Source organism: Diadema setosum, chromosome 5 (assembly GCF_964275005.1).
Source record: "Diadema setosum chromosome 5, eeDiaSeto1, whole genome shotgun sequence".
NCBI classification, from domain to species: Eukaryota; Metazoa; Echinodermata; class Echinoidea; order Diadematoida; family Diadematidae; genus Diadema; species Diadema setosum.
In genome coordinates, this window is record NC_092689.1 from 16,689,423 (window position 1) to 16,933,235 (window position 243,813).

At 38.5% G+C, this 243,813-nt stretch overlaps 1 protein-coding gene across 1 annotated transcript; it reads right to left on the reverse strand.

The window, feature by feature from the left end:
• Window positions 1–43,116: 43,116 nt before the first annotated feature.
• On the reverse strand, window positions 43,117–240,844 carry LOC140228753 (uncharacterized). Its single transcript, XM_072309029.1, has 34 exons — window positions 240,577–240,844; window positions 189,659–189,810; window positions 188,441–188,538; window positions 186,171–186,482; window positions 177,835–178,014; window positions 169,503–169,568; window positions 167,379–167,463; window positions 165,897–165,918; window positions 163,220–163,520; window positions 159,620–159,798; window positions 140,514–140,659; window positions 140,260–140,477; window positions 137,710–137,784; window positions 134,040–134,230; window positions 132,783–132,858; window positions 131,092–131,130; window positions 125,922–125,988; window positions 123,951–123,975; window positions 123,178–123,279; window positions 121,641–121,672; window positions 120,164–120,294; window positions 118,816–118,868; window positions 114,927–118,563; window positions 110,604–110,903; window positions 86,242–86,315; window positions 84,154–84,360; window positions 78,067–78,119; window positions 75,888–76,002; window positions 73,801–73,920; window positions 72,418–72,535; window positions 71,070–71,332; window positions 70,480–70,547; window positions 68,153–68,319; window positions 43,117–43,957 (listed from the first exon to the last, which is right to left on the reverse strand). Coding segments are annotated over exons 1-34 (7,770 nt in total). The 5' UTR covers window positions 240,673–240,844; the 3' UTR covers window positions 43,117–43,955.
• Between the last annotated feature and the right edge of the window lie 2,969 nt (window positions 240,845–243,813).

A 243,813-nucleotide genomic window follows, 5' to 3' on the forward strand; every position in this document is an offset into this window, starting at 1 on the left:
CCCCAAATTCATCGTTTCTCGTTGCTTATGCTACATGGATTTGATTGCACCTTACTGTTTGTGATATCTGACTCAATGTCTCGTGGAATTTGAGGACAAGATTTGGACAAAATGTCAGCCAACCGGAGAGTACACGAGCACGATGTGCCAAAAACACGTTCGCGGAGCACCCGGGGGCTTGACCAGTCGTCAGGGGTGAAGGAAGGTACCACTGGTCAGCCGACCGAGACATCGCCTATTGAACAGTCTGATAGACTTGACGCAGCAATTGTGGCTGGGATAAAGGAGGCGCTTTGTTCCCCAGATGTGATCAAAGAGCTGGTGGCTGCTGTGAAGAAAACTTTGGTGGAACAAATAAGCCAAGATGTCTACGAGGCGGTGAAAATGGATATACAGACGCACCAGGAAACGACAGAGTCGCTGAAAGCACTGATCGAGCAACTCAAGAACGATCTTGACAAAGTGAACGCCACTCTACACGATCACGAACAGTACAGTCGTAGAAACTCACTACGGTTTAGTGGCGTGAAGGAAATGCATGGTGAGAACACCGACAAAGTCATCACCGACATTATCAAAGATCATTTCGGGATCGAACTGAAAGCACAGGACATCGATAGAAGCCATAGGATAACACCCAGGCAGAATGAGCAAGACTCCAATGCGGCATCGTCATCGAGGCGAAAATCTGAGAAGGTCATCCTGGTCAAATTCGCGACGCACAACATCAAGCAGCAAATCTACCAGGCGCGATCGAAATTGAAGGGGTCGACGATCTTCGTCAACGAAGACCTGACAGCACCTCGAGCGCAGCTTCTCTACTTGACCCGAACGCATCCGTCGGTCGTGTGGACATGGACGCAGGATGGTAGGATATACGCGTTGACAGGAGACCAAAACCGGAGACGAAAGGTGGTGATACAGAATCAACGGGACCTCGAAAGACTGAACTAAACATGATAATAGCAAGGTACCACCACTAATTGACACTAATTACACTATGTCTATCCGCTATCCATGTGTTATGTGCAAAAGACCAGTTCGTGTTAATCAAAACGCTTTACTTTGCGTTTCATGTAATACTTGGTGTCACTTTAAGTGTAGTAAAGTAAGCCTAAGTATTTTCAACTCTACAGATGACTGGGTATGTGATTACTGTTTATTACTTGAGTTACCGTTTGCATGTGATACACATGATGACCATACACCTGATTTGGAAACTCAAAGAAATGAATTTCTATGTTCACCTGAAATCAGAAATACATTAAAACAGAAACTGGAATTTGATTTGGATAAAGAAGTAGGTGAACTTTCACTCCTGAAAGGTTTAAAGTTTTCACATTTGAATTGTTTATCTTTGTGGAAAAATATTGAAGAGATACGTATTCTGTGTAAGAAAGCTGAATTTGACATTTTCACTCTCAGTGAAACCCATTTGAATGATTATATTGATGATTCAGAATTGAATATAGATGGGTACAATCTGCTAAGGAAAGACAGAGATAGTAAAGGTGGAGGTGTGGCAGCTTATGTAAAAGAAGGAATAGATTACAGAGTGAGATCTGATATTGAGTTTGATTTGGAGTTGATTGTTATAGAAGTAAATGCACAAATGGTGAAGCCATTTTTTGTTATAGTATGGTATAGGCCACCCAATGCTAGACTAAACGTATTTCAAGAATTTGAGAGATTTCTTGGTGAAGTAGACGATATGGGCATTGATTTTGTTATTCTTGGTGACTTGAACTGTGATATGTCACAACATTGTACATCTTGGCAAACAAAACATCTGCGTGAGTTGTTGACCTCTTTCAATCTCCAACAGATAGTCAGCACTCCCACAAGAGAAACTATCTGTACATCGTCTATAATTGATCTTATAACTAACAGGGTCGGAAAAATTCAGTTCACAAATGTTATACCAATATCTCTGAGCGACCACTACCTTGTATATTGCACTTGGGGTACAAAAAACAAGAACCAAAAACAAAATGTACGTAGATATAAGGTGTCCCGTAATGTTGGTAAATGTAATACGGAAGAATACGCAGAAGCGATTTCTAAGGTACAGTGGAACCATGTAGAAACATACCATAATGTAATTGAGGCATATGATGAATTTGAAAGAGAGTTATTAAGTGTGATGAATGCATTTGTACCGCTAAAAAAGAAAAGAGTAAAGAAAAAAGAATCCCCTTGGATAACAAAAGAAATTTTAGATCTGATGCGTCAAAGAGATAGACAAAAACTCATTTCTAAATCATCTAAAACTCATAGTGAGTGGAAGTTATACACGAAGCTTAGAAATGAAGTTACTATGAAATGTCGTCAGGCAAAGAAAGAATATATAAGTAATGTTATTTTTTCCAGTAAAGGTAACTCAAAAGATGTTTGGAAATCGTTAAAGTTTATTACTCCTGTAAAGAATACCTTCAAGCAAATAGAATATATTGTGAATAATAACACACAGGTCAAGGATAAAACTGATATGTCAAATTGTTTTAATGCATATTTCACAAATGTAGTCGATGCGATTTGTAAGAGCCATGATCAAAGAACAGAGGAAGAGATTGCAAAATATGTACCGAAAAGAAGTTCATTGTTCTCATTTGAAGATGTTACTGAAGAAGACATTGTGAAAGTGGTTGAAAGTATGCCAATGAAAAACTCATATGGAATGGACACTATACCAATGACATTGATAAAGCCTGTTATACGTATAATTGCAAAACCACTTAGGTACATATTTAATCTTTCTTTGAATTGTGGTTGCATTCCAGAACAATGGAAGGTCTCAAAAGTTACGCCAGTATATAAAAGTGGTAGTCGAAGTGAGATGGGTAATTACAGACCCATATCTATTTTGTCTGTTATTTCAAAGATGATTGAAAAACTCATCTTCAACCAGTTGTATGATTATTTAACCAGAAATGATATTATTAACCCAAATCAATCAGGCTTCAGACCTGCCCATTCTACTATGACTGCTTTACTTTGTGTCACAGAAGAAATGCTCCATAGCATAGATAAGGGTGAAATGGTTGGAATGGTCTCCATTGACCTCAAAAAGGCATTTGACACAGTCAATCATGCGACACTTCTTCATAAGTTATCTCTCCTTGGTTTGAATGATATTGTGTGTAAATGGTTCAGTAATTATCTCCACGATCGTGTTCAGTATACTTCTATTGACGGCTCTATATCCGAGCCTAGGCATGTAACATGTGGAATCCCACAGGGCTCTACGTTAGGGCCCTTGTTATTCAATGTATACATCAACGATTTGCCTGATTGCATTAAGGAATGTAAGGTCCATTTATACGCTGACGATACATGTCTTTATTTACCTGGCAAGGATCTCGGTCAAATACAAAGAGGTCTAAATAATGACTTGTCGTGTTTGTCACAATGGTTGGAAGTAAACTCACTTGCTCTGAATGTGAAAAAGTGTGAAGCGATGTTGATAGGTTTCAGAAAGAGGATTAGAAACAAGGTGTTGAGAGTCAGTATTGACGAATCTGAGGTTCCCTCTGTTACTTGCTGTAAATACTTAGGAGTTTATCTTGACCAACATCTTGATTGGAGCCAACAGGTGGATAAGGTGATAAAAAGCACAGTGAAAAGTTTGTATCTATTGAAAAGAATACGATTTTGTATAACTGAAAAAAACTGCTCTTGTATTTTATAAATCCATTATTCAGAGTAAATTCGATTATTGCAGCGTTGTATGGGGTAATCTGCGAAAAACGGATTCTGACAAGTTGCAAATTATTCAAAATAGAGTGTTGAAAACTGTCCTTTTGGTTGAATCGAGATACTCGACCTCAGCAATCTACAATTGTTTGTCATTAGATATTTTGGAAAAACGAAGATATAAACATTTACTACATGTTATGTATAAAATTTCTAATGGAATGTTTCCAGAATATGTTTTGCAAAAGTTTGAAGAACATATAACAAATTATTTTTCGAGAAACAGTGTGAAGAAATTTATGCTGTGTAAGGTAAAAACAGAAGTCGGAAAAAGAACTCTTTCCTTTAGAGGTGTCCAGTGTTGGAATAGGTTAACTTATGATCTGAAATGTAAGCTCTCTCTATCCAGTTTCAAACGAGCTCTTGATATATATCTGCTGTAGCCGAAGCAACTGCCCAGGATTTCTCTCTCTCTCTCTCTCTCTCTCCCCGTCTCTACTTGATATTGTTGAAATAACATGTTTCTTTAGGGTATTTGCTCCGTTGTCCCTTTTTTTTTTTGCTTTACTTTTTTAATGCTTCGTTGTTTTTGTTCCTATACCTGATACTTGTTCATTTCTTTATTATTGTATATTCACTTTGTATGTATTACTGCTATTTTTATATTGTTCACGGATTTGCAGAAGAACAGCTTTGCTGAAGCAAATTGCCGTGATTAAATAAAATAAACTGAAACTGAACTGAAACAATTTTTTATCTTAATTAAGCATGGTATAATTATTTCTTGTTTGATGTGTGACTGTGTATGCAAGAGTGGAACGGCTGCATGAGATGAGTATATGGGTTTAGTTGTACATCATTTTGTATAGACATGTGGATGTGATGTGCATGTGTACGTATGTGTATGTGTGTTAATGCGTGTGTGCGCGCGTGTGTGCGTACGAGTACGTTGATAACTATGGTTATCATTTTAAAGTAACATATTTTGTATGATAATTGGTAGGAATTGTATATTGTTCTGATATAATGCTGTATATTTTTATGTTAATGTAATCGGTATTTGTCATTGTTGAAATGTTCATACATTGTATGTTGTTTGATGTAATTGATATGTTTTTCAATGTGATGCATTATAATTTAGCCTTCGGGCTACTACTTTGCATGTTTATTTCAATAAACCATTATAAAATCAAATCAAATGCATCAACAATTTCATCTTTCACCGAATGAAATATTCTGTCTATTTTGTCCATTGCACGAATGAAAAACATTTATTATTTGTGTTATACAATACCTAAAATAGATCTTGTCATTGATGTTTTATGAATTCAGAAACAGGAGCGAATGTGTGGGATCTGAGATCTAAAGAGTACAAAGTACTCACCGATCACTGAGCGCTCAGATTGTCGCATTGTACACGGCAAACGCTAGCGTTTTAAAGCCCCGGTCACACAGCACTCCACGTCTAAATCACGTACAAAAAGTTATGAAAATCTGGTGGACGTGGTCGTAAGTGGTAATTTTTTGGTCAATTTTGGTTTGGCCGTGCTTTGTACGGGGTATGGCCGTTGGCGGCTGTTCCACTGCAGAAGCACTGCCTAAGCACGGCTAACCACGTCCAGCCACGTGTATGTACGCGGAAAATCCATTTGTCAGTAATAAGCCGCTAAACATACACTATTTCTCATGATACCAACGCGTAACACGCGTCAGATGACCGTCCTCTGTCCGCGACAGACCGCTAAACTTTCGCGTCTTACCGCGTCTCCCCAAGTTTTAATCACTGCCGGAACACGGACTATCACGTGTGTTTCACGTGTGTTGCACGTCTTTACCACGTGTGCCGCCCGTGGTTGTCCGCGGAATAAAATTTTGAGCAGTTCAAAACTTTTTACCGCGTCCGACGCCGTTCCGATTTTTCCCCGCGTCCAAACCAAAATTGACCAAAAGATTACCACTTACGACCACGTCCACTAGATTTTCATAACTTTTTGTACGTGATTTAGACGTGGAGTGCTGTGTGACCGGGGCTTTACATGCGTAGTGTGTGAGGTCTCGCCGTGCGTGCAATGGAGCAAATCGTATGGATCCGAGACTGCGCGGCAAATGGAGCAAAACATTTCACGGATGATGACGTCAGAGTGAAATGGGATGAATGATCAATAGAAAACAACCAACCAAATGGCAAGGATCTATTTAGGTGTTACATAGTACAATATTTTGTATGACCTGGAAAAGTTGTAAAGTAGGCCTACAAGTTTTGTTTGTTGTTGTTGATGATGATTCGTGCTTCAGATGGATTATTTCATCACACTGAGGTTGATTAACACCTTCTCAACCTTGGACAAATAGGTACCCTATTACTCTTTATTAGGCTAATTAGCATAGCCTATTTAGCTGATTTGCGTAACGTATTATGAATGTTGTTGATCTTAATCCAGGAAGCTCGAAAACTCAGATGATAATATGACTTTTCGAGTTTTTATGCATCAGTTTGTTTGCTTTTTCAAATGATGCAAGTGTGATGATTAATATTCAAGGGGTTGTGATAATCAGAATAATGAACTAATTTACATTATGACTCCATGCACCATGTTTATGACCTGGAAAGGTTTTCAATTTCAATTTGTTGTTGTTGACCTGTGTTTGAGATGGGTATTGAAGTATATATTAAGATTGGTTGCCACCTTGGCAACCTTAGTAGCCTAATTAGCATAATCATATAAGCCTAATTAGTTTGTGATAATTTTTATCAGTTGTATGATTAAAAAGAAAATTGTCCAAGATGATCTTGCTCGTTCGAAGCAGAAAGAAAAGGGGACAAGGGAAGCAAAAAAAAAAAGAGCAAAGAAAAGAACAATTTTCTAAATGTATTTTTCATCTTACATTAACCCCAACATCATGTTGTCTTTATTTTTAGAGGAAAAATGGGGATAAATAAATTTATTCCATATATTATTTCAAAAGTCCATCAGCTCATCATGCTATAATAATGCTTGTAAGTAATTATGCCAAATTTGCCAAAAGTTGTAAAGATAGTGATAATACTACATCATGCTAATTAATTTTGACAATCGCACTCTTGTAAATACATTTAACAAATACGAGCTGGTGTCATTAATGGATTTCTTGTCATAGAAAACCCGTGAAAAGGCTGTTGCATCCTTGTTTTCATGCTTCCTGCAATAAGCATAGCAGCGTATTTGCATTGAAAAAGATATGTTGATAAGCTGATCTTGTAATTAGGCTAATAAAGACAATTGTCCTAAGTTGCCATGATCGATGGCAAGCTTAATCTATCCCACATTCATCTAAAACACGAATCAACAACAGCAACAACATAACTCGTGGTATATCTCACGACTTTTCAAGGTCATAATCATGCCATCGGGGGTATCTGGTATCATCTACTGGATTTATGTAAATAATTTGGACATTAGCTCGTTATGCTTATCATGATACAATTTGAAAATATATAAAAACCAATGTTAGAATTTGTGCTAATTATACTATTTGAGACACTTGCAACATTTGAAATTGGAAACAAATATTAGAAACTGATTTGTGGTTGTATAGAAAACTCTCATAAAGTTGCATTTTCCGTGTTTTCAGGCTTCCCGTATAAGAATGATAGCAATAATTGCATATTGTACATTTTTATAAGATTATGCTGATTAGGATGATCACAACGTATAGCAAACGCGTGCACATAACGAGACCGACACAAGCGAGTCATAGAGCCCATGAGCCAAAAAGACCCACGAGATCGACACATTAAACCCCGTGTTGTATCTGTCGAACTCGTGAGCTGTTTTTACCTTATTTCGAACTCATAGGCTTTATTTTCCTAGTGTCGAACTCGTGGGTTGTATGACTCGTGGGCTGTATGACACATGGGTGTCTGTCTCGTGGGATAACCCCGGTGTTTTTTTTTTTTTTTCGTATAGCAAGAAGTTTCGGTTCTCTTGAAGTTACATTTGATTACAATGATACATTCTAAAAAAAAAAAAAACATATACAAAACAAAAACAAAAAAACATGCTAGGAGAGCCATGTATATGACTTATCATTTAAGCTATACTATCTTTTAGATCTTTCGATAGATATTCTAATGATCTTCTGTGACCATTTGGTTGTGCCGGTATTGTCGCATGGGTGTGAAATTTGGGGTTGTCAATATTGCAAAATCTTAGAGATATTTCATGTGCAGTTTTGTGAACTCTAAATTATCTGAACTGAATAAATCGATGCCTATATATTGCCCTCGGCGAATTGGGAAGGTGAGAGAGGTACATTATTATTATTTTTTTATTATAAGCAAGAGAATGACTACTTTTTGGTGTAAGTTAGAACACAGCCGCCATGATAATAATACTAGTTCTAGCAATATTAAAGTGTTATATGAACAAAATGGATACGAATCTTTTTGGAGAAAAAAATATCAGAGCAAGTCTTGATCTTTTATTTAATCTGTACATGATGGTCTATGCATGGTTCCCTGGAACAAAGAACATATATATTGCATTCATTTTGACAACTTTTTAACTGATGTAAAATAGCTCACTGCATGTTTATTTTTGTCTTTTATAACTTATGTTTATTTCAAAGCCTAGTAAGACTTTACCAAGAGAATGGTGTGTCACAGAAATAATTCTGACATGCTTGTGTTGGTTTTTTACCTCTTCCATATTAGCTTACAATATTCTGCATGAAAACAAAAAATGGTCAAGCATAAAACTATTAAAAATACCGGAGGGACTGTGTATGGCGTTTCAATGGCTAATGTGCTATAGGCTTTAGCGATTTGTGGTATGCAATACTTATTGATTAGTGAGACGCGTTCAACCGCTTGGGTAAATGTTATCCGTTAATAGCAGATTAAAAGGCGCATTATTTCAGAATTTGGCCGAAGTGGTGTACAATACTACTCAAAACGTGAGGGCATTTGAAAAAGAAGAATATTTATGAACCCCTAAGTCAGATTTACCGCACAATATTGTATATTTACAATACACAGGTTGCATATCGTAAAGGGAAGATATATAAACACTTGGATAAAATATTTTTATGTACTCTTTGTTACCTAAGTGCCTTTAGAGGTGTTGAGCTTATTATCTTAATTCATTCGCTTGCTTGTCATTCAAACAAGAAAGGGAGTTACACATGAAAAAAGAGTACATTCAAAGACCCAACACATAAGAGATGTGCGAGGTATTTAAGATGACAGATCCACATACACTTACCTACTCGACAAAAATGTTGTGAAATAATCATGTTTTATTTTTCAATGTGTGTTTGGCAGTGGTATAAGGTATTCTATTTTCTTTTCCTTTGCTACATGTTGCAATTAATAAAATAAAGTTAATCACTTTTGTTACTTTTTTTTGTGGGGGGTCTTTTGAAATATTATCTAGTTTGTGATCATTCAGCTTTGCTGATGCTTTTCCATATTGTACTTTTCAATCGACATTATTTTACATTAAGATATTATTTTTTCTAATTGTGTGTAAAATTTAAGACGACATCTCTCTTATTATTATTATCAATATTGATCCTATCGTACATACTGTAGATATCCTTCTCAATAAGTGTGATCATGAATTGTACTGAATACATGAAATTGATTGTTGATTTCCTAATTCCATTAAAGGGTGACTGGAATCTTAAACTGTCAAGGTTAATACTCTCCCCCTGCTTTTTGAAACAGGCAAGTCAAGTGTCTTTTATTATTCAAGAAATATTAAAATCTGCTGAATTTTCTTCATACTATTTTCTTTATATCGTTCTATACACTTGTGACATCGCAAGCTGTAGTACATGTAGTCTTTTCATCCAGCAGTGACTGAGCAAGAAACAGACTGTCCGATTTTCGTCAAACTCTCACTGATGTGTTCTATCAATATTGCCGCATTCTCTCAATTCACAAGTATATGAAGGTCAACTTGTCCTTTGAATGCCGAGTCTTTTAATAGTAATAAAAATCGAAAAACTCTATGCGTAACAGATCTCTCGGAACGTTTTTTGCGAGTGTCTTTTTGTGTTGGGGGTGTCAGAGAAATTGCCAGGGTTTGGTCTAGTGGCAGGGTAATGTATATTCTGTAGCTATTCCCTGAAAGCCTCAAGTAGTCCTAGGTAATCTTATTGTAAGAGTACCAGTAAAAAGGACCTTTAGTGTCCAATGATTTTTAAATTTGAGATATACTAACTTGTATCGCGAAATAATCAAATTCTTTCATATCATCCCAATTCTACCTCCATAGAGACATGTTCTGTACAACATTCGGAAAATAGCTTCTGAGTATACCCTCCCCACCCATTGAAAGAATCTCGGGCGAAATCCTCGGAGTGACATGAAATTTCTTGCGTTGTAAATTTCTATTTTCTTTTCTGAGGAGGGGTTGTTAAAGAGCCGCAAGTGGGTATGTTCATATGTGCGTTGTGTGTGTGTGCGTGTGTGTGTGTGTGTGTGTGTGTGTGTGTGTGTGTGTGTGTGTGTGTGTGAGTGAGGGTGTGTGGATACATGTATGTAAAATGTGTGTGTTTGTGCATGTTTGGTTCGTTCCGCGGGCCGTGCATAGAATTTAAGCTTACATATAAATTGTATGTATAGGGAATTTTAATTGTTGAGACTGCTCAATTTGTCGTCCAATCACAATATCATCCTATCACACTCTACTTTTGACAATTGTGAGCGCAGCTACGTAGTAATCATCATTAACATCTTCACTTATGCTGATTAGACTGGATTAGGGACTGATGTGGTAATATGTCGACCGGAAGTTGTTGTGTGCGCCACTAATTCAGCTTTGAGGCTGGGAATGCTGTCTGTTGTCGGCTTCGGCGCCAAGTTAGCTCAGTGCCGATAAAATGGTCGTTAGATCGAATCAGATAGCTGGAGGGACGAACGAACCCAGGGTGAAACAGACAGCAAAGGATATTATGTGCCGTGGTTTTACATCACCGAGTTCACAATAGCTGTCAATTATTAATTAATTTTACTCACTTCTGTGTTTCTAGGCGGTAAAGAAATGCGTGGAGAAATGGAGTGTCCGCTTTACTACCAAGATATTAAGAAAATAAATGACCATTCCTGAGAAGTCGTTAAAACACAGTTGTATGAAATGTTCGACATTACTTCTTCGTTGATTTACCCCATCGGTAGGGCTACGACTGCGGTGTTTTTCATCCCTACTCATCATCACACATTGCCCATTATCGATGGCACATGAGCGGCTCTCCAGCACGGACGGCGCGCATTGCATCCCATGTGACTAAACTTCGCCGCGCGGCGGCGTGCATGCCGTCGCCATTGTCATTGAATTTACACTTCGTTTGAGTTCAAAAGCTCGTCAGAAGCCTATTACGATGCAGCTTTGAGCTATACAGATTCCGACTTAATTTGTTTTTAACGTTAATATCATGACTGGTGCGTGTAGAGGAACACGCGCTTCACTGCTACCGCCGCTTGCGTTTGTATGCCTTTAATCACCAGGAGTTCTTTAAATTTACACCCGAGGATATATCTTTTTAGCGGAAAATGCCGTCGGGAACTCATCCAACGCGATTGTCTGGATATCTAACTCCCTCGTCACATCGTATAGTTCTATTGTGTTAGAGGCAAATACTAATGAAAGGCATTCTGACTCCATGCAGGTGCATTAAAGTGATCTATCGCGTATCTCACATCATGTGAAACAGCCTTAAGATTGTTTAACCATGTGAGGCAGCCTATTAGATTGTTTAACAAGCAGTTGCTATCACGTTATTTCTTTTCTTCTAAACATCATTCACTTGTTTCTGATTTCACTATGTCCCGTGGAAGGTTCGTCGCCCGTAACGTAGTTCCGTTTGCCCAAATTTGTAGTTTAACACGAGGTATGGAAAAGACAATGAAATGAACTTCAATTTGCGTAATCAATGTATTATGCTCAGGGCAATGCCTGAACAGCTTAAATTGTGCCACTCTGACCCATGCTTTCCGCACGTAAACACACCAATAACTATATTATGGGCTCAACGAACGATGCTCTCAACTATGTGTTTTCCCCTGAATGTTAGCCTTATGTTATGCATAACCATTCCAAGATTCGAATACTACTTTAGGCCACCCCCTTCACCTCCTGAATGCAGTAAAATTTCAGTAAAAAAAAAAGAAAAAAAGAGAGGATACACTTCCTCACCGGTATACTTCACAATCACTTCAAAATCATGAAGATTTACTAAGGACTGTGTGTGTGTGTGTGTGTGTGTGTGTGTGCGCGCGCGCGTGAGTGCATAAATGTGTGTATGTGCCAGCAGTGACAGAGTGTAAAAAAAGAAAGAAAACAAGACAAGTTATGCTTAGGATTGACTATATCAATAAGGTCGTATTTATCCAGGGTAGACTCTTCAATTTCGCTACTGCTGTACCAGAGAGCCCTTCCATCATTACGCTAGCATTGTCAGGTACCCATTTACACCTGGGTCGAGAGGGACATGGTGGGTAAAAACATCTTGCCCAAGGACGAGAGCATTGGGCGGGAATCGAACTCGGGTCCTCCAGTTGGGAGTCAGAAGTCTTATACACTGTGCCACAGCGCCCCCCATTACAGAATGGACAAGGCATTTGGATTGAGAAAGCAATAAAATCAACTGTCTCTAGGTTAACTTTTCATTTATGTCTCATTTGCCTTGAAGCAGGATTCGAACCCACAATCTCCCGTCCATGCTCCCGTCTAAAGGTCCAGAGCCTCGAGCAGTAAAAGGTGGTGGCTTTGATTAAAACATACTAGCGTGCATTTCAGCTGTCTGCCATATACAACAGTAAGACTCGGGGACTTATGCAGACTATTTAGTAAATTGCTCTAAAAGTTCATTCTATTAAAATGTGAGGCTTCTGGAGGTTTGGGGGTTTTCCAGTGTTTCTTTAGGATATAATCCTTGCTTATCATTCTTGCCCATTATAGTCATATACTTTGCAAGACATGATCATAATGATGCAAACAAGTCCGATTTTGCTCTCATTGGTACATCGAGCTCTTGAGGAAATGATCCGTGTTCCTGAACTTTATTTGGGTTTTCTTAAGATAAAGGGGCCTAATGATGTCGCCATTATTCGGCTAACATTATTTCCACTTTTTAGACGTGGAGCGTGCGCTCCTCGCTCTCGCACGCGCGACGGAGACGTCATGCTTACCCCCCTCTTTTTTTTTTCTTTTTTTTTTTTGAGCACTACCGTGAGAATTTACACGAGTTTAACACCAACATCTCCTCTTTTTTCACACAAGAAAGGGGCAGAAAGAATTGTTCCAAGTCCAGCCGACAGGCCGAAACTGACAAACAGATCAATACGGTCATTTTTCTCGCAATAATGATGGATCTATGTATACCAGGATGTGGGAAAGTTAGACTCTTGTGAAAGCCGGTCTTCATACATTATTCAGCATGTTTGCTGGGTCGCCAAGTCGGCACGTTGGTATACAGGGATCCGCGCGTGAGACTTTCCACCAGGGGCGTCGGGACAAAGCTGAGCAGTGTCAATAATTCAATATCAGGGACATGGGTAGCCAAGTGGCGCCCGCTTTACCCCAAGTCTCACAGTGAATAATCAAATGCTAAAATCTTGCTAGAAGATTCAGTCGTACCCCAGCATTTTTCTGTGTTTATATATATATATATATATATATATATATATATATATATATATATATATATATATATATATATATTGTATATATAGTTCTCATTACTCAGATAATGATCCTTGTGTGTAAAATATGTATATAAACTTTGTGAGCTTGCATAGTGTAGGTTTGAAAGTATAACTTTTTTTAAGGACGCTTATATTATGTTTGTGGTTATGAGTGTGCATAGTATGTGCACTTTCTTTAGTTTGCTGGTACCGTGTCATTTCTTTATTGTCTGTTATTTGTTGTTTTGTTTTTTAATTCAAGCTTTTCATATTTATCAGCTCCAGAAAGGTTTTTGCCATCATTAGAACCATAACCGTACACATTATCAGCAACTTCCTTTTAACTGTGCGAACTCTTTGGAAACTCATGTTGTAGAGACATACACAGAAACATTAATGAATATTAAATGAGTTAGTCAAATACCGGTTAGTGATTGGCTAAACACAGTCACGTGATGGAGGCACATTGATTATGTTCGCCCATGGGCAGAACATTTTTGCAATGTTCTCCCATGGGAAAACATTTTCACGTAACAAAATAATGACAAACGATACCAAACGATTGAACGATCATCTCTTTCACGCAATCGATAGGATAAATTTGCCTATTCCATACAATGTGAAAAAGCAGATGACCGATTATTGTAATGTGTACGAAAGTGTGATAATTTGACTAACCCATATAATATAACAAATGACGACTTTAGTTGTCGGGAACATGTACCAAACGTTCCACCCACAGGGTTTGAAATGCTATTTCGGCAGGCTATAAGTCCCTCGACTTCGTCTCGGGACTTATAACCTCTCTCAATAACATTTCAAACCCTTCGGGTGGAACATTCGATATGTTCCCTCCCCCGCCAATCATCATCTATATAATATGCCATACTTTCAACTGCGCTATGCCATTGATACCACGTGAAATTCGTTGGTGATGGAGTCGGCAGTCGCATGGTGATTTGTTGCAAATTATTCGTTAAACGTTTAATAACCTTTAGAGACGAGCGTAAATCTAAACCATTGTCCGGTCCTGGTAGTAGGCAAGCCTTATCATTCCACGTCTATCTGTTTTTTCTTTTGAATATTGCAACAATAAGGTGCATATAAAACCAAATTAGTAATTCTATAAATTGTTTTTGTGTTTGTGTTTGTGTTTGTGTTTGTGTAAATTTGCAAGAGAATCTTAGGACGATGGGATAAGATTCCAATCGCGGTGCAATGTAACAAATTACGTTGCGACCCTCAGATTCTCTCTTGTTTCTAAATTAAAAGAGAGAATCTGAGATCGCGAGAGTGCTCACTGAGCGCTTTATGGTAGCGCGCTGTGCCTGTCGCATACACACATCACTGCAAACGCAAGCGTTTTACATGCGTAGTGTGCCGGGCTCTCAGCAAGCTTGCAATGGAGCAAATCGTATGGATCCAAAATTGCACGGATGATGACGTCATAGTGAAATGGGCCTAATAATCGATGTCAAACAACCAATCAAATGACAAGGATCTCTTCAGGCGTTATATAACAAATAATAATTATAATAGAGTCCGCACAAAAGTTGCAGAAGCACCTATTCTGCTCTGCACCTCGCTTTAAAGACAAAAAGGGGACAAAATCACTTATCATCTCATCTGAATTAGACTTGTAGTAAGTCAAATTCATAGAAAGTTTAATATTATGTCAAGTCGACGGATATTGTTCCCTTTAACAAGAATTTTGGCACATTTTCATTTTCAGATATCTCGTCGTGACGTGGGACCATTTTGTGTGTCCTGTTTATTCAGCATTTGTGCTCCGAACATTGTGGTGTTATTTGAGCCGTTAAAAAAAAACACACTTGTAATATACATTTCGCGTTTTCCGAACATTCACATTCTTTTCTCTCAATTCTTTTCACTTTTTTTTTTAGCCGTAATTAGTTTGTTCCAGAATTTTGTCAGTTCTTTCATGTCGATGCGGCTGCTTACAATAATAAGCCAACAGATTTCGTGCTATGGCAATCCATCTGAAAATTCTAACAACGTCGCCTATTGCACGCTAATCATCCACGGCAGCTTAAATTCCACCATCGCAGCAAGCATTGCAACTCGCTGTACATAATATTATGATACACATAATTAAAATACGAAGTACACTGTACCATTGACTTTTGCACGGGGGTATCACAACCGGTGATTTATTGCACATCAGTATACCTTAGCACAGGAAGACATTTTGAATCCAGCGAAGGTATGGCAAGAGTAATCATATTGTTCGTAAGGACAAGCTCATGTTAACAATCTCAATTACAACAACATCACAACAGAAAATAATTTAAGAACATGAATCGCAACAATAATGCTAGCACACACACGCGTAAAAGGAATTCGGCTCATTCTGTAGGTATAACACGTTAAAGGAGACATTGGAATATAGTTGCCGTCTTTGATGTAAAGCACGTAGGGAGAGTGGAACAAAAGTGGGTTACTGACGCTTAAACTGATATTCCAGTGGTAAGTATATCGTTATCATGCATTACACCAGACGAGATGTGACTGAAATTAGTGACCATAAGGTTGTCCTTGTAGGCATGCAATGTCAGTTGAATAGAAATCTAGCTGTAATAAGATCCTATCCCTGAATTTTTCACCGCCAATCCGGAAAGTGGGTTGATCTCGACATTGCAGTTTGCTATTGGTTACCACTTTGATACGTTCTGCAGGCAAAACTTCAGCTTAAATGGTCTTGAAGAAAAAAGCCACGACTGTTAAGGAATATCGGATATACCTACATCCATTAATAAACATACAAAGTATTCGATACTACGAAATTGTGTCGATTTTTCACTTTCAAACGTCTGTTGGTTTTAAGCTGCACCCAATGGTATTGCACTCTTAGGAGATCTGCGTTTCCATTGCCGAATAAAATGATGGTATATTGAGACATTGTCGGCTCATGAAAAACAAAATCGTTTGCTTCTCAATGGTTAAAAAAAATAATAAATAAATAAAAGGAAACACGAAAATACCTCAGCTGCTCCATTTAAGTGACAAACAGTTCAGTATTACAATAGGCCTGGACCATACTGCGTACAAAGGCATCAATATCGAATATAGAAATGACTTTTGACTGACACCATCGTAATTAGAATCCAGTTTACAGACCGATGTTAAACTTTTGCTTTTCACTTCGGAAGTTACATGGAGTAGCAGTACGAGTAGTAGTAGTGGTGGTGGTGGTAGTAGTAATAATCAATAGTAGTAGTAGTAGTAGTAGTAGTAGTAGTCGTAGTAGTACATAATGTAGTACTACTAGTAGAAAAGTAGTAGCAGTAGTAGCTTGCCATTTATTCTTTAGTATACAAATAATGACTGCTATGAGGGGCACAGTTAAAATTATGGGACCAAGGTGATGTGAAAACCATAACTATGCCCGAAGCGAAGCTGAGGGCATAGTTATGGTTTTCACATCACCGAGGGCCTACATAATTTTAACTGTGCCCCGAATATCAAGCTGTCATTATTTGTTTTATATACCGAAAATATAGATTCCGAAATGATACCGTAGCATTCGTAATCAACGCTGATCGACAGAGCGGCGGTCGTATCATTGGTGCGTTCATGTGATCTTTGTGTACGGGGTTGCGATTGTCTGTCTCCAAACGTATTTACAGGGTACAGTCAATCAACTGTGCCCCGGGCACAGTAAATCATGACGTCATTTTGATCAACAATGGGGCACAGCTATTTTCATGACTCCCCTTTTGACCAATCAGATGAGAGGATTCTATATATGAGGTATATAATAGAGTATATGATTTTGTGAAATCTACTTTTTAAAATACAACATTTGTCATTAGTGGGAGTTGGCAGGTCTCGGTGATTACGCGTGACAAAAGAATTACGAATGTATGATTATATCGCTTTTATCAGCGGGTTAAAACTAACACGCTGCATTCCAATGGAAACTACAGTCCACCGTATACGGAAATACTGACCGCGTGATCAGAGAGATGACTGGTTCCTACGGTAGCGCAAAAATATCGGTGATTGTTTGTGCTGATTAATTCATTCAGAATGTCTAGTACAAAAAGAATGAATCGAACCCCAATTGCAGTTTTCCTTGTGAGATCATTCATCACGTTACTTCTTGAGTTTGTGAAGAGACCTCAGGATGGACACGAAGGTACTATCTTCTCGCGTGTAGTTTATACATTTGTGCGCGTAGAGGTTGAGTCCATGAATTTTAAATAATGTTGAAAGATTTTGCCGAAGGCGTACTAATGGAGTATTCAGATGGTGTATCAAAAGTCGCCGCACTCCACGCCGCATGCCGTCCATATTCGATGGGTGAAAACACGCCCTCTATCGCTTACATAAAGATGGCCCACTCTCTCTTGCACATTGCACAAACAGAGACGTCTCTCGCGGATTAGATTCTTGGTGATCACCTTTCCTCGGACATTTCGGACAGCAGGGACTCCATTGAATGACGACTGGGGATGTTTATTCTAGAAAAATGAAAATACAATAGAAAATATTACACTCTTTACCTTTGTCGTCATCGTACTTGTATTCATCATATAGAAGACCGGAGTACGTACCTTCGTGCAAGAAAAAGGCTTCAATACTGGTCTAAAGTGTCTTTACAGGCTACGGATCAAAATAATAATAATAATAATAATAATAATAATAATAATAATAATAATAATAATAATAATAATAATAATAATAATAATAATAATAATAATAATAATCTTAAAATGGAGGGCATAATGAAGATTTGTCCTGGAAATGATCCCTACTCTCTGTATGAAATCTCTTGATTTCGTAAATGGTGTGTTATAATCTCTATTGCCAACCACGACATTTTCAGGTTCGCTTTCGCCAACTTTTAAGCGTGTCCGGTTTCTCATTAGCGAGCTTTAAATCTGCGACGCGAACGTTAAAGACTCAGAGGATGCAGCCTTCAGGGTTAAACGATAGAAACAGCTGCCTCGTGCATGTGCAGAACATCATTTTTTTGTTTTTCGACTTAATAGCCTCCACTTAAGCGTTCGGGTCGCAGATCTAAAGCTCGCTAGTATTGGAGCCTTGGTAGCTGACTGCGTAGAAGTTAACATCGTCTGTAGAAAGGTCATTCTTATAAGTCAAATGATAAACAGAAGATGGGGTGTATTTCAATTTATACCTCTGTTTTAATACATATCAATGAAAGATATATATATATATATATATATATATATATATATATATATAGGCCTATTTATTTATATACATATATCATTATTATTATCATAATGTATAAACTATATATATATATATATATATATATATATATATATATATATATATATATATATATATATCATATATCATATATCATATATCATATTATATACAGTAAAATTTTGTTTCCCGCGGTAGATTTTAACCTGTCTATAGCGGCCACAGACCCGATGGAGCCGTAGCCGAGCCGATAATTCAGCTCTTTTTTTTTTTCTGCTTTGTAGCCGTGCCAGTCATTCATGGGCAATGTTCAGTCATCGCCACCGCTGCATTCATCACTCATCAGTCATAATAATGCACTGTAGTTGAGCTTTTTTCACGACTGTACACATGCTACTGCGCAACAATTTGATAAACACTGGCATTGTTCAATGCATGAAACACACGTGTGCATATACATGTAATACTCATACATGTATACAACGAGGATACATGTACATACATGTAGGCAATGCACACAAAAGTTGGATAACCTGTCCATAGCGGCCACCTACCTATAACGGCCACTTTTTTCGTCTCCCTTGGGTGGCGGTTATAGACAGGTTTGACTGTATGTATATAATAAATATGTTTGTTTTTTTTTGGGGGGGGGGTGGGGGAGGGGGCTCGGGGCTTGTTTTCAATTCCGACACTTCAATGACACAAGCTCCCTTTCTACGCCATTGTCTGACATTGAAGTGTTTGGTTCTAACAATGAACATTTCATTTTACTTATTGTTTATTTCCAACAAAAAAATATGTAAAATCATAACTACAACATGATTACCTGAATACGCAGTGCGTTTCAAATATTTACATCTGTAAATGTGTTGCTATGAAATAAAGCTACAAAGTTACTACGCTATAGTTAAGAAGAATTAAATAGTATATGATATTAAACAATCATTTTTTTAAACGATTATAAACAAAAACATAAACCAAATTCAAGGACCCTTTTATCAAGTACGATCCATCGACTTTCAGTGATTATTTTGTTTGGTTTTCGTACTCGGTAATTTTAACGTTCATTGGCCACCGCTGTTTTGTTTGTTTCTGAGATGCGATTTTTAAGAGTTGTGGAAACTCTAGTCCTTATTGGTTCTATATTTATGGTCCACATTGATTTCATGTGATCGTAGCAGTATTGGATGCTATTATTGTGTATAATTATATTATTGTAGAGAGAAAGTTACGGAGAGTGCATAAATGAGCTAAGTGAATAATACCTTTGATTTTTTTTTTCTTTTTAGATTGTGGTGTGTGTTCGTGTGCCTTTGGTTTGTTTTGGGTAATATTTAGTGTTTGCACTAAAGGCTATTTTTTTTTTCTTTTTTTTTTCTTTCTTTCCCTAGTTTTCTGTGTATAGGATTCTAATGATGTTGACGTATGTTAGAGAGTATAGTCCAAAAAAGGATCAGACGCCTGGTAATTTTACTGTCATTGAATGCTGTTAAAAATGTTGGTTTTTGTGATGTCAAAAATGTATATGCCATGCGATCAATCACACAAACATGACATGTGTTTGTGAGTGTACCTGTGTTTGCGCTTGCGTGTAAGTGCGTGTGTGTTTGTGAGAGAGAGGGAGGGGGAAGATGTGAATAGAATGTGAGGAAAGGAAATAACTGCATGGGTTCCTTTTATTCAGTTTATTCGTCACATACAGTGTGTTGAATGTAATGAATGTAATAGATTTTATAATGAATAATGTTGTTAAGTGTTATCAACTGTTATCTTTTTTAATAGTGATGAATAATTTGAAAATTGTAAATACAATGTACTTTCTTTTCTAATCAAATTTGTTTTGTAGTATTATTTCTTTGTGAACAAATTGTGATTCATGTATGTGTTTTATGTATTGTTCTGTATATTTATTGATGGGAAATGGAAAATAGTTTAACAAACAAACAAACATACAATAGTTCAACCTCCAGCGGGATTTCCGTATAGAATTTTAGGAAGGTCTGTTCAAAAGGACAAAATACACTTTGTATACGAATCCTGTCATGGAAAAGGGTATTATCATTTCGTTCTTCTGTGTAAATGCTTTCCCCTATTCATTCCTCAATTATTTTGATACCAGTTTGCTTTGTTTTTTATCTCAGCTTTATAAGGTTAATGTCTTACGTCGCTTTCCTTTATTGAAAGTTTTTTTTATTATATAAGATAAGATAGATTAATGTTGCGTATCATGTACTCTTTTTAATAAGTTACGTCACATTTAAAGTTGCATCATTTTCTTTTACCTTTTTTTTTTTCCCTTCACCCCCTGTCCCTCTTCCTTTATTGTGATATACATATAAACATAAGCATAACACTGATTTTTATTCGGGGCTTACAGCCTAACAAGCTTGCTTTCATGGAGGTCTCGTCATAGGGTACTTCTCTCTGTAAAATACAAACTGAGATTTCTAGCAGCTATCATTATAATGACGGTGTATATCATGTATGTATATTGTTTTTGGTTGTTTTGTACATTATTGACAAGGTACAAGAACTTGTGCTAACTTACTTTTGATGTAATACATGAGAAGTATGAAATAAAATAAATTAAATTGAATTGAACTGAATTGAAATTAACGGTCTGTATAAAAAGGGCAACAAAAAAATGAGGGGCATATGGGGAAACAATGATAATCACATTTTCAAGTGCCTTACCTTAAATTAGGCTTCAAACTTGATTCGCACAGCGGTGCCTAAATCTCGCTCAGTCATTTTCAGATCGGTGCGGCCGAGCATCGGGGGCCTCGCTCTCGGCTAACATAGCCCGCAGGGCTGCGATGTAATTCACTGCCATCAGCAGAGTGTCGTGTTTGGAGAGAAGCCCCTCGCCATTCACGCTGGTTACCTTCCGGCGAAGAGCGTTGAAGGCGGCGTTCAGACCGTCCATGCGCTTGCGCTCGCGGGCATTTGCCGCCAGCCGACGTCGCTTTCGTCTGCTCTCGATCACCGGTTGGCAGCGCCTGTCGTTGTGCGTGTGAAATACCGAGGACGAATGTTCATCACTCACTTCTTCCTCGCGATGTCTTGAGTCTTTTTCAGAAAAACAAAATTCATCGCGGTGAAATGTTGATTCAAAGTCTTGCTTCGTCATGATTTGAAGGTTTGATTTTCTTCCAACCAGGTTCTGTGAGTTAAGATAGAAGACTCCAAGGGGTAAAATCAGATGCTATTGTTCCGCCGATTATTGCTATATTAAGAATGATATAAATTATCATCACTTTATAAAGGAGGAGAGCTCAGCACAAATGGGGCCGAAATCAGCCAATCAATGACCAATGTCTACGAATTATGCGAATGACAAATGCAAAGATTATCGACATAAAAAAACAAGTTTCGCTTCCGATTAAAAAAAAATGCAATTAGAAAAAATAGAATAGATGAGTCAGATAATCCGTTTATCAAGCGATGCAATCACGTGACAAACAGTGTCCAATCACATAGCAGCAGCCTGCACTCTTCCCACACACAAACAAACTTCAGAGCTCTGGGATAGACTGCAAATGAATCGGGGAGGTGAAATACATGATTGTGTGAATGTGTGTGAGCCTCCTCCGCCTACCAGCCCAAACGCCATGTATATACATACAAATCCTCCGCAAAGAATGAATAGAGATGAATGGTTGCTATGGCAACGCTAAACTATCGACTTAGCACCGAACGGCGGTAAGCCAGCGGGATTCCTCCTGACACGGAATGGGGAAGCGGCGTCGCGTTCAAGAGGAACACGAGTCGTGATCCTTACAGGATTGAATAATCGGGTAATTAGGGGACAAATTCTTAGTCATGTGCCGTTACTTCTCTCTCTCTCTCTCTCTCTCTCTCTCTCTCTTTCTCTCTCGCCGCTAATGAAGATATTGAAATTCACGCAACGTTTTACATCTTTCCATTCACTCTCCCTCTCTCTCTCTCTCTCTCCCTCCCTCTCTTTCTTATTCTCTTTTGTGTACAATGTAATGTAATATTTTTGACTGTTTTCATATAAATAAGAATTTGCTAAACTTACGGTTCTTATCGTGGTATTGTTCTGTTTAACCGTGGTTTACGGGCAATGCGGAGCTATATAGTTTGAAGAGGTACGAGGATGTTTCCTTATTTTTTGTGATGACTTTGTAATATTGTATATCTACCACGATGAACCTATAATGCCGCTTTTTCGTTACTCTGTTGTTTGAATCAAATGCTATAATAATTCATCGAATTATCTGTCTTTGTGTTTCATATCGTGAGCGTTGAGATCACACACGCACTTCTTTGCGACAAGCAAAACTGTTTACAATGAAAACTGCTTGTGAATTTGATTGCTATTGTGTACGAATTTGATTGCAACTGTTAACGAACGCCGACGAAACCTAAATTCTATAGAATTCTCTGCGCTCGCAAACATTCGCTGCCCAGTGAGAAACCCCTTTAGGTTTCGTCAGGGTTTGTGAACATTTGAAATCAAATTCGGGACAGTTTTCATGTCGCAAACAAATTTTGAACATGTTAAAGTTTCTTTGTGAATCATTGCGAATGTATTTTTCACAAAAAAAGTTGCATCTGGTTGCAATACAATGTATATATATATATATATATATATATATATATATATATATATATATATATATATATAATCATCATCATAAGTCTTTGTAAACGGTTGAAAGACTTTCTGACTGAATTTCCTCTGAATCGCCAATGCTGGCGTCCACGTGACAGACGTACATAGATGTATAACAATTACCACTGGTCGTCTATCCCAATGCAATGACCAGCTTCAGATCAGGCTTCAGAACTCGTCTTAGGTTGGTCTTCTTCTTCTTCGCGGAGTGGGGGGGGGGGGGGGGAGGTTAATATCCCAACGGGGTAGGTCGTGAAATAGGTCATGTCTACCTACTCTCAAAAAGTTCTTCATGTTTATCATGTGATTGCTGGAAGAGGTTTTCATGATTTATCGTTCCATATTGACCATCATCAGTCTGCCAAAATTTTTCTTTTCTTCTTCTTGTCTTCCTCTTCTTCCCTTATCCTCTTCAGCACGATATCTGCAGCAGCAGCAGCAGCCAGGCAAAGCAATTCTTCAAGGAGCATTAGCACGTTGGACCTCATCCTGGCAAAATTTGATATTCTGATATTGCATCCTACAGCAGATTCTTCGACGTTGGTCGTTAAAAAAAAATGAAACCCTCCCTACAGGGTTGGTCCATACAGGCCTATTCGCCGGGGACTTAACGAAGTGTTGGCACAAGGTCTCAAAAAATCACAAAGTGTGGCTTAAATGATTGACAAGTAAATGTTAATCTGTAGCTAACATTTCGTGTTTAGTCGCTATGGTCTCCCACTGCCTTTCGCAAACATTCGCGTGAATTTTGATATTACTGGATTTTTAGCCAAGCGTCGCTAATGTTGCTACATTGATAAAGGCGATCCCGGAGAGTTCGCCAACATTCGTCAGAAAGTTGTTGAATCGAAAAATCGCAACGTTTGTACGCATTCGCAGCTCATTGAGATACTCACATATCAACTCTGCCTCACCCCCTTCCCCCTTCCCTGCGGGATGCGCTTGATACTTTTCGAGCATGCGCTTGCTTGTCGCGTATTCATGTATCGATGTATTCTTTCATACCTCTCTTGGTAGACATTTCAGCAGTCGATCACACAGTTAGTTCACTTGGAAACCAGATCACGTCTCTTTGTTTCTTCACTGTATGGGGAGTGTCTGCAACACAAAACGGCGGAAAAACATGGCGGCAACCTGCTGGGCGCGCATCGCCACGGGATTGGAATTCACTGGAGAGGGGAATTGAGCGGCAGCACACTCCGGAACCCTCCGTGGAGCGCGCGCGCGCCGCTGCTCAACCGTTTGCTCAGCATGCGCATCATGTCCGTAGGAGGACGAAGAAAGCATAGGCGTAGTTGAAGTTCCGTCCTACAAATGAGAAAGATCATGTGAGCTGTTAGCTGGTGTTCTCTTCGCCATGTCGACACATAACTTCGTTAGAAAAATACGCATCGACCTCGTCAACAATTGCTCATTGATCGACTGTTTATTCGAAGTCTAGCTCGAGGTCAATTACACGTTTCGTTACTTCAAGAGGCGTGCAAAGAGGCATCATTGAACAGTGTTAGGGGAAACCAGAATAGTACGGATGATTAAAAAAAAAATGATATCACAAATCTAAGTTCCCTGATTTTACGACACAATGGTTATGTCTCGCCTGTCTGTGAGCGACTTAAAATAGTATTTCAGTACCACTATACCGTAACGAGTAAATAAATATTACACCAAGAAATTGTGGTATCACTCTAGAGCGAGAGTTAATATGACGAGAAATTAAAACAACGAATAAATATATCAATGTATCATGTTGGAGATATATATTTTATATTTATGTGTGTGTGTGTGTGTGTGTGTGTGTGTGTGTGTGTGTTTATGTATGTATATGAATTAAGAGAGAGGGGAGACACTGACCTTACATAAAGTTAACAACGGTGTTATGGGTGATATCACTGCAGTGACGAGACAATTCCATCTCTTCTGGAAACCCAACTTGAGGAAAGGCGTGCGTTTGCTGTTGGGCGAGATTGCCTATAGCCTATTGCGCCTGTCGCCATCACCATCAGACATTAATCTACTTCTTCGCAATAGACCAAAATCACATCTTTGATCCATCTTTCATTCTTACATTCTGGCAAATGCACAAGTGGCAAGAAACGGTTGTTTTGATGTCTGTGACATTTCGGCAGTTTAACGAAGGTTCTGGCACGCGAGTTCAGAAGGTGTCGGAAAGTCGTCTTGATATTAATAGTGGGCAGAAATGGAATTCCTTGCCCAACTGCAAATTTGTTTGACACATTTACTAGTAATCTAGGAGTACAACAGTGTTACTGCTTCCAAGACCACGTTCTTCCAAGCCAGTAGTCGCCATTCTGATTTTGATTGGTAGGCCTACGTTCGTATTGTTTGCTGATCGCTGAATACCGCAAGGAACAATTTCTACAATTTCTATAGAAATAAGGCCTAATGATCATTGTTTGATTTTGTTCAGGGTAGCCTTTGGAGTGTTATTACTGCTTCCCCAGCAACCGGTACCCAGAGGGCTCTACCGGGGTATCACCCTATAGTGTTGTCAGGTACCCATCTACACACCTGGATCTAGCGGGACATTGTTGGGGAACATCTTTTCCGAGGAAGAACGTCTGAAAAAAGATGGGGAAAGAGCCTTTGGTTCTATTGCGCCACGTCCGTGGAACTCTCGACAAATCCCACTTCGGAATTTTAACAACCGGCAGGGGCGGATCCAGGAATTCTGTAAAGGGGGGGGGGCGCAACTAATGTTTTTGGTGCTATTTCCGGGTTTCATTTCATTGTTTCTTTTTATTTCTTTTTTTTTTATTTCTGTTTTTAACCCAAAAAAATAAAGTGGATCCGCCACTGGCCTGGATACCTTCAAATCTGAATTGAAGACCTATTTTTTTTGCCTGCAACTCAGTGAATGATATTTGACACTTTGTGGGAGTCTGGTGCCTCTTTATATTTCTTCACATAAATGACGCGCTATAGAGCTGTTTCGTCGTCATCATCATCATCACGACAGGGAAAGACTAAGACGACTAAACTATCAACCTAATAAAGTTCGGGTGAAATGGCGGATGTATAACCATGTTTACGTCGAGTATATAGCTTCGATGATAAGCTATTCCATGGCGACTTTTACTCAAGATTCGGCGTCGTCCACGAAAAAAAGGCATAGTCTTATCATTATTGGACAACTTTACTTTTTCAGTCTTCATGAAAATTGAACATAAAATATAAAATACACGTACATTTGCAAAGCGCTCATCAAACACAGCGCACAAACACATACACATAATACACACATACGCATGCACACCGTCAGATGCGTTCTGCGGACGTACCATAGCTTTGTTTCGTTTCGTGTTTTATTTCGTTTTTAAACACATGACTACAACATTTGAATACGCATACTAATGATACAACAATGCAATGAAAAATTAAACTATGAACAATGATACAATTTGTAAATTTCAAGACAAATTTCGAGAAAAAAAAATTTGAAAATGAAGCGGACTGCTAAAAAAAAAACAGAACCTGTATAGTCTGCAGTCCCTTCATAAACAAACTGTAGTGACAAAACTGATAAAAAGAAAGTAAATAAAAGTAAAGCAAAAGAAAGAGGTAAAGTAAGACAGATAGTTTATTTGTTTGTTTGATTTTTCTTCCAACATAATTTCATACAGAAGTCAAGATTCTTTTCAGTAATATCACATAAGATATCAGTATACAGATTACAATACATAATTCGAAGAAGGAAAATAAATGAGTAAATCAATTTCATTAACAAACTATAATCGTATAACTAATTTTCCAAATAATTACCTGAGAAAGAAGGACTGCCACTATAAGTAAATGCTTGAACTCGTGGCAGACCAGGAAAGCTACCTATATAATATACATGAACTCATTTTATATAGCAGAATGGGGTAATACAACTGAACATATAAATGCATCATGTTTTATATTCTAGTGCATAGATACTAATCAAAATAAGGTGAGTTATGATTATGATATAGTTCGGCGGTATGCTATCATAATGTTCTTATAACATTATTTTCTATACTCTATTATTCATTGCTGCTGAAGATATAATTCCTCCGAGTGAGATAATGGGGGCATTTCATGAAGCGTTTTGTCGGACGAATTTACTCTCAGCTAATCAGATGCAAAATTTCAGTAGCTTATAACAGTTTGTCAGAAAAATATCTGACAAAACGCTTCATGAAATGCCCCCTGCCCTTCATAAAACCGTGAAAAGCAAGGAGTCGTTCCTCTTGACCAAAGGGTGGTGAGTTGGCTCAGTCGGTAGCGCGTCTGCCTCCGACCCAAGCGACCCGGGTTTAAACCCGAGTCTGGGCTGAACATTGTTGTGTGTAATTATACCGTTCCCTCTATCAAGAGGCAAAGATACTCTGTCCCTCCGATAGGACATAAAATGGAGGTCCCGTGTATGAGAGAGTCACAAGTCATGCACGTAAAAGATCCCGCTTCATTCATTCATCGCAAAGAGCAGGGTGTATAACCCGGTGAAATGGTCCCGCCTCACATCCAACTGGACGCCATGGAAGACCAGCTCATAGCATAGCTGAATATGGGCTATCCAGCTATCTTCTCAGACGGAAAATGAACAAACAAACAAACTTTATGAATGCAAACTGCTGCGTGGCAAGTCTTCCTCTTTCTAGACGTAGGAATGATTTCAGTAAATGCAAAAATATTCACTAGAAGCAATTGAATGGCGCGATCATTTTTTTTTTTTTTGTCTGTGACCCCTGAACCAGTTGATAGCGAAAAAAAAGTGTCTGTAGGATGATATTTCCCAACTCTATCCATTTTTATTATGTCACGTGTTTGTCACGTTTGCAGCCGTTTGTCATGATTTTGGGGTCCACCACTGACGATCAAGTCACAATATCAAAGAGCGATACTGATAATGATAACATTTTAATATAAACAATTCTGTGTTCTTCAGACAAATAACTATATTTGGAATCAACACTTCTTTTTTTTTTTTCAAAGTCAACATGCACGCCACCATTCTCGTTGCTATTGAAAACTCATCAGACCGTCATGAAATGGTGAGAAGCAGGATATCATTTGTTATTCTTCTTCTCTGAATCTAAAAAAAAAAAAATGCTCCGTTCCTGACGTTATTAGCTGATATGCCCAAAAAGTCATAATTATTATGTTCAAAGCGAGTAGGGAGGAGAGTGCGTGTGTTTGTGTGCGGGAGAGAGAGAGAGAGAAAAAAAAATGCTGTGAGATAACGATACTCATCCATATCTGATCTCATCGAAAAGATAATTATTTATGATATGAAGACATGTTTGTATCGTCTCTCGGTGGAGCAAAGTTGACATAGCGCAAGGACAACATTATACCGACTGACTCCGCCGTCTCCTCCCGTGTGAATATCGTGACGCTCTCGTTCGTGCACGTGGAGGTATAGTGTAGCCGGCTAGCTAGGGTGACAGCCAGTGAGCGAGACCCGGTGAACAGCCCGCCGGTCGGCCACGGCCACGTCCGCGACAGCAGCTAACCGATAATTCGAGAATACAAGCACAAACAAAACCTCAAACGTCCCCCGACAGCCAGCAATAAAAACAGTCGAGCGAGAGAGGGAAATACACCGAAGTGTCATCTGCAAATCGCTAGAATTTTCTGGCGATGGGGCAAATCGATAAGCATAAAAATCAGAGCGGAGCGATCATTACGAAAGTTGAAATTCAATCAGACAATAGCAAGGAATGAAAATAGTGTAACGTGCGCGAGATTATTTAATTTCCCATTCACTTCAAGCTCGGATAATTGCTCAGGCTAGTACACACGCATTCATTATGTTGACTCTTTTTTAACCTTACGAAAAGGATATTTTCGTCTGTACTCGATAAAAAATTTGGCACGTATCCACAAAGTAGAGTGTCAGCTTTTGATAAATACTGTCAATTCATTTTCAGTCGGTTTCGTTTGTTCCTATACATAATGTTTGCAGTTTGTTATGCTTTGTAACTCGACCTGACTTAATCATGAAAGAGATTTTGTCGAAATCACGGTAAAAGATAAATTACCTTAAATGAAAAAAAAAAACAACAACAAACAAACAAACTTGCTTGTCATTACTCTATGATAGTCCCCTATTGTGACTATATTAACTACTGTCTTACATTAACTATTTATTTGTTTATTGTTTGCTTGTTTTTGTTGAATGAGTATGTTGTATCTGTGTTTCTTTTAACGAAATTTAAATATTGTTAGAGAAATATGTTTTATTCAAAATTCTCTAAAAGCTACGGAATTGCTGTTATGACATTTTTTTTTAATAATTTCAATGAAAAGCACCCGATTGTCAAGTATATATTTCGTGACGCCATCAGTGCATGACGTGGTCAAATGCTGACTACCACACATTCAAAAATAGCATTCGTTTGGAAATTATAGGACTTCATTTTTTTTTATTCGGTCATTTTCTCTATTTTCAATTAAAAAGATATGCATCCATGAAAATGTGACAATAATTGATTATAATTGACACAAAATTTGACACACGCACACACTCACAACATACACAAAAACATACACAAGCCCATTAACAATACACAAGATGACAGTTTCACAAACGCACCCCTCTATCGTTCAAATCTCACATTGATTCAGAATGATATTGATTAATTTAAGAATCCTTTTCAAGTGAATGACACTTGAAAGCCTTCTTAAAACTGTTTACGTCTCATTACATTTCGCATTATCTCTTTTTTTCATCAGAGTGCATGAATTGCAGATTTAGGGGCCTTGAAGAAAATAAGACAATGACTTTTTGTGGGAGGATGTATACGAATAACAGGGAATTTCAGGAGGGCAGCAGCGCTTTTTTTTTTTTTGGGGGGGGGGGGTAAATGTTAATTTTCTTTGTAAAGTTCTACTCCATGGTTGACCAACAATAATAGCACACAGAGGTGTAGGCCTACACATTGACATTCAGTTACTTGCTGATTAGCTTAATCATTAGCTTAACAAAGAGAAAAAAATCATATCCACTATTATTCAATATAACCATTGATATCTATACATATTAATTTTAGGATGATATCATCATTTTTTCATGATTTTTTCATATCATCACCGTTATCATAATTCTTATGTAGCTTATAAAAAGCAGTTGCGTGAACAACTTGCCCATTCGCTCCATCACAGCAATAGCTAATCGTGATGAAATTGATATCATTTATTCTTCTCTGTATAGATTCAAAGTTACATGCTTCAGAGTTGAAAGGTAGTTTTGTTTTGGGTCTTATTATTACAGGAGATACACGTCAAATCTGAAAGTAAACTATATACGAATCAAAAGAAGGGTATACATGTATGTATAAATATATATTTAATAAATTATTTCCATTATTGACGACACCACTGATTTACGAATTTTGCAGGTGGAAGGTGAACATCTTTGTATTCCACTTTCAGTGGAACAGCCGCTGAAATTTCAACAATAGCGTATTAATTTTGGTCGTGTGGAAATATGATGGGGGAGGGATGCTCTTCGTAGGTCCACGGATATGACACGCGACCCGTCAATCATTCCGATTACCCACTGTCCTGACTGTGTCGATCCACGTACATAATTATTAACATCAACTAATGACTGCAAGTTGGTAATGTCTTTAGGGGAGGAAAAGAAACTAATTTGCCCATGACCATTCAGACTAATTGTGGTAAAACAAATTTGATGGTGATGTCTGATACTTTGGATTTTTTTTTTCTGTTCGTCTTGTTAATTCACGCAGATTTGGGCTGCTGTTTGAACGGTCCTGAGCGAGCGAGGACGAGGGGTTTGCGCTGCAGCGGGAAAGCTGCCGGCCGCGGCGGGAGCTCGAATGTGAATGTCCACACATCCGTTGCCAAATTTGATATCTCTGTCGCTTTATTTGTTTCTCTTTGTAGATCGTTTTCCTGTTAAATTTCCTCGGATGTTTACTCCATTTTCTTGATCAGTCTACATAGGCCGGACGCTGAACAACACACATTTGTTTACTTGTGAGTCGACTGTCACTTATGGTTTTATGCAGTAAAGTAGTTCTTTTGTCAATCTGAGAACTTTCAGATCGAATTTTGTTGAGGCTTCTATGACAGTTTAAAAAAAAAGTTTAAGAAAGAAAAAGACTGTTTAAGAGTGTGCTGTAGAAACGGGATCAAACAAATCCAACGTACACAGACGAACACACACAAACACACACACACACTTTTTTTTTTATAATATTCTTTTATTTGAGTTTCATTCAATGTGAAATCCATATTAACAATAAAATTAATACATCCACCAACAAAAAAAAGAAAGCAGCTGTATTCTTCTTTCTTGTGCTGCTAAATCATTTTTCAAACATACAGTACAATATATTTGATTCTTTTTACCAAATCATACCCTGTTTTTATAAGGGAAATGACATAAAAATCTACATAATTCTCAGAAAAAGCTATTTTGATCAGCCTAATCAAGCCAATCCGAATGTGCCTTATCACTCACACACCGACTAAGAAATGTGTACTATCAGATAAAGTATAACTCTTAAAGGGAAAAAAAAAATCTTGATCAACTTGATCAGATTGCTCAATATCCACTTCATTATATAAATTCTCTTACACTCTTTTGAGAATACAGCACTTCCTAAAACATATAAAAAAAGCATTCTTTACTTAACCGAACAAAACTCATCATTTTTTTTTCCATCTAACCTATCAACCACCCCTCCCCCCCCCCGTAAAAGCACAAAATAACCATATGTGTATATCATCAAAACAAACCATATTCCTGCCTGAACCCTTAACCATTATTCTACCATTGCCTAACTACATCTACCTAACCATCCCCACCTATTTCCCCACACCCACACACTCACGCGTACACACACACACTCGCAAGCATACACACAAGTCATATACACAAGTGCACAGAAATTCGTGCGCACATTCGCACCTACAAAATGGGGGGGACACGAATAATGAAAATAAGAAATGCATTACGTATTCGATTTTCGACTAATTTGCAAGTCATCACTTTCACGCGTCTCATCTTTATTCCCATATGCTTGTTGTTATTGTTCTTGTTCATTTTGAATGAATGCCTTTGAATGAAACCACCCAACTTTCTACGAAAACTTATTTCTCCTATTTCGAGTGCCGATAGCGTCTTGGAAGCTTGTTTTTCTTCTGCATTATTTTGTTCGCATTTTCATTTACTATTTCCATGTATACTTACAAATCCAACGTTATTGAGCTACGTTACAGTATTTTAGGACACATGGCAGCAGCCTGGCTTTGGCGACCAGACCAATATCGGGACCAGGACGGAACCCCGAGGAAGATTTTGATATAGAACTGATCACGAGTTTTGAGAGAAGAAAAACTCCCTATAGGTTATTATTTGGCATAAGTTTATAAGGAGATAAATTCTGCGACACCTGCAAGTGGAAAGCCCTGCAAATGGTGCAGGGTGAAACGACAAATGGGACAAATTACAAAAAGGACAGCAATTGTTTGTTTTTTGGTTGTTTTTATTTTTCTTTTCGGTGTGATCAAGGATCCGATTAACAACGAAGCCATGCAGTGACGCCTAATGAGGCCGAGTTGTCCCCCTGTCATGCCGGTTGATTAATAAAAGACAAGCCTGTAGTTAGACGAAAGTATATATGTACATGTCTTCTGTGTCTCTTTTTACCGGCTGGTGGTTTTTACATCTATGGCCAGAGTGCGGTATAAGAAGCCGATTAGCAAGGGGTATTAAAGAATTAGGTGAAAAAGACAGCTAGAGTTTATCTTTCTATTCCTCGATTTGAAACCTCACTACTGATGATTGTTATCACGTTTCTGTGTTTCTTCTTTTTTGTGTAGTGCCAGAGGGCAAGAACGTATTCACGACAATGAAAAAGAAAGAAAGAAAAAAAACAGGAATCTGCAAGACAAAGACTCGTTTTAAATCAAAGACTTTTTGATCTGACGCTTGCTTAGCTGTGTAGATTCAAATGTCAAATAATTATACTTCATTCTGTATCTTCATGCAAACCCACATTTTGCACATAGTATCAGACCATGTTACATAAATTATTTTACAGATTAACGACTTGATCAGACGCCATCTTGTCTATCGGTAATCTTGGCTGTATCTTGTGTACACATACACGCACAAACTCTCTCTCACACACCCACACACCCACACACACGCACATATATATGATATATGTGTGTGTGTGTGTGTGTGTGTGTGTGTGTGTGTGTGTGCAGGATGCAATACTTATGAGAATAAAAATGTATGTATAACGGGTGCATTAATTATAGACTCAATCAAAATTAGATTTTAAGATTGACTGCTGGATTGAGGGAGTTTTAGTCATGAAGACGGACGATAATTATAATTATGGGAAGTGTATATTTTTCAAAAAGGGGCAAAGTTAAGTAACACATATACTTTCTTGAAAATTTAGATGATAGTATTTCGCAATTGTTTTCTTCTAATGATTTGTTTATCATAAATTAATAGTGATTTTTATGTGTCTATGAATGAAACTTTAGATTACGGGACAACAAAAGCTATGAGAAAAAAAATGTAAATTGTTCAAATGTGTCTCTTAAAAAAAAATCAGATAATTGATATTTGGAGGGGGAGAAATCCAAATGTAACACAATTCACATTTAGACAGAAAAGGATCTTAGTCCAGAGTCGTTTTGGATTATTGGTTTATAGCAAATTTGAGACCTTGTAGATAATTGTGATATTTTCGCATCAATCACACCGACTATTCGGGTATAACATCATATTTCAGATATCTAGAAAGTAGCTACATCCACTGGAGATCTTCTTGGAAATTGAACAAAAGCCTTTGTTTTGATATAGATTATTTGTTGAAGGACTTCTTGGAAATTGAACAAAATCCTTTGTTTTGATATAGATTTGTTGGAGGAATAGTTAAGGAAAGATATATGATTAAAGACGAGCAAGGGTGTGAATTCGTAAGTGTTATTGGGGGATTATTAAAAAAATGAAAATGAGACAATATATTATACAATTTTTAAAGGATATTTATGAAAGGAAAATAAATTTGTGAAATTGGAAAATGAAATCTTTTCAGTATAAAAAGAAATTTCAGGAAATTGTGATTCAGAGGAAATAGAAAGAAATCTTGGTCAAAACAATCAAATTGTGTTTGTTCTTTAGAGGAAATTTAGATAAGGCCGCGAAGCGCTTACTTGGCATGAGGAAGATGAAGAGAAAGAGGAAGATTTGGAACAATATTATCAATATCACTAAACAGAAGAACACATTTGTCAAACGATTATTATACAGAATGAAAACGGTGATAATATGATAGGGGATGAAAAGGAAACGTTGCATGTTATCATATAATTTATGAAGATAATGTATTCAACGAGGAAAATGCCAAAAAAAGACCCAACAGAGAACTGCTTCTTCGCCAATATCCCCAAATCAAGTAAGGAAAGTCGAATTCCGTGTGAGTGCAAAATAACAGGGAAGAATGTTTCAATGTTTTAAAGACTATGACATTGAATAAGGCACGTAGTAACGACAGATTTTCTCTCGAATTTTATACGACCTTTCGTCCACATTTATTGTTGAAGTCATAGTTGAGGTTTTCAATAAGGCGTTTGCTAAGGTGAATCTTTCTATATCTCAGAGGCAAAGAGTAATCACTGTGATATAGGAAAAGATAGTAAAAATCCTTTACATATTATTAAGAATTGCAGGCCTATAACTTTTTTTAAATGTTAGTAACAGTTACTTTTAAAAGTTTAGCTCGAAGAATGAAGAATGTACTGGAGGATACAATCACGCCAGATTAGGAGCGGTATATGAAAAACAGGAATATTGGAGAAGCTATCGGGTTAATAGATCATAGATTTTTCATTGTTTGAACAACAACATATTGATTTTTCAATTCAATTAGGTTTCTCATAATTTTCTTTTCAAAGCATTGGAATTATTTGTTCTTTGGTCCTTCCTTTTGCACTTGGGTTAAAATTTTGCTTTGTATAATGGAATTAGTTGTGTAATGAACGAATGGTTTCCAAATAATGGTTACTTTGATATTGGTCGTGGAGTTAGGCAAGGTGATCCTCTGTCGCTATATTTATTTTTGGTTGTCATGGTTGTAGCTGACATTCTTGCTCAAGCGTCGAGGAATGATGAAGGTATTTAGAGGAATCGCTTTGGGGATTTTGAGGTCAGACAGACGTTATACGCTGATGATATGAGAATTCTGTCAGAGATAAGAGTTCGGTCAAAAGATTATTTGAAATTGTGCATTTTTCAAAAATGAAAAGACTGGCTTAATTGTTGGTATCGAGAAAACAAATAAAATGTGGATAGGAAAAGATAAGGATAGGGGAATGGATCCTTCGTTTCGTAGTCAGGGAGGTGAAAACATTAGGAGTTTATTTTTCGACAGATTTTAAATTGAGAGAAGAGATGATTTTAAGAGAGATACTTAGTAAAATTAATAGATTATTGAGTTGGTGGAAGCAAGGGGATTTACCCTTGATGGATAATATTCATCTACTTAATTAACATGCGCATTATCTACATTGAGTTATGATATCATATTCGATTGTTGTCCCTCTGTGAGTATTTGCAGAGGTTAAACAAAAATGTTTTGAATTGTCACGGAGATGAAAAGGGCCATTTCGTTTTGTATCAAGATTACGGAGAAGGGGAATGAGAATGATGAATTTTGAGTTGTATGTTAAATTTCAATGAGTAATGTGGGTAAAAAGGCTTCCTTGTGAGGAAAGGAATGCGGCCTGGAATTTCGAATTTTACTTTCAGGTCAGTCGGGAGGAATTTAATATTTTATTGTAATCATGAAACCAATTATTTCTGAAAGTATCGACTCTTTATACGGAGTTTTTGCATGGCTGGCAGGATTTGGGGAGTTCGCGAAATTTCGAAGATGGGACTATGAATAAATTGATATCTAATGAAAAATTATGCTTATTATTTTGATGAAAAAAAAGGCATACGACCAATCGCATATTTTCACAAAGCAGAATTAAGCAGTAAGGAAAGTGATATGTTTGGAGGATTTGTGATGCAACATTTAGAAGCAGACGATATAGTTGGTCGTAGGTATCTACCATACCTCATCAGGTCAATGACCACATTTCGATGAAATTATACTGTAATCTTCCAATAAGATTCATGAGTACTCTTTAGTGATTAACAGCAGTCATATGATTTGGAAGTACAGGATGGACAGAGTAGTTTCTCTTTTTCAATAAAAGATATCCCTAAGATTGCTATATCCCAAAGCTCAGGGAACTCCAGGGTCCCCATTTCATAAACGATGTTAGGATAGAAACAGCCAATCAGGAAGCTGTATTCTTGTCGTTACTATGACAATTGCCATTCCAGCAAGAGTTGCTGTCATATCAACTTTTTATGAAATGGGACCCTGAATGCCTGCAATGAGGCATTTTACACATAGTGTTCATTCGTTCAAATTTGGGTTTACTATGATAATCTTTGTTCCTTTTGTAATCAAAGCATTGAGGGGTCTAGGGCAATTACCCCCTGGGCAATTACCCCGCACCCTTCCCCTGGCCCTAATCCTAATCCTGATCCTGAACCTAACCCTAACCCTAACCCAAACTCCTAACCCTAAACCTAACCCTAACCCTAATCTTTACTCTAACCTTACCACTAACCAGTATTTGGCCGGGGGGTAATTGCCCTCTGGGGGTAATTGCCCGGATACGAGCATTGAGATATATTCGCAGTTATTTTGGGATATTGTATAAAAGAGCAGGAATTGTGGCAAATCATTATCCAGAAACTGAATTTAGTGAAATAGGATAATTAGTGTGTGTTGAAAGTTATTTATACAGGTATCAGGGAATTCGATAAAATTAAAGGATAGAACATAAGTATATTCATGATTAGATATGTTTCATATTTAGCGAGATCTGAAGAGGGTACGTGTAATGATTTTTTTTTATCGCATGTGAAGAGATAAGAAGAAAATAAAATGTTTCAAGGAGAACCATGGGAATGCATATGGTGATGATGGAATGTTTTAATAAGGATTGTTTTGTTTTTATTTTCTACTTGTATTTGTTTGTTTGTTTTGTGTGTGTGTTTGTTTGGTTTATTTTTGTTTTGTTTTTGTTTTTTGCTGTTCTTATGCTTTATGTTTCCATTACTTTCCCGTCACTACCAGGATGTGCTGTATACATGTAATAACAATGGCAATTAGGCCAGATTCATTCAAATGTGAATAGGATTTGAACCCGAGGGCTGGAAGCATGGGCGGGTTGTGTGTGTGTGTGTGTGTGTGTGTGTGCGTGTGTGTGTGTGTGTGTGTGTGCGTGTGTGTGTGTGTGTGTGTGTGTGTGTGTGTTTCAATGCTAATGTCATAATATAGGGCACCAGAAGAGTAACTCATTTTTTCCCTCCCATGTATGGCATACCACTACTGCAAATACAGTATGTGGCGTATGTGTCGGTCCTTTTCAACACATAAAGAAAAAAACTTTATAGCTACAACTTATATTTAAAATAATTACCATAACTACATGTTTGCATTTGTGAATATGTGTCCCCTGACCTGTCTTCTCACTAAAGACATTAAAAGTGCTGGGCTCTGTTTTATAAAAAGTTAAAATTGATTATAAAGTTGATTTCTATCATAAGTCTGTGGCAGTCTGTGTGCTAAGGAAATTCAAAATCGATTATATCTTTTGATAAAACAGGGCCCTGTCATGTTAAATACACATCAATAATTATTCAGACATAACAGGGATTAGTATGTGTTCTAAATGGGATTTATTGCAATACGGAGAGAACATAACATTAAGTCAAAACAATATCGTATATTCAAACTCAGATATACTTATAAAAATTAATTTTTATAAGTGAATATGAATTTTCACTTCGAGTATACATGACCGAATCAATCTTGTTTGGATGTGTTATTATGTCAATTGGGTAAAATTACTTTCATACACAAATCTGGGCCTGAAAATGTTACTGCGAATCAATCTTCAAGGATAACATTTTTTTTTCTCATTCCCAAGGCAATTAAGATCAAAATTCATCAGCTCAATAAATTTGACTCTACCAGTACCTACCAGTGTATTCACACTTCATTAATCTTCCACCTTTTCATGGTGCTTCACAATGGTACAGCAGTACCATCAGTACTCGTACATGAAAGTGATCTGACGACTTGATAACCACACCAAAATTATCTCAGCGTCACATTACAGTTATGCTAAACAACCTATATCATTTATGATGGTGTAGGTAAATACTGTGAGGGTTTTGCGTGAGTATATCTTCTTCAAGCATCATCATTCCCTAACGCCGTCTTTTAAATACACCACCATACCGTGATTGCGCTGGGCTCTTTACAGAAAAATGGGGTTTGTACTGCATTACAACATCACAATGATCCCCATACAAATGTATGCACAGGATCTTATCTTCTCGTAGAAAAGGGATCAACAAACCATACATACAAGCATTCACATCTCTTATCTGCCCGTATAATATCCAAAGTCAAACACTCTCTTACAAGGACTGTTAACCTGCTAAGGCAAAAAGAAGAAGGGGAGAAAACAAATACATATTACATTTACCAGAAGAACTCAAGAGGGGACAAATAGTTCCTACAAATGACACACTGTACACTCTAACACCACTCTTCATGTGGTCATGCTTGGACAAAACACTGTTCGGCAAAATAATACTCACAGTATGACTATTGACTGTGTGTGGGGATGGGGGAGGGGTAGGTAGTCTGTGTAAAATAAGTGATATATATTTCTTACACAAATTTGTCCCCCCAAAAGAGTACAACCAACACATAAAAAAACTTTCAGTGAAAAAGATCCTGGTTTTCTTTCCAGCCACTCGTGCACTTTGCAGTCAACTTCCATGTTTTGTTTAACGACAAACGTTACTTGAAATATGACAGTACAAATCTTTGTTCCAGGTGGGCATATACGCCAGAGCTCTGAATGGGAATTTGGGGGAATCCCCTCATCGTGAATGTCACAAAAAGTTGTTGTGAAAGAGGTGGTGCTATCTCGGGCAATGCATGCAGTGTCATATTCGGCAGTGTCATTGTTTCACAAAAGATTCGTCATTTGGTGTAGTCTGTTGTACTGACCTGTGCACACATTTTATTCTCTCTAATATATATATATATATATATATATATATATATATATATATATATATATATATATGTAATTCTTTCTCTACTTGCTGACTCTTCGTGAAATGAGCAATATTTTCTAATGTATTGGCATAAATGTGTATACACAAGCTTGCCCACCACTCACCTGTCTAATGACTGTTGTCAGCATTGCATAAATCCAGACTTTGAAACAGAGATCAAAGAAAGTCAGAAATAGAATACTGCATCTCTTCATGAGCCACTGTCAGGCAAGAAACATCTGAAAATTTGATTACGAAAGTTAATCCGGAGTACTGTTGCTATGTTGCATGAGCCTGTCTGTTGCCACGGAAACACTGATCATAAAAGTAGGCATAAACTTTGAATGCATTATAGAGAAGTCTGCCATCAATGGTGAAACAATGCCATAAATAGGTGCACACGTCAAGTACTATCACGTCACTGATAAGGATGAAGGTACATGCATTTACACACTTCAATATGGGTTTATATGTAGCTACGGGCAGCCACAAAGTCATTATGCTGGTATGTACAGTATGTTTTCAAAAATATTCATTACAGACATGATGTGGTTTAAGGTATGAATTCACTGCCTCCAACAAGCCATTGGCAATCAGTTATGTATGTATATTTCCATTCACATGGTGATGAGCTACATTTTGATGCCAATATGTGAACTTACACTGAGTTAGACTGTACATATTCTCATATGAAGATAGAACATTCAACAGCGTGTCTAAAGTACAGATTCACTTCATCTAAAGTTGCTTGAAAGAGACCCACTTTGTATATCTGCCAAGTAAACTGGATTACATTTTAAAAAAGGCACTTTTCAATCACTTTCAGCTTGATTTTTCATGTAAAATATATCTATTTTTGTTCCATCAAGTTACATATATGTCAAAGATTAGCACGTCCAATACAAGGTACTGACAAAATCGCTCCCGACATCACAGTGTCCAATGAATAAAATAATTACATGCTCAATTCACACAATATCTTCATGCATATTATTGTGTACAAACACACACACACACACAAATGGTAAAATTCAAACAATATTTTGTGATTTTACAAATTTCACTTTGAGAAGCTACCATCCACATAATCATTGATTCCTATACACTATAAACTCTATATTAAAAATATACATGGTTCTCTCCACTCCAGCAGTCCTCACAAAAGCCGATGTCTGATATCGCATCAGAGCAATCGCGTCTGCCATCCCATTCAAACAATCGCTGTGTAAAATTATGACTTTATGATACACTTTGAATAAATTAAAAACTCATCATACCACAACGGGAACATGTCGATAGTAATAAGACTATTACAACACAAACATTTCAACAAAATCAACGACAGCTATGCGTCAAAAATGCTTCTTCTTCTTTCTTGTTTTTCTTTTTTTTCATGAAGTACTGCGGTTTAAACATTATTTCACTCAATAACCCGCGAGAAATCTCGACTGTGAAAGTCTGTCAATTCATCACAGTGTGATTTTAAAGGAAATGGACAACAGCTAGCTTATTCACACCCCTTACGACCAAAAATGTGATTCCAAACATTCTAGAAGATGTTTGATCTGTGGCTACTGTAGAACATACAACTCTCTACCCCTTACAGCAAACAAGAATGCGTAGAAAAGCCCCAATGCGTTCAATAGGTTCTTTTTGTTTTTCCAAGCTATGGCAACGACAGAATAGCAAATCAAAAAAGCAAGATACACCACGTTAGTTTCCAAGAGATTAATTTGTGAAGAGAATATATATTGCGTCAATCACCCCAGAGAAAATGACATGCTTTCATATTTATCTACATCTGTATTGTTCTTTTATTTTTCAAAGATTTTGTGAGCTTAAGTATGTCTTTGCACCATGTTCCTAATTTTGCAGGGTATGTGCCATTCTTTGTCTTAACAACCAGGACTGACAAAATGCAATAAAAATACAGATTAGATTTCACTTTTCCCTGGCTTCAACTACATTGTACACCTTAGCTTTTGGACAAACAAGCTTGTGAACCATTTCTCACATTTCTAACACTGACAGCCATACACACATGAGATATATTAGTGAACTGTGATGTGCATCATTACAAATATTCTGCACAAGAAGTGATTTTTGTATCATCATTATTATATTTTGCTAAAAAAGAACCCCAAATTGAGTAATTCATTGGAGTCCTTCCGTATCATGCTTTCATGCAACTTCTGCATTCCATGAAGCACCCGCACTGGTATGGAACACCTACTTCCGCCAACCTCTGGCAGTCATACTCCGAATCAAGGTTATACCGCAGCAGGACCACACTTTCAACACACCAGACGACCTCAGAGAATTGTTCTTTCTCCATTACAGACTTGCTCCCAAGCAAGTACCCAAGCACTGTGCAGAATGAGAAATTCACATACGGGGCTGACAGGACGACACACTTAATGACATCACAAATATCAAATTTCATGACATATTCCTATGGCCTTTCATTTTTTTTTTTTTACAGCCTGATTGAATATTCACGAAGTATGCATCATCATGCCCAAATATGGATGCTTCAGTTTTCCATGCCAGAAAGGCACAGACACGCAACCTTCTGGCTTTCATCATTTTTCCCCTTTCTCTCAAGTTTAAAATACGCCCACAGGGATAGTAACCACCTTCACACACAAGTCCAATACCTTGCATGACAAGCTTGTGATCAATACAACTTGACTGTGAAATATAAGTAGAGTGTTATATATCAGTTACTTCAAAGTAATCAATACTGCTACCAGTGTCTGCAGTGTATCATGGTCTCATTTCTTTGAAAGGCAATGTGTTCAAGTGTAGATAATGAAGTTGACTGCTAATCACACTTTGCCAATCTGAATTCCAGCCATGATGTGCTTGGTTTGTTTTTCTCAGGAGTTCCACATGTTTTATTCTTAAATACAACACCTTCTTTCATTCAGTACTGCCAGGTGAATCCTATGAATGAGAAAAATCATAACTTTCATGTGATCTACTTGGCACACCCCCCCCCCCCCTTCAATAAAACAAAAAACAACAAATCAATTATCCTATCTGAAAAAGTGCTGGGGATAAATGTGTGATGGTGTACTCAGTCAAACTCAGAATCTTTGTCATAAAGTGGCTGAGGAACAGAAAGACATTGGTAAGATTGCAGTCATTCTAAGAAACAACAGTGTCTATTTCTTTTCTTTTTTTCTTTAAGTGGCATCAAAGTTTGACACAAAAAGATGTTTAGCTATTAAACACTGCACGGAAAATGTTACCACCGGACAAATGACAATCACTCACTCTGCAATAAGTTACAATGTAATGGTGAGCTCTCATATTCTACTGCTTATTTCTTGTCTTGAATGATTAGATTGGCAGTGCATCTATGGGTACTCAAGCATGAAATGAATTGCAACACAAACTGTTGAAGCAAATAAGCACAGTATTGTTGTATGAGGATTTTTTTTTTTTTTAACAACTGGAGAATAATTGCTAATCATAGTCTTCGTACTCACTAGACTAATACAGACTGGAGATATTTTAAACGCATCACTGGATTTCAATAATAAGTAGAACCACATGTTTCCACACTGAACTAGGAGCAATACAAAGTGATGTAATATGACAGACTCAATTCCAGGCAGTTTTCTATGTATACACAAACATTGCTAAAAACCAAACATATGCTTTTAAAAAAAGAATTATTTTAGAAAAAACATGACAAATTCAATAAGATATGTCAAGCTACATGGAGCACTTTACTTTTAAAAAATCAATTCAGATATAGCTTCAGAATAAATAAATCAATTGAAATTCACCTTTGCAAAACACTGCCATAAATTAATTCATAGTTAGCATGCACTTCCTAATATTTCTCATTCCATTTCATTATTTAGAAAAACAAAACAAAATAAAACATGAAAATCTAAAGCAGGCTATTACATCAACCTAACTAGGTCTCTAGCCTTCTTTGATGCACGCTTGCAAACATACAAGACACCACTGATGAACGGACATCCATGGAGAGTAAGATATAATCTCCAGAAAGTGTCAAAGTTCATGAGATGCGTAAGAGAGAGAAAAAAAAACCCTACTCTTTTTATGTCTTGCATCATCTTGACTTCTCAGTTCTCTTCTGCAAGGTGGATGTTTTGAGAACTGACCTGTGACCTATGACCTGTGACCTCCTTCATGGCCAATCCTGATAGACCCCTGTCTTGTTGAATGCTTGGGGCAGTATAACATATAAGACTCACGGTTCCAAACAGTGGGCGAAATTATACCAAAGGGGCGGCCAAACAGTGCTTCCTTCCTGCTCAGTTTTGCTAGTACACATACTTTTTTTGTTACTTTTTTTTTCAAAAAAAATGATGTAAAATTTTGTCGAGCCATCAGAGATGGGTGCTGGAAGTGACAGATGCGAAAGTGTAACACAGCTAGGACACAATAAAACCGCTCCAGAGTTCCACAGAAGAATGTTTCGCATGCTCTTATGCTTTCAACAGAGATTTTGGTTTCGTGCTTGCTTGACTCCCAGTGACATGATCCCACGCTGACCTGAAGAATTTTTCTTTTGCCTCATCCATAGCATGTTCTGCACGGTGGAGATAAAAATGAAAACCACAATCTCTGTGAAAATTATTTTTCATAGAAATTAACATTCAAAATCTCTCTTTAAGATCAGTGACATTGACAGGGCATCCCTACCTTTAGAGTAGGAGTAGTATGTGCGAAATGCATTCCTGATAGTTTTCAGCTCAGGGACGTCCACTTGGCAAAAGATAATCCACATGACATACAAAAAATGTCACCTCCCCCCCCCCCCCCCATCAAAATGGTGTAACTTTTTACTCAAAATGTTTTAAGCAAAATAATGTGGCAGGGGTGTTACTTCACTTTATATTGACTATTAAATAACATTGCTTAAATGGGAATGATCTGTTGAGTCATGCATGAAGGAGCACATAGAACAGTAGATCACTTTTAAAAAGTCCCAAGAATCATTTTTCTAAAGGTCTGTGAAACAAATTTTTCACATATTTACTATTGCTGGTGTATGTTAAGTGTTGTCGTTGTAACATCCATTTTTTGACCCCTTATACCATAACAAAAGTACATTTTGGCATTTATTGCTTCATGAGTTCATTTGACCATGACCAAAGTTCACACACTATGGGCTGTTCCATGTTGGTATGAACACCTGGTGTCACATCTTTCACTAAACTGACTGGATTTTGCAGTTAAAGAGGGTTGATCATAGCCATTTTCCAAAGATTGTGATCATTCAACCATAAATAAGTTGAAAAGTGTCAGGGTTGGCTTTAAAAATCTTCTTCTTTTTTTTTCAAAGACTCCCCCTCCCCCCCCCCCCCAAGAACTCTTGTGACTTTTGCAAAGTGACCATTTTTGTCTTTAATGTGAGTTCAATCATGACGACTCAACAGATCATTCTCATTTTTACACAGAAGTGAGCATATATATGTGTAAAGCTGCCATACTTTTTTGCTCAAAACTTTTTGTTCAAAAGTCTCTGCATTTTGATGGTGGGGGAGGGGGGACGAACCTGAGGCAACTATGGGCATGTACTTTAACTCCTCCCTCGTGAGAATTTCAGCCTATCATGTGTCAATTCCAACCTTGACCTACTACAGAGTTCTAGTGATTCGATAGACCATGGCAGCATGATAAACATGTTTGGCCCATTATGCATTTTTTTTCTAAAGGCAATGTACACAAGTCTGGGCTTAAATCATGAGGGTTTCTTTTGTCTTTTTTTTTTTTTTTTAGTATTGCCAGTTTATCATAGTTTGTAAACTGAGGAGTATTTTTCAAGCATCTATTATGTGTCTTATCATTGAATGTTTTAGAATGCAAACATACAAACATAATATACAGACATACACACACACACACACACACACACACACATATATATATATATATATATATATATATATATCCATTGGGTATATATCCGTCGGGAATATATAGTTTGTTGAGGATTGAAAAGTGCTTGATGCTGGAAAGCAGAGCATATTAGGCGTACCTGTGTTTTGGTGCCTTGTCTGCTACCGGCGGTTTCACGCTGTCGCAATCTTCAGGCAGACTGACAAAGTGGTTCTGTTTGACGCATGGATGGTTTTTCTTTTCCGGTGTCTGCATTTGGTTCGGACCTTTTATTGAGTGCATTTTTGTGGCCACAGGAGTGGCCTGTGCAACCTCTGCCTCGATGAGAAGGCCATCATCATCCGAAACAAAAACGCACTCAATAAAAGGTCCGAACTTAGATCCAAATGCAGACACCGGAAAAGAAAAACCATCCATGCGTCAAACCGATCCACCGCGCCACATGAGCACAGAAACACACCACTTTGTCAGTCTGCCTGAAGATCGCGACAGCGTGAAACCGCCGGTAGCAGACAAGGCACCAAAACACAGGTACGCCTATATATATATATATATATATATATATGTATATATATATATATATATATATATATATATATATATATATATATATATATATATATATATATATATATATGTATATATATATATATATATATATATATATATATATATATATATATATATATGAAGAGTTTGTTTGCAAAAACCGATAAGTCCATTTTTGAAGATTTTGAAGTACGGTCTCTGTCATAAAGTAAAAAATAATACCTTTTAAACGATATATTGGTCACTACATATAAAGGTATATTTTTGAAGTTATGGTCAAAAGAAGCCAAGATTTTCTTATTATTCTCTTTATTTTTCTTGACCTTTAATCACAAATATCTCCATTTGACAAATATGGACTTATCGGTTTTTGCAAACAAACTCTTCATATATATATATATATATATATATATATATATACATCAAAATCAAATTTCACTATCTTTCTCTCTCCATGCCTTTTGTCCTTCCACTACTCCATTTAATTCCTGTCATTTCTTTACAGGTGCTACAAAAATGCTTAAAGGGATGGTACAGTACTGGCTGACATGAGGATTCAGCCTTAACTTTTTGGCCAGATACTTAGAAAACCACATTATAAAACGTTTAAGTGCACACAATTCTAAGAGGATTTCAAAGTTTATTTTATTATTATTAAATCAGTTTTGAAATGGCTGATATATCCAAAAACAAATTAAAACAGAGGAATCCTAATAAAAAGCTGGGTCCCACCTTTTATTAAGATTGCTTTGTTGTGGATACCCCAGCCAGCAATTTTCATCACATGAACACTGAATTCCTCTTTATAATAGAATGATATGCTTTCCTGTATTTCATAAGAGGTTTCTCATTTTCTCATTAAAACAAGTTGAAAACCTGAAGCCTCATCTCAACCAAAACAATACTATCCCTTTAATCTTCCAATTTAATCATGATGATGTACAGATAATGATGACCTCTTTCTAATCATTATCATTACTATCATTTTTTACTATAAAAGCACATTGTAGTCATTATAAATATTATCTCCACTATTACCTTACTGTTCCTTTAAATATTTTCCCAACAAAGAAATGAGAAGCTTTCTGTCACAATCATCACAATTGGATCAAATTCAAGGGTTTGATTCAATGTCTTTATACTGTCTATTGACAGTCTGCGATTGACTGCTTTAACATCTTTTTTTTTTTTTTTCTAAGTCATTTTCTGGAAATCATGGTGATGCAAAAAACAACAACAACAAACCAAACCTGAAAAAGGCTGTCTGGAAATTCCTCAAAATGATGAAGCTGTGTGGTTTGTTTGTTTGCTTGATTTTTGTTTGTTGTTTTTAATAATCTGTGGAGTAATTATCTAACTGGAATATGATCATATTGGTTTCTTGTAGATATGTATGGCCAAACCTCATGTAATATTCACTGACTTTTAATCATTATTCACTTTATCATCAGGTTTTGTTGTCTTTTTCTAAAGTCTCTATATAGTAATACTACTCTCTCTCCATTGACTTGGTTTTTTTTTGTGTGTGTGTGTTTGTTTTTTTTTTTCAGGACGCGCACTGTAATTATACACACACAAACACATACATTCTCATAAATTGCTTCAGGGTCCCCAAGTTCATGCAGCCAACATCTGTTTTGATGCCATTTTTTTTTTTCAACATCATTTGAGATGAAAAGCATGACAATTTTTCCTATTCAAAAAAGGATTGTTCTACTCCTGAACATAAAGTGAATAATGTAAGAGACCCATGACCATCTAGTATGAGGTTACAAATACAAAAGATATAAATGCGCACAACTCCATGCATATAATTCTGTTGATGCGTGAATCGATCATTCCTTCTCTTCTATTGCTCGTTTTATCTCCAGCACTTCAAAAAATTTTGTCCACCTGCTTTCCCACGTTCTGATCCTAGATTTTTTTCTTTCTTTCTTGAGGGCTCTTTTGTCGGAGTTTCCTCTGTAGCCGATCGTATTGTTCATCCAAGTGACAACTAAACCATCTATGTGGGGTACATTCCTCATGAAACAGTTGACTCTTGTTGCGTGGTGGCCTTATGATATAATGTGGGGAAAAAAGAGTGGATTGAGCATTTATTTGGAAGGAAAATAATTCACAATTTTCATGTGCATATCCGCAAGTAAAGAAAGGCACTGGACTTTCCAGCTATCCACAAAGCCCATCTCGAGCAAAATCAATCATTTTGACTTGCATGTAATTTGAGATAGTGATGCAACTACTGGGTTAATACACTCCACAATACACTCAACACTGACTCTAAATCTAATTAAGTATTACCGCCACTTGATCATTACAAAAATGGAAAGATCGTACAAATATGAAGGATGACAGACACATAAATCAATACAATAAACACCTGCATTGTGCTAGCATCTACCGCTAAACCCTATTGTCTGTGATAAAGCCATTGTGTACCATAATCATGATCCAACCATAAAAATTTCTACACGGCATAGAGAGCTGGGATGGGAACACACACACACACACACACAGACACACATACAGGGAAAAAAAAACAGAATGGAGGGTAAATTCAAATGATTGAGCAATCATACAGCTATAATCAATTATCTTATGCTGATCGCACTATAATGAATGCACGCTGGCATTAGCTTTACAAATAGGTAAGACCACATGCATGTCATGGCCTGCATTTTAGTGTTTGGAATCACAAAAGGATTATTTTCCTATTATGTGTATGAAAATACAGAATACATCGGAGTCAAGCCGAAGGATGAGGGGACTACTTGCAGTTTTCACATCACTCGTACTGCATTAACATACAGATAAACAGAGGAGGTGTGACCACACATAACTCTCGCTTAGTCCCAGTCATGCACTGTTGACTGCTTTAATTAATGCATTCCTATTCTAACTGGAATTTCCGGAAAACAGGTGGTGACACACCCGTGGTTAACACCTCGTGGTGTCCTTCGTAATGTTAATTCCATTTCGTGGGACCACATTACGGGTCTGCCCAACGTGTACGTGCTGTTGCCGTGCACGCACTCAGACGTGAAACAAGCTATAGAGGCTCTCCTTCTCTTGCCGTAATGAATGGTGATGCAGAGAATTGAAGTTGTACGTTGTCATTTCATACCTCTTGCTCTTGTCTCATGCTCTCTTTCATTGTTCACACACACACACACACACACACACACATGCAAGCACACAAAAATGTTTTTTGAAAAAATCTTCCACCATTCATCTGTTGCTATTGATTATGCGGTGCTGTAAAAGTGAAAATTCGCGCAGTGTGGAAATTTTCGCGCATTTCGCGCAACTAGAAGCTAGCGCCAAAATGAAAGCATACATATAAACAGTATATTTGCCTGCCATATGTTCCAGTAGTTCATGTCCTGATTCAGCGGAATTAAAGACATGCGAAATTCATCGTAACCCGCCAAGCGCAAAAAAAAAAAATTACTCACAGAAAAATATCCACCTTTACTGTATCTATTCAATGAACTATTCCCCTTTTTTATTGACGATTAGTCTGCATAGTTAAAAACTACTCCAGCCAGGGACCTCAAACAGGTATGTAATGCATTAAGTATGATAACAATGAATAGAAGTACAGGACCTTTGACCTATGAGTTTAAGCAACTTGCCAAAAAATCAAATAAAAATTCCCACATACAATGTATATTCATTCTATGTTGATACCCTATTCTCTTTTGTTCACAATCATTTACAAAGTCCCAAACCATACATGCACACCTAGAATTGTTTGATGTCAATGTTAACCTTTGTCTCTCATGTGGTAACGCCAGAAGGCAAATACCAGATGATCATGAGCATGGAGGTAGCGACTGCATTACACGCAAAAGTTTTGATAACCCTGATCCCATATTTGACAGATGTGAATTCCTTACACAAGACATACATCATATTTTGAGTATGACATGCTGTCAAAGGCATGTTTGCAAATAATGCTAATCATAAAGTATTATCTAAGGTGCATTTCAACTGTCGAATAGTAGGCCCATTTACACTTGCTTGGAAAAATCACGATTTTTCTAAAATCGCGACATTTGGGTGCAAGTTGCTAAGCAACTACACCCAAACGCCCTTGAAACATCGCCACAGAAATCGCCAGTTGGAGTGCGATTTTTTGAAACATCGCGAAGTTTGAGGCAAAGTTAGCGAGTGTAAACCCAAGCTGCAGAAATATCACGATTTTTCATCACGTGACTCTCGGTATCGGATTGCATCGGGAGTTTACACGCGCTCCAGATCCCTCTTTGGAACGTGTAGAGAGTACGTCGGTCACTGGCCAGAGTACTAAGTACACGGTACAGATCTAAACGGCCGATCCTCGATCGGCTCGTGGTCTCTCACCTCACTCTCCCTGATGAAACTAGTACGTGAAAACTTCTACTACTAGTAGCAAACCTGAAGTTCTCCAACCACGTATCATCACCCCATGACGACTTAACAAAATGATGTTCTCCCAGAAATGCGTTGATTGTGGGAGTGCCCATACTGCTCTCGGTATACGTTGTTTGTGGAATACAGGAGTACATAACAAGTGTGAGTTCTTGCTGTCGCCTGATAAAATACCAGTCCTAACTTAAGTCCTACTTCTCATGCACTTTTGTCATATCGGCGAAATTTCATGATCCTCCTGAATGCTGCTGTCATCAACTTTTCCATACTTAGATGAAGTTTTACACACCTACTACGTATGTGATGTCTAATATAGCAAGCTATATAGTTTTACCGTAAGTAAGCAGTCTCGAGAAGCACAAATTTATGTGTGCATTGGTGCATTGTACTGATAAAAAGTCCTGGCTCAACGTTCCAACCAGCTAGCTGTGATCAAAATATACTGCACTGCAGTGAAAACGAACAGAATAGCGCGCACTTCCACACAGCTACCGTGTTGAAAAGAGGTAAATTACGCATGCGCACTACCGACCAAAAAATCGCCATGTTTCATGAAGCTCAAACTCAAAGTGTAAACGGTGGAACCAAAATATCGCGATTTTAAAAATCGCGATGTTAGTAAGTGTAAATGCGGCCATCAAGACAAATTTTGGCAATTTTACTTCAGTTTTTGAAAGTATACGCAACAATGAATTCACAGAGACTTGTGTGTACAATCATAACTGGTTAAACATTTATTGGATAAGGCAAAATAAAACTTACAAAAAAGAGAAATAATAAAAATGTGTTATTCTTGATGGATTGGTAGGGACAAATGTTTACTTTGACAAGTAGAACTAACACAGCTTTGTTTTTCAAAACTGCAACAGGAAATTACATTGTTTTGTTGTCAGTGGTGGCTTATTCGTCTTTCAAATGAGAACATCTCCAGTACTACATTCATTCTACCCGGACAATTCCAAATTTCAGATTACAAAAGACTGAGGGAAATGATTAAAGGCATAATTTACCATTTGCAGATGAAACAAAAACCCAACATTAGTGCTTTAAAATAGTCCTAAAATGTGAGTTAGGGATAGAAACAACCACAGTAAAAATTTGAATCCTTATAATCGATGTTAAATATTGTTAAATACACAAAATGTGGACAATAGTTATAATAAGAATGCTCCCAGACTAAACCGTATACAGTTATGGTTTATTTAGAAAAATGCTGATATCTCCTCATATTTTAGGCTTTATTGCAAAAAAATTTATATGGTAGGATGTTTTGTGACACAACAGACCTACACATATGCATCAAATGTCTTCAGTTGTTGATCCACTTGTTCATATATTCAATTTGTCAATTTCTTGCGGTGTGTTTCCTGACAAGATGAAACTGGCCAAAGTGATTCCATTATTTAAGAAGGGTGATAAATCCGATGTCAGTAATTATCGTCCAATTTCATTATTATCATCGTTGTCCAAAGTTTTAGAGAAACTCATTTATAAGAGAACTATTGGTTTTTTGAAGTTGCATAATATTTTTACTAATTCGCAATTCGGTTTTCGAGAGAAGCATAATACAACTCATGCTCTTTTATATTTTATTGATAAAGTGGCTCACGCAATTGATAATCATTCTCATTTAATTAGTATTTTCTTGGACTTCTCCAAGGCCTTCGACACTGTTGATCACGATATTCTACTCCACAAGTTATCACATTACGGAATACGTGGGAAGGCCTTGGAGTGGTTCAAGAGTTATTTGGAAAATAGAAGACAGTTTGTTATAATCAAAGATAATTGTTCAGTGATAAGAGAAGTAAATTGTGGTGTTCCGCAGGGAAGTTTATTAGGGCCACTGTTATTTATTGCTTATATTAATGATTTTTGTCAGGCATCTGAAGTACTTTCTTTCATCCATTTTGCTGACGATACCAATGTATTTTTTGCCCACAATGATGCTAATTTTCTTGTTCAAAAAGTTAATTCTGAATTACAAAAAGTGAGTAATTGGGTAAGAGCCAACAAATTATCCTTGAATGCCCAAAAAACGAAATACATGATTTTCAGTAATACTGTTGATACTCAGAGTACAGCTATAGTTTTGAATGATATTCAGTTAGAAAGAGTTTCACATCTTAAATTTCTTGGAATTATTGTTGACGACAAACTTTCCTGGAAGTTACATATTGATTATATATCCAACACAATCTCGTGTAACATAGGCGTTATAAATAGAATGAATTCGTATATTCCACAAAAATCATTACTTATGTTATATTCTTCATTGATATTGCCTTATCTTAATTATGGTGTTTTAGTATGGGGTAACACTCATCAGAATCTACTTGATAGAGTATTCCTCCTACAAAAGAAAGCTCTCCGTATCATCTGTTATCCTTCCATACCCTCCCACTCAAATTTCTTATTTTCCTCCAATAAGCTATTAAAAATTAAAGATTTGTTTTTATATAATTTGGGGCAATTTATGTACATGTACAGCAACGACTCACTCCCGTCCATTTTTGCTTCTATGTTTCAAAGAAATCAATCATTCCATGAGTATCCCACTCGACGCTCCAATGAATTTCATTTACCTCTTTTACGAACGATGTTTGCTAAGAACACACTTATTTACACTGGCCCAACTTACTGGAATTCCCTGAATAATGATATAAAAGATTCCCCCTCTATATATTCATTTAAAAGAAGATTAAAGTTTTCTTTATTGCAATTTTGTGATCCCATAGAATTGAATTAGCCTGTTGGCTTATTTCAATTCCTTTTTGAAGAACTTGGCTTACAAGTGATATATCGTATTTTCTCGTCTCTCTACAGAGTAGGTTTGATTTCATTTATATTATTTCTGCATCTATTTCTCTATACTTTTCTATATAATGGTATCCTTTTCACGCATCCCATCATTTTTTTCAATGAATTCTGTCGAGGATCACTGGATCTGCTCTGTCTTTCTGTCCGTTGTATTGTCTTCCTGTTATATTAGTCTTGTTTCGTTCTGTCTTGTCTCGTTCTGTCTTGTCTCGTTCTGTCTTGTCTCGTTCTGTCTTGTCTATGAGTCCCCCTTTATTAGTTTCGCCGTCCCAGTTTCGTTTTCTGTTTACTCGCCTGAGTATGTATGTCTGTTTAATACTCTATCTTCCTAGAGGGCTTCCAGACTTTTTTCTTTTTTACTTTATTCCCAGTCTTTCTTCCCCTTTTTGCATCAGTTCAATTTCTATTGACATTCTGTACTTGAGGGGCCCACATTCTACAAGCATTGTCTTCTTAGTGGGTCCCTCCATTTTTCGATGTCTTACGTATTATGTCGTCTTTATCACTTCAGTCAAGTTTCATTACAACGTATTTCTTATTCCAAGGTTCCTCGATTTTATTTTTCTCAATTTACTTTGTCTTGACTATGCAACCTTATTCTCTGCTACCAAAGAAAGTGAAATGTTTATGTTCTTTTCGAAAAATGAAATAAAGCATGAATTGAAATTGAATTGAAATGTCATATCTTGAACATTTTTGAAATCACTGCTCCCAAAGGTAAACTGGACCTTTAATGTCATGTATAGGTTGCAATTAAACATACTGTATATGCTTCTTGCCTATTGCTGACGCATTCACCTGTTACTTGTTTAAGTAATCCATCATCTATATAGGACGTTTTAGCCGCGCATTAAAAATGCGTATTGTTGTATTGTTATATTGAACGAAACGCATAGGCCAACATATTAATTCCCCATAGGCTACCGTTGTTACTGGCCGTTCAAGATCACACCATATTCTCGTCTGTTGTGCGAGCGCTTGCTGAGTGCGCAAACGCTTGCTACTAGTGCGCGTCATTTTGTTACAATTCACAAGCGCGCAAACAGCTTGCACCACGCAGTTTTAGGGGCTTCCCCTTTTCAGCGCTGGGATGTGACTGCCGGTCCGAGTTACTGAGTAACTTCAAAGACGAGTAGAAGCCCGGTATTTTTCTGTAGTTTATGCTTGCTCTCCTTGATTGTAGATGATAATAATTATATTGGATGGCATTAATTCATGGAATACCAGGGAATATTGCACTCGTTAGGGCCAATATTGCACTCATCTTCGATTCGTGCAATATTGGCCCTAACTCGTGCAAGATTCCCTGGTATCCCTTTCATAACCATCCAATATAATATAAATATCATATGTAACGTATTATATTTAACAAATGCAAACAGAAAAACTGACCAGAAATGGATATTATTCATTAGTGGAAAATTGAGCAAAGAAAATGGGATTCCATCAAGATATTTAAATTGACAACATTATTGTCAATTTAAATCACATTCTATCATCTCCCCAACATTGTGCTTGAGGCTACATTCCCCTATATCTGGCACATGGGCTGATGGGTTTTAATCTTCGAATCGTCTGTGGAACATGGGCCCCAGACGATCCCTCTCTCAGCCATCCGTCAACTTCCAGAACCATCTTATCCACTTCGCCTTTCAGGACTTATCCATATGAATGTATCGCTACTCGTGGATGGCTCTGAGATGGTTACTGTACATTGGATCTATAGCCCTACAAAGTAACCTTAAAGCAAGCCCAGTGTGTTGCTAACCGCTTCAAAACAGTTCTTTATTCCACAACGCTAAAATCACACTATTGTTGCTAAAACTACACTCCATATCATTTCTTTCATCTCTCTCTGTCTCTCAGTACATTCAAGAAATCATAACTGATGTTGAGCAGAATGCAACAGTTCTGTCTTTGTCTGTACTGAGCTCACTGTTGCGTCAAGAGTTGGGCAAAGTCCTTTTTTGGTTTTGTTTTAAAACTTGAGCACAAAGCAAGATTTCTGGAGGGGGACTTGGGAGAGAAAAAAAAAGAGATTGATAAGTTTGCGACAGCTGTGAAGTGAATTGAGCAAGCACGATGGAGGATATGTTTCTCCAACCCCACCCTCACTCAACTCCCCCCTCCCCCTACTTAAAGTAAGATGCTTTGTCTGTTGAAATTAAATGACTGATTGAAAAGTATTGGCAATACTTGTAGAAATTATGATAATAGGGACTTCCATATTCGAAGGAGACAATAAGCGCTGCAAACTTATTCTGCCCATGTGCCCTGCAACATACTACAATCACTACTTGTCAACAACAAAAAAGGATATCATCTTTAGTAGCAAGGTGAGCCCTCCTAAAAAGCCGAGAATTGAACAGCTGACAACTCGGCCCTGCACTGGTTTACTTTTGAACTTCTGTGCGCGGGGGGAGGAACAGTGCGCCGAACTGTGACGGAGCGCCATCGTCGTGCCTTGACATTGTGTCACCGAGACAATCGACTCAAACTTCTCTTCATCGTTCATTGTGCCGCGGCGTAAGACATGCTGTTGACATTTCGCTTGACTTCTCAATCCCACATGACTTTAGGTCGGCTGAAGTCGTGATCAATTCATCCCCTTCCCCAGCTTTCCTGGAAGGGGACAATGCTCGGTCGATGTTCACAAGGTACACATGCATCTTAGAAACAATCGGGCATTTAACTTGGCAAGTCCCCATATGAGTCCTCGCTTGTCCATTTTTTTTTTTTTTTTTTGAGGACAAAGTGAATTATCCAGCACAGATTTCTCAGGTTTTTTTGTTTTGTTTTGTTTTGTTTTTTTTGTTTGTTTGTGAGTGGTTTTGTTTTGTTTTGTTTTGTTTTTGTTTTTTGGGGGATGGGAAGGGGGGAGAGCTTGCCAAATTTTCAATCCAGCATTAATGTCTAACCTGAAATTTGACAAAAAGTTATTCAGTCATATTCCTCAGTGGAAGCGTTATCTTTCTAGCACCTCTCATGTGTGTGTGTGTGTGTGTGTGTGTGTGTGTGTGTGTGTGTGTGTGTGTGTGTGTGTATGTAGAGCCTATTTTTTGTTACCATTGTGTTATGAAACTATAGTGTGGAAAATGCAATGAAATGAAACCACACTCTCGAAAATGCAAATGTAATCATTGGCTTTATGATCGATTTGTCATATCATTTGAAGGAAATCATATAAAGATTTCAGAAACAAAGTGATGTTTCGTTAGTTTGTGCATCTGATCTCCCCTCTCCCCCTTTATTTTTGCATTCATTAATGCCCAATCTCAATCCTAATGGTGATGGCAATAATGCTGAGTACTAACCGCCTTTAGTACTCACTTCCTTATCAATTTCAGAATTCATCTAAAAAACAGACAACGGCAATTGAGTACGAGACATTTGACAACAATCATAGTTTCTGTACCTGATCATCGTTATTCAGAGAGCATTTACAATTGATGAGAAAGCCTTTTTCACAATGTTCTTTCCCATTAAATACATAAGTTTTTTACATAAACACCTTTTGAGATTGATGGTTCTACCTCTCTTCAGTGTAGGAGGAAAAAGGGAGGAGGGATTGTCGACAACTTGATCGTGACCCTTCTATTGTGACAAAGACGGACAAGCAATTTCCCCCATAAAAACCTTGTCATTTTTGTGAAATCAGTTAAAATCTAAAAGATGAACAACATTGACATAATAGCATTGCTACTAAAATAGCTCAACATGCAACACAAGCATGTTTGGTGTTAACAGTCAGCAACACTCTGCAACAACGTAAAAACTGAATCAGTAACAAATGGGTGTCCATCTGGAATACACTTTGGATATGGTAAGTGTTGGCTGGTGATTCAGTGTGTAGATAGGCATGATATCGTCAACAAGACCTCATATCTGAAATTTTAGTGAAAATGACATATTTTGGATCATGGATCAGTGGTCAGATAATTAGTTAAGTGATGTCCTGTCCAAATCCTAGCTGCCTGACCCCAAAAATGAAGCCACCACAGCATGTCAAAGGAAAGGCTCTCCCATTTGATACAGTGCTTTGGCTGTGCTTTTCTGCTCTCCTGAACATTTGGCATTTTGTAGATACGAGGTCTTGTCACTTCAGTGACGATATGCGTAATTCAACAGCTGTACTAAATAATCAGTGGACACATGCATCCTTGGCCTGTAAAGTAAATTTCCCTTTCTTTGTGTAACCCGTGTCTAGATTATTGATGCACTATGCCACATGTTGTATCAACTGAACCATGGTTCCTCCTGAAATCACTGTATGACAACATTTCCCATGCACGAATGGCACGATACACAAGAACGCACAGAAATAAAGGAGAATGCACGCATGTGCACACAACAGGCAAGAGAGTAGCAAACAGTAGAGGCGGCACCTAGTTACCAACTTTTATTGCCGCAGGGCAAACTCCAAAGGAGTCATTTGACCAAACTGCAGCAAGTGATGGTAGCTAATTCTCACTACCTACAGGTGGGGGTGAGGGAGGGGGGGGGGGGTGAGGAGGGAGATGTTGGGTTTGTTTGCAAGATGACACGCACCACCAAACACTGCTACCACCATGCCCCCATTGGCAGCTCCACATTATACACACACACACACACACACACAGCCCCTACATCAGTCCCATGCAACTGCCATGTGCTTTGGAGCGGGAAGAAGTTCCCGTGCAGCATGCTCCAACTACATTCAGGTCTTGCCGCATAGAAGAAAATGATTTGGATCGTTTCACATCACTTGACAAAAGACCAAATGGCTAAATATAGAGCCATAAACTTCTCTATTTGCCCCCCAGACTGGGACTAATGACACTCCGTGGAATATTTCATACCAGTATTCACATGGGCATAAAGAATAGACCAGGGTCTCTGTGTGTCCTTATGCCCCTCCAAAATACTTATTTGATATCACATACAAAGTAGAGTTCCCATACAACTTTTTAAATTTTTGTAGTGATTAAAGGAACAGATTTTGATGCCAATAAATAACAAAAAATCAGAAATATTTCACATTCTGGAGTTCTTATTGCATTTTCAGATGTGACACGCATCACTTGTCTGCGATTCTAGCAAACAATTCCTTATGTTCCCTCATCATGCATATATCCTAAGCTCCAATGCATTCTGTGTATTCTAGCTCACATGACGTGTTAGTTATGAACATTTCATGGTAATTTTTCACGATTTGAACATTATTTTCTCGACATTACATTTCACTGATGACTGTTGTAAAGAAAAAAAAGGACACACGTGTATTAACACTACAACAAATTTGTTTTGTGAAAGCTACTTCAAAAAAACAAACAAAACTCAGGTTGTTCGACTGCTGCATACTATCAAGCAGAATACTGCAGCTCTCTTGCTCTAACTTTGTTTTGCCACAAGTATATGGCCCTTCATTTACATCCTGGCATTCATTGATCTTGACTGAGGACCATGAGGAATGAACTTCATCACTTTCAGTATAAAGCGCCAGTGTTGTTAATGATTATCAATGTTACAAGTCAAGCTTGTTATATAGCGCCACCTCTCGGTGACTGTAGCGTTACTGTCTGCTACACACTGCTGGGTATCTGGTCTGAAGCTGGGTTCCATTAAATGCCTTCAAGGTGACTGTTTACTCGGAAACTCGATTTGTGTCTGCTTCTCATTTACGTGGTGGCAGCTCTGGAAACGTTACCTACTCCTGAGGATTTGTTTTCACCTGCACAAGCAGACGTTAAGCTTGCTGAGCTCCAAATCGGCCAACGATCCAGAGTTGGTGTAAGTTCCTTGTTTTTCTCTTACATTACGGTCCCACCTATAGGCTTTAGTGATGGCCTCAGCTCCAAGAGCACCCAAGCAATGGTGTCTCACCAAACGTGAAACAGTCAATTCATTCGAAAATTGGCGACAAAACTTAGTGTACACTCTCACCCTAGACTCAAATTTTGCGCCGTTCCTAGATGATGATTGCTCATGGGCTCAAAAATCTAAATCTTGCCCACTCCGTGGCTTTGTTGATGACCCAGAAAGCGTCCCGACTGGGTCTCGAAAATCAGCACACCAGAAAGCCAGTATGCTTGAGCTTATGCTCGGACAGATTGCTAATTATTGTCCCATTATCTCACGCAATTCCATAGTCAAGACTTCCACCTCCCTCAACGATATTTGGGGGAAGATCAGGCTTCATTATGGGTTTCAAAGTACCGGCGCTCACTTTCTTGATTTCAGTGACATCAAACTAGAGCCGGATGAGCGTCCTGAGGACCTCTACCAAAGGGTGGTGGCCTTTATCGAAGACAACCTGCTCACATCCGCAGGTGGCATAACTCACCATGGTAAGCGTGTTAGCGAAGATGAGGAGCTTACTCCCACGTTGGAAAACCTTATCGTCCTCACTTGGCTCCAACTCATTCATTCAGATCTTCCTCGCCTGGTCAAGCAGCGCTACGGGACAGAATTGCGCTCTCGTACCCTAGCTTCACTGAAACCCGAAATCTCTCAGGCATTAGATAGTCTTTTGGATGAAATCCACACCACAGAGAGTTCTCGTGCTATGCGCACCCTGACCTCCCCTTCCCCGCGCCCTGTAGGCCTACGCCCCCAGCGTGCTCCAATGCCCCGCAGTCGCCGCAATCTGCAGACTCGCACCCCCCAGCGCAACAGTAAATACTGTCCTCTCTGTCGTGAAGCGCGCCGGCCAGACACTCATTATTTAAGTGAGTGTACGTACTTACCCGAAGCAGACAGGCGATTCATTGCTAAGGCCCGCCAGGTTGCACATATTTTAGAGTCTGATGATGAGATTGATGATTTGTGCCAAGTTGAACAGGTCCACCTGTCTGAGCCTGTCCCTCTGAAGGATGATACGGCTACCAGCGACTCTTCATCGGCCCTCAGAGTCCAGGTCCGTCAGTCTCCATATTTTGATGCGTTTTGCGGGCACCAGGTCGTTCGCATCACTGTCGACAGTGGTGCTACTGGTAACATGATCAGAGCTTCTACTGTCCAGTCCCTCCAGGGTGTCATAAAACCCAGCTCGCAGTCTGCTCATCAAGCCGATGGGTCTTCCCCCCTTGATGTTGTTGGGGAGACCACTCTGTCCTTCACTCGTGACGGCAAGTCATTCGTGTTTGAGGGTTTGGTCATTGATAATCTTGATGTAGAAGTACTCGCAGGTACCCCATTCATGGAGCACAATGATGTGTCGGTTCGTCCTGCTAAACGCCAGGTGTGTGTGGGTGATGACATGATCATTTCATATGGTTCTCGCAGGCCTTCGGACAATGCGACACATGCAGTTCGCCGTGCTCATGTCCTTCGTGCCCCATCTCAGTCTACTGTGCTTTTGCCTGGTGAATTCGTCGAGCTGTCAGTTCCTGATGAGCTACTGTCTCATGACACACTTGCCCTTGAGCCCAGGATTGTCCCTCAGAAAGGTGTTCCCCCAACTGATCCATCTTGGCCTGAACCGTGCATGGTCTCCAGTGTAGCAGGCAAAGTGCGTATCCCTAATCTTACGCCTCAACCCCGCCTGATCCGTAAACACGAACATTTCTGCCAGGTCCGTCCGGTCTACGTTCCTTCAGAGCCTCAGTCTGATGACCTCCCCCGTGTACCCGATAGGCCCGTGCCCAGTGGTGTCTCACGTGATACTGAGCATCGTTTTTCTGACCCAATATTGCTCGATCCTGATTGCATTATCCCCATTGGTACGAAACATGACTTTCAGTCTCTCCATGCGGAGTTCGATGATGTTTTTGACCCTGCCTTCACTGGGTATAATGGTGCTGTTGGCCCGTTTGAGGCCGTTGTCAACATGGGCCCGGTTCAGCCTCCCCAACGCAAGGGTCGCTTGCCACTTTACTCCCGTAACTCTTTGGTTGATCTCCAAGAGAAATTCGATGAACTAGAACAACAGGGTGTCTTTGCTCGCCCAGAAGATGCGGGCATCTCTGTTGAGTACCTGAATCCATCCTTCCTTGTGAAGAAGGCCAACGGCGGCTTCCGCCTTGTTACAGCTTTTGCCGATGTAGGCCGTTATGCCAAGCCTCAGCCCTCCCTTATGCCTGATGTGGATTCCACCCTCAGAAAAATTGGTCAATGGAAACATCTCATTGCCACAGATCTCACCAATGCTTTTTATCAAATTCCCCTGTCCAAGGCCTCGATGAAGTATTGTGGTGTTGCAACCCCCTATCGTGGAGTCCGTGTGTATACACGCTGTGCCATGGGCATGCCAGGCTCAGAAACTGCTCTTGAAGAGCTGATGTGTCGCGTGCTTGGGGATCTACTTGTGGAAGGTATTGTTGTGAAACTTGCAGACGACTTGTTCATTGGTGGTGATACCCCCGAGGAGCTCCTCCAGAATTGGTCACGTGTCCTGCATGCCCTCCGAAAGTCAGGCCTTCATCTTTCAGCCCGTAAGACTGTGATTTGCCCAAAGTCTACCACGGTCCTGGGCTGGATCTGGTCCCAAGGGACCCTACAAGCGAGCCCTCATCGCATTGCGGCGCTTGCCTCATGCCCCCCTCCTACTACTGTGAAAGGAATGCGTTCCTTCATTGGGGCATATAAGATGCTCGCCCGTGTTCTCCCACATTGCGCTATCTTCCTCACACCACTGGACGCCGCAATTGCTGGTGGTCAGTCGAGTGATCGCATTGATTGGTCCGATGACCTGCGTTCATTTTTCAAGACCGCTCAGGAAGCCTTAGCCTCCCCCCGTGCCATTACCCTTCCCCGACCATCCGACCAGCTTTGGATTGTTACTGATGGTGCTGTCAAAAATCATGGTATTGGTGCCACATTGTACATAACACGACAAGGAAAGCCACAGGTAGCTGGTTTCTTTAGCTCCAAACTTCGTGATCGGCAGGTTACTTGGCTCCCATGTGAGATAGAGGCCCTTTCTATTGCAGCATCCTGCAAGTATTTCAGCCCGTACATTGTGCAGTCCAAGCACCGGCCATGCATTCTCACAGATAGCAAGCCCTGTGTACAGGCTTTTGAAAAACTCTGTCGTGGTGAGTTCTCTGCCAGCCCACGTGTGTCAACCTTCCTGTCCACAGTTAGCCGGTTCCAATGTGCCGTGCTCCATCTGGCTGGATCCGCCAATGTTCCGTCAGATTTTGCTAGCAGGAATGCCCCAGAGTGCACTGATTCCTCTTGTCAGGTATGCCTCTTCATTCGTCAGACAGAGGATTCTGTTGTTCACAGAGTGTCCCCTACAGACGTGCTCACAGGGAAGCAGAAGTTACCCTTCACTTCCCGTCCAGCGTGGGTCAGCATACAATCTGAGTGCCCAGACTTGCGACGCACTCATGCTCACCTTCTCCAGGGCACCCGACCTTCTAAGAAACTGACCAATATCAAAGACGTCAAACGCTATCTCCGTGTTGCTACCATAGCTAGAGATGGGCTGTTGGTTGTCCGCCGTGAACAGGCTCTCCTGTCACCTCGCGAGTGCATCATCATCCCCCGTAGCGTTCTTGATGGCCTGCTTACTTCACTCCATCTCCAACTTGATCATCCCACCCACCACCAACTCAAGACCGTTGTCAACCGGCATTTTTTTGCCTTGGACATGGACTCTGCCATCACACGTGTCACCGACACTTGCCATCAGTGTGCATCCCTGCGGAATGCTCCACACACGGTTGTCCCTCAGACCACTGGCGATCCCCCCGCAGCCGTGGGTACATCGTTCGCCGCTGATGTCATCAAGCGCTCGAAACAACTGATTTTACTTCTCCGCGAATGTGTCACTTCCTACACCGCCACTTGTTTCCTTCCAGATGAGCGCAGAGATACTCTTCGCGATACCTTGATCCGTCTCTGTGTGGAACTTCGCCCGCTCGATGGGCCCCCTGCTGTCATCCGCACCGACCCCGCCCCTGGTTTCGCCTCCTTACAAGATGATGCCCTGCTCGCCCAGTTTCACCTTTCCATTGAAGTAGGTCATGCCAAAAATCCCAATAAGAACCCGGTTGCTGAGAAGGCCATTCGTGAACTCGAAGATGAAATCCTGCGGCATGAGCCCTCCGGAGGACCACTGACATCCTTGTCCCTGTCCCTCGCCACTGCCCGACTCAATAGCCGTCTTCGCTCGCGTGGCCTTTCTGCACGTGAAATGTGGACTCAGCGCGACCAATTCACGCACAGCCAAATTCCACTGTCGGATGCAGACCTCATCTCTTCACAACATGAACAGCGCCTTTCGAACCATCCCCACAGCGAGCGTTCCAAGGCTCCCTCCCGCATCCTCCCCAATGATGACCCTCTCGCAGTTGGGGACCTTGTTTATCTCCGGTCAGATCGCAGCAAGTCCTCCGCACGCCCTCGATACCTTGTAACATCAATAGATGGCAAGTGGTGTAACATTCGCAAATTCATTGGCTCTCAGCTCAGAAAATCGTCATATCGTGTAAAGACATCGCAATGCATGAGGGTCCCTGTTCCCCTTGTGGCTCCTCCCCAGCACCAGATGTCCGACGAAGATGAGACAGACTTGCTTTCCCCAGATGACGAGCGAGATTTGCTCCCCCCGGACACCTGCAGAGACATTCCACAGGAACTCTCATTGCCTCCTGGGCCAGATGTCCCGTGTGTCCCCCTGCAGGAGCCCCCTCCTGAAGCCCCCCTTCCCCCTCTGCCCCAGGAACCTGCCCCCACTGTTCCGACTATTAACGGTCCAGGTTGTCCCCCCACCCATGTGACCCCCACTGGGCGCCCTCAGCGCTCCCGACGCCTCCCACCTAGGTTTGATGATTATTTGATGTATTAATCAATGATATACAATGTACATGTATTTTATTTTCTGTGCGAACTGTTGGCTACCTCAGATTAATGCCCCCCCCCCCCTCACTCACTGTGTATCCTTACAATGTACCTCTCTTATAGCCATGTTATCCTGGTGCCACATATGTTATTCCATTTCCCCCATCTGGTTTATTACATTATGTCCCTTAACATAACCTTTTTTCTGAGGTGCCCCAAACGGGCGTTTTTTGTTTTTCTTTTAAGCTGTACTTGTATCATGTTTATTCTTCATTTCTACCAATCCGTCTTTGTATGACATCCTTGTTTATCTTTATTGTCTCTCACCTAGCTGTCTTGGTATGTTCTGCGTATAATTTAGTTGTGGATATGTTCTGTATTTTTTTTCAGTCACCCCGCTTATGTCTCAGTGATTTGCCCCTTTGTGCTGTGTATAACATATGATGCTTATATCCTTAGTGGGTGCATACGCCTTCTTGTTTCTGAGTGTATGTAATACCAGGTTTATTATCACATACCCTTATCTTCTTAATATTTCCCAGTTACCTTTATATATTTACTTCTCTGGTGTCTGTTTGGTGCCTGTCCCTAATTGCACCTTTACTCGTACATATCAATGTTTTCTGCTACGTGCATATGTAATTCTATTTTCATATAGATATGTGTATTTCCTGTGTCCCCACATGAACATTTTGTACATCATTTCATATTTTTGTTTATACTGTGTAAGTCTATGCCTTTATAGGAGCTACTTATTTCATGCCATCCTAGCTTGCCCCATCAGGTCGTACATGATTGTCAAATTTGTTGTTTTTGCTGAACGGTATGTTTCATGTCAATCAGGACTGTATGACTCAGTGTCAGCACGTCTGAGAGAGGTATTGGTATGATGTGATGGTTATATACTTGTAACAATTCATGATTGTTTTTGTTTTCTTTAACGTTGACGAGAAGAATTGATGGTAGAATGCGTATCTGGTGTTATTGTTAAACGTACGGTACCCAATAAGTTTTTATGATTACACTCTTGGTGTCTAAGTCAGGTGTTAGTGTAATTGTTATTTTCAGGTGTTAGCTTAGTGTTTTTATAAGCCAGCTAGCCTATTATAGTTCATGGCAGTTTACTCTTGAAAGTATCATAGGTCATGAACAGTGCAACTACTTGTATGTTATAATAGTTTACACCCTTATTCATTTTAAAGGTAATGGTTTGTTAAGCTCAAGTAGAGCTTTTATATTTTCTTTATCATTCAGGTGAAAAATGAAAGAGTAAAAAAGAAAGGCAATCACGCCAGTGTTGTTAATGATTATCAATGTTACAAGTCAAGCTTGTTATATAGCGCCACCTCTCGGTGACTGTAGCGTTACTGTCTGCTACACACTGCTGGGTATCTGGTCTGAAGCTGGGTTCCATTAAATGCCTTCAAGGTGACTGTTTACTCGGAAACTCGATTTGTGTCTGCTTCTCATTTACGAAGGGCTTGAAATTTATTTCTATTCATCTCATCAAGCAACATTGTCATTGGATTCTTCCGGCAGAAGTCAGGCAAAAACAGAAATAAAAACAATAACAAAAACAAGAGACGGGGGTCTAATGTTCTCCTGAGTATTGCAAGTTCACCTTCCACACATTTTTGCAGACTATAACCTACACTTGAGTGGCTTTAGGGAGGCATAGTTTTCATTTGTATATTCTATCACACTGGCTATAATAATCCTCTCCAAGTTTATAGAAAATAGGACCATGGATTTTCAAAAAGATGATCTAAATGTAAAAACTGACCCCCAATTTAGTCCTAGCCTAAAGGTGGCCACCCCTGGATCTGCCATAAGCAAACTCACTAGTGTATTCATTCAGGGCATTTCTGGTTGTAAAGAAAATTTGGGCTCTGGTTGGGAGGGGGATGGTGCTAAATTCATATAAATATAGATTCTATCACCCTAACTGTAATTAACATCCAGTTTGATGATGAATTTGACCATGTGTTTCGAGAAGAATATAAAAATGTGAACCAATTTGGTGCTGCCAGGCCAAAACAGACACAGCTGGATCTGACATAAACTTGAAAGTGCACTCACAAATGAATGTACTCATCTAATACCACACCATTTTAGCTCTAACATTTCTGATTTTGTACACAAACATCTTTTAAAGATTCTCTAATTTGGGAGTTCTGGGCTCACTGGGGCAGCTGCTTCTGGGCCCTCTGGGGCTCCCAGGTGGGCCATGATACATAGTCACAAATTTACTTACTCCTAGCAATAACCTTCAATATTAGCTCTATCACCTTCAGTTGCAGAGAAGAACTATTGTAAAGATTTCCTAATTTGGGGGATTTGACCCCTCCAGAAATTGTGTCCCTGGTGGGCCCCCATGTGGGGCATGGTGCACATTTGTACATTCTAATCACTGTAATCTCAGAACTTACCCGACTGAGGTCAGGCTAACTCGGACTCAGGGACAACTCGGCCCCGCTTTGATGACAGGGCCGAGTTGTCCCTCTGGATTGTACAGTGTTGCACTATGGGAAGCGCTTTGCATTCTGGCTGGTTGCAGTTGTGGGACGAGTTGATACAACACGCTCATCAAAGAACCTCTTTGGCATGTATACAAAATGAATGTGCACCTATGTATAAAATATAGCGATCAAGAACTGCGTATAAATTGTCCGAAATAGGGCCGAGATGTCCCTGAGACCGAGTTAGTCTGGAACCTTCTGTAATGACAGTCGGTACACCGACTTTTATTTTGATCTCAAAATACTCCAAAACAACTCATCATCTGGGCAAATCACGTCGGGCAGGTAAGTTTCTTGGTCTACTATTTCGATATATTGCAAGCAGATATGAAATGGTGCAAGACGGGTTCTCAAACCCTTACCAGAACTATGTTTTCACTTTAAAACAATTCCTTATTTTGCAGCCATTCTAACAAATCAAGATTTATCGTTTCACTCTAGGTCCAAGTTCGGTGACAAAAAGCATCACAGGGCTTTTTTAAGAAGCTAAAAAAAAATGTAAAAAGTTAATTTACGATGCATTCTGACTGACTGATATCAGACAACACAAGATGCATGACGCACACTGGAACCATGAATAATAGCAATGGCTCATTTGAGCATTTGGCTCAAGTGAGCTGAAACAAAATACAATCCTTGAACACGACCATTCATCCCCTCCCCCCCCCCCCCCCCCCCGGTCATTTCAGACAACTGACAGTACAGTAACTGTCATCTTTCTTAGCAAATAACATCCCCACTGAACATTCCACTTGAAGTTCTTAGATGGGAAATGACATCCTCGACCTTTAGCATTTCATAATTATCATTTCACATCTTCACCTAAAACCTTTCTCTACAGTTGTCATGGAAATAATAAGAAATACATGTAAATATAAATCTGCTTCTATCTGTACCTATATATATCTATCCATGCATCCATCCACTTACTCTTCTACAGCTCCCCTTCCTTCCACCTTCATTCATGCTTATCTCGTTCACATTTCTACTGGTGATGTCACATCGCACTCGCATTTCTGCAATGTGTAATTCACATCCAATATGCATAATCTCTCCCGCAAATCTGCCTGTGCCTTATTCGCAAACTCAACCAAGTTAACACCACACCACATTGAGCGCCAACCATAGAGATCATGTGAGCATTGTACTTTATAAGAACTTTAGATTATTCTCAAACACAAAGCTAGTGAAGCATGTTACCTAGGTGATAACTAACTGTCCGCTCATGGGAAATACTTTGTATCTCATTCTGAATACATAACTTTCATCCTGTTGAGATTTTCAATGAAAGCATACCACCACATGTTAGATGATGTCTACTTATAAATATCTGACACAAACTAGACCGTGTAAACGGTTTTGCAATATATTGGGATGCTTCGACACCGAATGATTATTCAAAAGATAGGGGGGGGGGAAAGACTTACTGCCATAGTGCTCATTTAGTAAAACTATTCAATGGCACACGACATCTTGAAGTTAGAACAAAAATTTGAGTAAATTCCTGGCAGAGAGTGGAAGAACTTGTATGGAAAAGAAAACACTGTTTCAGTTAACCTCGTTCACAACATTCCTTCACCAATTTTTAAAACAGGGCTGCACACTAAGCCATTTTTAATACTGGTCCGCACCTTAAATTTACTAGTTGTGTACTTTTTTTTGACATTGTTATTTTTGTTATTTTACCTGTCATGTCGGACCAGTAAATTGAGCAGTTTCTGAAAAGTTACCGGTCCGACAGAGATTCTTACTGGTCTGGGACCATCAGACCGGTGCTATAGTGTTCAGTGTTGTTTGAAAGCTGTCTCACTTACATAATCTCTCCACATAGTTTCCAGGGAAGGTGCCAAACAGGCCAGTAGACTCCGAGTATCCCACAAACCAACCGTCGTCGCACTTCTCCATGACAACCACGGTGTCGCCATCCTTAAGTTCGAGCTCGTCATCGTTGTTGGGCTGGTAACTGTACGCAGCTCGGTATCTGATGAGTCAAAAAAGAATGATCATTTGGAATGGCTGCAATCAGACTGAACTGAATCAAATCTTTGAAATGAATGGTATGCATTCCCTCAAATTTTCAGTGACACACAATGCAGTTTTTGCTACCTCGGGGTACCAAACAGAAATTTACCATTTTGTTAAATTTTTTTTTTCCGGGGGGGGGGGGGGGCGGGGTACTGTGGGTACTGTGCCCTTAGTTACCACAAAAATGAGTGCAACAAGAAGAAATGTAATGCTATAGCTAAGGTATACAGTATGCACTTATTTTACATTCCCTGTCACTTTGACCATTTTTGTTGTCGTTTTCTTCTCTCTTTTTTTTTGCAATTATACTCGATGAAATTGTAGGAAATTATAAAGTGTACAATGCAGCTACCACTTCTTTCACGGATCAAATGAGCTGGCTTTACTTTTTCCCTATCATTTCCGCATCCACGGGAAAAAAAAATATTGCAGCAGTCATCACATTAAACACGATATAACAGACCTAACTTCTCACTGGGATCATCATGGCCGAGTGCTGATATCCGGCTGCCATAATGGTAATGTGTAACTGTACAGCTTGCCAACATGAGATGGCGCTAGACACAATGTCATAACCCACAGTTTGATAACATCTTGGGGTATAGTGTGATAAATCATGTGTCAAGGGTAATGTTACATGTGTGCACTTTCCCCCTGCCTTCTGAAGGAGCAAAGTCTAATGTTCTTTCAGTTTGCTGGAAGAATGCAGAATTCTCGTTATATTTTTCTCTTGTAGTTGTACAACAGTGACATTCTGAATTGTTGTAGCCTTCATATCTAGCAATACTGGCACATGGATTTCACACAAATCTTTAAAAATTCATGATGTTTACAAAGACTGTCAAATTCTCCTAAAATTTCACTTATATGTTCTACATGTATATGTACAAATATCACCACATTCACTGAAATCCATATAACATACTGGGTGAATTCTCCTTGAACTGTTTTCTTTGTGGAGTATCTATTCTCCTCATTATTTCCCATTCTTAGACAGGAAATGATGAACAATTTCATTACCCTTTATGGTAAGGCAAATATGTTTTCTACAATCATTGGTATTTATTCATCAATTAATAGTTACCTCATTTCAATGGCATCATACCCAATCATACAAATGACATAGACTGCACATAGGCCATGTGCACATCCAACACAGCTGGGGTCCGTTTCATGAAAGTCTTTAAAAGAGAGACTTTTCGCTCATAAGACATACTTACGAGAGACTTCAGGAAATGGATTTGAAAGTCTCATACAGCTACATATGAGCGACTTTGGCCATTCTGAGATTTATGTGAAAATTTCTATGTGATGAATTCATGAAACGGACCCCAGGTCAAACAGTATAGCAGCTACCTTTCTCCCCCTGGTAAATCTGGTAAAAACTTTTAAACTACCTAGTTATTTCAATGTTTATCCAAGATGAGTGTGTGTGGGGGTTCCATTTTGCTTTTGAAATTAACAAAACTATGTTATCTTGCCCCTTGAATAACCAATTATCAATAAACCTATACCTGGAAGACAGCTTCGATCATAATTATTATCATATTCCTCCTCATAATCATCATTACTTTTATCATCATTATTATATAATTATCATCATTATAATAGTACTGTGGTTTCAGGTCACAATGTTTGTTTGTTTCGTTTTTTTCATCACAGAAGATGGCTGAATAGCTCGATATTCAACTGCATGAGCTGGTCTTCCATGGGGTCCACTTTGATGTGAGGCGAGACCAATTTACTGCGTTATGCACCTAGCTCTTTTCGATGAATGAATGCATGAAGCGGGATCCTTTACATGCATGAGATGTGACTCTCTCACACACACGGGACCTTCATTTAAAGTCCTATCCGAGGGACAGAGTGTTTTGCCTCGTACGAGAGGGGATGGTATGATCACACACAACACTGCTCAGATGGACTCAGGAATAAAAGCGTTTGGATCTGGAGGCAGATGCGCTACCAACTGAGCCAAATCACCACCCTAATGGTGATATCCAAATCAGAACGGCCTCAGAGATTGCACTTAGTGACCACAAATGGCCCCTAAAATATAGACTCTCCTTTGGCACGCAAATCCTTGTGCTTGGTCAGACGAGAAACCATCACTCACCGTTCTTGAGTTGGAGAACCAAACTGCCTGGAGGCCTCCGCAGGGCCCTGGCGATGAAAGCCCTGATTCTGGGAACAAAAAGTAAAAGACAAAGTTAACACTTTTGACTGCTAACACTTTTGACTGCATGTCACTTAATTCTTTAAGCACCACAGTGTAAACCCCCAGTGTGCCACATTATTCTGAGACTGCGAGGCAGGCGTGTTTTGTGAAAACATTCTGTTTTTCATCTCAATGCAATTTTTTTTTTTTTTTTAGATTTTTGTTTTGCTGGATATGCAATGATCAAAGGTGTACAGAAAATTCAAAGGGTTGATTTGATGTACAACCTGTAAGTCTTATGACAAATCTATGATTGCTTTTCACTCAAATGATCAGTAACTACATCATTGTCCAGGTATGACTTTTGCACACATTACAGAGACAGAAACTTTTAGAATTTACTCGAAAAGCCAATAGGGAACACTACTGCGTGATATTCAATCACCACACGATGCAAGATGCATGTGAGAGAAAAAGGAGAAGGTAAAAAAGAAGGAGACAGAGGAGGAGCGGGAAAAGTAGAAGAAAGAGACTTCAGGTTGAAGTACCTGGGCAGGTCTGCCAACATTTCCGCCCCTTCCCTGCACTGGCCCGTTGTTCCACGCAGCCGGCTTCTGCTGCTGCTGTGGATGTGCCGATGGCGGCTGACTCTTCACCCCTCCCGTGGGGCCGTATCCCATGTGATTACTGGACTGTGTCTGGTAGGAAGGCGACTTGGCCACCGGGGTGGGGCTGTGAGGTGACCGCCCTGCAGGACTGAGCGGCACCCCCTTGGGTCCTCCCGACGACAGTTGTGGAGACACAGCCCTCCCTGGATCAGAGCAGACGGCACAAACGTTACACATGAGAATCGCCGACATATTTTGTGACTCTTTTGAGACATCTCTTTTTCCCATTAACCTGCTGAAGACAAGCCCCGAGAAAACTCAGGCAGGTGTCTATGGGAAATGCGTGTTATAGCAAAATCAGTCCGTCCTCAACAGGTTAAAGGTGTTTTATGTTGATCATCATCACAATCATAAAAAGTTAATTGATATCTCTGACCTGTAAATGCTGTGATTGCAGATACTACATGCTTGGTTCAATGACATTACAATCATTAGAATCCATTTCTCTATGGTTGCTTCAAAGCGACATTTTGGAAAGCATGGGTCTCTTCATATACATGTATAGTATGGTTTGCTAACATGCCCCACTTCCAAACACATACTTGCTATATCACCACTGTAATATGTTTAAAAGCTGTACAGAATTGACCCATCTTTCCATTCAACAAAATCTTATCCAGTATAAGTTTCACATTGTTCTGGTGTCTAGATTTAACCTATGTATACATGGTAGCACAGGTTTTAAGTGCAACTGGAATGATTGCAATCTTTAGGTGTTGTCAACTGATAATGAAAAAGTAGTTCGCAGGAGCACACAAGGTCCATTGCAATGATTCTCTTCATTTTCACAATTTACAACCTAATTGATTTTCTTTTCATTTTTTAAACGAAAAAAACAAAAACAAAAAATTTTGTGTTCTGCTGACAGAGGTAATGTCCAGCACTGTATATTTTGTGCATTGCTATTCTGACAGAAGTCATCGCATCCTCATACTTATTTTCCTCCTTTTGCTGGCAACTGGATACACCATTGCAGTACTTGATGTGTCCGTCTTGTTGGAATCTTTGTGTAGAGTAATGTTCGATGTACAAACTTATGCACAGTTTAATGTAAGTGACTCGAGATATCTCAACTGCAAGAAGGTACAAACAAACTTTCTGGGTTTAAAGATAATCAGTAAATCTCTGATCTTGCCAGTTTCCGCTTCATCACAGGTCCATCTGCAAATTTTGTTACGCATGACATACTGGTCATGGCATCAAGAGGGCACTGCATCTTTGGACTGACCTGACTGGGGTTCCCTGAGGACCTCAAGGTAGGCGACGGGGATGATGCCTGCCCTGCCTCCAACCCTGGCTTCCCACCAGTTGGCGTCGATCCGCCTCACCAGGTCTACGATTTCTCCCTAGGCATGACAAAACACAGAACATTTGACATGTTACAGTGTTACTACTGTACCTACATTACGTACATGAACCACCAGTACATTCTTCACAATGATGTTAACACGACGTGTATAAACTTTTGTTGTCGGGAACATGTACCAAACCTCCCGCCCTCAGGGTTTGAAATGCTATTTCAGGAGGCTATAAGTCCCTCGACTTCGTCTCGGAACTTGTAACCTCCCTCAATAGCATTTCAAACCCTTCAGGTGGAACATTCGGTATGTTCCCTCCCCCGCCAGTCATCATCTGTTATATTATATAGGTTAGTCAAATGCGCCAAATCAAAGATCTTACGATCTTTGGTCAAATACGTCAATGTCAACCACCAGCAGCACAAAGCACTCGCTCGCTCGCTCGCGCAGAGCCAAATGCATGCACTGTGCGCGCGGTCCTAGGCCTTCTGTCATTTGTTACGTGAAAATGTTTTCCCATGGGAGAACATTACAAGAATGTTCGCCCATGGGCGAACATGACGAATGTACCTCCATCACGTGACTGTGTTTAGCCAATCACTAACCGGTATTTGACTAACCCATTTAATGTAAGAGTCTGTTTACCCTTTCCTTAATGCATGGCAGGTACATTTAGAATACAAACATACCAAGTGCAGAATCATATTCAATATACAGTCCAACCTCTCTTATCCGGACATGTCGGGGATTTGGCCGGATATGGGAGACTCAATGTTTAATAGACACAGCTGCCGACGAACAATCACCTGTATCGTGCCCTGATTTGATGATAAGTTTTCTGGTAATGTCTGAATGCATGTTATTTAGATGAAAATTAGATGTGAATGTATGTTAATTATGTTGGGAATAATATGTAATTCACATGAGTATGTGTAGGAATTTTGTTTGAGTTTGACATCCCCCTTCCTACTGTAATTATCAGCGTGGAAAAAAAAAACTGTCGAAATTGTATCTGGACAATAGAGATATCTGGATAAAGGGAGGCCAGATAGGAGAGGTTGGACTGTACGTGTATGACACACAATTCCCTTGTCACAATAAAATTAGAATACATTACAATACTCTACAATCAATTCACACATTCCTGCTACCATCATTCTGCAGAATTCTGTGATTTCCTAGACTAGATATCCTTTCTTTGTATCCAACTATCTAATGTCAAACTATCTAAACTCTGTCTAACAGTAATGGAGGGCAGGTGTGTTTCCTATGTTTGCCTTTAAATGATCCATTCAACCAGTGGAAACACTCACCTTGTTTACTGAAAGCTCATTGGCCGTTTCACCCTTGAACTTGTACTTGGCTCTTCCCTTGCCGTCAGCGCTCGGCGTGTTCACCTGTAAGTTTCGAGCTTCCTCTATGCTGGTGACAACCTGAGAGAGAGGACAGATTCACGGCTCTACATCATGGATGCCTTGGAAAGGAGAGATTTGGCATCATATCTTGTGGATACCACAAATATTAACGAAGATATAGCCGGATTGACCCCTCTCATATTTTCTCGGTCTATTTCTTTATCTCATTCAAATTGTTTCATTTTAATTACAAGATTTTTGTCTCTTGACTTTTGACTCAGTCACATGTTCCTTCCATTTCAGTTTCAATCAACATATGACGTTCTGTCTAGCACATTCTTGAAAAATATTCTCTTCGCTCAATGCATGTGACTGATCACTACTATTTTTTGAACAATATAAATCTTCTGCTTTTTTCGGGAACATATAGAACATCTAACAAACTGTAAAGTTTTGGGGCCTCTGAGATGTTTTTACATGTACATTATTTCAAAGTTTAACACTTTCATGTGCAATTGCAAATTCGCTACAGCTCTCCAGACTTACAGCACCACAAACTTTCAAAGCAAAAGTGAAAGGAAGTAAAAAGTTGAGTGCCCTGGGGGTCAACTCTTTAAATCATGAGGCACTTTCAATAGTTTTAACTTGGCAAACTTTTTCATTAGCATTCAGTAATCTCTCCAAGCTTTAACCAAGTTGCAAAGTTAGCTTGTCCACTTTATGTGAAGCAATGTGCCTCAGTTCAACAAGAAGGCCAAGGCGACACAATGGGATTAAGGGGATTAGGTAATCTCTATTCATTCACAATTTCTTCCCAGACATATGTGTCAATCAGCAAACAAAGCACTCCAGCAAGCATGCAAATTGGCGAATGAAGTGCAGAAAGGGCTAAAGGGGAAATCCAGTCCAAATATAAGTTAGTCTGGTAAGAAAGAGAAAAATATTACGAGTCCAACGGTATAACTTTGATCGAAATCGGATGAAAAATAAGAAAGTTATGACATTTTGAAGTTTCGCTATTTTTGGGGAAAACAGTTCTAGAACAGTCAATATGAATATGCAAATGGAAAGTGAACATGTCATTCCCTCACAACTTACCATATAGTTTGTAAATAAAATTTTGAAATTTCAAATGCAATTATGCCCGAGGCTCAAATCCTCATATATCTAACTGATTACTATTCTGAAGTTATTCAACCAGGAATAATATCATGTTTCAGACTTCAATGACAGAAACATTGAATTTTCATCTTTTTTTTTTCTTTTTTACACAATCAATTGAATATTGTGAGGGTATGACATGGTTAGCTCACTCATTTGCATATTCATATCCACTGTACAAGAACTGTTTTGCAGAAATGAGCAACACTTCAAAATGTCATAACTTCCTTATTTTTCATCCGATTTCAGTCAAATTTCTACCAATGAACTTGTAAGACTTTATTCTTTTTTATCAGACTAATGGGGTGTTGCACGAAAGTTGCAATCAATTGCAAATAATTGCTAATTTTGAAACAACCATTCTGATTGGCTAAGGGTCTGCCCTTTTAAGAAGACATGTATGCAACAATGATTTTGATTGGCCAGTGACAATCAGTTGCAAGTTGCAATTGATTGCAACTTTCTTGCAACACCCCCTTACTTACATTTGGACTGGATTTCCTCTTTAAACGACAAGTTCACCTTCATAAACATAAGGATTGAGAGAATGCAGCAATATTTAATAGAACACATCAGTGAAAGTTTGAGGAAAATTGGACAATCGATGCAAAAGTTATGAATTGTCAAGGGAATGTGCACTTTTTTAAAAAGATGAAATTTTGTGAAATTCTCTTTATATTTTCCTTACATTGTTGTATGCATGTGACATCATACACTGCAGTAGTCTTCTCATCCAGCGGTTACTGCACAAAAACTTCAAAAATTCATAACTTTTGAACAGATTGTCTGATTTCCCTCAAACTTTCAATGATGTATTCTACTAATATTGCTACATTCTCTCAATCCTTATGTTTATGAAGGTGAACTTGTCCTTTAAGGCTTACCTCCACGTAGCTCCTAGGAAAGATGCCCTTGCTTCCATGGTGCTCGCCCTCAAACCAATTCTTATCCACTTCTCTTGTCAGGAAAATTGTATCCCCCTTCTTGAAACTCAACTCTCTGTAAGGCAATAATCAGCACATAGTGAAATAGTTAGTATGTATGTACAGTTGTACATGTCAAGGTAGATCGACAGTTGGCAAAGTAACTTTGACTTTACATATCTGAGTTCAATCAAGACTACTAGAAATTCTAGAAATACTAGAAATTCTTGAGTGGTCCACAATCTACAAGCACTGCTTTTTAGTGGACCTCTCAGTTCTCTTTTTTTTTCTCCTCAAAATATAACTTTGTATTTTCCCGCATGTATACATGATTCATCTCTATTAGTTTGTTGTTTATCGTTAATCCTTCGCACTTTGTACTGTATACATGCTTATGATGGATTTTCTGATTTACCTCGTGTTATGTTATGTTGGAAAGAAAATGAGAATGAAATAAATGAATTGAATTGAATTGAATTGACTACTTCATTTTTTTTTTTTTCTTGCACAAATGCAGTCAGGATTTTACAAAACCACACATGGCAGACTTCTTTTTGCACTGCTTGGCACATCCATGGAGATTTACTACATTATTGACATTTTCTTAGATGATTTCCTTACAGCGCTTTAGCCTAAGGGAACAAAACAGGCTGGTACACAAAGTCACTGTGGACTATACAGAACAAGATCTCGAGAGCGAGTTGATTAATGACATTGAAACATACTAGACCTACATGTAGATCTAACCATCGCAGGTTTGTATTCCAAGGCTCCAGCCATTGTGCTTGTATGACTGTAACTACCCCCTCTATGGCAAGAAAATGCCAATCTCACAAATATCAAAGTCAAATCTCTCAAATATCAATGCAAGTCCACTGTATGAATATATGAGTCTACATGTATTTGCTACTAAAGTTTGAACACAAGCTGATGAGGGTCATTGGAACAAAAGAACATAAAGTCATGGTAAAAAAGATAAATACATTGTGCTACCCCATAAAGTAAAAAACAAAACAAAACAAAACAAATGCATTTCTGTGGTGGTTTGATGTGACATCTTTTCATGAACTATATCTTATAGTTCATTGCTGGTATTTCATTGGGCTGAATCACAAATTTCACTCTTTTTTATAGCCCTATCTAATATTGGTCGCATACCATTGCTTATTTTGGTTTTGTGACAGTCAAAATCTCATTAACAATCAAGAAATTTTCAACTGATCCTTACATGTCAACACATGTCAAAGTACAGGCAATGTGCCCATCTAAAATTGGCAACTTTTTGCACTTCTGTTTTCCAACGTTGAACAAATTTAGAGCATTGAAGCAGCTCCAGCTAATCTTTTTCCACTACAGGATATGCAGGTAAAATCAGGAGTTGCCCATTCAATAAAGATAAAATGATTATTTCTGCAGCAAACCTACCTCAGGATTTGATGGGTTAGAACAAAAAGGTTCTGTCATACAAATACACTCTTATTATAAAAAATCTGGACTGTAACACAACACTTCTACATAAGTTGTTAAAAAAAAAATCACAAAAGCTGCTTTCACAAACCTCCTTAAAGGCATAATTTACCATTTGCAGATGAAACAAAAACCCAGCATTAGTGCTTTAAAATGAATCCAAAATGTGAGTTTGGCATAGAAACAACCACTGTTAAAATTTGAATCCATATAATCAATGTTAAGTATTATTAAATACACAAAATGTGAACAATAGTTATAATAAAAATGTTGCCAGACTAAACCATCTACAGTTATGGTTTAATGAGAAAAATACTGAATCTCCTTATATTTCAGGTTTTATTGCAAAAATTTTATATTGTAGGACGTTTGTGACACAACAGACCTACAGTACACATAAGCATGAAATGTAGTATCTTGAACATTTTTTAAATCAGGACCTTTAAAGTTCATTATGAGAACATTTGCTAGTTGTATTCTGAAAGGCACTTGCATGGCAAAATTTCATTCTTCTTCATGTTTTCTTCTGTGTTTCATTTTGTTTGTTGTTGTTGAATCCATACTAGCACCTCCTGGAAGCTTGCTTTGTACTTTAGATACACAGCAGGAAATCTAAAACATGCGTAACACAATCATTCATTTACACAGATACCTTAATAATGTATCAACTTACTTCTTGGACTGAGCTGTGAAAGGGTACAGTGCAACAGCACTAGCTTTTGTAATCTGAAACAACAGGAGAAAAAGAGAGAAAAGGAAAAAGCAGATTTAAAGCACAATATTCGTTCATAATGTGAGACAAGCATGCCAACGTCAAGAAACAAAGGACGACTCTGGACAACTGCCACAATCACTACAAAATAATGGAAGGACAAGCACATTGGAATGACCCAGAACAACGAACACAAATTATATATGTAGATATGTGGTGCATCATCATGTTAGTTACCCATATAAAGTTGGAGATCATCAATAGTAAGAAGTCGATTTTGGCAATATGACTTCTAGCATTTCCAGACTTTCAACCACTTTTTTTTTAACAAGTGTGCATTTTCCTTGCAATACAGTAGGGAAAATATATCGATTCATTGCTACAAGAATTTGCATCACAAGAATTTGTATCTGCCTATTAAAACAAAAGCAAAACAAGATTCTTCTTACATTATAATGCTTCCATGATAACGCATCAAATATATATACTACATGTCTCTGAATAACAATCTTACTACAGTATCCTACAATTTTCATGCAAGTTACTGAGAATTCAGCACATAGAAGTAGGCAACCATCAACTGAAAAACTGACAACAGCTGGTAAACACACTGATCATAAAGGTCTAATACTGAAGGCACACTAATGATAGCATGTCAATAAGACTATCCACCTACACTAACACAGACCATACAGTTTCACAATTATGAAGTACAAATATGAATGCATCACTATGATTTGTATAAAGCTACATCATGTTTCATTGTACTCAAGAGAATGGAAGAGTAGTACATTCTACATTGTCATGAGGTCCAGGTACATACTTGTATCTACAGTTTGTGTACCAATCATGTGGTCTCACTGGCTTTACATGCATCCATTAACATGTTGTAAGACAATTCTCCAATATTTCATCAAATGAAAATGATCACTGTACGCAGCTATCTTAAGCTGAAACTTGCACATGTAAGACCACTCAAAAGTAAAATGCATTCATGTATGAGATTAATAATTGAACATCACAACTGCTAAAGTACTTGAAAGATGCATGCACACTGTTTTCACAAGAAAGCAAGAGGGCAGCACAAAGGCAGCCAACTATAAAACAGCACGACATGCCAGTATTGAAGTGGATCACTTTCTCTGGTGGCGGTCAAATGCTTGACCTTTTAATTGCCACTTTGGACTAATGGTCAGTGATCACCCTGACCTTTGATATCAAACTGCTAGCCTTCATTCAAGGGTGCTGAAGAAAGAGAGACAGACAGACAAACAGACAGACCGACAGACAGAGGTCCCACAGAACTACACACAGACTATAAGGGCATGCCCTATCACTATTTGTACAGTAACCTACAATAATGAGAACATTGTGTACATACACTGACATACATGGGATTATACCTAAATTTTTTAATGCAGACAATTTTTTAACCACAGAAATATATAATCAATGAGGTGTTGTCTCACTGCCTGATTGTTCAGAAATAGTTTGTTCAGCAACTTGCATTCAGTTATCATGAATGCTCCTATATGTTTCTATCAATTCAATTGTATTTCATTTTATACTGTTCTGTAAAATCTAATCAACTGCCTTTCATGTTTACTAGAATGCTGCTTTATAACAATTTTTTCTTAGTATTGTCTCTTTCATGAAAATGAAACTCTCCATAAAGTCAGAACTGAAAATGAATCTGATTTCTCTCTAAGTACAGCTGAGACTTGGTATCTATTGAAAGCATACTGAATATAATGTCACTCTCAGTTAAAAAAAAAAAAAAAGAAGAAAAAAAAATGAAGAAAACATTATGAAGTATGAAATCAGAAGATGAAGAGGTGCCAACATGCAGTGATACAATATGGTGGTGCATTGCTGTTAATACTGCCAAAGCCTGCTATTATTCATCCACACGACAGATAAATATTGACAGTGTATGTGCCATACATTATTGGCTCGTATTTGTGTCTGTTTGATCTGCATGCAAACAGTCAATTCTTTATAATTCTTTCTACAGTCAATTTTACTATGTCATACATCCCTATATCAATACAAATCAACACAACTATGCAAATTAGTCTGGACTATGGAAGTGCTGTAATGTACAGACATCTGTCTAATATTACCTTCGTCATTATCAATGGGTTGTATGTTTTCAAATTGTTATTGTCTAAAGGACTTTTCTAATAAAAATTCTATCTACACTGTATGACTTGAAGAAATGCATAATTTTTTCCCTGCTCTTAGTTTTGTTGTTTGTTATTCTATTTTGGGGAGGGGGGATGGTGGGGCCTTGACTATCAATTTTCCATCACACCGCACAGCCTAAAAATATATACATACAATGCAGACCTATATGAAAGAAGGGAATAAAATGAAACTTTTAATCACTGCCCAAATTATCAAAACATGGCACCCCCTCTACACACTTGGGTTTTGTTCACTTAGAGGCATTTTTCATCAAATTCCAATTAAAGTGGGATAATTTTCACAGACGTGTCTGTCTGCACATTAATATTGCCTGTATGCTACAGATCGCACTGCAAATGTCACAACGATCAGAACGCATATTGCTAAACTCATTCGGCACAATTGTGCATTCATTCTGCGGTGAAACCTCAACACTGCTGTCAATTCAATTTTGCTTTCCGTCTGGGCAATGCGCCATTTGCTCGGGGAATTTTATTACCGTTGCAATGCAGAGCATTACAATAGTTGCATTTACACAAAAGTGCAGTTGGTCATACAATGGGAAAATATCTACACACCTTCCAAAGACTATTTGGAACTATTTTGCAATTGTTATTTTTATTTCTTTACTTGCATTTGCATCAATCACAGAAGTAGAATAGAGAAACTGGATGGTAGAGTCATAACCTAAATTTGTGCAGCAAGGCCTTAATGTCAACTAAAATAAAAGCAGAAGTTACTGAGATGAAACAGTGCAACCAAATTTAGCGATTTATCAGCAAGAATTTGGAGAAATATGTCCAATCTAATTTACCCTTATATTTAGTTCTTCTACCCTTTTGCAGCCAACTTTACATGTAACCTTTAAAAACAGCAGCACAGCGCCAATCTGGCCAGAGTACATTCCTGCATTCCTGGCACTGCTGGAATTGGCACCCGATAAGTCATCAACCCATAGCTTTCCCCCCCCCCCCCATCATGCACCTGTTCCTGACCGTGTCCAACACGATTTATACGACAGCACGCGGGACTATGCACACACCCATCTAATCTTCTGCTAAGTACTGTTTTGAGAGACTTCACTCCTCTGTGACAATGAAATGACATTTTCATGGGCAATCTCTGTTGTTGTTGTTGTTGCTGTTGTTGTTTTTGAGTTGTGTTTAAAGACTGTGTGTTCCTTTTCCAACCCTGAAAATTACATTCCTTTCATAAGCTGGTATATTGAAGAAGTAGGCAATCCAGACCTTTCCTCTAAATAATAGAACTAGAAACTTCTTTATGATGGAGGGGAATATAATATTATAGATTTACAGTGAATTTATTCAGAAAAAAAAAAAAAAAAATTACTTTTGGCACATACGGGGAGTGTATTCTTAAATTACATAAAGTTAGTTTCTCATTTTTCTTACAAAAATTCTAAGGTGTGCTCCTGTATTAGGTTTTATACAATATATTGGGAGACACTATTTTGTAAACATAAAAAATTTCATGATGTTTACAAAAGGCTGTGGATGTAAAATGCATTCAATTCTCAGTATACTGCATGCCAAATAAATGGTTTGATTCTCAGATTTCCTTAAAACATAAACTGTAGATGACTAGGGGTAGCTATGGGGGTACAGATTTATGACTTGACATACTGCAAATGATTGAGTACACACAAAAAATGATTTGTATTTTTACAAAATACTCATTACAGCATCTTTCAGTTCCTGCATGCAAAAAAAAAAAAAAATGTGTACAATTATTGTGGTCATAAACATACTGATCATAATATCTGTAACATATTGAATTGATCAATTTTCAGACACATAACTTTTTGAATGAAAGATATTATTCAGAGGGGTGACGGTTCAGGTGTGAGTTTCTACCAATTTGTCTCCCTCTACAAATTAAATTTATTAACATCGCACTGCCGGTAAAGGCCCGGTCCCACTGGCCGACGGACACAAAGCGTATGCAGAAAGGACACAGCGGACGAGCAAAATTTCGGGGATGGTTTCATCCGCTTTCATCCCCTCCAGAAATTGACAAAATTGGCGAAAATTGGCGGTAACAGAACGGAAATAGAACGGACGTGGGTAGTATGTAGCGGGGATGTTAAACGGATGTTCATTGGAAGCCTAGCGGATGAAAGCGGATGGAAGGGGATGACAGCTCCGAAGGGGTTACCGGAGATAATTGCGAAACGGACGCATAGCAGAAAAAGCGGATGCAGAGTGGATGCAGAGCGGATGTAGAGCGGATGCAGAGGGGATGCTTTCGAAATGCTTTATATACGAGATGCATACGCTTACATCCTTTCTATTAACGTGCTGTTAACGATGTAAAGACGTTCCACGTACCATATCTTTCCTCCCTCTTTCCGTTTTTAGCTGCAGCGGATGTGAGTTGCGAGGATGCCCAGAGGATGCAGAGAGGATGCAGCGGACGTTTAAGGGATGCCGCACGGACATACAACGTTTGTTGCTCGTATGTCGCGGATTTACATCGTACACAGCGGAAAGTTCATCCGTTCTAAAAGTTTTAAGCAGCTTAAAACTTTTTGCGCGGATGAAATCACAGTGGACGGATGCTCGATGGATAGAGCGGATGAAACACGTATGCGATGGGTACACAGCGGATTCGTAGCGTTTTCCAACGGATGGCAAGATTTTTTGTACGCTTTACATCCTCTTTGCATCCGTAAGTGCAGTGGGACCGGGCCTTAACCAGGGACAGCCTGGTGGTAGTGTCGCTGCCTGGAAAGCAGTAGCTGACAGGTTCGAGTCCCACTGGCTCCTTTTTTTCCAACATATTTGTTAATTTACAGATCAGCAGTTGCGATCCTAACAAATTTAATTTGTAGAGGGAGACAAATTGAAAGAGACTCACACCTGAACATAACTTTTTGTTTTGAAAGCAATCTGCCCTATTTCTGTGCATGATTCCTACACTGCTTCGCACATGGATGCTGCATCATTCACGACATGAAAATTCTGCCTTGCATTCTGTAAACATACAAATACAAATTCATGTGAACATATTTCAAGAGCTGATGCATGCATGCTGCTTCCACCAGTGAAATCATGCTCTTTTTTTTTCTTTCACTTGCCAAGTGACAGGTACATGCTATATATAACATTAGCTAGCTTCATTCCAAAATCACCAAACAAGATTCACATAAAAACCCCTTCCACAAACTAGAATATATGGGAGAATAATTCACGGTTGTAAAACATGCAGTTGCACGGAGGCTGCACATCACTGACTCAATACAAGATTGCCACAAAAAATAAATAATTTCTTTAAATTCTGATTATCAGACACCCAACATACCTGTCCTTGTTGGATAAGGAAGCTTTTTTTATTCTTTGCAAAATTTTTGGATAATGTATGGGCAAAGGCTTTATTCCATCCACTATACATACTGTGAGAAACCCATAAATATATGATACCTTATTTCCACTCCTAAAGCCGACAACTTTCCTTTAATAGAAACACCTCCTACAACCACCTGATGTAATTGTGTTGAATGTTCTCTGATTGGGAAAAATCTGATCAATTCCTACATATGCTCAAGGCCATCTTAAAATTTTAGAATTCATCTTTTCTTCATAAATGAGGTGGAAAGGAGAATCAACAAACAAAAAAAGAAGAAGAAAGAGGAACTCTGGATATAAATTCACACCATTCAGTTGTGCCAAACCAGGGAAGGAAAAAATGGTTAAATTCAGGACAGTATGCCATGTTTTAAAGGTTCACTGCACAATTTCACTCCAGCACGGTGCGTGCTTGTACGCGTGCTGCGGGGCGGAGTGGAGTCGGAGGTACTCCACAGCCCCCCTTTCTCTCTCTACAAGATCTTGGCTAGCCCACCTGTTTGCCGGGAGAGGGAGAACGTTCAACTGGGGGCAGTACCTCCTGTTTGGCCACAGGCACGATGACCGGTGGTGTGAAGTCGAAGTCGTCGAAGCGGTCATCGCTGATGTTCGGCGATTTGATGGGGTTGTACTCCGGCAGGCTCTTGCTGTACGAGGCGTCTGGCTCCCTCACCTCTCGCGGCTTCTTTTCGGCACTCGACCTCTGCTGTGAATGAACATCGACACAACAAATGCAATCATGCATGTACATCGATATATATTCAAATACTATGTAGGAGAGTGGCACATTTTTCAATTAAGAATGATTGCGTGTAAGACCCAGTTTTATACATACATAAAAATATACTCTCCAGAAAAAAAAAGAAAAAAAAAATATATATATATATATATCTGCCCACATTAAAGGGAACGTAAACCAAAAGAGCAATGTGGGTTGAGTGAAAGCAGTGACATTAGTAAAACACATAAGTGAAAGTTTGAGGAAAATTGCGCAATCGATGCAAAAGTTATGAATTATTAAAGTTTTGGTGTTGGAACCACTGGATGAGGAGACTACTAGAGGTTATGACGTATGAGTGGACTACAATATAAAGAAAATATAAAGGGAATTTTATAAAAATTCATATTTCATGAAAATTACACATTCCATCAACTTGATACTGAGATACGGGGTAGCAATTATTCCCCCTGCTTTCTGAAAGCTGTTTGTCAAGCACTCTTTCATTTTGCTAGAAAAGTAAATTTTTGTGGAATTCCTTTTATATTTTCTTTATATTGTTGTCCACTCATACGTCATAACCTCTAGTAGTCTCCTCATCCAGCGGTTCCAACACCAAAACTTTAAAAATTCATAACTTTTATATCGATCGTCCGATTTTCTTCAAACTTTCACTGATGTGTTCTACTAATGTTAATGCTTTTACTCAATCCACATTGCTCTTTGAGTTTACATTCCCTTTAAGCATCCCCACTGAAATCTAAAAAAAAACAAGGGACTTATCAAGCCATGATGCACATGTTTTGAAAACTAAATTCAACATTACTCACTTTTTGACACATGTATTTTCCAAACATCTCCAGCAGGTCATAACACAAGACAAGTGGCAAAATGTGTCTCGCCCATTCGCTTAGAAGAAATTAATGCTTTTCTAACTCCCGGAAGTTCATTGACCCCGCCTATGACCTTTGACCTTGTGGTGACCTTCAAATTCCCCAAGGGACATCTACCATCCAAGTTTGGTCACAGACGGACATAGGGATCAAAAGTTATGAGCCATAATCAAAACACGCTGTAAAAACTGAACATTGGGCCCTAAAAGTTTGTTAACCCCTGTCTGTGAGCTTTGACCTTGTGGTGACCTTGAAACTCCTCAAGGGACATCTACCATCCAAGTTTGGTCACAAACGGATATATACATCAAAAGTTATGAGCCATAATCGAAACACGCCGTAAAAAATTAACATTGGGCTCTAAAGTTCATTGATCCTGCTTGCGACCTTTGACCTTGAGGTGACCTTCATGTTTTAATAAAATGTGTAACTATGTATAACCACTCTTCCCTCCAAGTTTGATTGAAATTGAAGTCCTCAGTAGAGAGTTATTCAAGTCTTTGAAGCATTAAGGATGGACAACGGATGGACAGACGCAGCAGGCGATCCCCTAGTCTCCCCTCACCTCCGGTGGGCTCGACAAAAAAATGAAGCTTGATACTTGTTTTTCTCTTCACTATTTTGCTGAATTCATATTTGCCTTCTTAATGTTGTTCCTTGATTAGAAATCCCACAAAATCTCTATAATTTGATTTGTTAGATAATCAATGGATATAAAATGTACACATGCCAGGGTGTGGTAGGAGAGAACAAGCATGTACTCTTCTCTTCAATTATTTCATCCATTCCCTTGGGAGATACTGTATGTTCAAGAAAACACTTGACAAATCACAGCAAACACACAAGTAGGCAGGCAGACAGACAGAAGGACAGACAGATAGATAGATAGACTGAGAAATAGACAAACAAATAGATGGATATACAGACAGACAGACAGACAGATCACATCCTCCACAGATATGGTACCACTTACATCGGCTGTCGATAGCTGGTTCATGTAATCATATCTGCTGTCAGGAACCGTCGGCTTGGTGACTGTTGATGAGGCTGCGCGACAGAAGCAATATCAGAGGGAAGACACAGAAATGAAGAGATGAAAAAAAAAATTATGAATAATCAGCCAAAATAGCAGATATAACAACTCCAAACTATGGAATGAAAAATAACATGCAATGATTGAAGACAAGATGAATCAATGTCGAGGGTGTAAATATGACATATCATATCAAATTATGATTTTAACACACACCAGCACATCAGGTGAGTAGTGAGGTGATGCTAAAACTGAAACACATCCACAATGCTTGTATTTTACAACTGCAGCGCAAAAAGTGAACATCATCTAGGGCTGATATTAACACATCATCATTATCATGTACAGTGTACATTAATACGCAATGGACACAGGCATAACCATCATATAAATGACATTACATGGAAGCAAGACAAAGTGATGATATTGAAATGTAAACAGAGTAGACATTATCTTCCACTTGGTCACAGAATTATTCTCCTAGAAGCAAGAATCCATGGTAATTTTTATCCTAAAACAGAAAAAGGAAAGAGTAAATCCACTGGGCCGGAGTAGGAGGCTGTCCATTGTATTGACCCACACAGATGATCATCTCTGGGCTGCATTCTTCCTTGTATGAATCTGCCGACCACCTTCACATCTATTGTATTTATTTTTTACTTCTGTCAGTGGTACATGACCAACACAATAAATTACATAAACATAACCAAATTGGAACACAATTTTTCTGCTTCTTTTGGTGTTGCAATTTTTTCTTAAATAAATACCACTGAATGAATAAAATCCCAAAGGATTAAATTCTTAAAGTCCCACTTTTAACTGGACTCTGAAGAATGTGCAATGGAACAAAACTTTTATGAAGAGCTCATAGAACTTCTACATATTATGAGCAAAGAACAGACGTTTTTTACTGAGTGAATTCATAACAATTTACACATAAAAATGAGAAATAAGAAAAATAAACAAGAATACAGACCATAGGTAAATGATTGTTCATTTTTCTGTGAGACAAGCTTTCTTTAAGTGGTTGAAGCACTATTTGCATGTAATGAAAAACTTGAAAAACCCCAAAAGACCCAAAGCATACATTTAAATGATGATGTCTACCAATAGTTGTAATAAATCAGCTTATATGATTAAATTTCTGTCATTCAGCTATAAATGGCACTTGTTCCACTGAAAGCAACTTTAAGGGCCCTTGAACTACTCAAAGACTCTACTGAGGGAAAGGAATGTGACAGCATCTTTAAATTTCTCAGTTGAACCCTTAACAATGCAATCTGACATTATGCACACACTCTTCCTTTGTATATGAATGCTAGCTTCTAGCACAAGATGGCAGATATCCAAAGAGTTATACATTTGAGGGTTCCTACATATCTTGAGCAATTATCTCTGACACCACATGATTCATATGTGATGTTGCATACTCTGCACTTCTCTTCTTGATATCTTGAGTGCTTCTCTCACAAGATGTGATACAAGCTCATGTGTCTGATGTCGCCAAACTTAACACTGAATGGGGTGTTTTTGTACGCTTTTGTTAGAATTACACCGAAAAATGAGTTTCCAGATGTGACGTATTCTGATTTGAAATGAAATAACTTTGAGAGGATCTACCCAAGTGTGCACTAGGGGATATCTGTGTGTTCCGTGGTTGAGAAGGGCAGGTCTTCTACAGTTACAACCGTCATCCCATGGTGTAGCCTCCTAGATGTTTAACCAAGCAAATCAAATTACAGTAGACATTTCAGCGGCAGCGAAGTCGTTTGACCAGCGTAGTAATACGAGGATCTTTTCCTGACATGTGCTCTTTTTCATCAGCCCGTGACAGCCATGACACGCTTGCTGGTCTCCGATGTCAACCTGCCTTTCTGGCTACCATCACCAACCCTTTTTACCTCCATGGGAAATGGCACCTTACCATGCTTTTACACAATACCAACTTGGTAATATGTACCAACCAACCAAAAATATGAAAATAAATTTCAAACAATTTAAAAATGCTACATTCTCTTCCTAAATTTCATGCCTTGTCAGATGCATGTAACATTCAATTGCTAAGTTCACTTTTACATTTCATTTTGCTCCAATGTCCTACTGCCCTACTCAATGTTGCACTATACAGCTACTCTATAAATGTCTCAGACTTTTCTCTTTTTTTGGGGGGGGGTGGAGGAGAGGGGACGTAACGTTCTTCTGGCTTTGAACATTTAAGCTAGTAACATGTGAGAAGTGCACAAGTTTTCACACAAATTTCAAATCTTTGTCTGTGATAAAAGTGTATATTGTCAAACAAGTTCATCCTAATGAAAAAAAATGAACACATGACTACAGATTTTATCTTTATAAATAATACAATATCATTCATCAATTCAGTGACAGAGAGTAAATGAAATATGACAATTTCTTTGATTCTTGAAATAAGACATCTGTAACTTATATTTGTCCAGTCTTTGAAGATATTATTTGCTATTCCTCATATGTACCTCATATCTTTAAACATCCAGCACCTAAAAACATTAATATTATCATGTTATCAAAAATATTATCACACCTAATGAAACAAGACATATCTGTAACTCATATTTGTCCAGTCTTTGAAGATATCATTTGCTATTCTTTATATGCACCTCATGGTATTTTCAAACATCCAGCACCTAAAAACATTACTATTATCACGCTGAAATATTATCACACCTAATCTATCCACTCAGTGATACCAACAAGTAACTTTAAATCTATTGCTGAATCTCATCTTTAAAATCACAATTACGCCGGCTACATGAAAGAATTAGTATCATCACTGTTCTGCTGTTTTCCTTCTAATCATAAACGTAATCAATTATCATCGTCAGCATAAGGTAGCGTCATTTGCAATGATGATAATGGAACATAATGGAAGGAAGCGAACGTGAGGAGAGGAACACACATCTGCCATCTGTCTTCAGCATCTCATAAGTCGGTTCCCTAATTCTCCATGCCTCATTGACTACAAGCACGCTTCTCTCAAAACCATCCATCAAACCGAGCTTCTCCTTCGTTATTTTCACACCCTTTATGTCCCCCCCCCCCATCCATCCTGCAGACCCTTCTTACAAATTATTTTCTCTTGCCTACATCTCATATTAAAAATATATTACAAAATGTAAGGAGGAACTTATCGTGTGTCATATTCTTGATCACTAAAGGACATCAAGATCCTACTTAATTAAAATGACTGCAATTACCAGAAGCTGCAATAATCGCAATTGCAATGCAACATTAGAGAAACAGCGAACTAGCCATGAATATGAAAAATGTAGCTTCAATAACTGAAATTATTTGAACTTATATTACTTGAAAATATTTCCTTTAATACAACCCAGGTTTAGCACTCAAAGGGAGTCTTGGAAAGTTTCCTTTTAACTAAAAAGAATACTGAAGGCTTATTTCAAATTGAGAAACAGGGTTTCTCAATTGGTCACCAGTACAAACAACCCTTGGAATCATTTTCATAAATGTGTTATCATCTCATGCAAATCAAAGTAGACTAGTTTAGTAAAAAAAATAATGTACACCAAGTTTTGAAAATAACTGCTCACACTTTTGCTGTTGAAACTGCCCAGGCATAATCATACAGAAGTGACAACAAAGAATCTTAAGTTCAATTTGATCTGATTTGGCTATCAAATGATAATTATAATTCTACGAATTACAGGGAAAGACAGCTGAAATGGTAAGGCTGCATAAAAGGAGGAGCATTCAGCAGTTAAAACATGGAGAAGTGATAGGAATGAGCACCAATTGAGATGGGAAGAGGTAAGGGAGGATAATTCTTGAAAGGAGGTATCATGCGGGAACCATAAGAGATGTTTAATAGGATAGCAACTCTTGCTGGAATGGCAACTTCCCATAGCAACAGCCAATCAGGAAGCTGGATTCTTGTCATTACCATGACAATTGCCATTCCAGCAAGAGTTGCTATCATAGCAACTTTTTTATGAAATGGGGCCCAGGTCTCCTATCCAGTCCTTCCATGCTCGCTTTAACTTGAGCACCCTTCCACTGATGAGGTGGACTGAATTCCGCCAAGAGGTATCAATGACCCCCTCCCCATCCCCCACCCCCAAATGGAGAAAACAAGATCGGGTTGATATTACGCCGCCCCGCCTGACATCCACACAGGCTGCAAACACTGGCTTGCTTGGCTGGCGTGCAAAGCTAAATGTTATTTTTAGCAGCCCAAATTGGCCCGGAGGAACGCCACAGAGTGCGAGATGGCCGCAACAAAGCAGACCACGGGTCTGAAATTGGTTCCGAAGTGAAAAATAATTTAAAAAGAATTCTAGACGGAGACCAGCAAGATTAAGTTGGATAGAGTAATATGTACATTTATCAGTCTTAGGTTTCTTCCTGCATCTCCAGATGGAATTCTATCAATCTGCTGAAAGAATTGTGGCTATGTTCTGCTATGCAGCACCTACAAATAAAGATTCCCAATCTAATAAATCAAATACATTAAAAGATCTGGCTTCGTGTATGTTGCTATCAGTGATAGTTGTTGGTCATCAATTTGACAAAGCCCTACGGGCACTTTTCATACCAGTTTGTGCTCCTATATGTTTACCATTTCTGAAAAGTTTTGCCTAAAGGCTAGCAGCAAAAAGATATGAAAATTATTTCAAGAAAAATGCATTGTAAAAAACAAGCACCAACAAAATGTCAGCTTTGCCTTAGATCATCAAATACATACAATGTATTAGTATTCAATAAAACAGCGACATGACAGCATCTGAACTAGATTTATGAAAGAAAAAAAAAAACAGCCACATTTGTGATAATCAGCTCAGACTGCTGCAGTTACTAACTGAAGTTCTGGCTATCATAGCACTAAATGAAAATGCTTTTGAATGGGATTTACAAAAGCAGATGTTTAAGTATCTGAAACTTTAATCCATTCTTTCAACAATTCCCTGAGAGCCTTCAATGCCCCCAAACAAGATTCTTTTTGCCCGTTGGTAAAGAATGCACAGGTTGGTAATCTGCCTGTGCAATAGCAGTCTAGCAGTACATGTTTCCCTTTGCATAGAACAATGCAAAATAATGAATCAAACATGAGATGTGAAAAGAGTGTGTGCTAATAGGCTCGCAAATTCTTTTGTTAGACACTATTGTATAAGGGCACCAGAATGGGGTCAGCAAAAGTGAAAATGTAATGAGCTCAGCCTTGATTGCTACATATCATCTCCCTGAGTTTTACAGCAAAACAGGTGTGCTACTGCATTAGAAAAAGGTAACATAGACAAAAAATACCCTCAGTATTGATACAAAAAGAGAACAGATACTGATAGAAGAAAGTCTAATCTCTCAATCAGTCATTTTTCTAAGCATCATAACACAAATAGACATTAATTTAGGCCACAAATGTTGACACTCTTGTCGACAATTTGGGAACCTGGTATACCAGATTCCTGTCTCAGAGTTAAACTACAGGAACCTGATGTGATTCCTGTAACACATGCTTGTAAAATCAATCAAAATGCCTTGTCCAAATCCAATTGAGAAAAAGGGGGAAGAGTTGTAAAAGCAATATGAGAATGAAGAAAAAAAAAAACTTTTGGAAAGGAGAATTCTAAACATGAACATAGAATTTCAATTGTCTTCCAGAAGAAAGAGAGGAGATTCTTCTTTTAGTCAGAACTCCATCATTCTGTTTATAAGCCATCAATTGACACATAACAGACTTCAGTAATGGTTGTACTCTTTCCACAATTTTGATTTTGTCAATTTGCAATTAATCCACTGGCATACAAGACGATTTGAGTGATGATGAGCTTAATTCCATTGGACAGTGGTAGAAGCACATTATGTGTCGGTAATTTGAATCAATGAAGAAAAGATTAAAACATTTTTAGTAGTTTTTCTTTTATCTTTCCCTTAAAACAAAAACAAGACATCATCTATAACACATAATGACACAATAATGTATTCATAGGTGATAAATGGCAGAAATTATACCATCTACATTACAAGATAAAGATATGAATTATACCGTTTGATCTCACAGAAGATGTTCTAGGTGGAGGATGATACTTTGCAGGTTTCCATACTTTCCTTGCCTTGCCCTCAACATCAACACAAGTAGAGGGAGTTGATATTGTTGCAGCAACTGATGAAGATGTTGTAGAATCAAATGGAGAACTAAAAGATGTGGATGCAGCGAGAGATGGTGAAGGTGATGATGATGATGATGATGGTGGTCGCATGGATGATGAAGATGATGATGGTACTTCACAAGGGAGAGTACCTTGAGTATGCACCTGTTGCCATGACAACTGCGGGGCTGCTGCAGAATGTGCTGGGGCAGCAAAGTTGGATGCCACAACTATCTTGGGCTGATCTCGTGGAAATGAAGGTTCACTTTTCTGGCCAAAAGAGGACTGATATGGAACTTGCTCAGATGGATATGTTGGTCCGACAGCGGCTAACATTCCTCTCTGATTCACTACCGACTCTGAATGATGTGGCAGATGCTTCGGTGTCCCGCATCCAAACAAAGAAGACCGCAGCGTCATCTCGCTGTGATCCGGGAGTGAAGACGACAGATAACTCTGTTTGTGGATTTGCGGCGAAAGAGCCGACACGTTCTGTGACTGAGTCGGGATGGGTATGGGCGGAGTGGGCCTAGCTGAAGGAATGGAGGAAGATGACATCGATGCTGGGGACGCTAGCGATGTTGCATGGGCTGCTATTGCGGTGGGGTTCGGTGCAGCAAGTGAATAGGGCAAGGCCATACTTTGGGCAGACACGGGCATGCTTTGGGTGGTCCCAACTAAATTCTGTGAATGTCCACTCACATGATATGTTGCCGTCGGTATGCTTGGAACTGTTGATGAATTAACACTTCCAGTCTGGCTGGAAACTGAGGTATCGGTGGCAGATGGAATGGGAAATGGTGGAGGAGACACAGCGGAAGATGGAGAAGTGTCTGTCTTTTTGCCCAACTGCCCAAGACGTGGACATTGGGGAAGCTGCTCCAGCAAAATGGTGAGAATGTCCGAGGTGAGAGGTCCGGGATCTGTATTGGTCCGCCTCATCACTTTGCGCTTGGTGCGGCCGGTGGGCGGCTTGGCAGCCGTCACCTTGGTCAGGTCCTCCGTGCTGGAGCGGCGCTGCGGGTACTGCACCATCTCAAATGTCGGGTTGTTGTGAAACAGACCCTTCTTGCTGGGTCCAAATGGCCGGAAGGCCTGGGTGAATATCATGTTTTTGATGCGAATCAGCTGCAAAAGTCCCGGGGCAGGAAAAGATTTTAGCGCAGGGATCCTTCCAGTACCCTCTGGAATGTCAATTGGCAGTGAAAGGAGAGCCACACCACCGGTAGGGCAGCTAACGAACTAGAGCCGACAATCCTATGAGCAGCCTTGCGCACTGATAGGGACATTGATACACAAACGCATTCCACTGGGTCACTGGTTCAGCTTCCAGTTGCCACTGGCAATCCAGAGGGCTGGGGGCCCCCCACACACACATGGCATTCCTTTCCAATAACAGAGAGAGGGGTTAATAAACATGTCTTTCAGCAAACTCTCCACAGAGAATCAGGGCCACTTGTAAACCTTCACCTCTAACCCACAAAACAGTGAACACGATTTGCGGAAATACAATGCAGCTCATCTGATAGGCATTATGAGAGGTTTTACATCATTATTTTTTCATCAAAATATCTGCATACTTGAAATAACTCTTCTTTTTTTCTCTCCTATCCCATCCTAACCCACACCACAGCACTCACTGCTGCTCTCTGTAAGTCTTATTCTCGGAATTGGCTTTCAGGAATGTTTGCAAGAAAAAAAAAAAGAAGCTGTAAATGCTGCAACAATGTCACGATCTTCAGAATAGCTAAATGGAGCTTTGACTGGGGATGTAGAATTGCACCAAAACACCACATATTTCACTCTAAAACTTCAGGCCTTTTGTTATCATAATAAGGAATAAGACTTTCCTGTGATTTGCTCTCTGTGACTATAAATGTATATGTATTCTACTTCATAATGAAAATATGACTAATGAGATATTGAAAAAGCAGTAACAATACCATTTTGATTTTTAACAATATAATAATGATAGTTACCATAGTACCATATTCATAAAATTATCATTATTGCTATTATCATTATCATTAACATCATCATTATTACTAAATAACTACAATTATCATTATGTTATTATTAAAACCAAAGATACCTCATTCAATTTGATGCAATTTCTGTTCTAGCCCATTCCAGTCTGACGAATGAATGTCTTTCATTTCTTAACCGGGAAAGCTGAAATCAACAACACACCATTTATCTGAATTGCAGAAACACAACACTCAGAAAAAAAAACCCTGATCTCCAAAGAACTCGCAGAGCGGTAAACACCCCATCATGGGATGGCCAACATTCTTCCCCGATACATGATGTTCTTCCGACGATGCGAGTTGTCGCTAGCCAGACGACATTCTGATAACGTGGCTCACATCAACCGCACATGTCCTGACAAACCATGACGAATGGTGTGATCTAATTAGGCTCCTATCACCGAAAGGATTCCACCCTCACATAGCCTGGCAACATCAGCCTCACAAAAAAACAAACAAACAAACAAAATTCCATACTTTATGTCATCCAAAGGACTCTTACAAAGCTGACTGAACATACCTCTGCGTGCAGACATTTTAGCCATTCAGAGGACAGTCCATTTCCACCTTAAAGATGAGGTACTTTACAATCACACATTCTGAAGTTCTATAGGAGAAACGTAAGTCTAAGATAAAAATGCTCTTTTTCTAACCATCCCCATTCCAAAGCATGCCAGAAAGAAAGACACAATCACTGGAATGTAGTAACAATGATTCAACAGTAATCACACTCCCTATCAGATTTGCTTTGCCGTGATTGCAAATTTCAACACTATTCAATTAAAATCCTTTGTAACGATACATCTACTTGGAAAGAAGTTGAAACAATTTGATAGGACTTAAGAGCAGGCTCAGAAAAATTCAAACAACCTCACATAAAAAGTCCTCCAGACCTAAATTTAAAAGAAAAGAAGAAAACTTGTGTTGTTTAAAATGTCTATAAGTGCAATATCTACACCTTTTGAACAACACCCCTACTTTTTGAACAACAATTACTATTTCCATGTTTGGTGCAGTTGACTTCAGACACTATTTATTATACTACAGAGACTTCTGGTTGCAACGCAGGTTTGCGTCTTTGAGCTTGTTATTGACTTTCAAAAATCTTATAATCACTGGCAAAAATTGATCTACCCAAAGTGTGTTGTTCAAGATATTGTCTTTCTGCCACAAATTCATTCATAATGGTGTAACTGCTGCTTCTGAAGAATCTAAAAGCACTATCTACTCAGGGTAAAAATAATTGAATTGTGATATCAAAATTCAAATAGCTTGTAGTAGATACTTGCAGTTTTACGGCAGCATCATGATCCAAATTGACACTGTCAACTGCACATAGCCGGATAGAGCTACAGGAATAGCTGAATAGTTGATGGGCCTAAATTGCAAATTCTTATGAGATGCTGATTGAGTAGAAGCTCGCAGGATAGCAAGATGCTTGTTGTCACACAACAATGTACAATCATAAATCCAATCAAGGAACACCTCTCATATCTGCAGAAATTGCAATGAAACAGATCCCAGTGGAAATCCAAAGCAGCAAAATAATTCCTCTATCCCGTGATCGTATCAATCAAAGCCGGGGAGCCACATAGAGCAAAATTCAAATGTCCAGAATCAAATCCCAATCATGGGGCATATTGGAAGATCTCTGGCAATTAAGCAGTGTTTATAGTGAACAACGAAACTGAAGGCGGACATACATACAAAGCAGCCAGATGATATGACAAATTACTGCGAAACATCTCTTGCACAAAATTGTCCCTTGAAAATGAGAAATACACACTGAGGAGCGAAAACGTTTGGAGAACTCGAAATAAATCGAGAGAGGTGGACATCGACAACGGACAGTGATGGAATGATGATGACACTCGGCAATTAGGAGCATCCCTCGGGAGCGACTGTAAGCTACTGTCGTGCCGTTTGAATGTCCAGATGCTCCGCATCCCCTGGGCAATATTGCAGGCATTAGCATCCTCCGCCAAATTGCAACATCAAGATCGGGTACTATTGATTCTCTCCTCCCACCCTCATCTCCGTCTCACTCTCTGATCTTTACCCCCTCCCTCCTCTCCCTCCCCCCCCCCACCCCCACTTCCTCCTCTCTCACTCCCCTCCTTCCTCCCTTCCTCCCTTTCCTGCTGTTGTAGTTTAAAGGAATTGTACAGTTTTGGTTGAGACCTAATTTCAGGTTCCTAACATTTTTTGGTGAGATAATGAGAAACCGCTTATGAAATATGAAACAACACGTAATTCTATGAGGAATTCAACGTTTATTTGATGAAAATTGGTTTTGAAATGGCTGAGATATCCAAAAAAGAGCAATTCTAATAAAGTGTGGGACCCACACTTTATTACGATCGCTTTGTTTTACTTTGTTTTTGGATATTTCAGTCATTCTAAACAGGATTTTTATCAAATAAATTTTGAATTCCTCTAAAAATGGTATGCTCTGTACTATATCATAAGTGTTTTCTTGGTATCTCGCAAAAAGTTAAAAGCCCAATTCTCAATCTCCACCAATACTGTACCATCCCTTTATCTCTTATTGACACATCTCTACCAGCCTCCTTTTCTCTGTTTCACAGTACCCTCATCATCTCCTCTTTTGCTCTTTCTTTTTATCTCCTTCCCCCTTCTCTCTGCCTCTCTCCTTCCAATCCCCCCCTTTCTCCCCTTAAAGGGATAGTATAGTTTTTGTTGAGATGGGGATTCAGATTTAAACTTTAGATTTAAACTTTAAATGGGGATTCAGATTTAAACTTTTTTTTATCATTCCGACATCTCTACCAGCCTCCTTTTCTCTGTTTCACAGCACCCTCATCATCTCCTCTTTGGCTCTTTCTTTCCTTCTTCCCCCCCCCCACCCCACCCCCTTTTCTTTGCCTCTCTCCTTCCAACTCTCTCTCTCTCCCTGTTTCTCCCTTAAAGGGATAGTATAGTTTTCATTGAGATGGGAGGTTCAGATTTGCAAGATTATTAGAAACCACTTATGAAATATCAAAGAGCATACAATTCTAAGAGGAAGTCAAAGTTTATTTGATGAAAATATGTTTTGAAATGACAGAGATATCTAAAAACAAAGTAAAAACAAAGTGGTCCTAATTAAAGGTGGGCCCCACATTTAATTAGGATATCTTTTTTTTGGGGGGGGGATATCTAAGCCATTTCAAAACCTATTTTCATCAAATAAATTTTTATTTCCTCTTAGAATTGTATGCTCTTTAATATTTCATAAGAGGTCCATCATTATCTCAAAAAAAAAAAAAAAAAATGTTAGAAACCTGAAGCCCCATCTCAACCAAACTACACCATCCCTTTAAGGCTTACCTGGCACATTACTATAAATCTGTCCTTCTTTCTTTCTCTCCCTCTTTCTCTTTCTCTTTCTTTCCCTCATCCCCCTCCTCCTCCCCCTGAAATGGTACGATCCCCATTCTCTTCTCACCTGTCATGCATCAGTCTGATGTTTGATCCATTTCACACTCGAGGGCATCCACTATTGACATTGGTCTTCCCCCTCTCCATCTGCTAGCTGTAGCAGCCATGAGCCAAGCAACCAAGAGAAGGGGAATCTCAGCCAGGGGTTCCCTCTCAACAAAAACCCCAAGACAAAAAAAAAGAAAGAAAAGAAAAACCCCAAAAGGTCACCGCAACACTGAAACAATTTGAGGTAATTGTGTGCCGTAGATGTAGGACCACAATAACAACAGGAGAGTTACAATGTGAACACAGAAGAAACATCATTGTGACGCAGCAAACAACTCACTACACTCAAATCATCCAAAGTAATCATGTTAGCGTGGCCTTCTTTCCCCCTTGAGACATGGATCCTGTCCTAACAAGCAGCAAATCATCTCCAACCTACTCTCAATTCCACCACTTTTCCCCAAGAGCAGCAAAGAGCATTGCAAGCAGCCACTGTTTGTCCACCAAATATTTAACAAATCCAGTTCCTAACATCAGAAGTTGGAATACTCCTTCCACAGTATTCTTCAGCTGTGTACTAAAAAGCATCACATAACACAGCAATGCAAATACATTTTAAAAATGTACCAGTGAATGTTCCTGATCCCCTATCTTTAAAGTCTCCATGACACAAAAAAGATCACTCCAGTAATAGATGTCATTATTAGGCCTTCATCTGCTCTCTTTCATTTTGCAGAGAAAAAAAAAAGGTTTGCATATAAGATAATGCTTGTAAAGATTTTCAAGTTGACTTTAACCGATAAAATATAAGCACTTTTACCCATCAAAGTGCTTATTTCATAAAATTGTACATAATGCATGAATATTAAAGGACAAGTTCACCTTCATTAACATAAGGATTGAGAGAATGTAGCAATATCAGTAGAACACATCATTGAAAGTTTGAGGAAAATCAGACAATCCGTTCAAAAGTTATGAATTTTTGAAGTTTTTGTGCAGTCACCGCTGGATGAGAAGACTACTGCAGTGTATGATGTCGCATGCGTACAACAATATAAGGAAGAGAATTTCACAAAATTTCATCTTTTGAAAAAAGTACACATTCCCTTGACTCGTTACTGACATAGGTTACGGGTAATATTATTCCCATTGCCTTTAGAAAGAGGCAAGTCAAGTGCTCTTTTATTATGCGAAAAAAGTGAAAATATGTTGAATTTTCTTTACATTTTCTTTATACTGTTGTACTCATATGACATCACGAGCCTTAGTAGTCTCCTCATCCAGCGGTTCCATCACAAAAATTTTAAAAATTCATAACTTTTGCATCGATTGCCAAATTCTCCTCAAACTTTCATTGATGTGTTCTACTAATATTGCTGCATTCTCTCAATCCTTATGTTTATGAAGGTGAACTTGTCCTTTAAGGTTTGACAGGGAGGACAATGTGTATTCTCAGTTCAAGACTTTACAAAGTTTTATCAGCCATGTATCTAATTAGATGAATTAAGTGGGGAATTATGCTCAAAAATGTCCATGGGTTGCTGTCAACATACTGTATGTATATACAACAGAAATAGAGAACAAAGTTCTTAATTATAAAAGTGATTGAGTTACTAATTGTGGATTGATCTACAACCCAACGATACATTTAAACTACCTATCAAGCCACAACGAAACTCTCCATAGCTTTGAGTTAATGTAGCAATACATGCCTTGAGCTGAACTTCCAAATACCAAAATAGTGGAAGGTGAAATCTGCAATTAATTGGGGGTGACGAGAGGAACAGATGCCAACTAGTTGTACATGGCATCCCCTCCTTCAACATAGCCTAGAAGAAGTGGTAACAGTCTCACTGAGCAGGATATGCTACCAGTCTACACTCAGTGTAACCAACAGTGGCATCTGAGGTGCACTAATGAGGTCATCAGTGCAATGAGATAGGGACTGGTTATCATTTTTCACCATATTTTAAGAGAGGTTTTACAGTAAATATGATGGGAAGATTTGACTTTTCACCCAACTCCACCTGCCTGAGCACTTTCTTATCATCAGGCATTTAATGCACAACAAGCTGCAAGGATAATACCACAGACTTTGTGACAGAGACGATCAAGATTCTCTTTCTTTCCATTCAATTATTTTTCATTCTTCCGTCGACCCTTCCTTGTAACAATATAAAATGGGAAGACAGACCATGTTAGATGTATTGACAAACTAGCTGCACTTATACACTATCTTATAAGCTGCTGTTTGGATGAACGCAAAGCATCAAACTGGTACCTGCAACAAATTTCAATCACAACTTTAAACTTATGCACTTACTTCCATCATCCACTGTCTTACCCTGAATGAGATACAAAAAAAAAAGAGAAGGAGAAATATAGCGAGATTAAGTGCAGGGGAGCACTGAAAAATGCAGTGTGCGAAATATCAGTGTCCAGTAATTGCTGATTTAGGGGGCGAAGTACGCAAGCCTACAGAAGCCCCGCAATAAAAGTGTTCGGCCCAGAAACAAACAGCAGCGGCAGTCGGAATCAATAAACAACGTCTTCATCCTTGGAGCATGAAAAGTGATACATATATGGCACCTCTCTACCCCTCTCTCTCTCTCTCTCGGCCACTCTAGAAAGTGCACGGTACTTTCGGCCATCTCTGGAGATGGCACGCCGAGAAATCGCTGCGATCCATTACGCAGGGTACAGACGGACGAGATAAAAGCTGCGCCTCTCTCGTTGAGAGATGAAGTGGCCATCAGATGCATGGCTCCAATAAAGAAGGAAAACACTTTTCTGGCACAGAAGTTGAAAGGGATATTCTATTCAGAAACTCCGAAAAGAAAGACTTGACATTTTCCCTGATCTCTCTCTATCACAGAAATACTTTTTTATTCATAGAAATCTAGTTTTTGTTGTGAATTCAAAGCTTTCAGCAGGAATAATTCCAACTGATATAAAAATTTGGCTAGTTTGGTTTCGTTTTATCTATCTACTCATGGCAGTTTAAAACTTTCCCTAAGCTTACAGCTGTTTTTCAGAAAGTCTGTACCACACTGTTGTTTAATAACAACAACAACACCAACAATCAGTCATAGTATGTGTGGTGTAGGAGCCTACAGATTTACAGAGTTGGAAGAATAAGTAGAAATTAATATACATTTTGTCTCAAAGCGGAAAAAGGAGATGAGATATAAAGCATATACAAGGAATTGTGCCAAACCGAATGTGGACATAACTCTTTGAAATGTCCAGCCTGTTCCAAGTTTTAAAAGAGACACCTACAGACATTGGTTCCTATATCTCTTGTTGTTCTTTTTACACGGCCGATAAAGCCGATAACCAACCAAAGGCTAACGTATGACATAAAAACATAATGCACATACACACACAGTCCTTCTTTCGGAGCTGATAGTTATCCCTGACAAAGATGAAGGATGAAAGAAAACTGAGGAAATCCTTCCAATCAAGCTGCAAACTTCTCTGACGAGCAAGTCGAAGAGTGTCATGATCCACCAGCCAACTCCCTCTGAACACGCCTCAATTCAGAATCCCCCACGGGACTAGCTATTAAGACTTTCACATGGTTTCATCATGCTTTGATGCAGAATCCTTAACACAAAAGAAAGCGACAGCAAATCCAGCAGCTCATTGAGTTTGAGAAGGTTGCCACGCCAATGAGAAAGTTTGTTGTTGTTTTTCTATCCAAGCTCACATGATGCCAAAAGAAAAACAAGAACTATTGTCAATATTCCAATGGGATTCCAACCAGCAAAGTCAAGGGTAGTACATTATGTTCCCTCATGAGTACAGTCAGATGGATACAACAGTAATGAGAGTAACCACCATCCAGTCGGATACCACTAGGGTTGTTTGGATGTGCCCAGTGGGAGGCGGTGACCTTTTCTCTCATTTGAAGTATAATGTACTGGTATGCCGGGCAAGAGCGGAGAACATTCGTTACCAGTCCACTCAGTCACCAGTTTGAGGATCCCGAGGATCCCACATTGCAGACTACAATGGAGATATGGTGTCCCTTACTCGCACTGGGATAACATACCATAGCATACATGTAACAGCACTAATCATCAGCTGGCATGTTTGAACATATTACAAAACAATAAGGGTCTATTCATCAAAGAAACGTCATCCTAACTCATATCAGACCACAAATATGATTGCATGATACCGAGATTCCATATAGATGTACACATCATGAATATCAATCACTATAATTTACAAAGTACACAAATGACCACATGGTTCTAAATACTATATCATACATGTACTTTTTCAAAATACATTCAGAATAGAAATAATATTGGAAGATTCACATTCAATCACACACAAAAACAAGTATTGTTATTCCATTTGGGTAGCCACAATACTTCAGCTTCAAGAGCATCTCCAGAACAGGAAACCAAACAAACAGTTGTGGTGGCCGTAGTAGTCAGGTTAACATGCCTCTGAAATGACTAAACCACTCTTCAATCAAGCCATTACTGCAACTCTTGAGCACACAACCCACCAACCTGACACACAGAAAAAGGATATGAAAATACCTAAGGGGGGAAAAAAAGTAAACACAACCCTCAATGACAAGAGACTTGGCACTCCTTTGTAACAAAATGTTACGATCTCCTCAAACTTTATAGTGATTACACTTGAGGAAAAGGCAGGCACACATTTTGTGGTGTCCTACACTGTAAGCCACCATAAGCAAGGTAGCAAATCACTCCTTTTTTCAGGTTGTATCTAGCTCTGAAAAGATTTTCAATTCCATCTAAAATCTAAACAAATTAAGTCATTACTTTATTAATTTTTACCACACATTTCTCTGAGCGCAATATGCTTGACAACAGAGTGAGATTTTCTCTACAAGTCCAGAGCACAAAGTTTTAAGTGTAAATGATTCCATGACATTTGTAATCTACATTTAAAAAAAAACAAAAAACTTATAAGCATTTACAGGTCCTATGCACTGCAAATACATGTTGACTTGTGTTGATTTACAATGTATAAATCCCTGATCACCTGATGTGGCAAAAAGAATATCTAAATATGTACCATATATCTTAGAATAATTTTCTACTATTTTCTTCAGATTACCTGGATATGCCCACAAAAGAAACCTAAAAACCAAGACTGTGTCATTGACATCTGTCAATACGCTGCTCAGTACTAAAATGATCAGCAAAAAAACATTGGATTGTAGCTTCCAATTGACTGAAAATAACTTGCATGACATGATTCTTTCCATATCTTTGTTAATCATATTAGCAACATATGCATTGCTTATAGTTCCTTTAAGGTATATGACTCCCAATGACTAGAATCATACATCTAAACAGGCTCTACCATGAGCAAAAGCGCTTAGTCAAAAAAGAAAAGAAAAAGTGATTAACTGTGATAGATGAATTGGGTCAGTAAAGATAATTACAGATGTTGCAACTGGGTGCATGACCCATAAATCACCGCTATGATGCGGTGACCCAATGTTGCTCCCTGTCCCAGATAATGACATACTACACAGTCACGGCTCCTCGCATTGGGGACTGCCCAGACCAGACGTGGTAAGTCCAAATAAGTTCAGTCAGATGGGTAACTGATATCCCAAGTTTAGCACCCCAAACTACCAGCCTTTCCATCTGTTCATTCTTCCTTTCAGTCATCATTCCTTCTGTCATTCAAAAAATGAAAACTGTAGCCACCATGGCTGACTAAAGCAGAGATGCCCCAATGTAATAGCAAAACTCTTCACTTTATATGTTTGATAATGTGTAATGCATGTCTTCTTAGACTCAGTGTTTGTAGCATGGTTGTATCCTTAACAAATGTTCTATAAGCGAATCAAGAAAATTAACAGTTTCTGGTAAATCTCATGACTGATTATGTCAAGAGCTGAAGAAAAAAGAAAATATTCGCCGCATAAACATTCCATCCCAAATGTTGTGACTCACAGTCACATTGCACTATCTACAGCAGATGTGAACTCAATTTAACTCAGTCCCTATGATACTTTCATTGAGGTTTTATTTTTATTTTTTTTTTTTTAATCTTAAGACTTGAGCCCTTGTAATTCACATTCAATGATTTGTTTTGGTTGCAGAATTTTTCAAAAGCCTCTCACCTGCAAAGTGTGTATCTGATTCTTAAATTGGCAACAATTTTTTTCAACTCGACTTTCCTGTTTCTCATAATTGAGTTTCTTGTACATTTATGTTTTTTGTTACTATTTTGCACAGATATAATTAATTCAACCAGTTCCATCGAATCTTTCTCTACTATAGAACATGCGGTAAGATTCAGAGTTGCAAATTTGATAAGGATTGGGTGATAATATTTGCAGCAAAATTTACCCAGGATTTCATGGGTTAATAAAACAAGAGTAAAAGACATGGAATGCCTCCATGCCACAATATGCCCTGCAATTTGACAGCATCTGCAATTTAACAATGGAAAACCATGAACATAAAAAATGGTATAAGAGGGGACTAACACTAACTCTGGTGACTAAAATCGGCAAAATTATACATGTACAATACATGTACATATGTGACCATATGAATGTCTATATCTAGATGAAAACACAGCATAGGATCATGAAAACAAAATGGTTCAAGTCCATGGTCAAAATCACTAACATTAAAACATAATCAATTAACTACCATCTGTGCTACAAATTCACAACAATGACATTGATAATTTAACTTGATCACAGGATGCACTTTACTGACACATAATGAACATCTATCCATTTAAGTATCCTAGGACCATACTGCCACTGTACAGATGAGTGATTCTTTTGGGGTAATCACATGGCTGCCCATAATTCTACATTACAGACACACGTATGTCAATCTCCATGCACTGAAGATATATCATCTGTCACACACATGGATCTGGTATGAGCAAGAATCGGGGAACAGTTCTTTGTCATTTGAAAAGGATGCATTAATACCCTTTCATCCACATATGAGAAAACGAACAATTAAATAAACTTGTTAATAACAAGAAGACAATCTTTACCTTGGCTATTCACATGCGTTTCCCAAATCAAAGAATGCATCTGATAAGTGCTATCGGCTAAAAGCGCTGCATGGAATTTGACACCGTCGCCACCTGGGATGATACCACTGGTACACAGACAATGGGAGAGCCCCCGCACTCGTAGGACACGCCTGTAAATGCTTTGTTGAGCACCTGGATCAGTCTTGTAGCAGGGCGAAATACCATAGATTCTGACAACAAAATCGCGAAGTTAATTGTTCCAGTGCGGTGCCACCTATTCCATTCAAGAAGTGGTGGTGAACAAATGACAGTGTTTCATATTCAGCTGTCTAATGGCTGCCAGTGGTAATGCTTACTTATCGTGCTTCATCAGTCCCACCCTCAATCAAAATTGCTTGATGCAATATCCAGGCAGTTCTTCCCTGCGGGCTGGTCTGGTATAAGCCTCAGACATAAGCCCGCATAAAGCTACATGCTCTGCGTAAACCTTTCGGCCAGTTGTCCAGCTTGTAATAGTGGCCATACAGGCTCTCTCTCATTCTGCTCCAAGCCTCTATACCCCAGTAACCCCTGTACCTCTGCCAACACTGCACCATGTAGCAGATCACATTGTCATTTTTTTAATTAGCTCGCGGAGAGAGTGACAGCGATTCCATAACCAGATGTTACCTAAGGACAGACGTTTATGGCCCAGAGCATTCATCATATATGGCATTGCAGTGGCATCAGGATAGACTATCAGGCATTAGTGAACTACTAATCTACAATGTATCTTTCGGTTTTTCCTTTAATATGTACTATCTCCCCAAATAAAACCTACTGGTAATTAATAAATTCCTGCAGACATAGAACTTCTAAGATCCAATACAACTTTATCACTACACTTAGATAAAGCATGGCTTGCTGAATACACTTGTGGAGTAAAAGAAAAAAAATTGATATTTCTTTGATATGCAGCAACTCATAAGTCAGTGTCCACAACACAACAAATGCATTGAGATTCTGACACACTCATTATATATGTTTTGTGACTTCCAATAGACAGAGTGAAATTAAGTATGGGCCCCTTTAATTCACTGATAAACTAATGGTACTGAACTTCATTTGCTTTCCTCACATGCACAAAATTACACTATTGAAGCAGAAGTATGTGCAGAAAAGTATGCCTAAACACAAGGAAATATATTCAGATAATCTTCACACTAAAATCTTCAGCTAAGTGTTTCCACTTACAAGCCCTTTCAACAGCGCTCAGTAAGCCTATATAACCACCACTGAAACTTCACTAGGGCAAATCTAGTGCTTTGTATTAGAATAACAATTTCAGTATTACTTATACAAAACTTCAAATTGCTATTTATTTTTTCCGTCTCAGCAACTTGAAATCTTGAGGGTAATTGTATAAAACTGAAGTGAAGCAGGTTGTTGCCTCTGCTTATCCACAAGTCCCTTACTTTGGATACATTGCATTAATTCCATAATTCAAAACCCTTCTAAAAATATCTCATCCCCTTCTTAGTGTGGACTAGACCTCTAAACCATACCCATCCTACAACTGATATCACACTTCCAGACAGAAGAGAATATTCCCTCAGGTTTGAGACTGGCATTTAGAATCACTAAATTGAAGAATAACCAAAAGATCAGTCAAGTATGGGACAAAATGTCTAGTAAAACAGTGTCAGTATTAAAAATCAAATAAGCCAGTTTTGTCATGATGTGACAAAATAATATGCAAAAAAATTTTTCATACCAAAGAGGCAAAAAAAAGATTCTTCTGACAACTTATGAAAATAATGAATTCTTCAGTTTTTCATATGATGTGAAAGAACATAACACACTTGACCGATTTTATGGCAATATAAAGGAAGCGACAAGTTACTGATCATTTAAATCTGTAAAACATAGAAATATTGTACAGATGATGAAAGTAACGGAGACAACAGATTCAGATCCTACTGGAAGGAAAGGTGTATAACTTAGTGTCATTCAAAAGGCAATAGAGCTTCTCTCAATGCTTGAGATAATTTGCCTTTCTGCTGATATTGCTCTCCTAGAAATCCATACCAGTATTTGCCATTTACACATTTGAAATTCATCCAAAAGTTACACACCCTGCATGTATGCAGCTTCCAATGCAGAAATTGTACCCCTACAGTGGCCTATCTATGGAGGGCAAGGACACACATTCCCCACATATGCACATTAGAACACACTGCTAGTCTTACAGGGAAATCAATATCCCAGCATTGTGATCATCACATGACTTTCATGGGGGTCTCTGCACTTTGCATTTCAACCCATGAGGGCAGCAGACACCTTTCAAGTAATGAAACATCAAAGCTCACATTCAAGCATGGATGACTCAGCTATGCACTGTACGACACCCATGCTCCAAATAATAAGCATTCATAACTCTATATACACATGGTAGGATACTATGACACACTGTCTGTAATATTGAGTGCACGGGATGTTGCTACAGCCTTTATACCTGTTATAGTTCATTCATTACCTGGATGCAGTGTGTAGATACCCTGCAACCAACAACTATTCCTACTCAGTGGATATACTTATTTCATTCCACATACATATCATTATTAGATTCCTGAACAGCAAGATTTATACCCTCTTCAATAGGATGAGATGAAAATTAATTTTGTGGATGCAAATCACTTCCGTTGTTGATGCACTGGAGTCCACGATCAGTCACACATGCAAGGGGTGCATGCCTGTTGACTGCTTGTCCCTGGACCATACAAGACTATGTTGACCTTGTCCTATCCATGCTCAGCACTTCTTTCTTCTTGCAAAGGGTGTGTCCTGGCAGGTCCACACTTTTATTCCTTCGCCATGATCTGCTGTCCAAGCCAACTACACTATACGATATGCAGTCCTGACCTTCTCTAGCTCCTCCTGATCCTTCATTGCACCAATATTCCTTGTATATGTACTGTACGAGCTGAAATTTTCGCGGTGGTTTTAATTTCGCGAATTTCGCGAATAGCCTTTGAACCGCGAAAATAACAACGCGAAAAAAAACAATGTGCGAACAGATAAGCACAGTTAGACCTCGCAACCGCGAAATTAACAACACGTGAGAATGTTCTCCTTGTTGCAATTCGCGAAAACATCTGTACGCGAAAATTTCAGCTCATACAGTACTTGGTCCAAGTTTCAGTTCTTTCTTTATTAACATACATAGATGTATATTCCTTGATTGGTGTCCACATCAGTGTGTCTTGGCAGTAACCAGCAGTCCTAGCATTGTATGGTACTGTACTTGTTCGGACTCACACAGCAAAGGTATTGTCCTCATCACCATTCCATGACCAAGGCTGATTGGTAAGGTTACTCCATGGACACAAATATTCAATGGTCCTTGTCCACATCAATATTTATCCGAGATAAATCCGAGACAAGATCAAATTAAACTGATATCGAAATCAGCACAAAGTCTGTGAGGGGTAGTCAAGTTTCAAGCAAGAATTCATCAGTCATTTCCATGATAACACTTGTCAATGTTCATCCACATCGGGAATTGTTGATTTTAACAGGTGTTCCTCACTGCTTGGTGGTCCATTCTATCATGTATTCATTTGGTCTGGGTCCATGTGACTAGTCCATACCCACAGCACATATATCAATATTCTGTTGTTTCCTTTACTTGGCACATCACCCCATATCAATTTTTCATATGCCAAGGCCATGAAACACCAAAATTTAGCAATTTAAACGTGTTATCACGAGTCATAGCAAGATACATACACAAACTCTAAAAAAAAAAAATGAAAAGTAGTACATAGGATTATTAATAAGAGGGTGTAAAAAATTAATTGGCAAAACCACAGTTACTCACTCAGAGTTCTTTTTTTCTTAAATTTACAGTCTGTAACATCAAAAATAGGCAACACAGCAAATAACACAAACACATACGTTGATCAAAAAATCAAGATGCCCAGAAGATACATCAATTGTAAAACAGACAGGAGATGGGGTTTAACATAATCATAGATTGCAGCAAAAAGTCACTTAATAAGTGACTTATCTTTGTATACCCATTTTCCACTTATTCCCCCCTTTTCATTTATAGCAATCACACACACAAAAAAAAAGAAAGCAAAATACAAAATCAATGAATTTCAAGTTAAGAAATGTCACACTCTTCCAAGCACAAAATTCATAATTGCACAAATCCAGCATGAGATACATTCCACCTGTGGAGCAAATGAAATCGGGGGAGGGGGAAGGAGGATCAACATGAAAACTTAATATACAAAGGTATGAATTGAAATGGGGGGGAAAAATGAAAGCATGGCAATCATGCTTCATGCTTGAAAAATGCATCAGAAATAATGACTGTGACATAAGGTGATAAATTACACATTCCTGTATAGCACAGAACAGTTACATACAGTAGCATACCAATAATGACAAATTCTAATGGTGCAAACAAAAAGATAACATATACATGCAGAGCAGAATACTATGTAGAATGTTTACAACTCTAAAATATAACGGATATAAAGACCTACATAAAGCACACTGTGGGAAATTGTTTTAGAACTCTTCCATAGTGGCACCAAAAGTAGTCCAGTATTTCTAAATCCATGTTATAACATAGTAAAGAAACGACTGAATCAAAGGTCTTTGTGATTTTTGTATTATATTGCTAAACAATGGATGGGTCTGTATCATCACATAAATTCCACTATTGCCAAGGTGCTCACAACAACTTAAACTGGTGAATTAGACTAAAACCAGTACATACTACACACAAATAAAGACTGCCGAGATCTGTTGAACAAAGATGTATGATGAGAAAAAAACAATTCTCTTTGAATATTTTGTTCCTGGGAGTTGTTTTATGCAGAGAAATAAACAATTTCAGAAGTAAATATGCAAAGCATTGCCTTCTATGCAACTAAACAAAGACATAATAGATATATAGGCTTTTTGGAAGTACAGCATGAGGCATGAAGAACAAATATATAACACAATATAAAATCTTCAGAATAAGCTTGGAAAAAAAAATCATGATATACAACCAGGGAAAGAATTTGTAAGAAACCCATGTGTAAGTAACCTTTATGCAGAAATATGGACAAAGTGAGTTTTCCAGGGGGATGAGTTAAAAAAAATGCATCTTAAGTTTATGAAGCAGAGTTGAAATACTGGGCTTGCTTTCTGCATTTTCAAAAAAAAAAAAAAGGAAACCCCCCCCCCCCCCCCCCCATTATAAAAGCTGTTAGGGTGGTGTAAGGGGTTTTTCTGCCATCATTTTATGAGGCGCCATCTGAACAGTGACCAAATTGTAAATGCGCTTTTAGATATTGAACAAATTATCATACTTGTCTTATATAAAGTTTATTGTTGTTTCCTTTTCATTCTTGGGCTTATTTGGGGGGAGGGGGAGGGGAAGACATTAATGATATACCACGGTTATCAGTAGGAGGGAATATACACATTAATTAGATATATATGCATTCATGCATCAGGACTAATAAGAATGACAGTTTTTCCACTTCCGCTGCTAATCATGTTAAAAATGGAAACCACAGATTTGATTTGAGACTAGAACCAAAGTCCAGTGTGCAAAAGACTGCCAAGTGTGTCCAAGGAAGGGATTACAAAATTGCTTTTTGGGAGGGGGGCCAAACCCCGTTTGGGGCTGAAAGGGATGGAAATGAGATGGAGCATGCACCTGAAAGTCTGGAAGGGGGCGGGGTCTTTATCCCCAGCCGCTCAGCAGCAGATAACCCGCTCCCCTCACTATAGCGCTGTTTCCTTTTCGGCAGGCTACTCCGCGGGAGAGAGGAGCTCTTCACCGCAGTTGCCGTGGGAACCGTGCTCCCGCTTACACTCCACGACCGCACGGGGGACGGGAGACCATGTGACGGAGGCGTTGATGGAGATGATGATGATGGAGGAGGTGGTTGGTGGTAGTGGTGTGGAGGAGAGTGGTTTGATGACTGGGTGGGGCTCGCTGTGTAGGGCTTGTTTTCTGTTAGGGGTTAGATTAGTACCAAAAATGGGGGCGTGGTATATAGACACATACATTACGAGATGCACAGGTACTCTATATCAGTATGTGTTTTCACCATCGATGTGTCTACAATTTTGAAACCAACATTCCAACCATGCTAACATTTTTTTGATAGTGCTTTAAACACTGGGGGTTGAATGCACTTGTCAAAGATTTGGCCAAGAATTTGAGATTTGACAAATCTTGTTATGAGGGTTTGTATATTTTTCAACTGTGTGCTCAATTCAGTTGGGGAATGCATATATGTATGTCATGTTTGATGATATACAAAAAGGATGAATAAAAATGCAAGATGCTGCAGGTAAATGTAGTAGCAATTCAATATAAGACAATGCAATGTCATGCAGAATATGCACACATGACTATTCTATGACTTTCACTACATTGCACATGAGAATGCTTTTTTATTGTTTTCTTTCTCAAATAAAACTTAAAATAATGGATGCATTTAAAACAAGCAAGCAACAAAACTCACTAAAACATGCACTTTTCATGCAATTTGGGTGGAAATATCAAGAAAAGCACAAGGGACATTTTCAAAACACCAAGAGCACTAGCAATGCAGCATGCAGAATAGACAAAGACAAAGACAGTTTGCACATCACACGCAACAACAGACACACAGACACACACCACACACATCATTATCGATGTGACATATGCACCGCTTTACCCCCATTGTGCCTATAGAGCATTGCTCAAGTACATATAACACACAAAGTACCACCACACTGACTGAATGAAAACACAGTAACAATTACTAACATTGAAAAAAAAAGGAGAAAAAAATAACCAAAATAACAAAGCAACAAAATCTGCCATTTGATACAATCACTCAGTGCTATAATGAACATCAAAGGTTAGTGCATTGTTTGGTCTGCCATAAAGAACAATGTGCTAGAATAAAAAGTGCTGATGTGAACCATAGAAATGTGTATGGTCTGTCAATATGGAATAAAACATTTTATGTGAGAGGTTGAACATCTTCTCACATCTCTATTGAATCATTTATTCTCCCTTAAAAACCATATGTAAAGCAAAGAAATACTTCAATGCATAATCAAAATTTGATATGCACAAGAAATAGAGAGAAATGCACTAGATCATACCCATAGAACATTAAACCAAATCAATCTAATCTATTTCAGCACAGTCAATATTGAGAAAATCTTATCTAAATGTATGCACCTTAGCCGTACTTGCCACATAGCGGGAAATGTGTTAGTATATGGGACTGGATATTCCTTTTGAATTCTAAATGAGCAGGTTCTGTTACAGCAAAGTTCAGGTTTCAAATCCTACACTATAGCCAAACTTGGTAATACTTTCCTCTTTCACACTTCATGTTTTATACTTACTGCCATTAGTAACAAAATAGAACTGTTAACACAAACATTAAAGTAAATCCCCACAATTTCAGTGAAGTTGGAAAGGACTAGAATACATGTACATCACTAATATCAATGGAATGTGAGTTATCTTCACAAAAGAAACCTTTTCAGGCATGACAATATTAATAGATATTGTTTTTTTATCTAATGGCAATGGGGAGACCAAGAATATAATTAGTGATTAGAAATATAGAATTAAAGAAAATCAGTTGTTAATAAATACAGGAATAAAGACTCATCTATACACATACACATTGCAGCTTTTGCTTTCTTCGCAATAGATAACAGGACTTGGATTAATAAGACAGCAATATTTGTAAAAATTTTGCATCAAGCTGAAAATACTTTATTTGTGGTAAGAGCGTTTAGATAATTTTCATTTTGGCTTTTACACCAACTTTACACTTGGACCAAAAGGACAGCAGCATCTGTGCTGGTTTATGTGTTACAGGTCTAATCCACATGTGAATAAGCCAGTTTGGGGTTCCAATTTGCATATGAACAGGAAAGGGTCATTTGTACCGATAGGGTGTGATGGTTTTTAAATTCACTGAGATAAGCATCTGTGATGTAATGATTATTCAAGTAATCCTCATCAATGGTGCTTGCCAGCACATCCACCTTATAGTAAAAGTGGTAATTGGCAACATCAACAGAAAAAGATCGTTAATACATTCAATGCAAAATAATGACATGAATGCTATCCCAAGCAGCAATATATGGACCATTCTGGTCAGCTGGTCTATGCAAGGTGATCGATCTTTGGTTGAACGTGCTTGATGAATTCCATAAACTGTTGTCAGGAAAGCCTATGCATCATGTCGCTTTGTAAAGAAGTGAAGTGCCTACAATTAATTGAGAAAAAAAGAAATGTCTTTTGTACCCATGTGGACATGAGCTAACTCCGAACTGGCTTATACATGACATAATCTCTTGAAACAAATACAATTGTAGGTAAGCCACATTGTCGAAAAATGCAACGCACTTGTTACAACAACAACAAAAAATAATAATAATAACTTCAGGAAATTTACGGCCTTAGCATCCTACATCATGAAGAGGCTAAGTAAAATATAATTGGGACTGCAGATATCTGAGGGCAGAAACTGTTTAATGTGGCCCTAAAAAAAGAAAAGTAAGGAAAGCAGCATGGATGCATTTGTGGACTCATCTGTATTATATACTGATATTGTGATAAAACAGTAATGAAAATAATACTTAACAAAAACATAAAGATTTTTATGTTAGACATATCGAGAGTAAGAAAGGTAGGCTGTACAAGCTGTTCAATAAAACTAAAGTCTTATCAGATGATTTAAATACAGAATACAAAGACCTTTGAGATTTCTACGCATTGAGTTCCTTAGAGCTACAGTCAAGGGACCAAGTAAGAGTTTTGACCAGCAATAAATGACCAGCTATTTGGCAAAGAAGGGAGAAGATAGCCATCTATAAAGGACTGCAAAAACATCTTTTTCAAAAGACTTGCATATTATGGGTGGAGCCAGAAGAAATCCAGGAAAGAAAATAGCGCTGACCCCAAAATAGAAGGTCAGACCTTCTGGAACAGGAAGGAAGTTGGGGTTGGATTTGACTTTTTTGAGATGCCCATGTATTTGAATTCATTCTTAATGGAACCACTTTGGCTCAGAACGGGAAAGAGAAGTTTGGGATTCATTCAGCTTATCAAAGGATAATACTTTCTATCTACATTGAATTGTTGCCAGCCTCCCGCAGAAAGCAAGAAACCCACAAATGTATGCGGAGCACAATAGTAAAAAAAGAATAATAATAATAAATAAATAGTATTTGGCTGGCATCACACACCCTGGCATGCCTCCCTACTTACACTGCAGCGCCATTAGCACCAAACATGTGAAATTCATCTCCTGTTCTCTGTGGTTCTTGCTAGGTTGTCAAATGTTGTATATTTGGGCAGTCACATGGGACGGAGCCCACAAAGACTCAACCCACGACCAGGTACATGTAGGTCAACAATGAGACGACAACCATGGTGAGTGAACAATTAGGAAACAAAGAGCACACATCAAGTGAACACCTTGCTGAGAAGAGTCGAAGTTCACATGGCACAAATGATCACAAGAGGTGGTACAAAGCTTCTTGGAATTTACGCAGTGCGGTGCACCTTTAAAACAAAATGAACAAAAATGGAGGGGCTTTTGGAAAGGAAATGCACAAATTTCCTGGATCCCACAGTGATGCTCATGTGAGAACACTCATGCAAGAATTTGATGGTGAATGAGAAACACCGAAACAGAAATTTTAACAGCTTCATAGATATGTTTGGTTTTTATGGTTGAAGAGGCATATGAACTCTTGATGATACCAAAGAACACAGTTGGACACTGATTTTAGTTACCATCTTGGTTCATGTCCACTCTGTAAAGTGTATAATAAAAGTACACAGTGTATATGCCACATCAATGTGAAACCTTTTTAGATGATGGACTAAAGTGTAGAAATTCTCCCAAAGGGAAGCTGGTAAAATTTCTCAGATAGACAGAGCACTGAACCAGCTTGTAGAGGGAAATAGAAAAAAGAATAAGAATTGACAATTGCAGCTTGATACCTTTATGATTGTAATCCATATAAGGGTCAGGAAGCGGAGAAGCCCTGTAGTACGCTTCCCCAGTGTCGTCATCGACTGCAACAAACTTTGCTTGCTGCTGCGATCTTGGCTGTTCAGTCTGATGGTGAAATGTGTCATAGACCCTATCCTCCCGTCTGGCGTAATAAGGTGGTAGCTGCCTACTTCTGACCACCATGAAAGATGGCTGAGATGGGAAGCCAGGGTTATACATATCGCCATTATTATCCGGCACTGGGTACATGTCTTTGCCATGTTGAACATATGTGGGAATGGACTCCCTCATTTCGCCTCCTGATAGCCGCTTTGGCATTTGTGACCTTGCTGGGACCTGCGAGGGTGTATGAGAATTCTGGGCATCCCGTAAACTCTTCTTCGAGCTTCGATCCTCGTCTCCTACCCCATCTGGTCTATCCTGGCCCCTGAATGAAGACGGACGCTTAACTGTAGGCCCAGTCTCATGTTGCTGAGGTGACTGTGAATGTCTACTACCCTTTTTAGGGGGCAATAATTGGGTGCCACTGTTTGTCCCAATATTTTGAAGACTAGTCATCCTTGGATTTGTGTCAGTTAATCTCATGGCAACAGAGTAATCTTTCATTTCATGAGGCTGAGGTTGCACTGGAGAATCATGTCCAGGAAGTGACCTGGAATTGTCTTTCAAGTTGTGATCAGTAACTGTTCTTCTTGTTGAGGATGGAGTTGCTGGTGACTGCTGTTTCTTGGACCAGTTTGGGTTATACGGAGGTGGTGGTCCTTTCTTGCCTGATTTGCGATTGTGTTGCTTGCTTCGAGTATCTAATCGAGACATACTGCTGCTCTTCCCCAGCGGCAATACAGGTAATGCTGACCCTGCTTCAATTCTCTTGAATTGCTCGTTTTCCATAACTTTGACACTGCTTGTCTCAACTGGAGGATCTTTTGTCTTCCAAGAGATCTTCTGCGATTCATCTTGGAGAACTGCCGGAGTATATGCTTTCTGCTGGCCTAGAGACCCCCCATCCACCAAGGCAGCTGATGGATGTTCAGTGAATGGCAGTGTGTTGACCATGTGTTCCTCTTGCACAATTTTCTTTGGTATTCTGATGTCAGTTTCAACTGGTCTTGTCCTGTCAAATGGCAGACAAGTTGTTGGTGTTGTACGATACAGCTCATCCTCTTGCGGCTCTGTGAACACTTCCCACGATCCAGGGGCATCACTGTCTACATTGGCATCTTGTCGAATAAGTTTGGAGTACCCTTTCCCATAGTTCAGCTTAAAATTCCGGGGCAGGGATCGTGTCAAAAGATCATCATCCATGTTCCAGTGGCTCAGATCTGACGTCTGGGCGCATTCTGCTCCCCCAAAACTGAAGACACTGCTGGCGTCATTCTGGCTGCTCCCATTCTCACGATCCCCTTCCTGCTGCCTGGCCTCATAGGCAGAGATGGACTCCTCCCAGGAATCCTTGACCTTATCGTAAGTCTCCAGCCATTCATCTTCCTCTGAGCTTGGGCTGCGAATCACTACAGACGGCGTGACTTTACCCTCTGGTGTGCTCAAAGATCTTACCGGAAGACTGAGATTGCTTCGGGACAGGGAAGAACTCTGAACAATATCACTATTGGTGGCACATGTGTTCACTACTAGACTAGTTCCTTTATCGGGTGAAAATGTTTGGGGAATTTCAGGTGTCTTAGCCTGCGACTGACTGATGGCAGAGTGACCAGATTTTGGAGATTTTTGTTCAGCCATATGGGAACTGCTGAAGGGCCTTGGCCTTGGATTGAAATCTCTTCTTTGTCTAACCCCAGCATCAGGAGAAGTAGGGGAATTAATAGCTTGGGCAGATGGGACTGGACTATCAGAACTGGTTGTAGAGTCAACCTTATCATCAGACCACTGGAATGGCTTCACTGCCGCAGTGTTGACTGGTTTTGACCGTGAAGTGAGAGGGCTGCAGTCCTGGTCAAATGAGCTTGACTGGTATTTCCTGCTATCGCTGCTGCCAGATCTGTCCTTGCGAGTCTCCTCTGAAAATTGCCTGCGACGGTGAGCAGCACTGTCCTTTAAAAACCTTTCACTCGCTTTTCCTTCTTCTCCACTTTGAACAGATACCACTAAAGCTTCCTTGTCATTCCAGACGGTATGAACACTTTCAACATCTGAAGGTGAAACATATTCCACATTCAGATCAACATGATCTGAATGTTTGTTGTCAACGTTTGTGTTTTCAGTGCAGGGTGCTTTGGCATAACTCTGCCCTGGACTTTGATTGACTGCATCCACCTTCTCTTTGACCAATGCAGGCATAAGAAGAAGGTCTTCCTGATGAATAACTTTGTTATACTTTGATGCACTAAAGTTCGGATCATTTGAAAGCAGAGTAGAATGTGGATGTAAGTCTGTGTCTTGAATGTTTATTTGTACACTGGCACTACCCTGATTGTAATGCAGACCTTGAAATGAATGTCCATCTCCCTTGTCATTTTCAGACTGTGGTCGAATGGGGGGAAAGATATCTGATGAAAGGTCTGGTTCCTCTTTGAAGGGCCATGGTTTGAACTGTTTCACTGGGGTTGCTGGCAGAGACACTGCCTTGCGTGAAGTTCTTTCTCGAGAGCTGTCTCCACTGGCTATCCCTTCGTATCTCTTGTGAAGCTCACTGACATTAATCTCCCGCTGGGCCATGTGTTTCTTCTTGTCGGCAAACCTCTTCATCTTAAGTCTGTCCAGCCTCTCCTTGCTCTTCCCATCCACACACAGGCCACAGTCTAGCTTGGTGTAGAAGCTGTGCAGATCATCGATGTTCTGCTCTCTCTTTTGGAGACCTTTCTCCTTTTCTACAGACCAGCGCAATTCATCAAAGCGATCATTGACAATGGTGTGTCCATGATCTGCCGCCATTTCCATTTCCATGTACAGGTGAAGAGTATTGTAAAACCTTTCAAGCTGAGCTGAAGAGGGGAGATATTTCTTAGCCAATGTCTGGGCCTTCTTTTTCTCATTTTCAGCCAAGTGCTTGTTGACATTTGCATAGAAGTTGACCAGGTCTTGGTAGCGCTCAGTACGTTGTGATGCTTGGCGGATGCCTGATGCATACCGCTGGTAAGATTCCGAATCTGCTGCAACGGATCTGACAACCCTCGCCCCAGAATCATTGGCTGACGTTGATCGTTTGTAAGGGGGCTTCTGCTTCTTACCACTCTCTTCTTCCAGAACCTTTGATGCTGAGTGTGCCCTCCTGTGTTTGCTCTTCGCTTTGCTACTGTTGATGCGGTACTGGATTCGGCTTGGCCTTGAAGGACTCTTGAGACGACCGGTCTCTTTCTCCACATCTCTGTCCTCATCTTCGGTTACCTCCCGATGGCTAGCGCCATCAATGTCATCACTCCCTCTGTTGGGCATCACAGGCATTGGCTGTGGTAATGGGTGTCCTCCCAAGTCCAGCCTGGGTTTCCTGAATACAGAAGGAAGTCCTGGCACTGCCTTGCTTCCTGATGCTGTGATGGACTGCCGACAACATGGCCAACTGCTGAGCCAGAATCTATGCTTTCCACTGATTTCTGCCCTATTTGCTTGGTTGTCACTTGCATCCCAGGGACTGTCAGTAGCGAGTCTTCTTTCACTCACCATCTCCTGTGTACATCCACTCATCAAAAGTGTGTATGACGCTGGTGTACTCTGGTCTCCAGCATTCATTGATAGTGATGATTTAGTACAATAGCACTCAGAACAACAATTCCTGTTACCCAGGCTATGAAACTTATCAATAAGACTTTCTCCCTTACAGTCCTTGAGAGGTGTGCCATTTTCTCTCAAAGGAACACTTTCAGAACACCTTGCTGGAGGCAAACTACACAATGAATCTTGCACAATCCGTGCTCCTACCACATTTGTGTCAAATTTTGGAGAGCTGTTAGTGGGAAAGGTAAAATCCATGGCTGCATGTGTGAGAATGAAGAGAGTGGCAAACATATATGTTCGGGTTAGTGTTGTTAAAATGGCCTGCCTCACTGGTACGTTAAATTGAACAGTGAAGTTACTTGCTTCATGCTCACTATAAGCTAATCATTAGTATCATGTTGAAATGAAATTAGTGGCATGTTTCTATATTTTTTGCCCACTTGATTAATTTCCTTTTGTAGGATAATTGACCAAAGCATGTCCTATGATATTATTACTGTTGTTTATCCTTTCTCTTGTTTTGTTTGTTGTATTGATCCAGTATATCCCGAGTTCCTCAAATAATTCCTCACAGAACTTTTTTTTCTAAATTCATCAAATCGCATTGAAATATTTCATGATCGTCATCTAGTCACAGATATCAATAAACGAAATATGTATGCACTCCCATGATGCTTCATTATAGAGTGTGAGTGATTATCTCTCATGACAGAAAATGTTTTCTTGATCGCCATAAGAAAGAGGTTAATCAACCACTTCCTAATCAATATTAATCAGCCATTTCCTTTAATCCCATCAAGTAAATTGCCCAATTCTGATAAATTAACAACACTATTATAAAATTATTGAGACAAAAACCTGGGCACATTCCCCAAAATAAAAAGGTTAAGTAACAAACAATTCTTGCACATGCATTGTTCACAACATGCATCAGCCACAGCAATCAAATCCTTGGATTCATTCAAGCAAATCAAGCTCTTGTCTTCTATCTAACAAGCAGTAATATCTATGGAGGGCATTTCAAGATTCCTTTGGGGACTGTGTGGCAGAGCCTTTGAGGCATCAACTGATACCGTCAATCACAACATGCAAGGCAGGAATGTATTCCCATTCACACTAATGATATCTCCCCTCTGTTGCAACCTCCGCTCCATGGTAAGACAAGGTTCAAACATCCTGGACTCAATCCATCCATTCATCCATCCATCCATCCACAAACACATTCCCAACATGGACCCATTGCTGTACATCTCAAGAGGAATGCTACTGGTACAGCCAATGTTCAAAACCTTTTATGAAAATTTCATGATGAGGGGCATATGGGAAACGCATATGAAAACACCGTCCAATGAGGAAGACACCTATTCAAGTACACATGGTATGGCAATGCTGCTGATAAAAGCTAAATTGTCCTTTTGTGATGAGTCAACAATTAGTGAGGAAAGAAGTGTGGTGTTGCACGATGAAGAAATGAGGCTAACCAGGAGGAGTGCAACCCGAGGGGTACTGATTGGCCCCCCTTGGCATGGTTGCTGTCCCCCATCACTCTTACCTCTCCGTACTTGAGGAGCTCCCAAACCGAGTCCCTGACTGGGCAGCTGTCCAGACTTGACAAAGTTGCGGTAGGCTTTCCTCGCCTCTTCGTCTGATCCATAGCCAGACCCAGGGGCAGACATTCTCCTTCTAGGGGGCAAGCAATTTACAGGGAACAAGGAGAGAAAAAAAAAATAAACACTACAAGTTACCTCTTATTCATGGAAAGTTGCTTTGTACCATGTGTAGTTGTTATTTCTATAACTATCTGATATTTTTCTCAAAGGTAACTTAAAGAAATATCTAAACAGAAAATTTTTAGTGTTCAGTGAGTATTTCAAGAGTTGAAATACTGTCCATCTGCAGGAGTGTTTTTTTTAGGGTGTCATCTTCCCCTTCCCACATAGTTTAAGAACATATCAAGTGGAAAGATTCAAGTCATGGGACGGAGAGTAAGAATTGGTGTAGTATTTGTATATCAGAGCAGAAATTCACAAATATAGCTTACTTTTCTCTCACAAGTTCCTACATCTTTTCAGTCTTATGATTGTTGACACACTCTACACCTATCCTTTATATATTTCATTAAAAAAGATAGAATACATTGTTTTTAATGGACAAGTTCACCTTCATAGACATGTGGGTTTAGTGAATGCAGCAATATTAGTAAAACACATCGGTGAGAGTTTGAGGAAAATCGGACAATCCGTTCAAAAGTTATGAATTTTTGAAGTTTCTGCTCAGTCATGACTAGATGAGAAGACTACTATGGCTTGTGATGTCACATGAGTACAACGATATAAAGAAAGAATAAAGAAAATTCAACGTATTTCCATTTTTCTCGCATAACGAAAGAACACTCAACTTCTCTCTTTCAGAAGGCAGGGGGAATAATATTACCCTTAATATACGTCAGTAACAAGTCGAAGAAATGCGCACTTTATTCAGAAAGTAAAGTTTTGTGAACTTCTCTTTTTATTTTCCTTATATCGTTGTACGCATGTGACATCATACACTGTAGTAGTCTTCTCATCCAGCAGTGACTGCGCAGATACTTCAAAAATTCATAACTTTTGAACGGATTGTCTGATTTTCCTCAAACTTTCACTGATGTGTTCTACTAATATTGCTGCATTCTCTCATTCCTTATGTATATGAAGGTGTTAAGGGAACCAACAGAGATGTGACAAGAGATTAAGTAAGATATTTTATCAGCTGTAATTGATTTGCCATTCCTTGCTATAACAGGAATTACAATCTATCACACACAACTTGATATAAACAGAGAGGATTTACAACTGACTCTCGAACACCTGCATCTTGTGAAGAACAAAAACCAATTTGCTACACGCAGAATTCAGACGCATGTAAACCTTCAAGAATGAGACATACATATTATGCAAAATAACCATTTTCCTGTGACTACCAAAGGCAAACAGGAATTGTGCAAACACTGACAAAAAGATGAGATTTGTGAAGCCACCAAATATCCTTACCCTTGGCCAGCAGGTTCCTTTTGTGCTTGAATCTGAAAATGAACAAGGGATAAGGACATTCACAAAATCATGACCTTCATGTGATGTTTTCAGGAATGAGACATTTGATTGCCAAATGATTTCAGCTGACTGGAAAGCTCTTATAAGCTTTATTCAGTTAGGACAGACAAAAAAAAAGAATGTGCAAAGTGACTCTCTTCAATGAATGTTAGAATACATCCATCAATCTAATCCACAAGTTAACTTGAGCATTTATGAATCGAATCATTTTAACGGGAAATACAATTCCATTTCAGAGCACAATTTAGAAAATACACTCAGCAAAAAAAAGAAAGTAAACACTGTTTCAAATTAATATTTTTCATAGAAGATTTTGATAAAAATCAATGTGTCATATACCATATCAAAGATTATTGAATTCATTTAATTGCCTATCAACCTGGTAGGTTTATACAAAGGGAAATTTTACGCATGAGTGAACACATTCGTTTTTGTCCTCCAAAGCAGAAAAGTAAAAATTGCAGATTTGGACATAATGAAATTCATTTGCAAATGCCCTCCAAGATAGCAAATGATAACAAAAGACCAATTTAATGCAATGAGAGACAAGAATGAAACAGCAGAAATAAGTTTCCGTTCCCTTGTTTCCCTTTTATATTCAAAACAAAAACAAAGTGGGGAAACTGAAGGTGGAACATAAGCATTTTCCATCAATTCAAACTTTAAATGACATAGGGAGTAAGCCGTACAGGTGATAAAATCGACAGAACTTCTTCATTTACCTTTTGATTAAGGAATTTAAGAATGCACTAGACAAATTCAAGAACCAATTATCATTTCAAATTTTCTTCATTTGAAATAATGTTTCAAATTGAACTTTCTTTGTTACCATAATTTTCTTTTTGCAAATTAATTTGCATTTTTATTGTGTTGAATTTGTCTTTTGTTCTCGTTATTATAGGGAAGAGGAAATACGCTTGAATAACAACTTGTCCATTTTGCAATTTTTACCTTTGTGCCTTGGAAGAGAAGAACGAATGTATTCACTCATGCATAAAGTAAACATTTTCATTGACCTACTAGGTTGATAGCTAATTAAATTACCTTTAACATGGTACATAAAACACCATTTTTAGCCAGATAGTCTATGAGAAAGATAAACTTGAAAAAGTGTTTACTTTCTTTTTTTGCTGAGTGCACATATGGAGGGATATGATATCAGTGATTACAATGATAATGTTTTCTTGACTATGAGACAAATAATGCCAAGTTTGTCTGGCAGCAGCTGTGGAGTTGGATATGGTACATTCTACACAATATCTCCTGATAAACAGTCACAAATTATAAAAAATTATAAATTTTTTAAATATTTTTATAAATAAAAAATTATAAAAACAAGGTCGATATGGTAGAAATTGACCGCTAGGAAGAAACATCCAGATAAAAGGCAATCGAGCATTGCACAAGAAAATGATAGAGAAATAAATGGCACTGGTAATGACTGGTAGGTATCCTGAGATTTGGTCTAACAACTTACATTTCTTTCATGAGCGGCCAAGGCACTTTTACCAGGTACGAAGTCTGTTATTTTTCCAGGCTGCACCCGGTAGGCTGGGGTATTTTTCACCACTGGCTCTGGCTCATAGTCCCTGATTTGATTTGATTTGATTTGACACACACACATAGAAAATTTTTAAGTACATTCAATATGGAAGGTGTGTGTGTGTGAATATATTTATACATGAATGAATTTCTTCTCCTTCTTCATCTTCTTTTTCTTTTCCACATTAAGATGGTAATAGGTGTTTGTAAAAACACACTCGAGGTCTGACACAGGAGGAACTTCTGACAAATAGTAATTAGTGAGTACTTGACAACCTCCTTTATTGTATCACCATTTTCATCTGATGTTTATAAAGACCATATATGCATTCAGCAGAGAGAAGGAAAAATTTAGGAACTGCTTTAATTTTTTGTCCTCAGTCAGGTAGGTACACTTGTAACATTTTTATAAATGATACTGATTCTATTAAAAAGTGTCTTGGTTTGTGGCAACTGAAAGCACTTGCAAGCGAATGCTATCAGTACAATGTAAAATCATGATCATTTGTCTTATATGCACAAAATCAGAAGTATTCATTATGGAATGAGAAAGTGGCTTCAGTCAATCACGACCTACAAACTTACTGTCTGGTCACACCTGCATCAATGTCTGGCCACTACCATTTCTGACAGAAATTCTGGAGAATTTTTTAAACACATTTCACTACATCAAAATTATGTGCTAATTTGTGATGGGAGTACACTCACTTCTGTGTCACGGTCTTCCATGAATCTGTATGTGGAAAAAGAAAGCAATGACATAAATGTACCAAAGCCCTTATACAAACCTTTCACTCTATATCAAGATGGCTACACAAAATATGCAATTTTGTATGTATATATCTTTTTTGGGTGGAATCAAAGCAATCAATTTATAATGATCGATGATTCCTAGAAGTGATTCATTGTTTACCATCTGCTGCATTAGATTCATGACTAGTTTGTTTACAAACAGCCTCGTCCATCCTTTGAAGTGGCATTAGATGCATCAAAATGCATGATAAAACAAAGAGAATTAAAGTGAAAAAAAAAAAACTTACACAGAAGGCCATCATTTTATGGAATTACCAGTTACACTGAAAATCACATATTTATTTCGTCTTCAGGACCTACACAAATTTGCAGTATATCAACATAGTTCTTTTATCATAGTCTGTATATTTCATGCCCCTTTATACATGTATATTGTACATCTCAAGTTTAGCTCTAGCAATGGGAATCTAATTCAAGAGGAACTTACATAAACACACAGCCCCACTCCCTTTTGTTCAAATATCATAGAAAAACATATCTTTAATCTATTCCAGGCTTTTGAAATGATAACTAGTAATTTATCATAACAAGAAAATATATCATGGTGGTGTGATTACCAAGAAAAAGAATGCTGTTAACATTTCAGAAAAGTGCATACAGAGGTCATGCTTAGTAAGAATCAATATATTCGTCACTGCTCTGAACATTCCATACATGCTATGTCAACAGAAATACATTAACATTCAAAAATTACCATGCACTTGCTAAGGACATTCAGGTATTCATACTAGCTATTCCACAGCAAACATGCCTTGCAGTCGTACTAAACATGGTTTATCATAGATATGTCAAAGTGCAATCATAAATAGTTTATGCAATATCTCTCAAAGAATATTCATGCATGTTTCATATCATTTCTTTTCTCCAAGTTACAGAATCAATCTAGCAAGTTAGTTAAAGCAATATGCCCTAAATCTGAAAAATTTGTGTAATTTTTAACTCATTGGGGAAAGACTGATTTTGCTAGAACACACATTCCCAACAACACCTGCCCAAGTATTCTCAGTACTTGTCTTTTACGGGTTAACTTCAATCTCCTATACTTTAATACAGTAGTCTGTCCTAGAAATTTCTGACATCTTGCAAATGTTTGGTCAATATGTCAAACTCCTTTATTTCAAATGCACAGAGAAAATGATGAAAACATGGAGATATACATCATGTACCATTTTAAAAATATTCAAATAAGATGCATACTTTTCAGATGTAGAAAATTTTCTGTACTTGAGAATACATTTGGACCAAATAGCTGGTACCATTGTGGAAATTTGCTAGGGTTACGATGAAGAAAAGATTGCATTGACACAAAGCAAAGTTTGTCAGTGATTAGGTGTGAGTGACAAAGTTGGTATCCTTTATTCTTGTGTTTGCTCTACTTTTCTTTAATCTATTCATGAATATGCCACATTTCATCATAATTGTTAGTACACAAACTCCCACCAACTATTATGTGTTTATGGACAATATGTTTAATTTTTGTGTTGATACATGGATGCTTACTAAGTGCATTCTGGCTGATAAACGGCAAGTTGTTGATTTGAATATGGCATTCATTAGAAATGACAGCTAAAAATCGTGATGAGGATAATATGATGATATTTACTTGTATATGGTAATAATTACAATAATGACAATGGTAGTAATGATAGTAGTAGTATAGTAGTAGTAGTAGTAGTAGTAGTAGTAGAAGTAGCTTAGTAATACTACTATTGATAATAAATACTGTCATTAATCTTAATATAATCAATACAATATCAAAAGAAATAATAATAATAATTACATTAATAATAATGATAGTAGTTTTGATAATATAAACAAAAGTTTAATTTGAATGTCTGGAAAGAGACTGCAAAGAGTAAGCGGCACAACTCCTTCTCACCTCCAGCATGCACAGTCTCATTTTCACTCACAAACACGCTATCTGAGCTGTCGTCTAGGTGTGGAAAATAAAACAGCAACAGCGCCACCAAGCAAGGGAAGAGAAAAGAACTAGATTAGTACAACCAACAACCATGGGGGGTAATAGAGGGCAGCATTTCAAGCACAGGCTAGCTGATGTTGAGTCTGTTGATCACTATGATATTCAAAATCTCAACACTGGCACTTCTAGTGGATTCACTCCTGTCAAGCTTAGTAAAGATGCTGGCATATTTTTGAGCAGTGATTTCAATTTCAAATTTAATAGCCCTGAGCAGATGTGTGAGTCACAATTAGAGAAGTTAAAATTTTGCAGATGCTGACATTTCTGCCACATTTGACAAAGATTTCACACAAAAGAAGATCTTAATATTGCAAGAAACATCATTTAAAGAAAGAATGAAACTCATCATGTTCAATCAACATAAAGTGAGATGATAAGCACAGTCAAAGGACACAACACACAAGTGTCAGTGAAGAGATTGGTGTTTACAGGTGGAATGTGTTTCGCTGAGTGTGATGCACACATGTAGACAGCAAACAAACTCACAGCATGCAGCTAAGAAAGAGTCATCCCAAACAAGAGGCATAACATAACACTGATGTCATATAACCAGGCACTGCTTCAGCCATATCACATGTCCAGTAAGTAGGTGCAAGTGTGCAATATATCCACCACAACTCAACTTAGGAAAAGACCTGTAACATAACAGTCGCAAGCAGTAGGTCATTCCTGATCTGAGAACAAATACCTGGACTGTGTCCAAGTCTTTCAGAGAGAACATCGAACACAGAAGTGCAACCATGAAGCACATGGATCATACTCTTGTCCTTCTTATATGCATACACTATACTATCTCAAAAACTGATGGAAAGCATGTGGAAATCCTAAGTCTGCTGGGACTATCTCTGCCTTGCTCTTGTCTACTTGAAACATGCCTTATTCTGCCCAATGTACTTTAGACAATAATCACATCATACCGGAAACTGCCACCATGGCACCAACTGTTGTAAGTTGTACTTTAACAAAACTCATCAAAGTGTTTGAAACAAATTGAATCCTGCTATTAATATCCAGATCATCCATCCCATGATCAGCCCAGGGCATAACACCATCATCTTCTGAGACAATGAGATACCAATGAATCCTGCAAGAACTGCAACCAAAACTTTACCCAATGCGACTGCTAGGATAGTACTGGGACATGACCCAAGAGAAATCAAGAAAAAGGCCCAAGTGGTATATGACACCAATGAACATCAGTTTGGCACCTACAAAGGACACACATGTGAACATGCTTGAAGTTACTTCTACAAAAATGAAGAGAGTCATTTCCAATCATGTGTGTATGTCTCTGTGAACTTAAATTATTTCAGTCTACATTTTTAACTTTAGCATTAAAAGTATGCTTTAAAGGAGCAAAAAAAAAAAAAAAAAAAAAAGGAAACGGTGCTGTATAAGTGGAAAAATTATTCATGAATAGCTTGCATTTCTGTTCTACAGGAGACTCTGGTGTTTTGAATAGAAGCATGAAGTGCAGCTCTTTCCTTTTCTTCAGTCACTTTTGTCATATAAAATTGGAATTTCCAAAGCGTGCTGTAAGAAGGTGATCTTGAAAGTACAATAATATTTGACAAAATGAGCTAGACTCAAGGAAGTATAGCAAAGATGATGATGCTTAGAAAATGATATGACAGATGCTCTTTCCTGATATAAGACAAGGGTATGAGCATTCAGGATTGGTGCATGCATTGCAGCTATTAAATTTCACAATGGGGAGGATGTATCCATTGCTTGAGCATATTTGATTCACAATGAATCATGAAGAGAAATATTCAGTCTAAAAACATGATAAAAGAATTATCTTTTGAAATGGAAATACGAATAAGTAGAGAAAGAAAATGCCTAAAATTCATACAAAGCCACCTCTGAAATTACTATCAAAGAAAAAGTATTGCTCCCTGAATGAGTTGTCCATGTGATATACAGTCCAAATTAGATCTAAACTTTTTAGTCAACAAATAAAATAAGTTGAGCTTCAGACACCTCTAAAATGTTAACAGGAACATTGATGTTGTGACTTTCTCTGGGAGTGTACTCCTTCTAGATGAAGTGATAATGTGCTGGACCATGTTAAGATGAGATACAGGGCACTGAAGATTGAATGGAACAGCCAAAGGCATTGATTTCTATTCTATTTATGTATTCATTTTTTTTTTCTTTTTACTTAAGTTTCTGTAAAGACTAATACACAATATGATGAGAATTCTTACTGGTAGTCCCAGTATTTTCACAGGTCTCCTTGGTTATGCCACAAAAGATGCCTTCTGATGAAAAATGCCTTCTGCATTCCTTATGGGAATTGTCATTTCACAACCGACATTTCAGTGGTTCAATCAAGGGGTTATCTAGAGAGATCAGTCAACTGCAGCCAAAGAGTGCTAGTAAACACAGATGGGACAAAAATAATGGCTTCCCATGATTTTCCATACTGCCAATCATGTTGCCCAATATAAAAGATGCCATCATAGGAATTTCTGCTAGAACGGCAACTCGTCATAGTAACAACTAATCACTATCAGGAAGCTGGATTCTCGTCGCGATTACAATGACACCTGCCACTGCAGCAAAGAGTTGCTTTCTGTGAAACTTTCTATGAATTGGAGCTCAAGGGTACTACTCGCAAGATCAAGTTTGCAGAAAGCGACATACGATGACGTAACCCTTGTAGGAGAAAGACACATACTAAGGCAAGAGTACCATGCAGCACAATTCTGGGGGGTTCCATGTCATCCTTGCATTACTCAGAGGGAAGATGGAAAATAAAGTGATTCAGGATTGCACGAGACTACACCGGAATTCCAATCACAGCACGTCGTAGGGAGGGACATGCTATCATTCAATCGATGAAGAAGGTACAATAAAATAATGTATAGATGTAGGGTAGGGGAATCCTTTGATGATGAGGCTGTCAAACTAACCAGGAGGGTGGGAGTGATATATACACCGTACTGCTTCTTCAACCACAACATGTCTATGAACAAATCTATCTACACATTGCATCTGCTTCTCTAGAAGGTTAAGTCCTTTTGTTGCTAATGGGTGACTTTTTAGAAAACAGGCTCTTGGAGGCTGCATGGATGACTTGGCTTTTCAATTTTGTTCGAAAGATCTCCAAGATTTATGAATCAGCAACTGCCTGAATGGGGGCAGGATTTTGTCCTCCATGGGAACAGATGTAACTAATTCAGATTTGAATGTCCTAATATCAGGTATGTCAGTAATATACTGGCATCTTCCATTCATACATGACTTAAAAATTGGTGATTGCTGCAGAAGTTAAAGGGAAGGTAAACCCAAAGAACAATGTGGATTGAGTGAAAGCAGCAACATTAGTAGAACACATCAGTGCAAGTTTGAGGAAAATCGGACAATCGATGCAAAAGTTATGAATTTTTAAAGTTTTGGTGTTGGAACCGCTGGATGAGGAGACTACTAGAGGATATGACGTATGAGTGGACAACAATACAAAGAAAATATAAAGGAAATTCAACAAAAATTCACTTTTCTAGAATTATGAAAGAGCAATGGACCAACCACTTTCAGAAAGCAGGGGGAATAATTGCTACCCTTAACATATGTCAATATCAAGTTGATGGAATTTGTAATTTTCATGAAAAATGGATTTCTGCAGAATTTTCTTTATATTTTCTTGGTATTGTTGTCCACTCATACGTCATAACTTCTAGTAGTCTCCTCATCCAGCGGTTCCAACATCAAAACTTTAAAAATTCATAACTTTTGCATCGATTGTCCGATTTTCTTCAAACTTTCACTGATGTGTTCTACTAATGCTGCTGCTTTCACTCAATCCACATTGCTCTTGGGGTTTATCTTCCCTTTAATTTCCAGGAATGGCATACATCATCTCTTTATAGGTGCTAAAGCCATGTAACCTATCCAATATGCCATTCTGGGGGATTTCTGATGCACATTTAAGGGGGTTCTACTGTACTGGTGAAGGGAAGAAGAAGAAAATTAACGACTGTACAGATCGACATCCTCTATGTCCAATGTCAGATCATGAGACATAGAGGACGTTTTTAATGTTCAATATGTCACTACGGATACAACTTTCTCACAGCTTCCTTCAATAGCCTATATGGATGGCATGCTAACAGTGAGCTTCAAACTTAACACTCCGGCAAGTTTCTACCTATTTCAATTCCCGTACGTCAAGATGCATATGGAAAGCCAGTCGCAAGCAACTTAAAACTATGTTTTGTTTCGTTTGTTTGATTTTTTTCAATGGTATGGGCACAGAGAGAAACGAGAGGGCAGGCCTTTCTTTTTCCCCCATGAGCATTGCAGTGAAGACGAGACTTACCCTTTCTTTCATCTTCAATTTCGTGGGGGTACCTATGTCTGGATCTGTAACAGGATTCTGTCATGTCTGTGTTTAATTTTCCGTTACGGGTGTGCATGTGCATGGGTGCAAAGACAGGAATAGGAGGGTAGGACAAAAATTCAAGAGTTTAAAATCACTTCTGGACTAGGTTAACTTTCAACAAGAGCGAGATTAGCATGTATCTGGGATTCTTCATCCCCATTATGATTTCAAGAGTGAATATGAGAGGGAAAAAAAGAACAACACAAAGTACAGCTTGGTCAGAAAGCCACTTCTGTATGCCAAAGAAGTTTTCTTTTTAATCTTACTACTAAAAGAGGAGGTATCACTACAAACTGATCAATGAAAACCAGAAGGGCATTAGTCTCCAAAAAAATAAAAACGAAAACAAAATCTATGGAGGTAATATCTTTCTGGTTTTCAAGTGAAGTAGGCCGAGTGTGACGTAAATTAACCAAGAAAAATAAACAAAAAAAAAAGTACCGCATTTTCGATGAAAACAGACATGGGTTAGTTCAGACAAGTGTCGCGTACACCTAGACGGTAAACAGTAACTTTGAATGTGACTACTACGATGAGTTATCACATATGGGGTGAGAATGAGTTTGATGGATGTGACGTATGGAATGCCAACTGTGCCACCGCATTCAGGCAAATATCTAAGCGATGTTGAATGAAAGGGCAAAGAAATAAATTTGGTGTATCATAACCTTCACGGTTTTGTGAGGTTGAATAATCATCATTACCATCTGTAATGAAGAAAATACATATGAAATATGGAGAAGAGTAAGCTGGGCCGCAAGCATGCAGAAATCTGATATTCCAAAATTTCAATGAAAAAAAAAATACTAATCAACAATGAATTGATAGCTCACCCATTATTAAAAGCTGAGGCAGGACAGTAACATTGGAGCCATTTATATTGTTTAATACTGTTTCATGGGATACTTAAATCAGATTTAAAGTGAGCAGAACAATTTGGAAGTTAACTGATTTTACATTCAAACCGTTAACATTTTGCATTCAAACCTAATTGCACATGGTTAGAATCTACCAAAGCAATTTGTTTGTTTTTTCCCCCTTTTAAATCAAGTTCACTAAAACTCTTTTAAATGCTTCTGTTAATAAACATTTAATACATGATTGGTAAGCCACCACATTCAACTTGGCTAATTTTTTTACCTTGCCAAGTCCATATTCTCGTCAGAGAACTTCTTTTCAAAGTATTCCATTATCTAGACATGCTATTAAAGGTCAAGAAAATATGCTTCTACTTATCCTTAGGGTGATAATTTGGGCACAGAAGATTAATCAAGGGATAAAAAAAAAGAGCTTAACATCTTTCCCACTTTCTCAACTAGACATAGCAAAAGTAAAGATAACTGAGAGGTGTTGAGAAGATTGTGAACTCATATAAACAAACAAACAAGACAACAGACACCAGTAATTGGAGAACTTTGAACTTTAGTGTAGAAGTGCGACACCCTCTTCACCAGTGATACAAATGTATTTCTCATGCCATGCTCTTTTAGAAATGAAAACAATTTCATTAGTCAGAACTATCTCAACATCCTGTGAAAACTTGAAATCAAATTATATCAAGTCACACAACATTTTTGTAAAGTGTCAATACTCTTTTAAAACAAAGTCATATTTTGCACATGTTGCCAAGGGACACTATCAAAGTGTCAACGTTTTCTGCACTGCATTCGTGCTTCAAAAAACAAACAAACAAATGCATTTGTAGAGATTTGTTGTCAAATTAAGTCAATAAAAGAAATATGTCCTGCCTTCAAGCTGACACAATGTGCGGAAACAAAATGCTTGTAGAAATAACTGCACTCTTCTGCATTCTGGTGTGTGCACGTGTTTGTACGAGCGTCACTGCACAAGTATTTCTCTCTGTTAGTTTGATATTCAATCAGATATCAAACAATATCAGCAATCTAATGACAATTTCAACATTAATTTCTCACTGATTGGCTATCACTGTATGATTGTTTGGACATAATCCTGTTATGGTGGGAAAGACCAATTGGAGTCTGTATATTCTTGGTGTACAAGAGGTGGAAATATGTGTACTTAATGAACACCCGATACACCAATATATCGGTGCTCCCACTGCTGAGCATAAGTGCATCATACGTGCATCAATCTTGTACATTGTTCGTTCATGGAATTGATACCCAAATGTATATAATCCTAAAACACACAATGTGTGATAATGTGTAGTGAAGTGATAGATGGCTAAGTACACCTAAGTCATTTGAACTTATACCCCTATTAGATCAAAAAGAGAAGAAATGGTATGAACAGTGGGCAGGTTGGGGGAAGAAGGGGATGTTAATGGGGAAAGTGAGTGATTTCAGTAGTTGAAATGGCTGGGGTGAGGTGGGTTTACCTTCGTCATTGTCCTGTTTGTGAATCGACTTGAACATTTCCTTGTACCAGTCATGCCTGTTGTCTTCCTTTACATGCTGCAGATGGAAAAAAAATAAGTGATTAGAATGAAACATATTTGAGAAATATCTTCCTCCACTCCTATCACGCTGGAATCATTGTGATGGAATAAAAATGCATCATGCATCATGGTTTTTGTTTGATCACTCATACATACGTGTACATGGAAAGGCCACACGAAGATGGCCAATTGAATTTGCAGTATTAGATCCACAGATTAATCTTAAGACATATTATATAGTACGTATACCAGTGGCGGATCCAGAGGGGGGCGCACCGGGTGCGCACACCCTCTTTACTTTTTGTTAACACAAAAGACATAAAAAGAAAAATGGGGGAGTGCATGCATACGCCCCCCTTTAATTTTGTAAAGGCGTCTCCCCTTTACGGAATTCCTGGACCCGCCCCTGTATACTGATGAACTGATGAAGAAGACAAGCTTGTGAATGTGAATGTGGTAATGTATTTGGCATTTTTTGCTGAATACCCAAGATGATCAATTTGCTGACACACACACAGGAATATTCAGCACTGTAAAAAGTTAAAGCAAACACATCAACCTTGTTTAAAAGGCAGCTTTTTTACACTGCAAATTTACTCAAACATCTCATAGTAATTTGGAGTGATTGCGACTTCTGCCTCACCTGAAGTTCCTGCATAAATTAAGAAGGGAGGGTTTTACACTGAGAAGGAAAATATTTGCAAATATGTCTCCAAAACACATTTCATGCTCATTGAGCAAGTTTTGTTAGTCTGAATGAAAATCTTAAAAAACATTCCTGTCAAACATAATTTCGTCGGGTGAGAACGTGAAGGGCATTAAGTTGTCATTAAACCCATAGTGTTCGAGACAACTTAACACCCTTCTCATTCTCAACCGATGATTTTGAAATCATGCTTGACTAACTGCAGTCCAGAGGTGTTATTCAATTAAGTTGTGCTCGATTCTGGGTACATGTTTGTAATTTCTACAGTTTGATTCAAAATGCATTTGGAAGCACACATCAGAAAGGAATTTTCGACAAAGTTCTTTTGTGAGAGTGAATCCCCTCATTGACAGCTACGAGATACATGTGACCTACAACAGATATTTGTGTAGTCTTGCTCATCCAGGCACTTATCAGCTTTAATATACATATCACCAGCTTGAGAAAAACTACCAGTCAGTCATCACAGTTACATTATCATTCCCCTGTACCTGTCTCAGACCAAGGGGCATTCCATCTTTGTCCCTCGGTCCTATGCCGTCGTATCGCGGCGCTTCATGCTTCTTCACCGTCGACGAGTTCCTCGTCACGTTCTGGATCGGGTAGAACGTGTCCGTGTGCACGACGTCGCCTTCCACTGTCTGCTTTTGGAAGAGCGCCCCCGGAGGTAGCTTGGTGGGGTCTGCAAGATGATGTTTTGAGAGGCAAAAATCCACTTAAAGACTAGACAGGCATTTCAGGTGACCCAAACACTATGCCATTTTTTACTTTAAATTACTTCCAAGTACAATTCAGCATTTTTGCTACTCAAAGTTTCCACAAGCTAGGATTTTTCTGGGTGAAAACATGTAGAGCACATGATCACATTTCACAATCAAATCCAAGCTCACTCTTGAAGCATTTTCCATATCTTTTCATGCAGACAGCATCATCAGTTATTGGTGTGCAGAATGGTACTTTAAATGCATACTGTTCTGGAAGTTTTGTGTGTATGTTTAAAGTAAGTCTCTGTAATCTATGCTCTTGCACACACTTTTAATCCAGATTTACATTTTCTTTTCATATACTGGTATACCCAAAATGAGTGATAAACATGAAAGATTAAAGGGGAAGGCTAGTAACTGATCAGTGGGAATCAGTGGAAATGTTGGGAGATGATTGTTCCAATCCTTATGGGATTCATTCAAGAGTTCATTGTATATCTATTGTTGTGTGAAAATGATTTGCTTCAGAATGGTCTCATATTCAAGTAATGTGCAGTTTAATGCTTCCAGGTTAGCGTCCCTGGTCAGTGACGGAGCATTAATCTGCACACTACTTGAATATGAGACCGTTCTGAAGCAAATCATTTTCACACAACAATAGATATACAATGAACTCTTGAATGAATCCCATAAGGATTGGAACAATCATCTCCCAGCATTTCCACTGATTCCCACTGATCAGTTACTAGCCTTCCCCTTTAAGTCTACCCAACCCTCCCATACATGTACATACCAATGAGAAGATACATGTCTTCTGTGCACTGTACCTTCAAGGTAACTATGAGCCTAATCTGCTTAAAGGTAATCTCAATGGAAACATTTCACAAAGTACAGGTAGGCACATTAGTTGATGAAGGAGGAAAATATGTGTATGAAGTGTTGTGGGTGCAGCATCAAATATTAAAGTGATGAAAATGAAGTGCTATGTGCAAACTACAAATTTGTGTGGAAAAAAAAAGTGGGACAATGACACAAATTATCCATTTGAAATGGGACAGAAAACAACACATTTTAGGTTCTAAACCTACATACATATAGCAATACTGTGGAAAAAATGAAGTCAGCTTACACAGTTACGCTGCATCATATCAGTCACTCAATATCAAGGTCTTTCTGCCCCCACCCCACCCCCCCCCCCAAAAAAAAAAAAAACCTACATCAAGATTACTTTTACATTTCTGTACAACCAAATTCCCGGAACTGCTTTTGCAAGAAGACATTCAAATTTGCATATGGAGATGTTTCAATGATATACTAATTTCCAAAGGTGTGAAGAATGATTGCGTTTAGCACACTTCCTATTTGTAGAATGAAATACTATATATAATACAAATAGTGACACATTCAATAGATATATTATTACATACCTGATGTTGACAATTTTCTGACGCATCTAAATTGACCATTATGAAAGACAGATACATGTAGCCTACAAGTTTATCATAATATTTCTTAATTGTTTTCTTCGCTTTTAGTTCTTTTTATTGCAATGCATTGAACTTTCGGTGACACAGCAAAGTTGATGCTTATACATGTAGAGACATACAAACAAAAAGAATCACATCAAACACGTATGCTTTCAATGATATACTTTTCTATACACTGCTTTGTATTCTACACACATACACAAACACAAACACAGAGTTGTGTAAGCAGTAAAATGGATGGAGTATACCTAGTGATGTGGTGCATATTCACTACACACTACTTATGTGCCGTGGTGTTTTACACACACTTATATTGATACACTTTGGTTCTTCAATGATCATTACATACCTGCCAACATTTCAAGATGAAATATCTTACTCGTGGATTGCAAAAATCTTATTATCTATGCAAACTGGAGTTGAAAATCTTACTTTCCGTCAAATCTTCAGAAAATACACATGAAAGGTATATCTAAATATTTTTTAAAAATCTGATTTCTCTGACAGAAAATCTGATTTTGCTATTTTTAACGTAAAAAATCTTACTGAATCTGATAAAATCTTACTAGTTGGCAAGTATGTCATTACCCATCTCTCCTTCAATCCCTTCTTATTTCTCTCTTTCCCTCTCTCTTTCTTTCTTTTTTAATCTCTTCCTTCTCTCTCTCCATCTCAATCTCTCTCTATCTATCCATCCTGTACACTAGGCACTGTGCTAGCAACTCTACCTACAGTGGGGTGGACAAAGTCAAGCTTTATAATGGAAACTAGTGCTGAGAGGACATGAAACAGCTAATACACAGAAAAAAAAAAATGAAATCTGACGTGACGAGAGCATGTATATCTTGAGGTAAAAACAAAACACCATCCTTCACTTTCTCTTTTAAGAAAAAAAAAATGAAAAAATTGAAAAATTAGTATATCAGTGTCTTCAAGTTTTGTGTTTCAATACACTTAAGCATTGCATTGCATAGGCCTTACAATCCTATCATTTCACTTTGTAGATTAGATCCATGTCATATTCCTGATTCTACGCTGTTGTAGTTTTGTCAAAATTGACTTGCTAACTGAAAACCCTGGACTACATTTCGAATATAAGAAACTTTTATGAAAACAAAAACAGCCAACAACTTTGCTACTGCCAAATTTAGATATTTCTATATTTCAAGCAGATGATGCTGCTGTCAGGAAGTCTCACTTCAAGACAGAGAGACTAATTCCTGAAGGTGGTCTCACTTTCAGAGGATATCACAGATCAAACATGTTAGATCTATTGTGGATCCTACTAACAAACATATTATTTATGCATCAGTATGCAAAGTGAGTCCAAATTGTAACACAAATTACCACCAGGGTATTTTATAAAGATTTTAAATTAGCTTTTCACTCTCTTAATGAAACAGGGCTGAGGAACCATTCTCATACATTCTGTTCCAATGACAGATCTAAATATTTTGGTCAAAATAAGAAGGATTGATGACGGTCCTGTTCAACACAGATTTTTAGAAATGTGATTTAACAGAGCATTCTGATGGAAACAAATAACATCTTTTCACGATATCCTAAGACTAAACATGTGACTACCTTTGCAAGCTATTGTTCATGGTGTGAAAGCTTTCAAAAAGACTTGGACAAGATGGACGCTTTTCTTTTTTCATTGTTGCAGCTCATTGTTGCAGCTCACAAAATGAACAATGACATACATGTTCACACAACAGATTTTGTAACATTACAATTTGCTCCTACAATGTATGATACATCACTACAGTGTGCAAAGAACATTTTCCCTTCTCAGAAAACATATTGACTCAACATAAGTTTTGCCTCACGTCACTTCAATACACGCAGCGACATTTTGAATGTTTGTTAGCCTTCAATTTGTTTGTTTGCTTGTTTGTTTGCTTGCTTTGTTTCCAGTGCAAAACAACAAAATCAACATTAACACATAGAAGACCAACTCAAAGTCTCACCAGTGATGAACGAGGAATTGTCATTGGTCGAGGAGGAAGGGGCGGAGCCTGGCTGCGTGCCCCATGTCAACAAGTCTGGGGCGACGCCCAATAGCGCATACATTAATTTAGTCGTTCCAGTAGCAATGGATGAGATTTAGTAAGAATGAGGGTGGAAATACATTTGGAGGGGTGCAAAGTACAAGGAGGAACAAACCAAAGAAGGGGAGAGATGATAAAATCAATGATTAATGAGCAGTAAAACTCATGGAAGTATAAAATAGTCAACTCAAACCTGTAAACACAAATGAGATTGAAAAAGGGGGGATTTTTTCCTTCCAATAAATGCAAGCCTACTGAAGCATGGAGTAGCTGGTTTGGCTCCGACAACATGCAAAGTCATGCTAAAATCCACTTTTGGGGGAAGAAATTTAGCCGCTCGTTTAAAAACTAATTTTAACAATAACCACAAGAATGTGATACCCTCAATTACAAAAGAAATATGAGTCTGTTATCATACATTCAGATTCAAAGGCAACATAGGTTTTGGCAATTTATGATCGTAGATGATCAAAATCATCAACTCACACACAATGCCATCACTTTGGCAAACACTATGTTATAACATACTTTTTAAAAATTACTTTCAACAAACAACAAATATACAACTCAAAAAAAAAATCTTGCTGGTCTTAGAAGTTTCTAAAAGTCATGGAATTTTTCTTCTGATTACCTAAGATACTATCAGTGCAGGTATGTAAACCAACTGGCAGCAATATGATATTCTGAACAAAAGTTTTACGATCAGATGTGAAGAGTCTAAACATCTTTATAACTTCCCCGAGTATGACGAAACCAGATACCTCCATGCACCAGCTACACAAGTCCATGCCACGTTCAACACAAGCCAGTCGTAAAATTATCAAGTGACGACATCAAATCTCCACCAAATCAAGCATACATTCTCGCAATTATAGCTACTGGGATAATTCCCCCTTTCCATTTCAAAAGATCAGTTTTCCCAATCATGCATGGATCTTCATTTTAATGTAATATACAGAAGAACTGAGAATTTAGTGCAACAAATGCATACTACAACATTGTTCTAAAGATATTAAATCAGATAAGATGACATCATCCTTTACTTTACATATATGCACCTTTTCTGTCATCCCTTTCTATACCTTCCCAGTAATCTTCCACTATGATTTTGTCAAGCATTATGTATAAAAATTTTGCATTTCAATGAAAACCTCACTCCAAATTTGAAAGTTTGCTGTGATAAATGGAGCGATATTACAACAGATCAGTGAAAATTCATCAAAACTGAAAAAAGGTTACGGATTCTCCTCTGTTCACATAAAAATCACATCCATCTCAATTTTGCACTTGTTTTGTTTAAAAAAAAAATACACAAATCATCTTATATAGAAGGTTAGTGAAATGTGAAACCTGCAAAACTTTTAAAATCTATTGATTTTCATGCCTTCCTCTTATCTCTTCTGGTTGATTTTTTACTCTAGTTACTAAATATCACCAAGACCATGAACCAGAGTATCACAATCTAATCATTTCACTTCATTCTTTAATTTTTGGGGGATTGAAATCTATTTGCTGTATGCATGAATTACTGTATGCTTCAGAAATACAGCACAAGTATTAACAACATTGATCACCCTTCCATAAAAGAACAAGACTGATTGAAGTTTGAAGATTGAATGACTGACAGCCTTACAGGAATGCATTACTAACTTAATAAGTCATCTTCATTATAAAGGATTCTGGCACAAATCTTTAACTAAAAGGAGCAGACTATGCTACTACATTCAAGTTTACTTCCAGATGTTAGACATTATCACCAATGAGATTACATAACATGTCCACATCAAATATCTGTCTTCTCACATCATTGGTTCATGCAATCCAGGGGGCTGATGGATACTTTCGGTAAACTAGTTTCATGTCATCAATTATATGCAGGGCGTTGGAATTCTACCTCTGTACAGTCAGGTATTAAGCAAGTCTAACTCGAGCCAGCTACTCCACAATGATGCATTCCAGTTCTTCATACTCTGTGATGCTTACTATACTCAAGTCTGCCTTTTATAAAGGACAGTCACTACTAACTCTGTCATACTGAGCTGAATATACCAGGAAGCTTACTACTTCTACAGAATGTCTACCTGGCACTAAATAACAATTCAGCAGCCAGTTTCTCGATGCTGGTCGACAGACAACTCTGCCCTACTTTGGCAAAAGGAAGCAAGTGACAAAAGTGACATTTCTCGTAAAAGAGCAAAATGTGTCTGTCATTTGACACTGACATCAATGGACTATCATGATATCTTATCTAACATATCGCTTAGTAGGATGAGTGTTTCCGCATGAAATTTGGCCTGGAAGAAGAGCTCATTATGTGAATTATGAAAACATCAATAACTCAAATTCGGATGGTATGTCACTTGCTTCCTTTTGCCAAAGTAGGGCAGAAATGTCCATGTTTGATCTGTTAGTTTGATTCATTCAGGTAGCGTAATATGCAAAGGTGTACATCGAGGAAGAAAACCCTACCTGTTGTGAGAGCACCGGGTGAGCCCGAGACTGCACTGGCAGGGATGAAGCCGTATCCGTTGGGTATTCCATCATACTGCACAGGTACCCCTTGAGTGGTAGGAGGGGGTCCTCCACCAGAGCCGACTGGAGCCGGAGGTGCGGGTCCAGCTGGGAAGTAGGGGGCCTGCGTGGGGGGCGGCGGGGGAGGTGGAGCGTATTGGTCTTGTGAAGGGGCGCTGTGCACCACCACCGGTTGCTGGGGGGACTTGGGCTGGGGGGAGGCAAAGCCCCGGGCCAGAATGTGGGAGGGGTCTGAGAGAGTGTCCACGGTTAAGGGCTGAGAGATTTGGCTTGGACTCAGGGGTGCAGCAGAGGGCTGGCTGGGCGGGGTCCATACTGCTGGTGGTGCTGACGATACCTGCATAGGTTTTCAATCAATGCAGATAAGGGGGTCTTGAAAATCCACATAATACCATGAGGACTTGAACTGTACACACTTAGTTGTGTAATTGGGATCTAGGGCAATAAACCCCATGGCAATTATCTCCCCACCCCCCTTCCCCTGACCCTAACCCTAACCCTAACCCTAATCCTGGACCTAATACTAACCCTAATCCTAACTCTAACCCTAAACCTAATCTTTACTCTTATCTTACCACTAACAAGTATTTAGCTGGGAGGTACAGTCAGACCATTATGTTATGTTACTCCCGCACGCACTGCGCACGGGGTCGCTTCGTGCGGCTGCGTGCAGGTTCGTGCGATCTCGCACGGGAGCGTATGGCTCCGTGCGCCCCTGTACGCGCCCGTGCGTAGTCGTGCACCTCCGTGCGGATCTGCACGCCCCCGTGCAGATCCGCACGCCTGCGTGCGGATCCATACTCCCTCGCACGCTGTCGCACGGACCCGTGCGGGTCTGGCGCACGGTCCCGTGCGGGTCGGGCGCACGGACCCGTGCGGCTTTTGGGTGCGATTTCGCACGGCCCCGTGCCGCCAGTGCTTGGTTCCCGCATGATCCCATCTCACCTCCCTGGTTCCCGCAGTGCTTACACGGTACGTGTGTATCAGGTGTATACCGCGTGCGAGTCCATGCGCCATTCCCCGGCCGACAGTTTCAGCACAAGCATGAAATGAGACGAATCCCGACAATACGAAAGGCTTGTTACTTGCGCCAAGGAGCTTCAAACCCTTGCTTGCTTATTGCCAGTCAGTCGGCAAGCCGAAAAACCCCGTCTAGAATATCCAAGTTCTCGCACGGGTGACCTCGAGTTGACCCCGCAGATCATGATCACTGAATTACGTTTTCACATGATTTTTTTTTTTTAATTTGACAGGTTAAGGTTAAAACCTGAATGCAATATTGTTTAAATTTTCCAAGAGACATGAAAGGTGATCGACTTCGTGCATGGCTAATTCATTACCGATGTCCCGGAAATAATGGGTTCACATACTCGTCTAAAATTCCCCTAAGAGTCTTCTTTTTCATTGTAGGGCACTAACGAACGCATACCATGTAAAAGGAAAATTATTATCCAGCTATAAGATGATACCTAAGGTGTAACGTGATGATTTGATGGGTCAGCAGCGCGCGCCAGCTGAAATCATAAGGATATCATTCCTTTACTCGGCACGAAATCGCGAAAATATTGTACTGTCCCACATATAGAAATTGACGTGTTCCATGGAGGCCCTTTGTGTGTTATGAGCGACCCCAGCGTAACTGACATGGTCAATTATAAGCGTCTACTAGCTGTGATATAATGTGTTTGTGTCTGTCGGTGGGCATTATGTACAAGTAGCCTATTGCCTCTTGCTTGGCCTCTCTCTCTCTCTCTCTTCTCTCTCTCTCTCTCTCTCTCTCTCAACAAGTCATGAATTCACTTTACCCATCATGCCTAATCGAACTACGACATGATTGAGGTAACCGCGCCTTTTTATTCTCATAGTCAAAATCAAACTAATTCTTTACATAATTTTTAAAAAAATCTTCATATAATTTCTCAAATACTCAAAAGATGGCCTCAGTCAAAACTTTCTACAAAGATTGCATACGCCAATCTTTACGGCCTAAACAAGTTTTTTAGAGAGCTATTAGTTCACCCTGTGACGATGACTTCGATTGCGTTTTGAACTTGTACCGAACTACTTTCAACACAACTATTACCTTTATAGTTCGATTGATGAACTAGTCTTTTGAATTGATAACCGACATTCGTAATCGTAAGCATACAGTAACAAAATACTGTCAATAACAGTTGGAAAATGCAAATGCTATAATAATAGCGCGAAATACACGAGTAACGATCATCTTCATACATTCTAATTCCCAAGTGATGTCGCTTCGAAAATGACACATGGTTTGACTACTGCTTCAAGCAAAGAAAAGTAAAAGGAATGGGATATACTTCTAATGATAATATCACGCCGTACAAGGCATTCCACTGTATTTGCCATGTCGGTTACGTTTTTGTGCGCTTTACGTATGGAAAATAAAAGGCAGATTGATGCTATTAAATGCTAACACAACGCATTCAAATGATTTTTTGAAATAGACCGTGTACAATGTAATGTTTTAGTATTCGGTTTGAAACTTTAAATTTGCGAGTCCGTTATAAAGTCATATGGGTTATTACATTATCAATTCAAGCAAAAATTACAGTACTTTAAGGATTCGGATTTGCTCAGAAGATTAACAATGCTATCTTTGGCAATAGTTTGCAACAGAGACAATCCGCTTCAATAGATATACAATGTAATTCTGTTTTCATAAATAGAAAGGAAAACGTAAATAAGTCAACTTTATAACTTCAATGAGCTTTCTCACCAACTGAACTTGATTTGATCTGCCGTGCATGATATCGCTGTGTGTTCTAGTAATTCTATGATATTGTTTGATTTGATATTGTTTAATTGGCACGCGTGTTTTTTTTTTTTTTATGCAGAATATTTCAGGTAAGTATAATTCATTGAAGCTAATAATGTTTGTACATAATACAATATGACGTGTTCGTTGTTTTGTATTTTCATTTTTATAATATATCACGTGTCCATTATCTGATTATGACTACGAAAATATGACAACTGTTTAAATGCGGAGTATGTACTGGAACACTAATGTCTCCCACCAGTATAGACAAACTAATTTCTAGTCGTCTATCCTCGCTTGAAATGGAAATGAAATTACACACCAAAAAAAAAAAAAAAAAGAAGAAAGGAAACGAAGTTTAATTTTCAGTAGATTTCAACTGTTGTGTTTAGTGCCTGATACATATAATGGGCAAAATTCTTTAGCACATAAGCAATCACACAACTTTTGGGAATAAATGTATGTCTTAATGATTGTATCTTATGGAAGAAAACTCGTCTGCTTGCCAGAATTTTAGCTTCTTCTTTTTCAAGCTTGCGGGAAAGAAATAGTTGAACATCAATCGCAATCATAAAGAGAAGCCACATCCTTAAAAGCAAACACAGGAGTACTGAGACGCACTACGAAATGCTTCCTTTCGTTGGGGGGGGGGGGGTTATTGATTATTCTGAAGGTTCATAGATCACACAATTCATATGGTTCGCTATTAGCTTAGGTTCGTTAAGAAAAAAAAAATAAACAGATAAATGCGTTCCTTTTCCGGTGGTTCCTTTACCCGAAAGTAATCAAGCAATCACTTATTTCAGTATAAGATTTGTGAATACAAAACGATACGACGACGGCCTTTAAAGCATTAATTCCGAATATAATTGTAAATATGACTATCGGTCTATACTCAACTTCTCAAATGCAGAAAGATTGCAACTGTAAATGTGGTGTTCTGTAATAAAGAAAAATAATAAACAAAAATAAAAATAGGTTTAAGCTACAAGTTAATGGTTCTTTATATGCTATGGTATCATAAAAGTGACCGAGAATAAGAAGCACTATAATTTTAAATTAATATGATAAAATCATAATTATAAAAAAAAAAAACAACATGGAGCTGTTAGGCCTATACATCAACATTTGCTTCTGATATGTATAGTATAAATTATGTGCAGCTTTGGCAAGCGCGATAAAAGCGATAGTTAATGTGGACGCAACGCCTATAAGGGAAATGTGCCTAATATGGCGGGAATTCAGAATGTTACGGCTGTATACAGCTGCAGCAGAGCAGGCACGAAAGCAGTCGTTGATGCTCTGCAACATTACGACCATGTGCATTATTAGAGGGTTTTTAGTACACGCAAAGAACACGATCTGAAAAGACGACTATCGTTAATTAACTTCATTAACTTCCTCTATTGATGCTGTCTTTTGAATCCCCGCCTACAATGGGTTCTCAGGTTCTATTCACTCTAGTAGTCCATGGGCCAGGCCAGATATTGGTACCATCTGAGGTGGCAATACCTTTTTGGTGTCATTTTGTTTGTCGGGCATAGATATGCCTATCAAGCTATGATAGCATTTCCAAATGAGTAGCTTAGTCGTAGTAAATTAATTTTAAACCAATTTGGTCTCGTTGTTATATCCCTCTACTTCTGAATCGAGACCAACCGCTATACAAAGAAGAGTACTGTCTTCTGTATGTTCACAGGTGTTCTGTTGTAAACGCGGTGCGCTTAGTCTTTATTCAAGGCAGCGAAGGGAATATCCAAGGGTTATGATATCCACGGCGCTTAGTCTAATATTCAAGACGGCGAAGGGAATATCCAAAGCTTATAAAACAGTGTATATCCCTTTATCTAAAAACAACAACAACAACAAAGCAATTATTTATCATTTTCCGCTGAAAATGCTACGGTGAAAACGCTAATACCATGCCAATGTCGCTTTATTTCCATTCAAACAATGAAATATTATGCAAAAACAATGTACCGGTACACTACAATACATTGTAATTGATAAAGTTGTAAATGAACAGAGTGATTTTTGTTTATAACCCGTTCCTTACGGGAACCTGGTTTACCAGGTTCCCGTGGGAGCAACTGATCTACGGGAACCTGGTTTACCAGGTTCCCAAAATGAAGACAAGGGTGCCTGTTTCAGTGGCCTAAATTCATGTTTCTTTGTGTTAAAATGCTCAGAAAAGTGGGTTTGATTAAAAGATCGGAGTTTACTCTATCAGGATTTGTTCTCCTTCTGTTTGGAAAAAGCGTGTTTTACAGTATACCTTTTCGTGATTTAGTTTTTTGATTGTTCTGCTTTAAACTCGTACGAACATGTACATAGAGGTTAAGGCTGAGATCAATTAGAAATGCGGGTTCGCTGACCCCAGTCACCTCATTCAGGTACCTGGTTTTGTGTAGAACAAAAGATTCTGAGAGCTCATCAGCGCACGCTCTATTCATACCTCGCACCCGATCGATATTTCCATTGTTCACTGGCATATGTAGTTGACCGTGGAAAGGGGGACACAATGAACCGCTTGACTGCCTTCACACAGGTGGATTACCAACCTGTCTGCCCCTTTGGCGACGGGCAAAAAGAATCTCGTTTGAGGGCATAAAAAGGCACTCAGAGAATTGCGGAAGGAACGGGATAATTGATGTATTTGTTGAGAGGGTGGTATAAAAACAGTATAGATAATCCCTTTTATTAGGAACTTTAGATATGATAACGGTACATTGTTCTAGATAAAGACTAAGCGCATTGCACCGCGTGACAGCTGTGGACATCATAACCTTTTGGATATTCCCTTCGCTGCCTTGAATAAAGACTAAGCGCATCGCGTTTACAACAGAACACCTATGGACATACAGAAGGCAGTGCTCTTCTTTGTATAGCGGTTAGTTTCGATTCAGAAGTATAGGGATATAAAAACGAAACCAAATTGGTTAAAAATTCATTTATTATGACTAAGCTACTCATTTGGAAATGCTATCATAGCTTGATAAGCGTATCTATGTCCGACAAACAAAATGACACCAAAAAGGTTTTGCCACCTCGAGTGGTACCAACAACCCATTTTTCGGGTCTTGGCCCATGGACTATAGGTATTGGTACTTGCTAAACGCATCTCCTTTAGTTTCCATTGACAACAATATGGGAGGAGAATGGAAGCGATCAAGGCCCTCGCTAAAAGACGCTTGTTGTAATACGCATTGCGTGCCTTTCTTTCTTTCTTTCTACTGTTTCCTATTGTTTGTGAGTTAAAAACTTGCGGCAACTAAGTCACCGCAGCCGACACACAACGCTTACCGACTCATTCATGCGGCGGCAGCGGCACGGACACAAACGCACTTCAGTTTACATTCGGGCTGCCGTATTGGTTAGAATAGTTAATGATAGACCTGTCCTGCGATTGGGTCATTATCTTACACATCCAAGCTATGCCGTATACGGTAGTGCGTGCGATTGAGCGTAAACGCCGTCGCTAAGCAGGACTGTTGTATTGTTTCGTCTATAGTGAAAGAAACAGGTTGTTAGCTTGAACATAGCCCGAACTTTAAGAGCGATTTTCTCCGTTATTTAGAAAATGGACTGACATCATATAAGCGTAGATGATATTCGTTTCTATGATCCATAGGGATGCCCAAATGAGTTGTATTACATATCAGTGTAAAGCTTAGTGTCTGTAGAATTCACATATAGGCATAACTACGATCTCATTTTTTGCGACTTTTGACTCATTCCGACGGAGCGCATCACGTGTGTGGCGCTCCGACAAAATGAGTCATAAGTCGCACGGCGAGTTTTCCCGTAATGAGCCGCAAATGAAGGGGAAGCAGTGCTCGGGTCGAAATTTTTTTTATACGGATTTTGATTCCTTGATGTTTTATCTGTTTGTACAGAAAATTTCAGCGTGTAAAAATGAGTACAAGTGTCCCAAATCACAGTTTTTCTGAGACAATTGCTCTTGACCCCATTGAAGACAAAACAAAGCATGGTGCGCGCGGCGGTCAAGCGGTGAGGGCTTTAGAATTACGCAATAATAGTGAGCTTCCAACGAATTCCAACGAACGATCACGCAGAATTTATAATACTTTATCTATGAGCTAATACAATGATCATAATAATCGAACTTGAAACCTCTGTATGCGAGTGTGTACTTTTACAACGGTTATTAATTGGCCTCATTAATGAATTCATTCAAATAATCATAACTTTCTTTCCCTGGTATGTGCCTTGCTGTTTAAAGTTCATCTCTGGAGATATAGTAGGGCCTATAAGTAAGTCGACAATTCGTGTGATAATTCGCCAAATTTATGTAATGCATACTATTGTTTCCCTGGTTAATAAAACTTATTGCCCTATTTCTTACGATGGTTTGGGCCGCGACGGCATGGAGAGAAATCGGAAGATAAACATTATTAATGCCCAAATACAATGTAGGTCGTGTTCCCTTTTGAGGATATTCTGACTCTTGTCATCTGTGTATTTTTTTAGAGGTAGGACCTATCTGAGAAAGGGACAGAAAGCTGTGTCGCTACTGAAAAGTGTGCTTCTTCATTTTGTTTTGTTTTTTAATCAGAATGTTTGTAATGATAGCTGTTTGTCGTGTATTGCGTGTAGCTGACATGTGAGAGGTCAAGTCTTCAAAGAATTTGGCTAACAGCTTTGCGAAGTAGCAGCGCTAATTGCCCATTGAATTGCGTATTCTGAGGAATTTCAAATGAAAGAACTCGGACGACACTGTTCACGCCTTGTATCCGAGTAAACCTCGCATCAACGAAGCCTTAAACAATGAAAGGTAAACTTCCTGCTATCAAGGGGTGGATAAAGACGCAACCAGTATTCTTTCTTCGCCATTGATAGCAGAATCAATGACTGAATGGAGCAACAGTGTTGGAGGATCGGCATGTCTGCTAATTTGTAAAAGAATTTTTCAGTCCCCTTTTGTCTTCAGAACCACAGTCACGGACGCCTACAAGCTCCTACAAGCTGTCGTTACTATCTTAAAACGTGAATTTTATGAAAGGTTAAAAGTGATCGCGGAATCAGTTCTTCTGCGTGACACATGCAGGCTTTTATAATAGCATACCAAGCTTAAATCGTTTACCTGTATAGAAAGGGCGGGGATACACACTTATCGCAATTATCCGGATTTGAGAGTAACACACTCTACTACTTTTCTTCATCTTTCCCTCAACAAAGACCATGGTAATTCAAAACAAACAAACAAACAAACTAACTAACTAACAAACAAGCAGTTGCATTATATCAGAACGTATACAAATTTTTGTGTTTCATGTATGTATAGGTCATCTCTTGATGTATAGTACGCATTTGTTGTCGTTTTTACAGTGTTTCCTAATAAATGCCTACAGCCAAAACCCAACACAACTTTTATCAAGGAGGAAAGGGAACTTACATTTAAATATAACATAGTTTACAGAAATCAGACATGTAAATAAGGCAATCATATACATCCGCACGGCCGATTATAATCTCTTACTTTGATTATCAAACATGATCACCGGCATTTACGTGCTTTTTTCTAACTTTTTGAACTTTGCCTCATTTTCTCTTTTTTTTTAAAACAACTGCTCGAAACATTTAAAAATCGTAACACAGTCTGCTAACCCACAACATGATATTCCATTTGATTCGGAATTTGATTTGGAATCTCGAGCGATGATACACGGCATTTTGTTTGTTGGTTTTCGTCTCATCGCTCAAAAGAATTTTGACTACGATTACAGAGGTATCATCTACAAGACATAACTGATAGTTTACAGTAGTGATCATCAATTCAGTAAGGATTACATTTTGTAGTCAAGTCATGAATTCACTTTACCCATCATGTCTTTTCGAACTACGACATTGTTTGGGTAACCGCGCCTTTTTGTTCTCATAGTTCAAACTAATTCTTGACATAATCAAAACAAATAATTTTCTTTATATAATTTCTCAAAATACTCGAAAGATGGCCTAAGTCAAAACTTTCTACAAAGATTGCATACGGCAATCTTTACTAGCCTCAACAAGTTTTCTAGAGCTATCAGTTCCCCCTATGACGATGATTTCAATTGCGTTTTGAATTTGCATCGAATTACTTTCAAAACAGCTATTACCTTTATAGTTCGATTAATAAACCAGTCTTTTGAATTCATAACCAACATTCGTAATCGTAACCATACAGTAACATAATACTGCATGTCAATAAAAGTTGGAAAATGTAAATGCTATGTCAGTAGCGCAAAATAAATGAGTACCGATTATCTTCATACATTCTAATTCCTAAATGATGTCGCTACGAAAATGACGCATGGTTTGACGACTGCTTCTAGCAAATAAAAGTAAAAAGGAATGGGATATACTTCTAATGATAGTACCACGCCGTACAATGCATTTCACTGTATTTGGTAACGTTTGGTTACGTTTCTGTGCGCTTTACGTACGGAAAATAAAAGGCGGCAGATTGATGCTATTAACATGCTTACACACAACGCATTCAAAATGTTTTTTGAAATACACCGTGTGCAATAATATTTTAGTATGCGTTTTGAAACTTTGAATTTGCGAGTCCTTTATAAAGTTATAAGCAGGGTTATTACATTATCAAGCAAAAAATTTAAGTATTTAGGGATTAGGATTTGCGCAGACGACTAACAGTGCTATATATAGCGATCGTTCGCAACAGAGACAATCCTCTTCATTAGATATACAATGTAATTCTGTCTTCATGAATTGAAAGAGAAACGAAAAGAAGTCAACTTTTTAACTTCATGTAGCTTTCTCACCAATTGAACTTGATTTGATCCGCCATGCATGATATTGCTGTGTGTTCTATTAATTCTATTAAATTATTTAATCGGCGTGCTTGTTTTTTATGCAGAATATCACAAGTAAGTTTAATTCATTGAAGTTCATAATGTTTGTACATATGGCGTGTTCATAGTTTCGTATTTTCATTTTTATAATATATCATTTGTCCATTATCTGATTCTGACCACGAAAATATGGTGACTGTTTAAATGCGGAGCATGTACTGGAAGAATGTAATGTCTCCTGTCAGTATAGACAAACAAATTTCTAGTCTATCCCCGCTTTAAATGGAAATGAAAAAAAAAAAAAACACAAGTTCGACTTTCAGTAGATTTCAACCGTTTTGTAAAGTGCCTGATTCATGTAATGGACACAATTCTTTAGCACACAAGCAATCACACAACTTTCGGGAATAGATGTATGTCTTAATGATTGTATCTCATGGAAGAAAACTCGTCTCCTTGCCTGAATTTTAGCTTCTTCCTGTTCAAGCTTGCGTGAAAGAAAATAGTTGAACATCAATCGCAATCATTAAGAGAGGCACATCCTTAAAAATAAGCACAGGAGTACTGTTTTCTGTATGTTCCGTAGAGCTGTAAAATGCAGCTCTATGGTATGTGCACAGGTATTCTGTTGTAAACGCGGTGCGCTTAGTCTTTATTCTAGACGGCGAAGGGAATATTCAAAGCTTATGATACAGTGTATATCCTTTTATCTAAAAACAACAACAACAACCAAAAAAAAAAAATTCCTCTTGAATTTTACCGTATTTTGCAATTATCTATCATTTTCCGGCAAAAACGCTAGTGTGAAAACGCTAACATCACGCCGATGTCGCTTTATTTTCATCCAACAAAAAAGGATAATGCAAAAACAATGGACCGGTACACTACAATACATTATAATGAATAATATTGTAGATAAACAGAGTGATTTTTGTTTAAAATTGATTTATTTGTTTAGAGGGTAGTATAAAAATAGTATAGATAATCCCTTATATGAGGAACTTTAGATATGATAACGGTACATTGGTCCAGATAAAGACTAAGCGCACCGCGTGACAGCTGTGGACATCATAACCCTTTGGATATTCCTTCGCTGCCTTGAATAAAGACTAAGCGCATCGCGTTTACAACAGAACACCTGTGGACGTACGGAAGACAGTGCTCTTCTTTTTTATAGCGGTTAGTTTCGATTCAGAAGTAAAGGGATATAAAAACGAGACCAAATTGGTTTTTAAAAAAAAATCATTTTTTATGACTAAGCTACTCATTTGGAAATGCTATCATAGCTTGATAAGCATATCTCTGCCCGACAAATAAACTGACACCAAAAAGGTTTTGCCACCTCAGGTGGTACCAACAACCCATTTTTCGGGTCTTGGCCCATGGACTATAAATTGAAGTGTGTTCATGCTACATTTGAAGGGATAGCATATAGCGAAGGGAAAACAAACCTGAATGGCCATCTTCAGGAAGCTATTTTTTGTTGGCGATTATGAATTACTTAACTATGAAATTGGAATAAATACATACAGAAAAACGACTGCAAAATCTTTGCATAATGTGCCATTATTTATAATCAAGTTTCCATTACTTTTCTTTTATGATACAATTCCTTCGATTAGTGCTCCTTTATTCTTTCCCATTACATTTCATCACTTTCCTTTCCGGCTATCTACTTCATTCCCGCCTACAAACGTATACAGATATTTTGCCCGTATATACAATCTCAAAAGATATTGCCATAACATATATAGGCAAACCTGACCGGATGTAACATTACATTTCGATTGCTAAAGTGTGATCGGATTACCATCCATCAAAAAGAATTTAGAAGACCATCATATTTCTCTCCCCCCCCCCCACCCTCTTTGATCTCTCTCCCTCTCTTTCCAGTTATCCAATTCTTTGATTGAATAATATCATTAGTGAAGATCACTTCTCGATGATGCTTTGCCTGTATTATATATATATATATATTATACAACAATATCTAATATATGTACATTCATCAAACAACATTTAGAAAACCAGCCTATTTTTCTCCCTCTCTCTTTCTCTCCCTTTCAATCTTTCTTCTCATCGCATAGATTCCAGTGTTTCGCCTGAAGACCGGAAGACCTCATAAATGTTCTATCAAATATACAAATTCCACAAAACAATAGTCTTTCCGGTTAGTGATGAGTTTTCATTATAATAATATTATAACAAATAACTTCTGTCTTATCACTATGTGAAATCTTATTTCATGTGATTCGTAATGAGCAATACTTCTTGGCAGTAGAGTCTTAAGTCAATTATAACATTGTACATACAATTGGCAGCATTTAACCCCTACTGTTGAATCACAAATGTGCTCGTTGATCTCTTTTATTTATCCCATGGAAACCTTAAGTCATATCTGTAGGCAGACATAATGGATAATTCCAGAAAGCAAACTTCTTATACAAAAAAAAGAAGAAACTTCTGTGTGGATGGCAGGTACCACAATAGCATGGATTTTTTCAGATTTAGTTATCATAAGTTGTCAAAGAAAGCAAGAAAGATGCAATGATTTATTTGAATATTGAAAATCCCATCAGGCTCTTGTCAACATTATGAAAGGGATAATTGCTGAAACAAAACCGAGAAACTAACTCAAATGAAAGATTGGTCTGCGAAACTCAACTTCGATGTTGCTTGAAGTTGTTTTTTTTTTTTTCTTTCTCTCATACCTATGAATGACAGTCTGATTATGTCATTTACAGGTCGTTCAAATAATCTATTTGGCCAACAAACCGCATAGAGGATATTCTGTATAACATTCATGCAACGCAAGAGCCGATGGTTATTGCCTTTATGGGATCCTATATATTCATCATGGTGAAACACAGCCTAACATATGCGAATGTTTTACGCAAGAATACTTTGAATAGACCAGGTGGCCAGAGTATCAGGTTACATTGTACCTTATGGAATAGACAGGATGTTGATATAAAGACATTCCTGGACGCGCTCGTAGAAAAGTCGGGGATTATGAGCATAATAGAGAAGTTCAAAGGCCGATTACAGACGGTCTCTTTTTTTCTGCACCGGTCCATAGAATGCATTTGCCTTCGTAGAAAGCGCTCCAAATTTGTGAAGAGTGATTCAATTTTGTGAGAGATGGACCTGTGATAACCCATCGCTTCAATTGAACACGTTGTTTAGGAGCAAGGTATTTTGGGCAATAAAAGCATGAAATGTTCTTGTCTTATCTCATGTGTATCGATGAAATCAAATGTTTTCATGCTGCTATTGAAGTGGTTTATTCACTTATCGTGCCAGCGTAACATATATATATATATATATATATATATATATATATATATATATATATATATAAGGATATGCATTTAGGTAGGACTAAATTTTTTCATTCCATTAGACTTCGCGCACTCATGCACATTGCAGCATTTTCATATTCATAAACGATTGCAGCAAATGCTCATTTCCTTTATACATTATGCTTATTGAATGAGATTAGTTCTTCATTTCTTTCTTGTCTTTTATCGGGGGATGACTGGTACTGTCTGGTACCGTATAAACAATGAAACAAATATTGATTTACACTCATGACATAAGAGAAGAACAATTCAGCAAAATTAGCCGTCTGTTATGAGAGATTGAAGAATGCCAGGAGAAATGTTGTTTATTTCAAAATATTGCCTTTTCCTTATTTTCTCAAGTGATGTAATAATTTTAGGCCTTCAAGCCTGTGTGGCTTGTGCTTGTCATACTTCTATGATCATGTCGGCTTCTTCTACAGCTGCTGGAGTATACGCGATGGCCAGCCTTTTTTTGTTGTTGCTAAATTGAATTAACTTCTGCGTCGAATTCGGGAATGGTCACCTGCGACCCTGTTTGAAAAGACGCTCTCTCACATGGAGACGAATTTGAATTGTCTACGGGCATTCTAATTTGAATACTTTTTTTTTGAAGTGATAGAATATAGTGAGAGGAAACTGAGATTGAATTATGAACATATTCATGGCGCTATCTTTTTTTTTCTTTTATTTTGTCGACGAGTTTGAATTACATAACTGTAAAATTAGAAAACAAACGTACACACACACACACAGAAAAAAAAATGACTATGAAATCTTCGCATAATGTTAAACCATTTTGAACACTCGAATATGCCATTTTCTCTTCCTTTGTAATACATTTGCCTCGATTCGTGCTCCTTCATTTTTATCTCATTGCATCACATTACTTTCCTTTCCAGCTATCCACTATGTCTTCTTTATTCTCATCATCTTCAATTAGTCGTCTAGATTGAATATCCTCATCAATGGTGGCGATCACTGTTGTTATCCAAGATACTTTGCCCGTATTATTATGTATAATCTAATAAGATATCACCATAACACAGATTACAGGCAAACCTAACCGTGTATAATATTTCATTTTGTTTGCAAAAGTGTGTTAAGATTACCATTCATCGAACAAAATTTAGAAGACCAGCCTATTTTATTTTTCTCTCTCTATCTCTCAATCTTTCTTCTTATCGCATAGACTCCGATGTTTCATAGGCAGACCGGAAGAGCTTATAAATGTTCCGTCAACTGACTTGAACATGTGTTTTATAAGATCATATAGTTGTAAGTGAATATATAATTATATATATATATATATATATATGAAGGGTTTGTTTGCAAAAACCGATAAGTCCATTTTTGAAGATTTTGAAGTACGATCTTTGTCATAAAGTACAAAATAATACCTTTTAAATGATATATTGGTCACTACATATAAAGGTATATTTTTGAAGTTATGGTCAAAAGAAGCAAAAACTTTCTTATTATTCTATTTATTTTTCTTGATCTTTAATCGCAAATATCTCCATTTGGCAAATATGGACTTATCGGTTTTTGCAAACAAACTCTTCATATATATATATATATATATATATATATTCTCCACCCTTTCTCATGTCTTTCTCTCTCTCTCTCTCTCTCTCACACACACACACACGCACACACACACACACACACACACATAGACAAAACAATAATCTATCCCGTTTGCGGATGATATTTATCATGTATATCATATCACAGTACACTGTGTAAGATTTAATCTCACTTGATGTGTAGTGAACAATATCTCATCCCGACATTACGGTGTATATAGGGTTGTAAGTGAATCATGATTGCACATAAACTTTGCAACATTAAACCCGACAGGAAACCTACAAATGCGCTCGTTGATCTCCTTTATTGATCCCATGGAAACCTAAGTCATATAATTATGGTCGAAATCTGGAGGCAGTCATGATAGATAAATTCAAAAAGAAAACGTCTCTATACAAAAAAAAAAAATAGATAAATAAATAAATAAATCGTGGATTTCACAGGTTTAGTCATCATTAGTTGTCAAAGGTTGCGAGAAAGGTGCAATGATTTAATTGAATATTGAACATCCCATCAGGCTTTTGTCAACATTATAAAAATTGTTGAAACAAAACCGAGAAACCAACTCAAATGGAAGATTAGTTCGCGAAACTCAACTTTGATGTTGCTTGAAGTTGTTGTTTGTTTTTCTGTCATACTTATGAATGACAGCCTGCTTATAAGATCGTTAAAAGAATCTATATACTTGACCAACGAACCAAATGGAGGATCCCTGTATAGCATTCATACAACGCAAGAGCCGATATTGCTACTATGGGGTCCTACATATTCATCATGGTGAAACACAGCCTAACAATACGCGCGTGTATTACGCAAGAATACTTTGAATAGACCAGGTGGCCAGAGTATCAGGTTACATTGTACCTCCATGAATAGTCAGAATGTTGATACAAAAACATCCCTGGACGCGCTCGTAGCCGCCATCTGAAAAGTCAGGGATTATGAGCATAATAGAGATGTTCAAAGGCCGATTACAGACAGCCAGTTTTTTCTGCACCGGTCCATCGAATACATTATAATGAGGTGCTTCGTATGTATTATGTAACCTTTTTTACGGACCCCAATGATTTAATGGTTGTTGGGAATCGAATGTGCAAGTTCTCATGTGGTTGTTACCAACATTTATCATAGCATTTATACTTCGACAATGACATACGCTGCAATAAAGCGAGAAGCAAGACATATGGCAGAAGTTTTTTGTTCTTTTCTATCTCTTTCTCTCATACGCTTAGCATTCACGGGAAATTGTGTATAAAAATTACGATGTTTGATATTTTGATGCTTGCAGCATTTTCAAAGAAACCTTGGGATAACTAGACCGGTGGTGTAATGTAAAACATTTTCTTGAATAAAGAAACTATTCAATCAATATCTAATTTATGTATATGTATATATATATATATATATATAAATATATATATATATATATATATATATATAAATGTATGTTTATATTTCTTAATCTATGTATATGTATATAATATATTTTGCCAAGATTACAAACCTATCGAGACGGAAACTGTTAATATACCGACCTATCCTGCAGCGACGATGTTTTTTTTTTTTTTTTATCTCCTGCTTACGACAATGTGTAAGCTCTACATATATTTCAAAGCTTTCGGGGAATATCAGAAAGGACAAAGAATGTGTGTGTGTGTGTGTGTGTTTTTTTTTTTTAAGAGAGGCAAAAATAGTAAAAATACTAATACACCATACTGATAATGTAACAATATGGAACATCTACAATGTACATTTATTATTACCTTTTGAGTGATCATCAACATCATCATCACCATCATCAACAAATGGTTCCCTTGATGTAATTATATATACAATAGCTTTTCTCTGTTGTTGTTAATTGTCATTATTACCATAATTATTTCTACACTGTTCAAGTTATCGAGTGATAAAGACACACATACAACCACACAATTTTTCTAATTTCTTTGCAAGGAGAGATACATGTACACACGGTGATGGTACTCCATATTCTTAGAAAGATTGCAAGTGATCTCTGCAATGTAGAAAATCATCCATTTTTGGACAGGCATGAGTGTTTACATGTAATACGCAGTTGCACAGACTTGTAAGGGCTTTCATTGAACATTGTACAGTGTGTACATCGTATCGTCTTCTCGCGATCGCTTGCAGGCACACAGGCATGGGCACGGATCCACAGACATGGACACGCAGGCGCACACATAGTCATGAGCACACACTTACAAAGGGGATATTATTATTTACAATGCATGCACGCACGGCCTCCAATGGATTCGCACGCAGGATGCTAGTCCACTGCCTAGACTGCCTTCGTATACCGCCAACGAGGGCGTATGAGAGAGTGAAAAAAAAGATAAGAGTCCCGTGTCGGGACTAGCAGGATGCTAGATTCGCACGGACTCGCACGGTAGCGTGCCAGCACCACGCACGGTACCGTGCCAACACCTCGCACGGTAGCGTGCCAGATGGTCCGCACTCGACGGTGGCACGCAGCCGCACGGAGGCGCACTGACTGGCACGCAGCCGCACGGAGGCGCACGAGGTCGCACGGGGTCGCACGGGGGCGTACAGAAGCGCACGCACCCGCACGAGGCCGTATGAAATGGTACGGAGCCGCACGCACCCGTGCGAAACCGCACGCAGCCGCACGAAGCAGCCCCGTGCGCAGTGCGTGCGGGAGTAACATAACTTAATGGTCTGACTGTAATTGCCCTGATACGGTTGAGATTAGAGAAAAAAAAAATTAAAACAAAACAACAAAGAGCTACAAATACAACACTCCACACATACAATTATGGGACAGCATACTATTATGATACAGAAAAAAAAGTTCTCAAAAACACTTGTTCTGCAATATCAAACAACCTTCAATTTGCCTTGAGGAGAGAAATAAAACCTTGATGCTTCACATTTTAATCATCGATGAACGACTTACTAGATTTTTTTACTACACTTTCTTATAAGTTCCAATTTGTTAGATATTATACTGGCTAATATGGCGAAAACAACTTTTTTTTTCTTTATATTTTTGTCCTCTATGATATCGTACTAATAATTATGCTGTTTACTATAAAAAATCAACTCTCCACATGACCGCAATCAAATATTTATGTGTGCATTAAACAAAGTTAACTGTATCAAGGCTGAATAGAATTATGCACTTCAGGTTCAAACTGGATCACCACAATTCTTTAGGATGTAAGAGTCTTGATATACTTTTGAGGGATGGTATAGTTTTGGCTGAGATGGGGCTACAGGTTTCCAACTTTTTTGTGTGAAATAATGAGAAACTTCATATGAAATATGAAAGAGCATACAATTCTTTGAGGAATGCAAAGTTTGTTTGATGAAAATTGCTTTCGAAATGGATGAGATATCAAAACACAAAGAGGTCGTAATTAAAGGTGGGACCCACCTTTTATTAGGTCCCCTTTGTTTGCTTTGTTCTTGGGTATCTCAGCCATTCCAAAACTGACTTTCATCAAATATACCTTGAATTTGTCTGTTATAGAATTGTAGGCTCTGTGATATTTCATAAAAGTGGATTCTCATTATTTTGCAAAAGTAAAATCTGAATCCACCATCTCAACCAAATTTTAACCATCTAGTAGGGCAGATATGTAACAAAATTTGGCCGAGATGCTCATATCCGGCGGAAAGTATGAAATTTTGCATATAGGGGTATTCTGGGGTGCTGATTTCAAATATTGCCGGATCCAAGAGATCTGACCACAAGGTCGGCCGCCATTTTGAATTCCAATATGGCCGCCATCACAAAACAAATCTAAAGATTCCTATCATCAGTTCTGAATGACCTGTGGCACCAAAATTTGGTACACATGAGCATTTTGACATATTGAATTTGATGACAGATTGATTTGAAGTGTCTGACAAACATCGAATGGCCGCCATTTTGAATTCCAATATGGCCGCCTCAACGAAATATTCAAAATCCCTATCCCGATTTCCAAGTGGTGAGTGACGCTGAAATTAGGTGTAAACAAGTATTTTAACATACTGAGTTAAAATATTAACTAATGTGATGTGTCTGACAAACGCAATGCCTGCTATTTTGAATTCCAATGTGGCTACGAAGACAAACACCACGACTAACATTCACGGGCATGTCAAAAAGTGCAGCAAAAAGGAAGCATAATGCACCTTTCACTGACGTCACAATGTAAATACAGCAGCGCGCACTCAATCAGTTACAAACGCGCGCTCAATCAGGTAGCCTAATTTACAAACCCGAGATAGAGATTTTTAACACTCCAACATGACAACTTTGTATAAAAATTCATATTGGCTGCCGTGCAGCTTGTCAGACATATAAAATAAGTCTGTTATTGAAGTCATTATATCACCATGCTTTTATGTATCAAATTCCAATGGCTTATGCCATTCAGAACTGAAGATAGGGATCATTGACGGCGGCCATATTGGAATTCAAAATAGCGGCCAACCCCGTGGCCAGATCTCTTGGATCCGGCAATTTTTGAAATCAGCGCCCCAAAATACCCCTATATGCAAAATTTCATACTTTCCGCCGGATGTGAGCATCTTTTTCACATATCTGCCCCACTAATCCCATTAATACATATTTAGTCTCACAGTCTTGGAGTAATCTGTGCTGAGTGCAACATGTAGTTCACACTATCTTTGCATACTCCAGTTTAGTAACATGTATATGCAGTACGTGTCGCAGATATCATAAAGTGAACATTATACACAATGACGTACACAAGCTTACATACGCCTCTTACCGGTTGGACAGTGCTGGCCTTACTCTTGGGCGTCAGATCTGGCCTGACCGGCTTGAACTCCTTCTTGGGCACCTGGACACCAGACGGGGCCCAGACAGGGGCCGCGATGTGACCGTCCGGCTTACCGAGGGGTGGGGGTGGCGGAAGGTCGCCATGGGCATCGCTAGGGGTCCACATGTCTGGAGAAAAGAATCACACTCTCAGTCAGTAACTTACAGCAAATGGTCAGTGGACCAAATATGACACTGACCATTAAATGATATCTCCACTTTCAGACATGCAGATTCAGCAGAATGAAAATCATATGAATCCAGCATTGCAGTGAGACTGTCATTGCATTCTTAAATGGCCAATGGACAGAATATACATGCATGCATTATTGATACAAGCATAGAGCCCAAAAGTGCAAGAACTCATATGGTCACCTGTGTAACATAAGGGTCAAAAGTCATGGGTAAAGGGACAACTGTAAATAGTCTTTGTGGACAGCTACTACTTAGTATTCCTCACCTGTTTATCACCTGTTCAAGCCATACATTATACTAAATTATCTATGAAAAGTCTGAATGGAGACTACATGAATAGCATTTTTTTTAAACAGAAAAGAAATCAGAAACACTACAGAGAAGCTTCATGATAATATGAAGAACAATCAGCCATTTTCTACACACTGGCATGCACTGTTCTGATGTTCTTCATAATAGAGCAGACTCGAATGTTAACTCTTTCACCTCAGGATTTTCAGAACTTTCTGCATGATCTAACGTGGAAATTCTATAGCAATATTTAGATCACACTGGCTTAATGAAATTTTCCAATATTGCATGCAGTGTAGATTGCAGGTTACCAGCTGGTCTCTAATGTAGTGTAAAATTTCTTTAGTTTCTGCTACATAAAAATAATGTTGATATACTGAGAGAGCCAAGTATCTGTCTTCAAGGACCTCCTTTCTTAAGAAAAGACCGCCTAGATATAAAATCTCAATGCTTAGTAATCTGCACTTCTACATTGCATCATTACATCCTCTTATCTCCTATTATGTTTGCATTATGACATTTGTAGATTATAATTCATGCAAGTCAGGAAAGACTGTCTACACTATGGAAAAAATTAAGCTTCAATGCATTATGAGAGTATGATGAAAGACATATTTGCATATTATATGTATATATTTAAACAAATATATATACATGGCATGCTTAAACACTTATAAGATATCAAACTATGAATGATCATGTCCAAGAATATTATCTCATGTGATACAGAAGTTATTTTGTTTTTACAGCTTTCAAGCAGGGGCAAGTACATGAAATGGATCATATTTACAACAAATATTATGAATGTTTATTTATATACTAATCATCTATGCAGATTGTACACGCTAACAATTTCTCCAAACACTAACACAATGAATCTTCCTTTTTATTATATCCCCGAAGACTTGTATAGTTCAAGTAAAATACCTGATTCCCCATTTCACACATAAATGACAGCACAATTATGTCTATGTAGTTATCTCCTATCCCTCAAATTGCTATGTAGATGAGTTTTAAATTCTATTCAAATACCCCCCTTTTTTAAGATTCATTCAATGTATTCGCATATTTGAAGAGTTTGTTTGCAAAAACCGATAAGTCCATATTTGCCAAATGGAGATATTTGCGATTAAAGGTCAAGAAAAACAAAGAAAATAATAAGAAAATTTTTGCTTCTTTTGACCATAACTTCAAAAATGTACCTTTATATGAAGTGACCAATATATCATTTAAAAGGTATTATTTTATACTTTATGACAGAGACCGTACTTCAAAGTCTTCAAAAATGGACTTATCGGTTTTTGCGAACAAACTCTTCATTTGTTTTTCGACAAGAAAATGTTTCTCCAGATTGATTTTTAAGTCTGTTTTTTTTTTTCTCCAGTTGTAGTCAATATCTATCATCCTTGCTGGACATCTAGAACTTTACATCAACATATAATTTGAACACAACTGATTAAAATAATCCTATTTAATGAAGGGAAGATATTTTCATGAGGCATAAGAGGCAATCCTCTACAGGTTGTGACTTTTGTTTGTAGCCCATAGGTAAGGGTCTCAGGCAAATATGACTTCATCAGTCCTCTAGAGGTTGTGACCTTTGTTTTTTAGCCCATAAGTAAGGTCTCAGGCAAATATGACTTCATTAGTCCTCTAGAGGTTGTGACCTTTGCTTGTGACCCATAGGTAAGTTCTCAGGAAAATATGACTTTGTCAGTGCTCAAGAGGTCATGACCTTTGTGTGTAGCCCATAGGTAAGGGTCTCGGGTAAATATGACTTCATCACTCCTCTAGAGGTCGTGACCTTTGCTTGTAACCCATAGGTAAGGTCTCGGACCATAAAATGGCAACTCATGATGAAATCGTGCCAAAACATTCCACTGAGGATCACAAAACCAAACCTGCCCATGTCAAAGTGACCGGAAATCATATTGAGCAAATCAAAGAAAATATAAGGAGATGCAAGGAACGCTTTCTATCTCTACTGCCACACAAACGGGGATTCTGAATTCATGTTTTAAACATTTCATTCTGATGGTTATTGCTACTGAATGCATTCATATTCTTTATCTCTTTTTTATGGGAATGTCAAGAAGAAGGTAACCTTTAAATGCCAATGACAGGTACCCATCTGCAATTCCTGTCTCACCTTGGCAATCATTAATTCAATAAGTCTATAATCTAGTTAGCAGGCCCTTTTCTTTACCCATCTTACATCCGCTGCCTTTTCATGGGGCTTGCACTTGAAGAATGAAGATCGCTTCTGCAGGCATGCTTACCTCATAATGCAGTTATACTGCCCTCAAACGAGAATGAGGTATTCGTGTCGATAAGTTTGAGGGTTTTCTACTTCTTTTCGGGGGTGTACACATTTTGATCAACACTTTGTGCGGGAATGTCAGTATCATATCAAGCATAAAATTTTTCGTATGTCGCAAGTATTAATTCAAACTGACGATAGACTTATGAACCCATGTGGTAGATAGTGCAAGAATCTTTCTTAATGAGTTTGATCTGATTCGCCCTTCTTTTTGCATATCGAGTGAGAAATCATATCCTTTTCTTCTTCAGAAACATTAACATCCATCATTAAGTGTGATCAGAATAATGAAGAACTCAAACTGAACTCAAATTGAAATGGCTAATCAGTACCTTTTGTTGGATTAGAATCTGTAGCATGGGTGTATGAAAGCGGCTAAATGGGTTTCTGACTCAAACTGAAGGACATTCCGCAAAAGTTACAAAATGCTCATGCGCTTCCCTCTCTTGAGAAATGGAACACAAATTGCTTTCCAATGTTTTCAACCAATCTCAAGTGACATAGTCTTGGCTGGCACTTACTGAATATCACATGCAAGTATTATCAGGTCAATGGGAATAATACCATACTGCTATGGAGAGCAACTCAACCATGGTGTCTCATGATAGCCATGCATGAATCGATCTCGCCATGCCACTGAAAGATGATGGGGAAGGGGGAACGGGAGTATGACCACGGCAGCCAGTAATGTGGGGGAAGGGTGGATGGAAATCACGCACGCTAGATAGTGAAAACGAGTCCTACCCCGCTGTTGCTCTTCGCCGGAAGGGGCGTATGGTTTGAACGGCTTGAAGCCGAATTTTCGCGGCGGGGGGATAACCTTTCGGTTGGGGGCATCTGGACGGCTATCGTGGCGAGTGGCTACTTCTGGCGGACTAGGCGCGCTGGGGGTCGTGACCTTTGGTTTGGGCTTGGGCGGTGGAGGTGGAGGGGGAGGCCGGTCCTTACTTTCATCTGGAGGAGGAGGAGGCGGGGGCCAGAATTCGTCCTCATCCTTCCGCAGGTTGTTGTTGTTGCTGGGGATGTCCATAATCGGTGGTGGTGGCTCTTCTATGGTGTCAGCAAAGAGGACAAAAAAATAAAAATAGCAAAAGTCACATAATATATGATATACTCCATATGTATGGTGATACTCCTCGCTTCTCCCTATATCAAATTTATTTCTTGAATATGACTGCAAAAATTTAAATTGTACTAAGTTTGATATTAAGCCTAGATTGAAAACTTCCTCTCCTATTTGGGGAGGATATAACTGAACATTAGACCATATATAATTTGTCCATCTGTGTTAGTATTGCTAAGTTTCACTCTGAGCAGTGTGTGATGACAATCTTAATATTCACAAAAAGAGAAATATATTGACTTATACTTCCTACTAGTATCCTCCGATGACAAAGGCCGACACTACCAATTTATTGCACTGCTCTGGAATCTCATCAAGAAATCAAAGGCAATACACCCTGATTCTACTGGATTCCTGAAAGTGTAATTTGGCAAACTGATTGAATATCTTTTTTGTCAGGCAAACTACACCTGAAGGTCAATTATGGAGATATTGTCACAGTGCACGTAAAATCTGTAATCTCCTCTGAATCTTGGAAGGTTCAAGTACTTGTGACACACCACTGATGCAAAAGTAGTGATCCAATAAAAAACTAATTATGAAGAGTTAACAGCTTGCATATTCACCCAAATGATGAACAATGACATTGGAATTAGAAATGTGTTTTTCCTTTGGGGTCTTTTGTGGAGGTTGGCTTAAGAAAGGCATCTTTTTTCTTGAAGGGAAGGGGGCGGTCATTGACAATGTTTATCTATATTACTGTAAATTCACAGCTTCAAAAACTGTATGGTATTCCCTGTGCTCTTTGGTCTGTTTTTGAGGGATCCTCTGTTGCTAAAAAGTTAAGATATTTATTTGTTGTTGTTGTTGTTTTTGTTGCTAAGGTCTAATATTACTGGAAATTGTGAGGAAATTTGAGACAGCAATCAATGGATGTAGCATAATTATTTATCATGTGAATTTAAGGTACAAAATGACTTATACATGTAGTTCTCAATAATTCTACGACCTTTTTTAAAGTCATATTTCCATGTATAAATGCTCAATAATTTATAAATTCATATGTCGATTGTCATACTCAAATGACTAAGCTCTTTTATCCCCCCCCCCCCAATACCTTTTCCCTATTCTGTGCAGGATTGCTGTATTAATATGGTGCAATAATCTAATGACTTTAAGAGCAGTTAATCATTATATTCACATTGGTTTAAATGAGTAAAATCAGGTGAATCAGACAAATAAACCAATGTGAACATGGTGTGAGGAAATTCACTGTAAGTAAGCCGAAGAGCTTTATAAGTTAACACATAAAAAGTAAGCTTGAGATAATACGTTATATATAGCATGCACTCTATTCACTCATAAATCAACTTGTGTTATCTACAAATTGTATTCATGAAAACATCATCCTTTATTTTTATAGCAAGTGCAACAATTCTTATTGGTTACACTGTATATGCATGTAACATAGAGTGAAACATACATACTGTTTAAAGGTCTCAAAAGGCTATAAAAACACTACATTGTAGCTCATGCAGTTAGTCAATAGTGTGTTGATACACTATGTACATGTTGATGCATGCAAGGGCCTTGTACATGCATTAGGCCTTATGCAGACATGCTTTCGGTTAGGTATATATCACATCACAGAATATTTGCATGTACATGCATAAGACAGGTTTCTCATTAATAAAGTACCACACATTTATCATACAATACATCATTGCTCAATGTCATTGGCACCATTTGCCAATAGATACTTGGTCACAAACATGGGTGTACAAGGTAAGCACAGGTTACTTTGGTAATGGGAACATTGTGATGTCGGGTACACATTAAAACTTTCATTTTACATAATATCCAACATGTACAAATAAAACCCATGACCCATAACATCCCACATGAATTTCCACACAAACTCCATGACACAAAGCATAGATATTGTCTGTTGTGAACAAGAAGGATGAACTTCCATTGAACATTTTCAAACAGATCTTTGGCAATCTTTTACTCAAATGAAAGTATGAGACATAAACACCAAATCAATCTTATAAAATCAAAGTCTTTAAACTAAATTATGTTTGCTTCATGTCTGTGTGCAGATTTAAAGAAGGAAAAGAAAAAGAGAGATTCAGAATTGAAATGGCTGCTTGCTCAATATCCTTTCCTCACTCAGCCACTACATCTCGTTTGTCGCCATGGTGACGACAAACAGATCAATCTACAAGCCAAAAGTGAATCAGGTCACAGCATGGCGCTTTCTTCACCCAAGGACATCAATAACCTTTGACCTGTATGTCCAACAAGAAACCAATACTTTGATATCTGCACAGAGCTCTACTGGCTCTCAATACACACTATTTCTTCTCTCTCTCTCTCTCTCTCTCTCTCTCACCCTCCCAATCTTTCTTTTTTTCTCTATCTATCTGTCTATTCATATATATAAATATCTGTCTGTCTATCTATATATTCATATATCCACTATCTCTTTCTATAATTTTATTGATACATATTTTTTGTACTGTATCATTAATCAACAGATTACCTTCAAAATCATAACTGGTGGCTTGATACCATGTTTATTTTGCCTATATCTAAAAATGTACTCCTCTCTTTCTTTTGTAAGTGGATACACTGAAAAAATACTTATTTCACTTTAATATTTCATAATTTTGTTCAGATATCACTCCTTCATTTTCCCAGGTTTATCTTCTTGCTGTATAATTAATACACAAAAGCAATATTTGACTGTCCCAGCATTCTAAAGTCTCACAGAAGAACGTCATTTAACCGTACATATAAATGCAAATAACTATGGCATTTCATCACAAAGAAAACACAAAGAAACTTTTGTCGCATCATTCCTAAAATGTCATGTCACTCCCTAAAGGTCACATCCGCTGCAAAAAAAAAAAAAAAAAAAAAAGACAGAGATGTGATCATCTCAGCCCTGCATGTAAAAGAAGTGAAGTGTGTACTTCATATTCCATATAGAATAGTGACAGAATGTATTAGTTCCCTGACAAAACCATGATGCCAGCAGTCATTGACTGCAGACTTATAATAATGACGTTATGATAAGGTGAGGACAGGGTTAGAAAACACGGATGGCTGACGGATTAAGCGGAATAATACACCGGGATAGGGAGCTTCCTTCACTTGATACAAAATAAAAGAAATAATAATAATAATAATGATAGTAATACAGTCAAACCTGTCTTAGCAGCCACCTGTCTATAGCGGCCACCTGCTTAAAGTGGCCACTTAAAGAGCCCCTTCACGAAATTGCTGTATTACAGACCCTTTATATTATAGTGGTCACCTGCCTAACGCGGCCAGTGGCCACTCATTTTGTATCCCGCAGTAAATATTGAACTGCGTATAGTGGCCACAAAAATTTAGCTCAAGCGTTACATCAGTCATGAATTTGTTGGCTTTTACGTTCATTGCGTGAATTCTACCGAGTTCTATCAAAAGAGAGGCTAAAAGAAAATTCAAAATGCAGCAAATTGTACAAACAAATCCCCATTATTATCGTTGCTCATGCAAACTTACTTGCTAATATTCTTTTAAAGAATACCAAGGGGTATTTTACGTTATCATACAATGCAAGTGTTGAAATTTAAAATGGATGACCTCTCTACAGTGGCCACCTGCCTACAGTGGCCATTCTTGTCGGATCCCTTGGGTGGCCACTATGGACAGGTTTGACTGTAATAATAATAATAATGGGGATGAATATACAACACTAAGCATAGGATGGGGAAATAGCAGTGAGTTGAGGGTGAGGGGAACAAAAAAAAAAAAAAAGATGACAAGATACCTCCTTCATCCCACGACTGATGCAATTGTTTTCGCCTCTCGAAAAGCGCGGCTCCGCGAGACTTGGGCAAAAAGCCCGTAGTCATATCTGTCAGCACCCATCCTGTTTTGTGTGTGCATGCAGCAGAGTGGGTAATCCTTTTAGACTTGGTCACATCGACAAATCGCCAACGCACTAACAAGATCTCCTAATGAGTCTTCAGAAATAATTAAGATATGAACTGAGACCCCGTTTACAGTGCGGGGCTGGGCCGAGCCGCAGCCGAGCCACGGCCGAGCCCAACCTCAATTGCGAGGCCGAGCCCCGCAATTTTGTCCGTTTACACTGCCGGGCTCAAACCTTTCCATATTTTGTCGTAGTGGCGCTCTGCTTGTAAACAAACGCAACTTGGTATTGTCTGGTTTTCAGACCCTTTGCCAACTGAATTCCGTGGCGACAAAGTCGCCGTTCGGGCAAAGGCCTTTGCCGAAGGAAGAATCCTTTGCAGGACAAAACCACCTTAAATCATACTAGTTTTCGACGTTGAGGGGGTTAATATCCTGAATAACGAAATAGTATAGGCAGAGGGTTTGAAAGCCAGACTAAAATTGGCCGCGCATTTGGCCCAGTTTGCGTTTACACTGAGAAAAGGCCGGGCTCGGCCGCGGCTCGGCCACGGCCGAGACCACCTCCAGAGCGAGGCCAAATGCGCGGCCAATTTTGGCCTCGCATTTGGCCTTTTGCGCATTTACACTGAAATGAAGGTGGGCTCGGCCGCGGCCGAGCCTCGCACTGTAAATGGGGTCTTAGGCATGGACATAATCCCTCAATTTTCTACTTCATCACTTGAAGGGAGAAAAAAAAAATAAAAGACTGGTTCTTTGAACCATGAGGTGAAATGCAAGGAATTGCATCGAGATCCGTGTCCTCGATTGGCGTAAGTCCGGGGAAAATGCAGTTTTCCACAACAGTGAACAGTGAAGTAGGTAAATTCACGATGCCATGCACTCTTAATGGCACAGGTCACGATGCACTGCTGCTGTTATTTAATGGATAAATCTGCCTGATGAACTGAAGAGACAGCTCCATTACATAAAGTGAGAACACAGCCATTGCACTCACATCTAGGCACTTTAACTCATCAGGCAAGTAACAGGCAATGTCAAATATGGTTGGCACAAACAATTTCATTTTGAATTGGCATAAACCATTCTTTTTGTCATGCATTCATGCCATTTTATTACAAAATGTTGCCATTTTTGTGCAATAAACAAATGAAAATCTGAGCATAATGAGACATTAACATCATTCCCATATCATGTTCTTTAAAATAAGAAAATTATTTTGATACCAATACAAATATTGTATACTTTGAAATGTATTACAGAAACCAGTCATATTGGAGCAGAGTCAATAGAACACATCACATAAATTAGATATTCACACAGTATTGTCCTAGGTTAAACAACAGCTATAGGTGTAACATCAAAATAGACAGTTGAGCCAAAGCACCATAATAATGGAAACACTTTACAAAATTCATAACTTTAAGAGAAAATGATCATTTGGTTGTGAAATTGAAGCAAGGGGCTGAAATGTTTACATATTGTAAAAATGAATGGCTTTACACTTTGTTGCCTTGCGCATCATAATCAGAGCCATGTACATTGCTGTCAATAATGGGAATAATCATCAAATAAAAATGGGTAAATTTATCAATGATAAATAAACTGGCAATAAAAAGAACTGCTTCAAAACATTTCTGAGTAAAGAATATCAGCTAGTGTGCAAAAATAATGTTACAGTGCCAGCACATCATATCAAACTGTGAAGGCAAAGTTTGTGTGAAACAAGGAGTGTTTTAGGTTCACCATCTCTGATCGAAGACAAGAATGATAGATGCTGATCTTTGAAAGAAGAAAAAGAAAAAGAAGAAGGAGAGGAGGAGGAGCAGGAGGAAGAAGAAGAAGAAGAAGAAGAAGAAGAAGAGGAGGAGGAGGAGGAGGAGAAAGAAGAAAGATTCATGTGCAGTTGTCAGACAGGAAAGAAGACACGATGCCAGTGCAGAATCATGCAACCAACAAACCATCCGTTCCCACCGATCCATCACAGGAGATGAAATAAAAGGAACGGTGTGACTCAGGGAGAGAGAATCCACTGACCTTTTTGCTGAGCCGTCGTCATCGGGTAACCATTGGTGGGGCTCAACGGAGGCGATGTCGGAGAGCCTGGTGATACAGACAAACAACAAAAACAAACAGAGAAAAATTCATTAAAGTTCAATTTTTTTTCTCTTTTAAATGAGGAAAGTCATGTAAGTCTACCGAGTGTCAGTCTGTAAACAAAGGCATTCACAAATAATGCCATGGAACAACACTCTTTAAGTTTGTTGTTTGTTTTTTTCACACTGTTCTTCATTATCAGATCCAACACAGTCTAGACAATGACTGCAAGAACAAAGCACTGCTCTGCCACTGGATACTGTGACTTCTTATCATTCCCATGGCAACCGTTAACTTGAGCTTTTCAACAAAGAAGAAATGCATAAAAATAACAAAGACAATATGATATTCTGCTTACTACAAACATTGCCATTAACTTTTTGATGCACATGCATCAATAGGCTGGGTAGAACTTAATTGTCTGTCCCATACCATACCACCACAGATTATCACTGTACCATCAACAGGCCCCTGCCTGTGGCATTATCAATTGTTCTATGTCGCAGCATGATGTGAAATGGATTTCTCTCATTTTTCATCACTTTATCCAGTGTCACGGCATAACGTGAAACTTACACAAATGTACTCTTGCTCATCATCAGATGCAATAATGTTGAATAGGGATTCGGAAGATTCTGTCAATCACATCACCATGGATGTGTAAACACAGTGCAAAATTGCATCATATGATTACAAATAAACTGTGACTGTAGTCCCACACTATGCATATCCATGTGAGCACTACCTGGTATGCTATAAGCTCAGAAAAATAGGATCACTGGATGAAGACGATATAATGGGAAGCCACAATATCACAGGTTTTGGCAAACAAATAATGAATGCAGCCATGTTCAAAGTTTTCACTATGTACATGGTGTAGTTTTGTGTTTATTGTGAAACAATGCTACAGTATGGAGACACACAGAATAGTGATGTGTTAGTCATACAGTCATGTCATAACGCACTACCTAATTTAGCCTCTGAGTGAACATTGCAGCATTTCATTATAAATCACCTGATTGGGTGCTGAAAAATCACTCACCCACATCAGGGGCCCTTGCTCAAACATAAGGAGCAGGGGAGACAACTTCTCTCCCATTTGAAGCGGGGCTTCCGCTTTTAAGCCGTGGCCTGGATTGACCCTTGCAAATCATCCCAAGTTGCATACACTTGTAAGATATATACACACCATTTTATCGCAAGAGACTTTTATATCAAAAAAAGACATCAAAATTGCCATTGTGCATGTTGAATACTATGTATGGGAAAGGGTGGCTGTATATGCTTGTCTCGTATCAACTGATGTTTGAGTCTGAAGCACGACTGAACTGCCAGCCACTATCATGCAGTCCCATAAACTGAATAAACTTGCTGAATGGCAAAGGATGAAACTGCAATCAGCCGTCTTCCATCAGAGAATTGTTAGGGGATAGCCTATGATCAGGAGAACAGTGATTTCAGAAATTAATTTTGCCTAGACTAAGTCATCATTTTGAAACACTTAATTCAATTTTTTTTAACTTTATTTGATTAATATGACCACAAAAAAAGTACTGAGTGCTTATTTGCCAGCAACCATGGGGCCAACAGCTAGCAGTCCCCTCCAAAGGATTGTGCAATGAGAATAAGTTGACTTGCCTTGGGGCATAACCGCTCCTGCTAGCCAACTCAAACAAGGGACCTTGTGATTAATTGTCTGCCATCACCTCGTTAATGGCAGACAGATGTAATTAGCACTTAGAAAATATAATTTGATTAAAGTGGATTGTAGTCTCCCATCATGCAGTGAAAAAAGCATCACATTAAAGATTAGCTCTGCACAGAATTTGTTGCACACAAGCCATGGTTCCTTCTCGAGAAGTTCCAGATTATAAGGTGAATGTTGTACCAAGTGTTTATTCAGAGGATTTCCAATGTAGATCACTTTGTTTGTGAGGGGAATAAATCTCCATGGCAACAGTCATGGGAACAGCATTAACTCTGCCTCATCTTTAACCTGCAATCAAACTCTGCATCCCGTCGCTCAGGAACAAGTTTGTTTGAAAGTGTACTCGGTATTACATGATGATACGGTTTATGAATTCATCCATTTTGCATTCATTGAATGATATTTCATGAACATCTAATCAACGAACAATCACAAAGGGACCATCAAGCTAGGGAGAATGGCCATTTGCCAGCTGACAATCCACTTGAACAAAGTGCAAGAATTATGCCATCATAACAGCTAATAATCATCATTGGATATCCAGTTAATGGTGTGAGGAGATGAGTATACCATTCATGCTAAAAGAATGTTTTGACCGCATATGATGATCTAGCAGTAATGACCCAATACGTATTCATCTAAACTGTCCCTTGCTACAGTACATTTACAACAGCAACAGCAGCAGGTGTCTGCTACATCTGCGACCATCTTTTCAAATTATGAGCACGCAAAAGAGATGACTGATCACTATGTTTCTATACGTAATCATCTTCTAATGGTCCAACTTCATACAATATGGCACTACAGCTATCCTCTGAAACACGCTCCTGTTTCATATCCACCAGATTATCTGCAGTGACAAATGACCTTTGGAATTTATGGCATAATAATAAAAAATGAACAAGTTCTTCATGACACATCAATTTGTAATTTGAAAGAAAATGTTAGGGAGCACTTCTCAGCTCTATGTCTGCCTTCCTTCTCCCAAGGTCGTTCGCATAGAAGTGATATGTAATACAAACACTCTAGAGTAGTGAAAGTCAAACACGCTAAATTTAGTCTGCATGCTGTATGTATGTATGCCCACAGGATATGCCAAAGAATTCCGAGAAGCTGAATAACATCAGATATTGACAAAGTAGATTCCAACGAAGGTTGCAAAATGCATAACAGACAAGTATATATTCCATGTATGCATACAGTATCTGTAATGCATGGGTTGTTGAAGCACTGCCAAATTGAAAGCATGGATCCCTAGTGAGTGTAATGTGTGGTTACAGAAAGCATTTTCTTGGTAAAAGCTTCAGAGAAAAAAAAAACTGCTTTATCTTTGACCAAGCTGTTATGCTTGTTTTGCTGCATTGCTGTATTCTTCCCCCCCCCCCCCCCAATACCAGCTGGAAACAGAAGTAACGCCCAACACTGTATTTCACTGCAGGAGAGCAGCGCTAAATAAGCTACATGTACAATACCAAATCAAATCATATCAAATTAAATCTAAACAAATCAAATAATATCATATGAATAGCATAATAACCAAGAAGCAAAAGAGTCACAATCATGGTGATAAATGCATATTTTAACTCCCTCACCTTAGCACAATAGTACCCAAGCTCAATGGACAAGGATATTGAAGTATCACTTCAAATATATTTCTCGCTTATATATTGAGGGAAATAATTTGACACATTCATATGTTTTGGTGGAACCAAGTATTATCCCTCACATTCAAAATACACTATCTGCACACATTTGCTCTGAAGTATTTGCAGTATGTTTTTATCACATGTAGCTAAATATCAATTGTTTTAACCAGCATAGGAAAAAAATCCTTGTGACAAAGTTCACATCTACTCAAGATGGGAAAGTTAAGTGGACATCTTTCAATGCATCTCCTTGCCTTTTAAACTGTAAAAATATTATATCATTTCTTTCATTTTAGGACAAAATTGATCTCCACTTCTTTTTACAAATCAAAATGTTATCTAGCAGATGCAAGCACAAAGAGCATACATATTGTACATGCCTTTAAAAGTGGGAAAGAATTCTATCAAGATATTGGAACGCACATCACTTTCCAAAGAGCTTTCAGGATGCTTTCTGCACACTACCGGGTACATTTGACAGTCAGCTCTTTTCGTAAATCATTTCATCGCGTGTCTACTTATGTCTTCACAAATTATCAGGACCTCATAGAAGTGTGCAATTAGTTAGCGTTAAAAGCAAAGATCATCACAAGGGTTCCATTTCATCGAGTGATTTCCACTCATTATATTCATGTTGCAATAATTGCAGCTACCATAGCAAGAAACAGAATCCTCATGGCTGGCTGGATGAGGCCCTTCTGTTGCCATGGTGACCAAAGTTACTCACAGTTACCCAGCAGCAGCTTTGAATACTTCAGGACAGGTGACTAAATGAATTTACAGCTCCTCAACATCGAACTCTATTTAAACTACAACAAGTCACAGATGTCCACATGAGTGATTGCAATTATCTTTTCAATTGGCTAACAATCTTTGACAGCAAGTTATGGAATACAAAGTGCAATCAAGGAATATATACATTCATGAAGCTTGATTGATGTTCCAGCTCTTGTGAATATTCATGCATTAATTTTGCAACACTTCATTTCTTGGTAATAGAACTAAAAACAAAAAATGAGGGAAGAATCATTTCATACTGCATGTTTCTTTGAAATATGTGTCTAGAAAATATTAATCAATCCATATTGAATCCAATCATTTGCAATACCGATTCATCTCACCAGAGTACATGTAAATCAAAACACATGAAACTGTCTTATTTTAGAAGTTTGTGAGCTGTGGCCTACATAAAATTCTCATGAAGACATTGTAAACAAGCATAACATAATGCTGTATTTTATTTTAAGACAGTAAAGGGCATGTAAACATTTACAATCGTAAATCATCTACCAAACAAATCAAATGAAATTGGTTTAAATACACTATTTGTTTTTCCTAAGGTACATCCCTTTCATACTATATCATATTTCCCTGACTTTTTCCCAGTCCTAGTTGAACCCCCCTTTAAAAGGCACAGCTGATCACGGTCCATAGAATACAGCCACAAAACCCCGGCATGTGAAACATGGCAGGAATGCCATGCATAGACCCAAGTGATGACATTAAATGTGGGGGTGTCTGGCACGCGATAACAAACCAGAAAATCCTTCCAAATTTTCCTCTTTATGCTCTTGTTACAAAATAAATACGAGAGCCTGTCCAATCCTCCATGCCTCGGGTTAACGCCACAGCAGTCTCTGTCAGTAAATACTGTGATCAGATCATTCCTGCAACTTCTTTGTTCAGTGTCAGGCTGAACCCCCCCCCCCCCAAAAAAAAAAAAAAAAAAATGACTATGTACTCAAATGCTGTAGAAAAAGAAAGTGAAATAGCTATGGAATGAATCCACAACATACAATGTATGACTTTAACTTGATTTCATGGAAGAAAGGAGCAAGAGGGAGTTGGGAATAGCTCCTGCTGCATAAATTTGTATCAAATTTAGCTTTTACAGTTTTTGATGGCCAATCATTCAACTGCGAAAATGAGTATCATTACATGAAGTGAAATAACAAGTGAAGTATACACGAGTAGTATGTCTGTGGTCATGGGTATGAATTTGTACATATGTTTGTGTTTGTGTGTGTGTGTACACACATATATATGCAGACATATATTTCACTTCAGATGTAAATCACACGATATGTCTATGCATATATACATATGCAAGTATAATCAAGTATCATATATGTACGCTTAAATATATAAATACTACATACATGCATTGTGTACACATAAACGAATATGCATACATGTATAGAAAACCAGTACGGTATAACCAGCAGGCTTTGATGCTCTAAACTCAATTAAGTACTGTTGGCAGACGTCAAGGGAAGAGCGGTGACTGAGTTGGCAGCTGCCGATAGTGTTTCAATCATCCCCGTTGCCTGATTCTGCTTCACCACCACCAAATCAGCTTGACATTTTAGCCCCCGTTTGCTCCTGACACCCTGACCAGCAAAAACATATCACCATCCTTCTCCCCCACCATCTCTCCCCCCATCGTCTCTCCCACTGTCCTTCCTGCCTCGTGTGGACTAAGTGGCATCTATTCTTTCCAGTGGGGATGATTGCCCATTTACTCCTGCTAATCAAATTTCGAGTTGACGGCAAAGCTACATAATCCATAACGAAAGTTGTCTCATCTTGACGTAAACTTCTTTGCATCATTATCACTCTGCAGACAATAATGAAACAAGGTTTCTCATCTGTAGATGGCAGCACACGATTCATTTTTTTTCTGTATGAAGTAAGTAAACATGTTTGACAGAAATCACAAGCCACTGTGAAGAGAAATGAGGCAATATAATATAGTGTTATGCAAACATGACATCATTAACGTCAGCATGCTGTTAATATGCATGTCAGGGTACAAAATGTCATGAAAACAAATCAAAGATTCTAAAGATATCATCAAGGGTAGCTTAAACTGCTTGACTATGATAAACGATTTTTAATAATTCTACATCAAGCAAATATTCTCAGTCATTCACCCCTAATATCACACGTGTTCATGTGGATGATGCCAGTTTCAATGTCTCCATGACAATGTATCACTTGATTAACACTACTTCTACATTCTATTGAGAGCTAACTCCTTCTTGCCAGTGTTACCCAGCTAATCCTGCTGATTGTTCTTGGGCTAAGTATTGTTGCATCATCTGTAACATGATATACACCACTTTATACGGCATGTGCCATAAGATGAAACTTGCTATGTTCAAGTACCCCTTTAGCATCAATGCTCAAAATTTGGATATGTGCTTTAAAATGTTCAGAATGTAAGGGGGGTAAGAAAAGAGAAAGATAGATGGGGTGTAACTGTGCCTACAGTTCCAATGATCATGTTACCACGTTCGAGATGCGATCATTCAAACCCTCCTCACATCAATCCGCACCACGTGAGATACCCGACCGTCGCCGAGCTGAGAATGCCGCGGACTGTTTACATGACGGCATGCCCCACGCATGCCGTGCAGCTGCAGTTTCACTTTCTCTGTTTGATTACATCGCCACTGAACTATTTCTGATCTCCCCATTCTGTTCTCTGTCATTTCTGAAATCCTACCAAATGATTTGGGACAAAATGGAAGTGGACAGGGTACATCCCAAGGTAAAATGAAACTTTCCTCTCTAATCAGCTACAGGAATCATCACTGATGTACAGGTACACTTATCAAATTAGGACACCCAGATACAATTGCAATAAACAGGATATGATCACTACAAAGTCTTTCATTTTCTTCCACAATTTTTTGAGAGATATTGATCAGAAAAGGGATATTAAAAGTCAAGAGATGTTTGAAATGTAATATAGTGCCATCAATTATGCCTGCCATAAAGATGCAATGTCCTGAAATTTAGTAGCCCTCCTTTGCAAAGCAATTTGGGTCACTTGCAAACGACTTGAGCGAATCTGGACCAGAAGTTAGCTAATCGCAAATAAGGCCTATGACTCATGTCAAGTATAAACCACGGCATTCAATTCAGTGGTACAGTTTTGTCACTTGAAATTTTTCCTAATGCACAAGACCTATTTTTGCTCTAAAGGAATTGAAGGACAGTTTATGTTTTGATAAACATGAAGGGAAATTCAATAAGTGTACACTGTATGCATTCCATCCTTTCTAAGCACAAAGACAGCCAGTAATTATTTGACCTGTTTCATTATGTCTGACCTGAAATCTGCCATAGAATGATATTTGATTGACATCACACATATTCAAAAGAAGGCTACTGACTTTACAGTGAACTTTTTTTATAAAGTTAGTATCCACACTTGGCTGTGCATTTTCTTTTTAACTGCTGGCTAGCTGCTAAGACTACCATGACCACTGGTAACTACACTTCATGGGATGACACTGACATTAACAAAACATGTGTTCCTACAAGGGTTAGTATCACAGTGATAATCATGTATACACATATGAATTTGTTAAGACTATCTGCCATTCAAATATCTATTACGGATGGTAAACTACAGCATACACAATGGTATGTAACTCCTCATCTGCTTTCAGCGACCAAAGTACTTGGTGTAGAATCTTATATGCAGGTGTCTATAAATGGTCAAAGTACTAGTGTTCAGGGCCACTATTAGTCTAAACTTATGGCACATTTATTGAGTTTCTTGGCTTGAGCTCTATAATGTAATGTGACTATCTAAATAGTCATCAATACAGGCATTCAGACCGAAACTTCTCACAGGACCTACTCCTGAAAGAATATAATATTCTGTTTTGCGACCTACAGATGGATGTGGTAGAGTCTAGTTAAAATGATATGGGCCTATACAGATGTGAGTTTTCAAGAACATGTGAGGACACAAAAGCACACAAAGTCCACATCTTAGTAAGACAATACATGAGCAACACCATGAGCAAACTGGAAGTGTGACATCATGCATCCTGCTGCCTTCCTACCAGTCCATGCAGCCATGCGGACACTCCACACCCCTAGAAAGAGAGAATGGTATTACCCAGTTGCTGACCAGGCTGGTTGGCTGTCAGCCAGATGTTGGTCTTGACCGATTTTGGCTTGGGGGGTACCTTGGGGGGTTCATCCACCTCCGTGTCAGTGACGTCCCCTGGGGGTGGGGGGACAGGGGGTGGGGAAAAAGGGACGGGTCGCCACCCTTGCGAGTCTTCCCTGCTGGGGGCTGGGGGCGGGGTGGCAATAACAGTGGCAAAACAAAGACAGGAGGTAACAAAAAGTAGAGAATAAGACAAGCAAAACATGTTTCTGAGCTATGAGAGGATTTAGCCTGGTATGTACACCAAAATGTTCACTTTAAGGCAGATCAAACAAACCACCTTATTTATGTTCACTTGTTTGGACCAATCAAAATTGTAACATCCAATCATCAAATCTAGATAACACAAGTTATTCTGAGATATGGTGAAGATGAACTATGTTTTAAAACAAACATCTGAATAATCCCTGGAGCATTGTTTTAAGGCATGTCCAACTGAAATATCATTGGTTTGTCCAAGCAAATTTGGCCATTCTGTTTTGTTTTGTTTTCAATCCTTCCTCAAACAAGTTGTTCATGCCCAATTTATATGACATCATATGATAAAGATACAAAACCTTGCACGTTTTATGCTGATGAAGATTCTGTAATAGCTACAATACTTACTTGTTTATAAAGAAACATGCACAGAAATCTACAATGTAGAAGACACATGAAAAGGTGGAAGGTGAATCAATTCTTGTCTTCCCATGGATTAATGATAACTTGTACCTTGAGGTACAATTCAAACTTGTAGCTTCAAATCAGATTTAATGCTAATGCATGATTATTTTTTGAAACATGAAACTTTCAGAAGACTTTTTTTTTCCCATATTGTTTTTTCAATTCTAACAAAAAGGGTACAGAATCTTCAATTCCTTGACTCCTTTAAATGATTCAAAATCCTGCATTTTTATGAACTTTCTTGAAATCAGATTTGAAGGGTAGCTTGGAACAAAGTGATGACAGGAATTTGTGACTGCATGTCTAAGAGATAGTAGGTGAAAGCCACAGTTTCATGAACATACAAACATAAAAGGAAGAGATGTACACCACTCCATCTTTGGAAGCAAAAGGATCTCCCCCAATGCTTTCCTCCTCCTTATCCTCTCCGATCCCTGAGACGGAGGATGTAGGAGAAGACAAAAGAGACACCAGGGACGGGGCCGATGATGACGATGATGATGATGATGACGATGAAGATGCAGATGATGATGGAGATGGGGATGGTGATGAGGATAACAAAAGTGTTGATGGTTGTGGTTGTGGTGATGGTGGTGGTGGTGGTGGTGGTGGTGGTAGAAGTGGTGGTGACAGCATGGATGAGGGTGTTGCAGATGGGAGAAGGGAATGAAAAGCAGGAGGAAGATGTGGTGGTAATAGGGGTAATGGAGGAGATAAGATACTTGATGCATAAGGAGCAACATCACGTGGTCTTGAAATGAGTGATGATGGAGCGGACGAAAGAGATGAGGACACATTAAAAGGTGGAGATAACAACAGCAAAGTTGGAGATGGCATATGTGACACAGGAAGAGAACACGGAGGAATAGATGCTACTACTGGCTGAATCCCAGCCAGAGATAAAGCTGGTTGGAGCGGTGGTAATGGCGAAGATGAAAATGAGGAAGGTGGAAGGGAAGGATGAGACATCGGAAAGGAGCACAACATTACCGACTGAGGGGGGGAAGAATGTGCCTGAACGGATGAGAGAAGGGGTGGGGTCTTCAAGGGAGCTGAGCATGAGGATAACAGTTGTTGAGTTTTGTGACAGCTCTGCAGTGTATCTGACGTTTTCAATGCAACTGTGGCATAACTCAGAGCTGATGGTGATGTAGAAGTTTCTTGGAATTGTCTCGTTGGCAGAGAAGCATGTGTGTAATTTGGGAGAATCGATGATGCGGTTGTACAGCAGTGTGAAGGACTGGGAGCCATGAGAGGAAGATGATGTTCGGTAGATGTGTTTGGATCAACCGTTGTTGCCAGACATGACTTAATTAGGGACTGTGTAGGTAGAGATGAGAGGTCAGACAAACTCTGCGATTGCGCTTCAGGTGTCAACGTATCTGGCGGTGTCAGCTCAGAGAGAGGAGCAAGTGATGATGGTAGTGACAGCATCACTGATGATGCATTCCCTACCATGGATGATGATGCAGATGAAAGTGGTGTGTCTGCTGTAGGTGTGGAATTGGAAAGCAGTGTGACATGCAGTGATGGTGATGATGATGATAGTGATGATGATGATGATGATGATGATGATGATGATGATGATGATGATGATGATGATGGTGGTGGTGGTGGTGGTGGTGGTGGTGGCGGTGGTAGTGGTGGTGGTGGTGGTGGTGGTGGTGGTGAGTGAGATGGGGCTGTAGGACTTTCAAAATTACTCCTAGAGGATGGAACATCAGGGTAAGAGGGACCTACAGAGGGTAGAGGGGGTTTACCGGTCACCCTTCCTACCCTTGGTGAGGTTTGGTTATTTGCTAATGGGGGCAGTGTGATCATAGTTTGAGCTAAAAAAGAATGTAGGTACATAAAAGTGCAAATATGGCATATTGCAATTATGAAAGAAAGAGAAAAGAGAAATAACACATCACTCATTTTCTTGTACATACTCTCAAATAAAACATTTTAGTACTGATGAAAATAGAACAGCAAAAATTTCAAATTAGTGTAACAACTCATATCAAAGATAATATGCAATGGATGTTCAAGCAATAGATGAAATAATCATCAACATGCTCAAAGAGAACTCATGAATATCATCATTTCTTACATGAACACGTCAATCAAATATCAGTCAAACCATGAAAAGAAATAACTATCAAAGCAAGAAACAAAGTTTGTGTACAATCAGACTTCCAAAAATGAATTCTTACACTTTATTTGTATTTCATTCTTTATGAACATAATAGTATATCATGAAGTAAAATTCGAATGTTCCAATGAATTCGTGTTTGGAAGTCTGATTTCATAAATGTACAAAGAATGATGTGGAAGGAACACAAAGACATGTTATGTCATCAGACTATGAAGATGACCTTAGTTGGGTATTTCTCTTCTTGAAATCATGTGGATCAACAAGGCTAGAAATTTCACACAGCCATGGGAAATATTAATTGCACAGGCAAGATCTAATAAATGTAATAAAAAAAAAGAACTTATACGATTTTGATGGTCAAGTTTTTCATCATACGTCGTTGAAGCAACATCGTCCTTGGTGAATACAGAAATTACATAAGTCTGCAATATTCATCTTTGATCTGATGCTTACAGGTTGACATTTTACTTTTTCATATCCTTTGAAAGAAACAGAGAAGCACCTGTATTATATTCATTGAGGCACCACCAGTTGCACTATCTCTGCACTGTTATACCATCGCCATAGCAACCCAGAGATAATTCAAGACATTCCCTTGTCTGTTATCTATAATGCACAGCTGACTAAATCATTGAACAGCAATTAAGGCAGAAGCTGTCTCTAGCAAAGTCTCTATGATTACACTGGCATTCCTACTGACGATAACAATTTTTTTTTTAAAGCATAGATTCTTGTTTTTACCTTCGTACAAATGGTTGTGACATCTTTTGAGAAGGCTCACAGGGAAATTTATGAAAAGATCCATGATTTTTTTTTGTAAAGTCAGTAGATATCTTGCCATAAATAAATGCTGTTGTATATTGGAGTACTTTAAATCAACATATTTTGCGATAACTATGCAAAATCAATGGGGGGGGGGGGAATGGCCACTACCGTAGAGCAATCCTTGATTGCTGTTAGTGGTGATCGGGTGGGGAGGTGGCATAGAAGTATTTGCATCGCATGGAGGATATAACCATCATACACAGATTTCATTATGACTTAGATCTCAATCGTGCTATCACATTCATGTAACTCTATTGTGTGTGGTATCTACTACTCTGGGCTAGTAGGCATCTAGGATAAACATACTGAATATGGAGTCATTCATATTACTTCTGATGGAATTTTTGGGGTAGTATTTTCCATATCAGGAATTTAACGTTTCTTTCCTACAAACATATTGGTGCAGAGAATTAACTTACTCTATTTATTTCACTAAATTTATCTTGTAAGGGAGAAGTATTATGGCCTGCCTTGAATGGATTTGTCCTAATGGCCATGGCAAGCAAAAATTCACTTCAGGCTCATACATACTCTTTTGCAGAAAAAAAAAAAATATATATATATATATCTCAAACTACCAGTATACAATGAACCATGAAGAAACTTCTGGTTATGTTCAAAGGAAGATGAAAACCAAGAATTGGTCATTGCAATTGAGCAATGGTAAATATGTATCAATCTAATAAATTTCTTTAGATTAAACTTTTTACTTTAGTTTATAATTCTTTCCCTTCCATAAAAGAGCCCAAACTCGGATTAGATTTATGACAAGGGCTAACTTTGTATTCTAAGATTATGGTAAATGATTTCCAATATTAACCTTACGCTGTGCCAACTTCTGGTTGGGGGCCAGAAAGTTGTGAAGATTGTTGAATTCCCTTCACTTCGCAGTAAAGTATGAAATGAAATGAATAAGAAACTTGTGAAAATTACTACTATGGAAAACCACCCTTGAGAAATCTATCATTCTTGAATGTCCATTTTGATACAGATTTCATAGTATTAAGGAAAGGGCAAGGATGGGTAGGCCATGCCATATAAAGTAAAACCAGAATGATACATTAAAATTTAGGTCTTTCACAAGGGTATAATATGTTCTCTATACATAATTTGGGTATATAATCATTCAATTGGATGGGGTCACTCCAAAATATCACTCTACAATGGATACCACGTAGGCGTCTCATCCTGGGTGGGATTGGTGGACGACCAGTGAGGGGATGTCCTGATTGGTCAGTTCAAACGAGACATAACAAAAATGACTCACAAGATTTATCAGGAAACATCTGTGCTTGATACACACATGCACACAGTCAACTATGACACAAATGTATAATCTTGTGCAGCACAGACACTTTTTGAATATAAAATGACAACTTGATTACAAGTGCTGCTTCATATGAAATGGTTCTATTTGTATACTAAGACTGCCATTGCTTATGTCATTTTCTTAAAATGGCGACACTGATACTATTCTAGAATTTTTGTCTAGGTGCAGGTATATGAAATTTCATCTATGTGAAATCTTTGTAAACTGAATGAAAACTGGAAAAAATGTTGGCAGCAAATAAGTCAACCAAATTTAAGTAAAGCTCAGGAATAATTGGATATGATCATGATCACATGGGGCAAACAGGACTATTGTGTACTGGTACTAGGAATTGATATACAAGATACAGAGCAAAATTAAGCCAGATTGTTTCCCCATCCTCATCTGTAAAATGTCTGCTTGTGCGGCAATAGAATACTTATATAAATGTACATGTATAATAGTTGTTGCACATGTTATGAACCTTGCGGTCACACAGAGTCATGGTTCTCGTGGGCTGGGTTTGTTGCTTTAGCTTTGAGAAACTTTACACAAATTTTGAAACCTACCAGACTAAAGTATAATCAGATTCCCTAAAAAGGGCCGACAACAATTTTAGTGTCACAAACAAAGCTTATTGAACTTCATATACCACTCTTGTTATTTTCACTATACCTAACAGCATGTGCAGTCTTCAACCCTGATCAGCTCTCCCTCACAGCGGCTTGAAAAGTTGTTGTAACCAAACAACTTTCAAGTATCAATTGCAATTCATACTTCCGTGCCATAAATCAAGGGTACTCCAAAGAGCTGACAAATTTCTGATGACGACATGCAGCGTTGCTACACCTACACGCACATCAAGTGCTCTATCATTACTGTACATATGCCATATATATCTAGCACGTCAAATTTTTCCTGAATCGAGACTTCCCGACAATTTCACAAGCGGCTAAGTTTGCAGAAAACAGTAATGGATGAAGAAATGAAAGTGTGCACATCACTCTCATGTCACAATCAGATTTAATATTTTCATGTGTTGTTAAATTTGTCAATTACATTTAGCATGCAACTCAAAAACTTCACAAAAAAAAAAATATATGGTGTATACAGTATTTGATACTCTCAACAAACTACCACACCTTAAAAACTACTGCCTCCCTTCAAAAACTGCTAACAGCTGTCAAATTCCACTCTGCAATAACACCTTTATTACAAAGATATTAAAATATCTGAATTACCCAAAGGCGCCTCAAAGGGAGGTCCAAACATGTTTACAAATATCTCCCTCAACCCCCCCACACAAAGTTTTTAAAGTACACTTTCTGGGTTATCACTTCCATTCAGGTGGGAGAAGCATAAATACAGGACACTGCACATCTTTTCATTCTGATGAGTGGGGTGGGTTCCATTCAAGAACGGGGCAATTTGTTCAAAATATATGTCATTCTTTGCCATCACCAACAATGACAAGCATTATATGAATACTCCCCCCCCCCCCCCTTCAGATTGGAACAATCATTAGCATGGCCTGGTACAGAAAGAGAAAGAGAGTGAGAAGGAGAGGAGAGAGATAAATGGTAGGGAAAAAAAGAGAGAAAGAGAAAAGAGAAAAACCTCGCAGGGTAATATGCTTGAAGGTTGATACCTTTGATGCATCTGCAAGATGGCTGGATGATACAAAGAAATCAATTCCATTTATCGTCCACGGACTGTGGAATAAGCTCAAACCTTCTACTGCTGGAGCATACTAGCAGCCCATTTATCAAACTCATATGTAATGACTCAATTGGCTACATGCTATCCTTCATGCTATGAAGCAGACGTTACATGGCGTGATCTACTGCAACAAATTCGAACCCCAGATTTGAATGCCGCAAAAGAAGAAATATGATGTGCATATTAATCAGGTTCCATTGCAGTTCTGTCATCTTTAGCTTTTGTTTGTTTTGTTTCGCATTGGTTTCTTTGTCTGTGCTTAGTTATTGGTTTGCTTTTTTTTTTTTTGCTACTTCTCACTTTAAAGGACTACATGGATCCATCTTTGATTATTCAACTAGTTACAAGAATGTATTGTGAAGCAGCTTCCCAATTCAGTTCTTTCATGCAGAATGCAATACATCGGATGTAACAAATTCTTATATGTTACTAATCCCATTATTCCTTCTTCAAAGACTTATCATAAACTTGGATATATATGTTCCTACAAACACTTTACTAAAGCATAGCAAGATCATACATGGGTTTTGAGCTGGGGGGTCACATATCATCTTAGCTATGGTCAGGATGATTTTCAACTAATCTTGATACATTTTTTTTTTTTTTTTTTTTTTTGCACTCAGTGTACATCTGTCATATATGACAATATCTCACAAAAGCAGGTGCAGCTATTGTATGTGTTGGTGCACAACAACTTGTTTGTGTGCCTAGCTACTTAAACCTACGAAAGAGTGATCTACTGCATGTGCAAGATAGCATATCACGTAGGCATAAAACAAAACAAAACAAAACAAAAACTCATAGGAGATATATCGCAATGTTGTGGGTTTGTTTTTTTTTTTAATCAGAAATGCAATGGCTCTTGTTTCGTAAAATGGTATTTTCACTTCTGAATTCAAAACAAATGATTTCATTCAATCGATGAAGTTTGCCTCAAATCAAACGTATGTAGTCGAAAATGCTACCACACTTGCAGAGTTCTTCTGTTTTATAGAAATGGATACAAATGGTTGATTTTAATGAAAATGAGAGCAGCACTGCAACCATGACGATGATCGATGGAGTGATCTCTCATGAGTATTGTTTGTCAAATCTATTTTTTTTTTTTAAATCAAGAGAGAAGCATGTTTACTTGCAGCATTTCAGCCTTGATCAAGACTATCACAGCCATGAATGATGTAGAGTCTTGTGAAAAGAAGCGGTGCCTTCCTCTAAAGGTGTGCCATAATGCTATCTCTGCAGCAAATTTGGTGAGATGCAAAGTGAGTGCAGGGAATTACGCGGTGTACCACGAGCTACTGTGAAGCACAAAATCCTGCTGGGTCTGATGGGTCAAAGGTGATGTCATGTGCCCAGAATCACAGGGAGTACATTCCTCCATCAATCCAAGAAGCAAGTAGCCAGCTGACATGCAACTTCCCTTTTCAATTCACAATTTGTTAAAAAATCACAGCATCCAGAAAATCGCTAATAAGGGGGGATGAAGCGTGGTACGTAGGGATCAACCATTCACAATACAGGGGTGTTGTCGAGGGGCAAAATCTCAGGCTAGTTGGAAGATGGGATTTAACAAGACTGGAAGGAGCCCGCAGATCAAAGCATTTCATACAGTGAGACCTGCACACTGACCTTTGCTCCCGGTTGAGTAATACGAGGCAAAAGAGGGCGCCTCACTTATCTCAGACTCAGAATCATGCCCCGTTGGAGTGATGCGCATACGTATGCGCCCGGGACCCGGGCGCGCGAGGTGAGGGGAGCCATCGCTTGACAGTCGACGGACCGTGACCGGAGATGGGGACCGACTACGAGTGACCTTCGTGACCTTTGTCGTGGTCGTCCGCACCACCTGAACACTTCCTGGGTCAAATCCTTGCAAGGTCACGCCATCGAGTTGAATGACCCCGTCTTCCTGGGAAGGTTTACGGTCTAGGCTTTGACTACCTGAGGTTGAAACAGTTTTATGAAAGTCCAACGCTTTGGCTGTGCTGCCTATGAATAACCTTGACAAATAAGATCTTGGAGACTCAACCATCCAAAATAGGACACACAAACAAACAAATCAAAGTCAAGGTAAACACTTGAGAAATACAAAGCAAATTCATGATCTCTAAGTATAGAATGAATAATAATTACATAACTGCTGATGATATAGATATACCTAAACCATAAATCAAAGTATTTTGGCATCTATTTCCATACTGCATGTAGTCTATGATTTTCAATAGGTTTTGCTATGGTTTCACAAAAATTATCTATGTATCAAGGTAAAAAGATTTGATAATGAGTCATGAGAAGTCAACTCTGGTACACAATACAAATCAAATTTATTTTGATGTAGTTCATAACAGTTATGGAGTAGTTGGTATTGGTGTCATTCTGCCTTGGGCAACTTCCTAAATATCCACAGGATATTAAATGATGGATTGCTAAAGTTTAATATCTCAGGGAGGTCCCTGTGGGGGAAAGCAGAGTATCTTATGGGTGTGGCTTACCAGACTTACCAGAGGACACCAAATGGGGTCTAAAAAGAAATTGATGCTGGGTTTCCTGTACTCTTGAGCATAATTAGGGGGTGTTGCTGTTGTTTTTCTTTTTTACTATTACTGTTATTTCAAATAGCATATCTCAAATTCATAGTCTAGTATGCTGCCCTGTGCATGCTGATACCTCACCTAGTACTAGACGCTGGAACAATGTGAGTAATTCATTCAAAGTTTACAATGTATTATCTCTATGCTGAAAAGAAATAAGACTCACAAAATTCCCTTGGTCAGGAATTCTCGTGATATGACAACTGTCCGCTAATTCTTTGAGCATTCTCTTGGTATTCATAGATTTCACTTGGATAGAGGAGAGGTTCTAAAACATACTCCTATTCTGCTTGTAACAAACATCAATGCAGCTTGAACCAGCGTAAAAACATGTGGAGTTTCCGAACTTGGTTTCAGACAGACATCACAGTGTGTCTTGAGACACAGACAAAGCAGTAGGCTACATATAGCTATTGCTTCTCATCCATCACAATTTCTAAGTTGCAATAATTGCAGTGGGTCCCAAAACATGCAATTCAACGATTAATAATGCACAACTCAATGTGCGATAATAAAACAGTCATCATGAACTGGGTTTCATGATGTGGGTAGCTTATCATGCACCTCTCTGACGAGCGCAATAATCCTGGGGAAAAAACAACAACAACGTTCAGGCAAGGATTCGATAAATACAAATTTTGTAGGGCTCTCTTAGAGATTGGTGGTGCTTACAAAACCTTCCATCCCCCTCACAGTCACATATCTAATTCCCAGTCAAGACAGGTTATATTTCAATAACAAACTGTACAAGCTGAAATTTTCGCAAATTTTGAGAACCCACTTTGGACCGCGAAAATAACAAAGAGTGAAAACAACAACCAACAAAATATTATTTCTTCTTTTTAAATCTAGCCATGCCAGGGCTGGATCATCCCAAACTAGTCAATAACTGTTGTAGGTTTAGCATGTTGCTTGGGCCATGACGTAGTGATATCCGGGGCACAACAACATGCTAGTACAGTACTTCAAACGCAGAACACACTACTAGTTTCCAAACAGGGAATCACTGAGTAAAAAACATTCAGTACTTGTATCGTCACTTGTTACCCATTCTTATTCAGGTTGTGAAAGGGAAAGTCAAGATTACTAGACTCTTGTAACTGCAAAATTAACAACATGTGAAGACGTCAGACAAGTGGCCAATGGCAAAAATATCTGTAAAAATTTCAGCTTGTACAATACAATTCTCTTTCACAATCTGTCCTCTCTCTCCTCATTCTCGGTCAATCACACAATGTTTTCGCAAGCAACTGCTTTGCGGACTCTTACTGGTCATGTCTGCCGATCCCGGATGCCAATTTCTCTCACCTGTGCCGGAGAAGCCCGAATCGTTTGTGACTATGAGGCTGGACTGGGATGACATCTTGCCTTCGGGATGCAGTGATCCGTTCACTGGTTGCTGTTTCCTGCAGCAGAGGGTGGTATGAATGGAGGAACGATCGCATCAACTTAATGCCTCATTTCTCAAGGAGAGCTGATGACCAGCAAAGCAATTCTTGAAACTCTAGGGGGAAAACTGATGATCTATAAAATTTCAATTTTAAGAGCAATTCCGTACCATTTTCAAAGTCATTTTGAATTTAAAAATAGCACTGGCTATCAGGCAGAGGTTCAGTGGTCTCGTGGATAAGATGCCTGTCTGGAGATCAGGAGGTCGTAGGTTCAAATCCCGCTCAGTTATGCTCTTGATTTCTTTTGTCATGGCTACTACTAAAACGCTGATCAATTCAGTGCTTATTTACATCAATGTAGGGCAATTTGTCAATCAGTTGCGATAAAAGCTACTTGACGCAAGAACTTCATCTCTTCAAATGACTCTGAAATGGTTGCTCTCCTTCAGTCCTTTCTACAAAACAGTATATGGGAAACCTCTCGACCAGGAGATTGTAGCTCAAGGTGTAATGGGAAAAATTAAAATGACCTCTAATTACAAGTCACCATGAGCTGCATACAAAACTGTCTAGGTTTGTTATAAAAACAATCTCTGGATCTACTCAATCTGCAATGTAGTTTGTAGAATTTGTGGTATTGCAATTTTATTTGTGATCTGTCTTTTATATATCATAGTCAGTTTGTTGACTATTGGCATTGTTGATTAGCAGAATACATACCAGGTGACATATCAAGTAGTGTCTTGCTTGGGGGGCAATTTATAGCTCCAAGCATTTCTACTTGAAAAAGCGATTTGGTTTTATATTGACTTTTACTGTAAAGGAAGAATCTTCAGTTTTAGCTCATTGCAATGCAGAAAGCAAAATACCACCACCCCCCCCCCAAAAAAAGTGGAAACTATCATGCATTCAGGCATGTAAACATTCAGTGTGCACTAAGGGACCATACAGGTATGTTATCTCTTTGATTACTTGGAATTAAAAACATGCGAAATTAATCTTACCCGACCGAGCATAAAAAATTACTCAGATGATAATGTCATATTTTACAGTAAGCTACTTATTGTTACACTGTAGAGAGGTAATTCCATACAGAAGCAGTAATGCTGGGGAAATAAACACTACACATACTCACCTGTTAATTGTGAGTTGTAGATCATTTACTTTGTTGTGCAGCAGCTTCTGAGCCTGCGTGAGCGCTAGGTCCCCGGTCCTGACACCATTCAACGTCTCTACGATGTCGCCGACATGGAGCTGAGCCCTGGCCGCCTTGCTCCCCGGGTTGATCTGTTTCAATATAAATAGGGACAGTAATTAGAGCATACCAGTCAGTGTTACGAAGCTCTGGATCTATGGGTCTTCAGGCTATAGACAGCACACAGCTTTCAAGGGCAGCTATAGATAGTCCCTTTCTCTTTGGGTTTCCTTTACTTTTCTTTGTCTACCAACCATTCTTTGCTCTGATTATAAATTCTAGGTCACCACTCACATGCATCTATGCATACAAATTGTGCATTTAGGTTGTGATCTCGATGTATGGCATACATGAATTGAAATTTGTCACAGGATATTGTACAACTGGTAGGCGACACATGAACACTTTCTAGTTTTGTATTACCTGCTTTCCACTGCATTGAGTCGCAAAATGATATTCTTTGTAAGGTTAAATAAAAATGACTCAGGCTACTTGAACAAGTCTACTTAAGGTACGATGAGTTTTTCTGCAGGTGAGTTATCAATCATTCCTACACACTGGAGTCATTTCAATGCTTTACCTGTCATTCTTAATCCCTTTAACTGATCATAGTAGGCCCAGCAGATTAACAGTGATGCAATGAGACCCATTCAGATTCACACATTCCTAAAAGAGTTTAAATACAGTATTTAAATAAACAATGACAACAATGAACAACCACAACAATAAAAATCAAAACATGACTGTGATTCCGCATCATGATGCAAAAATCAGTTCATTTTGATTTTTTGAAACCCTCACAACATTTTCTCTGGTGCAGTGTGTGTGAGCAGCATGAAGAACTGATTGGTTTTCTTTTAATCCCATGATTCAATGCACCACTTTAAATCCAGGGTAAAGGTGCCTGAGGTCGTAATCTCTGGTCATTCTTAGGGTATACATGCCCAGTTTGGAGATTACAAGGGTTCTGCTTGAAGTTGGATGATCTCCCCCCCCCCCCCCCCCATCTGTGAACAGCACCAAAAGTATTCATTTTTGGATCATGAATCAAAAAGCCAAAAATTCTTGTGCATGAATATGCCCCATGATGCACTGCTTGAATTCAGTTTCCATATTAAAAAGCAGCCGCCACCACCTCCCCTCCCCCTCCCCCCCCCCCCCCCCCAGTGATGACCCTAGTCTCCGGCTGCACCTGCCCTAGCTCCCCCTCATCACAGTAGCACATCTCCTTCCCCGCCCACAATGACCTTGGAGAAGAGCAGATCTCGGCATGGTCAATCATCAATTTATGAATGGTCAACTGCACCAGATTCTGCATGCTCAGTCCCACAGAATCATGTCTCTTCCAAATCAGTAAAGTACGGCGATTATTAAAAAGTGAGCAGTGATTGAACAGTCTCAATCAACATGTCTCTCCATACTGCTGGAGTCAATAAATCTTTCCTTTTCAATTCTGTCATGAAATTTCGGTGAAAGCCTTCAGAGTTTATAGCTAATACAGGGCATTTCAGACGCAAAAAATTTATACTAGAATGGTATAGCTACACCAAAACGGTATAGCTATACGATGAATTTATATGTCTGAATGCCGACTAATGAAACGACATATAACGAAACAATGTATAGCGAAACAACGGTCTGAGCATCGTTTCGAACTAGAACTCGATAACGAATCAGCATTGTGCGTATGAACGTATGGCGACCATAGAACGGTATAACTGGGCGGGGCTTCATGGGAGCAAGCACGAAAGGTGACCTTGTACCTGTCACTCATGACCATAACAACATGCGCAGTGAGAAACTGCACATCTATACGACGGGTTTCCGGAATGGTCGAAATTAGCGTCTGAACGGTCTATCGGCTATACGATGATTCTTTATACGTCGTTTCTTTATCGAATTTTGGTATAAACTGGCTTGCGTCTGAATAGGGGGATAGAAACAATACATTATCACAAATTGCTTAATCTTACAGACACACTAAAACACAGTTTACAGCACTTGCAAACCTGAGCTACACATGTACATGTACATGACCCTACATGATTGCTATCAAGGTCTCTGATACTTCATACGAGAGAAGATGTGAGGGAAATACTGTTGAAAATAAGAGTAAAAATTTGTGAGCCATGTGGTTGATGCTACTCAATATTTCCCATTCACAAAAGTGTTGTTTTTTTTATTAAATCTAAGAAAAATTTCATAGGCATGGTGAACTAGATCACAAATATCTTAAAGGGTGTGTACAGTTATGGTCGAGGTGAGGATTTAGCTTTTAATTTTTTGCAAGATATTCAGAAACCACTCTATGAGATGTCAAAGAGCATGCAATTCTAAGGGGTATCAAAAGTTTATTTGATGAAAATTGGTTTTGAAATGGCCGAGATATCCAAAAACAAGGTGAAACAAAGAGATCCTAATAAAAGGCGTGGCCTGTCGCCTTTTATTATTATCATTCTTTTTGGATATCTCGGCCATTTGAAAACCAATTTTCATCAAATCAACGTTGAATCCTTCTTAAAATTACATGCTCTTTCATATTTCATAAGAGGTTTCTCATTATCTCACTCAGGAATGTTCAAAACATGAATCCCCACCTCAACCAGTACTGTACAGTCCCTTTAATGGTGACTGCATAATTTTAATAAATTTCATCTACAATGTATTTGAACATCACTATGCTGCTCAGTCAGTAAAGTTTGCAAACTTTTCAAGTTGAATCACCATTATTGTTAAACCATGCCTCTATACTGTGGTAGGGTAGACAGTGCTGAGTCACTGGGATTGCAATCAAGGTTTCTTTTTCTGTAGACTGTTGCCCCAGATATTGCATCGCATTGATCAATACAGTTTCCCTCCAACACTAAGGAAGGCTGGTGAAATTCACACAGAAGCACCTGCTACTCCAACAAAGCCACAGTGTACGTATGTATTTCTGCTTCCCAATAGACTGCGCTCTCATTACACAAACCTTTAAGGGAAAATTGGCTCTGTTTAGGTATAACTTGAACAGAGCAAAATCATACCATCAGAAACCAAAAAGACAATGACTTTCAAAGCAAAGATAGTTCCGCGCATGCTTACAGACACACAAGAACAGAAAAGTGGCCAAACTCCTTGCCTATATTTAGTCAAACTTGACATGAAAAATCTCTTAAACTTTCCTTCGCCAAATAAGAGGTAACACAGCTTGGTTTTTGTCCCTACTACAAAAAACACAACAAAAAACAGCAACAGTTCTGATCCACATATACTCTGCCTATATACACACACGTCACTGAAGATGCAAGCAGCAGAAATATTCATAATTCTGCTGGAATTCAAAGAACAGCGAGATGATACTTTTCCATTTGCGAAAAGTGAGTGCCATATTCGTCATGCTTAGGGCATAATGCAATCCAATCAATTCCAATACAGAAGTCTTGCCGGCACCGGCCCCGCCATCTCCTGGCGACTTTCGCGGCAAAAGTACCCCTCAGTCAAAGATACTAGAAAGGTCATCTCCAATACGCCGACACCGTTTGTCACTCGGACATGATGGGTAGTTGTCTCCCCCAAAGGTATTTCTGCCCGCTTATTTGCTCGGCCAGTGTTATGAAAACTGAAATTTGGAATTTTATTTATTGCCCAGCCAGTCAGCGCTGGATGAAAGTGATGATTTATGGGCCACAATTGGAAATCTGCGCGACTTTGGTTGGAGCGCCAGTGATGGCATGCCAGTATAGGGAAGGACATTAGGGTGCACAGATGATGGTAAACGGGGTCGGTATTGGGCGTAGATGAGACGGGATGAGGCATATCAAGGGAGAGAATTGGGCAGCTGTAAACAAACTAGGCGCAGAAAAGGCAAGAGTCGCATAGGATAACCAGTGATTTATCAGGGTGCATTGAGGAAATACTTTTCCAAGAAGAGATGACTCGGATATACCACATGGAAGTTCAGCCAGCATGAGATGAAATGTTTCTAAGATATGTGTTGATCCATTCCACATTGAAGAGACAAAATAAATAGAATAAAAATAGGTAAAATATCTTCTTACCATGTTCTTACATCATAGCAGTACTACAGATGCTGATTATCATACACCATAACACCAGGTTCCATTAAATTTAAATCAGATCACATAATAAAAAACAACAAAATGATTTATGTAGAAGGACGAATTCCAAACCAAGAACAACCTTTAAAGAACATGCTAAATATATTCGACCCTTCATAGGCTTGTACACTTTCTATATATCGCCCATGGCCAGACGTATCTAATATCACACTCATACTGAATTCATGATGTGATATTGATCGTTCAGTCTGCACCTGTTGCCTTTACCAACAGAGCACAGCCAGTGCGCTGGTCCACACTATCTGTCTAGTCTCTTTGAACAGACAAGTTTATATTCCAAAATTTTAGCAATCACGTACAAAACCAATTCATTGTTTCAAGTCCTACTATCTATGGTTGGGTTAATGAGATATCACCTGACTTGACATTTCATTGAGAAGCTGTCAGAAATTTGGTCTGGATGGTTAGCGGCAAAGACTCCTCATGTGCAATCTGGACCACTTTGATTAGAAGAAAAGTGAGCCAAATGACAAAAACAACAGGTATCAGAGAGCAAGCGAGCCAAAGAATACCAACATCTGCCTAGGCAAAGGACAACTGTTTTGGTGCCAAACTAATTTGACTGCATGTCTGTGGTAGCGTACTTCATTTCTAGCTTCCTTTGTAGTTTCTTTTTTCTTTAATATGACTGAAATATTAAGGCACAACTTTGCTCTTACTTTTAGTCACAAATTCCCAAAACTATTTCCTGGCTCTTGACTGCTCCATGATGGGTAAAGTGTGGGATCTCTGAACAAATCTGTGAATATTCGACTGATAGATGAAAAATGGATCCCACAACTAAACAAATCACATGACATCCTAACATCCCAATATCATATCCTTCTATATGCATTTCCAGCTCGCGCACAAGGCCTATAGTGATTCCTCTGTGAAGATAGCTCTTCATTTTCATTGCAATATAAAGAGATAAGGGAGCGAGAATGTCAGCTGCACGATGGTTTTGTTCAAAGGTCTACCACACGCGACCACCGTTAGCATTCCTTTGCTGTGTCTACATACAACAGAGTCTATACATACATTGACTTTCTCACATACAGCAAGCCAACCTTACTAACAAAGGAAAAAGTTGGAATGGAGGGGGGGGGGGGTGGGGAGGTGGGGATGGGGACATCACAAAGACTTGCCTAAGATCTCATTTCAATGACAAATCAAGTCTCCCGAGTGTAAATACCATTCCCTCGTTGTACGACAACCGGCATTATCCCCGCTCTGAAGAAAATAATCGCCCATTCCTTCCCGCGAACCAACAATTCCCGCACAATGCACTCTGTGCGCAATTCTGGAGTAGTTACACCAACCGCCACCACAGTTAACACAGAGAAAAAGGTTTCCAACTCAAAATGCCACACTCCTAAATAAAGGGTATTGATGGCAAAAGGCATTAGCAAGCCAATCTCTTGCCTCGCAGGTAATGATTGAGGGCGGAAAAGAGGGTAGCCCCAAGAGGAGCAATAAAGTTGGCAGTGCCTTGAAAAGCTGACCTTGTGGAGAAATGGCAAGATGTATTACGTGATACCACAATGGCGATCAATACTACATCATTATCAACAGAATGGGGGGGGGGGGGAGGAGGAAGAGAAAAGGGGGCAGCCATTTGCAGAGATTTCAGCTGCATACCTCCAAAGCTTCACTCGCCAACAATGCCTCGAATGCAACTAACTGGAGACTGCTTCTCTCTGACACACTTCCATTCAACATGATATCAGGTTGATAAGTGAAATACTCTAGAGCTCTCCAATGATGGCTTTTTCTAATTCATAAGAATACATAGATGTAATGTAAAACTTAATACCTAAAAAGGCAGTCAAAGTGGATAATTAACTGAACAAAATAAATAGTCATTACACACAAGAAATGCACAGAAAGTCATAATTCAAAATATACCAGACAAATTTCCAAAATGTTAGTCATACAGGTTTATGGAGAATGCAACTTCATTTTGACTAATTTTCTCATGCTTGAAACTTCTCAAAGAGAAATAAAGCATTGCAATGTACCTTTGACATACGGTAAAATGAGGAATGTTCATGTGCATTTTAATTTCACAACTTTTGCGAGTGATGAAATTTGCAAAATCGAAATGCACACGAAAGTTCTCGTCTACACTGAATGCACTTAATGCCAGTGACAATTTGCAAGTATTTCATGCCATGAAAATATCTTGCTTTACACAGTAACTGATATAAAATATGCAGCACAGACCTCAGTAGAATTCATATCACATCTCTTGTTTTCAAGCTACGAACCCATAAATGAAATTTGAATACAATATATCTAAGCTCGATGTGCAAATTTGGAATAGTGATTATATGGATCAGGGAGGTGGGGAGAGACACCTCCCTATATGGATTCAGGGTATACATAGCAGGATATTGTACGGTAAGATGCCAGGTCATTATAAATTTTTTTATTTTGACCTGGAAATCCTTCTCTGCTGTTATGGTGGTGTTTCCTACCCAAAATATATGTCTTATTTTACTCACATTGATATCAACTCAGTTAGCTTTAAATCTGTCTCATTCATCATGTGTCAATCTGAACCTCATACATTCTCACATTTGTACATTGATCCCACAGTTACCCTACTGTGAAGCAGTATTTTTGGCTTGAAAAAAAGGCTTTGTTTGCTTGGAGAGTGGCTATGGTGGAAGTTAGTCAATAATAGGTACAGGTGTATCTGTATGTATGTGTGCATTGAATGAACAATGGGCGTGTGGAGCTATGCAGGTACAATTGTACTAAAAAAAAAAAAAAATGCCGTCGTTTTGTACCATGCACTGACATTGTCATATACACATACAATGTATCAAGGTGTACGACTCAGTATTCTCTCTGCTGTTGGTCATGTCAAAAAATTATATATACTGTAAAACATGATATATTTGCGGCATGAATTTTTCGCGAATTGAAGCCGACGGCCTTTTTTGCGGCATGAAATTTTCGCGAACTGCCACTGGCATTCAATGCATATAGTGTAGACAAGAACTTTTGCCTGCATTTTAATTTAGCGAATCTTTGCGCTCGCGAAATTCGCGAAATTAAAATGCAAGCGAACATTCCTTGTTTTACAATATACGTGTATACCTTTACATATATGCAGCCGACAGGTACAAACCAGTGCAAACATGTGTTCAGACTGGCTGTGTGATGACATTTTGCATGACATGCATTCATGGTGCGTCTTTCTATAGTTTTTTTTTGTCTTTTTTTTTCCACATGTGTGTGTATGTGTGTGTGTGTGTGTGTGTGAGTGTATGTTTTGTTTTGATTTACTTGAGCAGTATATGATCACCTGTACAGTCAACCACATCACTCTTTTTTTAGTATGCAGGCACATGCATGCATGAGCACATGCACAGAATCTTGAGATTTTTTTTGCAGAGCTTGGCATTGTGGAAGCCAAGAAGAGCCAGGGTAGTGGAATTACTGCATGACTGCATTACACAACACTATGAATCACATACAATCTACTTGTTGCGATACACATCGCATCACTAGGTGGGTGCACACAGAAAAAATAGCAGGATTTCAATTACGATCATCAAGCTTGTTAGCTTCATTCTGTTGAGAGGAGTACAAGCTTTCTATCTGCCCAACTTCCTCCCCCCCCCCCCCTTATTTAAAAAAAAAAAATGTAGTTTTTGTTTTAAAGGGATGGTATAGAATTGGTTGAGGTGAGGATTCAGCTTTTAATGTTTGGCAAGATTTTAGAAGTCACTCTATGAAATGTTGAAGTACATACAATTCTGAGGGGATTGAAAGTGTATTTGATGAAAATCAGTCTTGAAACGACTGAGATATCCAAAAACAAGGTAAAACAGAGCAATCCAAATAAAATTACTTTGTGGCCTGTTGCATTATGTTAGGATCACTTTGTTTGGATGTGACAGCCATTTCAAGACCAATTTTCATCAAATAAACTTTGAATTCCTCTAAGAATTACATGTTCTATCATATTTCATAAGATGTTTCTCATTACCGGTATCTCACAAACAAACATACACAAAAAAGTTGGTAACCTGCAACCCCATCTAAACCAGAACTGTGCCACCACATTTGGAGTAGTAGTCTCTTTTATTCAATGAAATAAAAATGGCTGAGGCCCCCGCAATATTAAAAGAAAAGACATATGAGTGGTAGAAAGTGACTAATCCAAGTCAAATGAGGAAAATATAATTTCCACTTCAACTTCAAGTTTCCATATATTGCACACAGCTTTCATGAGCATTATCCATATCATCATGCATAAAAATCAGGAGATCAGACAACATAATCATGTGAAATTTACTTTCCTATCCCATGTTAAAGGATGTGTACAGTTCTGGTCGAGGTGAGGATTTAGCTTTTAACGTTTTGCGAGATATTCAGAAACTACTCTATGAGATGTCAAAGAGCATGCAATTCTAAGGGGTATCGAAAGTTTATTTGATGAAAATCGGTTTTGAAATGGCAGAGATATCCAAAAACAAGGTGGAACAAAGAGATCCTAATAAAAGGCGTGGCCTGTCGCCTTTTATCATCATCACTTTTTTAGGTATTCAGCCATTTGAAAACCAATTTTCATCAAATAAACGTTAAGTTCTTCATAAAATTACATGTTCTTTTATATTTCATAAGAGGTTTCTCATTATCTCACTTAGGAATGTTCAAAACATGAATCCCCACCTCAACCAGTACAGTACTGTACAGTCCCTTTAAAAGAATTAGCACATTTTGAATGTAGGCCTTAGTGTTAACAATAACAGCAAACACGCAACTGGTACATGATGTGGATGCATGCTATGCCCTAAAGGTACTGTTTACTATTGATAGCAGTGATTTAAAAATTGTTCAAGTTAGCACATTCGATGCATGGTGTAGGTCAGTTGTATCACAAGACATCCTACATATGAAAATTTCGCAATGAAGCCTAGAGTAGAATATAAGGAGATATCACTTTTTTTCTTCTCAATAAATGGCAACTGTAAAGAGTTTATTCTACAAACAATTTTATTATAACTATTGTTCACATTTTGTACATTTTAATGATACTTAAACATTGGTAATATTACTGACTAACATTTTCACATCTGTTCCTATCCCTAACTCACATTTTAGAACTATTTTGAGCCACTAAAGCTATGATTTTGTTTTATCTGCAAAGTGGCAAATAATGCCTGGAAAAATTGTCTATGTATAGAGATCACCATCTAGATCACATTTCATGAATAGGTGGGATACACGACCAGAATGAATGCGTACATGGCTCTACTTTTTTAAAGATCAGGTATATCTCAATTATCTTATGTTGATGGAACACCATTCCATAGCTAATTCAATTTTAAGCAGCATAAAGTGTCACTTGACACTATCTAAAAGACTTACACCTCATTGTTGCTGGTACACAGATGATTTTGCTAACATAATAACAGCCTTCACGGTTCATTGCCCAATAAAACCTAACTCTTTCACTAAGAGCTTTTGCATGTACACTTGGAACAGCTTCATATAATACACATGTTTAGTGTGATGGAAAGGTCAAGCTATTTATCTGACACTTTATAAAATACAGAAACATATCATAGCCCCACTCTTTTCTGCGACAAGTATACCATCTTCCAGTAATGAATAGGGCCTGTACAAGTCATATCCAGTGTAGCCACTGTCAACCGCATCATTGAAACCAATCTGTGTCTTCCATACGAGCTCATCAGCCATCGCCAAACGCATCTCCCAGCAACCTCGCATCCTGAAATTAGACTTGTTGCAGAAGCAAGAGGAGAGAAGGCAAACACTTGTAAAACGACAGACGACACCATCGCAAAAGAAAAAAAAAAAAAAGCAAGCGACCTCGATTACCTTGTCTTGATACACTCGAGCTGTCTGGATGGCTTATCCTCTGGTAGAAAATAGTCTTATAAATCCAAAGAGGTGTAGAGGGCCTCTACCGCTTAGGCGCAGCGAGCGGAACATGCAAGGCAAACTGTTTTTTAATGACGATGTCACACACAGCCAGGAGCAATCTCGCTATCCCTGCTTCTAATGTTTGTGTGCATGTGTACTCCGTCGGAGGAGGAAAAAAAATATATATATAGGAGTGCGAGCGAGGAGGAGAACTGGGATTGGAGACGAGGACATTGAATGCGTGTCAGCTAAACAACACAACCCAGCACAAGCAGGTGATATTTGTGCATGCCGCCGCCATCAGCAGCGTGTGTATGTGTGTGCGCATGGACTCCCGAATTGGAGAACGTGAATGGGTGCATGTGCTATTGTGATGAAGCCCGGACTGGAGGAGCTAAAGCATATTGCTGCATATGTATACAACAACACAATACTGGGGGGATGCAGAGAAATAAGAGGGAGGGAGGGATAGAGCGGCCGAGAGACCATAGAGATATAAGGCTTTTCAGTTGTCTCTCCATCTCTCCCTCACACACATGCACACAGGCACACACACAACACCGGGCACACACACACACACAAGATACACACAATCGCAAAACTGTTGAATCGCTCTGGAGTATCCAGGCCCAGCCCCAATGGCGTTAGCTCCATTGTACGGCTTTACTTGGGGGCGAAACGCATGGCTGCCTGGAATGCCTGGAATGCAAACGTCTTCCAAACACTGCAAGTCCAGAAAACACAGAGGGACTTCTGCCTAGTCTCTAACACCAGACCTTGATATTCTTTTTCCAAGAAAACATGAACGCTTTTCCTGGTGGACAGGAAGTAATATCACTTCCAGCTGGGTTGCAATTTTGAAGGGATTGGGTGCTGCTGGTTTCATTGATACTGGTTTTACTGTACTACTATTCACAGGTACATTTTCTGCATACTTTATACACACTGAGTAACTTTATGTTTTAGTTTTAGCAACTTTTTTTTTCCTTTTGGTGTCAATTTTAGTTGAGGATGGCTAACAATACATGAAGTAGAATACAACAGTGACATTTATACACCACAGAATGAAATCCTTGGAAGATTTTACGAAATATACAATATCTCGGATAATTGTGTAAATATGCTTTACCAATACTTGATAATAAAATCCCTTTGCAGATTTTCAAATCATTAGAGTCCTTTGAACTGAATGAACATAATTTCTGACTTCTTACAAGTAGACCCTAAATAATTCTAGAATCAAGAGCATATTACATATGTTACTAACTAGTAATTTCTTCAGCTGTTTTTGTAGTTTACCACAATATCTATAGAGGACTCAAATTTGTGTTGGGTATACCCATGTATGTGATATTCTTTAGAATATTCACTGATACTTTATTTCAAAATGACATGCAAAAAATTACTTTTAATAATAGTGAAATGTAAGTAACTATTCATAATAAGAATAGAGAAAACTTCAAATTATTTCTTCTAAGGCTTTACAAGTACATATCTGAATATGCAAGCATGGTGCCAACAGAATAAATGAAGCTTCTGCATGAGGGATATATTCATATTTTCATGTGTGACGGAGCACATAACTATTTTTGAGATAAAAGAAAAAGATTACAGCATATATATAATGTCATGTAGGCCCATACAAACACAGAGTGTATGTATCATATTACATTTTGTATCTTTAGATAGAGCATCCTATTGTCACACAGTTCTTTGTATAATATTTGATGTCAGACACACACACAAAAAAAAACCAAGAAAATAGGTTGGGTCACACTTCATTTCATTAATTGATTTTCCTGTAAATAGATCAATTCTTTCTAACATACCTTTGACATACAAGCAATGTAATGAGGTGTGACTGCCCAAGAACTCTTTGACAAAGATTGACAAAGAAAAAAAAAAGGGAGTGTGTATGTAATTGGCATGCACACATCAAAACTCGTGAGTTCACAGGCCAATCCAAAGGACAGTGTGTTTGTGTAGATACAAATCAAATCAAAGTATGGCATCTAATTTGACAGATGTTTGTAATATATTTCTCCCTTTCCCCTTGATAATTGCTTGGTCCCTGTTTGCAGGAATACTTATGGACTAATAACTTCTTTCCCTAAAACTGTCAACTGAATTAGGTAGGAGGTTATGCGGATGCAGCTGAAGACAAAACTTTGGCTGGTTTCACACCAAGAAACATCATTGCAATGCTGAATTAATATAATTATGCTATTATCGTCCAGACACATGACTGAGAAAGGCTTCACATATTCTGCGGTTTTGCATTTCAGAGCAAGGAGATGTGACTTCTTTTCAGGTACCCATCAACAACTCTTGAACAGAGCTTGCGACTCCATACGAGCAGTAAATCTAAATTTCTCTTGCTGCTGTTACGATAGATTCACTCGTTGTAGTACAATTTTGTAGCTGTACATGTATACGAGTAGATGCTAAATTTTACTGACAGCCATATTGCTTACTGTAAAAGTGGACATTTTCGCGGTGTTGAAATTTTCGCGCATTTCGCGCAACCAGAAACTAGCGCGAAATAAAAGCACACAAATATTTTTGCATGCCATATGTTCCAGTAGTTGACGTCTTGATTCCGCAGAATTAATAACACACGAAACTCTTCTCACCCAGCCAAGCGCGAGACATTAATATCCACTTTTACAGTTTTGTGTTCATCCTTTGTTTTTTTTTTTATGAAGAAGGAGGTAAAAAGACTTCTACCAAGCACAAATTTAGCATTTGTACACATCGTATTAAAATCTGACGAAACCAAAGTCAGGTATGACCTTTTGCACTCATAATACGGCACAGCTACACAGCTTCACATGCAGTTTGCATGCAATCGAGGTGCACATTGCTTTCTATAGAAGTGCCTAAAATGCCATCGCAAACTCTGTCCCACTCCCCCTAGAAAAAAAAAAAAACACACAATCTGGAGGTCAATCTGTTATGCATAAAATGTTTTCCTTCCGTCATTCCAGAAAATCAGCACTGAAAAACACCTCTGGACTGTCATTTGAACTGCACAATTCAAATCCCCCTCCATAATTTCAGTCTGCATACTCGCAGCTAAACTGCGTCATCAGAATAATGATTTTAATGATGCATCGCCAGCATCATCATCCCAATGATGTTAGGCCTACTCTCCAGAAGTGTAAAAATGGTCTTTGTTCAGATAATAACACCACCTTCATCAGCCTTAATGTTAATTGATAGGGCCATGATCTAATCCATCACTACTGAAGCCCAGGCCATGTTCTAGTGCTTTCCTAGTTGTTTTACTTCCTCCCCTTTGGATTAGTTTTGTTTGAAAATTAATAAAAATGAATTGTGTACTGTAATGTTTTTGCCATGAAACGAGCTCGCAATGACAAACTTGCATGTCTTTAAAAGCCTAGCTTTCATGCCTACCAAATATGCTTAATTTGAAACAGGACTGTAATGAAGCCTCACTAGAATCTTGTTTCAAATCAAGCATTCTTGCTGTGTGAATGCAAACTGGAATCACAGAGGGTGATTTTGAACATATTTCTAATCGTGTTCAAATGAAGTTCCAGAGGTATTTTCCAATCACGTTTCGCAAGAATTAAGCAAGAGTTAAGCAAGAATTACCTGTGTGAACGTACAGAATTTTTATACAAAAAAAGATGTTGTGATATTTGTTGACAAGGTCTACAATGAAGACTACATCAAATCTTCCTCAAGACAAACTGAGAATGTGACACTGTCATATTAGACTTTATACTTCATTCTAGTCTGGCAGATATTATCCTGAATTTTGAGTACTGTCAAAGTTATATAACATGAAAACAAATATTCATAGTGAGCAAGTGAACATGACCTAAATTCAGGACTAATCCACTAACCCAAGCTCCTTCCCTCATCCAACCCCCCCCCCCCCAAAAAAAAAGGAGCTCAGACTATTAGCACAGTCCTCTGTCTGCAAGCCTGACTTTGAAATGGTTGATTGCATAATAATGACATGGGTATTAAACAGCCTGACTAATTATTATCTCTTCAGTGGACACAGTTTGGGAAGCGTGTGCTTGTCTTGATGGACATTTCTAAGGGGGTTTAGAATGGTGAGGTCCAATAGTCCCCATGGGATAAGTGTGGGGAGTGATGTAAATCTCTCTCACAAGCTGGATTTAGTACTAATCCGGCGTCAAACAACAGGAAAGTCTAAAAACAAATCCTCCATGCATCATCCATACAGACAAGCAATGTCATGGAAGCTTCTATTTTGCATTTGTGTACACCCACACTTCTAAACTTTGTACCCTGAACTCCACATCACTGCTGCTTACATTTAACTGTTGCCTCTACGATCAAACTTTCACAGCCATTTGTATGTTACATCATCACTGCTGAATCAGTTGTCATGTGATGCATACAAAAACCCTTTATGAGCAACCAGGTATTTTCTGAAATCAGAGGATATCTTATTTTACTATACCCAAAACACAACAGGCAAAGATCAGACTGACCGTGTGAGGCTCATCCAGAAAATCAAGTGTTACATAGTATAGAGAAATGTATAGTCATGAAAAGGATAAATGATGCTGGTAGGCATAATGAGAGCATAGTCAGTTTGGTGTTTACTGTGGACAAGAACAAAGAAGCATTAGGAGATACAGCATAAAACATACAGCATCATTCATACACAATCACTGCACAATACAGATTTACTATATCACTCTACTCTCTTCTGCCAACTCACTGCTTCTGAGATGACTGAATTAGCATTGTGAAAACTGCATAATACACAGTAAATACCATGATAAACAACCCATTTGCAATGCTCTCATACATTGTATACTCAGCCAGGAAGAAAAAAGTTACTGCAGAGATGATATAGGCAGGAATTTGCATTTCATTCAAGAGTCGACTATAAGCTTGTGAAAGCACAAGAGCTTATAGTAATAGGAAGAAGATATTCACATCAAATTTGAGGCAATTTACTGTTGTGAATGTGTGCAGAGATAAAGAGATAAATTTCAATAGCATTTGATAAGTGCAGCAATAAGGAGAATAGACTACCTATTGAAGCCTCTCCCCCTGACGGAGAATGTAATTCCAATATTGAAAATCCACTTTCTCTGAGCGCGGCGGTCAGTCCTTCAAAAGCCTTGTCAAAATGAGTTCTCTACTCGGCCTCCCCGGCCAAACTAAAGTAAGAGGTGCTGCACCCACCCGAAGCAGTCAGATATCTACCTCTGATGGCGAGTTCTCATCCAGCACGCAAACAAGCGAGGGCAGGCTGTACAGCGGTGGCCGTTTCACACTGTCCGCTGACAGAGGGCTCTCTCCTTTCACACCTAATGGCCTTACCACAGCTGGCATTCAATAAAGAGCAGCTTGATATTCAGTCCTATTCCAATCTCTCTCCTAACTCACATCTCTGATGATCGTTTCTCCAGACTGCAATCTTTTCCATCCTCCTCTTCCCAATGTCCATCCCAAACCATCTCCAATCCCCTGCCTTCTCTCCCCTCCCTTTCCCCCTCCCTTTCCCCCTCCCTTCCCCTTCCTTCCTACCCCCCCCCCCTTCCTTGTTTTCCAATCCTGGTGAAAGAAACATCAAATCAACAGAATTCATTACCCCAGACCAGAGCATGATCACCGCACTAACACCGTGAAGGACAAGTAGTTTTATCATATATACCGACTTACAATAGTTAGCTACATTCAAAAGACCTTAAATGTATAATAGCCCATAATAAAAAAACACTGACAGAAATAACTCTTGCCACAACACACAATGCATATTATATTTGTGCCACTTATACTATGGCACTGCTTCCATTAGTTGTTACAAAGTGTTTATCAACGAGCAACAACCTTTTTGCACAACTCTAGTTCTTTGCACCAGAATACTTAGTAGGCTAAGGGACTTCATGCTTTGCACTATCTAGGGCACTGAGACAAAGAAAGCTGAAATTTAAGGATATTAATGAGAAATACTGACTTCACAGAAAGAATATTAAACTACATCATCTTGGCAATTTGGTGGTGGCATATGCAAGAGACTTGCCACTTCAATTTTGCAGGTATTGACTTTAACCCTGTTAAAAAAAAACCAAACACACCTTTAATTGAATGAATGAATGAATGAATGAAAGAATAAAACATGTTGATATGTATCAACAATACATTGCAGAGCCCTTTGCTTTCAAAAAAAAAAAAATCAAATATTGTGTGGTTGTTGATGAAGCCTCTGAAGAATTACACAAGATATATGAGTTATCATGCATTACCCATTGTGTTTGTGTATATTTAAAGCACAGCCAGGGAAGGTAGAAAACAGCAGGAACACAGATTGCTTATAAATGAAATCATAAATATAACAGAAAACTGAAGCCCAGCAATAAATGTCATATCATATCAATCAGGTATGCCTGGAAACCACAAGAAAAGGGTAAGAACTCAATTTCCTTCACAAAGCTACATGGATTGTCATGTAAGTACACGGGAACATGCTTGATTTGTTTATGATCCACACGCATAAGACTCAAAAACCTAGCTGCTTGTATTCTTGGAAAGACGCAATCTAACCCTGGATCGTGCCAAGCCAATAGTACAAAATGACGTAAAATGTACTAGCTCACAGAATACATCAATCATCTAAATACGTACATATCTGAGAGACTGGCACGTGTCATTGCCATGGTATACTGCTATGGTGACAAAGGTCATAGCAATTCTACATTTTGGCATTCAAACAAATGTCTAACCACCATCACGCTATTTTTTTCCCCATCTGTATTCTCCCCTCTTTCTTTACCTTTCTCATTTTCTCTTTGTGTTTTGATGAATCACACTGTAGTACACAGATGACTTCACCATTGACACACATTCATAAAATGCATAAAACTGAAAAACTATGATCAGCAGGGGGAAAAAAATTGTACTACACATACAAAAAAAAAGAGGAAAGTAAGAGATATAGTACAAGCAATAGAGATAAGAGAGGGACAGACAAACTCCGATGGATAATACACTCACTCTACATCACTGGGTCAACATGTTTGAAAGTGCAAGTCTGCATCCATGATCAAGTTGGCCAGATAAAATCAAATGGACAGAATGGTAAAAGTGTCATCTCAATTGGAATTAAAGAAAGCTACAGAATCTAAAATTTCATTTGTCTTCCCTGAACAGAGATTTTAGGAGCAACCATACACAGAAATTGGACGTGTGGATGATATCATAACCTCAGAAAGGTGCTATCAACCTGCACATATTCTACTACACGTACATATCCATGTTTTGAGACAAAATCCTCAGAATAAGTGGTATCATACACATCAAATTAATATTGTCTTGTTCTCTAACCTAGCAACAATAACTTTTATTTTGGAGGGAAACGGAGAGTATAGTTGCTACATTGTCAACCAAAAACATGTTAATAGTAACATAATTTTTATTGCAAACCAATGAGAGAGATGTGAGGTGATGACATCATCGCTCTGCCAATTTGCATAAATTTGTGTTTGTGTTTGCAACCAATACCACTTTTCAGGAGAAAACGTGAGACACTCTGAAACACTCAATAACTTTCTTGCAATCAGCCTTCGTCTACTGTAGATGTTGAATTTTCGACCATTTTGGATGTCTGCTTAAATACAGTATTCATCACAGTCAGCGTGATCATGGCATGGAATCAAACTTTAAAGCTGTGGCAATGTGAGCTGAGTCGAAGCGAGCCCTGTTTTGCACAAGGCAGATGGGATTCAAATATAGCCTACCAACTTCTCAGTGGTCCACACATTTCGGGATGCGCATGATTTCTGTAACAGACACCCCAGATGTGATCTTGACTTTGGAAGACGATACGGCAGTTGCCACCCCTGTTATGCCCGCATCCCCCTTTCTGCTCCTGTTCCACTCCTGCAAACCTCATCAGCATAGATGACTTGCAAGGATGGATGTGATTCATTCATCCCGAGATTAAAACGTTGTCTACCAAGATGGCACCAAGATGGCACCAAGCTACTGTACATGTACCTACTCAGCGCCTGAACAATTTCACTATCCTGAATGTCAACAGACGATTCTGAATAGGGCAAATTTGTCTACCTCAATGTCACACTCTTCAGTCTTCAAGGTTGGATTTAGAAACTCATTTACCCTCTGCCAGCTACAATTTATACGCATTCGCATTATGATATGCTGAGTTCTTATTGCGGATACAATAACATATGCCATATATCATATGTTGTGAATCATCGTGAAAGTTAGTACAGACATTGATAATGCTGTTCTCTTACATGTCACTCCCTGTTACATCAAAACATGCCTAAATAGTTCAGAAAAGATTGACATCTAAGTCAGTGTTTAGTTCACAGAAATAGACAGGAAATGCTTGCAAATATTTGCATTTATGTGCATCAATCTTTTGAGAGATGGAATAATTACACATACATGCAGCAACGATGACAACAAATGAAATTCCCCTTGATATTTAAATATTGAAAATTAAAGACGTACTTAGGGGTGTTTACTTTTGGGGATTAAAGAAAAAAATGGCAGGGCATGCATAAACACTCATTGTCCAACTTATGATCCGTGAAAAACTCCTTTGCAGAATACAAAGATATCATTACACCTGTTTCCAAATTTCATAATTTGTGTATTGTTCAAGTGCTCACCGATACACAGGGAATTTTGCTGGCAGCCAGGTAGAGAGAGGAATGAAACTAAACAGGTTTCTTCCACTCATTGTAATATTCATTACAAATTTACTACAGCAAAGCTAATTGAAAGGATGGGTCCCACACAATATCATGCAAATAAATCCAAGTTGTATCCGACAAAACAATTCTGAGTAGGTCAAGAACTAAGAGCCTAATTTCACATGACTCACATTTGTGACTGACCAGCAAGATGTTTAGTAATGCCATCTTTTATCTTGCCTATACACAAACTGATACGTTATGTAATAAAATCTATATACATTGACATGATACTAGAATAAATTTTGTAATATTACCTGTTTATGTTAATTTGGTGAGCTATTTTGCAATTTAGGAAAATATGCCGATATTAGGAATGTGCATCTTATCAGCTCCAAAATAGCCCGTTTTGGATATTAGCCTGAATTCGATGAATATACATACTTTGCATCATCACTTGGCTCACTCAGCCACAGAGCTTTACAGGCACAGAACTCTGCATACAGAACTCTACGCAGAGTTTTGTGGTCTCAGCGCACCATGCGAATGGTGGAATCAAGAAAATTTCGGGCCGATAGAGATGCAACCCAAATAACGCGCTAATTCACAAATTTATGCACTATTTCACAAACTAGACCAAGATTTTGGGGGAAATTTCCCCGATTAAAATTCATATAGCCCGCTATTTGTGTCTTCATTGCACAAATAGCGGATTAATTTGATATTGGGCAGGCCTTATATCTGACTACTGCAAACCGCAAGACCATAGTTTCATTGTACTACATGTGGCTGCAGCTCTCTTTTAAAAGGTCATTTGAGGTCATTGCCATCCCTTTCAATCAGTGAGTGATCAAAGTGTTGGAACCTGCATTCTAGGCAAACACCACCGTGCCACCGAAATGTCACAGGGGGGCAGCTCTTTGAGGTACGGTAACTGGAGGAGATGAAATCAAAACCCTACCATCTGGTCTCAGCGCTGGCCCACTGTGAGACCAGGGAGGTGTAAGAGCGACTGACAAACAGAACAATATTCTATCTCTCCTTTCTATCTCTCTCTCTCCCTACGTAGGGACATACTAATATCTTACTTTCTCCTGCTCTCTCCACCTTTATGTCTCTCTGACCCTGGTATGAAATAATAGAAGCTCTATAACTCCTGACATATTATTATGCAAGATACAATGTAGGAAGTCTAGTTTCGAATGACTTCACCAAAAACAAATAAACAAACAAACAAGCAAACAAATAAGCAAACTGGCCACAATCTTTAATAAAATCTATGGAAACATTGTCACTTAATATCCTTTTTTTTATTAAAAAAAAAAAATCAGTATCCTTCACTTTAAAAAAAAAAAAAAACTGACATTTTTAAATTTAGCACTGGCAAATGTTTTCAGGAGGAGCTGTTGTTTAATGATAACCATAACACTATATGCATCAAAATATGTTTCCATAGACAGGTGAAAAAAAGTGTGAGGCAAAGACATCACCGATTGTACATATATTCTAATTTACACATGTGTTTGTGATTGATATCACTGTTGTCACAGAAACATCTAAAACTTTGACATTTCACAAAATTTCTTACATTAATGATCTTACATCTTGGGCTAGCTTGAACATCCGCAAGAAACAAAAATTCTTTAGCAGGGCAACTGTCAGTATAAAATGTCTCTGTTTGAATTGATAGTAAAGATGAAATTCATTAGTGGCACCATCTGTTCACTTAATGTTCTGCAAAAGAGAGGATTTATCTACACAGGAGCAAACTACACCGTGCCGAAAGATGCTTCCCCTGTAGTTGTTCACATGGATATGCCACAACATCCATCAAAAGGTATTCATGTAACAAAAGCCTCCATTTTCTGCATCTGTCGTTCAATACACTCCAACGGTAAACATGTCACCGGGAATAGAACCTACTCTTCATGTGATGTTGTTTACGGCAGTGATGGACAGGGGTGGCTGGTATATGAGGAGAGAGAGTGAATTACAGTTGACTCCTTTGACCCCAGAGGCAATAAACTACACACTTGGTTGCCATGGTAACACAAGAGTGCATCTTTCTTGTGTGGGTGTTTGCATGTGTCCATGTGTGTCTGTAGGCCTATGTGCAAAAAGTAGTTAAATGTAACAATGCCTTCAACGGCAAGGCCGTTTTATTCAATGAAGTATTCTGAGTTGTTGTAATAAGAGGGCTAATATATTCTTCAGGAGGAATTTCCCCTCAGAAATTTATTCCTGTTTTGTATGAAACAGTTGTTTTGTTTTTGTTTTTTATGTATGCCTGTTTATGAAATTTGTATTTTTTTATATTGTAAACGGACTGTTTTGAGTGCACCAGGTGGGTTGGGGAGGATGGCCTGAGGGCCTAAGTCATTTAGTTGGCTCTTTCCAGACCCGGCTGCCCAACCTGGTGCCCCCTTACCACTCCAATGTACAATTTTCTGATTTCGAAAAATGTATTTGTGATTGAAAGCCGAATAAATAATAATAATAATAATATGCAAAGTGCTACAGGCATTATGATTATCTAGAAAAAAAAAATCAAAGTGGCAGTATTATGTACAAAGGGTGGTGGTATAAAAAAAAAATTAAAAAAATTAAAAAAAAGAATGACAGCACAGTCCAGCCCTTATCAGAAAGTCACAATAAGTCAAAATGGCAACATGCACTACATCAAAGAAAAAAAAAATCTATGCTCTGCATGCAAACAAGGATATTACAAATGTATGTTGTTATTTGTGTGTATATACATATATGTGTGAGAGAGAGAGAGAAAGAGGAGGCCTATTAGTTTGAAATACATAGAGCATACAACTACACTCTTGACCCAACAAACATACAAAAATAAGATGGCAGCTTACTACATATTGTATATTAAAGCACTAACAAACAAACAAAAACACCAGGTGTCACTATGGCAATAGCTAGCTATGTTCATGTCTCTTCCCCCTTTTTTTTTCAATGCAATACTGACAATTTTTGTGTCAATTTGTCATATTTCTCTTTTTTCATACAGTGGCTGGATTATGACTACAAAGTTTGGGACACACTTCCCTTCAACCTTTCACCCCTGACCTGAGAAACAGCAACCATAAAGTTAAGATCAGCAGTAAAGTTTCAAATCCCCATTTATAATTTTCTCCATAAGGGGTGCCTTACTGATTGAATTTCTTTAATGCAATGTCATGGACAGTGTATAATGTCCATGGTTCCTTTGACAACTGACCCCATATTTTTGCTGCTGTATGAATTATCTGCACAGGTTGTTCTCTGTAAATATCTATAAAGTGTCAGCAGGAGGTGCAATATTTCAGCTGAGTCTCCTGATTTGAATTTCATGCCTTCTTTCCAATGTGTTTATGAAAATTGTGTGAAGTCCAAAACTTTAACAGCGAGCTCCTGTCTTCGCCAGATGTATTAAAAAAATCACTCTGAACAGGCATGTGGTATCTATGCACCAAAGTTTCATCCAGATGCTTCTTTCGTCATTGTGTGAAATGGAAAATTGCAAAATGTGACACTTGATCTATGACCTTTAACCTCACGACCCCTAGAGCTAATCAGTTCATCTCCACATATCACATACCACATTCCAAGTGCCTTCCTCAAGTTGTTTTGGGGTATTTAGGTAAGAAGTTGAATTATGGATAGAGTGGCCAACAAGCCATCATTTCCACACCACTTTCATACCAAAATATGGCTGGGCAGAACCATAGACAGACTATGTTCTATTAACGCACAGCTTTAACAACGGGTCAAGGTAAACAAGCTTTATAAAACAAACTCTTTGAATTGCCAAAGTCATACAGTATCTTTTATTGAACAACAAAAGGCATCACAAAGAGGTAAAAAACACAATCTCAACACTCACACTGATCTGAGGGTTTTAAAAAAAATATACCACGGAGCTACAACAGCTCCCTGAAAATACTGAGAAAGTTTCCAAATTCTGGTCTACTCTCAGAAAAAGAAAAAAAAAGTAAGTTGACACTGTTCTGGCAACAGCAGGAGGAACCTTGTAAGGATGGGGATAAACACACTTGGATGTGACTTGGGTGAACTTTGCTTAGGACTGCCTTAATTCCTCTGGGGCAGATTATCAACCAGCGAGGCAGGGAACAGGTTAGGTTCACTGAAAAATCATCTTTGTCAGGCTTCATCAAATTCAAGAAAAAAAAATGAATAAATAGAAATGAAGATCAACTTCTAAAAAACTGCAATCACGTGTAGATCAAACATCATTTGCTCTCCAGGAGCTGATTTCTTTTGTTACAGGGTCAGCCCTGCCCTTTGTAACAAAGTCACACAGGTGAAATGAGGGCGTAAAACATCATTATTTCCAATGCTGATATGCTCCTTTTACCTCAGAACTGCAATTATGAGTCTGATGTACCCACCTGTCTATCTGTCTTGGGATTACTGTAAAAGCTATTTTGTTTTTTGTCTTTGTTTTTTGGCAAGGGTTTGATTTCGTGAATTTTGCAAATCACCATTTGGGCCACAGAATTAACAAGACATGAAAATATCGTGAACAGACAGGCATTATTGCAACTGATTGACAAATTGCCCTATACATCGTCCTAAATAACAGGCATTAGTGCATTAGTGCACATGCGATCTCAGTGTCAAATCACAAAAACAACATTTCACAAAAATGTTGAAGGCCTCCTAATTCACAAAAATATTTATATGCAAAAAGATGAAAAAAAGAAAAACCAGCTTATCCAGTAATACAATCCCAACATTGCCAGGTATGCCTTTGGGCATTTATAAGTAAAAGAGGGTTAGTGAATGAAATGTACATTGTATCATTCACAGATATCTACCCAGGAGCTTTCAAACTTACGGAGATCATTCATCTCCATCCTATAGACCTCCCACTGAAAAATAAATCAGAGATTTCATTTCATGAACAGTTTCTTCCATTCCAATTTTCAGAAGTGATTTTCACACCAACATACCACAGTTATATTATACTATAGACTAAATTCTACCTTGAAGTTCAATGTCTCATGAGCTGCAATATCTAGAATCTTATACATGTATCAGAATTGATTAAAGATAACTTTAATACTGTAAAACGAGGGATGTTCGTGTGTATTTTAATTTCGCGAATTTTGCGAGCGGCAACCTTCGCGAAATTAAAATGCAATATTCATTGGATGCCAGTGGCAGGTCATGAAAATTTCATGCTGCGAGAAAGGCCGTCGGCTCCAAATCGCGAAATTTTCATGCCGTGAATACATGTATATCGTGTTTTTAAAGGGAAGGTAAACCCAAAGAGCAATGTGGATTGAGTGAAAGCAGCAACATTAGTAGAACACATCAGTGAAAGTTTGAGGAAAATCGGACAGTCGATGCAAAAGTTATGAATTTTTAAAGTTTTGGTGTTGGAACCGCTGGATGAGGAGACTACTAGAGGATATGACGTATAAGTGGACAACAATACAAAGAAAATATAAAGGAAATTCGACAAAAATTCACTTTTCTAGAATTATGAAAGAGCAATGGACCAACCGCTTTCAGAAAGCAGGGGGAATAATTGCTACCCTTAACAAATGTCAATATCAAGTTGATGGAATTTGTAATTTTCATGAAAAATGGATTTTTATAGTATTTTCTTTATATTTTCTTGGTATTCTTGTCCACTCATACGTCATAACCTCTAGTAGTCTCCTCATCCAGCGGTTCCAACACCAAAACTTTGAAAATTCATAACTTTTGCATCGATTGTCCGATTTTCTTCAAACTTTCACTGATGTGTTCTACTAATGTTGCTGCTTTCACTCAATCCACATTGCTCTTGGGGTTTATCTTCCCTTTAAGTAATATGCAAGATAAAACACATACATTTGTGCATTTATCTGGTCTATCATGAGGGAGGGGAGAGAGAGAGAGAAGAGAAAGAAAAAGATATTGTGAGATAAGTGAAAATTATATCAATTTCTGGACAATTTATCTTAGACAAGAAAATCAAAGACAAATGGCTCTATGTAAAATGTATGCCTGATTTACAGTTTAAACACACAGCATACAATCGTAATCACCCATGCTCAGTGTAATGAAAGACTGCATTTCAAACTTTGGATGCACTATGAAAAAAAAAAATCATTAATCATCAATTTCCTTCTTTTTTTTATTGAACAGGTTGATAAAATCATAGGTCTCTCTTTTCTGATAGATTTTTCTCTACACATCCAGGAACAACCATCAATATAATCTGCATCGATACCTAGCTTTATACATCTCTCTCCCTATCTAAGTCTCAATCTCTCTTTCTCTATCCATCCTTCTATCAATGTGAAATACACTGAGGATAAACAAAGAGGAATGTACATTTATGTTCATATTTATCGATGATATTTCACCAAGAGGCCATGATCGAGACCCTTGCCACCTCATTTCCCATCTTATCAGCCTTCATTCAATCAACATTGTTCCATCTCCGCAGTCTGACCTTCTTTCGGTGCTGAAAAGAATGTTTGGCACAGACTCCTCTCCCTCTCTCCCGTACAGCTATAAGAGCCAGTCATTTAAACTACCATTCCTATCTGACTGGGTCCCCGCTCATTTGGCATCCCCCTCCGCTCTGGTCCTGACAACGTCACGTATTCCCCGGTTTCCCCTGCGGCAGCCCACATACCATGTATGGTTGACACACAAGGTTAAGAAAGGGTATACCAGCGGCAGCGGCGGACGATCAGCTGGCAGTGGCCCGCTTGGAATAGGACTCTCCATCTCTGACTCTCGTCAACAGGGGGCGGCAGAGTACAATGTCGAATCACACACATCGCATACTGGTCTACTGATCTTCATGCTTGGTTGGCTGTGACCTCAAACTTGCTTAGAGTTCTACAGCCAGGCAAATGTTCTATTAAACTCCTCTGTTCTGGATTCTAAAAACTGTATGGTGACAATTGTTTCAAAGTATTTCAGGGTAGACATGACACCTGAAGACCACGTTAGTACCAAACAGTTGCCAAAGAACTGTGATATTTTTTAGTAATACAGATTTGAGAACATGAGAAAGAAAACAGTGGTTTGCCTGTTTAACAAGTAGTCCATAGAAATTCCGATTTACTAGTCATTTCTGTTTTAAACATACGTGAATACAATCAGGACCTTTTGATAAGATGGAACCCGACAGCCACACACGAATAAAAAAAGAAAAGAAATCCAAAATATTTATTTAAAAAAAAATCATGCAAAGCTATATTCCCCGTAACACTGATCTTCCTTCTTTTTTTTTCTTTTTTATTCCTTCACTGATATGTTTTTTTTTAAAAGAGAGTTCATGATAGAGTAAGTCAGTAAAATGTATGCAAGATCTCAGTTAGATCTGGATGAAGAGAACACTCACTACGCAAGAGTATTGACTGACACATGAAAATTTACTCCCTGTAAAGCTTACTATTGTACATTGCCTGAAATGGAAGTGATAAGTAATGAGTTTCAAACACACACTTCTATCACACGGATTTACGGGCAGATGTGTCTTCATTCTTATCAGTGTTGTCTATACTTTCCATTTCACCATTACAAAGGAATATATCCATTCCATCAACATGGTGAACAACATTAATCCTGATCCAGGATTTTCTGATCGCTTCTCTTTTACACATTGAAAAAAAAATGCACTCAGAGAGCAGATCGATGATTAGAAACAATTTGCTAAGTTGCATGTCAAGTTGGCTGATACAAAGTGTAACCAAATGACATACAGACTGGAGACTCAATTATATCCTATCCTGGTCCTTTAAATGGCCAACTGCTCTAATTTACTGACTGCATGGTCCCACATATGGCATTTGGAGATGGTATCAGCAGCATCACATTATGCCATTTCTTGCCACACAAATACCACAGATATTTCTAAACATACATACAATAGGCATCTTCTCCCCTCCCCCCCCCCCCCACACACACACAGAGATTTGAGAGAATAAAACTCTGGATAATATCTTCTGAAACTTTGTGTCTAATCATGTCTGGAGTTGAAACTTACAAGCTGCTCAGATGATGCAACCACGTATCCTAGCAAACTGCTGGCTACAAATGACATTCATTAACAGCTGCATCACAAGCTCCAGAACCTGCCAATCAGACACGCAGCTCTCGATACGCTTATATGCAAGAGCGCTAATATGTATGCAAGCATCACGGCATTCATGATTACAAGTTCAAGGTAAGTCCCACATCCCCATTCATGGATTTACAGGTCTGGTCCAACTTAACCATTCGGCTTGCAAAAGCCACACTCAGAATCAGACTTGACTGTAAAAATGTATCAAGTCCTTATTTGGCCAGATGTGATTTGAGAAAATACAGAGAAAAATAAGCTCTACAATTGTTCTCTCCATATATTTACTAAAAGAATTTAGTTGGCTCGCATAAAAACATATTTCTAAACACGTTCACAAACAAGTTCCTATCTCTCCCTCTATCCTCTTCTTTTTCTCATCATGGGGTCTGTTTCAACTCTCCAGTCTCCTGACAGAATGAGGTTAGACAGCCCATCACATCCAGCGCCGTGCCTAGGTCATCCCAGAATCTTACAATAATTAGCTTCAGGCATCAGATATCCTATCTTCACTGCTGCTAGGAATGAATACTATATTTCACTTCAACTCTCCTTTTCTTGTCCCCTCACATAATATGACAGGATAGAACTGTGCATTAAATTTTGACACACAAAAAAAAACTGACCTTTACAAAATGGCTTCATTTGCACACATTGTGGATAAACCTTTCATAATACTTCATGAAGTTTCATTGTTTCACATGGGAATGAGCACATAAATATGATTGAACATATAAAAAAAAATAATTCCTAAGAATATATCTGTGCGCTTTATTGCTTGCTATAAGATATTTGTTGTAAATGTTCACATTAGTGGAAGAAAATTTCATTTGTTATGGCTGTTTGACTTAAGTTTTATGTGGCATGTCAACATGACCACTGTCACTTCATTCATCATACATATGAGGCTCATCAAACTCAAGCATCCAGCAAACTCATGAAGTTTTTTATCCATACCTAGTGCACCATATCAATTACCCACTAAGATCACTTTAAATGCCACACCACTTCATAGGCTTACTGAATGACATGTAATATATGGCTGACTGCCTTGACATTTTCATCACTGGGTTCAAGGGTTTTTTTGGATAATTGGTTAACTGTCTGTTCATCAACACAGATATGGATAAGTGGGGCTGTATGATAAATATTTTGTTTGAATATCAAAAACATCCATTTTGCAATCTGATTGTCTAGTTTTTATGAGGTGATTCCTGCATCTGAACATTAATACACATTTACTTCCAGCATGGATGATCATGACAGAAAATGTGTGCAGTTCTCTCCCTCCTCCCCCCCCCCTTTTTTTTTTTTAAGATCTCCAAAACTCGTTGCAGGCTTTCAGGACAAGAATGGAGTGACATAATTACAGAAAACATAATACAACAAATACCGTGCCTTGAACAAAAAAAGTGCACCTGTCTTGGAAGCTAACAGGCTAGCTAGCTATAAAGCCACGGGCTAGTTCAAAGCCTAGGCGCTGACATAAAACCTGTGAATCACAGCAAACGATGGTTGATTATAGCACAAACCATTTCCTCATCTGAGCCTGAACAACTTCCTCCATAAATTCCCCAAATTGCCCAGGTCCCTGGCAAAGTGCCGTAAACATTCCACACGTGATGTCATCTGACCATTACTGGTACTCAAGAGTCTGTTCTGGGACCAGTATTCTCCTGTCTCCTTTTAAGCCTTTACTTCCTCAGAATTAAGGGGATGAGAGGGGGGAAGACATGGGGCATATTCGAGAGCTCTTCTTAAAGCTAACCGAACCGCACCAAACCCGCGCCAGAGGAGCGCTCGAATGCTCCTAAAGTGTAACGTGCCAAACGAAGTCAAAAGTGGACTACTTACCGACGTGCTCCAAAAGGGTACCTAAAGCGTGTGAAGTTGGCATGTGAAGAATGCATGTAGCATGCACATATAATGCAAAGAGTTCATTCTCTTTCTTCAGGACATCTGTCGAGTAGTTTAAGTGTGCCAGGTGAATGACCCTATTGTTACAAAACGTGTGGATCCCCCCCCCCCCCCCCCAAAGATAACTCATGAGGTATACTTTTTCACCAGAGCTCTTGAATGCTCCAAATCTGGCACAGTACAGTTCGTATGCTTTGGTTCAGTTCACATTCGTTCGCTTTTGAGCGCTCGAACACATCCTTATAGCCCAATGAGACAGGCTTATTGTAAATCAGCCCCTCAAGTTCCAGAAAGCATACTTCTGCAGTTTGGAGCTGTGTCTGTATTTACTAACTACTGTTGAAAAAAGTGTTTAATTTCAGCTCTTTATTGTTCATATGTAATTGCTTAATTCATTTAGGTCCTACAGAATTAGACTTTTAAACTAGCAGCACCTTTCAGAAGATTACAGTTCCTTCCTATTTCCCTCTCATTTTTCTCTTTTTTAAGTCATTCTCTCTGATCTTCAGCAGCTGGAGGGAATGAAACCAGTTTCATCTAATTTTTTTGGGGGGGATACGGTAAAACGAGGAATGTTTGCATGCATTCTAATTTCATGAATTTCACAAGAGCCAAGATTCGCAAAATTAAAATGCATATGAAAGTTCTTGTCTACACTATACGCGTTAAATACTAGAGGCAACTCGCGAAAATTTCTTGGCGCGAAAAAGGCCGTCTGCTCCAAGAGTCCAATTCACAAAAATTTCATGCCGTGAAAATATTGTGTTTTCCGGTAATGAAATTTTGCTCATCTCTAAATTTATGACTTAGATGCAGCATCCCTTGTTTAGCTTCTTGCATATAAATGTACAAGACACACAATCAAATGGGGAAGCTGGACACTGCATGTTAACTTCTAACAGGCAGGTCTGCAGAAATTCAAAGAAACAGTCATACCCGCATCACACTTTTTTGTATCATAAACACAACATATCAAATGATGTTCATAATTATTATCTTTGGGACATCTCTACCGTCAAATGAGTTCTGAAAGCACAACTTGAAATATTTCTCACAATTATGGATTACTGCAGAAACAATGCAATCATGGTACTAAATACTTTATTTCACAAAATATGCATTCTTTAAAATATGCATTACTGTAAAAGTGGAAATTTTCGCGGCGTTGAAATTTTCGCGCATTTCACGCAACCCGAAACTAGCGCAAAAATAAAAGCGCGCAAATATTTTTGCTTGCCATATGTTCCAGTAGTTGATGTCTTGATTCTGTGGAATTAAAAACACGCGAAACTCTTCTTACCCCGCGGAGCATGAAAAATTAGTCGCGCGAATATATCAACTTTTACAGTACATGTATGTCACTTTTCACAGCTGTAAATCATTCATATTCCCTATCCCTGCCATCTGATTCAATATCCTGCACTGATCCACAAATAGGATATCAGTCTATCGAGTCCAATGAGTAGATTCTGTGGATTGATTGGAATTCTCAAGATGTATGTATTTTTTCTGTCTTTTTGTCTTGAAACTAGATATTAAAATGCATTTCCCTTCCTCTACACAGTAATAGTATCTGCTCAAAATGGTGTTTACAGAGGCAGATCCAGAGGGGGGTGCACTGGGTGCACGCCCCCTCTTTAATTTTTGTTATAGCAAAAGAAATAAAAAGAAAAAAATGGGGGGGGGTTACGCCCCCCCCCCCCCTTTAATTTTGTAAAAGTGCCTCCCCTATTCCGAATTCCTGGATCCACCCCTGGTTTAAATGTGCCTTCAAAAGTGTTAAACTAAGTAAATTCACCACAAGCACAACTTTGAATGCTTGGTGTTTGTTATTCCTTTCGCAGCTTTCAAACGTCTTAAAACTGAGAAATGACACGCATGCATAATATATTGCATGAATACGTAGCACACACAAAAGCGTTTAAAATGCAAGAAGCAACCCTATGTACATTTCGTACCAATACAGGTATATATCATACTGAAAATAAGACTGCCAAATTAGACACTCTGACCTGTGTAGCTATGACAAGTATCCAGCACACATCGATGCCTGTGTACTCTTGCTTGATTAATTCCAAAGTTACACACGCAAAAGAAAAGGATCGACCTAGTAAAGATAGACCAAAAAAAAACAACAACAACAAAAAAAACTCAACAAAATGAACTATACAGGTGTGAACTTTGCTCTCTGCTGGCAATGTAAGTACAGGCAGACAGGATTGATGGTGTATTGTCATAACACATGACACATGACTAAGAAATGGACCCTGTTTTCACAGCAATGGGGTTACAATAGGGGGCTTGCTCCCAGAGTAAACAATGCGCTGGGACTACACAGATCTTGGGAAAACTCGGGCACTATTGTGGTGGTCTGCCCTCAAGAAAAAAAGAAAAAGAAAAAAGGAATAATCAGGAAATTGGATAAGAGCAAGCCTTTTGTGGCTGATGTACAGTATATATGGGTGTGGAGTTCTGGTTTTTATTTGGCTTTATCCAGCTAAATTTCAAGTCATCAACAATAGTAACAGAAAGTCATTCAGTACAACACTGATACACTGTAGCTCTTGCATGAAAAGAACCGAAAGAGCTGTTCATCATGAAATCAAATGAGTATTCAAATACTGTACATTGTATGCCATACATTTTGCAGAGGTCCTGTTTTCACAAATTTCTAAAGTCGACTGATATTAACAAAAGAAAAAAAATTGCCTCTCGCAGCACAAATCTTTATGGAATGTGAGGTGTCTATTAAAACAAAATTATCCTTAATGTTGCTCCTTGAAAATGGACAATACTGTACTTGCTTCTCAATCCATTGATCTGTGGTTCTCTGTCTCATTTATAATCAAACTGCTCAGAAAATGGTCTTTCAAGTTATGATGTCGTGAAGTACATTTTACAGTTCTGTGAAGAAGATTTCCTTGAATGCAAACTTTGTACTGCATTGATGATTCCTAAGAAGAGAAGACTGCAGATGGTAAATCAGCTCTACAGACTGATGATCTTTCAGCCTGATGACAATGAATTCCAGGGCAAATTAGATGTTTCTCAAAAGGGGATGAACTCTAAGGAGTAGTAAGTATATATCTGGTTGAAGTGCAAACATTTTGCAACAGATTGTATACTTGATTAATTACAACTGTCAGGTTACCATATCTGACTCATATATAATTTCACTCTGGGAGAGACCAGTGAAGCATGGCATGTCTACAAAGCCTCTGTCAGATTGATTCTCCCCCAGATGTATTATAGCTGAAATGTTGGCCATGACATCGCAGGCACAAAGCTTTCTGACAGTGAATAATATCAAAGAAGATATGATGCAGTCGATTCACAAAGTAAACAAGTTTTCTTTTTACACTGCTGAAAATTCCTCACAAATTGATGTTCATTGAAATCGACATCACAAGTAACCGACTGCAGGAAAACTCACAGAAAGTTAATGTAATATATCACTTCAATAGACTGTTCTTTTTTTTTTTTCTTTTTTTCTTTTTTTGCTGCTGCTGCTGCTGCTCCAGATATATAAATAGTATATGGTTTGCTTGTTTCCTTGCTTGGTTTTCCCCCTATTTTCTTCTCCCAAATTTCCTGCTTCTTTACTTTATTTTTGTCATCAACTACATTATGATTCATTTTCTTGTATCCCACTTCAGATATCCATTAAAGAACAAATGCCCGTACATATATATAGAATGGCAAACTTCAAAAACAAACAAACAAATCTGATGATACTTTTGATACACATCTGACCATCAATCAATTTGACCCAAATTGAGTCACAGCAGATACATTAGCCGGGTTCACACGTACATCAATTAGCGGGATACAAATCTCGAGATTTGCATCGCGATCGTCATCCCGAGTTTTTTGCACGTGTGGACAGAAAAAACCCGAAAATTAGCGAGATAAGCATCGCGATGCTAATCCCAAGAAATCTTGCGCTGGTTCGCCAATTAGCGGGATAATTGGCCCCGCGCTGGTACGTGTGAACGGTCGGGATTAGAATCTCGAGTTTTTACATCCCATCATGCAATGCGCACATCACAACAGCGAGGCCTCTGCGAGGAGGTCCTTCAACTCTTTGGAGAACAATAACAACAGCGCGCGAACCACACCACTGACGCGTAAAAGACAATGGACCATGCAATGGACAAAGGAAAGTGCGCACAGGCAGTGATAGAGAAGGGCACTGTGTGACCCAGTTTGCAGGCTTTGCTGTTATCTCTATCGGCAATTAGCGGGATAATTCGGTACGTGTGGACTCTCGCCAAATTAGCGGGATACCGATCGCGATCGCTATCCCGCTAATTTGGTACGTGTGGACGCTCGCAAAAAAACTCGGGATGAGCATCGCGATCGTCATCCCGCTAATTTGTACGTGTGAACCCGGCTATTGAAACTGTCACATTATTTTTTCATGTCAGTGTTTATCTATCTTTTGTGCCACAACATGCTGACTGCAAGTACATGTACATTGTATTATACCCTACTCAATATGAGAATAAAATGTAAAAGCAAAAGAGGCAGACAGATAGATTTGAGGAAAAAAAATGCTCTCTCTCTTACAAATAAACTGTCTGTATTTTCCATCAAACCAATTTACATTGCAGCATAACATTAAACAAAGCTTGCAAAAGTATCTTTTTCATGTGTGTATTTCTCTGAGCATGAAGTATGACAGCAAATTGATACTTGCTTTGAATAGTCCCAAATGATCTATGTACAATGTAAATAAAGAGGGAACACTCTGGAGCCGTTGTACCAATCAACTAGATGGGATCTGCACCTGTGCCTTACATTGTATAACAATGTGCAAAGTACAAGAGGCAATTCAGGCTGAAACATGCTGGAATGCATACTGTGATGTTTCTATATTGTCTGTACACCTTTGTTGTTTCCTCAGTACTGATGCAGAACATGGCCAGCGGAAGTACTGTACAAATGTATTTAATTTAAACTCACTACATCTTATCTACAACACAATATCTGTCCATAGACCATTAGTAGTGTGTATCGACATTATTGAAAATACAAAAGTTCTCAGACACTCTTCGGAGATTAAGAGCAACAACAACAATCAGTGGAGATGCTACAAGGTCCATTTGTGTACCTTGTAGACTTTGTGTATGATTATCACTGATAAAGTTACATATAATATTTGAGGCTTCCAGAATATAGTCACTGAAAAACAACAGAAAATACAGAACACATTTCTTGGATTTGCAAAAAAGAATAGTGGGGTAAAGTTGCAGATGATAATTACCAATAAAGTGTGAGTAGCATGTACTGTGTGCAGTACATTCTGAAGAAAAACCTTGGTCTAATTAATATTAAGCAAAGTTTGTATTTTCTTTTAAAGAGCATATCATTTCAGATCTTTTCTTCATCAACATAATTTATCAGTACAATGTAAGTTTCAATAACAACATGCTTATTATAGGAAGAAGGAAACATTGAGAAATCATACACACCTTGTGCAAATAGGATACATTTGATAGTACGTGGACAGAACCGAGCTTTTAAAAGGAGACAAATCCAACACCTGCACCAGAGACTTTATTCTGTGGGCAAAATTGAAGGCTTCAGATACGCATAGCAGTAATGTACACAAATCATTTATCAACACTGTCATTTTTTTTAAAGTAGTGTTCGAAAGAATATTACAGAAATAGCCAGGACCTTTGGTCCATTGTCAAATGTTCCATGCTCTTGAGTGAATGATCAAACACGTCTATGATGGAAGAAGCTAATCTGTTGCATTCCTTCTTGTTCAAATATTGCAAGCGGCGATCCAGTGCGCAAAAAAAAAACTGTGGTGCAAAAACACACCGATAGAATAAGTGAGGTTGTGTGGTTGTGTCATTGTGTGGATGTCTTGATTACTGGTGTGTTTTGCACACTCTTTGTATGGTTTATGATCAATGAATGAATAATGACTAAATTTTCTGGTACTTGCATTTATTTGGCGTCTCAAACTTCATGCGGAATGGGCATTATAAGAGCTCCGATTCTTGTGAGTAGATTGTGAATACAATTTGTAGCACTCCCAGTCATATACATCTACATGTACTGAATGCATTTCCCAGGTAAACAAATGACAAAATCACTTATTTATTCCTTCTTGAGGAATATACACGTATGGAAGGCTTGTCAATTTGTGATGATGTTGTGGAAAAATCAGAATTCCACTAACAAAATAAGGAAATCTTGCCTGCGCTTGATGTTGGAGAATCACTGCTCACTGCAATTATTTGTGGTGTGGAGTGTGTATGAATGGTGTGTAAATCATGGGGTCTGTCTTTTAATCCCATAATGCTAGGGACATGTTGGACACTTCAGGACAGTAGGGTAAAAGTCAGGTCAAACTCAAAGTATCGGTATCATGATGCATAGTTGATGGCCTCGCTTGAATGGGTGTGACTTGGGTTACAATTTTTCCTTGTGAACCAGTGCCATTCGGGTCGCAGTTTTTTTGCTCATGTACATGTACGTGTGAGTGAGAGCGCAAAAAAGGCACAATTTGAATAGTGATTCGAATCACACTTTTTCTGTGTGTGTGAATGGGCCTATGTAAATGTGTTTGATGCATTAAAACCGAAATGTTGGAAGGAGAACAGGGAGTGTATTGACACAGAATGACTCGACCAGTGTTTGAGAAAACAATGTGGGTAATCTAAGACTCCCCTGCTCCTATATTTCTTTCATACCATTCCACCAATTCATTTCCCATGTGCAAGTTCTGATATCCTAAAGTAAACCTGACTGCACCGCAAACACCCATTGTACAAATGCCCTGCAGTAACCTTCATGCACATTAAAGGGGAAAATATTCCTACATTTGGAAGCAATGGCAAAAAAAAAAAAAAAAATATTGCAATATACATCTCTGTAACACCATGGCTCATCTCTTTTAAAAATGGTTATTACTTTTTTTTCTGGATTCAGCTTTTGCATCTGTGCAACTTTCCTTTCTTCTATTTGGAAGAACTCTAAGAATCTGGAGCATCCAGAACCCATCCAAAAATATCAGTAACTCGAGTCGGAGCTGAGGTCTGTCCCACAGGGCCGTCATCATGACACCAAACAGAGCGACCGCAACCTCCGAACATCGTGTCAAAACTCACCGTGCTCTATTCAAGTACCTGACCCTTTCAGCACCACTCGAGATTATAGAAAGGTAATATGTTTTAGCTGTTCCTTCTCATTAGAATTGCATAATCTGTCTTACGGTATAATGAGGTTTGGGGGTTTTTTTTCATCACCAACATATTTTTGCTACCCTGGAAAAATGAGATTCAGACTTCTCATCAGCAACGCATTATAATGTCACAGTGAAATATTCATGAAAGCAAGGATATCTTTCTCCACCAACAACATACAATTGTATATTGCACTATCTGTTACGTGGTGGAAATATACTGCAAGCTACCTATAGAGTTTGGGAATAGTACATTATATTCTACCACAGAAGAGTTCTCATGTTCACTCAAAGAAAAATCTACAGGATAAGGCCTCGGGTGCACATTCAGACAGCATTTTCATTAAATGTGTCTAGAAAGCGTCCATCTGTTCAACTTGGTTACTGATGTATCATACTGCATGTTGTAAATACAAGGAATAAGATAGATCAATATTATGTATCAGCACTCAACATGAAGACTTCTCAGTCCTGTCCTGACAAAAAGCCTTCCAATTCTCATTCCAGAAGATTCTTTTTATTCCGAAACGAATGTATCTTTCTCAACATTCAGTATAATGCCAGTACCTTCTGTATTTTGTTTCTGTTTTGCTTTGTTTTGTCTGTTTTGTTTCTGTTTTGCTTTGTTTTGTCTGTTTTGTTTTGCTTTGTTTTGTCTGTTTTGTTTTGCTTTGCAATCTTGTTCCAAACCATACCTTTGATAAGAGGCTAGTTTCACTGGTCAAGGGAGAAGTAGTCATTCTGAGAGTCCAGCCTAATTTGACCACTACCTCCAGGGACACACAGATGTCCTAACGCACATTGTATACAACATTAGATGTAAATTATCTAAACTCAACAGAATCCAAGATGTAAGTAATAATAAGCTTGACTGCTAATGGCAGTTCCGTCTATTATCTCGTAAATACGCCGTTTATCTCTAGACACTCTCAGACCACTTTCTTTTATCAACATGAAATAGGTCAGCCTCACTGCATCATTAGTCTCTGGTCCAGACTGTTTCTATTTGCCAGTTTATAAAGTGCAGTGGACAGCATACAGTCAAACCAATTATGTTTCTTTACTGTGTCCTGGTTAATGAGTGAGTTAATAATATCAATGTTCTGGTCTGGTACCATACCGTGCTGAACACAGTAATTATCAAATTGTGGTTTAAGTTGTCAATTGCAACAGAAAACTTCTTCACATTGGTAATCCAGCTACAAAGCACTGATTGCTCTTTTTCCAGCCTGGTAAAACTTTGGGGAGTGTACACGCTTCTTGTACTCTTGTATAATGCTTGCTTTGTTTGTCTGTCTGTTTGTTTGTTTGTTTATTTGTTTGTTTACTTGTTTGTTTGTTTGTTGATCATTCACTTTTATCATCTCTTGCATATATACGCCAAAACTTAATAACGGTGACATGAAATCTGCTCCTGCGACAATTGCTCCAGTCTTATTTTCTCCAAGGATTTGGAGGAAGGGTTGTGATCTGCAGTGTGTTTAGGGTTAGTTTCATGTGAGGATTAGGATTAGGGTAAGGATTATGCTTGCGGGGAGAATTAATGTTTGGCCTAGCATGCAGATATTTCATGGGAGCAATAGTTGCAGGAGCAAATGTCATGGAACCAGTAACAACAACAACAATACAAAGAAAGCATGCAATACACAAGTAGTACATGTTGTCTGTGCAAGTTACCCACTTGTTTCATCTGTTACATACATGTGTGTATTTTTATGTCGAGTGTAAAAATACATGCAGTCTTCCACAAGCTGAAAAGCCATAACACCAATTAATAAGCTCGCTTAGTGACAGTGCTGTATGCAACTCCAGTTGAGCATGTCTATGTTTATGTGATAACTTCATCAATGTGCGTGCTTTGTCACTGGTCTGTGCATGCATACCCCAAGTTGCACAGCATGAAGGCGACTCAAAGGGTATATAAACTGAGGTGGGTTTACCCGAAAATCTTCACCAAGACTTCCTGATTGTCACGGCGCTGTGATCATGATGAGAAGTGCCCTGTAAACCCTCACTAGGAGGACACTTCTACGCTTGAATGTGAATTGGTTTAACCTCTTTTCTTACTCCGAAGAGAATTCACTGGCCTCTGCCCTGTAATAATCAGAAGAACGTATCATCTAAAGTCCTCCAATATCTCATGTTTAGAGTAAATACGATTATCCTACATGTACCTCACATACAGCTGAACATAAAAATAAAAAGTTTTCATGATCATTTTGACACCTGTTATGACTCTACAAGACGTTTTGATGGATTTACTGGACCGGTAATTAGAAACCCTGTACGAGCACAATTTGTATTTTATATTGTACATTATATTTGTACCTTACTTTGCAGTCATTTTTTCCCCCAAATACTAGTGACAAAATATCTTTGCAAAATATAATGGAGGTATACCACTTAAATTTTACTCAGAAAAAGCAATCTATGCTCAAATGTAAATACTGACCAAATCAAATCTTCTTTTACTGTATGTACAATGTATATAAAGCATGTACATATTTATGTACATGTTCAAGAAGATGCAAAAGTGAAATAAAATCATGCTCAAATCTTGATGCTACACAGCTCCTGCAAATAAACAATCTAAACACAAACATATCAAAGAAAGACTCAAAGCAGAGGCCTACAGGGTGTAAAAGGATCCACACCATACACTGTGTGTACATTGTGTAACCTGGGTGTACCGTTAACTTCATCTCATGCCCCTTGACATTATAATAATTGTAATGTTATGGCTATGGCTCAGGTTATACTTAGCTCATTAGACTCACATGTGTGTGTTTGCATACTTGTTAAAGGACAAGTTTACCGTAATATACATGTGGATTGAGTGAATGCAGGAATATTAGTAGAACACATCACTGAAGTTTGAGGAAACTTGGACAAACCGTTCAAAAGGTATGAATTTCTAAAGTTTCAGTGCTGCCATCGCTGGATGAGAAGACTACTACAGTTTGTGATGTCACGTGTGCAGAGTTACATAAAGAAAATATTTAGAGAATCCCACAACATTTCCTTTTATTTGAAAAATACACATTCCCTTGACTTGTTACTATCTGGTAAGAGTAATATTACTCCCCCTACCTTCTGGAAGAGGCAAGTCAACAGCTCTTTTCTTATGCAAGAAAAGTGAAAACATGTTCAGTTTTCTTTACATAAATTGTTCTTTATATTGTTCTACCCTATACATGTGACATCATAAACTGTAGTAGTCTTCTCATCCAGTGATGGCACCGAAACTTCTAATATTCATAACTTTTGAACGGACTTTCTGATTTTCCCCAAATTTTCATTGAGCGTTCTACTAATTATACGGCTGCATTCAAGTTGAACCCAACATGAATCAACAACTTGCAAGTGTACTCACTTCTATTCTATACCACCTGAACTTGACCATGTACAATTGAATCTACTCAATATTGACAGAGGCTTACATTTGTTGACACTCTTTAAAAGTACTTTTTATAGTACTTTTTGCAGCATAAATCATTCACTAATGGCACACAATCTGGGGAATTGCTTGGAAGTTTTCAGGGGTGTTTGTTTGTTTTTAAATCTACATGAAGTTTCTGATACCACTACTTGTTGGATTCAGTACATTCTTTTACTGAGAAAATAGTCATGGTGTGTGGACTTATTTATAAATGCACTGCCTGGGACACATTCAACAAATTCACTGAAATCAAACTGCAGAATTAAAAATGATATTTTCATTGAGGTTGCGCACATTATCTGAAAAATGATGGTTAAGCTTTGAATTAGTGCTCCATATAAGTCTCAAACTTAATAATTTACTTTTCATACAGTCGATCACTTTGGTTGTATTGCAATACAATTTAAACACGAGGGACGTGTTCACTGCTTGAACCCCAAAAGGACTGATCTTGACCCAAAACTTATAGGTAATGTTTACCATTGGGAGCAGTGATTTAAAAAAAGAAGAAGAAATGTTCGAGTTATCAAATCTGATGCATATATATGTGTACAACTTGTAAGTCAATTGTATCCTAACACATCCTATCATATAAACATTTTGCAATAAAGCTTGGAATAAAAGGAGATATCACTATTTTTCTCAATAAATTGTAACTGTCAACATTTTTTTTTCTAGAAACAATTTTATTTGAACTATTGTTCACATTTTATATATTTAACAATTTACCTAACATTAATTATACTGATTCACATTTTCACATTGGTTGTTTCTATTCCTTACTCGCATTGTAGAACTATTTTGAAGCACTTATAAAGCTTGGTTTTTGTTTCATCTGCAAATGGTAAATAATACCTTTTATGCCACCGGTGGCCTTTCTATTTCCCTTGTTTATACTAGCCCCTTTAAGACGTCTGGGTGTGTAATGCCAGGGTGATCAAGAGGCAGCTGGGAAAGTGGATCGCTATCAATTTACGTCTTCCCTTATAGTTGATTGATCATTGTATTACAGGCATAGGGGGGCGGCTTTGTGACCCCCAACTTGCCGGTATGGCCCATACGCCTGATCAACGCCTTGCCAACGTGACCACATGTATCTGCACCACCATTGAGTCAGACTTTGTGTCAACAAGATCGAACCAGGCTAGATCTAAAATGGCAAGACCTTCAATAGTACACTGACATTCAATACCTAATCGACCCTTTAAAGCTCCATTCTGCGATTAAAGTGATGGTACGTATAATAATCAAGTACTTTCACACAATGGTTTTATCTCCATATAATACCACACTGTATCTCAAGACCCATGCATGTTTTCTATGCACTTTAATACATAAAGGTACTAGTAGTATACTTTACCAAAGAAAGAACTTTATCATCATTGCATATCAGAAGCTGTGACATACATGTACGATGTATGTAGGGCCTATGCATTGTATAGATCAGTTCAAATTTGTCTGAAATTAGGAAAAAAAAGTGACATATTACAAGTTTGCCTTTTCTTTGCCACAATATAATCTACAGCACATTCTTCTAGCATCCTAAATTTAACTGTGTCGGTCATCTTCAGCCGTATCATAGAAAGGCATTCTATCCTTGACAATGCACATTTCATATAAAGAGCTAACAAGGACAATCACAGACACACACAAAAAAAAAGTCACAGCTACACTGTGCAGCTGTGCAGTGTTTAAGATTCACTTTTAAATAGAATGGCCGAGGGATGTTGTGCTAAAGTGGTACCTTTGTAGATGACATCTCGGTCTACAATGAATATGGCATTGAGATGTGACATCTTGCATTACTAAAGATTGACATACACTAATTTGCAAACACTTCTTATACACATGAATCTTCTGGTTTTGTTTCATAACTTTCAAGTATATAGATACTATCTGTTTTTAGGATAAACATCCTTATTTCCATTATTTCAAGAGAGGATTAAGCTTACCCTTCATCTCCTGAAAATGCATTACCTGGTCATTTATTGAAGAAATCACCCTCAGGTAGAATTATTCATTCATTGCGTGCACACACACATACACACACACACACACACACACTGTTCAAAATTAAAAGTCCATCTTTACGGTGACATCTTCAAAAATTGTACAGAAAATTATGACCACCATGTACTTCAAACATGATCCATCCATGATGGCTTCACAGATGTTTACAACCCAAAAATATCTGCTTTGATAAAATGCCCATGATCAGAAACTCTCAAACCATATCCTACAAAAGATTCTTTGAGAAACTGTTAAAAGTCAACGTTTTCCATTTTGTGGATGTGTATAAAAAGCACGATATCTCTGAGAATGAGCTACAGTTTGTACACATACATTTGTAGAATCTACCGCAATGCTCCTTTTTTGAATTATATATTTAGAAGAAGTGAAGTAGAAGAAAACAACCTTAAGCCTGGAAGTGAGACTATTTCAATAATGGTTGCTATTAAGCCTAATTGGGCGAAGGGTTCGTTGGTGTCACATGAATCTTCGTATCACACTGCAACACCCTTTGGGGGAAATTCTTTGCAGTTTGCATTAGGATCATACTGTCAATGCATCAGTCCGTGTTGCAGCATTTTGAGCACAAAAAGAAAACACTAAAAGCTGAATTTTTGTGGTAAAACTCAAGTTTGATACACCCACAAGCATGTGACTCAATGCCAAAAACATCACTGTTTATCTTGACATGACTGAAATACAGCAATATGTACCACATCAAGCCAACCCCAAAACCACATAATGTAGAAAAGCCTTGTCCTTGATACAGGTTGTTATTTTGCATTGTTTTCACACATGCCTTGTTTAACAATCTGTAGGCCTCTTTTTTTTTTCATGTCAATCAAGGTCATTGCCAATAGGCATTATACAAGAAATGTACCATATCCCTACAAATGCAGTCATTGTCATGCTTAATGTCAATTGAAAATCTGGTGGATAGGCCTACTAGTTTAAAAAGTACATAAAGAGTATTAAACACATCAGATTCAGAGATCTTTGACATTACAACAACTTGGATGTCAAGACAAACTTTAAACGCTGACTGATATCTATTGATATATTGTTCATGTGTATTAAAAATACACTGGTATATATTCAACATCAAATTTCATTCAGCCTTGACAAAAAGGAACGACTCCCCCCCCCCCCCCCACAAAAAAAATAAATAAATAGATAAATAAATAAATAAATGAAATAAAATAAACTTAGAATTAATATGGCCTAAATAAATAGGTCCTACACCAAATGAATCATTACTTTTTTTCTTTATCAGTGAATGTGAAGACATTGTAACATAGCTCTTGACTCATACAATTTCAATGTGATATTAAATGCTACACTACAATGTCAGCCATTTAATTTTCTGGATATGGGATACAGCATGCCCATACAAAAGGGCTACAGCTGTACATGTTCAAGGACATTTCAATTTCTACAATCTCCACAGTACTAAGAGTTGGTGACAGCCTGGACTAAAAAAGAAACCCATCCCCCCCCCCCTCCCCGGGTCAACCTCTGTCACTTTCAATTCCCCTCATTACCCCCTTCCTCGTGATGCTGGGGTGCGGGGGAGGATGGAGGTAGAGTGGATGCGGTCTTGTGGATACCAATGGCAACCGTATCCACCCCTGAGATGGTAAACATTCATGGAGGGACCAGATACATCACACAACCTCCTGCGGTATTTGGATGTGACGACTGCTGCCGTCGAGGTCTCGCGAACTCATCACGTTGCCACAGCCTGCGATAACTGTTGTCATGTATGTGTGTCTGACTGATAGTCAGTTGTTCGCCCACATGCTGTGCTACATAAGACTCCCCCTCCCTTCCCCACCCACAGTATGCAAAAATGATGCCTGTCACACACACACACACACACACACACAGAAAAAAAAAGCATGTTTATGTCACCTGTCAAATTTAAGTAAGGTATCAACCAAACCATTATAAAACATTGTGGCATTTCTTAAAGATTTCTGTCAACTGAACACAACGTGTGCACATTCCATTCTTGACAGCACTATCTCTTCAAATAAGTATCATAATTCCTGCTTGATGAAAAAATGCGAAGCATTTGCAACTGACCACAAATGAATTGTAAATTTCATTGAACTTCAGCTTGTCACAAAACAATGCCTACTGGAATCAGAATGTAATATACAGCACATGCTAAAAATAGTGCACTTTTGAAATACTGTAAAACATGCTATTTTCGCAACTTGCCTCTAACATTCAATGTGTATAGTGCAGACTGAAACTTTTAATTTTGCGAATCTTGGCTCTCACAAAATTCTCAAAATTAAAATGCACACAAACATTCCTCGTTTTACAATACTGTATAGTTACATTCAGGGCGAAATGGTAGACTCTTCGATACCACCCTTAAATTACAACTAATACTACAATGCACAGACACACTCTTTTTTGTAGACTACCACACATAACACCTAACACAATAGACACACTGTGTAGCTCAATTGTCAGACAGCCCGTGCCCCATTGATTAGTTTGCACTATTTTCTGCAAATACAATATCACCCTTTAATCTCTCACATCAGACCCCATTGAGTGCAACAAAAAAGTGAATGTTCAAGGAGAGGGGTCTGAGCCGTGAGTGTGCAAACAATGCAAGAATTCCGGGGTGCTCAAATCAATAAATGGCGGGTAAACCTACCCCCACGTGACCAGTCATATCATTCTGAATCACACTTTGGTCAGGGGCAACATTTCTCCGGAGTCAGAGAAAAGTCTGCCCGCACACACAAATATTACCTGCTGAACTAACTGACTCTTCCTTATTATTGCTGAGGATGTGTTTGGTGGCTTGGTTTTGTTTTTTAATCCATCCACCCTCTCTTCTCAAACATTACCCGCACCCCATGTTATTCCTCAGTACTGTCTTACTCACTTTTTGACTTAGGGCCTACTTGTATGGTATTATTATTATTAGTGCGAGGGTCTGCAGTTCACTTTTAAAGGGACTGTACAGTACTGGTTGAGGTGAGGATTCAGCTTGAAAAGTTTTATGAGATATTTAGAAACCACTCTATGAAATGTTACAGAGCATACAATTCTGATGGGAATCAAAAGTTTATTTGATGAAAATCTGTTTTGAAATGACCAATATATCTAAAAACAAGGTAAAACAAAGAGACCCTAATAAAAGTTGTGGCCTGTCAATCTTTTTTTTTTAATATCTCAGCCACTTCAAGACCAATTTTCATTAAATAAATGTTGAATCTTTCTTGAAATTACATGCTTTTTCATATTTCATAAGAAGTTTTTCATTATCTCACAAAAACAAGTGTTATAAACCTGACGTTAGGTCTCGATCAAAACTATACAATCCCTTTAATCAACTGTTTCTGACCTAACCAACTGACAATTTTAAATCAGATTGATAATGACGACACTTCTTCTGAACTAGTGTTTTGTCATTACAGATTGTCCTCTTTGAAAGCTATCATTAAAAAACTGAACAAGCCTATTTTTTATGTACATTGTAAGTATATTCTTTGTGTAACTCAGCATGCTACAAAATTGAATCCTATTTTACCAGCATGATGAGGACATTTCTCTGTTTTAAAGATGTTCTTATTGATCTTACGTATTTGGTGTCTGTTTAGAACTGAGCTCATGGAACTTACTGTACATTGTACAGAAAAAGAGAGTGGATATTTCAGCACTGCTGGTCTTTCCGTAAAGGACAAGTTCACCTTCATTTAACATAAGGATTGAGAGAATGTAGCAATATTGGTAGAACACATCATTGAAAGTTTGAGGAAAATCGGACAATCCGTTCAAAAGTTATGAATTTTTGAAGTTTTTGTGCAGTCACCGCTGGATGAGAAGACTACTGCAGTGTATGATGTCACATGCGTACAACAATATAAGGAAAATATAAAGAGAATTTCACAAAATTTCATCTTTTGAAAAAAATACACATTCCCTTGACTCGTTACTGACATATGTTATGGGTAATATTATTCCCATTGCCTTTCGAAAGAGGTAAGTCAAGTGCTCTTTTATAATGCAAAAAAAAAAAGTGAAAATGTGTTGAATTTTCTTTACATTTTCTTTATACTGTTGTACTCATATGACATCACGAGCCTTAGTAGTCTCCTCATCCAGCGGTTCCAACACAAAATTTTAAAAATTCAGAACTTTTGCATCGATTGTCCAATTTTCCTCAAACTTTCACTGACGTGTTCTACTAATATTGAGCTGCATTCTCTCAGTCCTTATGTTTATGAAGGTAAACTTGTCCTTTAATTGATTTTCTTGCTGAAAGTTCATTCTGAAATAAATCAATAGGCACATCAAAACATGTAACAGTACATTCCCATCATTATCAAGTTGCAGTAACATAAATCTGACAGATTTGCCTGGGGCTACGTAAATCAACAGCTGCATGGAATAAAAGGAGCAATTTGTCACAGAGAGAATGAACTGAGCAACATGCTCTACTATTAAAATTACATCACTTCATAAATCCACAATAACCATCATTTCACTGGACCCAGCAAATCAAAATGGAAACATCAAGACACTAAAATGAGCTCTTAAAAATGGAAAAAGGACTGATGCTGGCAATTGTGATGATAGCTTAAACCGGCACGCAGTCCCTGAAGACGTTGTTTTCAAGCCATCCTCGTTGTTCGATCCATCAACATCTTCCCTGGAGCCAGCTAGCTGCTGCCTTCACAGCTGCTCAGCTCAGCCATAAGCTCCCTGCCCCTCCCCTATCCCTGGCCAGTCCTTCCTCGACTTCTTGGCCATGGTCAGCTGACCGACACAGGATCCCTTCATTCTAAACATGCCAATGTATCAGTGGATAACCTCAATTATACAGCCCAGAAATTCCCATTAGCACTCAATGTCGAAACCCTTCCAGCCCTATATCTTGTTTTGCAGTTGCTGTGGCAGTTCAGGATCAGGTCGATCGAATTAGGGGCTTCTCACATACAGGACTCGTGTGCATTACATTTAGCTGCATTCCAGATCCAATTTGTCAATTAATTTTCAATCTCCAGAAAGATGAATTCATTCATCATCTGCCATATCAAGACATCATGAAATACCCCCTATATACATCATGAATCAATTGCCAATTTTTTTTTTTTTTTCAGTTTTGATCAGTATTCATATGTATACATTGGCCCAGAATAGGGTCATAACATTGATGTGCATACTTTCTATGCTGACAGCATATCATATGGTATTTTACAATGGACCAAATTATGGTCTCTTAATGATGAGGAGATAGATTACGATGAAATGTCATTGCTTGATGGCCACTCTGATCTTTTGGCAGACTCTTGTCATTAATATGATGAAAAATGTGTCACATTTTCGCTTACCATACCTTCATATCCTCTTTCATCTGTAGCTTTGCACATTTTTGACAATTTGATCTGAAAGAAATTTGCCACAGCTTAATCCAAACTACTGACTGCCAAAAAAATCAATAAATTAAAAGAAAATCATTTATTTATTTTTTTTACTTTGCAGTGAACAGCAAATTTGAAGCGAAGTCAATCACTCCTGTACCGCATTATACCAAAAAGGGTTGCCATAAAGATGTGTGATTACAATAGACCAGACTGACCACAATGGTTTGGGTTTTTGTTGTTTTTAGGGGGATGTCACTCAATTTAAACAGAATGTTGGTTTTGAGTAAATATCCACGAATCATCTAAATTAAATACCACATAATATTTCCTATAAACTGATTATGATCCATTCAATCATGAAATTTGGTTTGAAACACATCTACCGTAATCTGTCCAGGTCAACAACACTGATTTACAGCTTCATTTCCATGCTATTCTTCTTCTCTTTTTTTTTTACCTGTTTGATCAGCAACCAGAAGTTGTTTTGTTTGAAGGAGTATGACCTGCTGGATATTGTGCCAAAAAGTAGGCTTGCAAAGTCACTAAATTCCAAACTGACACTACATTTATCAAGACTTTCAAGAGCAAGCCCAACCCACAGAATAGAAGTGAACTTCAGGAAAATTTGATCCACTTTCCTGCTGAGACAGCTGGCACAGTCTAATTTTTCAGATGTGAACTGACCGTGAGTGGATTTCTGGAATTGCGAGAATTCCTGGTCAGCATGACAGTCACTGCCATGGTTGGACCAGCCGTGGCTGACAACACAGGATACAAGTAACATTTCAGCAGTCTGCTTTCATGAAAAATTGGCTTTGATGTTGACTGTGGACTGCTTTATGGTTGTGTTTATGCACCAGCTGCCGTTAAATCATTCACTGAGAATGTCTTTTTATCCATCACCATATGCCTCAGGCATGTATCACTGCACGAAACCCAGGGTTCAGTATATGCGTCAATTCTGTTGCCAAGGAATATGTGTAACCTAACAATGTGGCAAGTTGCCCGTGCAATAATTTATGTCAGGAAACCCATTTAATGTGTATAATCTGGTGATAAAAACCAATGATAACACATCTTCAAAATAATGACCTCATCTTTCAAGTCTATACATAGTACATGTATGTCTGTCAAATCAGAATTTAGCTTGCTGCATCTTTTGAAAAATATACTGTCAGTCCTTGGTATTAACTCTTCAAGCACTTTAACAAAACACCATCGTAGGCTGCATTTATCTAACGTGAGAGGGAGAGAATCTCATTTCAAAACGCTTTTGGAATGGTGTTTGCGAATGTGGTTTGAAACGTGATTCTCAGGGTGCCGCGTTTATCTAACCATCATACAATCGCGATTGGAGTGTTGTCACTGCGCAGCTGCTTTGCGCCGTCTGACCTGAGAAGTGAAGGTCAAATGCGTACCACCAAACATGCCTCATCGGTCCCACACAAATAATGGGCACAGAGCACAACCGGAAACAGCTGGGGTTTGACCTTGAGATATAAACACATTACAAAACGGCATTACGTTTATCTACTAGAGAACAGCGATTGTGGTCTCAAACGCGTTTCAAAACGCCCTCTGAAAGGCGTTTCAAAACGGCGTTTCCAAACACGTTTGAAAACATGGTTGCATTTATCTAACCCCTGAAAATGCCTCAAATGTGTTTAGGATCGTGATTCTGCCTCAAAAATTTTTTAGATAAACGCAGCCATAGTCATTCCTACATTTCATGACAAAAGAGTCACTTTAAAAGAAGTAGGCCTAATCCAAGGAAAAAAGATGTTGCTTCCTGATGAGCAAAAATACTGCTTCACAATGCAGAGTCACAGTTACATGTACAGTGTATATTGATCTCCAACAAAAGTGAATACCACAGTATCTAATCAACGATGTCATTCTAATCTATGAAATATTGTACACTGTATCTTTATGATGTTCACAAGCATCCTCGGACTTGCACTGCAATTAATAAGTAAAAGTCTACTTCACAAACCGAACTGAACCTCCTATATCACAGTAATTTTCTGTAGACTCAATTTCACTTGCAAAGTGTACCATTTATGGATAGCTACAACCCTTTCTGTGCCACACACTTTGGACACTGTGTACAACTCTGTGGGTTTTCTGTGCCAATCGGCACTCGAAGCATACAGAGGTTTTAGAGTTACAATGAAAGTTTGGCAGAGACGAATCTACTCACATTTCATTAGAGTGCAGAACTCTCTTAAAAATACATGCATATATGAACTCACATTGGATAAAGAAGATTTACCCTTCAGGGCCTATCTTACTCTAGATAGCAAACTTGGCCATGATTGCTGCAACTGGTGCAAATCAAAAGATCAAGTAAGGCTTGCCAAGAAGGCGACTCCAGGGCAACATCCGAGACTTCTCCAAACAAGTGACAACTTATTCACCCAAAAGTTGAGGAGACATTGCCGCCGTGTCTCCAGTACACTGTACAGATGTATAATAGGTCTTCAATGGGTCTCAGCAAGGTTACGAAGACATCCTAGAGACCTTGTGAACAAAATTAATCTCTGCGAATTGGTCGCGACTAAAAAAATGTCACAGAGACGTTATGGAGATATATCCCAGACCAGAGAGAGACTGGAAAAAAAAAAAAGTTTCCTTAAAAATTAAACATGTTCGATTCTCTCGTGGCTCCCGCAGACCTGGCTAGCGTCCAGGTGACATCACAGCGACGTCTCCGCAACAATGCACTACTCCAATGACCAACAAGACTCGGGTCACCACTAGGTCGCCTCCATGTCTCCAAGACAGCCAACGATACATGTACATACTCTTTACTTCACCATTGGCACATCCACTGGGTTTCTTTTCCCACAAGTCAGTAAAGGTGTATCAGGCATTAATCAAAACTACAGTGTACCTCATAACTTTTAATATTGTACAGGGATCATGCCATCCCCTAATATCTCTACTTGGCCTACATAATTGGAGATATCACTCAATTAAGTACAGCTGAACATGGACACATACATTGTACACAGTACACTAGCTGTGGTTGTACCCTGTAAAGGTAGTGTTAACCATTCTCTCATTTTTAGGTGAGGTAAACCAGCGCAATGTACATCATAATTAATTAGCCTAATATGATACCGGTTTGAATAATTTCTAACATAAATGGTACATCCTGATATTTAAATTGTTTCCTGCGTGGATAAGCTAGATGCCATTCTTGGTTTGGGTGAATGTTTCTCATCATGGCCTTGTTGGAGGAAGCAACATCTCCAATTGAGAGTTGCAGAGCTCTTAGGAGATTCTGATGTAATTCTCTATTTAACAGTCCAACTAGTGCCTAGTGGCTATCATCACTCACTTGAGAATTTACTTGACAGTGCAATATGTATGTTTTTGTACATGATTTGTTAAACAAACACAAAATAGAGAAACAACAAGATAAAATAGTAAGGCGGTGCAGATAATAGTCATGTTTACAATGAATGTGATCCTACAACACGTAAATGAATAAATTTACATGTATCTAAATGAATGAATACAAATGCGCATTCACTTTTGTTTCACCCTTACAAACTTGTTCACTTCCCATAGAAAGGCATTGAATTTACTGCCTATTATCACCCCCTTTCTAACAGCATCTAATTTTGTTTCAATATCATCTCTACCAGAGTAAAGAGTAAAATCAGGAAGATGTTTTCATTTATTATGAAATATTTACATCATACAAGCTTGTAAAGTTAGATCAGCATTTACATCAAAGAGCACATAGTTATGTCATTTCAGCTCAGTTTACTATGATGCAGAAATTAGCGTGGTACCACACGGGAGGCGCAGCAGGCCTTCTCCTCCTCTTCGCCCGAGCGCATGTGGGACAAAAAAAATTGTATCGATGGGATCAGGAGCTAGGAAACACCTCCTCCTTTCACAGGCATCCGATCCACGCCCCAATGCCCATTATCATCAATGGTCACTCTTCATACAGGAACAAATTACAATGTACAACTCGATGAAATATCATGCACATCACTGACTACTTATGACACTCAATTGACCATATAAAAAATAAGCACACTTTTGAGGGAAATCACTGTTACCGGATTTCGGGGAGGCACGGAGGACAACTCCCAACGGAAACTCACCTTTGCTATCCGCAGCGGTTCCCCAGTACCGCTACCACCTTGCAACCGTAGACCCCACGGCGCACCGCCTTGGAGAGTTACGACAAAAGCCGACATAGTGCTCCGAAAAATACACCTTCTGATTTGTTCGTATTGATATTGAGATATCCGGATATCATTCCACGTTGATTATCGCAGCTAATCCATAACACGCTCTTGCATTTGGAAGATCAAAGCATTAACTTCAAGCAAGACTAAGCTCCACCAATTCATCCAACGATCCCTACTCAACTAGTACAGATACAGACACGACAGGGGACTTCACGTCCTCATGAAAAGTGCACACTCCAACGAGCGCAGCACATAAAAAAAAAAAAAAAAAAAAACAGGGTGAGCAGCGGCCAGCTCTGTCTACACAACCATTGTCCACCACGCGTACCTCTATAAGCTAGTCACACTTCATGTAGACTCGCTGTTTCAAGGACAGCGTAGTGTCAACAAGCCCACCTTCAGAGGATGAATGCTAAGGGAGTACTAGTATGTGAATAGGCCTTCGAACAAGGAAAGCGGGAAACATGAGAGAGAAAAAAAAAACCACGCACACATTTCAAAACCGGCATACACTGTATTCATGAATTACTTCCCTACAAAATTGAACTGTTCCTTTTCTGTACAATCCCAGGGTTATCGTTTATTTTGTAAACAAAGCACTAACAGAAACACATCGAGATGCACAACGGCTTCCGTCCGCCTATATGAAGTAAAGAGTTGAACTTTTCAATAAAAATACCCATAGAATTTAAAGTGAAACGCACAAACGCAGGCAACCTGTTACAACCAAATGGCATCTTACATTTAATTTTCTCTCACTCAGCGTGGTACTGCTGTTCCCGCTACTACTCCACTTCTAATGCTGCTATTGCTGCTTCGTTTTGTTTATATATTGTTCTGTTTTTCATGTAAGTGACTGTAGGCCTATAATAACATCATGATTATCACTATTATGTCCATGGATGATGCTGAAAGATCTGACTATTGTGGTGATGCTAAAGAGAAAATGCAAGGGGGAAAATGACATGCTCTTGGTATGGTATATCCCTATCAGTGGCGGATCCAGAGGGGCGCACCGGGCGCGCGCCCCTCTTTACTTTTTTTTTTAAAACAAAAGAAATAAAAAGAAAAATATTGGGGATCCGGATCCGCCCCTGCCTATTATCTTCTCTCTCTCTCTCTCTCATTATCATCATTCTCCGAAAGAATTATTATAATAGTTTAGTATAATAGTTTCTATCTCGCCCTGAAATGATCTCATTCAGGTCTTCTCATTATCTCAAACCGTCGCATGCACATTGACAAATATGAATTGTATCCGAGAAATGTTGATATTTTCCCTGAAATGGTTCCATATTCAAAGTCTCATCCAAGACAACTTTAGACAGATATGATGACTGGGAAAGACGTCACATTGTTACGGGAATGATGCATAAATTCTGGGACTGGATCATGATTGGAATCTCTTGTGCTCCTTCCATGAATTTCCTTTCTCTTCTTTTCTACTTTTTCTTTTCCTCCTCTTCCTCCTCTTTCTTCATATTTTTCGTCTTTTTGTCTTCTTCTCCTTCTTCAGAGCTCCTACTTTTATTTCAGTCTTCTTTTCCTTCTTTTAGCATCATAAACCATTATCATCGGGGAATCTTTGATTTTTACTTTTGTTAATGACAGTTTCTTCTTATCATCGGATTATATTGATTCAACTATTGTTCGAAATGTAGTTTCATATGCAGTGCATCGGACCTATATAGTAGCGTTATGTCTGTATATCGTTATTCAAGGCCTTATGAGAAAGATGATAATCCGGTAATGTCTGTCAGAGAAAAAAAAAAAACACACAACAACAACAACGATAGGTTGAATTTGCACGAGTTGCCTTTTTGTCGTAGAGGGCTCACTATCATAATTTTGGACAGACATCATAAATGCCAAAACACTTGGTTAGACCGGTTAAACTTGCAGATCTATGGATGACAACTACTGTGACGAAGACAAAATAGCACTGAAATTAAGTCATTTTCAATGAGATGCTCATGGATAGATCATACTTAGTATTATATTTTTGATCCTCGTGTGATGGTTGAAAGAGCCTCACGTGATTACTAAGTACTTGTAAGCTATGTGTTTTCAGCAATTTCAGAATGTCTGCCTGTTTGACACCCCACACAAACTAACAATGGGCACATTGTGGGAGTGTCCCGTTATTTTATCCCATGTACCTCCATCAAAATGCCAATTCTGACATCGCGCAATGCAACTTTGACATCACATGCAATTCTGACATTATGCCATGCATGTTTCGCACAGTAACTTTATGAAATGTCAAATGTAATAAAGCAATTGTGACATCACAAAAGGAATTCTGATATCGCGCGCTGCTTCGCGAGTACAGCCCCTCTTCTGTGAAAATACGTGAGATGTCATGTGACATCGCGCGCTGTTTTGTAGGGCAACTTTGTGAATTATGATACATTGAACAATTTTAAAGCAATTGTGACATCACAAACAATTCTGAGGTCGCGCGTTGCTTCGCGCGTACGGCCACTTTGTGAAATGTAACAAAGCAATATTGTGACATCACAACGCAATTTGATCTGACGTCGAACGTAGCCATTCGGTGAAATGTAACAAAGTGCAGTGACATCGCGCGCTGCTTTTTGTAGGGCAACTTTGTGAAATATGACAATTGAGAGCAATTGTGACATCACAAACAATTCTGCTGTCACGCACGCTGTTCACAGTCGCGCGTATGGCAATTTTGTGAAATGTAACAAAAAAATAATTGTGACATCACAAAGCATTACTGACATCGCGCGCTACGTCGTACGACCACTCACACACTCACACACACACACATTAGTTAATGTGACGACAACTTAATCGGAGGGGGAAAAAACCGAAACAAAACAAAAAACAAACTCGAAAAGCACTCGGAGAGCGCAGACCTCCGTCAAGCCAGCATTTCATTAATTGTACAAAGCACGCATGCAATTTTCCAATAAAGAAGCCTTTTGTTTACGTCATCAGCAGAGCACGCACTTGTGTGCGCATCAGCTAGAACTCTATACGCCAAAATATATATGAAAAAGAAATCCTTCAAAAATCCATAGAAAATTCCCGGATCACTACCAAAATTTAATCGTCTTTTCCTTGTGTCATTATCGACTTTTCCAGCAAGTTTCATTTAAATCCGTTCTCAACTTTTTG

Coding starts and splice junctions, on each gene's coding strand:
- LOC140228753 (XM_072309029.1), bottom strand. CDS start 240,672: ATGTCGGCTTTTGTCGTAACTCTCCAAGGCGGTGCGCCGTGGGGTCTA. Junction 132,859..134,039: donor TGCCCCTTGGTCTGAGACAG/GTACAGGGGAAT, acceptor TTCCATCTGCAG/CATGTAAAGGAAGACAACAG. Junction 78,120..84,153: donor CTCCCTCTCCCGGCAAACAG/GTGGGCTAGCCA, acceptor CTGTTGTTTCAG/ATTACAAAAGCTAGTGCTGT.